The sequence below is a fragment of the Lepisosteus oculatus genome, chromosome 18, assembly GCF_040954835.1.
Source record: "Lepisosteus oculatus isolate fLepOcu1 chromosome 18, fLepOcu1.hap2, whole genome shotgun sequence".
NCBI lineage: Eukaryota > Metazoa > Chordata > Actinopteri > Semionotiformes > Lepisosteidae > Lepisosteus > Lepisosteus oculatus.
This window is the reverse complement of record NC_090713.1, coordinates 19,691,165-19,943,384: the sequence shown is the minus strand read 5'-3', so window position 1 is coordinate 19,943,384 and position 252,220 is coordinate 19,691,165. Positions and strand designations below refer to the sequence as shown.

Genomic DNA, 252,220 nt, shown 5'->3' with positions numbered 1-252,220 from the left:
CCAAAGGGCAGCGCACTATACTGGGGCATTAGTGAGCGCCCCCTGCTGGCCCCACTAACACCTCTTCCAGCAGCAGCCTCAGCTTTTCCCAGGAGTCTCCCCTCCAGGTCCTGGCCAGGCTCCCACCTGCTGAGTCTCCAGTGGGGCTGCCAGTGGGGAGCTGCAGGGCGATATGGCTGCTGGCCATTCCAAAATTAATATAGATGATAACTGTGTTCTTTTGTATTTTTTTTTCTTTTGTTTGTGATTTCTGTCTCTTGTACCTGTTTCTGATCCTCTGGTTGTAGTTGTATTTGTAAAATTCTTTATATGTTCAATAATTAAAAAAAAAGGTTTTAAAAAATGTTCTTTTGTGAAAGTAGCCCAACATTTATTTTTGGTTATGTCCTCTGGTAAAAACATTCTAGATTGATCTGCAAACGTATTTTGAAAAAAAAAGAGGCCAATATTGCTAGCATTTGGACAGACATAGATGTAATGTTAAATTTCAATTCCATTGCAAATAATACCAACAAAATCGATTGTGATTGACTTATTATACTGGCACGTTATTATATACACTTATATGCATAATGCAAGAAATTTTATATGGCCAGTAAAGTGATCTTTATCTTATCTTGTCAGCAGCCATATCACCCTGCAACTCACAACTGGCAGCCCCACTGGAGACTCAGCAGGTGGGAGCCTGGCCAGTACCTGGAGGGGAGACTCCTGGGAAAAACTAAGGTTGCTGCTGGAAGAGGTGTTAGTGGGGCCAGCAGGGGGCGCTCACCCTGCGGTCTGTGTGGGTCCTGATGCCCCAGTATAGTGACGGGGGACACTAGACTGTAAACAGGCGCCGTCCTTCGGGTGAGACGTCAAACCGAGGTCCTGACTCTCTGTGGTCATTAAAAACCCCAGGGTGTTTCTCGAGAAGAGTAGGGGTGTTACCCCGATGTCCTGGCCAAATTTCCCCCCTGGCCTTGACCCATCATGGCCTCCTAATAACCCCCTCTCTGAACTGGCTCCATCACTCTGCTCTCCTCCCCACTGAGAGCTGGGGTGTGGGGAGCGGACTGGCGCCTCACCCAGGTGGGGGTACACACTGGTGGTGGTGGAGGGGATCCCCATGACCTGTAAAGCGCTTTGAGTGGAGTGTCCAGAAAAGCGCTATAGAAGTGTAAGCAATTATTATTATTATTATTCTCAGCACACTTCTTAAAAAGTGAAGGTTAGTAAGTATGCTAGTTCGCTAACGTCACGAAGACGAAAAAGGCAGAAAAAACGACGAAACAGAAGAAGTGTAGTTGTATTAGTAAAATCTTTATACGTTTAATAAAAAAAATTTAAAAAGACGAAACGCAAGAAGCCGCTTTAGGCGGAACTCTGTGAGAGGCGCGCGCGCGCCGGCTGCTTCCGGCGCGGCCGCGTTCGGCCCCCCCCCGGCCACACGCGCGAGCTCGACGTGACCTCGGCGCGTCGTCTTCTGCGCAGGCGCGCGCTGCCGTCGTCCGAGACGGGAGGCGAACCAAGATGGCGGCCGTCGTGGAGAATGTAGTCAAACTGTGAGTGTTGTTGTTGTTGTTTTTTTTTCTCTCTCCCTCCCCTTCTCTCGCCTTCCAGCGCGTTCGCCGGAGCTGAGCGGGCGGGTGGCGAAGGGCTCGGGGTTCGGAGGAGAGAGGGGGCAGGGAGCTGGGAGAGAGGGGTTCAAGGGAGGGAGAAGCGACGTTGTGTGCAAGCCGGGCGGGCGAGAAGCCACGACGTCTCTCCGGTCGCGGCAGCCGAGGGCGCCGGGCGTGAGAGCGGACAACTGATTCATTGTTCGGCCGCCGCTCAAAACTTTTCTCCCGGCGGCAGCGCAACACTGGGGGGGGGGGGGGAGTTTTCACCTCTTATCAAGGGGGGTTTTCAGGGCAGCTACACAGAGCCCTGGGAGGTGGTTTCTGGTAGTTTTGGTCGCCGAATTGCCGGTCCGAGCCTGGATCCCCGTTGGTGCCGGGTCTCTGGTGCTGTATGAGCTCTCTCGTCCCGATCCAGCCGATCGATGGGACCGAGAGGCGCCGGTGCCTGCGGTTTTGTCCCAGCCGGTGTTGGCTGCGCCGTCCTCTTGTTGTATGTGTGTGTTTGTAACTCGATGCTCCGCGATCGTGATTCATCAACACGCTGTGTGTGTAAGAGAAGGGCTCCCACGGTTGGCTTTGCACCCCCCTCCCTCGCCCGGCGTGTAGCTTTGTTCCTCTGTACGATCTCCCAGCCGGTCGGCCAGATCCCTGCTCTCGATCCGCTCTTCAGAGAGCGGATCGCCCCGGCAGGGCCTGACGTTGGGCAGCGCAAGTAAATGTTGACAAAGTTCAAAGAGCCGGTTCAAAACTCGGCTACAACCAAGTCTCTCTCCCGCCGCACACTGCGGGTAGGTAAAACACGTGTTTTGAAGACGTTTTGTGGACACCCGGGCAGCGAAATTGCGGTCTGGGTGGTGGTGGGGGGAGTTTACAATTCGTGCAGATTCAAAATCGCAACATCTGTCATCTGGTCCTTTGTTATTTTTTTTTTAGAAAAACTCCATCCCTCCCGATTCACGTAGTAAAAAGCTCTCATCCTGGAAGAGAAGACGCCTGTAGCTCTTTCTACTGCAGGATAAGCTCCCGATCTCCAGCAGGCAGCTTTTCAATGTTGATCTTGAAGCGCATTGCAGCGCGATGTTGTTATTGAGTCGTGCTGCCTCGTATAATAACGCCTCTTTGTTTTAATATTGCTCTTCCGGGTGTCATCGGGTTTATTTCGCTTAAATGGGTTTGCAGATCGATGATACCTTCGCCCTGCGCTGTTGTGCCCCCCTGCCTGCCGGTGTAATTAACGATGGGATATCATTAACGGAGTTTCGTGAAGGTCGCCCGAGTTATCGCATGACGTCACTCGCACGATCTCGATCAGATCACTTTTTCAGCCCTATACAATGTCTTGCATTAGGAATGTGTCTTTTCTCAGACCCCAGCTTGCTCTCCAGGAGACACACAGACAGGGAGAGAGAAGCTGGGGGGTCAGAGCGCAGGGTCAGCCCCCCTGGAGCAGCTGGGGGTGAAGGGCCTTGCTCAGGGGCCCCAACGGAGTAGGATCCCTCTGCCGGCTGTGGGATTTGAACCTGCAACCTCCCAGCCACAGAGCCCCCACTCTGCCAATGGCACCACCTCTCTCTGTTTAGTCAAAGCTGTGGACTATCAACTCCTGTGTTTTGCTGTGTGCCAAATACACCGTGGGCAAATGAATATTTATCAGTCGAACTGATGTTGTCACTTAAACAGAAGCCTTCTGCCAGCACTTCGTATCTCGAATGCGTATGGATCTGAAGTCGTCCGCTGAATTTGGTTTTCATTTCAATCTGTTTTTATATAGCGCCTTTCCCAGCGATGGAAGATGCTTTGAGTTTCGAAACCGCAAGAGCGTTCGGCTCTGCTAACCCTCGGTTGTTTTCTTCTCCATGGGAGCCCCACGCCGCACGTTGAGGTGTTGCAACTGGAAACGTCACCTTTCTCGGAATTGGAATTGGGGAGGGGGTGGTTCCCTTCGGCTGTCCCGCTGCGGACTTCAGAGAAGAGCTGGTGGAGGGTGTGGGTGATACTCTTGTGAAACGCGGATTTCAAAATGGGACACCCTGAGCCCCGAGCAGGGCCGGGCGTCTGAAGGCCACAAGGGCTTTCGAGAAGGAAGACTTGTGTCATCTCCTTCCGTTAGTCATCGTGTGTGTGGGTGGGTGTGTGTGTGTGTGTACAGGACAGGAGTGCACGAGACCTGGTCAGGATTCTGGCTTAGAAATAGAAATGCGAATTTCTGTGTCATCTACAGTCTTTGGTTTAATACTGCACGCATTCAGTTGTCTTAAGCTGTGGCGATTTGCCTGAAACGGTTGTGTTTGAAAGCAGCTGTCTACCTAACAGATCTCGGACGCGCGCACGTCCTCTCCCGCGATTAAAATCTTATCCCCGTGTGACGGGAACACAAAAGTGGACCTTTGACCAAAAACAGGTTTATTTTCTTCCAGCATCGAGGAATGATAATATAGTTCGAAGGCCTTTAATACTTGACAGAAGCGTCCCGGGCTGCCAGAATTTGGCATGCCGGGAGAAATAATTTAAGTATTTTATGGCTGAAGTCACACCCCTGGTCTCTTTCAAGAAACAGCTGGGTGAGGTCTTGGCATCAACTAACTCTTAACTACGAACCGGACCAGAAGGGCCGACTGGATCTGCTCGATTCTGAAGCGTCCCAGTTCTCTCTCTCTCTCTCTCTCTCTCTCTCTCTCTCTCTCTCTCTCTCACTTTTCAAACGTTTGATGCTGACCGACGTCCTCGAAAATGGAAACCAATCTTACTGTCCCGCCATCTTCTCATTCAGGGCTGTGGGGGAGCAGGAGTCTATCCCAGCAAGCAGTAGACGCAAGGCAGGGTACGCCCTGGAAGGGACGCCAGTCCATCACAGGGCACACACACACACTTACACCAGTATCGGTTTTCCCAGTAGCCAGTTAACCTATGCGTACGTGTTTGATATCTGGGAGGTAACAGAAGCGCCCAGAGGAAACCCGTGAGGATGCGTCGAGAACATGCAAACTCCACCCAGACCGCACCCCAGGTCTAAAACTGACACGCTCGAAGAACGTATATATCACGCTCTCGGTTCCGGAAACTCTCCCGTCCTCTGCCGATCATGTCCGACTTTGTCGCACTGTCGCGTCGGACTGTGCTGTGAAACACATTTTTCCCCGGGCAACCACGAAGCTTGAAATGCCCCCCTCAATAGGCTTCAACTTGTCCACTTGTCCACTACGCAGAAGCAGGTTAACCCCCGTCCTCGGTACGCTACAGTGGCTCTCCGTGCAGTTCAGGCTGACGTTTGACTGTTGTTGTACTCAAGGCTCTGCCTTTTCGGTGTTGACGATACCGCAGCGTGCGTCCCCCTTACAGAATATCTTCCATCGGTTGCCGTCGCTCGATCTTAGTTCAGCCAGCACAATCCATCCAGCCCTGGGTGTGGGGTAAAATCGTCGGGATGAACCCGTCATCGATTCCACCGGTTGTGCGCTACGCGCCCCTCCCTTTTGATGAAAAGGAATGACAGCGGGACGTCCAGTTCAACAACCAGAGGGGACTGGTGGGCAGCGAAGCTTTTCGAGCAGGTCTTTATTTTTATGGGGGTGCGCCTGAGCCCCAAAATGTAGGAAGCTAGGACGCGATTGCAGGACTGGACACCTCTGCCGAAGCCGCCTGGTGTGGACTGCAGCTTCTCAGTCGAGGACAAAGGGGGTGGGACTTACTTAGACAAGGAATGACCCGAGTCAGTTGAGGGTTTGTCTCCACGCTAGGGCAGTGACGCATTGATGTTAGCAGCCATATCACCCTGCAGCTCCCCGCTGGCAGCCCCACTGGAGCTCAGCAGGTGGGAGCCTGGCCAGTACCTGGAGGGGGAGACTCCTGGGAAAGCTGAGGCTGCTGCTGGAAGAGGTGTTAGTGGGGCCAGCAGGGGGCGCACACCCTGCGGTCCGTGTGGGTCCTGATGCCCCAGTATAGTGACGGGGGACACTAGACTGCAAACAGGCGCCGTCCTTCGGCTGAGACGTCAACCCGAGGTCCTGACTCTCTGTGGTCATTAAAAACCCCAGGGTGTTTCTCGAGAAGAGTAGGGGTGTTACCCCAGTGTCCTGGGCAAATTTCCCCCCTGGCCTTTACCCATCATGGCCTCCTAATAACCCCCCTCTCTGAACTGGCTCCATCACTCTGCTCTCCTCCCCACTGAGAGCTGGGGTGTGTGGGGAGCGGACTGGCGCCTCATCCAGGTGGTGGGTACACACCGCTGGGGGTGGAGGGGGGCTCCCCATGACCCATGGAGAGCTCCGAGTGGAGGGTCCCCGAAAGGCGCTCTATGGAGGTGTAAGGAGTGTTGTTATTTCTGCGCAGGCTGGGGGAGCAGTATTACAAGGACGCCATGGAGCAGTGCCACAACTACAACGCCCGGCTGTGCGCGGAGCGGAGCGTGCGCATGCCCTTCCTGGACTCGCAGACCGGCGTGGCGCAGAGCAACTGCTACATCTGGATGGAGAAGCGGCACCGCGGCCCAGGTGAGGCCCGCCGGAGGGGCAGAGAGCGCCCCCTAGCTGCTCGGCTGTCTCCAAGCACCTGTCCTGTAGCCTGCTCCCCTCCTCTTCTTTCACACGGCCAATTTATTTCTTTTTCTCCCCTTCCATCCTCATTTCCTCTGTACGTCTCTTTCCCTGAACGTTTTCCTTTCCTTCCACTCCAGTCTTCCCCCCCCCCCCCTATGTATTTTATATGTATTATATATGTATTTGACCTCCCAGTCAAATGCTGAATTTGTGCACTGGCTTCATCAACCCACTCCACGCGTGAGGGGCCCTCGTTATCCGCCAATCTCCCCCTCTTTCAGCGCCGGTACAGAGAGCCGAAAATATATTTTTATTATGCGGATTTCGGGTCCCCGAAAATCTGCCTGGTCTCGCACCCCCTGATCACAATCGCTGTCGGCGCTCGGTTCGGGAAACCCGACTGATCTCACTCCCGCGGCGTGGAAGAGGGAGGGTTAGGTTCGATACGTACGTCCGTTTTGCAGGAAAATCGCACTTGTATTTATTGATTTTTTTTAACTTTTAACTTAAATTCCTTAGGTTTTGGTGAAACCGAGCAGTTGAACGTGGTGGCCTGTGCTTCATTTGTGCTTCCTAAAAAAATCTGTCCTGCCTGTCACCCCCCCCCCGAGAGGGTGGGTTCTGGATCCTTAAGACATCGCCAAAGTCCCTCTCCGATCCCCTTTCAAGCTGCACACGGTTTGCAGGAAGATCGAAAATAAAAGATCAGATCACTTTACCGGCCCTATACAATGTCTTGCATTAGGAATGATCTTTTCACAGACCCCAGCTTGCTCTCCAGGAGACACACAGACAGGGAGAGAGAAGCTGGGGGTCAGAGCGCAGGGTCGGGCATTTATACAGCACCCCTGGAGCAGCTGGGGGGTGAAGGGCCTCGCTCAGAGGAAAACGGAGTAGGATTCCTCTGCCGGCCGCGGGATTCGAACCGGCGACCTCCCAGCCGCAGGCGCAGATCCTATAGCCACAGAGCCAACCGCTCCGCCTGTCTCGGCTCCTGTCTGCTCCTCCGGAGGTGCAGCTCCTCAGAAAACGAATTCTGCCCTCCGAGTTAATCACGCGCCAGGCTCCAGCGAGGGACAGAGCTCAGGGCCAGGGACGAGAGGCCCAGACAGTAAGGGGGCCTTTTGTAGCAGCAGTTCAGTGCGAGTGAGCTTAAGAAAGCCGACATTGGCTCAGAGGGGCGGGTTTATTCTTGTCGCAACACTTATTGAGCAACTTACCTGTAAGCCTTTACTGAACTGGTTCCTTTCTTCACCCCTCTGGTTTTCTTAGTACCTCCATCCATGGTCTCCTCTGTGTATTGTCATTGTGTTTTATCTGGTGTGTTCTTCTTATTTATTGTTGTCGTCATCCTGTAGAGTGCTTTGAGAAGCCCCCTTTAAAGGCTTTATAAAATAGTTTATTATTATAATTGATCTAGTGCTCTGCCTTCCTTCTCTTACTCTCTTTTCCTTCGCCCCCCCCTCCCCTTGTAGAACCTGATCTGGCGTTCATCCTAAATTTAGGGCGAGGGACAGCTGCTGCCTGTGCCGTTTTGGAGTAGCCGACAAGCAGGGTCCAGAGCTGCCACTGTGGCGTATGTGGAGACAGCCCTCTGTAGTTTCCCCGCGCAGGTGCAGGGCTCACTTCCAGACGGCCCCGCGGGGTGAATGAAGGAGTGATCGGCGCCGGTTCCCGGCCTATAAAAAAAAAAAAGAGATTTAGGGGCGGGCCGAGTTGGCGTCCGTCTGCTCGGGCGTTCTCCGGGAGAGAGGAAAAAAAAAATCATTTTTCGTAAACGCCTCTGCCCTCCTCCTCTGCAGGGATGGGTCCCGGGCAGCTCTACAGCTACCCAGCTCGGCGCTGGAGGAAGAAGAGGAGGGCGCACCCACCTGAAGACCCCCGGCTCGCCTTCCCCCCGCTCAAATCAGGTATTCTCGCCACCACCCCCCCCCCGCCTGCAGCCATCGTCTGCCCCCCCTCAGACTCGAGGCTTCAGAAATTCAGGGCCGGTGGGGCCCCTAGTATCTTGGCTGTACTGTAGGGAGGTTGGGTTCTGTGGTCTAGCGTTGTGGCCCCATTCGCCCTGCCCGGTCCTTAATTATTGAATCGCTCGTCCAGAGTGATATAATTAACTCCCGGGCTGAGAAAGTTACTGCAGTGATAAAGCCAGCAGCCATATCGCCCTGCAACTCACAACTGGCAACCCCACTGAAGCTCAGCAGGTGGGAGCCCGGTCAGTAAAACTCATTAAAAACCCCAGGGTGTTTCTCGAGAAGAGTAGGGGTGTTACCCCGGTGTCCTGGCCAAATTTCCCCCCTGGCCTTTACCCATCATGGCCTCCTAATAACCCCCCTCTCTGAACTGGCTCCATCACTCTGCTCTCCTCCCCACTGAGAGCTGGGGTGTGGGGAGCGGACTGGCGCCTCACCCAGGTGGGGGTACACACTGCTGGGGGTGGAGGGGGGATCCCCAGGACCTGGAAAGAGCTCCGAGTGGAGGGTCCAGAAAGGCGCTATAGAAGTGCAAGGAATTAATATGATTAAAGGGGCAGGATCTATCACCTCAGTCACACACAAACCGGAAAAGTGTTTCTCATGAGTCACCCAGGTGCAGTATAGAAATAGAACAGAAGATAAGACCATAGACAGTAACACAATAACAGTAACGCGTAATAACATAACATGTAATCAAAACTGTGCAAAATCCGCAAACAGAGAAATACAACAGGACAAAAACAGTGCAAGGTCCTTCAGGGAACAGGGCAAAAATAGTATTGTGATTAATAAATATGACAACTAATACAGTTTTACTGAGCTATCTATCGAAGGGACGGTACAATTTCGGCTTACATGTGTGTGTAGTGGTGTAGGAGTACAGCCCTTGTGGGTACAGGAAGACGTTAGGAGAGACCAGAGCATGATGGGATGGAGTGGGGGCGTCTCCAGCTTGACGGCTCTGGGGAAGAAGCTATTTTGGAGTCTAGCTGCGTGCGACTGGAGTGACCGGAACCTTCTGCCAGATGGTAGGGGAACAAACAAGTTATGAGTGGGGACAGACATAGTTCGGGTGGCTTTTTTCAGACTCCTGGCGTTGTAGATTTCCTGGATGGGTGGTGAGGCACTGCCGACGATGTGTAGGCGTAGGCAGCAGTATAATCGTCCGGGCCTTCAAGTTTTCAATAACTGTGAGGGTTTAACTGCCTTAAGTCCTTGCGATGTGCTTGATGAGATGGCAAAAACACCGAAAGGCAGTAGTTTCTTGCACCGAGCCAAGCAAAGTGGGGTTTCAGACAGTCCTGCCTACCTCCGAGTCCAGACCAGATAGGAATCTGGTCCAGGAGCTTAGGAACTGAATACCCACCTGGGAGAGCGGTACAAAACCTAACATGTTAGGCGTTTATTCGGCGTTGAAAGGGAAAAGAAGAGAGAGCCTTCTTCAGATGGGGCGTATAACGTCTTCGGATGGCCCAGCATTGCAGCTCACACGTGGTTTAATGCGTGGAGACGCTCAGGAAAGTTCAAGCTGGTGGGACACTGATGCGCTACGTACCAATCTCGCGTGCTGTCATGGGAATGTACCTATCAGGGACGCCGCGAGAGAGAGTTCTCACCCTAGTAAGGTCTTTATTTCAATATTGCAAGATGGGGAGCCCCGCTGTCACTCTGCGGAGCGGGTCAGAGACCCCACTTGCTACAGGCTGCGCAGGCTTTTTATAATGTTTCTTTATCAGCCCTATACAGTTTCTTGCATTAGGAATTTGTCTTATCGCAGACCCCAGCTGGCTCTCCAGGAGACACACAGACAGGGAGAGAGAAGCTGGGGGTCAGAGCGCAGGGTCGGCCATTTATACGGCGCCCCTGGAGCAGCTGGGGTGAAGGGCCCGGCTCAGGGGCCCCAACGGAGTAGGATTCCTCTGCCGGCCGTGGGATTTGAACCGGCAACCTCCCAGCCACCGGCGCAGGTCCTTAGCCACAGAGCTACCGCTCCAAGATGTAATGCAGTGTAAAATACAGCACTGAGTCCCTTTCTGATACTTCTCCTTTTCCTTAAGACAAGAAAGATTCCAGCATAGAAACGAATGAAGAAGAGCCTTATTCTGCAGAGTTTAGCACTTGCACTCGGCTAATTTGGTCATCTAGACAGTACGTCCTGTCTTGACAAACTGTCTTCTAACAATCTGTACGTAGCACAGCAGTTACATCCTTGTTATATATTTCTCTAAAGCTCTTTACATTTTAAGGATTCGATTAGATCTCCATTTCAGTATGAAGAGCTGTCATCCGGGTGTGAGCGGAACAGGCCCGATCGTCTGGCTCTGAGGAGAAACTCAGATTTTGAGGTCACGGGGTCAAATTTCAAGTTTATTGTCATTACTCTCATATACATGGTATATGGTATAACGAAAAACTATTTAGGTAGCTCTCGGACATAAGTAGTACAAAGAGAAAAAACAACAACAACAATACAATTGCGTAGCAAAAGAAAGACAGAGACGACAGGCAGTGTGCAAAAAAACAACAACAGACGATGTGCAAAAAAACAACAACAGGCAATGTGCAAAAAACAACAACAGACGATGTACAAAAAAACAACAACAGGCAATGTGCAAAAAACAACAACAGGCGATGTGCAAAAAACAACAACAGGCAGTGTGCAAAAAAACAACAACAGACGATGTGCAAAAAACAACAACAGGCGATGTGCAAAAAAACAACAACAGGCGATGTGCAAAAAAACAACAACAGGCGATGTGCAAAAAAACAACAACAGGCGATGTGCAAAAAACAACAACAGGCGATGTGCAAAAAAACAACAACAGGCGATGTGCAAAACAACAAAAAGGTAACAGGTTATGTGCAAAAATCTGCATCAACAGAATAAAATAAAGGGATAGAAATGATGGGGACTGAGCTTTTGACATGGAGGTAGATTTTCAATGTGTGTTTGGGTTTTTGGTAAGGAAGAAGGCACTGTTGAGGGTGAGGTTGTTGTCATCACACCATGTTGTAAGGAGATTGACCTCCTCCCTGTAGGCCCTCTCCTCATTGTCTGTGATCAGACCTACAACTGTGGTGTCATGGGCAAACTTGACGATGGAGTTGGTGTTGTGTTTGGCATTACAGTCGTGGGTATAGAGGGAGTAGAGCACTGGACTAAGCACACACCCCTGGGGGACCCCAGTGTTCAGAGTTAGGAAGAATCCAAGCCTGAGAGGGCGGGATTGGGGAGCAGCAGGGGCCGGAGGGAGGGTGTGTGGGGGGGGGGGCAGATCCGCTACACAGAACCAGAGCCCGTGCGAGTGCGCCCCCCTCTTATCTGCCCTTCTGCCCCCGCAGAGCTGGAGGTGGCCCTGAAGAAGGACGCGCTGGCGCCCCCGGACGGCAGCAGCCTGGAGGCCCTGCTGAAGGCCGAGCCCCTGGACAAGCGGGGCGCCCCCGAGCCCCGGGGCCCCGAGGAGGACTCCGGCCTGGCCGACTTCGCCGGCGGGGGCGGGGGCGGCGGCGGTGGGGGCGGCGGCGGGGGTGTCACCAGCTCCGCCCGCGCCCGGAAGGTACAGCAGCACCCGAACGTGGCTCGAGGGAGCTTCATGGTAAAAGAGGAGACCCCCCCTGCCCCCCCCATCAGTTCTGTCCTCTCCTGTAGACCCCGGCCTTCCTCTCCTCGCCCCGCGGCGGGCTGTCTGGGGGGGCTCTCGGCCTGTTTGTTAGCGCAGGACAGATCGTCCCCCCCGCCATCGGAGAGCTCCGAAAGGCCCACTTGCACGAATAAAACATTGTGCGTCACTCGCACACACTGGAGACTCAGCAGGTGGGAGCCTGGCCAGCACCTGGAGGGGGAGACTCCTGGGAAAGCTGAGGCTGCTGCTGGAAGAGGTGTGAGTGGGGCCAGCAGGGGGCGCTCACCCTGCGGTCTGTGTGGGTCCTGATGCCCCAGTATAGTGACGGGGGACACTAGACTGTAAACAGGCACCGTCCTTCGGATGAGACGTCAAACCGAGGTCCTGACTCTCTGCGGTCATTAAAAATCCCAGGGTGTTTCTCGAGAAGAGTAGGGGTGTTACCCCGGTGTCCTGGCCAAATTTCCCCCCTGGCCTTTACCCATCATGGCCTCCTAATAACCCCCCTCTCTGAACTGGCTTCATCACTGGCATCCTGTCCAGGCTGTACCCTGCCTTGTGCCCGTTGGTTGCCCAGATAGGGTGCATGCACACACACACACACACACCAAGGCCAGAACCCACCAGCATGCCTTTGGACTGTAGGGGGAAACGAGAGCACCCAGAAACATGAAGAGAACATACAGACTCCACACAGACAGCACCCCCCGGGGTTTCGAACCCAGGACCCAGTGTTTGTATGAACTGCTTGAAGGGGAACCTCGGTCGGGGGTCGGTCGGGGGTCAGCCGGGCATCGGTGCTGCCCGCCGGCCAGGCAGGGACGAGCCACACGGAGGACGAACGCAGAGGGGGCGGGGGTTTCAGGCACCCCGGTAACAAAAAGGATTCTCGAATCCTACGCGTTTTGACCGATCTTTTAATCCGTGGGGTTAAGTCCCGTCGCGATCGTCCGTAGGCCCGGGGCTCCCCGGCGGTGTTATCGCTGGCTGTGGAGGCGCGTTCTGACTGTACCCCGAAACCCTCTCTCCGCCTCCGCAGCGGATCCTGGAGCCCGACGACTTCCTGGACGACCTGGACGACGAAGACTACGAGGAGGACACCCCCAAGCGGCGAGGGAAAGGCAAAGGGAAGGTGAGCCCCAACCCTACCCTGCCCGCCCGCCCGCCTGCCGGGGGTGGTCCGCTCTCCGATGGGGCCCGATGAAGAGCTTTGATTTTTTTTTTTGCGGGGGGGCTGTTGTGTAACCGGAGCCGTTGGTGTCCGCAGGGCCGGGGCGTGGGCAGCGCCCGCAAGAAACTGGACGCCGCCGCCGCCGCCATGGAGGACCGAGACAAGCCCTACGCCTGCGACAGTGAGTACAGCACCCCGCCACCCCCACCCCCCCTCCGTCCGAGAGCCGTGAGCTGTGTCCACCCCCCCCCCCCCCCAGGTTGAAAGACGGTTTCGGTGCTGGGAGACTGAAGCCCTCAAGGCACCCCGGTCTCCGTCTGCCTTTGTCCAGTCTGTGCGGCTTCTTTGGGGACCACAGGGGCCGGGGACAGGGGGGCGATAGTGTCCCTCTGTCCGCGGACCGCGGCGCCCCACCCTGCACGGCCGAACAGATCGCGCTCCCGCTGCTCCCGGGGGTGCCGGCGAGAGGGTCCGGCCTCGCACCCTCTGTGCCAACCCCCTCCCCTCCCCTCCCCTCCCGCGTTCCGGATGGCGAAGTCCGCCGGGCGCCGTTTCCGAAGCCGAAACCGAGGCCGAGCCCGTTCCGTTGCACTGAGGGTGGGGATTTAAGATCAGAGGCGCTCTCAAGACGGAACGCCCTCCGCTCACGTCAAGCCCCCCTCCCCCCCCGGTTTGCAGACCCAGAGCTTTCAGCCGCGGTCGTTGGATCAGAGCTTAGAAAGGGAGGGGGAAGAAACCCACCCTTTCTCTCTCCTGCCCCTCGGGTGCCGGAGGAGGAGGAGGAGGAGGAGTTCTGGGGTGCATCGCGGGGGGGTGTCAGCCAGCACAGACGCCCCCCCCAGCGCACCCCCTCGCGTCCATCCGCCTGTGCCTTGCTTGCACCACATTTCCTCCTCAAAGCTTTTGAACACCTGAATCTGTCTTTTTTGAGGGGGGGGGGTCCTCCTAAATCCTAAATCCTAGAGCCATCTGGCGGAAAGACCGAAAGACAAAAGTGGGGTTCTTTTGACAGAGTGGGTTGCGGGACTGGAAAAAAAGAAAATATCTTCTCTGGCTACAGGTGGCAGAAAGAAAAAATAATTGGGCTGTTCTACAGTGCTGTCAGATTGTTTGAAACGAGGCCGAGAGGCGTCTCCTTTTTCCCCTTTTTTGTTTTAAGAGGCGCTGGGCGCGATCCGTGCCGATAGGGGCTCACGGGCGGCACACCCTGGCAGGAAGTCCGTTGTCCGAAGTGGGGGTGCCGCGTCGACAAAGAACGCGGCGCCCGAGTCAAAAGCTTTTCTAAGGAAACGGGGGCGCGGCTTTCGGGGCGAAAGAAATCCGATGGCGTTGTCGGCGTGCAGGGCAAATCGATGGAAGGGCTTAGGTAGAGGAGACTTGGATACAGCGCCGCGGGCCCGGTGCTCTGTGGGAAAACGCTGCCAAACGCTTTCCCGGTAGGTCTGGTTATTCCTTGGAATCTCCTGGCTGGGAATCGCGTTGCGGTGTGGCACACCGGCCCCCACTCTAGAGAGCCGCTAGAAACGGCGGTCCAGCAGGTGGCGCTGTTGCCTCACCACCTGAGCGCGACGATGGGGGGGGGGCTTGGCGTCGAAGGTCTCCTGCTTGCAGTCGCCCGAATCTTGGTTTGTCAGGTGGCGCGGGTCATCCCTAGCGCCCTGACTGAATTCAGGTTCCTCTCAACCGGGCCTACCTCCGGGGAGGGTGTTCTCCGATGAACTTGGAGCCGACCTGACCTCGTCACAATTCTGTGCTCTCCCCGCCCAGCGCTGGTGACCCCCCTGTCCCTCCACAACCGATCGCCCACTCCGTGTGGACGATCAATCAGTCCGCTCCCCGCCCCCCAAGACTGTTCCAATCTGTTAAAAAAAAAACCATCTAAAGCTTACATTTGGGGCGAATCGCGAAATTGCAAGCGGGCACGAACTCGCGTTTTGAAAGGGGGAAGCCATATTGAGAACTGGACAGTGGCAACACGTTCACAGTAAGAATATGCAAATGCAGGGCATGCGTGCAGTGCCGTTAATCAGCAGGGACTCTAAAACACAAACGAAAAAGAGGGGCTGTTTCTAATCTACAGCTGTGTAAAAGATCAAGCTGACTTGCAGCTCAGATCAGTGTGTCCCAACTGTGTCTTCAGGGACGCATCGTTCTGGGTAGTTCGCCATCATGCCCTCTTCCTCTGGTTTCGCCTGCGGCTCTTTGTACCCGTAGGCACGCGATGAATCGGTCCAGTTTTTCCTCGATCGGCATCCCCTTAACGAATCCCCCCCAAAAAAGATAGGCGTGCACTAGATCGAACTTGGTTTGCCACATGATTGCAAAGGTATAACCAGAATAGAGGTTTATGGGGGATGGGGGTGCGAGGGGGGGGGTTGGGACCGGGTGGGGCATGTGTCTCTTTTCATTTCCCGTGTCTTGTGAGAAATACTCTGAGTCCTTCTGTCTCTGCTCTCTCTCCCTCTCTCTTTCTCTCTCTCTCTCTTTTTTTTTTCCCTCTCTTTCAGACACTCACAAACAAAAGCATATTTCAAAACCTTCTGAACGAGGTATATTTCTCTCTCATCCCTCCTTTCCCCTCCTCCCCCCCCTTGTCGGCTCCTTGCCTGTGCTTCTTCCACCTCGTCCGCGTTGAATGTGTGCGAGCTAATGGGCCAGGCAGCCTACACGAAGACGGCGAAATCTCGTGAAGTTCTCCTTAAACCGAGCCAGCCTGAGTCCCCATCACTTTTCTCTAGTTTTAATGATCCACGTGGTGCAATCTGGGCTTCTCCATATCGGGGGGGCTCACATCCTGACTTGAGTCCGATCACAGAGCAGAAATAATAAGAATTATAATTGCTTACACTTGTATCCACTTTTCTGGACCCTCCGCTCAAAGCGCTTGACAGGTCATGGGGAATCCCACTACTGCCACCAATGTGCAGTCCCCACCTGGATGAGGCGCCAGTCCGCTCCCCCCACACCCCAGCTCTCAGTGGGGAGGAGAGCAGAGTGATGGAGCCAGTTCAAATAGAAAAGAGGCAGTTTCCTCCCTGGTTTCGTAGTCAACACAAGAGGCAGAAAGGTTACTTGCGATGCATAAAAATGCATCTGGCTTAGCTCGGGTCATGTGAGTCGAACCCTTGCCAGTGAGCGATCAGTCCGGACAGCTCTGTAGTAAATCCCTGAGCCAGGTTCAGAGAGAGGTTTAGGGATGTTGAGACCTGGAAAGAGAGAAATACTGTAAGATGTAGGTCTGGCTACCTAATAACCAGATTCTGCTGCTATGTGGAATTCAAACTGCACTGAAATAATAATGAATAATTGCTTACACTTCTATAGCGCTTTTCTGGGCACTCCACTCAAAGCGCTTTACAGGTAATGGGGATCCCCTCCACCCCCAGCCAGCAGTGTGTACCCCCACCTGGATGATGCGCCAGTCCGCTCCCCACACCCCAGCTCTCAGTGGGGAGGAGAGCAGAGTGATGGAGCCAGTTCAGAGAGGGGGGTTATTAGGAGACCATGATGGGTAAAGGCCAGGGGGGGAATTTGGCCAGGACACCGGGGTAACACCCCTACTCTTCTCGAGAGACACCCTGGGATTTTTAATGACCACAGAGAGTCAGGACCTCGGTTTGACGTCTCATCCGAAGGACGGCGCCTGTTTACAGTCTAGTGTCCCCCGTCACTATAATGGGGCATCAGGACCCACACAGACCGCAGGGTGAGTGCCCCCTGCTGGCCCCACTAACACCTCTTCCAGCAGCAGCCTCAGCTTTTCCCAAGAGTCTCCCCTCCAGGTACTGACCAGGCTCACACCTGCTGAGTCTCTAGTGCAGGGCTTCCAGCGGGGAGCTGCAGGGTGACAGGGCTGCTGGCTCTCAAGCTGAAAGAAGCTGGCTGTGCTCATTCCTGGCTCCTCCTGCTCCTCCTGGCTGCTAAGATGCCTTTGCACTATGTCTTTGCTGGGGGCTGTCATTCTAGTCCGATCGACCCTATCTCGCGGCTTCACTCTAACGTGCTGCAAGCCTGCCGTTTCAGAACTCCTGCTTATGTCTTCCTTTTTCCATCCGGCTTTCTCTCTTGTCTTGCCCTTGTTTTTTGCTGCTTCTGTGCGTTTGTTTCGGGGCTCTCCACTTCCTCTCCACCTCCCCGTGTGTCTCATCTCTTCATGGCTCTTGGGGATCCACCAGCGAAACGAGTTGATGCTTTTGGATGGTTCGGGGAAGGGAAAGACGTTTGCGTACCCTTTGCACAGAATGGGGTGGTGGTGGTGGGGGGGAACTGAAATCTACACACGGTTCCGCTCCCTGCCTGATGGTGATAAACTCGCCTTCGCTGTCCCCCAATTTGAATTGTCTTGTCAAAGCTGAAATAGAGAAGTCGTTTCATTTTCTGAAATTATCTTTGATGGTTTGCACCTGGGGGCAGCGCCGTCTCTGCAGTCACTGAACCGGGGCCCTGGGTTCAGTGCCGGACCTGGGGTGCTGTCTGGGTGGAGTTTGCATGCCCCCCCCCTCCACAGTCCAGAAGCATGCTGGGAGGTGAATTGGCTTCTGGGAAAATCGGCCCTGGTCCGAGAGTGTTTTTGTGCCGGCGTGCGCCCAGTGGCGATCCATTGGTGTCCAAAACTTCAGAACGACACCAGCTTTTTGCACGTCGCAGTCACGACTCGCCAAGGGTGCGCAAACGTGTTTTCCCCCTGAACGTGTGTCTGGAAATGCTGGGGGCTTTTTCCGGCGGCCCCGGGGGAGCTGCTTTGTCAAAGTCCGGCTCTCGGCAGTGGCTTGCAAAGTCTTCCGACTCCCTCTGTGTTTTCCAGAGCCCTTGCACCTGCTTGGCTTAGCAGCCGACTGGATAAATGTCCGCCATTACAGGTCCTGGCCTTTTCCAATCACAGAGCTTGCAAAGCCCTAATCGGCCTTTGACTTGAGACTAGGAGGCGTCGGGTGGACAGGCTGTTTTTCTCAAAGGCAGCACAAGGTGACTCTGGATGAGTAGCAACAGCAGCAGCTATAATTGTGCCCAGTGTTCCTGTGCTAGAGCCGTTTTTCCTTTGGGAAATGGGTGGAATCACTCCAGTCCCACTCAGACGATAATAATAATCAACTTTATTTTATATAACGCCTTTAAAGGTGGCTTCTCACAGTGCTTTACAGGATGACAACAACAATAAATAAGAAGAACACACCAGATAAAACACAATGACAATACACAGAGGAGACCGTGGATGGTGGTACTCAGAAGAGCAGAGGGGTGAAGAATGGAACCAGTTCAGTTAAGGCTCTTCTGAAGAAGAGGGTCTGGAGTCTGGATTTGAAGGAGTTTAGAGAAGGCGACTCTCTGATCTCCCTGGGGAGAGAGTTCCAGAGCTTGGGGGCATAACAGGAGAAGGCCCTGTCACCCCTACAATGTAGACGGGCTTGGGGGGACAGTAAGGAAAGCGAAGGTTGCGAGGTGGGGAGTAGGGCGATAATAGCTCAGACAGGTACTGAGGTGCCAAGCCATGTAGAGCCTTATAGGTGAGCATGAGGATTTTACAGTCCACACGGAATTTGACCGGAAGCCAGTGCAGGGACTCCAGGACAGGAGTAATGTGAACACTTGCACTAGACGATCGGCCGAAGGAGATCCTGCTGGCAGTACGGGACAAAGATTGAGCTGCCGATATTTCAGATCTTGCAGAGTTTACCAGCCCACAGTAACCAATGAGGCTTGCAGAGCCTGGGGACGTTAATGGGCGGGCGGGGTTCCCAATATTTTGGCCGGCGAGTCCCACGCGTCCAGCAAAAGGAGGTCTGATGCATGTGAGCTTGGGGGAGGTGGGAAGAAACTCAAAAGACCTCGGCCTTCTGCTCTCAAGGACTGGAATTGGGCCCTGGAATTTGGGATTGGCCATTGTGGTGTTTTTTTTTTACCAGAAGACCGTTTTCACAAAGCAAGCAAGCTAAATCCCCAAATGCAAGCCTCCTTCCCTCTGCGTTTTAAGACGGAGAAACAAATGACAAAGCTCAGGCGTCTGTGAAGCAGTAGTCTCTTTATTTACACATGCGGATGGAAGTCCGGCTTGCAACCAACCAGACTTAAAAAAATGAGTAGCTGAAGATGGTCCTTTATACCTTAAAACCAAACGAGTTACACATTCTAAACAAATGATAAGACAGCAACACCTGCCAATTAATTATATCTAAGTTGCAGACTAGACAACAGTTCGTTTCATGTTCTGGGCAGCTGACCAAGTACACGCCCCTTATCTTACTGACCGAGGACAGGCGGCATCTTTAGATATATTTGAGCGCAGAGCTAACTTCAAGACACTGGACTGCACGGTTTGCAAAAGTACAAAAAACGAGAAATTATAGTATTATCGCCCTCCTTCCCAGGTGGCTCTCTGATCTCATCACCGCTAAGCTGCTGAGAAGCGGCCAATGGGTGATTGTTGGTGGTCAGGACGCCCGGCCGGGCCCAGAGCCGTCAAGCAGAGAGCAGCAGGCTCTCTCTTTCCCTGCAGACAGAAAGGGGCCCCTTCTCCAGCAGCTGTGCGGTGCTACAGATCCACGCACGTCACTCATCGATATAACTCGAATCGGTGTCAAGCACTGGAGCCTAGGGCTGGGCGGTATGGCCAAAAACATTATCGCGATAAAAATGTTCATATCGGTCGATACCGATAATGATCACGATAAATGTCAAATCATTATTTCTTTCAAGTTTAAAGGCGGATTTTTTTTCTCCCGAGTGAAAGCTGACGGTTAATTGGTAAATTAGACACCCCTTTATTTGAACAAACACTTGCCAAACAGCAGAGACATTAAACAAATCTGAGGTAGAGAGTCTTTTATCATGTCGAAATATGCATGAGTAAAATGGACAAAATAAATATCTTAATAGAAGAATGAAATACTGCAGTGTGATAACACACGCATAGAAGATGGCTCAGACAGCCTGCAAAGTTTAAAGTGCTCTGTTTTATGCCTGATCGTAAAAAAGCCAAAATATCTCCAAATGACCGAAGTGGAATGACCTTTTCTGCCGACGACGTCATCGTCCTTCGAGCTGGTCGTTGGCGGTGCTACATTTGCTTCAGTGTCGCTAATTTCTCTACTCTTAACTGCAATCCTGTCAGCCACCACCGTGTGGGTGAACACCACCACGTCAGCTGCCCGGTCTGCGACACGCACGCGCCCCCTCGCGCGGTATGCGCAAAGCATAAACATATATATCGAACATTTATCAAACCTTTGTTAAAATGAGATCGAGGAAAATTATAGCGCGGTACTTATCGTTCTCGAATTATCTCCCAGCACTCCTGGAGCCCCTTGTGTCCTGAACCTAGTTTGTTTCAAAGCTGACAGTGAGAATGACCTGATACCACACCACACAGACATGTCCCATTCATGAGGGATAACTGCAAAATCTAGTAACGAAAGCACTAACTCCAAGATATTTGAGACTTCTTTTTTTTATTCCTTGTGAGACCCCTGCATTTTCTGCCGCCCGGTGACCAATCGGCCATTGAATATAGATCAGCTTGCATGTCGGCTGAGCTCAGGTGGGGAACGCACCCTGTCCTGTCCCAGTGTCTTCTGGATCTGGGGCCGGTTGACAGCCCCGCGCCCCCCCCCATCCCGTGGGCTGAAGCCTCACTGTGATCCAGACTGATCTTCGCTCCACTCCCAGCTGTGGGCGCAGGTTGGGGAGAAGGGCATGTGGTTGAGGAGGGTGGTGCATATTGACTGCTAGGTATTCCAAGTAAACTTTCTGTCAGTTGTCAAGCACTATGAATGCTTGTGCCCTTGTATAGGTGCGTCAAAGCTTGTAGACCAGCTCTTTTTAAAAATCTGATGCTAGTTTACTGGGGTGTAGTGGACACCCACAATTATATTGGAGCGCTATGGTAAATATACTGTTTTGGTTTGGGCTTGGGGCCGGAAGACTACAGTTCCCAGCATGCACTGCTCTCTACAGACCACCTGACCCCACGCGACACAGCCATGTGTATCGCTGTCGGGCGACGGCGCAAGCATGGGGCTGTGTCCGCTAACGTTACCAGTACCCCGGACCTGAACCCCGGTGTCTTGTCAGCTGACTGAAAGCTCTTCCAGCCTAGCCAAGCTGTCGTTTCGCTGTACAAGGGCGGGGAACACAAGCCTTTTGAAGTTGGTTGCCAAAACGTAGTTGCTGATGGGGGAGGGGGTGGGGGCTTCCGGCTTGTTCGGGGAGCTGGACGCACCCGGTTGAAATCATGCGTTCAGCTGAGATCCCAGCTCAGCCGGAGCCCAGCTGGAGCGGAACCAGCCAGTGTGTGGGGACCCCCATGGATCGGAACTGGGGCACCCCGTTCTCCCAGAACCAGCCGGTGTGTGTGGGGATCCCCGTGGATCGGAACTGGGGCATCCCGTTCTCCCAGAACCAGCCGGTGTGTGTGGGGATCCCCGTGGATCGGAACTGGGGCACCCCGTTCTCCCAGAACCAGCCGGTGTGTGTGGGGATCCCCGTGGATCGGAACTGGGGCACCCCGTTCTCCCAGAACCAGCCGGTGTGTGTGGGGATCCCCGTGGATCGGAACTGGGGCACCCCGTTCTCCCAGAACCAGCCGGTGTGTGTGGGGATCCCCGTTGATTGGAACTGGGGCACCCCGTTCTCCCAGAACCAGCCGGTGTGTGTGGGGATCCCCGTGGATCGGAACTGGGGCACCCCGTTCTCCCAGAACCAGCCGGTGTGTGTGGGGATCCCCGTGGATCGGAACTGGGGCACCCCGTTCTCCCAGAACCAGCCGGTGTGTGTGGGGATCCCCGTGGATCGGAACTGGGGCACCCCGTTCTCCCAGAACCAGCCGGTGTGTGTGGGGATCCCCGTGGATCGGAACTGGGGCACCCCGTTCTCCCAGAACCAGCTGGCGTGTGTGGGGATCCCCGTGGATCGGGAACTGAGGCACCCCGTTCTCCCAGAACCAGCCGGTGTGTGTGGGGATCCCCGTGGATCGGAACTGGGGCACCCCGTTCTCCCAGAACCAGCTGGTGTGTGTGGGGATCCCCGTGGATCGGAACTGGGGCACCCCCGTCCTCCTGAACCTGCCCGTTTAGGACAAAGGGGTCTCACTTCGTCGGCGTGCAGCAGTACAAAACCGTTGACCGGGATGGGGGATCATGGGATGGGGATGTCTGAGGAGTGGTTTGTGGGTACAAGTACGGGCCTGAGAGGCCTCAGGCTAGGGGGGGCAGTTGAATTGGGGGTTGGGGGGTCGCATCTGCTGCCTATCTGATGTTTTAACTGTGTTTTTTTTTTCTTGCGTTCCTCCCCTCCCCCCCAACCCCTCCTCCGACTCCGCCAGTCTGCGGGAAACGTTACAAGAACCGCCCCGGGCTGAGCTACCACTACGCCCACTCGCACCTGGCCGACGAGGAAGGGGAGGACAAGGAGGACTCGGAGCCTCGCACTCCCATCCCAGCCCGGCCCGAGGAACAGAAATGTGAGTGCCGGTCCCGGGATTCACAGAAACCCCTGGCCAGGGGGACCCCTTTATCCCCGGTCGCCGTCACTGGGGGTCCCCACTGCCTGCAAATCCCATCTCAGTTTTTTAAACATGGCCGTGTCCCATATTTAACAAGGCGGTAGCATACTGGGGGGTAGCTGGGGCTCCAATCACTGTCTGGGGGGAGCTTGCATGTTCCTGTCTGGTTTGCCTGGGCTTTCCTCCCACAGTCCAAAGGCACGCTGGGAAGTGAATTGGCTTCTGGGAAAGTTGGCCCCCGTGGGAGTCTCTTTGCCCTGTGGTGGCCTGGCGTCCCGCCTGTGGCGTACCCCGCCCAGTTCACACTGCCCTGCCCCCCAGCAGCACTTAACACTTAACACTGCAGGTTTGAAGGCCAGGTGGAAACACAACTGACATTGAAGAGGGAGATAGTTAGTCTGACTTGTACAGTACAGCTATACTGTACTTGTATATGTAGGTCTGAATTGTATAGTTCAGCTGTATACAGGGTGTCTGTGTGGAGCAGTGGTTGGGTTTCTGGACTCACAGCGGGAAGGTTGTGGGTTCGGATCACCCTGCAGCTCACCACTGGCAGCCCCACTGGAGCTCAGCAGGTGGGAGCCTGGCCAGTACCTGGAGGGGGAGACTCCTGGGAAAGCTGAGGCTGCTGCTGGAAGAGGTGTTAGTGGGGGCCAGCAGGGGGCGCTCACCCTGTGGTCTGTGTGGGTCCTGATGCCCCAGTATAGTGACGGGGGACACTAGACTGTAAACAGGCGCCGTCCTTCGGATGAGACGTCAAACCGAGGTCCTGACTCTCTGTGGTCATTAAAAATCCCAGGGTGTTTCTCGAGAAGAGTAGGGGTGTTACCCCGGTGTCCTGGCCAAATTTCCCCCCTGGCCTTTACCCATCATGGCCTCCTAATAACCCCCCTCTCTGAACTGGCTCCATCACTCTGCTCTCCTCCCCACTGAGAGCTGGGGTGTGGGGAGCGGACTGGCGCCTCATCCAGGTGGGGGTACACACTGCTGGGGGTGGAGGGGGGGATCCCCATGACCTGTACAGAGCTCTGAGTGGAGGGTCCAGAAAGGCGCTATAGAAGTGTCAGGATTATTATTATTATAAACGGGTACCAGTGAAACTCACTTTGTCAGCCAAATGGACGTGGAGGTTTCAGCAAGTGACACGTTCCTAGCCATTCCTGTAGGGAGTGAATCCAGTGATTTGTTTCTTCACGGCTGTCTGTCCTCCCTCCCCCCCCCCCCCCCAGCGAAAAAGGGGCCCGACGGTCTGGCGTTGCCCAATAACTACTGCGACTTCTGCCTGGGAGACTCCAAGATCAACCACAAGACCGGGCAGTCGGAGGAGCTGGTGTCCTGCTCGGACTGCGGGCGGTCAGGTGCGTGTCCTTTGGGGGTCGAAGAGAGGGTGGGGGGGGGGGGGCGTCGCGTCTCTGCTGGCGGGGACTGGTCGTGGGGTGAAGGAATTTCGAGCGGGACTGGAAGAATTCAGAACCGGGGGGTCTCAGGGGACAGCCAACATGGGTTCAGAAAGGGGGAGGTTTTAACTAGCAGCCTGGGCCAAACCGTCATTTGCACGTACTAGAGCCCCTGCTCTAGTACGTGCCACTAGAGCAGGGGCTCTAGATCCTCAATTTCTCATGTCATGGCCAGCATGGTGGCTCCGAGTTCAGTTCCTGGGGTGTCCTCGGAGTGCCGGAAAGTACTGTAAGTCACCGTGTTGTCGAGAGTTCCCCCGAATTGTGACGTGAAGCAGCCCTTCCTGCTCACTAGTCCCTGTGCTGACTAATGTACTGAGATGTGAAGCGGCCCTTCCTGCTCACTAGTCCCTGTACTGACTAATGTACTGAGATGTGAATCAGCCCTTCCTGCTCACTAGTCCCTGTGATGACTAATGTACTGAGATGTGAAGCGGCCCTTCCTGCTCACTAGTCCCTGTACTGATTAATGTACTGAGATGTGAAGCGGCCCTTCCTGCTCACTAGTCCCTGTGCTGACTAATGTACTGAGATGTGAAGCAGCCCTTCCTGCTCACTAGTCCCTGTGATGACTAATGTACTGAGATGTGAAGCGGCCCTTCCTGCTCACTAGTCCCTGTACTGACTAATGTACTGAGATGTGAAGCGGCCCTTCCTGCTCACTAGTCCCTGTACTGACTAATGTACTGAGATGTGAAGCAGCCCTTCCTGCTCACTAGTCCCTGTTCTGACTAATGTACTGAGATGTGAAGAGGCCCTTCCTGCTCACTAGTCCCTGTACTGACTAATGTACTGAGATGTACGAGCGAATAAGTGCAGGTTGTGCAGCAGACATTTCACCACAGAAATGTTATCCGCAGGCAGAGTTAACCAGTGAGGAGTATTTGCCAGTGAAACCGTCTGGGAGAGGAGAGCAGTATTTCTACTGGATCAGAAGAGCTGGATCCACAAGCCTGCTTGTTTACAGGGTCACAGGGCCGCTCCACCTCACCGGAAGTCCTGCTGCCTCGTTCTGAAGCACAGACCTGCAGATTTCCTCTAGTTTGCCATTTTAAATCGGCGTTTTTACACGTTACGGTGCGCATTTTCCTTTCACTGTGGTTTGAAATGCGCTCCTCAGTGCCGATCCTTTCTGACTCCAAAGTATAAAAATAGCCTTGCAGTTCCCACTTTAAATGGCTTTAAATTTCCCCCTTTAAATTTTTGATTTGGCGATCAAGTTGCACGTACTCTACGATGTAACAGCTCAGTCGCCCTTCGGGATCAATAAAGTCTAATCCGTCTGCGTATAAGCGAGTTAACGGTTGGCTGTCGGGTGGGTGTTGGGGGTTCGACGGGGGGCGGCGCCGGCAAGCGGCCTGACTCCCGTTGTCTTCCCAGGTCACCCCTCCTGCCTGCAGTTCACCCCGGTCATGATGGCGGCGGTCAAGACCTACCGCTGGCAGTGCATCGAGTGCAAGTGCTGCAACATCTGCGGGACGTCGGAGAACGACGTAAGTATCCGGTCCCCACCCCTCCCAACGACCAGGGCGATCCCGTTAATCCAGGTGTCCTCTAAAAGTGGGGGGCTCCCACAAGGCACTGCGAGACGGCGTTCTGTGAACACCACGCACTTTCACCGGTCAGGAATCTAACGCCCAGGCTGGCCAGCGTGGAAGGCATCTACGCCGCAGCTCAGAGAAGGGTCGAACCCAGTTTAAGGCCGTTTTCAAAGGGGGTACGCCTGATATTAGCAGACACGTCACCCTGTACCTCATCGCTCGCTACCCTAGTGGAGCTCAGCGGGTGTGAGCCTGGCCAGTACCTGGAGGGGAGACTCCTGGGAAAGCTGAGGCTGCTGCTGGAAGAGGTGTTAGTGGGGCCAGCAGGGGGCGCTCACCCTGCGGTCTGTGTGGGTCCTGATGCCCCAGTATAGTGACGGGGGACACTAGACTGTAAACAGGCACCGTCCTTCGGATGAGACGTCAAACTGAGGTCCTGACTCTCTGTGGTCATTAAAAATCCCAGGGCGTTTCTCGAGAAGAGTAGGGGTGTTACCCCAGTGTCCTGGCCAAATTTCCCCCCTGGCCTTTACCCATCATGGCCTCCTAATAACCCCCCTCTCTGAACTGGCTCCATCACTCTGCTCTCCTCCCCACTGAGAGCTGGGGTGTGGGGAGCGGACTGGCGCCTCATCCAGGTGGGGGTACACACTGCTGAGGGGTGGAGGGGATCCCCATGACCTGGAAAGCGCTCTGAGTGGAGGGTCCAGAAAAGCACTATATAAGTGTGAAGATTATTATATTATTATACAGATCTGGTCACCTCTGTTACTGCCATTGGGTGTTCAGAGGCATTATAGCTTATTAGGGTTAACCCTACCCCTAAATCCACACGGCGCTGTTCCCCGCCTTTCAGTTTTTCCTGAAATATTACACACAACTGGTGTCTGTAAATCTCGAATGCAGGCCAGGGATGACCCCAGGGCAGGTCCTGCACCTGGGAGTTCGACTTTACCTCCTCGTTTGCAGAAGTAGCTGGTATCCCCGCAAGACGGGCAGAGTCTTTTACCTGCAGCGCCGCAGAGAAGGCTGATGCAAGGCTTTGTCCTGTGAACTGGGTCTCCCAGCTCCCCTCTCTCATCTCCCCGGAGGGATCTTAAGAGTTTGAATAGCCTTGGCAGAAACCGGAGAATTCGCAATTGGATCTGCGGCAAGAAACCAGCGGAGAAAATGGTATCCCAGGCGGTGTCTTTCAACGAGGGGCTCTACGATACTGCAGGGGGGGGTTTCCTTGAAGCAAAGGGATTTTTTTTAACCCGTCATCAGTAGCATATCAAATCGGCGCTCCTATACAGAGCATCTGCTCTGACACCTGCTCGTAACATTATCTAGTACTGAAAGAATCAAGAATGATCGTGCATTGCTTGATTTCCTGTTGGAATGGGGGTGTTCCTAATATGGGCCATATGCAATTTCTTGCCTTAGGAATGTGTCTTTTCCCAGACCCCAGCTTGCTCTCCAGGAGACACACAGACAGGGAGAGAGAAGCTGGGGGTCAGAGCACAGGGTCGGGGATTTATATGGCACCCCTGGAGCAGCTGGGGTGAAGGGCCTTGCTCAGGGGCCCAACAGAGTAGGATTCCTCTGCCGGCCCGCGGGATCCGAACCGGCAACCTCCCAGCCTCAGGCGCAAATCCTCAGCCACAGAGCCCCCGCTGCGCCCGAAGAGAAGGAGTTTGCTTGGCCCGTACGGATTTGAACCCGCAACCTTGGTGCTATTAGCACCACGTTCTAACCACCTGAGCTAACTGCAGCTGGTTTCCAGCAGCAGTGAATGTCTCTGCTCCCCTCCTGCAGCTCCTGAAGTGTCTCCTCTTTGCCTTAGGACCAGCTGCTGTTTTGCGACGACTGTGATCGAGGCTACCACATGTACTGTCTCAGCCCCCCCATGTCAGAGCCCCCCGAAGGTGAGTCCCATCTTATCTCCTCCCCCGGTTAGAAACGTTTCCGGTCGAGGGCGACGTCGGTACCCCTCCAGACCTGCGTCGATAAACCCCAGCGAACCGCCTGTCACAGTATCGCAAAAAAAAATCGCGTTGAAGCAGAGAAACCAGGTCAGACAGAATTGTGTGCAAAAAGAGGTTACTTTTGAGTCTTGAATACAGTTTTGCAGATCCTGATGGGTTTTTGGCTATACCCACTGGATGACTTGATGCTCAGCAGTGCAACAGGGATTTGAAAACCCAGCCGAGTGTTATGAGGATGAGCGTGTAGGACCAGGAACAGGAGAGACAGCGTTGGTGGGAGTCAGGAACAAGCAGTCCAGCCGTGTGGCTGAACCAAGCAAACAGGGCCAAGGCAGGGTACGCCCTGGACAGGACGCCAGTCCATCACAGGACACACACCAGCGTCCGTTTTCCCAGAAGCCCATTCCCCTCCCAGCATGTCTGTGGACTGTGAGAGAAAACCAGAGCAGCTGGTGGAAACCCACATGAACCTAGGGGGAACATGCAAACTCCACCCAGACAGCACCCCAAGAATTGAATTAAGTGCCCATACTGTGAGGTACCGCCCCAGTGCCCAATATAGCACATAATACAAACATGTATGGCAGTATCTCATTTGTTACCCTTTTCATTTACTCAAATTAAAATTAATGTCAGTGTATATATATATTTTAAGTTTAAAGTCTTAAATATGGACCCTTTTCCCTGTAGCCTGGCTGCTCACCTCGTTGTGTACGCTTGCTTTGAAGAAACGCTTGAACCAGGAAAACTAACAGAACCTTATTGTGATTCTCTCGGCAACTGGCCCCAGATCTTCTTCTGTGTCCACCTGAATAAAACCTTAAATGCCCGAAGCATTAAAGGTGGACATTGTCTTAACTATGGTGTTCACTTCATCGTGTCACAAAGATTAGTCACCTTGACCTCGGGAAAATTTAATTTGACTTGCAACTGGCCAGTAATCTGTAGGGGCAGGACAGGTTTGGGAGATTCTAAGGGAGGTTTGTGGGTTATTTCCAGTGTGAAAGATGGAGACTCTTGGCTCAACTACATTCCCCAGAATGCAGTGGGGGACAGTCACGCTCAGTCACCTGACCGAAGGGTGGAAGACCATTGGTCGGGTGACATTTAAATCCAGGAAGCTGCGATTGCTGAGCAGCTTCTGGGCCCTGCTATGTTATGCGTTTGCACCAGAGCCACCAGCCTTTGTGCCAGCTTAACCGCCCAGTTGCGTTTCTTAAGAGTTAAGAGTTCAGGAGAAGAAGCAGGCTTTTGTCTCCTTTGTTCCCAAAGTACGACTGATCCCCCACTCGTGTTTCCAGTTTTCACGTGCCGAGGTTTCTAGGGCTTGCTGCCAGAGAGAGGGATCCGTCACGCAGTGCGTCCTGGTTCTCTTTTCCTCCTGAGCGCCGTTGAATTGAAACAAGGCTCCTGAATTTCCCCCGTTTTCTGTTTTCAGGGAGCTGGAGTTGTCACCTGTGTCTGGACCTCTTGAAAGACAAAGCCTCCATATATCAGAATCAGAACGCGCCTCCGTCGTGATGGGGGGGGGGGGGGCCCTGTGACTTCCCTCGCCTACAGATCCACGCAGGGGGGAGGGATGGGAGGGGTGGGGGGCCGCGCCCAGGGGAACTGTGCGCCCCGCTGGGGAGAGGGGGTCAGATCCCGAAAACCAGACGCCCCCCGCCGCCATCTCCTCGCCACCTCAGTGGACTCACAGGGTGGCTGTTCACGCTATTGAAAACCTGTACCTGTGGCTTTCCGTCTTCAGCTGCGAGACCGCGATCTGCTTTAACCTGAAAGCTGTCATCTGTAGATACCAGCCAACCTGTGATCGTCCTGCAGGGGGTGGGAGTTTCTTGTCACAAATACCGCGGTGCCCCCTTCCTTCAGCGCAGTACCCTTCCAGTCCAGAGAGCAGGCGGTCGAATCGAAGAAAAGCACAGTCCCAAATCGCTTGACAGACCCGTACCTAATGTCCAGCCCAACACTGCTCAATGGCGTGTAGTAGGAACCCCGAAACGGCACCTGAGGGGGAGTTGGAAGGGTGCTTTCGGAGATGGGTGTGAACAGACGCCCGACTGAACCCTTTTCCCCCCCAAAAGCCGTTTTTTGCCTCCGCCTTCGCGATCGTGGGCTCAAGGCGCGCGCGGATGTTTACAGGGGGGGACAGGAAATGGTTGAACTCCTCTAAAGGTTCAGGGACTGCCCGGCCTAAAGTTGCGACCCATATGGCTGAAATCGAGGCAGCAGATAGCCGAAAAACGCTCGTTTTTCCCTCCCTCCCTTAAACGCCGCGTGACTGACTCGTGTCGATGACCCGTTTCCCTCCCCGTACTCGTTCCTTGCCGGACGTTCTTGTCCTTGTGTGCCTCTTGGATCTGATTCATCCCCGGCAAGCCGATTCCTGCAGGAAGGCGGGGCATGAGACGTCTCTCGGTCCCCTTGACAAGGAGACCCGACTCCACCGCGGTCAGCGTGGAGCCCCTCAACGCAGAGAGCCTCCGATTTAGCAGTGTGTGGCCTCTTCATGTGATGTCGTTCATGAACAAAACTAATGGAAAGCCTCTTTCAACGCCGTCTACTCGATCCAAAATTCGTTAATCGAGCGTTGCCGCACTCTGTAAGGACTTGCAAAAGACTACATGAGATAATGGTGTTTGTACATCTCCAGTCTACAGCTACTGTGGGAATTTTAGGCCTAGGTGAAGGAGTCCAGGGCTCTGGGAAGTGTCTTGGATGCAGACCTTGTTTTTCTCCTAAGGATGTTGCGCGACACTTGCCGTCTTTGGGCTCGTATTCCGGAAGAGCAGCTTGCTGTCCACTTTGCGGATTTTGAATTCCTGATGTGAAATGACATTTAAGGACAGTTTCTGGTGGGGGGGGGAACTCGGGTGGATTTGCGGAGGCGGAAAATGTCCCCGGCGTCTGGCACAGCACTCTCTCTGTCTCTGTCTCTCTGTCCCTATCTCTCTCTCTGTCTGTCTCTCTGTCCCCATCTCTCTGTCTCTCTGTCTCTCTGTCTCTCTGTCTCTGTGTCTCTGTCCCTATCTCTGTCCCTGTCTCTCTCTCTGTCCCTATCTCTCTCTGTCTCTGTCTCTGTCCCTATCTCTCTGTCTCTCTCTGTCTCTCTCTCGTCATTCCTGAGAGCCACCGCTGTTTGGATCGTCGTGCTCGACTGTTTTCAGAAGGCCTACTTTTCTTCCGTTGCCCCACTCCAGTTCTGCAGCTTTTAAACGGCTGTCAGCAGTTAGCACCTACCACACCGAGCACGTAGTCAGAAATATCGTCCCGGAGCAGAACGCGATGAGGACTGCTGCTCTGATCAGACTCGTACATGAGTGACAATTCGACGCGTTTGAGCTGTGAAGCCGGTTTAATTGCTCGTCCAGGCTTTGTCCCACAATCCATCGGGGGCTGACCGTGCCGTCCCCTTTCTCTCCCATGTTTTATTCTGTAGTGCTTTTTAGACCCTTTTCAGCGGTCAGTCAGATCCGTTCCTGCATTTCAAAAAAGACAACGGTGCCCACACCCGCTCGGTTCTCATGGAAGATGGACTTTTCTGTCTCAAGTGCAGCGCTTCTTTCTGAACCCTTCCCAGTGACGTCCCGGAGGGGGTATGTTCGGCTGGCTGTGGTTCGGAATCTCTCCGATCACTGCCCCCTCATTTCTCACGGGTGCTTCTGAGCAGAGGGCAAACACAAAATCCGAAACGGCAACACATTTTTCCACTGGGGGGGTTTTGAGCCCGTGGCACGGAGAAACGGAATTCTGTCGGAATTCCCAGCGTCTCGGCGCCTAACTTGAGGAACGTTCCCGGGGCTGTGGGTCGGTGGTGGTGGGGGGGGTGCAGAAATTGCTACCCCCACACGAATCGGGGAGCCTGCAGCAGATTCAGCCTGTTTCCTTTCCCCGTGTGCGAATCCCAGGTCTCCCGCAGCCTGGGGATGAGACCTGGGATGTTTCCCCCCTCGGATTCCCGGAAAGCCCCGATCGCCGCCAGTCGGGGTGGTGGTTGGGGTGGGGGGGTCACATTTCCAGCCCCCGACTTTGACCTCTGACCCAGGCGCCTTTTCATCCGAATCTTGAGGTTGCCAGACCACACGTGTCAAAACGAGGCCCCCAATCCTGTGACCCATATCGGGGTGGTTACAGACGGGGGGTGGGGGGACCGAGAGAGCTCTTCCGAGTTTATAGAGGCGGTAGATTCCCCACTGTCCGTCGATCGAGTCCACTCTGTCCCCCCATGCTGTCCAGACACACACAAGAGCATTCCCCTGTCCACATCACCCTGTGTAACCTCGCACCCCCACACGTCCGTGAACTGTACACACAATCGCATTATTTTCTCATTCTTTTTATGATGTATTTACTGTACGGGATGTTTTTATTTGGGGGAGGGTGGGAGGGGGTTGGGGGGGATGATTTAATCTTGTTTTATCAATAGCCAACTAACCATTACTACTAAAACATTACCTGCCTAGTTATGTTATTGTTGGTTTTTTTTTCTCATGGGTAGAATTAGTGGCCTTTTGAATGTTTTTTTGTTGTTGGAGGAGGATGGAGAGAGGGTCATTTTTTTCCATGTTTTTCCAATGTTCTTTACTAGGATGGTTGTAAGCATTTTGTTTTTCTAGTTTTATTCAGTCTCTAACGGGACGGTTCAGTTTTTATGGTACATCATTGTTCTTGTTTTTATAAAGGAAAATAAATCCTCTTTTTTTGTTGGTTTTTTTTTGGGCGACACCAAACTCCCCCTGCTGTTTTCCGTTGCTTAGATTGGGGCGGGGGGGGGTCCACATCTCGGTTCTGATCCGGACTCGACAGAGCCCGGGGAAGACTCAGAACCATGGCGCTTGGAGCTCAGTTTTAAAGCAGAACATCTCCAGAGGCTCTGTGTCGGATCTGGGAGGATCTTGGGCAGGCAGATCAGTCAGATCTGAGTTCTCAGGGCAGATGCTTATAATAATAATAATAATAATAATAATAATAATAATAATAATAATAATTGCTTACACTTATATAGCGCTTTTCTGGACACTCCACTCAAAGCGCTTTACAGGTAATGGGGATCCCCTCCACCACCACCAGTGTGCAGCCCCACCTGGATGATGCGACGGCAGCCATAGTGCGCCAGAACGCTCACCACACATCAGCTATCAGTGGGGAGGAGAGCAGAGTAATGAAGCCAATTCATAGAGGGGGGTTATTAGGAGGCCATGATTGGTAAGGGCCAGGGGGGAAATTTGGCCAGGACACCGGGGTACTGACCAGGCTCACACCTGCTGAGCTCCAGTGGGGCTGCCAGTTGTGAGTTGCAGGGTGATATGGCTTATGTTGAGAACTCATTTCCCGTAAGAATGCACAGATGTTGGGGGTTGAAGATATTTCCGTCTAAGTAAAACCAAATTACGTTGGGTCATACAGGAGGTTTATAGTTTTTCCATCTGTCCATCCTTTTTCTTACTGCTTCTTCCAGCTGAGGGGCACTAGGGAGTCGGAGTCTATCCCGACAAGCAGTGGGCACAAGGGCGGGGTACACCCTGGGTGAGACACCAGTCCATTACAGGACACTTGCACACACTCACGCCAAGGGCAGTTTTCCCAGAAGCCACCAGCTTGTCTTCGGACTGTGGGGCGAAACCCACGCAAATGCAGGAAGAACATGACAACTCCACCCAGACAGCACCCCCCAGCGCTGTGAGGCAGCAATGCCCACCAAAGATGCTTTCTGTTCTGATTTTTAATGCTGATCAATGCGATTACAACTGTGCAGGAGAGCCTTGTCGCTGGAGGGTAGCGAGTGGTTGGTGAACTACCTTCGGTTCCCAGCGAGCCCTTGAAACGCTGTTTCATTTAAAGTCTCGTGAGCGCCGTTGCAAACCTGGTGAAGCTCAAGGAGTAAGTGGAGGTCTTGAGACGAGCTGCCCGGTGGTCCTCTTGTCCCACAAGCAGTGTTACTGGTGCCGAATTCTGACTCGCCCCCCCTGTCTGTACCAGGTACGTTGCACATCCAGCTGGTCGCTGGATCGTTAAACCAGAACTCGCTGTGTCCGAAATCAAGAAAGGGGTGGAAATTCCTGAGGAGGTTTAAACCGCCTCGAGGCCTGCTTCCCTTTAACTCTTGAACCTTACCTGCTCGGTCCCGGGTCCTTCTGGTGAAACCCGAGTCCTACGGTTTGTGGGGGTACCTGCGTTCTGGGGGAGAGACCCTTCTTGCACGAGCCCCAGAAACTGGTGATTCTGAATTCCAACAGCAAGAAAAGCTGCGCCACTCGACGAGAGTTTTGCTTGAATTGCTCTGGTACAGGTCTGTGGGTCATTTTGACCAAACAATGTTTGTTTGTTTTTTAGTCCAAGGCAAGTGAAATCTTTCTGTGACTGCCCTACAATAATCCAGGTGTCTTTCACCTCCCTCTGCTTTCACACCTAACTAGAATAATAATAATTGCTTACACTTATATAGCGCTTTTCTGGACACTCCACTCAAAGCGCTTTACAGGTCATGGGGATCCCTCTCCACCCCCAGCAGTGTGTACCCCCACCTGGATGAGGCACCAGTCCGCTCCCCACACCCCAGCTCTCAGTGGGGAGGAGAGCAGAGTGATGGAGCCAGTTCAGAGAGGGGGGTTATTAAGAGGCCATGATGGGTAAAGGCCAGGGGGGAATTTGGCCAGGACACCGGGGTAACACCCCTACTCTTCTCGAGAAATACCCTGGGGTTTTTAATGACCACAGAGAGTCAGGACCTCGGTTTTACGTCTCATCAGAAGGACGGCGCCTCTTTACAGTCTGGTGTCCCCCGTCACTATACTGGGGCATTAGGACCCACACAGACCGCAGGGTGAGCGCCCCCTGCTGGCCCCACTAACACCTCTTCCAGCAGCAGCCTCAGCTTTCCCAGGAGTCTCCCCTCCAGGTACTGACCAGGCTCCCACCTGCTGAGTCTCCAGTGGGGCTGCCAGTGGTGAGCTGCAGGGTGATATGGCTGCTGACCTAGAACTAAAAGCTAGAACTAAAAACTAGAACCAGCTTTGAGGAGTCAGGACCCCAGCCCTGAAACGTCCTGCACCTGAGCACCTACGTGGACGTTGAACAGTTGTCACCTGTGAATATTCCCATGGGGGTGTACAGTAAATACGTGACCCACGTGTGCTGAAGACAAATATATTTAACCACCATTGAAGTATTGTACAATCAGAACATGTTCGGTGGAGAATGGGACATTATGTTAGACCAAGGTTCCCAAGTAAGACACTGGTCTGCTCATTTCAGGAAAGTAGGTATATGGTGATAAAGCAAGACTGTGTACCTAGATCTGTCCAAGTCTCAATGCCTATGTACAGCATTTGACTGTAATAGTGTGGATATATTTCAAACAGCCTGAAAAAAGCCGTCTTTCCACTGGGAAACAGGCCAGAAATGTCCGTTTGGTTTCTGGAGATGTTCAGAGTAAGATCGGGGAAGGTTTTTAAATCCATCACCGTTCCAATGTCCTTGTGTAAGGGAACACTCTATGAAAGAATTAGAAACTGAATAAAATGCTCTGTAAGACGTATTACTTTTTCGTAGCAAGTGTTTACGCGACACGGATCACTATGTGAGTTTTAAACTTTTCTCCCCAGCTCTTTAACCGTTCAGCAGAATACTCGCATAAGTTACTGTGATGGATCACTTTTTGCGAGTAACTTGCCATCACAGTCTAAAAAATAAATCGCACAGCCCCTGTGAGTTATGGGAATGCATGCTTTTCGTGCTCTCTCGCCAATCTGCCCTCGACAGAGCCGGCACAGGAACACGTCAAGGCTGAAATGTTAATGCCCAGAATTCCTTGTGACTGCGGGCCTATGAAATGTGTTGGGAGGATCTTCACTTCCTTCCTGCTGATGGGCAGACGTCAACCAAGACAGTAATGTCCTCTCGTCCTCCGTCTGTGGATTAAGAAAGCGAGAGAGAGGGGGAGAGAGAGAGAGAGGGATGTCTGTGCTTTCACAGCCTCCCTGATTGGTCGTACCAAAGCAGAAGAAGGAGGCTCGGAGCACAGGGCGCCCTTTATTGTGACCGAGAAAACTTTTTTTTTTCGAAAGGACAGAAGAAAACCCGCAACAAGTCCAGTCCTGTACAGTTCGCCAGTCGCTGGTCGCCGGTTTTGCATTCCGGATCGTCTATCCCCGCATGCAGATCCCGTCTTTATGCCTGGACTGCGCTCTTCCAGCCACAGATAACACCCCCCCTTGCTGGCCGCCCGCCCGCCAGCCCACCGGACTGGCCGATCCTCGGCCCGGGCCGATTCCGAGACGGGATTCCCGCGATCCGCCCTTTCCCCAGCTCTTCGTTCCCTTCTCCCCACGACAGCTGGGGGGGGGGGAGGGGAGATCGGTTGGTTTGGCACCCCCCAAAAGGCTGGAGACCTCGCTGGCCGCCTCAACACTCTCTCTCTCTCTCTCTCTCTCTCTCTCTCTCTCTCTCTCTCTCTCTCTCTCTCTCTCTCTCTCTCTCTCTCTCTCTCTCTCTCTCGCCGGCCCGACTGAACGTCCCCAGCTTCCCTGAACCCGCTCACCTCACTTTGGTCAAACGGGCACCCCTTTCCCAGAAACCCCCCCCCCTCGCCCCGTTCCCTCGGCTCGTCGGCCCAGAACCACCCGGCTTTTGGGGGGGGTGCGCAGCACGATTTGGGGGCATCCCTTCCCCCCGCGGACGAGAGCGCGTGACGGTCCCGGGACAGGAGGGGGGGGCGGCTGTTCAGACGGTGCTGCTGCTGGTTTTCGAGGGGCAGTAGGAGGGGCGGGCGCTGGGGTGGGGCTTGCCCCACTGCCTCTTGTCCCAGCGGCAGAACAGGAGCATCCGGAAGGTGACCCGGAAGGACTTGCTGCACAGGGCGTAGCACATGGGGTTGACAGTGCTGTTGACGTAGCAGAGCCAGTAGCCCAGCTGCCAGAGGGTGTCGGGCACGCACTTGTCGCAGAAGGGGGAGACCAGCACCATGATGTTGTAGGGCGTCCAGGTCAGGATGAAGGCCAGCAGGATGGCGCTCAGGGTCCTGGCCGCCTTCTTCTCCTTGATCAGGGACTGGCTCCGGCGCTTCTGCCTCTTGGGCGAGCCGGGGGACGAGCGGGCCAGGGAGGACAGGTTGAGGCTGTCCCTCGGGGAGGAGGAAGAGGAGTTGCCGGAGCCCGAGGCCCGCACCCGGGCCAGGCCGGGATCCGAGACGCCTCCCCCCCCGGCCTCCGCCGGGGCGCCGCCGCCGCCCGCCCGGATCAGGGGCACCCGGGCCACCATGGCGTAGACCCCCTTCGCCTCCCGCTGGGGTTCCCCCTCCGAGGAAGAGTCCTCCGAGCCTTCCTCCTCCCCGTTCCAGTTCCCGTTCCTGTTGGCCTCCCGGTAGGTCCTCTCGCCCTGCTGCGGCGGAGCCTTCCTCCTCCTCCTCCTCCTCCTCCTCCTCCTCCTCTCCTCCAGCGGCTGCTTGGGCCGCAGGAGACAGCAGCCCGGGGGCTCTCCTCTTCCCCGGCCCGGGCTCTGGGGCCCGGCGGGGCTCTCGCTGCTGCTACTGCTGCTGCTGGTGGTGGTGGTCCCGCTGCTGGCGCTGGCCCGCGGCTGGGGTCCAGGCGGCGGCGGCGGCGGCGCCGCCCCCCGGGCCTGCGAGCCCAGGAGGCCGGGCAGCTCCCTCGCCCGGTTCTCCGTCTCCCGGTACACCCGCCAGTAGAGGATGATCATGATGGTGACCGGGAGGTAGAAGGCGGCGATGGCCGTGCCGAAGGTGATGATGGGCTGGGAGAAGAACTGGATGGAGCACTCCTCCGGCGGCACCGTCCTGGTGCCCTCGGCGTACTGCCAGAAGAGGATGGCGGGGGCCCACAGGACGAAGGAGATGGCCCAGGCCAGGCCGATCATGATGGCCGCCCTGCGGGGGGTCCGCTTGGCCCGGTAGGTCAGGGGCCGCGTGACGGAGAAGAAGCGGTCGAAGCTGATGACCAGCAGGTTCATGACCGAGGCGTTGCTGGCCACGTAGTCCAGGGCCAGCCAGAGGTCGCAGGCCAGGTTGCCCAGCGTCCAGCGGCCCGTGATGATGTAGGTGGTGTACAGGTTCATGGAGACGGCCCCCAGCACCAGGTCGGCGCAGGCCAGGCTCAGCAGGAAGTAGTTGTTGACCGTGCGCAGGTGGCTGTTGACCCGGAAGGCGATCATGACCAGCAGGTTGCCGACGATGGTGACCAGGGACAGGGAGCCCGTGACGAAGGCGATCAGGACCACCTCCCACACGGCGTGGCCCCCCAGGGGGTCGGCCGAGCTGGAGTTGGAGGACGCGGCGGAGGAGGAGGAGTTTGTGAGGTTGGGGTGGGCGGGGACGGGGGTGTGGTAGGGGTGGGGCAGTGGCATGGTGGGCGGGGCAGGGGGCGGGGCAGGGGGCGGGGCGAGAACTCTGGGCCGGCCCTGCTACGGGAGAGAGGAAAGAGGAGGGGATGTAGCCTGGGGCCTCATCTTCCCAAGAGCCAGTGAGCTTCTACGCAGACGTCTGGGGGGTGGGGCTCGACGCCCCCTCTGATCACTGGGGCCGATCTGCACGGGAGAAAAGAAACAGTGGAATTAACGGCGGTCATCTGGCCGAGGACACCTCGCGGCCCAATTCTGAACCCTGTAATGCTTCTACAGCAGCTGTTTTGAGCAGTCTCTGCGTGACTGGGATCTCTAGCCTCCTTCAGTTTCTTTTTTACTGCCTCCAGCAGAATCCACAGGAGTTCGGAATTAAGGAGGCGAAACGGATCCCGTTCAGTCCTGGGTCCTGGTTCTGGAGAGGTCAGAACGGGTCTCTGTCCAGCTCAGATCTTAAGATCAGATCACGTTATCGGCCCTATACAATTTCTTGCATCGGGGATGTGTCTTTTCGCAGACCCCAGCTGGCTCTCCAGGAGACACACAGACAGGGAGAGAGAAGCTGGGGGTCAGAGCGCAGGGTCGGCCATTTATACGGCGCCCCTGGAGAAGCTGGGGGTGAAGGGCCTGGCTCAAGGGCCCAACGGAGTAGGATTCCTCTGCCGGCTGTGGGATTTGAACCAGCAACCTCCTAGCCACAGGTGCAGCCACTGCTACCCGGACCAACTCACTCTGAGCTGAATTATTGACTCCGGAGGTTCTCCACAGACCTGTTCCCAGAACGAGGTTCACTGCTGCCTCGTTTTGCTCAGCAAATAACCCGAACAGATGCTGTGCCTTTGTGCATTGCTTTCAGATCGGATGCTTGTCACCTCTTGTTCAGAATTCCACGAAAATCGGTTTGACGTCTCATCCGAAGGACGGCGCCTGTTTACAGTCTAGTGTCCCCCCGTCACTATACTGGGGCATCAGGACCCACACAGACCGCAGGGTGAGCGCCCCCTGCTGGCCCCACTAACACCTCTTCCAGCAGCAGCCTCAGCTTTCCCAGGAGTCTCCCCCTCCAGGTACTGGCCAGGCTCCCACCTGCTGAGTCTCCAGTGGGGCTGCCAGCGTCTGTAGGTTTCAGGGTGGCTGTCGAGTCCTGTTGCGTTTCCCGCAGTTCTCGGGTGTGTAATAGATATTTTTTTTCACTGCACAAGCTTAGTCTGGCCCACAGACGGACTACAGACTTATTGATAAATAACGCCGAGCCGGCGAGTCAAAAAAAAAAAAAACTCCCTCTTCCGAGTCCGCTTGGAATATTTGGTAGTGCTGCTACGCAGACTGGCCACAAGGTGGCACCATAAGCTGTTTAATAAATAGATACGACTGTGGTGCTGCATGAACTTGAGCTGGTTAATTTAATAATAATAATAATAATAATTGCTTACACTTATATAGCGCTTTTCTGGACACTCCACTCAAAGCGCTTTACAGGTAATGGGGACTCCCCTTCACCACCACCAATGTGGTATAGTGCCATAGTGCGCCAGAACGCTCCCCACACCCCAGCTCTCAGTGGGGAGGAGAGCAGAGTAATGTAGCCAGTTCATAGAGGGGGAGTATTAGGAGGCCATGATTGGTAAGGGCCAATTGGAAATTTGGCCAGGACACCGGGGTTACACCCCTACTCTTTTCGAGAAGCGCCCTGGGATTTTTAATGACCACAGAGAGTCAGGACCTCGGTTTTACGTCTCATCCGAAGGACGGCACCTGTTTACAGTATAGTGTCCCCATCACTATACTGGGGCATTAGGACCCACATGGACCACAGGGTGAGCACCCCCTGCTGGCCCCACTAACACCTCTTCCAGCAGCAACCTTAGTTTTTCCCAGGAGGTCTCCCATCCAGGTACTGACCAGGCTCACACCTGCTTAGCTTCAGTGGGTTGCCAGTTGTGAGTTGCAGGGTGATATGGCTGCTGGTGCACTGGAAACGCACTGGAAATTTACCGCACTGGAAACGAAGGAAAAATAATACGTATGTGACCGCACATTGGTCTCTCTTCCCCTGATGACCAAATTATAGATTTAGTTGGGGGAGAGTGTAACTTTAGAACTAGTTAAATCACTAGGGTAGACTGGTGGCTCTGTGGCTGAGGATCCGCTGCTGTGGCTGGGGAGGTTGCCGGTTCGAATCCCGCGTCAGATAGAGGAATCCTACTCCGTGGTGCCCCTGAGCGAGGCCCTTCACCCCAGCTGCTCCAGGGGTGCTGTATAAATGGCCGACCCTGCGCTCATACCCCCAGCTTCTCTCTCCCTGTCTGTGTGTCTCCTGGAGAGAAAGCTGGGGTCTGTGAAAAGACACATCCCTAATGCAGGAATTGTATAGGGCCGATAAAGTGATCTGATCTTAAAGGAGCTGAGAGCTGATCTTTAGTGAAAAAAAGATCACTAGTGAAAAAGCCCCACTGGAGCTCAGCAGGTGTGAGCCTGGCCAGTACCTGGAGGGGAGACTCCTGGGAAAAAACTAAGGTTGCTGCCACCCAAATTCGAGGCTCATTCTCTTATTTTTAGAGTCTGGAAAAGAACCCCCCAAGGTTTTTAAAGCGCATCAACACGTCTTTTAGCTTCCGGTAGTTTCCCGCCTGTGAAACTTTTTTTCACATCTCAATTCGTCTTTAAACTTGATCAGTTGACCCCCCCCGCCCTCATCGACCGTCCAGGCTGCAGTTTCGGGGCAGGTGCGTTTTTAAAAGCGAGCAACAGGGGGCGCTGTGTCACACGAGGCGCCGGCCAAGGAGGGGAGCGGTTGTAAACCAAGCAGACGTCGACATTGGCCAAACACAGCCGGCGGATTTATCACTCTCGGTGGAAAAGCGCGCAGCGTGATTTAACAACAGTCTGCCAGTTCGGGGTTTGTTTGTTTTTTGCGTAATAGAGGGAGGGAAAAAATGTCGCAAATAAAAACAAAAGAAAAGTATTAATTTCGTGCGAAGCGAGCGCCGGGCTATGAATCAATTTAAAGGGCCGGGGTGATTCATGGGCGCTGAAGAGTGACACAGTCCAGACTCGCACGCTGACGGCGCCGCCGGTGCGGACACGCTGCAGGCAGGAGCCGGGGGCTGGAGATTCCTTCAGCCCTTCTGGGAGCAGGGACTGTCCCCTCCCCTCCTGCACACAGAGCGGCGAATATCAGACACAACACCACTGCCTCACATAGTGTCTCATCTCTAACCCCTAGCCCACACTGTCTTCCACTCTCTCTCCCAGCGCCTCAGCTCTCACCACTAGCCCACACTGCCTCCCTCTCTCTCTCAGTGCCTCAGCTCTCACCACTAGCCCACACTGCCTCCCTCTCTCTCCCAGTGCCTCAGCTCTCACCACTAGCCCACACTGCCTCCCTCTCTCTCTCTCCCAGCGCCTCAGCTCTCACCACTAGCCCACACTGCCTCCCTCTCTCTCTCCCAGTGCCTCAGCTCTCACCACTAGCCCACACTGCCTCCCTCTCTCTCTCTCCCAGTGCCTCAGCTCTCACCACTAGTCCACACTGCCTCCCTCTCTCTCTCTCTCTCCCAGTGCCTCAGCTCTCACCACTAGCCCACACTGCCTCCCTCTCTCTCTCTCCCAGTGTCTCAGCTCTCACCACTAGCCCACACTGCCTCCCTCTCTCTCTCTCCCAGTGCCTCAGCTCTCACCACTAGCCCACACTGCCTCCCTCTCTCTCTCTCCCAGTGCCTCAGCTCTCACCACTAGCCCACACTGCCTCCCTCTCTCTCTCTCTCTCTCTCCCAGTGCCTCAGCTCTCACCACTAGCCCACACTGCCTCTCTCTCTCTCCCAGTACCTCAGCTCTCACCACGAGCCCACACTGCCTCCCTCTCTCTCTCTCCCAGTGCCTCAGCTCTCACCACTAGCCCACACTGCCTCCCTCTCTCTCTCTCCCAGTGCCTCAGCTCTCACCACTAGCCCACACTGCCTCCCTCTCTCTCTCTCCCAGTGCCTCAGCTCTCACCACTAGCCCACACTGCCTCCCTCTCTCTCTCTCTCCCAGTGCCTCAGCTCTCACCACTAGCCCACACTGCCTCTCTCTCTCTCCCAGTACCTCAGCTCTCACCACGAGCCCACACTGCCTCCCTCTCTCTCTCTTCCAGTGCCTCAGCTCTCACCACGAGCCCACACTGCCTCCCTCTCTCTCTCTCCCAGTGCCTCAGCTCTCACCACTAGCCCACACTGCCTCCCTCTCTCTCTCTCCCAGTGTCTCAGCTCTCACCACTAGCCCACACTGCCTCCCTCTCTCTCTCTCCCAGTGCCTCAGCTCTCACCACTAGCCCACACTGCCTCCCTCTCTCTCTCCCAGTGCCTCAGCTCTCACCACTAGCCCACACTGCCTCCCTCTCTCTCTCTCTCCCAGTGCCTCAGCTCTCACCACTAGCCCACACTGCCTCCCTCTCTCTCTCTCTCCCAGTGCCTCAGCTCTCACCCCTAGCCCACACTGCCTCCCTCTCTCTCTCTCTCCCAGTGCCTCAGCTCTAACCCCTAGCCCACACTGCCTCCCTCTCTCTCTCTCCCAGTGCCTCAGCTCTCACCCCTAGCCCACACTGCCTCCCTCTCTCTCTCCCAGTGCCTCAGCTCTCACCCCTAGCCCACACTGCCTCCCTCTCTCTCTCCCAGTGCCTCAGCTCTCACCACTAGCCCACACTGCCTCCCTCTCTCTCTCTCTCTCCCAGTGCCTCAGCTCTCACCCCTAGCCCACACTGCCTCCCTCTCTCTCTCTCCCAGTGCCTCAGCTCTCACCCCTAGCCCACACTGCCTCCCTCTCTCTCTCCCAGTGCCTCAGCTCTCACCACTAGCCCACACTGCCTCCCTCTCTCTCTCTCCCAGTGCCTCAGCTCTCACCCCTAGCCCACACTGCCTCCCTCTCTCTCTCTCCCAGTGTCTCAGCTCTCACCACTAGCCCACACTGCCTCCCTCTCTCTCTCTCCCAGTGCCTCAGCTCTCACCCCTAGCCCACACTGCCTCCCTCTCTCTCTCCCAGTGCCTCAGCTCTCACCACTAGCCCACACTGCCTCCCTCTCTCTCTCTCCCAGTGCCTCAGCTCTCACCACTAGCCCACACTGCCTCCCTCTCTCTCTCTCCCAGTGTCTCAGCTCTCACCACTAGTCCACACTGCCTCCCTCCCTCTCTCTCTCTCCCAGTGCCTCAGCTCTCACCACTACAGGAGATAGGATCAGGGCTGAAACTGTTTCAGTTTTCTGGCTTACATATCACATCCTATTAAAGCTGCTCTCACTGGCTCATAGATGATGTTATCCGCGTTGGGCAGCTTTTGTAATACTGGAGCCAGTGACTTGTGTACCCACTGTGCAAGTAGAAGCTATATGAATCCAGACTAACCTCACTACCTACATTTGCATAATAATTAGGAAATGATGTAAGTGCATCACAGTTCCAGTCTATTCCAAGAAGTATTCTGGATCTTTCTGTTCTTACACACCACACAAATTTGGAATTTCGTGTTGTTTTGAAGACTTGGCTGTACAGTACTGCAAGTCCTGCCCCTGCTCCGGGAAAGGAAGTGACACGCACGAGAGATGATCATGTGACACCCGTGAGCTCCACAGCGCCTGTCGGGCGAGTGCGTGCTGATTGGAGGATCGCCTTCTGACGTCGCGGCAAGCCGGGGGGGCTTCTGGGAATTTCTCAGTGTCCCCCACCCCGATTGATTCGCCTCAACCCGGCAGTGCTTGGGGAATACGTGCCAGTGACATGACCCAGGTTCGAACCCGAGACATCTGGGCTGTAACACTCAACGGTACCCTGCAGGAGCCCATAATAACGTCGTATCAGTAACGTCTTGAATGTGTTCTCTTATGAAAAGGTTCATTTTCTTACATCTGCTCCTGAGCCAAAAGGCTTTGAAAAGCCGTACAGATTGCAGGTATCTTGAAACACAGAAACGCCAATGCCGGGACGTTTCTACGATCTCTGTGTTGTGCTGTTAATACAGGCCTCCCCCGCCTCGCTCAGCGTTCCTTCAGAGAGGACAGGAGAAGCTATGGGCAAGTTGCGACAAGTCACTGAACAAACAGGATCGCTGCAGTTAATTCTGTAAAGGGTAAACACAGAGGGGTCGGGCCCTAGAAATATATCCATCCGTTTCCTCACTGCTTTATAATGTTATAATAATGTAATGTTTCTTTATTAGCCCTATACAATTTCTTGCATTAGGAATTCGTCTTTTCGCATACTCCAGCTTTTCTCCATGGAGACACAGACACACAGAGAGCGAGAGACGCTTGGGGTCAGAGCGCAGGGTCTGCCATTGTACAGTGCCCCTGGACTAATTGGGGGTTAATGGTCTTGCTCAGGGGCCCAACGGAGTAGGATTCCTCTGCCGGCCGCGGGATTTGAACCGGCAACCTTCCAGTCACAGGCGCAGATCCTTAGCCACAGAGCCACCGCTCCACCCATTATTATTATTATCCAGTAGAGGGTTGCAGAAGAACCCAGAGCCTATCCCAGCAAGCAACGGGCACAAGGCAGGGTACACCCTGGACAGGACGCCAGTCCATTGCAGGGCACACACAGACACACACGCACGCACGCACGCACACACACACTCAAGGGACACATTTTTCCAGAAGCCAGTTCACCTCCCGGCATGTCTTCGAACAGGGGGAGGACACCCATGTAAACCTGGGGGAGAACATGCAAACTCCACCCAGACAGCACCCCAGGTCTGGGTTTGAACCCAGGGCCCCAGTGCTGTAATAATAATAATAATAATAATAATAATTGCTTACACTTATATAGCACTTTTCTGGACACTCCACTCTAAGCGCTTTACAGGTCATGGGGGTCCCCTCCACCCCCAGCAGTGTGTACCCCCACCTGGATGAGGCGCCAGTCCGCTCTCCCCACACCCCAGCTCTCAGTGGGGAGGAGAGCAGAGTGATGGAGCCAGTTCAGAGAGGGGGGTTATTAGGAGGCCATGATGGGTAAAGGCCAGGGGGGGAATTTGGCCAGGACACTGGGGTAACACCCCTACTCTTCTCGAGAGACACCCTGGGATTTTTAATGACCACAGAGAGTCAGGACCTCGGTTTGACGTCTCATCCGAAGGACGGCGCCTGTTTACAGTCTAGTGTCCCCCGTCACTATACTGGGGCATCAGGACCCACACGGACCACAGGGTGAGCGCCCCCTGCTGGCCCCACTAACACCTCTTCCAGCAGCAGCCTCGGCTTTCCCAGGAGTCTCCCCCTCCAGGTACTGGCCAGGCTCCCCACCTGCTGAGCTTGAAGTTCCTGTGAGGCACCAACATTCACCACTGTGCCTCCGTGCTGCCAGGACATAACAATCTGGCATTTAAATGGCCACTGTCTTCAACAGTTTGTCACATACTCATAATTCCCAGCCATCCATAATGCTGAGGTCTGAGCTCGCAGGACAGACCCTTACTGGAAACTATAAGGACTCCTCGATTCCTTGAGTGTCCTTTGTGTGCAGAAGCACTGGAGCAGGTCAGGGAAACGACGGGATTTCTTGTTGCGTGTGGAAGTTTCAGCATTTTGCGACGGGCAAAATTTCCAACAGTTGTCAGTGTTACACTACAGACCTGACACCACTGCTGCAGCAGGGATCCAGAAGCAGGCGTTCATTAAAGACATGATTTGGATGTCTTACACCAGGGATGACAAAGCCTGGTCCTAATCGCCTGTTACTTAAGGATCGGAAAGGCAATTTCCTGATCAATTAAGCAGGGCCGTTTGTTCAATTAAGTGGAATCTGGCCCTTGTGTCTGAAGACAGTTCTATTTTTTTTTTCCTCTAAATGATCTCTAAACTACTTAATTAACAGTCCCTGATTTCAGAGCTCATTTTTTAAATTGGGTTCAGGTCGTTAGAGAGTGAGGGTTTAATGGTTATCTATAAAACCTACTGGAGTGGGGCTCTCCAGGACTGAAGACCCCCCCCGTCTTACACACAGAGACTAAAGGAACCGAAGTACTTTTAATTTTGAGCAGAAGGGATTTATGCTATACAAATATTTTGAATCCTACTGGCACAGGTGCTCCAGAATGAGGCCTACACACACCGAGAACTAGGATCCAGAGGTAGTTCTTCATGAAAAGGCATTTTAGCCTGAGAACAAGAGGCACGTCTTTATACTAAGAGGGGTGGGTGTCTGGAACAAGGTGTCCAGACATGTTTGTGAGACGGATTGCCTTTCAGAAACAGCCGAATAAGCTTCCCGGATTAACAAACTACAGCATTTGTCAAGTATGAGCGAAGATGGCCTGAACAACTCCTCGTTCGCGAAACAAAAGCAACGGGATTATTAAAACAGAACCTCTTTTGGCTCCTGCCTCAGCTGAGTTCTTGATCAAAGGCTTAATTGATTTCGGTTTTCCAGCTCAGATTTGTTCGTTTGCTCTCGGCTCTTGAAAGGTCTGTGGGGCTTGTGTTTGGTATCAACCCTATACCCCTAAAATGCAACCAATCAGACCGAAAGGAAATGATGCTCTTTGTGGGGGCGGGTCTAACATAGGACCCCCTCCTACTGTGGGTGTGTCTTCTACAGTGTTACACCCACTCTTGGTGTATCCAATGCTAGGACACTCCCATTATGGGTGTGTCTACTATATTGTTACACCCGCTGTGGGTGTGTCTAATACGGTGCTACACCCACTATGGGTGTGTCCGGTACATTGGCACTCCCATGGTGGGTGTGTCCGGTACATTGACACTCCCACTATGGGTGTGTCCGGTACATTGACACTCCCACTGTGGCTGTGTTTAATCCAGTGTCATTCAAGTAAGACCTGAGTTCATGAAAAGTCTAAACAGGTGGGCCCGATCAATGAAGTGCAGTCATCAATCTGAGTTACGGAGGTGCAGAGCCGGAATGGAAACCAGCAGACACCCTGATCCTGCGGGATCAAGGCTGGGGACCACTGGCTTCACAGGTTAGCGGAGCGCCCCCATCCTGGGACACTCCCTCCCAGATTCACTGGCAGTCATGCAGGGAGAGAGAGATAAATAGGGAGGGAGGGAGAGATAGGTAGATGGAGAGGGAGGGAGAGATAGATAGATGGAGAGAGAGGGAGAGACAGATGGAGAGGGAGGGAGAGAGAGATGGAAAGGGAGGGAGGGAGAGATAGAGAGGGAGATCGAGAGGGGGGAGGGAGAGATAGATAGATCGAGAGGGAGGGAGAGATAGAGAGGGAGGGAAAGATAGACAGATGGAGAGGGAGGGAGAGAGAGAGGGCGGGAGGGGGAGATCGAGAGGGATGGAGAGATTGATAGATCAAGAGGGAGAGATCGATGGAGAGGGAGGGAGAGATAGAGAGAGAGAGGGATATAGGGAGAGGGAGGGAGGGAGAGATAGATAGATGGAGAGGGAGGGAGAGATAGAGAGGGAGGGAGAGATAGATGGAGAGGGAGGGAGAGAGAGGGTGGGAGGGATAGAGAGAGAGAGGGGGGATAGAGAGAGAGAGGAGGGATAGAGAGAGAGAGGAGGGATAGAGAGAGGGGGGGGGAGAGAGAGGGAGGGAGGGACAGAGACAGGGAGAGAGAGAGAGGGAGGGAGGGATAGAGAGGGAGGGAGAGAGAGAGGGTGGGAGAGATAGATGGAGAGGGACGAAGAGATAGAGAGGGAGAGAGAGAGAGGGAGGGAGGGACAGAGACAGAGGGAGAGAGAGAGAGAGAGAGAGAGAGAGGGAGGCAGGAAGGAGCTCACACCCGGACCTGCACTACAAAGGCAGGGATCAACCGAGGTCAATATTCTGCTGGTTGGCATGGCGCGAGGGCCGGCTCTCTAGGTGCAGCGTGGGAATGGCCACAGCGCGGCCTGTACACAGGACCAGCCCTGCAAGACAAGCATTGCGTTGCACGGGACAGCGGCACGCTGGGCCTGAGGGTGTGTCTCTGAACAGGGTTACATATTTGAACAGGCTGACAACTGCTTGATTGATTTTTCTCCTGCGGTTTGAGCTTTAAATAGCAGGTGGCTTGTGTTTGACTATTTATAGCCTGCTCCAACACAGAGCCTACATCAGACAGGTCATTAAACCAGCGGAGGTTATGCAGCCCACCTAACGCGGGCGGCGGTTAATCGATCTCTGGCTCTCATCCAGCTCCTCTGGTTTGTACCTGGTTTGGCAGTATGGCCGGGCGGCGTGTGCCACCCCCCCACCACCCTTTGTGTACAGACGCGCCTTAAAGGCTCCCATCCAGCCGTGTCTTGAAAGAAGCCAGGGTACTCGGTTCAACACCGACATGGCCGGGAGGCTTGTTCCACGCCCCCACCACCCTTTGTGTAAAGAAGGGCCTCCTTAGTTTCTACAACCAAAGCAAGCCGATTCACTGCGGTGACCATGAATATAACTTAATAGAGCTACTCCAATTGCAGGATAAAATATCAGGACTCACAGCCCACCGAATTGAACTAGAAACAAGAGACATCTCTTTACTCTGCTGTTACCCTACTGTTATTTTGAAGCCATCCTCTAGATGAACTTTGTTGGATGCATTTCAGAAATGTAAACACTTTTAGTACTTTCCTATACAATCTCAATCCCAGAGTTAAAGAGATTCAGTTCCTTTAAATCTGCTGTTGTAAATCATTCCCTGGTGCCCTTCTCTGGATTGATACCAGAGCAGCTGAAACCTTCTTCTCCAAAACAGGCTGCACAGTAGGGCAGTGGTGAGCATTGCTGCCTCACCCAGCGCTGGGGGCCCTGGGTTCAATTGCACATCTGGGGTCCTGTCTGGGTGGAGTTTGCATGTTCTCGCCATGCTCACATGGGTTTCCTCATACAATCCAAAGGCATGCTGGTGGGTTAAGTTAGCTTCTGGCAAATTTGTAACTGCTATGAGTGTGTGTCCTGGGATGGACTGACGTCCCACCCAGGGTGTGCCCTGCCTCTGGCCCATGGCTTGCTGGGAGAGGCTCTGTACGGCATAGAGCGATTCGAAAATAGAATAATCAAAGACTATTTTCACTTTGTCAGTGTCTGCTCCTTGCTGTGGTCCAGAAGCAGCTCTCTGACGGGATAACAACATCGTGCAGCTCTCAGTTTAGATCTGGCCTGGGCTGCAGGGCAGTTACGAGACACAGCCTGAAAAGGCCCTGAGCCCCGCGGGGGGGGATCGGGGAGTCAGGCCTTGGACCGGCCACATCCAGCAGAGAGCGCCACACCGTCGCCCCGGCAACCGCGTCAACAGCTCCAAAGACACGAGTCTGCAGTGTGGGCTAGTGGTGAGAGCTGAGGCACTGGGAGAGAGAGAGAGAGAGGGAGGCAGTGTGGGCTAGTGGTGAGAGCTGAGGCACTGGGAGAGAGAGAGAGGGAGGCAGTGTGGGCTAGTGGTGAGAGCTGAGGCACTGGGAGAGAGAGAGGGAGGCAGTGTGGGCTAGTGGTGAGAGCTGAGACACTGGGAGAGAGAGAGGGAGAGGGAGGCAGTGTGGGCTAGTGGTGAGAGCTGAGACACTGGGAGAGAGAGAGAGAGAGGGAGGCAGTGTGGGCTAGTGGTGAGAGCTGAGGCACTGGGAGAGAGAGAGAGAGAGAGGGAGGCAGTGTGGGCTAGTGGTGAGAGCTGAGACACTGGGAGAGAGAGAGAGAGAGGCAGTGTGGGCTAGTGGTGAGAGCTGAGGCACTGGGAGAGAGAGAGGGAGGCAGTGTGGGCTAGTGGTGAGAGCTGAGGCACTGGGAGAGAGAGAGGGAGGCAGTGTGGGCCAGTGGTGAGAGCTGAGGCACTGGGAGAGAGAGAGGGAGGCAATGTGGGCTAGGGGTGAGAGCTGAGGCACTGGGAGAGAGAGAGAGGGAGGCAGTGTGGGCTAGTGGTGAGAGCTGAGGCACTGGGAGAGAGGGAGAGAGGCAGTGTGGGCTAGTGGTGAGAGCTGAGGCACTGGGAGAGAGAGAGAGAGGGAGGCAGTGTGGGCTAGTGGTGAGAGCTGAGGCACTGGGAGAGAGGGAGAGAGGCAGTGTGGGCTGGCGTATTTCGGCTGGCGTTTTCTCTGGGCAGGGAGCTTTGCTCTGTTAGAAATGCCTCGTTAATTGTCATCCCTGTATACAAAATAATGCAGTCTCTTTCCATTTTGCGTCTTTGTTGAAAGTAAGCAAACGCGTGCCAGTCATTATTCGAGGGAGTTTATTTACACCACCAGCTGGGGAGGGTGAGGGTGAGGGAGGGTGCTGGACTGGAGGGTTCGAACCCGTCCTGTCTCTCTTAGCCTGGAGACTCAGCAGGTGGGAGCCTGGCCAGTTCCCGGAGGGGAGACTCCTGGGAAAGCTGAGGCTGCTGCTGGAAGAGGTGTTAGTGGGGCCAGCAGGGGGCGCTCACCCTGCGGTCTGTGTGGGTCCTGATGCCCCAGTATAGTGACGGGGACACTAGACTGTAAACAGGCGCCGTCCTCCGGATGAGACGTCAAACCGAGGTCCTGACTCTCTGTGGTCATTAAAAACCCCAGGGTGTTTCTCGAGAAGAGTAGGGGTGTTACCCCGGTGTCCTGGCCAAATTTCCCCCCTGGCCTTTACCCATCATGGCCTCCTAATAACCCCCCTCTCTGAACTGGCTCCATCACTCTGCTCTCCTCCCCACTGAGAGCTGGGGTGTGGGGAGCGGACTGGCGCCTCATCCAGGTGGGGGTACACACTGCTGGGGGTGGAGGGGATCCCCATGACCTGTAAAGCGCTTTGAGTGGAGGGTCCAGAAAAGCGCTATAGAAGTGTAAGCAATTATTATTATATATTATAATAGCTATTATGCACGCAGATCAGGTAGGCCTAGCGGTGTAGGGGTTGTCAATATGGAAGTGATCCTATCGCCCCTCTCCCCTCTCGAACCTCTCCAAGGCAGAAGCACGTTCGAAAATGAAAGCAAGACTGAGCCCTCGCTAAGCGTAACGCAGTCCCGGGTTACACTCGGGAGGCGATGGGGGTAACCTGGCCTAGTCAGGGGCAGCAAAATCGATCTCGGGATGGGTGGCACTGCAACTGGGGCCCGGGGTTCGATCCCTGCCGTGCTGTTTGTGTGGAGTTTGCATGTTCTCCTCCCCCGTTCAGGTGGGTTTCCTCCCTGATTCTACAGAGAGCTGGCGAGGTTAGGGAAGATAGCCCCTATGGGACTGCGTACATGTCTGTCTGGTTTGTTTTTTTTTAATAAAGGCTTGTATAGGTTAAGTGCAAGCAGTATAGGATAGTACCTCATGTTCAAGCATTTGATCATGACTGGAATAATAATCCTAATACTACTAGGGAACAAGTAAAGGTTTCTTCCATGCTGAAGAGAGAAGGAAACAGAACATTTTTGCTGTTGCAGCTACCCACCTAATACTACTACTACCACTAATGCATCTATAGCGCCTTTCTGGACCCTCCACTCGGAGCTCTGTACAGGTCATGGGGATCCCCTCCACCCCCACCAGTGTGTACCCCCACCTGGATGAGGCGCCAGTCCGCTCCCCACACCCCAGCTCTCAGTGGGGAGGAGAGCAGAGTGATGGAGCCAGTTCATAGAGGGGGGTTATTAGGAGGCCATGATGGGTAAAGGCCAGGGGGGGAATTTGGCCAGGACACCGGGGTAACACCCCTACTCTTCTCAAGAAACACCCTGGGATTTTTAATGACCCTAGAGAGTCAGGATCTCGGTTTGACGTCTCATCTGAAGGACGGCGCCTGTTTACAGTCTAGTGTCCCCCCTCACTATACTGGGGCATCAGGACCCACACAGACCGCAGGGTGAGCGCCCCCTGCTGGCCCCACTAACACCTCTTCCAGCAGCAACCTTAGTTTTTCCCAGGAGTCTCCCCTCCAGGTACTGACCAGGCTCCCACCTGCTGAGTCTCCAGTGGGGAGCTGCAGGGCGATATGGCTGCTGGCTAGGAGTTTGACCTCCTAGATGGGGGGGGGGGGGGGCGTGTCTTGACCCAGGACACCAGGGTAACACCCCTACTCTTTTCATGAGACACCCTAGGATTTCTAATGTCCAATCCATCTGCCTAGAGTGTGCTTTCTTTTTTCCTTTGCAATATCGGGCAGCGTTATCTCACAGCCCAAGCTGCCAGATTATTAAAATGACAATGGGACTTGTTGATCTGCAGTAGGAAATATAAACGTCCTCGTATTTAAGTTCCTGCAGCGTGTTAAGTCAGGTGGTGGAAGCACTGAAGGCTCTTTCACAGAAACGGAGCCTTATCTCCTCCGCTCTCCCGCTGTGTGTGCACAGCAGGGGGGAAACGAGCTCAGGTCAGCCCAATGAGACTTTGATAGCTTTGACACCAATAGAAGAACAACAGAAAGGTTACAGAGGAAGACCATCAGCCCATGTGGTCCGTTTGGTACCTGTAGCTTTGATCCGAGGGGGGGGTCTCGTACAGCTATTTTGTGCAGGATTCCAGGGAAATCGACGTTCGGAAGTTGGCAGCTAACTGATCTGACGGTCTCGCCCCCGGCTGCTTCTCGAGAGAGACCAGGGGGCCCGGCTTCCACAACGTCCCACACTCCCACCACCCTTTGTGTAAAGCCGTTGCTCAGCACACGATTCACCGGGGAGGAAGGGAGCAGACCTTTCCCAACCTCGATCTAGTATGTATGAGTGGTCTCATTACCGGCCTCTTGCTATTGACCAATTAGAGCCCCTGAACTTCCATTAGACCTCCAGGCAATTCCAGACAGCTGCTGGAAGTGGAGTTGGTGGACCAGTAGGGGGCGGTCTTCGCTCTTTAACTAAATTTCTAAGACAGTGTTTTTTAGGAGGTGTCAAATTTAACATCAGACCGAATCTGAAGTGGCCCTTCCTGCTCACTAGTCCCTGTGCTGACTAATGTACTGAGATGTGAAGCGGCCCTTCCTGCTCACTAGTCCCTGTTATGACTAATGTACTGAGATGTGAAGCGGCCCTTCCTGCTCACTAGTCCCTGTGCTGACTAATGTACTGAGATGTGAAGCGGCCCTTCCTGCTCACTAGTCCCTGTGATGACTAATGTACTGAGATGTGAAGCGGCCCTTCCTGCTCACTAGTCCCTGTGATGACTGATGTACTGAGATGTGAAGCGGCCCTTCCTGCTCACTAGTCCCTGTACTGACTAATGTACTGAGATGTGAAGCGGCCCTTCCTGCTCACTAGTCCCTGTACTGACTAATGTACTGAGATGTGAAGCGGCCCTTCCTGCTCACTAGTCCCTGTACTGACTAATGTACTGAGATGTGAAGCGGCCCTTCCTGCTCACTAGTCCCTGTGATGACTAATGCACTGAGATGTGAAGCGGCCCTTCCTGCTCACTAGTCCCTGTACTGACTAATGTACTGAGATGTGAAGCGGCCCTTCCTGCTCACTAGTCCCTGTACTGACTAATGTACTGAGATGTGAAGCGGCCCTTCCTGCTCACTAGTCCCTGTACTGACTAATGTACTGAGATGTGAAGCAGCCCTTCCTGCTCACTAGTCCCTGTACTGACTAATGTACTGAGATGTGAAGCGGCCCTTCCTGCTCACTAGTCCCTGTGATGACTAATGTACTGAGATGTGAAGCGGCCCTTCCTTCAGTGACTAATGCACTGAGATGTACAAGCGAATAAGTACAGGTTGTGCAGCAGACATTTCACCGCAGAAATGTTCCAGCATGATCCGCAGGCAGAGTTCACCAGTGAGCAGTATTTGCCAGTGAAACCGTCTGGGAGAGGAGAGCAGTATTTCTACTGGATGAGAAGAGCTGGACTCACAAGCCTGCTTGTTTACAGGGTCACAGGGCCGCTCCACCTCACCAGAAGTCCTGCTGCCTCGTTCTGAATCCCAGAAACATGGCGCTGAGCAGACCTGGAAATCTCCTCTATTCTGTGATGTGAATCGGAGGTTTTACACGTCACTGTGTGCATTTTAATTTTATGGTGGTCTGAAATGCGCTGCTCACTGCCGATCCTTTCTAAACTAGAAATAGAAAAATTTCCCCTTTAACTTGTACGTCCGACACCTGATTGTTTCTCCTAGTCTGTAAGGCATGAGCAGCTGTAGGCAGATGACACTGATCCACCCTCTCCCAGCCCTGGTCCCTCTTACATCACCCTTCCAGCAGTCTTCCAAAGCCAAAATATGACCTTTCTGCTGCCAGCCCTTCCGAGAATGGAAATGATTTGCGGACACCGCTGACAGATTCGCAAGGGCGTCGTTGAAAACTGTAACGATTTATAGAAAATGTGCAGAAAAAAAACAAACCGAAAGAGGGCTAAAGCAAACAATTTCCCTGACTTAGGGCCTACTGATCATTTACAAAGCTTAGAGGAAGGCGAGTTACAGGGACATCTGAAACAGGAAAACTTAGTAGCCCCAGTTTTCATGCATCATCAGTCAAGGTGAGGCTGTCTGACCCATCTTGGTGCCTGTAGCTTTTGAGCCGAGGGTCCTGTGCAGCTATTATGTGAAAGGGGTTCCAGGAAAATCAACTGGGCGGCCTGTTCCAGACACCCCCCGCTCTTTGTGTAAAGATTAGGCGATTGTGCTCTTCGATGACCGTCCGGTGTTTGCAAGATCTTCAGAAGGAAGCGCGAGGGCCTTCACTTGTTTCTGGACCGGTAACCAGGTCTTTGTTAAAACGCTTTGAGATTCTCTCCTGCCGGCTCTTCCTATGCAAACGATATTTTAATCAGCTGAAGCTCGAGAAGGGGCCTTGTCACGAGCAGCTCCTCGGTGCCCACGCGTTTCAGAGCTGGGACACGCGCAGATCTCCCGTCGGGCCCCGTTCACCTCCGGAATAACGCACGCCCGCATGTGAGCTACTTAGATCACGGGTGTTTTCTCCCGCATTCGACCCCGAATCGGTGCCCACATGCCTGATCGAAAGATCTCCTCTCTTCTGCGTCTGCTCCCGCTGTTTAATTACCTGTCTTGTTTGAGACGGCAGTGGATTTTCTGTTCAAGATATCCTAGAGAGTTTTCCCGGTCGTTTTTCAGGGTCTCTGACGCACTCCCACCTCCTCTCCTCTGCCCTCTGCGGTTCTCTATTGATCCCCCCCACCCCACCCTGGTCTGTGGTGGCTCCTGTAAAACCTCTGGCAGGTTGCGTTTCGACCGTGTGACGAGTTCCAGACCCCGGGCGGGCCGGCCTTCGGCGAACCTGCAGGAATCGGGCTCGGAAAGGGCCCTGGCACGCTTTCAGAGAGCGATCGGAGGCAGGCGGGGGGGATTACTGAACCCCGGCAGGGCCTTAGTTAGACCACATCTGGAATTAAGCCTGCTTTCCAAGGCCCCAGAGAGGAAAACCAGAGACGGGCGACCAGACTCACCAGGGGCTCGTCTCCGCCGACATGCTGAGGGAGGACCGTCTCTTCGGGTTGGAGCGACCAGACTTGACCGACTTTTTCGCTCGGGTTTTTTTTCCCCAAGGGGGACGAGACAAAGCTCTGCTCCTCGCCCGTCGGGGGGGGGGGAGAGGTCCGGCGTGTCCAGGTTCTTGGGTCAGCCTGAAAAAAGCAAAGAAAAAAAAATGATCTTCTGGATCAGGCACATAAGGTGGTGGGGGGGGGCGATTTCTTAAGGTCTTTAACTGAGGATTACTGAGGGGGAAAAAATAAAATGCGCTTTGGTTAAAGTTCAGTCACCTATACACAGTGAAACCCCCCTTCGAACCTGGTTACCAGTCGTCACTCGGAATTTAGACAATTCAACCTGATGGAGAGCTGGAGCACAAAATCAAATCCAAATCAAAGTTGATTTATCCAATGCACAACGATACGGCGTGCAGCGGGAGCTGCTGGCGCTAAAATGTCTTTTCTGCGAGCTCAGAAAATCACAAAAGCCACAAAATTGAGGTTCCGAAAATAAGGTTACATAATAATCGACTTAATCAAAATTATAATAATAAACTATTTTATACAGCGCCTTAAAAGGTGGCTTCTCAAAGCGCTTTACAGGATGACGACAACAATAAATAAGAAGAATACACCAGATAAAACACAATGACAATACACAGAGGAGACCGTGGATGGTGGTACTAAGAAGAGCAGAGGGGTGAAGAATGGAACCAGTTCAGTAAAGGCTCTTCTGAAGAAGAGGGTCTGGAGTCTGGATTTGAAGGAGTTAAGAGAAGGTGACTCTCTGATCTCCCTGGGGAGAGAGTTCCAGAGCTTGGGGGCATAACAGGAGAAGGCCCTGTCACCCCTACAATGTAGACGGGGCTTGGGGGGGCAGTAAGGAGAGCAGAATTCGAAGAGCGAAGGTTGCGAGGTGGGGAGCAGGGCGATAATAGTTCAGACAGGTACTGAGGTGCCAAGCCATGCAGAGCCTTAGAGGTGAGCAAGAGAATCAATATTGAAAATCGAATCAAACTCAATACGAGTAGGGCTGTTATGTGTCCATGGTGTATGCGATATATATCCAAGTAGTGCAGTTATGCTGAATACAGTGAAAACTGTGTGTCCGTGTAGCCATTACAGGTGATTTGCTGAAGGAGCTGCAGGTGGGCTGTTTAGCAGTCTTACTGCCTGCTAAATTAACAGAAGACATCAGAGCTTGAGACAACTCCCCCGGCCTGAGTCAAACCAGCTCCATCACAGAAGCAGAATATAAAGAAGACGAGAATCAAAACTTTGTGGTCCGAGTAGTTTTCTGCACGGAAACCAACTCTGTGTCCCCCCAGGGGCCAATCGAGACTGGGCCCCTGGGATAAATGACTGGGGTTTTTTTTTGGTGTCACCCACATGACAAGATTTCGTCTTTTTCGGCGTTTCTATTTCCCCACGGAAAGAACCTTCGCAGTCAAGTATTCCCCTTCGGGTTGGGACGCGACGGTGCTCAGGCTGACCCGGCTTCGTTAATTACAGACACCCCCCCCCCCCCACTACTCTTGGCGTAAAGTCGTTCCTCTTACTAGGCGATTCCTGCCACCTCAATATGTTTGACAGGGCAGCACGGGAGAGCTCGGCGATTTCAAACGCCTTTTTGCCAGAAAGGTATCGCGTCAGCATGCGCCTTGACATTAAAATCCCAAACGCAAAATAGCGCAGGCATCAACAGTTTGACCTAATTACCCAAGGACGGCCTCTGGCATTAACAGGAGAGATAATCAGCAACCTATACTGAGTTTCAAGTTTCGACAGTGGGGGCAGTGTGGTGGCTCTGTGGCTCAGGATCTGCGTCTGTGGCTGGGGAGGTTGCCGGTTCAAATCCCGCAGCCGGCAGAGGAATCCTACTCTGTTGGGCCCCTGAGCAAGGCCCTTCACCCCAGCTCCTCCAGGGGCGCCATATAAATGTGCTCTGACCCCCAGCTTCTCTCTCCCTGTCTGTGTGTCTCATGGAGAGCAAGCTGGGGTCTGTGAAAAGACACATCCCTGATGCAAGAAATTGGATAAACTGATCCTATCCTACAATTGGGGTTAGCTTGAAAGAAGCAGGGCTCAGTTTTAAAAGCAGGGAGCACTGCGATTAAATTGCAGATCCCCATCTTGAACAAACTCAGATTCCCCTCTGCCCAGAGAGAGTTAATAATATCAAATGAGGTACAGTCAACAAATAGGGCGCTCTCTGCTTCTTGTAACGAACTACAAGACATCACATTAGAAACCAGCAGCTTTATAACAGGGCAGAAATTCTTTCCAAGAACCATCATTTCATGTGAAGCAAAAATAAATAAATACATTTTGAATCCAGCAGCTATAACAAAGCTGTTTTTAAAGGAGTGTCGTGCTCTCCTCTGTAAACAAAACACAATGTGCTGTTTCAGTTTAGTATTACATATCATGACAAATATTAGGGATAACTTTGGAAAAAACAAACTTTAAAGGGTTTCCCTGACGGATTAATAAAATCTAATACAGGCCAAACAGACCTTAAGGAATAATTGTTGATTATTATTTAATTGTTGATTTAATTATTTAATTGCACAACATCGTCTACAGAGTTTCTCTGTGCCTCTCTATTTTTGGGACACTTTGAGTGTCTGAAAAGGCCCCATCAGGTGTCCCAGTGACTTGCAGGGCAGGATCCCTGGGTTCAATTCCAGACCTGGGGTGCTGTCTGGGTGGAGTTTGCACGTTCTCCCCTGTGATCACGTGGGGTTTCCCTCCAAGTACTCTGGTCTCCTCCTACCGTCCAAAGACAGGTTGTGGAGTTAATTGGCTTCTGGGAAAACTAGAGGGAACCTGACTGTGTCTAGATCTGCTCCCTAGTGAGAGACCTGACTGGACACAGCAGAGAAGGGAGACTGACCCTGCTGGATGTCCACCCTGGTGCAAAATTGGACCGAACAACACAGATTGGACCCGAGAGGAGGGCAGTGCCTACATCAGATAGATAGATACTTTATTGATCCCCTGATCAACAGCAGCTTGACACAGACAACACAGCCACAGTGTCACGAATGATACAATAATACTAATACAACACAGACGATACAATCAGTACAGCGAGAAGGTACTCCCAGTCCAGAACACACAAGGAACAAACCAGAACAGAACAGTCCACAAAAAAGTCGGATTGCACAATCTGAATATAAATATAAATGGATTGCACAGGTCCCTGGCATCTATTGCACAAAAACAGTTGTAAACAGGAAAGAAAAAGAGCAGATGTATCAGTTTGCTGCTCAGTCCAGACACAGGTCCCTGTCAGTGTTGCCTCTGCCCAGACGCAAGTTGGATTCGATGTAAAGTCTTAAGGCAGAAGGCCAGAATGACCTGTCGCACTGTGGATGGATCAGCCTATTGCTGAATGTGCTCTTCATTTCCAATAGCATGTCATAGAGGGGATGTGAGAGGGTCAGCAGTCATATCACCCTGCAGCTCACCACTGGCAGCCCCACTGGAGACTCGGCAGGTGTGTTGCTCCCAGACAACTTTAGGAATCTGTGGCAGCTGCTGGAGAGATGTTTCTTCTTTTGAGCAAAGATGGAATTCTGGATTTCTCAGCTCGCTCAAAGGGCTCTGCTTTCACGCCCATCGAGAAGGACTTAAGGAGCTCGCCTGGCTGATGAAGATAGTCCAGGAACGGACACCAAATGGGGAAACGTAATTGCCCGGACCTCCAAACTTTCTAAAAGGAGTTGAGCCGTTAGCTCAGGGCTCTGCGTAGCTCCGTGCCTCTGTGGGTGAGTCATGTTTGCATTTTCCCCCACCCCACTGTAATCTCTGTAAACACTGCGTTCTAAGGATACAGATCCTCCTCTGCAGGCATGAGGACTTAACCCTGAGTGGATTACGGCAGTACCTAACCTCCTTTTGAAAAAAACAAACTGAGCTTATTGACAGAATTAATCCAGCCGGCTTCAGGATCAACAGTGAAACAAATGACCCTGGATCCGTGCAAGAGGAAATCTGGGACTGGGAACAGGATGTGCTTTCTCTCGTGGAGAGCGGCGAGTGTCTGGAACAGAGACGCGCTGCTGTCCAGACAAGCTGCTGGTGCTGAGCCCTGGATCGGTCGGTGGACAGGGACCGAGCAGGTTTCACGAGCCAGACGGCCTGTTTGTATTTGAAATGAGTTCTTTTTCCCTGTTCTCGTGATCAACCAATACCTAAAGACCCGGATATCGCCGATTCACTGATCCACTCAGGTCCCTGCGGGACCTCTGGATTTTGTCCTGTTTGATGACCCAATTAAACAATTAACTACTATCTTAGGAAGCCGCTGTGCCACACTGGTCAGCATTGCTGCCTCCGCAGCGCTGGGGGCCTGGGGTTCAACTCCCGCCCTGGGGTGCTGTCTGGGTGGAGTTTGCATGGTCTCCCCGGTGTTCGTGTGGGTTTCCTCCCACTGCTCACAGACATGATGGCGGATTCATTGGCTTCTGGGAAAACTGGCCCTGGTATGAGTCTGCGTGTGTCTGCGTCAGTGTGTGCCCTGTGATGGACTGGCGTCCCATCCAGAGCGTACAAAGCAGGTCAGACAATGGATATGCGATTCCATATTATATCCCCTATTAATCAAATTCTAAAAGCATGCTTGCGTTTACTCCGCTATCGAGCGTATTCGCAGAAAAGCTTAAAACTATCACTTTTCTCACAAAGTACTGAATACTGTATAATGGTCAGAAAGAGCAGGGAGCACGTAAAACGTTTCCGAAATCACATGTAAGACTTTGATGCTTAAAATGTTTAGGGAGAAATGGAAGACTGGTGTGTATTTTTTTTCTTTCAAATAGCAAGACCAGCCATATACAGTTTACATATGTTTATGTTCCTAAATTGATATCGTTTATGACCTTCAGATGCGTTATGCTCCTCTTCTTTTTATGCTCGGCTACTAAAATTTCCCTTTAGTGGTAAAATTCCATATAAATATTCAATACTAAAACGTGCACAGAACTGAGACGCTCCAGGTGACAGCAGAGCATTTCAATCTCAAGATTCCCGCTCCATTCACGGCTGGGAATGTCGTCCCGTTCCTGTGGGATTCCGGGGAACCTGCCTGAGCTGAACCCCGGAGAGTCAGCCCTAAACAGGATGTGCACCAAAAAACGGGAAAGAGGAGATCGTCCTAGTTCTAGTCCGCAAGTCAGTTGTCGATTCCAGGTCCTCATCCAGAGGACAGCCAGGAGACCGGCTTCAACGACGCGGCTGCTCCACACTCCCACAACTCTTTGGGTAAAGAGCTGCCCCCCCCCTGTTTTGAATGCGATTCCATATAGATTCCCCTCGCGCTCTCTCTGCTTCGTGTCTCACTGAGAACGGGACCTGCTGCAGAGTCCCGGCCCGTCCTGCTCAGTGACCCGTGGAGCTTCTCCAAGCCCCCCCGGCTACGAGCAGGACAAACAGTCCGTCTCTCAGGCGGCAGCGGAGCTCATCGGTTCCCCTCCTGCCGCGGGAGCAGGCCTGCCTGGGCTTGCAGGTTTTACAGCTGCCTCGGTCCAGAGGTCAGGCAGGCGTCGGGAACGGCCGTGCCCCCGGCCTCAGTAATCCACTGCTCTCCTCGGCAGTTTGAATTGGCGTGGGGTCGAAAGATTTCATTGTGTTCCACCACCGAAAACCAGTTTTTCCCCACAGACATCTGCTCTTCGTTGTGCATGCGCTGAGAATGAATCACTCCTTACAGGTCTACAGCGCCTTTCTGGACCCTCCCACTCAGAGCTCTGTACAGGTCATGGGGATCCCCTCCACCCCCAGCAGTGTGCCGCCCCCACCTGGATGAGGCGTCAGTCCGCTCCCCACACCCCAGCTCTCAGTGGGGAGGAGAGCAGAGTGATGGAGCCAGTTCAGAGAGGGGGGGTTATTAGGAGGCCATGATGGGTAAAGGCCAGGGGGGAAATTTGGCCAGGACACCGGGGTAACACCCCTACTCTTTTCGAGAAACGCCCTGGGGTTTTTAATGACCGCAGAGAGTCAGGACCTCGGTTTTTACGTCTCATCCGAAGACATAGCTTCCTTCTTTATGTCTCATCCGAAACCTTTATTACAGTCTAGTGTCCCCGTCACTATACTGGGGCATTAGGACCCACACAGAATGCAGGGTGAGCGCCCCCTACTGGCCCCACTAACACCCTGGGATTTTTAATGAGCACAGAGAGTCAGGACCTCGGTTTTACGTCTCATCCGAAGGACGGCGCCTGTTTACAGTCTAGTGTCCCCCGTCACTATACTGGGGCATCAGGACCCACACAGACCGCAGGGTGAGCGCCCCCTGCTGGCCCCACTAACACCTCTTCCAGCAGCAGCCTCAGCTTTCCCAGGAGTCTCCCCTCCAGGTACTGGCCAGGCTCCCACCTGCTGAGTCTCCAGTGGGGTGAGCTGCAGGGCGATATGGCATATCTAGAGTTCTTATCCACTAGGCTGCGAGTGCCAACTCCCAGTTAACTCCAGACACTTCAGTGGGGTTTAATCTCCCCTGCTGTGTTGATACAGCAGCTGACTGCCAAGATACCGCATTAGCGCCGACTGTCCCACACACGCGCAGATACACCTGCTCTGTTGTTTTATGCTACTGTTCCCTGCAACCTTTTAGCATATTCCCTGGCTGCCACTGGAAGTTGCCTGGGATTAATCCGTGTGCCAAGTGAACGGAATGGAAAGGCTGCGTTAGATCCCAGTGGCTTTTAATAAGAGCTTATCTCCCTTAATGTGTTTGTCCACTGCTGGCCTCTGACACTGCATTAGAACACGTCTGGCGCAGGCCCCAGCCCACTCGCTGGTCCACACGACTGGATTTGTAGGGCTGGTCTCCCCAGGTCGGGGGTGGCCACTTAAATAGGACCCCCCCCCCCTCCCTCCTGCTCAAAATCCCAAACCCTGCAATCCGTAGCACCGGGACCACCTGGTGAACAAGACCCCCCCAACAAGATCAGAATGATCACATCTCTTCCAGGACACCCCGAGGAGCCCGGGAGAAAGACGTGGATCTTCTCTGCTATGAGAATCGGGTTAAAGACAAAAAGGCTCTGCTGTAAAATGCGTCGTTGCTGGGAGAGAGAGAGCATAGATAGTTCCTCGGTTTCCTGAACCTTTAATCCGTTTTTTTTTTCCCAGTACCTACACAGGAAGACCTGCCTCTTTTGTCTGTAGAAGGTTCCCAAGCTCAGGTACAAATTAATGGGGAGAATCTAAAAGTCAATGGAGTGACTGCAAGAGTCTTAAGCTCAGGAAAGAAGAAATTGTCTCTCTTTGCAATGGGGACTCCAGTCCTCTGATCTCTTTTCAATACAAGGATGGGTGAAATTCTAGATACAATTATTTTACTAGGCAGCAGCCCTATCGCCCTGCAGCTCCCTACTGGCAGCCCCACTGGAGACTCAGCAGGTGGGAGCCTGGCCAGTACCTGGAGGGGGAGACTCCTGGGAAAACTGAGGCTGCTGCTGGAAGAGGTGTTAGTGGGGCCAGCAGGGGGCGCTCACCCTGCGGTCTGTGTGGGTCCTGATGCCCCAGTATAGTGACGGGGGACACTAGACTGTAAACAGGCGCCGTCCTTCGGATGAGATGTAAAATCGAGGTCCTGACTCTCTGTGGTCCTTAAAAATCCCAGGGTGTTTCTCGGGAAGAGTAGGGGTGTTACCCCAGTGTCCTGGCCAAATTTCCCCCCTGGCCTTTACCCATCATGGCCTCCTAATAACCCCCCTCTCTGAACTGGCTCCATCACTCTGCTCTCCTCCCCACTGAGAGCTGGGGTGTGGGGAGCGGACTGGCGCCTCATCCAGATGGGGGTACACACTGCTGGTGGTGGGGGGGGATCCCCAGGACCTGGAAAGAGCTCTGAGTGGGAGGGTACAGAAAGGCGCTATAGAAGTGTAAGCAATTATTAATATTATTAGAAGTGAACACGTGCTGCAGGGAGACCTCAGTTTCAGTGCTGAGGAAGGAGACACTCTTGTCTCACAATGGCTGAGTTCAGAGCCTTTTCCTTTCTGTCTGAGGCTCGAAGGGATTCATCCGCAGGCTCTGGAAGAACAGGACCCCTCCCTCCTCTCATTTTCCAGGACAAAGATGATAGTTATGGGGGGAGGAGGAACAGCTTGGCAGCTCAGTGCATTCTCTAGGTTCCCAAGAAACAACAAACCGCAGTCGGTTTCGGTTCTCGCCGGGGAGGAACGGGGGGGCTGGGGTGGCGGACCAGGGCTCCGAAGGATTGCAGGTTCAAATCCCGGGTGGGATACCGCTGTTGTATCCTGGAGCGATCTCTCGGATTGTCCCAGTCCGGGCAGATTTGACACTGTGCAGGGGGACATTTGATCTCTGGTCCACTTGCCTGATGAAATCCTGAAAACAACCCACTGCTCATCCTAAAGCTATTCGGTGTGCTCCTGTCCTGCCATCCAGATTTATGTTTATCCCTCCAGTCTGTGCTGGGGCTTTGCTAGCTATCTTCTCTCCCTCTTCTTCCAATTCAGGACACAAACAGGAGTACGCACTCCGGTTTCGCCAGAGGACTCACCTCCCAGCACGGGCCCCCCGGACCGCGGGAGGAAACCGGAGCACCAGGAGGGACACCCAGGTGGTCGTGTGGAGAACATGCAGACTCCACCCAGACAGCCCCCTCGGAATTGAACCCAGGGCAGCGGCGAGGCTCGCCTGTACCGAGTACATATTGCAAAGACGCGCTGAAAAGCCCGACGCGCGCCGAACCGCGCTGGATCACACTGGCCGTTTCTAATGCATACAAAACCGCCCGTCTCCCGGTGAACTGATGCTGGGGGAAAAAAAGCAACTCCTCCCCCACGTGCTGGCGATAGAAAAGCCGTGGGTGAGTATCGGACTCTCAGCCTGCACTTGAAAACCCTCTCCGCCAGGCTCATCTCAGCTGTGTAACTTGGAGAGCTTCCAGAACTGGCTGCCGCTGAGACACAGTTGCTCTGGGGTGGTTTTTTTTTTTTCTTACGGTCGGTGTTGTGCATCTTATTAATCTGGGGGGGCACTTTCTGAAAGACCCCCCCCCCCGGGGGGGCTCCTGGCTCCAGACCCCTGCCACTCTTTGTGCAAAGAACGCGCCTCCCCCCCCCCCCGGCTTTCACCCAGAATTCTGCTGGAGGTCTCTATTGCCTCCTAGGGCAATTAATGGTAAAGAGGGCCGAGCTCAAAGCGCATATGCGCTTTGATTGTCTAATATGTACACATTTTAACGATATTTAAGATGAACTGCAGTCTCTACAGTATGGTTGCATGAGATTCACACATTACAATTCGTGTTTACAATGAATTATGATTGAGGGGGGAAGGGTTAACAGTTTGGATCTCTTGAGGGATCCCAGTGCAGGTTAAGTATCTGTGCAGCACTGGTCCCATTACTGCCAGTTGCAGGTTTGTATCTTGATGGGGCACTGTTGTTGTGACACTGAGCAAGAGCCTTCAGTCAAATGGCCTGATGTTTACATCAGAGTCCCTTTGGCTGCTGGTGTTGGCTTTGGGCAATACCCATGCCCTCAGCCCGCAGTCCCCATGAGTGCTGACCTTATTACATTGATTATCGTGCTTTTAAAATGGCGGATTAGAGGGACGTCTGTACCCAAAGAGGGGTGGGAGTGGGGAGCAAGCGGCCCAGCCATTGCTGCTGAAGCCGAAACCCTGGTTTCTTTCGAGACGCGTCTGGATGAAACCGTCCAGTCAGGACAAAGGGCACTTCTTTACACAGAGGGTTGTGGGAGGGTGGAACAAGCTTGCTGCGGAAAAGCAGGCAGTGGCTTTGGCATAGGCTCACCGACAATACACTGTCCATACCCTTTGGTTCCTAGGCACGAGGTTAGGCCGTCTGATCAGGGAATCGATGAAGGGATCAGAAGGTTTCATGCATTAAAGGAGCACGACTCCTGATCATGATTTTTGTCCGAAAAGGGTGCTTTTCCAATGAGATCATGTAATATGTTAGATATGTCACATCGTGTCCTTGTGGTCCGGACTTCTATGGCTCAAGCCTGGGACACACAAGAACAGAAATCTCCAATCTCACCAATCAGAATGAACTCTCCAGTCAGGTGGGGGTAGTGAGTGCCAGAAGATTGGCTCTGGCTCTGGCGTGGGGGTGTGACTACTTGAGAGAGGCGGGCTCAGGGAGGGGGGAGTGTCCAGAAAGGGGGTGTGGCTTATGTGGGAGAGGGGGCGTGGCTTGAGGTCCTCAACACCATTCTTAAACTGTGGGTGCTGCAAGACGACATGGGCAGATATTAGTGAGGGATCGCTCATTCACTGCTATCGTACATTATCGCCTTTTCTTTTGAAGGATTCTGAGATCAGTTAGCTAACAGGGAAAGCTAGTCCGGGTTGTTTCTCCTGCTGGCATTTCCAGTGAGAGAAGCCACACTGAGTTTTTCTTCCTAATCCCTTACTGAGCATCTGACTACTTAGGCTGAAGCCCCCCGGCCTTATGTCTGGAACGGACTCATTCCCGAAATATATACAGATCCCTCTGCGCTAAGCCTTTCCGAGAAGCACACGAGGTCTAGAGCAGAATGGGCAGGCGACGAAACGACGTCGAAGCTTGGATTAGGACATCAGAGCAGCTCCGAACGAGAGCTCGCTCGCTCGCTCAGCCCCTCCAGCCCTCTTGGTAGTTAGGAGAGAAAGTGATCTGAGGTTGGGCAGCCAGCAATAGGTGTACAAGGCAGGGTCCACCACACACACACACACACACCAGGGCCAATGTTCCCAGAAGCCAATTCACCTCCCAGCATGTCTTTGGACCGTGGGAGGAAACCCATGCAACCCATGGGGGAGAACATGCAAACTCCACACAGACAGCACTCCGGGTCTGGGTTTGAACCCAGGGCCCTGAAGGATAACTACTGCGCCACCGAGCTGACTCTGATACTCCTACATTTTAATACATATTTTTATTGCCCACAACCCCTCCTGACATCTTGCACCCAATAACTCAGATACCCAGCAGGCTGGTCATTTGTAACCTTCCTGATATTCAATTACTGTGTAAACGTCCTTGAAGTAGCTTGTGAGTACTTATAGTTATGCGTTTTAAAATTGTGTCTTTTCCAGCATTTCCCCCCTTTATAACAGGAGAGTCAACCACAGTTGTCGTGCTTTACATACAAACTCTCACTTAATCGGACTATTCCAATCATTTCGTTCCTTGTAAAATGACTACCCAGGCTCCGAGATGATTAAGAGGTGACTCGGCCCCTCAGGCGAGGTAAATGTCGTGTCATCTACTGTAAAAGACATTTCAGAATAACACTTGATTCTCTCATTTCGAAAAACTGCTTGGTTAATTGATTAATTGGCTGCTCAGGCTGGAACAAAACCTAGAAGACACCAGGCCCTCAGGAGTGTGGGCCTCCCCAGTAAACTGCTGATTAACTAGGGTTAATTAGTAGTTAGTTATTTTAATTACTAAGTAGCTCTGTCTTCTTAGATTACAGGGACACGGCCATGACATTCTGAACCAAACCTCACCTTGTACTCAAGTATCGCTGGAGGTATTGGTACTCCATTACTTTTCCTTGTGCCTGTACTTGACTAGCAGTGGAAATATCGGTACTCCATTGCTTTTCCTGGTGCCCATCCGTGTGCCTGACCCCACGTCTACTGTGAAAATTCAGACAGCGGGATCTTCCCATGTGCTGTTGATACCGGTCAAAAACAGAATTTCCTTCGGAACGAACAGGGAAACTCCCACCAGAGGACACGTACAAGTGGGACACTACTACATGGAACGTGCATTAAAAATTGAGAACAGGTGGCACTTCTGTACACAAAGAGTGGCGGGAGAGTGTGGCACAGGGCACTCAGCCCCTGTTGTTGAAGCCAATACCCTGGGGCTTCTCTTAAGGAACAGGGCTGTACGAGACACTCGATACAAACCGATGAGCTACTGACGACCGGACATTTTGAGGGCTTTATTACGTGCTTCTGATCCTTCAATCTGTCCTCAGGATTAATTTCCTCAAACCCTGCCCCGACGCCTTTCTATGACCTCCTTGTGGAGACTTTTATGGGAATATTGCACTCCTGTCCCTTATAGTGCATGCACCGGGACTTTATCACCTGCTGAATAAACCTAATAAAACAATTCTCACATCGCTCAAATGGCGCTGGTGGTTTCCCATATGCCAGACGGAGCATCCGATCAGATAGTCATCGTCAAGCGTGATCTGAGTTCGGGGGCTCCCGGATGCTGGGAGATCCGCTCGGATTATTTTTATTTGACTCCCTTCCTGGAATTTGCTGTTCCTGGAAATCGGAGGGTTTTTGGGGGTGAGTTTACCTAGTGGGGGGGGGGCTTTCATGAGCTAAAAGCCGTCCCTTAGAGAAAAGCAGTGAACCCTGGTCCTGCAGGGACGACCCGGTGCCTGAGGTTCAGAACTGGGGACTCTTTCAGATGTGTACCCCCTAAAAGGTAAACCAGCTGAACCTCTGCACTGCTCCTGTTGGGTGTGTCTGACACAGTGATCTCACCTGACCCCTCAATAAACTGAGCATTGTAGTTATTGAAGAGTCACCAAAACACTCCTAAAAGTGAACGCACGCTAATAACGGGTCAGAAAAAATATATATCGTTTATATTCACAGACCATCTAGTGTATATATAGCTGGTGTAGTTCTGCCAGCACCCATATCGCCCTGCAGCTCACCGCTGGCAGCCCCAGTGGAGCTCAGCAGGTGGGAGCCTGGTCAGTACCTGGAGGGGAGACTCCTGGGAAAGCTGAGGCTGCTGCTGGAAGAGGTGTTAGTGGGGCCAGCAGGGGGCGCTCACCCTGCGGTCTGTGTGGGTCCTAATGCCCCAGTGTAAACAGGCGCCGTCCTTCGGATGAGACGTCAAACCGAGGTCCTGACTCTCTGTGGTCATTAAAAATCCCAGGGTGTTTCTCGAGAAGAGTAGGGGTGTTACCCCAGTGTCCTGGCCAAATTTCCCCCCTGGTCTTTACCCATCATGCCTCCTAATAACCCCCCTCTCTGAACTGGCTCCATCACTCTGCTCTCCTCCCCACTGAGAGCTGGGGTGTGGGGAGCGGACTGGCGCCTCATCCAGGTGGGGCTGCACCCTGCTGGGGGTGGAGGGGATCCCCATGACCTGTACAGAGCTCTGAGTGGAGGGTCCAGAAAGGCGCTATAGGGTGACTGGACCCTTTCCAACATGAATATCCCATTTGCGCAGTCAGGAGAGCTCCTATTGAGGCACAGGGGATGGTTCGCCTCTGCGTGCTTTCTTGCACAAAGTCTACCAGGGGACCCGTTCTGAACCAATCTGAGGATTTGGAGAGCTGGGCAGCACAGTGGTGAGCGCCCTGGGTTAAATTCCTGAGGGTCGGGTCTGTCTGTGTGGAGTTTGCATGTTCTCCCACGGGTCCCCCTGAATTGCCCTGGTTTCTTCCCAACGTCCAGAGACCTGCTCACCCTCAGTGACCAGGCACTGACATAGCAGATGCTGTAAAACGACGTCGTGGTCATTGAAGACTCACACTTATATTTACGATATTCGCAGACCATCTACTGTATACAAGTTTATATATATAAATGTTCTCAGCAGTGTTGGGTTAAAAGAAAACGGCTCTTTTCTTTTTCCTAGAAAAACAACTTTTTCCACCGCGAAAGAAACATCCGAGTCAATCGCTCGACTCTGCTTCGTGAGAAAACGTTACAAGTCGCTGAGGACCGACGGAAATACCGTCACGCCCCACCCCCACCCCCCCCCTCCCCCTCCCCACAGCAGACGACCCTCCACGAGTCCACGACGTGACGCCAACACGAGGGGGCACCTTTCCCACGCGTGAAAATGTCACTCGCAGTTCGTTCCGCTGCTGGTTGTGCCTCGTCGCGCAGGCTCGGTTTCGATCTAATATCAGCTGAGGCGGCTGGACGCTATCTTACCAATAGTTTCCCACAGTTTTTTTTAAAAACTTTATTTCTTTATGACGGCCATAAACGTCGCCGCGTTAATTAATGAAAAGGTGACCTCCTTCACACGCGGCGTCTATAAAATAAACCGACTCATCGTGTCGAACTGGGTGAGGGGGTCATTTCTCCTGGGGGGATGGTTAAAAACCGAGTTTCTGCCCGAACCTCTGACCCGCCCTGCCCGCCGGTGCACTGGATCAGCTGTACCGTAGCTGTAGTTCACAAAGCGCCACACACACACACTACAGTAAAGAGTTTGGCTGCAGGTTATAATAATATTATTATTAATCATAATAATAAGCTTCAAGTAGGGAGCTGCGTCAGCAGGCGTTGGCTGCAAAGGAACAAGTAATAGGTTTATTCCAGGCTGAAAAAGAGAAGACAGAAAACACAACGTTTCGGCTGTGGAACCTTCTTCGGAGCCATATTGTCAATGGCTCCACACCCGAAACGTTGTTTCTTTCCAGCTATGGAATACAGCTTTTCTTGTTCCTTTGCATAATAATACGAATAATTAACGATTGCTTACACTTCTATATAGCGCCTTTCTGGACCCTCCACTCAGAGCTCTTCCCGGGTCAACCTCCCCAGCCTCCCAGAATCCATTTCCGGCTCTTTAGAGGAGAATACTTAGTAACACCGCCAACAGCCCGGATGATTCTACTCAAACTGCTGTCACACACCTATACAGACGCCTATTAAGCGCGCGCCCTGTCTGAACAGTGAGCAGGCTCACCTCCACTCCCCGGCACTTATCGAGAGTGAGACATTCCAAGAATCATTGCTTACGCTTCTATATAGCGCCTTTCTGGACCCGCCCACTCAGAGCTCTTTCCAGGTCCCCTCCACCCCCAGCAGTGTGTACCCCCACCTGGATGAGGCGCCAGTCCGCTCCCCACACCCCAGCTCTCAGTGGGGAGGAGAGCAGAGTGATGGAGCCAGTTCAGAGAGGGGGGTGATTAGGAGGCCATGATGGGTAAAGGCCAGGGGAGGAATTGGGCCAGGACACCGGGGTTATACCCCAACTAGATCAGTACTGCAGGCACAGATCCAACTCTCTCAATACCAGACTGCAGATAGACCCCTCTTCACATACAGACGGGATTTAAGACTGAAGAGAAGCAGATCAATCTCCTAATCGTTCACGCTCCTGCCGCCGTCTCCCACCCCCAACATCGCGTCCTCGATCGCCATCGATCGCCTTCTAACGCGACTCCCGAAACTTTGGGATATAATCTGCTTTTTGCCACGCTTCCGGGGAACCTGTCGCGTCTGTCGTCTCTTGATCAGACGAGTTATCTTACCACAATGCCTTGTATCCTGACGCTGGTGTCCCGCCCGGGAGGACACAGATGTAAATTCGACTTTCCGAGCTCACAATCCGAATCGACCAATTCTGGTTTTGTTTTGTTTAACATGCGTGTATTCTGGTCGTCTGTGAGACGGGCGGCTCTGTGTGTGCGTGTGTGTGTGTGTGTCCCTCGCATTGGTCACTATGGGGAAGTCTAGTCGCCTGTAAACCGCTGCTGAATTCGCGGCTGTGTTTCTGGCCACATGCCCATCCCTCCCGGAGAGCTACACAACCCCTCCGTGTCACCACCAGCCCTGGAGCCCGCGAATACACACAGAAACGGGAATGAGTCGTTTTCTGCGGGTTCCTACGGCTGAGTGGCGTTTTAAGATGCAGCCGTTGGGCTTCTATGGCGTGTAAGCGCGGTCACGGACACGCGTGTGGACAGCACACATCATTCTCCGGTCACTGTCGGGGTTGTTTTTTTTTTGTCGTGAAAAACTACACCACAGCCCAGGCCAGGTCAAGTTCGGGAACTTGAAACGTGTACTCCTGGAAGGAAAAAAAAAATATTATAGTCGCCACTTCTCTCGGTTAGCGAGGAAGGGGTCCGGCTTGAAAAACGCTTTTCCCCGAGTTCTCCCACCCCTCCGCTTTGACGAGACTTTTAAACGACACGCCGGTTTGATGTCCTTCGTAAAAACGAAGCGTCGAGACGTGTAAAAAAAGCTCTTTCGTTTTCTCCCATTCACCGAGTGGGGGGGAACAGGTGGACGAAACCCCCCACTCCATTGCTGAGACGCGACGTTATCCGCCGCCCCAGTCCACGGACGTCCACCTCCGTGTCAATCGGTGAAGAAAACGGACGCGTGTCCTTGCGGGACGTGTCCGTGTGGCCCGTCGCTCCGAACCACCGGACCGAGCAGGAAATACAAGATTTTTAAAAACCACCACGCCGACCCGCAAACACTTACCTAAGGGACTGGCGACTGACGACCCTGGGATCTCCCTTCTTCACACACACACACACAAAAATAAACCCCACGGGTTTTAATCCCCCAAAGTTTGTGTGTGTGTGTCTTTCTGGAGGGGGGGGTGTCCGGAGTCGTGAAAAATGAAAGAAGAAAAAAGTTCTAACCGGGGACTTCAGGGCGACGTGTCTTTAGAATTAACTACCCCCTCTCCTCCTCCTCCTCCTCTTCCAGCCCGTCCCCGCCTGCTTTTTCGGAATCGGCAGCCGGAGCGAAAATGAAGCCCCTGGACTCGTTTCGCTCTTCTTTTATTATTTTTTTTCCCTCCCTCCGGCCACCCCGTTAAGGATAAGTCCGCCGTCGGCTGTCCACGCCGCGGGCTCCGCTGTCCCTGCGCCGCCTGGGAGGAGGGGTCTCTGCCCCGGTCTCGCCCGCCTGTCCTGCGGCTGGCTGTCCGTCCGCCCTCGGGGTCCGACCGCGAATGTGCTCTCCTGCGACCCTGCGGAGCAGCTAACGGCTCCTACCTGCCAACCAGCGCAAATATTATGTCGCTCGCAACACAAACACCAGCCTGGGCGACACCTCCCCAGCCCGCCGCCCGGAGCGACGCCCGGCCCTTAACCCCCGCCGCGCCGACGGCTGTCGAGGGGGGGGGCGGGCGGCCTTGCTCGGTCTCAGCCCGCAGTCTGCAGTTCAACGCCACGTTACACCTCGAGCAAAGCACTGTTTTAGCGGGGGTTTTGTGTGTGTGTGTGGGGGAGGGTTTGTAGCGCCGACAGTTTGTCATGAGCGGCGCTGCCCTCCTCGTCCGTCCTCGGTTAGGTCCGGGGTTCGAGAGAGGCGCCCCTGTATATGTGTGTGTGTGGAGGTCGCAGCAACGGCGTTTGTACTGTCCGGGGAGGATACATTAACCGCCCCCCCGCCAATATATGGGGGATAAAACTCGGGAGCTACGCGGTAGCAGGAGACTTCATCCCCGCTGTTTGTTGTTTGTTGTTTTTTTCCTCTGGCGACCATGTGTACCTGCCTGCGCGTCCGCCATATTGGAGACGTCACCCATGACAACGGTCAAGAAACGGCGAATAAATGAGATATTTGTGAAGATAACTAGTTCCGAGGGGAAGCCGAGGTCCACGTTTGGGTGGGTGAGGAGGAGGGGGGCACACACAGATACAGGTCACCCTAACGACTCGCTGTTCACAGGCCAGTTCGGGTCACACACCGAAACACGTTCCTCCGGTCTGTTATGCGAGTAACGGTGTGTCGCCTACCACTAAGATTTATTTAGGTGTGCTGTAAGATGGAAACGTTTGAGATCCACTGGTTTGCTCCCGTTTTACTCCCACAGCCCGAAGACGTGCTGGGAGGTGATTAGGCTTCTGGGGAAACCGGCCCTGGTGTCAGTGTGTGTGTGTGTGTTTGTTTTGGGATGGACTGGTGTCCTAGCCGGGGTGTACCCGGCCTTGCGCCCGTTGCTTGCTGGAATAGACTCCAGTTTCCCAATTCTGACCCTGGTGACCCCCCCAAACACGTGTTTGTATTGTACTGGTTTGTGTCCCAGCAGAGCCCCCACACGAGGTCTTCCTCGACACGGTTACACGAGAACAGCAGATCTAGTTAAGTGGGGACGACGACGACGAATTCGTCCTGAGCACTGCGCTGCTTTTAAAAAGAAAGATTCAAAAAGTTTGCGTCCGCCAATTGAAGTGACAATAACAACCAAATGACTTAGCACTACGTGTCTGACTTTTGCTTTCTAAAAGTTGTATGTTACTTAACTTCTTGCTGTGCTGTGTTGATGTTCTGTGGCGATCCCTTTAATGTCTTTGTATAGGAGCACACGTGCAAACAGGCATTTCACTGCACGGGTGCACCTGACCAAGAAACTGCCAAAAGACGCCGTCCATCTCCCCTAGCGTTAATTAAGGACGGCACCCAATGACGTCAACGCACGTCAATGAGTCTTGTGTGCGGTCATTTTAGCGACAATCCAAATTGCCACATTTTCCTCTTGAACGACGGCCAGGAGTTTCCCTTGTCGGGCACTGCATAGACAATACTAATTAAGAAACCCCTGATCAGCCACCCAACATGCAATTAGACCAGTTGCTGTTTGATAGGTTTCTCGCCATCTTGTTTGCGTTAATTAGAAGCGTGAACGCGCAGCGTCAGGTAGCCCCCAAAAAAAAAGACCGCGAACAATCTCTACTCGGAATACACACACACGCACGGCGGGCAGCCACACGTTTAACACAATAAAGTAAGACGACACATCAGGTGACACTTAAAAGCTACCCACTCACGATGCCTGTATCCTGTTCCTGTCCGACTCCCGTCCGCTCCTCCGAAGCAGTCCCAGGGGGAGCGGTATCGACAAGCGCTTGCAGGTCTCTTCGGGGTTTTTTAAACTCCGCGGAATATCTCCTCGGCGCAGTTTTTCAAGCGGTCGTGCGTGTTTCTTTTCAGGACCTGCGCTCTCGCCGGGCTCGCCCTTAAAAGCGTGTTGGAAGTTCAGCACGGTAAATTAAAAACGAGATTCGGCCGCCCCCCCCCTCCCCGTCAAATAAATCAAGTGTCTCCAGCGTCACGCGTAGCGCACCTGACTCGTTCGACACTCCGGGGTCACCAGTCTCACCTCGTATTTCAAAAGCCCGACACAAACACAAGCAGCCTCTGCTTTTTAACCAAGACGGCTCCCTACAAGCACAGGAAAATCGGTGCGGTGGGGAGAGGGGTCGCGGCTCTGCAGTCGGGAGGTTGCAGGTTCGAATCCTGAGCACGGTAGCTGTACCTCCCCCCCGAGCAGGGCAGCTCACTGTCTGCTTCAGGAAAGTGATCTGATGTTTACATTTTAAGCCCCCCCCTTTCGGACGCTAGTGTTGGTTTAATCCAGCAATGGCGCACTCAGTACCTGGAATGGATTTCCTTACTTAGATCACAACGGGAGAGGAAAGTGTTTCTGTTGGTCCAAGTCAGGGTCTATCCCAGCAAGCAACAGGAGCAAGGCGGGGTACACTCTGGACGGGACACCGGTCCATCACAGGACACAGACAGACACACACACACACACCTGTTCCACTTTTAGCTGAAGCCAGTTCGCCTCCCAGCACAAAACAGTTCGTACACAAAGAGGGGTGGGAGCGTGGAACAGGCTGCCCTGCCACAATGTTGAAGCTGATACCCTGGGCTCTTTCCCTGCTGGATGAGATCCTGGGAGGAGTTACCTAGTAACACACAAACAGACAAGATGGATCACATAGCCTTTCATGCCCCTACGTCTGTCTTCAGATTTCTGCTTCACTGCTTCTTAATTAAGTTCTTAATTAGTTATACGAGGATGGCTAGTTAATCAAACGAACGTTTATAGCACTGAGTTTATTTCTGATTACTTGCATAACATGGGGGGGTTGTATAACCTCCACAAATATGTGCACTGTCACATCTGATTAAACACTAACACGAGCCTTTAATTAGAATCCCCTCTATCAGGGGTTGCTCAATCTCATTTCCTGGACGGCCTTCGTATCCGGGGAAAACAAGGCGGAGTTGGGGCAGGTGATCCAGCCGGCTGCAAATTCGAGAGGAGGCGGGTCCTTACACACAGAGTGGCGGGTGCCTGGAATCAACTAACCGGCAGTATGCAAGCTGGATTCCCTCTGTGGGCTGGAAAACTCTCTTTTACTCACCCGCTCACAGCCTGACGAATGATCCTCATGTTGTCGGCTCACTAAACCCCCCCTCAGTGGTTGGAGTGCCCTGTGTCTCCTGGGTTTTGTTTCAAGTTGAGCACTCAGTGCAGCGATTCATCTTGTTAGTTAGTCTTCAGGCAGACACGTCCAGGGTTTCTCTGAAGGTGTTTCTCAGTTGCTCATTCAGATATAACACACCCCATGAGAAGTATTCAACCAGGTAAAGGGAGTTTGAGACCCCTGGCCTTGATCCTGCAGAGAAACATAACTTTAACCATTAACGGGCTGCCTGAAAAATACAGAGAGAGGTTTGGTGTTGCAGGTCATCCCATATCACCCCCCCTGCCCCTCGTAAACAGGCGCAGTCCTTCGGATGAGACGTAAAACCGATGTCCTGACTCTCTGTGGTCATTAAAAATCCTCAAGAAGAGTAGGGGTGTTACCCCGGTGTCCTGGCCAAATTTCCCCCCTGGCCTTTACCCATCATGGCCTCCTAATAACCCCCCTCTCTGAACTGGCTCCATCACTCTGCTCTCCTCCCCACTGAGAGCTGGTGTGTGGGGGGAGCGGACTGGCGCCTCATCCAGGTGGGGGTACACACTGCTGGGGGGTGGAGGGGATCCCCATGACCTGGACAGAGCTCTGAGTGGAGGGTCCAGAAAAGGCGCTATAGGGTGACTGGACCCTTTCCAACATGAATATCCCATTTGCGCAGTCAGGAGAGCTCCTACTGAGGCACAGGTGATGGTTCGCCTCTGCGTGCATTCTTGCACAAAGTCTACCAGGGGACCCATTTCCGATCTGAGGATTTGGAGAGCTGGGCAGCACAGTGGTGAGCAGTACTGACACCCAGCCCTGGCACCCTGGGTTAAATTCCTGAGGGTCGGGTCTGTCTGTGTGGAGTTTGCATGTTCTCCCACGGGTCCCCCTGAATTGCCCTGGTTTCTTCCCAACATCCAGAGACCCGCTCACCCTCAGTGACCAGGCGCTGACATAGCAGATGCTGTAAAACAGGCTGGGTTGATGACTGATTGATTTACTATATTTCACTTATATTGACTATATTCGCAGACCATCTACTGTATACAAGTTTATATATACATAGATATAGTCGAGGCTCCAGGAAGGCGCTATAGAAGCGTAAACAATCATTATTGTAATGTCTGTTCAGTGCGGGTCTCAAACAGTGCGTGCATACTGTCACCACCTGCTTACTGTGCAGCCCTGTCTAGGTGTCTGACAGCTCATTGTCTGCACTTGTTTGGATAGGATTATTTTACGATTATTAGGCGGAAATGAATTCTGGGAGGCTGGGGAGGTTGGACTTTCCCTCAAGGATAAGGACAGAGCCAGCTGCTTGGCATAGCTGTCTCGCAGACTTGGGGGTTGCTGTCTGTGTGGAGTTTGCATGTTCTCCCCCCCATGATGACACACTTTTCCTCCCACAGTCCAGAGACATGAGTGCTGGCTGGGATAGGCTGCTCTGTTTTCCTCCCTCAGTCCAAAAGGCATGCTGGGAAGTGAATTGGCTTCTGGGAAAAACCAGCCCTGGTGCGAACGCGTGTGGCGTCTGTGTTGAGGGATCAGCTGGGGCCTGTGTTAGCAAAGCAGCAGGCGCATGGCGGGGTACACCTTGGATGGGGCGCCAGTCACAGGGCACACACACACACACACTCTGACAGGGAACCCCACCAGCTTGTCTCTGCACTGTGGGAGGAAACCCACAGTGACTCCAGGGAGAACATGCAAACTCCCCACAGACAGCACCCCAGGAATTGAACCCAGGTGGCCCAGGTCTGCTAAAGTAGCAATGCTCACCCCACTCCACCCCACTGTCTGACGATAGGATCGCCACTCAGCTCCGATTCCCTCCCCGGGGCGAAATTCAGCATAACGTTGTGGGGAGCTGTGAGGGGTGGTTTTGGTGCAGGCGGCGCTGTCCAGTCCCGTCTGCGAGTCGAACTCTTCCGGACGGGCCTTTTCCTGTAGAAGTCAACGGGTCGTGTTAAATCGGTGCCATTATCCATTCTAGAAAAAAAACAAAACAAAACAACAACAAATCTATCGAGTTTTTCCCAGCATGCAGCAATCCTGAATTCGGGAGCTCCCGTCGTTTCGTGGCGCTGTTGAACTGAGCTCATCTGATCGCTAACTGCCTCGGAAACAGCCGTTCTGTGAAGTTTTAGCCCCCATCGAAAACCATATTAAAATTGCGTTTGTAATCAATTTAATTATTAGAATGGCACGTTATTATATAACGTAAAATGAAGTGGTCTGGGAAGAACGTTTCTTAAATGGACGTAAGGGGGTATTTGCAGACTAGTGCAGACATTATTTTATCCAATTTGTTGAATCTTTTTTTCATAACTTGAATTTATGGAGTAATATGTACCCCCCCTGACGCTCTTTTCTGTCTTGAATTGTTATATGTACTATTGTTCGTATTGTAATTTTTGTTAACCATACATAAACATGCTGCGTCGGGGAACTAGCCGAAACGTTGCGTTTCTGCTCTTTTAAGCCTGGAAGAAAACCTTCTGGCCTGTTCCTTTGCAGTTCACGCCTGCTGACACGGCTCCCTGCTTGGACGACTCGGAAATAACCCGAAATGACTTTACTGAAATCGGCCGCTTCAATTTCCTTTGTTGAACAGCAACGCCTCATAATACCGCCATGGACAAACACGCGGCGCTTCTCGGGAACACAGACAGAGATAGGGCGCTCGGGGAGGGGAGGGGGCGACATGGATCAACAGCTGTTGCTTTATAGCCCCCCTCCGGCTGGCACGAGGCCAGGTGCGCGGGGGTGCGCGCGCTGCAGCTGGAAGCGCCGTTCTGGCTTCGCGACGTCACGCGCCGGCCCGGGGGGACCAGCTCGTTGGTCGCCGTGACGTTATCGCGTCATTATAATAATAATAATAATAATATAATCAGAATTCGTCCAGCACAGAGTCGCTGGGGAGCCGGAGTCTATATGTCAGCTCTGTACACTAACAGGAGTGTCAGCTCTGCACACTAGCAGGAGTGTCAGCTCTGTACACTAGCAGGAGTGTCAGCTCTGCACACTAACAGGAGTGTCAGCTCTGTACACTAGCAGGAGTGTCAGCTCTGTACACTAACAGGAGTGTCAGCTCTGCACACTGACAGGAGTGTCAGCTCTGCACACTAGCAGGAGTGTCAGCTCTGCACACTAACAGGAGTGTCAGCTCTGTACACTAACAGGAGTGTCAGCTCTGTACACTAACAGGAGTGTCAGCTCTGTACACTAGCAGGAGTGTCAGCTCTGTACACTAACAGGAGTGTCAGCTCTGCACACTAACAGGAGTGTCAGCTCTGCACACTAGCAGGAGTGTCAGCTCTGTACACTAGCAGGAGTGTCAGCTCTGCACACTAACAGGAGTGTCAGCTCTGCACACTAACAGGAGTGTCAGCTCTGTACACTAACAGGAGTGTCAGCTCTGTACACTAGCAGGAGTGACACTCAGCTCTGTACACTAGCAGGAGTGTCAGCTCTGCACACTAACAGGAGTGTCAGCTCTGTACACTAACAGGAGTGTCAGCTCTGTACACTAACAGGAGTGTCAGCTCTACACACTAACAGGAGTGTCAGCTCTGTACACTAGCAGGAGTGTCAGCTCTGTACACTAGCAGGAGTGTCAGCTCTGCACACTAACAGGAGTGTCAGCTCTGTACACTAGCAGGAGTGTCAGCTCTGTACACTAACAGGAGTGTCAGCTCTGCACACTAACAGGAGTGTCAGCTCTGTACACTAACAGGAGTGTCAGCTCTGTACACTAGCAGGAGTGTCACTCAGCTCTGCACACTAACAGGAGTGTCAGCTCTGTACACTAACAGGAGTGTCAGGTCTGCACACTAACAGGAGTGTCAGTTCTGCACACTAACAGGAGTGTCAGCTCTGCACACTAACAGGAGTGTCAGCTCTGTACACTAACAGGAGTGTCAGCTCTGCACACTAGCAGGAGTGTCAGCTCTGTACACTAACAGGAGTGTCAGCTCTGTACACTAACAGGAGTGTCATCTCTGTACACTAACAGGAGTGTCAGCTCTGCACACTAACAGGAGTGTCACTCAGCTCTGCACACTAACAGGAGTGTCAGTTCTGCACACTAACAGGAGTGTCAGCTCTGTACACTAACAGGAGTGTCAGCTCTGCACACTAACAGGAGTGTCAGTTCTGCACACTAACAGGAGTGTCAGCTCTGTACACTAACAGGAGTGTCAGCTCTGTACACTAACAGGAGTGTCAGCTCTGCACACTAACAGGAGTGTCACTCAGCTCTGTACACTAACAGGAGTGTCAGCTCTGCACACTAACAGGAGTGTCAGCTCTGTACACTAGCAGGAGTGTCAGCTCTGCACACTAACAGGAGTGTCAGCTCTGTACACTAACAGGAGTGTCAGCTCTGTACACTAACAGGAGTGTCAGCTCTGTACACTAGCAGGAGTGTCAGCTCTGTACACTAACAGGAGTGTCAGCTCTGCACACTAACAGGAGTGTCAGCTCTGCACACTAGCAGGAGTGTCAGCTCTGTACACTAGCAGGAGTGTCAGCTCTGCACACTAACAGGAGTGTCAGCTCTGCACACTAACAGGAGTGTCAGCTCTGTACACTAACAGGAGTGTCAGCTCTGTACACTAGCAGGAGTGACACTCAGCTCTGTACACTAGCAGGAGTGTCAGCTCTGCACACTAACAGGAGTGTCAGCTCTGTACACTAACAGGAGTGTCAGCTCTGTACACTAACAGGAGTGTCAGCTCTACACACTAACAGGAGTGTCAGCTCTGTACACTAGCAGGAGTGTCAGCTCTGTACACTAGCAGGAGTGTCAGCTCTGCACACTAACAGGAGTGTCAGCTCTGTACACTAGCAGGAGTGTCAGCTCTGTACACTAACAGGAGTGTCAGCTCTGCACACTAACAGGAGTGTCAGCTCTGTACACTAACAGGAGTGTCAGCTCTGTACACTAGCAGGAGTGTCACTCAGCTCTGCACACTAACAGGAGTGTCAGCTCTGTACACTAACAGGAGTGTCAGGTCTGCACACTAACAGGAGTGTCAGTTCTGCACACTAACAGGAGTGTCAGCTCTGCACACTAACAGGAGTGTCAGCTCTGTACACTAACAGGAGTGTCAGCTCTGCACACTAGCAGGAGTGTCAGCTCTGTACACTAACAGGAGTGTCAGCTCTGTACACTAACAGGAGTGTCATCTCTGTACACTAACAGGAGTGTCAGCTCTGCACACTAACAGGAGTGTCACTCAGCTCTGCACACTAACAGGAGTGTCAGTTCTGCACACTAACAGGAGTGTCAGCTCTGTACACTAACAGGAGTGTCAGCTCTGCACACTAACAGGAGTGTCAGTTCTGCACACTAACAGGAGTGTCAGCTCTGTACACTAACAGGAGTGTCAGCTCTGTACACTAACAGGAGTGTCAGCTCTGCACACTAACAGGAGTGTCACTCAGCTCTGCACACTAACAGGAGTGTCAGTTCTGCACACTAACAGGAGTGTCAGCTCTGTACACTAGCAGGAGTGTCACTCAGCTCTGCACACTAACAGGAGTGTCACTCAGCTCTGCACACTAACAGGAGTGTCAGTTCTGCACACTAACAGGAGTGTCAGCTCTGTACACTAGCAGGAGTGTCACTCAGCTCTGCACACTAACAGGAGTGTCAGTTCTGCACACTAACAGGAGTGTCAGCTCTGCACACTAGCAGGAGTGTCAGCTCTGCACACTAACAGAAGTGTCAGCTCTGTACACTAGCAGGAGTGTCAGCTCTGTACAGTAACAGGAGTGTCAGCTCTGCACACTAACAGGAGTGTCACTCAGCTCTGCACACTAACAGGAGTGTCAGCTCTGCACACTAACAGGAGTGTCACTCAGCTCTGCACACTAACAGGAGTGTCAGCTCTGCACACTAACAGGAGTGTCACTCAGCTCTGCACACTAACAGGAGTGTCAGCTCTGTACACTAACAGGAGTGTCAGCTCTGCACACTAACAGGAGTGTCACTCAGCTCTGCACACTAACAGGAGTGTCAGCTCTGCACACTAACAGGAGTGTCAGCTCTGTACACTAACAGGAGTGTCAGCTCTGCACACTAACAGGAGTGTCACTCAGCTCTGCACACTAACAGGAGTGTCAGCTCTGTACACTAACAGGAGTGTCAGCTCTGCACACTAACAGGAGTGTCAGCTCTGTACACTAGCAGGAGTGTCAGCTCTGCACACTAACAGGAGTGTCAGCTCTGTACACTAACAGGAGTGTCAGCTCTGCACACTAGCAGGAGTGTCAGCTCTGTACACTAGCAGGAGTGTCAGCTCTGCACACTAACAGGAGTGTCAGCTCTGTACACTAGCAGGAGTGTCAGCTCTGTACACTAACAGGAGTGTCAGCTCTGCACACTAACAGGAGTGTCACTCAGCTCTGCACACTAACAGGAGTGTCAGTTCTGCACACTAACAGGAGTGTCAGCTCTGCACACTAGCAGGAGTGTCAGCTCTGCACACTAACAGAAGTGTCAGCTCTGTACACTAACAGGAGTGTCAGCTCTGTACACTAGCAGGAGTGTCAGTTCTGTACACTAACAGGAGTGTCAGCTCTGTACACTAACAGGAGTGTCAGCTCTGCACACTAACAGGAGTGTCACTCAGCTCTGCACACTAACAGGAGTGTCAGCTCTGCACACTAACAGGAGTGTCAGCTCTGTACACTAACAGGAGTGTCAGCTCTGTACACTAGCAGGAGTGTCAGCTCTGTACACTAACAGGAGTGTCAGCTCTGCACACTAACAGGAGTGTCACTCAGCTCTGCACACTAACAGGAGTGTCAGCTCTGTACACTAACAGGAGTGTCACTCAGCTCTGCACACTAACAGGAGTGTCACTCAGCTCTGCACACTAACAGGAGTGTCAGCTCTGTACACTAGCAGGAGTGTCAGCTCTGTACACTAGCAGGAGTGTCAGCTCTGCACACTAACAGGAGTGTCAGCTCTGCACACTAACAGGAGTGTCAGCTCTGTACACTAGCAGGAGTGTCAGCTCTGTACACTAACAGGAGTGTCAGCTCTGTACACTAGCAGGAGTGTCAGCTCTGTACACTAACAGGAGTGTCAGCTCTGCACACTAGCAGGAGTGTCAGCTCTGCACACTAACAGGAGTGTCAGCTCTGTACACTAGCAGGAGTGTCAGCTCTGTACACTAACAGGAGTGTCAGCTCTGTACACTAGCAGGAGTGTCAGCTCTGTACACTAACAGGAGTGTCAGCTCTGCACACTAACAGGAGTGTCAGCTCTGCACACTAACAGGAGTGTCAGCTCTGTACACTAACAGGAGTGTCAGCTCTGCACACTAACAGGAGTGTCAGCTCTGTACACTAACAGGAGTGTCAGGTCTGTACACTAGCAGGAGTGTCAGCTCTGTACACTAACAGGAGTGTCAGCTCTGTACACTAGCAGGAGTGTCAGCTCTGCACACTAACAGGAGTGTCAGCTCTGCACACTAGCAGGAGTGTCAGCTCTGTACACTAACAGGAGTGTCAGCTCTGCACACTAACAGGAGTGTCAGCTCTGTACACTAGCAGGAGTGTCAGTTCTGTACACTAACAGGAGTGTCAGCTCTGTACACTAACAGGAGTGTCAGCTCTGCACACTAGCAGGAGTGTCAGCTCTGTACACTAGCAGGAGTGTCAGCTCTGTACACTAGCAGAAGTGTCAGCTCTGTACACTAGCAGGAGTGTCAGCTCTGTACACTAACAGGAGTGTCAGCTCTGCACACTAACAGGAGTGTCAGCTCTGTACACTAGCAGGAGTGTCAGCTCTGTACACTAACAGGAGTGTCAGCTCTGTACACTAGCAGGAGTGTCAGCTCTGCACACTAACAGGAGTGTCAGCTCTGTACACTAGCAGGAGTGTCAGCTCTGTACACTAACAGGAGTGTCAGCTCTGCACACTAACAGGAGTGTCAGCCCTGTACACTAACAGGAGTGTCAGCTCTGCACACTAACAGGAGTGTCAGCTCTGTACACTAGCAGGAGTGTCAGCTCTGCACACTAACAGGAGTGTCAGCTCTGTACACTAGCAGGAGTGTCAGCTCTGCACACTAGCAGGAGTGTCAGCTCTGTACACTAACAGGAGTGTCAGCTCTGCACACTAACAGGAGTGTCAGCTCTGTACACTAACAGGAGTGTCAGCTCTGTACACTAGCAGGAGTGTCAGCTCTGCACACTAGCAGGAGTGTCAGCTCTGTACACTAGCAGGAGTGTCAGCTCTGTACACTAGCAGGAGTGTCAGCTCTGTACACTAACAGGAGTGTCAGCTCTGCACACTAGCAGGAGTGTCAGCTCTGTACACTAGCAGGAGTGTCAGCTCTGTACACTAACAGGAGTGTCAGCTCTGCACACTAACAGGAGTGTCAGCTCTGCACACTAACAGGAGTGTCAGCTCTGTACACTAACAGGAGTGTCAGCTCTGCACACTAGCAGGAGTGTCAGTTCTGTACACTAACAGGAGTGTCAGCTCTGCACACTAACAGGAGTGTCAGCTCTGTACACTAGCAGGAGTGTCAGTTCTGCACACTAGCAGGAGTGTCAGCTCTGTACACTAACAGGAGTGTCAGCTCTGCACACTAACAGGAGTGTCAGTTCTGTACACTAACAGGAGTGTCAGCTCTGTACACTAACAGGAGTGTCAGCTCTGCACACTAACAGGAGTGTCAGCTCTGCACACTAGCAGGAGTGTCAGCTCTGTACACTAACAGGAGTGTCAGCTCTGTACACTAACAGGAGTGTCACTCAGCTCTGCACACTAACAGGAGTGTCAGCTCTGCACACTAACAGGAGTGTCAGCTCTGTACATTAACAGGAGTGTCAGCTCTGCACACTAACAGGAGTGTCAGCTCTGTACACCAACAGGAGTGTCAGCTCTGTACACTAGCAGGAGTGTCACTCAGCTCTGCACACTAACAGGAGTGTCAGCTCTGTACACTAGCAGGAGTGACACTCAGCTCTGCACACTAACAGGAGTGTCAGCTCTGTACACTAACAGGAGTGTCAGTTCTGTACACTAGCAGGAGTGTCAGCTCTGTACACTAACAGGAGTGTCAGCTCTGTACACTAACAGGAGTGTCAGCTCTGCACACTAACAGGAGTGTAAGCTCTGTACACTAGCAGGAGTGTCAGCTCTGTACACTAGCAGAAGTGTCAGCTCTGTACACTAGCAGGAGTGTCAGCTCTGTACACTAACAGGAGTGTCAGCTCTGCACACTAACAGGAGTGTCAGCTCTGTACACTAGCAGGAGTGTCAGCTCTGTACACTAACAGGAGTGTCAGCTCTGTACACTAGCAGGAGTGTCAGCTCTGCACACTAACAGGAGTGTCAGCTCTGTACACTAGCAGGAGTGTCAGCTCTGTACACTAACAGGAGTGTCAGCTCTGCACACTAACAGGAGTGTCAGCTCTGTACACTAACAGGAGTGTCAGCTCTGCACACTAACAGGAGTGTCAGCTCTGTACACTAGCAGGAGTGTCAGCTCTGCACACTAACAGGAGTGTCAGCTCTGTACACTAGCAGGAGTGTCAGCTCTGTACACTAGCAGGAGTGTCAGCTCTGCACACTAGCAGGAGTGTCAGCTCTGTACACTAACAGGAGTGTCAGCTCTGCACACTAACAGGAGTGTCAGCTCTGTACACTAACAGGAGTGTCAGCTCTGTACACTAGCAGGAGTGTCAGCTCTGCACACTAGCAGGAGTGTCAGCTCTGTACACTAGCAGGAGTGTCAGCTCTGTACACTAGCAGGAGTGTCAGCTCTGTACACTAACAGGAGTGTCAGCTCTGCACACTAGCAGGAGTGTCAGCTCTGTACACTAGCAGGAGTGTCAGCTCTGTACACTAACAGGAGTGTCAGCTCTGCACACTAACAGGAGTGTCAGCTCTGCACACTAACAGGAGTGTCAGCTCTGTACACTAACAGGAGTGTCAGCTCTGCACACTAGCAGGAGTGTCAGTTCTGTACACTAACAGGAGTGTCAGCTCTGCACACTAACAGGAGTGTCAGCTCTGTACACTAGCAGGAGTGTCAGTTCTGCACACTAGCAGGAGTGTCAGCTCTGTACACTAACAGGAGTGTCAGCTCTGCACACTAACAGGAGTGTCAGTTCTGTACACTAACAGGAGTGTCAGCTCTGTACACTAACAGGAGTGTCAGCTCTGCACACTAACAGGAGTGTCAGCTCTGCACACTAGCAGGAGTGTCAGCTCTGTACACTAACAGGAGTGTCAGCTCTGTACACTAACAGGAGTGTCACTCAGCTCTGCACACTAACAGGAGTGTCAGCTCTGCACACTAACAGGAGTGTCAGCTCTGTACATTAACAGGAGTGTCAGCTCTGCACACTAACAGGAGTGTCAGCTCTGTACACCAACAGGAGTGTCAGCTCTGTACACTAGCAGGAGTGTCACTCAGCTCTGCACACTAACAGGAGTGTCAGCTCTGTACACTAGCAGGAGTGACACTCAGCTCTGCACACTAACAGGAGTGTCAGCTCTGTACACTAACAGGAGTGTCAGTTCTGTACACTAGCAGGAGTGTCAGCTCTGTACACTAACAGGAGTGTCAGCTCTGTACACTAACAGGAGTGTCAGCTCTGCACACTAACAGGAGTGTCAGCTCTGTACACTAGCAGGAGTGTCAGCTCTGTACACTAACAGGAGTGTCAGCTCTGTACACTAACAGGAGTGTCAGCTCTGCACACTAGCAGGAGTGTCAGCTCTGCACACTAACAGGAGTGTCAGCTCTGTACACTAGCAGGAATGTCAGTTCTGTACACTAACAGGAGTGTCAGCTCTGTACACTAACAGGAGTGTCAGCTCTGTACACTAACAGGAGTGTCAGCTCTGCACACTAACAGGAGTGTCAGCTCTGCACACTAGCAGGAGTGTCAGCTCTGTACACTAATAGGAGTGTCAGTTCTGCACACTGAGTTTTTGTTGTTTCCTCACTGTTGACAAAAGCCAGCTCACATGACAGATGGCCCTCCCTCTCGTACCCGGGCTACGGCAGAGTGCATCTGTTCCCTTGAAGAAACAGTGGGCATCAGCTAAACAACCGAGCACCAGCAAAATTCCCTTCGCCTGTTCCCCTCTTGCGCCTGGGGCACGGTGCTCCTATAAGATCGAAAAACATCACGCTGAACGCTTTGCTCAAACCCTGCGCTTCAGAAGCACAACTATTCTCAACAGGAGGACTAGATGCTGACAGGAAGAGCCTTTTGCAGGGGCACCTGGGAAAACAGGTCAGTGGGAAAAGCCCACTGGAAGCCTGGGATTCAGTCTTCTGATCAATTGCATTTGTAGGATTAAGAAAGCTCCTTCGTCCAGGTTCTGCCTGTTTGCTGATAGGATGTGCTTAGGCCGCAGAGGCTAAACGCTTAAATGGCAGTTTTAATCGCTGTGATCTTCCTGCAAATACACTCAGACACCGGTAATCCCACTGCGGGACATGGGCTGTTGTTCTCTGGTAATGACTGGTCCGTCACTCAACGGTACAGGATCTAGGACCGGGGAAGAGCAGCTGCGTCTGCTTTGAGAGCTCAGAGGCCGTAGTGTCGTTCACGCTAGGAGAACGAGATGTTGGGCATTCTCCCGTTCCAAATGAAACGGGCGCGAAGGAGTCCCAAAACGTGATTGTGGCCGTTGTCTCCAGCCATTTCCCGTGATATCAGCCAGAGGTGTCCGCTGCATCCGCTGTTAATTGATCTTGGTTTGGACAGGCGGCGGGAACTGAATCTCTTTAGTCTTGAACAGAGGAGACTACTACAAAATCAACCCCCCCCCATCCCCCCGGGACGTCCTCAGCACTGACACGCGAACCGGGGGGGGGGCCCACGTGGGAACTCCGCGGGAGAGCCTTTCGGACTGAAGGGCAGGTGGCCTTTACGCAAAGGGTGGGGGGAGCGTGGACCGACCTCTTTAAAAAGAAACCCGGTCGAGGAGCAAGTGTTCTTATAGTGAATTTCTACCCCTGAACTGCAGGTTAAGGTTCTAGACGGCGGCTTCCAAGATGTGCACTGGATAGCTTGCAGATTCAGGACAGGGATATGAAAACTCTTCAGGGGACCGGAGGCTCCTCGGTCTGCACCCCTATCCTGGCGATCTGACCGGGGAAGGGGGGCAGAGGCATGTTTCCTGCTCATCAAGCCACCCCCCCACGCTTCCACAGTCCGATCCTGCTGCCCTGACACCAACCTGCTGCCGCGGGGGGGCGTTGTCGTTAGTAGTCCCTGAGCGCCTGGACACAACCACCTCTCCCAGGCTTTCTCCTGCTTCCTTCCTCCCTCCCCGCCCTGCCCTTCTCTCCTCCTCCTCCTCCTCCTCCTATTGATCTGCCCCCCTCATCTCCGGTCTCTCCTGCACCCCTCTCTCCCCCTGTGACTCCTCTCCCTCCCCTGACCCCCTCCTTCTCTCCTTTTTCCTGATTCCCCTCCCCCCAGCTCTGCTAATCCGCCCCTCGTCCCATCCCTGTTGGTCCTCGCTGACCATCCTCTCCCTCTCCCTCCCCTCCCTCTTTCCCGCCTGCGGATCGTCACTGTCTGCCTCTATTTACTCCTCCAGAGCTCTCCGCGGAATTCATGGCACTGCCCAACGCGCTGAGTTAATCCCCAATCCCTCCTCGCCCCCCCCGACTCCAGCTAGATCCGAGACTCCCTGCCGTATTCGGAACGCCGAGCTGGTGAGCGTCTCCTGGGAGTCTGCCGGACCTGCCAGCGTCTGGATCTGAAATCCGAGGACAGGGCTTCCTGTTTTCCGTGCTATTGACCCAACTCGCCCCCCCAGAGGACACAAGGTTACTAACGACAGGGCTCCGTCTCTAACCCATAATGCCCCAGCGCGAATCAGCTTCAAGACTGTCCCATACCCCCACTACTCTTCGCGTAAAGATGCGTGTTCCCAGACGTCTAGAAAAAGAAACCGTTTGATCGGGGGAGCTCACCCGACTGTTTCTTGAAAGGAGACAGGGTATCAGCTTCGACCACAGGGCTGGGCGGCTTGTTCCACACTCCCACCACCTTTGGTGTAAAGAAGTACCTTCTGATTTGCCCTGGGGAGCTCACCCAACTGTTTCTTGAAAGGAGATAGGGTATCAGTTTCAACCACATGGATGGGCAGCGTGTTACACACCCCCACCACCCTTGGTGTAAAGTAGTACCTTCTGACATGCTCTGGGAATCTCACCCAACTGTTTCTTGAAAGGAGACAGGGTATCATCTTCAACCACAGGGCTGGGCGGCTTGTTCCACACTCCCACCACCCTTGGTGTAAAGAAGTGATTCGGCGATGAACCTCCCGAATTTGGACAGATAATCGATTGTTCGGGAGGCCCTGGGATCAATTCCTGGGGTGCTGTCTGTGGGGAGTTTGCATGTTCTCTTCATGTTTACATGGGTTTCCTCCCACAGCCCAGAGGCACGCTGGGAGGTGAAGTGGCTCCTGGGAAAACCGGCCCTGGTGTGAGTGTGTGTGTGATGGACTGGTGTCCCATCCAGGGCGTACCCTGCCTTTGATCCCATAGATAGACTCCAGTTCCCAGGCGACCCTGTACTGGAAGAAGCAGTAAGAAAATGGATGGAATTGATCGCTTGTTATATTTAATTTTCATCTTCTATGGGTGATAAGTATCTATCTCACTCGTTGTTTCATTTCTCTGTTTTGGACTGGGAGAATTATCTTCTGCTGTGTTTTAAAGCTGAAAAAAAAAGCTGTTTTCTTTTCTCGTTAACGGGACAGGGTGGTGTGACGTCTTTTCACCCGCCTGAAAAGGAGACTTTCCATTTCCCCATCTGGGTAAATAGGCAAGGTGGGTAACCGGGTAACACGAGATCCCCCCCAAAGAATCAGGAGCCCAACAGCTGTTTCAGTAGTTATTGCACAGACCGTGTTTATTGCACTCAACAACATACAGTAAAAAGGTTCAGGAAATTGGCCAAACATTGACCTAAGGAGTTCAGAGGTCGGGTAGCGAGTCTTTGAGGCTGACGACTGTGACGCAGGCTGCTTTGAGACAAGGGAACCTTTTTAATAATAATTGCTTACACTTATATGGCGCCTTTCTGGACCCTCCACTCAAAGCGCTTTCCAGGTCATGGGGATCCCCTCCACCCCCAGCAGTGTGTACCCCCACCTGGATGAGGCGCCAGTCCGCTCCCCACACCCCAGCTCTCAGTGGGGAGGAGAGCAGAGTGATGGAGCCAGTTCAGAGAGGGGGGGTTATTAGGAGGCCATGATGGGTAAAGGCCAGGGGGGAAATTTGGCCAGGACACCGGGGTAACACCCCTACTCTTCTCGAGAAACACCCTGGGATTTTTAATGACCACAGAGAGTCAGGACCTCGGTTTGACATCTCATCCGAAGGACGGCACCTGTTTACAGTCTAGTGTCCCCCGTCACTATACTGGGGTATCAGGACCCACACAGACTGCAGGGTGAGCGCCCCCTGCTGGTCCCACTGACACCTCTTCCAGCAGCAGCCTCAGCTTTCCCAGGAGTCTCCCCCTCCAGGTACTGACCAGGCTCCCACCTGCTGAGCTCTTGCATGCAAATCACCTGAAATCACCTGTTCCTTGCGATCTGTGCCCAGCTCCTGCCCGCTCTACCAACCGCCTACAACAACCTGCCAATATGCCCCATCTTTCGGGTCGCGTGGGGCGCCCCCTGAGCGTACCTGCTACCTCTTCATTTTCGCCCCCGCCCATCTGGGCTGGGAAGAGGGGAAGGCGATGAACGTGACGTAAGGTACCGAAAACCTGCAGTCAGAGCGCCGTTGGCGTCAGGGCTGGGACTGGGGGGCTGCTTCGGTACCTCTAGTTTCTAGAACAGCCCCTCGAGAGCGTGGGGTTATTGATCTGGAGCCCCCAGAGCCGATCGCAAGTCACTTTGGTACCTCTAGTTTCCAGAACAGTCTCTAGAGAGCGTGTGATTATTGATCTGGAGCCCCCAGAGCCGATCGCAAGTCACTTCGGTACCTCTAGTTTCCAGAACAGTCTCTAGAGAGCGTGTGATTATTGATCTGGAGCCCCTAGAGCTGATCGCAAGTCACTTCGGTATCTCTAGTTTCTAGAACAGTCGCTAGAGAGCGTGTGATTATTGATCTGGAGCCCCCAGAGCCGATCGCAAGTCACTTCGGTACCTCTAGTTTCCAGAACAGTCTCTAGAGAGCGTGTGATTATTGATCTGGAGCCCCTAGAGCTGATCGCAAGTCACTTCGGTATCTCTAGTTTCTAGAACAGTCGCTAGAGAGTGTGTGATTATTGATCTGGAGCCCCCAGAGCCGATCGCAAGTCACTTCGGTACCTCTAGTTTCTAGAACAGTCTCTAGAGAGCGTGTGATTATTGATCTGGAGCCCCCAGAGCCGATCGCAAGTCACTTCGGTACCTCTAGTTTCCAGAACAGTCTCTAGAGAGCGTGTGATTATTGATCTGGAGCCCCTAGAGCTGATCGCAAGTCACTTCGGTATCTCTAGTTTCTAGAACAGTCGCTAGAGAGCGTGTGATTATTGATCTGGAGCCCCCAGAGCCGATCGCAAGTCACTTCGGTACCTCTAGTTTCTAGAACAGTCTCTAGAGAGCGTGTGATTATTGATCTGGAGCCCCAGAGCCGATCGCAAGCACTGGTTCCAGCTCGTGTCTCGTGAGTCGCTAGCGTGTCCCTCCTTCTTGAGGCCCCTCAACGTTTCCTAGGCCCCTAGGCTCTGTGCCTGCAGTGCCTGATGGGAAATCGGGCACTGATCGGAGTCACTTCCAAACGTTTCAGGAATCGTCTTTAAAGGAGCTGATGAGCGCTAAATCACATAGCAGGCCCGTTCCTTCTGGATTCTCTCCAGAGATATAAGAATGCTTTATCTCCAGGAGAGGGGTGGGGGGGGAGTTCAATTTGTTTTGTCTGTTGTTTGGGGGTGGGGGTCTCGTTAAGAGTGAAGATCAGACCCAGGAGCAGGTTACAACAAGTTAACATCATTTATAAGAGCAGGCGACATCATCTTTTCTGGCTGGACACTGAACGAGAACGAACACACACCTGCAGTCTGCGTGCCTACCAGAATTTTTCCATCAGCAGCGACTTTAGAGTCGCTTCTGGAACAGCTGTCATTTCAGAGAACCGGTCGACGCTGGTAGCAGGGATGTGAAGCACAATGTGAATGAACAAAGCAGCCTGCATCACAGTGGGAGGGGCCTGGCCACAACCCCGCCCCACTATCTCCCCATTGGACGGGATGAAAACGTGCTCATTACATATGTGATGAGAGGGGTGGAGCTTAGCAGCGGTAGATTGGTATAGAGAGATATAATAAATGGTTAATCTCTTTTAAGCATCCTATTACAAAAAGGAAAACAAAAAAGAATCCTAATAAAAATCCTTCGGCAAACTATTTAGGAAACACACTCATCGGGTTGTCATAAAATATCAAAATACATCACAGAGAAATCTAGGTGCTCTTCCTTGTTTGTACTTATAAAACTATGTAAAAGATTTAGTAAACATTTAGCAAAGATAGGTGAGGTTCCACACACTCACTTTATAATACTCATAAATATACTGTACGATTTTTTTGTCTTTGTCTTAAAACATTGATCGTAACTATTAAATACTAGTGAAACCATAGCAAACCCATACACAAGTTATCAAAAGTGGCGACACTCATTAATTATAGAAACACGTATTAAATATTATAAACACGAGTTATAGAAATGCTTATTAAACATGTGCAAGTTTTTGTTCGGTTCGTGAGAGACGCGGTTCGTGAGTCTGAGACTTGAAACTGCCCTCAGTCCCCAAGAGCAGGGACACGTCGCCCAGAGACAGGGTGACCACTGACCGGCCAGTCAGAAGAGCTGCCCGGACAGGATGATTAATTACAGCACGACTCCTGTCAGTAAGCTCAACGCTGCCCCCAGTGCCTGATGTCTGTAATCCCCCTGTAGCTAGAGATGGCTTATGTTTTTTGACCTTCTGAATAGGCAGACTTCAGTTAAAAGTCAATTACAATTTGGAATTTGCCTATCCGATTGCTGTCTGAAATCACAACCTGTTTGGACACTGAGAAAGCACCTCTCACGCGCCTGCCTCATCAGAGACATTTGCCACCTTGTTCCACAGCGCCTGACAGGAGAGTGAGGTCTGATTGGAGGAGGTGGGGGAGGGGGTGTGTCTCAGTGACATCACTGCGCTCCACAGCGCCTGACAGGAGAGTGAGCTCTGATTGGAGGAGGGGGGGGTGTGTTTCAGTGACATCTCTACACTCCACAGGGCCCGACAGGAGAGTGAGCTCTGACTGGAGGAGGGGGAGAGTGTCTCAGTGACATTCGTCCAGAACGAATCTCTCTCTGCCATCCCCCCCACCCTCAATCCTGGAGTTTTGTGGAGGGGGTCTACTCGCCTCCATTCCGACCCACCTCTAAGTTATTCCTTGGCTCGTGATTCAACCAGAATCCTTATTTGACAGGAGCCTAGAAACCCCAAAGGATTTCTCAGCGCAAACTGCCGACATGCTGATCTTGAGAACGTCCAGAGGCCTTCAGCTGGAAGCTGTGCTCTGTGACAAGTGTCCCGCAACAACGTCCTGATTGACTTAGAAAGGGAAAGGGCTGGGGGCTCGGGGTTCGATTTTGGACCCGAGGAGCTGTCTGTGTGGAGTCTGCATGTTCTCTCGTGGTCTGGGTGTTTCCTCCGGGTTCCTCCCACTGTCCACAGACACGCTGGTAGGCTCATTCTGGGAAAGCTGGGCTTCTGGGAAAACTGGCCCTGGTGTGAGTGTATGCGCGCCCTGTGATGGACTGGCATCCCGTCCAGGGTGTACCCTGCCTTGTGCCCCAGTGCTTGATGGGATAGACCCCACCCTGAATTGGAAGAAGCAGTAAGACAATGGAAGGGTAGAAGGCTTATTGCTGATCTGGTGTGTGTTATTGAGTAGTGTATCCATCTACACCAGCTTGATTAATATCCACCCCTCGATATCAGCCGCCTCAAAGGAGGTGGCCTGACTGTGCTTGTTTCTTTCAAATGAGATCTGTCACAATTTTGTTACATGTCCACACAGTTTGCAAACACCCGCTGTTGTGAGACTGAAGTCACGACGACGATAATAATAATAATTGCTTACACTTCTATAGCGCCTTTCTGGACCCTCCCACTCAGAGCTCTGTCCAGGTCATGGGGATCCCCTCCACCCCCAGCAGTGTGTACCCCGACCTGGATGAGGCGCCAGTCCGCTCCCCACACCCCAGCTCTCAGTGGGGAGGAGAGCAGAGTGATGGAGCCAGTTCAGAGAGGGGGGTTATCAGGAGGCCATGATGGGTAAAGGCCAGGGGGGAAATTTGGCCAGGACACCGGGGTGACACCCCTACTCTTCTCGAGAAACACCCTGGGGTTTTTAATGACCACAGAGAGTCAGGACCTCGGTTTGACGTCTCATCCGAAGGACGGCGCCTGTTTACAGTCTAGTGTCCCCCGTCACTATACTGGGGCATCAGGACCCACACAGACCACAGGGTGAGCGCCCCCTGCTGGCCCCACTAAGACCTCTTCTGTTGATCACTGTGCCGGTTGGCTTATTGTTGAAGAGGAGGGGGACCCAGTGTTGGCTCAGGACAGTCATACCTAGATCCTAGATCTTCGCCTGAGCTCTGATTCACTGCCCGGGCTCCTGAGGAGCCCCTAACCAGTCAGTGAGCTAGTCACCCCGTCTGGAATAATATCCATCTCTGTATCTCTCTTTGCTCATCCCAGCACTGGCCTGTCGGAGCTCAGTTCTTATTGGCCTCATTCCCCTTCAAGTATCAGAAAGCCCCAATTCTGACTCCTCACCCCCCACCCCATCCAGACCCCAGGCCCCCTGGGAACGGAAAAGGGCGAACCGGCGTCTGGGCAGCTACACTGACGCGACAGAATCAAACGACTGCAGGTGGAGCTGCCGGGCCCCCCCCCCCCGCAGGCCGGGGCTCGACCCCGGCGACCTCTGCCTCCGGCCAGACCTCAGCCTGTTCGGGTTAGAGGTCACTGCGTGGGCGGGCGGGATAGCAAGAACAAACGAATGAATGGAAGGACAGCCGGATGGGGAGAGTCGGAGAGTTGGGTCGCGGTTTTGGCGAGCCGGGCGCCGCACAGCTGGGGGAGGGGGCGCGCGGTGGCGCCTCCTACAGGCAGGCGGGGAGGTTGGCGAGGACGTTGAGCTCGATGAGGATGGAGCAGAGGAGGAAGATGGCGTAGAGGGTGAGGACGCTCAGCCCCAGCTTCCGATCCAGCCTCCAGTGGTTCAGATGCACGCCCAGGACCTGGGAACAGACGAGAGACAGGCAGCAGGTGTTACACCCTGTCCTGCTGGAATCAGGCAAGTAGCCAGCAAAAGTCTTTTCCTTAATTAACTGGGATACATGGATTACACCCAACTCTGAACTGGTTTTCTGTTCTGCTGCCTGATTTATTCCCCCATTCAAACCCACTGTCGACCGAGAGTCTATCCCAGCAAGCAATGGGCGCGTGGCGGGGTACACCCTGGATGGGACGTCAGTCCATCACAGGACACCCACACACACTCACACCAGGGCCAGTTTTCCCAGAAGCCAATTAACCCACCAGCATGTCTCTGGACTGTGGGAGGAAGCCGGAGCTCTTGAAGAAACCCAGGGAGAACATGCAAACTCCACGCAGACAGCCCCCCACAGGTGCGGATTCGAACCCGAGGCCCCCCGGCCTGCCACCATTGATCCAGGAGGTGCCGAAATGTCAAGATACTTTCACGGCAGATAGGTTTGCTTCGACCACATTCCCTCTGTTCCCTAATGGGGTCGAAGGTGTCCCTGGCAGGGTTCTGGTGCTGTCCAGTGCGATAACCTGGACACTGGAACTGCCTCAGCTGGGAGAGGCAGGAACGGACTGTAGGATGGCCGACCCTGCCTAAAAACATCTGGGAACATCTGGATCAAAAGCCGTTGTTAAGTAACCCTCCCTCCCCATAGCAAAACCCTTCTCTGCTACTGGAACATCCCTGGGTTGGGCGACAATACGTAAGGTCATCATTCAGATGCTCCTTGGAGGTCTGGGCACTATATGACCAAGGGCCAGCACAGGGGTGTAGCAGTTAGCATTGCTGCCCCACATCTGTTGGGCATTCAGTTTGATTCTGGCCTGAGATGCTTCTGTATGGAGTTTGCATGTTCCCCACATGTTGGCTCGGATTTCTCCAGGGACTCTGGTTTCCTCCTGCTAGCCCAAAGACACGCAGGCGATTGGCATCTTGGTGTGTTTGTGGGCACCCTGTGATGGACTGGCGCCTGGGTGTCTGGGCTTCTAAACCCTGCATGAGGGATCAGTGATTTTCTCTCAGTGGATGGGAGGAGGAGCTTGTACTTAGGCTGAGCTCTCGATGGAAGCGCTAGACAGCACCAAACTAGCCCTGAGAGGTGGGTATTGATTCTGCTCTCCACCATCTAGTCCACCAACCTGTTCAGGATTAGAGTGAGGTTAAGGGTTAGGGTTAGCATTAAGATTAGGGTTAGAATTAGGGTTAGGGCTAGGCTTGTACTAAACGCTGTCCCCATCAGCATGAATCCTTGGAGGAACAACAGGTTGATTAGGAAGCTTGCTCCACAGCCCCACAACTCTTTGTGGAAAGTGATGCCTCCCGTTTTCTCTCCTAGATTCACCTCCTCTTAGTTTCATAACTTAATTTACTTTTCTCTCTGTTTAGGACAGGGATTATTAATGGTTTAATGATGGCAGATAACACCTTTATACTGGAAAACCCTCAACACCATCATGGAAGAGTCTTGCACAGCCTGGCGTAGCAGGAACACTACTCACAGTGAGAAAGACAGAGGCCAGCAGCAGGATCACTGAGTACAGCAGCCCTTTGCTGTTTATGAAGACCTGCAACAGAGAAAGAGCTAGAGAGTACACAGGGACAGAAAGAATCCTGTTGTTTACTGCAGCTCTAATCTTTACAGTTCCCTGAGAGATCCCATCTGCAAGCTGCGCCGTTAAGCACAAGCCGCGAGTTTTTTAGAAACACATGATTGCGTGTCGAGCCCAGGAAACGCACAAGCACATCAGCTGTAAAACTCTTTGATCACGCACAGCCCGTGCTGTCGGCGATTAGTCATGCCTGTCAAACAGCAATCGTTTGGTTTTGCCTGGGGAGAGATAGCCACTTACGGATGAGCCGTAGTCCACCACAAGAGTCTGCATGGCCCAAGGGAAGCCCAGTCCCAGCAGGATGTCGAATATATTGCTACCGATGGAGTTCGAAACAGCCATGTCCCCCATCCCTGTGCAGAGAGGAAATGTTTAAGGGAGAACCCTTCACTTTCAGCCTTACTAAACCAAGTGGCCAAAATATCAGGAGCATCACGACCAAAGCCATTATCTCATTCAGGATCACCTACAGCTGAGTACCATAGGTGTGTGTGACTGAAATAATCCTTCCACTAGTTTTCCCAGATTTCAGTAGGAAGCTCCAGATATTTTGGCCAGGAGGTGGTGTAAGTACATAATCACCACAAATTCTTACAGATGTTCAATAGAATAAGATCTATTAAATGATATTAGAAAATGAGTCATTAGAAAAGCCGAAAAGCTATGTCCCACAGTTTGATAGTCCATGATATAATTCTGTTCTTCAGATGCAGTATTTCAGATGTGGCCTAGATCTGTAAGACTAATGAGTAAATAAGCCCAAGTAAAAGATCATAGAAGAGCAACAACACTATCTCCAGAGCTCAGGGTCTAACAACCACTTGGAAGACACACAGTGATCATTTTGCACCAGCAGCCCCACCTGGGAGACGCACAGTGATCATTCTGCACCAGCAGCCCCACCTGGGAGACGCACAGTGCTCATTCTGCACCAGCAGCCCCCACCTGGGAGACACACAGCGACCATTCTGCACCAGCAGCCCCCACCTGGGAGACACACAGTGATCATTCTGCACCAGCAGCCCCCACCTGGGAGACACACAGTGTTCATTCTGCACCAGCAGCCCCCACCTGGGAGACACACAGCGACCATTCTGCACCAGCAGCCCCACCTGGGAGACACACAGTGACCATTCTGCACCAGCAGCCCCACCTGGGAGACACACAGTGTTCATTCTTGCAATTCCTGATCTCACTGCTCTCCCCTAATGCCAGAAAGCCTGTCAGCGGGAATGGGACAGGCAGGGAACTGCTTCCTTTATTTACCCTGCCTGGCGACGATGAGGCTGGCCATGCAGTCCGGCACGCTGGTCCCGGCTGCCAGGAAGGTGATGCCCATGATCACATCCGGGATGCCCAGCGTATAGCTGATGATGGTCACCTGGGGGGAGAGACGAGAGGCTGTAACGTTAATGTCAAGGGCGCCCCCTGCGCCCCACCACGTAGAGGGCAGAGCCCCGAAACGCACTGCCTGTAGAATGCGCGTCAGGTTACAGTGACACACAGTGGTAATGTTTGCGTACCAACCATTTGGAGCCACGTTCCTGTGCTGCAGGGATTTGGCAAACTTGCTGGTGCTACTACAGCTGCTATTACTACTGGTCTACTACACCTGCTGTTACTACTGATCTACTACAGCTGCTATTACTACTGATCTACTACACCTGCTATTTACTACTGTTCTACTACAGCTACTATTACTACTGATCTACTACACCTGCTATTACTACTGCTCTACTACAGCTGCTATTACTACTGCTCTGCTACAGCTGCTATTACTACTGCTCTACTACAGCTGCTATTACTACTGATCTACTACACCTGCTATTACTACTGCTCTACTACAGCTGCTATTACTACTGCTCTACTACACCTGCTGTTACTACTTCTCTGCTACAGCTGCTATTACTACTGCTCTGCTACAGCTGCTATTACTACTGCTCTGCTACAGCTGCTATTACTACTGATCTACTACAGCTGCTATTACTACTGCTCTACTACACCTGCTATTACTACTGATCTACTACACCTGCTATTACTACTGATCTACTACACCTGCTATTACTACTGCTCTACTACAGCTGCTATTACTACTGCTCTGCTACAGCTGCTATTACTACTGATCTACTACAGCTGCTATTACTACTGGTCTACTACAGCTGCTATTACTACTGCTCTACTACAGCTGCTCTTCCTACTGATCTACTACAGATGCTTTTACTACTGATCTACTACAGCTGTTGATCCTGCTACTGTTACAGATACTGCCACTATTACGTCTAGCACCACTGCTATTACTACTAAGAGTACTACTACTAACAAGGATATTAACAAGCTGTGCCCATTTCTGTAGCATTCTCCTGCAGCCTGCTGCAGGTTAAGTGACACAACAGCACCACCTGCTGCCTACTCGCTGTCACTGCCGCAGAGCGGGCATTACCCCTGGGTGACTTTACAATTACCCCCAGGATCAGAATATGACAGGGAACTCGACGTTGTCTACACAGAAATATTTGATCGAATCTCTTCTTCATTTGGCAGTAACAAGGTGTGTCAAGAGATGTACAGTTACCCCCTCGAGCTCACATTAGATGTCAGAGCATCATAACTACAGCGTGTCGCATGTGTTTTTTAATCACATTCAAGGATGTATCGTTAACAAATACGTATACTGGCGAAGTAACAATTGCTCTGATCAACACACTTGCAATTAACTTCGTTTCTTATACAGGGGGCCATATCTTATATTTGAAACACACACGATCCTGCTGGAGTGTTATACAAGCCAGCAGCCCTGTCACCCTGCAGCTCACAACTGGCAGCCCCACTGGAGACTCAGCAGGTGGGAGCCTGGTCAGTACCTGGAGGGGAGACTCCTGGGAAAGCTGAGACTGCTGCTGGAAGAGGTGTTAGTGGGGCCAGCAGGGGGCGCTCACCCTGCGGTCTGTGTGGGTCCTGATGCCCCAGTATAGTGACGGGGGACACTAGACTGTAAACAGGCGCCGTCCTTCGGATGAGACGTCAAACCGAGGTCCTGACTCTCTGTGGTCATTAAAAATCCCAGGGTGTTTCTCGAGAAGAGTAGGGGTGTTACCCCGGTGTCCTGGCCAAATTTCCCCCCTGGCCTTTACCCATCATGGCCTCCTAATAACCCCCCTCTCTGAACTGGCTCCATCACTCTGCTCTCCTCCCCACTGAGAGCTGGGGTGTGGGGAGCGGACTGGCGCCTCATCCAGGTGGGGGTACACACTGCTGGGGGTGGAGGGGATCCCCATTACCTGTAAAGCGCTTTGAGTGGAGGGTCCAGAAAAGCACTATATAAGTGTAACCAATTATTATTATTATTATTATTATATGAACTAGGTCATGATTCTGATGGGGTTTTTTTGGTACTCCTAGACAGCTGACCAGTTAAAGCTTTTCCACAGACTGTTACTGTAAACACACAATCCTAGTCTTTCTCAGTTAGTCTGATGGGATGTCACAACTTCGGCGTGTCAACTCTGTTTGACAGCTTCTCTTTCATCAGCAACGTCTTGTCTTGGCCAAAATTAAAATTAATAAAGTATCTGCCCAAAGTGCTGCTGCCTCACAGTGTGGGGGCCCTGGGTTCAGTTCCAGATCTGGGGTGCTGTCTGGGTGGAGTCTGCATGTTCTCCCCATGTTCACAGATGTTTCCTCCCACAGTCCCAAAGACATTCTGGTAGGTTAATTGGGTTCTGGGAGGATTGGTCCTGGTGGTAGTGTGAGTGTGTGTCTGTGTGTGACCTGGGATGGACCCTGTCTTGCGCCTGCTGCTTGCTGAGATAGTCTCCAACTGCCCCATAACCCTGAATTAGATGAAACTGTTAGAAAATACCCTGGCTTCCGTCAAGAAACAGCAGGATGGGATCCTGGGATCAGTTAATTACTAACTGCTTAACAGGCTGGATGGACCTCTTTGTAACCTATCTAATGTTCTTATTTAGTGATACAACCTGGGTGGACTGGAGCACCTTAGTTAGGTGGACAATTGCTGTGCCCCCTATACAGACGTGAACCCACAATCCACCTTTCCTACGATAAAAGGTTGCCCAGCTCTCACCATCCAGACCATGACGTAGGAGAAGATGGCTATCCAGAGGGTGGACATCAGGAAGGTCACCATGAACCACTTGTGCCAGCGTGGCAGGATGCAGTTGGGCACAGTGCAGTAGAGCAGCAGAGACAGGGGCCAGGATACCAGCCACTTCACCCGGGCACACAGTCCCCCTGCGGGTACAGAGCAGAGGAGAGAGAGTATCAGACACTGCCCGGGCACACAGTCCCCCTGCGGGTACAGAGCAGAGGAGAGAGAGTGTCAGACACTGCCCGGGCACACAGTCCCCCTGCGGGTACAGAGCACAGGAGAGAGAGTATCAGACACTGCCCGGGCACACAGTCCCCCTGTGGGTACAGAGCAGAGGAGAGAGTATCAGACACTGCCCGAGAACACGGTCCCCCTGTGGGTACAGAGCAGAGGACAGAGAGTATCGGACACTGCCCGGGCACACAGCCCCCCTGTAGGTACAGAGCAGAGGACAGAGAGTATCAGACACTGCCTGGGCACACAGCCCCCCTGCAGGTTCAGAGCACAGGAGAGAGAGTATCAGACACTGCCCGGGCACACAGCCCCCCTGCGGGTTCAGAGCACAGGACAGAGAGTATCAGACACTGCCCGGGCACACAGTCCCCCTGCGGGTACAGAGCAGAGGAGAGAAAGTATCAGACACTGCCCGGGCACACAGTCCCCCTGCGGGTACAGAGCACAGGAGAGAGAGTATCAGACACTGCCCAGGCACACAGTCCCCCTGCGGGTTCAGAGCACAGGAGAGAGAGTATCAGACACTGCCCGGGCACACAGCCCCCCTGTGGGTACAGAGCAGAGTAGAGAGAGTATGAGACACTGCCCGGGCACACAGTCCCCCTGCGGGTACAGAGCACAGGACAGAGTATCAGACACTGCCCGGGCACACAGCCTCCCTGTGGGTACAGAGCAGAGGAGAGAGAGTATCAGACACTGCCCGAGAACACAGCCCCCCTGCGGGTACAGAGCACAGGAGAGAGAGTATCAGACACTGCCTGGGCACAAAGCCCCCCTGCAGGTACAGAGCACAGGAGAGAGAGTATCAGACACTGCCCGAGAACACAGCCCCCCTGCGGGTACAGAGCAGAGGAGAGAGAGTATCAGACACTGCCCGGGCACACAGTCCCCTTGCGGGTACAGAGCAGAGGAGAGAGTATCAGACAGACCTTTCCTTGGCTATTCTAAGCCAGCCTGCATGCCCGCTTACCTGGCATCCGCAGGGGAGAGAAGACCCCTTCCTCCTCATCTTCCTCCTCCTCGGGCCGGCCGGGATCGCCCCCCGTCTCGCCCTCCGGGCGCCCCGCTTCGTCCCTCTCCCCGGGCTCCTCCAGGGGCTGCCTCTCGTGGTCCAGGGCACCCCCGTTCTCCAGAGCCCAGGAGCCCCCGCCGCCACCGCCGCCCCCGCCGCCCCCCGCCGCGGACACGCCCCTCGCCGGGGTGTCCTCGCCCCCCGCCCCGCTGCCGCTGCTGCCCCCGGGGCTCCTGGTGCGGATCAGCCGCTGCCTCTGCCGGGCGGGAGAGAGGGGGAGAACGTGGGTCCTGGTGCTCCGGAGGGGCTGGTGTTCTTGAGATCCGGGGATCTTGGGTTCTGGGGTTCGGGAGCACACTGGTACAGTAGAGCCCAGTGGTGTGCAGTCTGGTACAGTTGAGCACACTGGTGCCCAGTCTGGTACAGTAGAGCACAGTGCTGCCCAGTCTGGTACAGTAGAGCCCAGTGGAGCCCAGTCTGGTACAGTAGAGCACACTGGTGCCCAGTCTGGTACAGTAGAGCCCAGTGGAGCCCAGTCTGGTACAGTAGAGCCCAGTGGTGTCCAGTCTGGTACAGTGGAGCACACTGGTGCCCAGTCTGGTACAGTGGAGCACACTGGAGCCCAGTCTGGTACAGTAGAGCACAGTGCTGCCCAGTCTGGTACAGTAGAGCCCAGTGGAGCCCAGTCTGGTACAGTAGAGCACACTGGTGCCCAGTCTGGTACAGTAGAGCCCAGTGGAGCCCAGTCTGGTACAGTGGAGCCCAGTGGTGTTCAGTCTGGTACAGTAGAGCACCCTGGTGCCCAGTCTGGTACAGTGGAGCACACTAGTGCCCAGTCTGGTACAGTGGAGAACACTGGTGCCCAGTCTGGTACAGTAGAGCCCAGTGGAGCCCAGTCTGGTACAGTAGAGCCCAGTGGAGCCCAGTGGAGCCCAGTCTGGTACAGTGGAGCCCAGTGGTGTTCAGTCTGGTACAGTAGAGCCCAGTGGAGCCCAGTCTGGTACAGTAGAGCACACTGGTGCCCAGTCTGGTACAGTAGAGCCCAGTGGAGCCCAGTGGAGCCCAGTCTGGTACAGTAGAGCCCAGTGGTGTTCAGTCTGGTACAGTAGAGCCCAGTAGAGCCCAGTGGAGCCCAGTCTGGTACAGTGGAGCCCAGTGGTGTTCAGTCTGGTGCAGTAGAGCCCAGTGGAGCCCATTAGAGCCCAGTCTGGTACAGTAGAGCCCAGTGGAGCCCAGTGCAGCCCAGTCTGGTACAGTAGAGCCCAGTGGTGTTTAGTCTGGTACAGTAGAGCCCAGTAGAACCCAGTCTGGTACAGTAGAGCCCAGTGCAGCCCAGTCAGAAACAGTAGAGCCCAGTGCAGCCCAGTCAGATACAGTAGAGCCCACTGGTGCCCAGTCAGACACAGTAGAGCCCAGTGCAGCCCAGTCAGATACAGTGGAGCCCACTGGTGCCCAGTCAGACACAGTAGAGCCCACTGGTGCCCAGTCAGATACAGTAGAGCCCACTGGTGCCCAGTCAGACACAGTAGAGCCCACTGGTGCCCAGTCAGACACAGTAGAGCCCAGTGCAGCCCAGTCAGATACAGCAGAGCCCCGGAGAGGCCAGTCCCAGTGCCCGCAGGACTCACCTCGTTGATGAGCATGCGGCCGGCCATGCTGAGCCGCGTGCGGGGGGAGAAGTGCTGGGTGATCATGATGCGCAGGCTGGCCTCGGGGAAGGACAGCTGGTGGGGGTGCAGGCTGAAGAGCTCGTCCACCATCAGGACCGGGGACTCCTGGACCGAGCGCCGGCCTGCCGAGGACACAGGGGGGTCACGACAGAGCAGACTGGGCAGGATGGGTCTGGTCAAGAGACACCACCCCATCTAGGAGGACAAACTCCTAGCCAGCAGCCATATCGCCCTGCAGCTCCCCACTGGAGACTCAGCAGGTGGGAGCCTGACCAGTACCTGGAGGGGAGACTCCTGGGAAAGCTGAGGCTGCTGCTGGAAGAGGTGTTAGTGGGGGCCAGCAGGGGGCGCTCACCCTGCGGTCTGTGTGGGTCCTAATGCCCCAGTATAGTGACGGGGGACGCTAGACTGTAAACAGGCGCCGTCCTTCAGATGAGATGTAAAACCAAGGTCCTGTGCAGGAGACACACAACTCCGATGTCACTGAGAGCCCACTGGTGCCCAGTCAGATACAGTAGAGCACACTGGAGCCCAGTCTGGTACAGTAGAGCCCACTGGTGCCCAGTCAGATACAGTAGAGCACACTGGAGCCCAGTCCGGTACAGTAGAGCCCACTGGTGCCCAGTCAGATACAGTAGAGCACACTGGAGCCCAGTCTGGTACAGTAGAACCCACTGGTGCCCAATCAGATACAGTAGAGCACACTGGAGCCCAGTCTGGTACAGTAGAGCCCACTGGTGCCCAGTCAGATACAGTATAGCATACTGGAGCCCAGTCTGGTACAGTAGAGCCAAGTGCTGCCCAGTCTGGTACAGTAGAGCCCACTGGTGCCTAGTCTGGTACAGTAGAGCACACTGGAGCCCAGTCAGATACTGTATAGCACACTGGTGCCCAGTCAGATACAGTAGAGCCCACTGGAGCCCACTTACTGGCTGCAGTACATTATACCACATTGTGATCACAGACTGCTTCACCTCAGTCAGTACTAGCATCTCCATTCCATTGCCTTGGTCAGATACAGTAGAGCACACTGGAGCCCAGTCTGGTACAGTAGAACCCACTGGTGCCCAATCAGATACAGTAGAGCACACTGGAGCCCAGTCTGGTACAGTAGAGCCCACTGGTGCCCAGTCAGATACAGTATAGCATACTGGAGCCCAGTCTGGTACAGTAGAGCCAAGTGCTGCCCAGTCTGGTACAGTAGAGCCAAGTGCTGCCCAGTCTGGTACAGTAGAGCCCACTGGTGCCTAGTCTGGTACAGTAGAGCACACTGGAGCCCAGTCAGATACTGTATAGCACACTGGTGCCCAGTCAGATACAGTAGAGCCCACTGGAGCCCACTTACTGGCTGCAGTACATTATACCACATTGTGATCACAGACTGCTTCACCTCAGTCAGTACTAGCATCTCCATTCCATTGCCTCGGCTCACCTGCTGACTACACTTTCAAAAGTGAGCAACAGCCTCAGAAGTCAGGGATCAATTAAATAATGAACGCATCGTCAAGGTATCCACTCCTGATCCTGGAGGGGGTACAATCCAGATCTTACAGGTAACGTGAGTTACAGCCTGGAAGCAGATCAATTAAGACCTATTAGAGACCACTGGATGCCACTCAGAGTCCAGGGCAGAACGAAAACCCGGAGACCCGGAGGTCCAACTGGCCCTGGAGTGAGTGGCAGTGATGTCTTGGAAAGATCCAAGACCAGGACCGGAATTGCAGGGACCGGAATGGGAGTGCATCCTGATCGAAGGGGGGGGGGAGGAGAGACGGGACGAGGACACTCACCCTTCCTCAGCATGACCATGGAGGTTTCGGAGTGCGCCCCCTCCCCCGCGGGCCCCTGCCGGTGCCGGCCGTTCATCAGGTGACACCCCCTGCTGCGCTGGCGCTCCATGAAGTTTTGGATCCTGGAGTTAAACCTGGATCGAGACATCGGAGACTCTTGGATCGGTGGGATTGGATCTCCCGCCATCTTGGGGAAAGCTGAGGCTGCTGCTGGAAGAGGTGTTAGTGGGGGCCAGCAGGGGGCGCTCACCCTGCGGTCTGTGTGGGTCCTGATGCCCCAGTATAGTGAGGGGGGACACTAGACTGTAAACAGGCGCCGTCCTTCGGATGAGACGTCAAACCGAGGTCCTGACTCTCTGTGGTCATTAAAAATCCCAGGGTGTCTCTCGAGAAGAGTAGGGGTGTTACCCCGGTGTCCTGGCCAAATTTCCCCCCTGGCCTTTACCCATCATGGCCTCCTAATAGCCCCCCTCTCTGAACTGGCTCCATCACTCTGCTCTCCTCCCCACTGAGAGCTGGGGTGTGGGGAGCGGACTGGCGCCTCATCCAGGTGGGGGTACACACTGCCGGGGGGTGGTGGGGATCCCCAGGACCTGGAAAGAGCTCTGAGTTGGAGGGTCCAACTCAACTCATTCACTTCATTAACAGAACAGTCACGTATTTGACCCACAATGTAATTGAGGGCTCAGGCAGAACAAGTACCAGAAAACACTGAGTCTGAGATCTCAGATCAAAGAGTTCTAGGCAAACTGAAAGAAACAGTTCTTTCCCGAAGACTAGGGGTTCAAAATTTAAAATAGGGGCCATAATGCTAAACAATATAACACACTAGTAAGGTCTAGAATACTGTGTCTGAAGGGAGTGTCCCACACTGACAGGCTGAAGGAACTGAGTCTCTTTAGTCTGAAAGGAGTGTCCCACACTGACAGGCTGGGGGAACTGAGTCTCTTTAGGCTGAAGGGAGTGTCCCACACTGACAGGCTGAGGGAACTGAGTCTCTTTAGTCTGAAGGGAGTGTCCCACACTGACAGGCATAAGGAACTGAGTCTCTTTAGTTTGAAGGGACTGTCCCATACTGACAGGCTGGAGGAACTGAGTCTCTTTAGTCTGAAGGGACTGTCCCACACTGATGGCTGAGGGAACTGAGTCTCTTTAGTCTGAAGGGAGTGTCTCAGACTGACAGGCTGAGGGAACTGAGTCTCTTTAGTCTGAAGGGAGTGTCCCACACTGACAGGCTGGAGGAACTGAGTCTCTTTAGCCTGAAGGGGGTGTCCCACACTAACAGGCTGAAGGAACTGAGTCTCTTTAGTCTGAAGGCAGTGTCCCACACTGATAGGCTGGAGGCACTGAGTCTCTTTAGTTTTGAACAGAGAAGAACAGAAGGGCACCTGAAACAAGTCCCTGAAGGTGGGGTACAGTCACCAGCTACTCTGTGCAAAAACGCCTGAACCCGAGAAGCACTTCAGGGGAAGACTAGGAGAATTTAATTTCATGCAGGAACTCACTTCATGATGAGGATGTAGACGCCATACATGGATATCAGGATCAGGGACTCCCACCTGCAGGCCAGAGAGAGAAGGGCTGCTGAGATTAGGACAGCAGTGGCTCTCGTTTTCCCTTGTCCATTCGTCAGGAGATGGGCAGGTGTGTATCAGCCCACTGGTGGCTGGAGGGGTGAGGGTACTGTGAAATGCCCTTCCGCTGCCTGTGGTGTACTGGGTGGGTGAGGGGAGTGGATGAGGGGGTGAGTGGATGAACTGATAGCCGGATGGGTGGATGGAATTGATGAATGAATGGATGAATAGATTGATAGGTGGACAGATGGAGGGGTGAATAGACTGGAGGACAGATGGAGGGGTGAATAGACTGGAGGACAGATGGAGGGGTGAATAGACTGGTGGGTGGACAGATGGAGGGGTGAATAGACTGGTAGGTGGACAGATGGAGGGGTGAATAGACTGGAGGACAGATGGAAGGGTGAATAAACTGGTGGACAGATGGAGGGGTGAATAGACTGGAGGACAGATGGAGGGGTGAATAGACTGGTGGGTGGACAGATGGAGGGGTGAATAGACTGGTAGGTGGACAGATGGAGGGGTGAATAGACTGGAGGACAGATGGAGGGGTGAATAGACTGGTGGATGGACAGATGGAGGGGTGAAGAGGCAGGTAGGAGGACAGATGGAGGGGTGTATGGGTGGACAGATGGAGGGGTGAACAGGCAGGTAGGAGGACAGATGGAGGGGTGTATGGGTGGACAGATGGAGGGGTGAAGAGGCAGGTAGGAGGACAGATTGAAGGGTGTATGGGTGGACAGATGGAGGGGTGGACAGGCAGGTAGGAGGACAGATTGAAGGGTGTATGGGTGGACAGATGGAGGGGTGGACAGGCAGGTAGAAGGACAGATTGAAGGGTGTATGGGTGGACAGATGGAGGGGTGGACAGGCAGGTAGGAGGACAGATTGAAGGGTGTATGGGTGGACAGATGGAGGGGTGAACAGGCAGGTAGGAGGACAGATGGAGGGGTGTATGGGTGGACAGATGGAGGGGTGAACAGACAGGTAGGAGGACAGATTGAAGGGTGTATGGGTGGACAGATGGAGGGGTGGACAGGCAGGTAGGAGGACAGATTGAAGGGTGTATGGGTGGACAGATGGAGGGGTGAACAGGCAGGTAGGAGGACAGATTGAAGGGTGTATGGGTGGACAGATGGAGGGGTGGACAGGCAGGTAGGAGGACAGATGGAAGGGTGTATGGGTGGACAGATGGAGGGGTGGACAGGCAGGTAGGAGGACAGATTGAAGGGTGTATGGGTGGACAGATGGAGGGGTGGACAGGCAGGTAGGAGGACAGATTGAAGGCTGTATGGGTGGACAGATGGAGGGGTGGACAGGCAGGTAGGAGGACAGATGGAGGGGTGTATGGGTGGACAGATGGAGGGGTGAACAGGCAGGTAGGAGGACAGATGGAAGGGTGTATGGGTGGACAGATGGAGGGGTGAACAGGCAGGTAGGAGGACAGATGGAGGGGTGTATGGGTGGACAGATGGAGGGGTGAATAGACAGGTAGGAGGACAGATTGAAGGGTGTATGGGTGGACAGATGGAGGGGTGGACAGGCAGGTAGGAGGACAGATTGAAGGGTGTATGGGTGGACAGATGGAGGGGTGAACAGGCAGGTAGGAGGACAGATTGAAGGGTGTATGGGTGGACAGATGGAGGGGTGAACAGGCAGGTAGGAGGACAGATGGAGGGGTGTATGGGTGGACAGATGGAGGGGTGAAGAGGCAGGTAGGAGGACAGATTGAAGGGTGTATGGGTGGACAGATGGAGGGGTGGACAGGCAGGTAGGAGGACAGATTGAAGGGTGTATGGGTGGACAGATGGAGGGGTGAACAGGCAGGTAGGAGGACAGATTGAAGGGTGTATGGGTGGACAGATGGAGGGGTGGACAGGCAGGTAGGAGGACAGATGGAGGGGTGTATGGGTGGACAGATGGAGGGGTGGACAGGCAGGTAGGAGGACAGATGGAGGGGTGTATGGGTGGACAGATGGAGGGGTGAACAGGCAGGTAGGAGGACAGATTGAAGGGTGTATGGGTGGACAGATGGAGGGGTGAACAGGCAGGTAGGAGGACAGATGGAAGGGTGTATGGGTGGACAGATGGAGGGGTGGACAGGCAGGTAGGAGGACAGATTGAAGGGTGTATGGGTGGACAGATGGAGGGGTGGACAGGCAGGTAGGAGGACAGATTGAAGGGTGTATGGGTGGACAGATGGAGGGGTGGACAGGCAGGTAGGAGGACAGATGGAGGGGTGTATGGGTGGACAGATGGAGGGGTGGACAGGCAGGTAGGAGGACAGATGGAGGGGTGTATGGGTGGACAGATGGAGGGGTGAACAGGCAGGTAGGAGGACAGATTGAAGGGTGTATGGGTGGACAGATGGAGGGGTGGACAGGCAGGTAGGAGGACAGATGGAGGGGTGTATGGGTGGACAGATGGAGGGGTGGACAGGCAGGTAGGAGGACAGATGGAGGGGTGTATGGGTGGACAGATGGAGGGGTGGACAGGCAGGTAGGAGGACAGATGGAGGGGTGTATGGGTGGACGTGGATTATAGGTGGATTTTAATTATAGGTGGCCATTCTACAACAGGACCCTCCACAGAGACAGTGAAGTCCGCTTAGCGCGTGTCAAAAGCGAAGGGGCTGCTCGGAAGACACACAGAGCTCCACCTGCAGCACCTCATCGGTTCTCAAACGGGTTCTGTTTGCGCGGCAGAACTTACCAGGCCACCTTCTCGTCGTAGATGACCTGCGAGAGGAAAAACCCAAAGAGAGGAGGTTACCGCCGGATCCGTGTGAGACCGGCCCCCCCGCCAGCCTCCCAGAACCCCGACACCCGCGGGGTTTAGGACCCTGTGCAGACGGTCTGATCCCGAAGTGACTACAGGGAAAACACGGATGGGGTCTGATCCGGAAGTGACTACTGGGAAAAGACGAACAGGATCTGATCCGGAATTGACTGATCCGGATGGGGTCTGATCCGGAAGTGACTACTGTGAAAACACAGACGGGGTCTGATCCAGAATTGACTGATCCGGATGGGGTCTGATCCGGAAGTGACTACTGGGAAAACACAGACGGGGTCTGATCCAGAATTGACTGATCCGGATGGGGTCTGATCCGGAAGTGACTACAGGGAAAACACGGATGGGGTCTGATCCGGAATTGACTACAGGGAAAACACGGATGGGGTCTGATCTGGAAGTGACTACTGGGAAAACACAGACGGGGTCTGATCCAGAATTGACTGATCCGGACAGGTCTGATCCGGAAGTGACTACAGGGAAAACACGGATGGGGTCTGATCCGGAAGTGACTACTGGGAAAAGACTAACAGGATCTGATCCGGAATTGACTGATCCGGATGGGGTCTGATCCGGAAGTGACTACTGTGAAAACACAGACGGGGTCTGATCCAGAATTGACTGATCCGGATGGGGTCTGATCCGGAAGTGACTACTGGGAAAACGCGGATGGGGTCTGATCCGGAAGTGACTACTGGGAAAACACAGACGGGGTCTGATCCAGAATTGACTGATCCGGACAGGTCTGATCCGGAAGTGACTACAGGGAAAAGACGAACAGGATCTGATCCGGAATTGACTACTGGGAAAACGCGGATGGGGTCTGATCCGGAAGTGACTACTGGGAAAACACAAATGGGGTCTGATCCGGAATTGACTGATCCGGATGGGGTCTGATCCGGAAGTGACTACAGGGAAAACACGGATGGGGTCTGATCTGGAAGTGACTACTGGGAAAACACAGACGGGGTCTGATCCAGAATTGACTGATCCGGACAGGTCTGATCCGGAAGTGACTACAGGGAAAACACGGACGGGGTCTGATCCAGAATTGACTGATCCGGATGGGGTCTGATCCGGAAGTGACTACAGGGAAAACACGGATGGGGTCTGATCTGGAAGTGACTACTGGGAAAACACAGACGGGGTCTGATCCGGAAGTGACTACAGGGAAAACACGGACGGGGTCTGATCCGGAAGTGACTACAGGGAAAACACGGATGGGGTCTGATCCGGAAGTGACTACTGGTAAAACACAGACGGGGTCTGATCCGGAAGTGACTACTGGGAAAACACGGACGGGGTCTGATCCGGAAATGACTACAGGGAAAACACGGACAGGGATGGAAGGGATGGCGAGTGGCGACAGTGATCCGGGTGCAAGTTGGGGGGGGGGGGCACAGGCAGACAGGCCCAGAACAGTCCTGTCGGGTTCGCAAACCCCTCCTCCTCTTCAGGACGCCCCAGCCCTTCCTTGTTCTGTACTGATCTCCCACACCTGCCTCCGGTTCCTGTCCCCCCCCGTCCTATAACACCCCGACGTTCCTGCCGATCGGGGCTCGGCTCTGGAAGATGGACACTGGGAAGCCCGCCTAACCGCCTGCACTGGGGTAACAAGAGCCCACCTTCCAGGCTGAAAAGTGCTGTAGAATCTCATTTGAAGAACGGAATTTATATACTTTACAGTATATAATAAGGTATTATATATTATATTGAATATAATACCTTAGATAATCCCAGGTGTTAGTGCTCTTCCCGCAGACTCAAAGCTCTGTTACTTACCAAGATGAGGGCCAGCACAGAGAATGTGTAGTAGATGGAGTCTCGGAAGAGAGACCACCAGGTCAGTAGCACTGTCTGGGGACAGAGAGAGAGAGACCCGGTAGTAGACGACCCTCCCCTTTGCATCGATTTGCTAAACGATTAAGCTTAAATGAGACGTAAAGTCAGATTTTTCAGTGCCTTTTGCGTGCTCAAGTGGCTCGCACTGCTGTCTCACGAATCCTGGGTTCTGGGTTTCGATTCGGGGGGGGGGGGGGTTTGGAACCATCTGGGTGGAGTTTGCATGTTCCCTCTGGCTGTGTGTCCTAAGACGGACTGGTGTCCCGCTGAGGGTGCAGTCTTGCCTTGTGACCTGGGCTCCCGGGAGGAGATCCGGGTGATCCGGACCCCCTACCAGGAATTAGCGCCTTTCAGATAACGGACGCATTTCATGCTGAGTCGGGTATATAAAACAAGGTGAAGAAATCCAACCTTTGAAAAGGTTTTGAACACAAGTAGCACTGAAAAGTATCCAAGGGGTGAAATCCCTGGATTTCTCCGGTAGGAGCATTCCAAAGCCCAGCTTGTAGACGAATTTGGGGGCCCTGCGTTACGTCTTAGATCTTAAGATCAATTCGAAACGCCACTGGCAGCCATTGCCGAGACACCAGAACAGGAGTGACATGAACAGCAGTTTGGGTCTTAGTTGGGTTCTGAGTTCCTAAACTGTTCAGAGAGCATTTCTAGGATTAGTGAAATGGTTAGCGTGTTTTGCTTTTGGAGTTCCTATGTGGACCACTGCTTAAGGTCCACTGGGGTCACCAGCTGCCTTACACTGTGTGGGGGTGACTTCACGTCTGGGAGTGGACTTGAACCAGGAAGCTCATGCTGCACAGTTTTCCTGCAGCAGAGGTTAATGAAAAGTCCATACTTGAGCCCAGAGCTCATCCCATGGATCAGTATCAGAAGAGATGCTAGTCAAAGGCAGATGGGTCCCCCATCCCCCTGTAACCCTGGTACCCCCGATACACCTGGGTGGACTGGACCCTCACCCTCCTGGACCAGGGCTCACAGCCCTGAGCGCCGCACTCTTCCGCCCCCTACAGGCCGTAGGCCTAGACGTACCTGTCCGGCGAAGAGGCCACACACGCCGATGATGACCAGGATGTTGAAGACGGCCGAGCCCACAATCGTCCCCACGCCCACGTCGCCCTTGGTGATGAACACACCTGCGGACGGAGGAGGAGACAATGAATGAATGAATGAGTCTAGAGTGGCACTGTGACCCGGGGTTAAATTCCGGTCCTGGGGTGCTGTCTGTGTGGAGTTTGCATGTTCCCCCCATGTGAGCCTGGGTTTTTCCAGGTGCTCCAGTTTCCACCCATAGTCCAAAGACGTGCTGGTAGTATTTATTGTGCACAATCAATGCTGTGAAAGTTATTCATTACAATATACTGTATACTGTGCAACAGGGGGATCATGAATTTATTCATCTTCCTAAATGAATGCTCAACCCCTTTCACAGAATTTATCAGGCTGTTACAAAAATACCTTGGCACTGTTGTTAATCACAGACGAACCTTGGAGGAGAAAACACGTCATATGTAAGCAGATCCAATAGCCTTTGTTATTCTTGAGAAAACTGTGTTACGTCAAAGACTGTATTCTACAGGACGTGTATTCAATTTCTTGCATCAGGAATTCGTCTTTTCGCAGACCCCAGCTTGCACTCCATGAGACACACAGACAGGGAGAGAGAAGCTGGGGGTCAGAGCGTAGGGTCGGGCATTTATACAGCACCCCTGGAGCAGCTGGGGTGAAGGGCCTTGCTCAGGGGCCCAGCAGAGTAGGATCCCTCTGCCGGCTGCAGGATTTGAACCGGCAACCTCCCAGCAAACGGCGCAGAGCTCCACCAACTTTTTATTCTGATATGGTTAAACAACAACTACCTCTTTCAGACATCTACATCAAACAGGTGGTGTCGAATTATTATTCCACTATCATCACTGTCATGATCCTCTCTTGCACAGCGCATCTGAGCTCCTTATTTGCTAAACATGGCCCAGACAGAAAGGGGAATTGTGAAAATGTGATTTCAGCCTTCGTCCCAGAAACAGGCCGGCCTCCTTTTGCTAAAGACCCTGTCCCAGCGCTGGGGTCAGCTGAGAGGACGTGTCAAGGTACCCTCTGACGAGGGCTGCGTTAAGACTATCGCAGACCCCGCAGGGCTATAGATTTTTAGGGAGCCCCACCCCACCTGACACACATCACTCCCGCCCAACAAACACAACTACGCCCCTACGTGGCATTACATTTAAAGTTCAATTCTTGTCCATAACCTTGTACGGAACTTAAGACAAGTTAGAATCACTTGTTAATAGCACGATAGTGGGGGGGGGGGTTTGGGGGCTTCTACACGTGAAGTCTTCCTGCATACGGTGGTAGCCCAGCTGATAAAACTCGTCCGGACAATCGTTTTGCCTTAGCGATGGATACAAATGGCGGTAGAGGCTCATGTACAGTGAAGGGAAGAACCGAAACAGCACCAGCACTGTTGTGATCACCAGGACAGACGTTCAGGTTCTCCAGTGACTCTGAAGACTTGACATCTCATCGCCCTGAGCCTATCGCCACGTGCATTTTCATCGCTGTGTTCATCGGCTGACACCAAAAAACGTGACACGGTGGGTTTCCAATCAATCAATCAGTAAGTAATCGGCGCATTTGATCGCGAGAGATATTAACGGTACCGGTACTTAGCGATACATGGAAGAATTGCAGTCGTCTGTCGTCGTCTCCTAATTATACCCCAGTCGCCCCAGTGGGTCCCCCCACCCCCCACACCCAGGGTGCCCCCGCTCACCGATGAGCGAGGTGAAGAGCTCGGGCGCCGAGCTGCCCGCCGCCATGAAGGTGGCGCCTGCCACATCCTCGCTGAGCTGGAGGTTCTGCGAGGGGGCGTGGGAAAGATGGGGGAGGGAGAGGGATAGGGAATAGGAGAGGGAGAGGGCAGGGGAGGAGAGAGGCGGGGGGGGGAGAGAAGAAGATTAACGGGATCGTCGGTCCACGGGCCTTTTCGGTGAAGGCAACAGCACACCTGGCTAATGCGTGAGATCTGGCCACCTCGCGGTTCCAGGCAGCAACTGACAGACGGGCAGAAGCCGAGTTCGGGGAAGCACAGATCGAGCCACAGCCACTCCCCAGCTGAGGAGAGGGGCTGGCACGCTGTGAGGCACTGTCTCTAGCTCGCTTGGCGCACAGAAATCAGCCCATCAGCAGCGCTTCCTAAATCACAGACACGGGGTACCGGCCTGAGATATAACGAGTGTCCGCAGCCAGGGGGGGCCGGTCACCCCCCAGCCCGGCGGCCAGGCCAGCAGCAGTTACCTCTGAGATCTTCTCCAGCGAAGGAACGAAGTAGTCGTCGCACACGATGGCGAGGGCGTAGAACATGTACACCGCCTGGGAGACAGCGAGAGGAGGAGAAGGAAAAGCAAGCGATCAGACTGATTGATTGATTGGATGGTTAGTTGATTAATTGATTGGCTGGTTGACTGATCAATCAATCGGTCTGATCGATTGCTTGGTTGGTTGGCTGCTTGGTGGATGGATCAATCGATCAATCGATTGGTGGGTTATTGGTTGACTGATTGATTAATTGATGGATCGACCGATTGATTGACTGGTTGGTTGGGGTTGGGGGTGATGGATCAATCGATCGACCGATTGGTTGGTTGTTGATTGGTCGATTGATTAGTTGGTTGCTTGGTTGGTTGATGGATCGATCGATTGGTTGGTTATTGGTTGACTGATTGATTCATTGATTGATCAACCGATTGACTGGTTGGTTGGGTGGTTGATGGATCAATCGATCGACCGATTGGTTGGTTACTGATTGGTCGATTGATTAGTTGGTTGCTTGGTTGGTTGATGGATCGATCGATTGGTTGGTTATTGGTTGACTGATTGATTCATTGATTGATCAACCGATTGACTGGTTGGTTGGGTGGTTGATGGATCAATCGATCGACCGATTGGTTGGTAATTGATTGGTCGATTGATTAGTTGGTTGCTTGGTTGGTTGATGGATGGATGGATGGATCGATTGATTGGTGATTGAATGGTTGGATGGATGGTTGGTTGGGTGATCGACCGGTCGGGTGGTTGATTGATCGACCGATCGATCTGATTTCTTTTTTGCCGTGTCCTTTTAATTTTCATGGAGCATTTGAGATCGAGGGGGGGTTTCTGATTCTGCTGCCGATCCACGAAGCCCATCGACTGGGCCAGCCGCCCTGCCCAGCCCAGAAGGCCACGTACAGCATCTGCAGACCCAGACTGGTCTCTGTGGGGGGTCAGGCTCTTCATTGCAACCCAGAGAAACTTGGGCAATAGTGTTAGAGGACCAGTAGGGGGCGACAGATGCAAGACTGTAAGGGGTGCTGTCTTTTATTATTTATTCATTGTGTTGTTATGTATTATGATTGTAATGCACTGTCTACATTGTGTGGGTTCGTCTGCTGTACTGCAAGTCATGGCCAGCAGCCATATCACCCTGCAGCTCCCCACTGGCAGCCCCACTGGAGCTCAGCAGGTGGGAGCCTGGCCAGTACCTGGAGGGGAGACTCCTGGGAAAGCTGAGGCTGCTGCTGGAAGAGGTGTTAGTGGGGCCAGCAGGGGGCGCTCACCCTGCGGTCTGTGTGGGTCCTGATGCCCCAGTATAGTGACGGGGGACACTAGACTGTAAACAGGCGCCGTCCTTCGGATGAGACGTCAAACCGAGGTCCTGACTTTCTGGGGTCATTAAAAATCCCAGGGTGTCCTGGCCAAATTCCCCCCCTGGCCTTTACCCATCATGGCCTCCTAATAACCCCCCTCTCTGAACTGGCTCCATCACTCTGCTCTCCTCCCCACTGAGAGCTGGGGTGTGGGGAGCGGACTGGCGCCTCATCCAGGTGGGGGTACACACTGCTGGGGGTGGAGAGGGATCCCCATTACCTGATTAGCGCTTTGAGTGGAGTGTCCAGGAAAGGCGCTATATAAGTGTAAGCAATTATTATTATTACTGCCTATGTCCCGAGAGATCAACACCAACAAGAAATCCAGAGTACCTGGACATATGGTAATAAACTCCTCTATTCTCTCTACTCTCTGCTCTGTACTGTTACAAAACTGTTCTAACACAAAATTGCACAATCGCATCATGCAGGTCGTGTGTATGCGTGTGTGACCCACAACGGATTTGTGTCCCATCCACGGTGTAGCCTGCCCTGTGCCTGTTGCTTTCTGGGGTAGGCTTTTGGGCTCCCAGGAAATGAATGGAAAGATGGATAAAATACATCACAGACACACATATGAATCACGCAGTGGAAAACAGCAGATCTATCATCCTAGTTCTACACACATTCCTCTTGGGCACTCTGTAGGCAGAGTGGGGGTCTGGTTCCTTTTCAGTAAAGTGGGCAGTTTTCCAACAGGGAAGACAGCAGGTTGAGACGCTGTGTCATTTTCTGTTTATACCCCGGCTTCAGAATTAACTTTGTCCAGACGCAGAGGGTAAACTGTGCCAATAACACACAGGGGCGCGGACTCACGTATTTGCTCCTCACCAGACTTCAGTGTGGAAAAGATCTCTCAGCTTTGAACATCCGAGATCTTTATTTTGGGGGGAGTGAACTAGTATTTTTTTGGGGGAAAGCAAACTGTTGTTTGGGATAACTCATTGTCTATTAGTAAAGCATCTTTAGTTACTAATCAGAAAATATTGGGGTTTTTTTTTTTAGTCAGCAAACGGCCGAGGAATCTGATTTTTATTAAGAAGCAGGCTAGGACTTTTGAGGTGGGAGCTTTTGCAGATCGCTGGTTTTCAAATATTGACAAGTGAGTCAACATGAGCCCCCTAACCTTGGGTTAAAGGGCAACACGGACGTCACGTCTTGTTTCAGCCACGTTACAGTAATTGGATGATCTTACCCCACTGGCCGAGAATGATATTGACGTGTTTTATACATTTGTACCATTGTCTATTTTCTCTGCAGTGAACTTTTTCTTAAATTAGCCTTCCATCCAAATGTCCCGTACAGCCAATCCAAAATAAAATACTTATTTTATTACTTAGACCTTCTTTATTCCTAATTCCATATTATTAATACTTTATTTACTGCATCTCTTGCAGAAAACGCCCAGCTGTCCGCACTGGGGGAAACCAGTAGGACTCTGTGAGACCGCTTCAGAGAACATGTCAGTGTCACGCCTGACATCCCTCACTAGAGGGAGCTCCACTACTCCCATTATTAAGAATAATAATTATTATTATAATTGCTTACACTTATATAGCGCCTTTCTGGACACTCCACTCAAAGCGCTTTACAGGTCATGGGGATCCCCCTCCACCCCCAGCAGTGTGTACCCCCACCTGGATGAGGTGCCAGTCCGCTCCCCACACCCCAGCTCTCAGTGGGGAGGAGAGCAGAGTGATGGAGCCAGTTCAGAGAGGGGGGTTATTAGGAGGCCATGATGGGGAAAGGCCAGGGGGCAAATTTGGCCAGGACACCAGGGGAACACCCCTACTCTTTTCAAGAAACGCCACCTGCACCCCCCCCTTGCTCCCACCTCCTCCCAGTTCCCGGCTTTTGCTCTCCTGTGCTCCATCGGCTGCTGTCTTTCCCTCTCTTCCTCTCGCCCGAAGAAGGCTGCCCAGCCAGAAACGTTCTGTTCCTTCTCTTTCTCAGCAAATGGACTGAACCTCGATTTGTTCCTCTGCGGCCTACTTGAGCTGCAACCTCAAACACATCCAATAGCCAATCCGACAGAGGGTCGCAGGGCAGTCGTTGCCTATCCCAGCAAGCAACAGGCCCCAGGCAGGATATAAGATGGGATCAGATCACTTTATCGGCCAAATCAAATGTCTTGCGTGAGGAATGTGTCTTTTCTCAGACCCCAGCTTGCTCTCCATGAGACACACAGACAGGGAGAGAGAAGCTGGGGGTCAGAACGCAGGGTCGGGCATTTATACAGCACCCCTGGAGCAGCTGGGGTGAAGGGCCTTGCTCAGGAGTCAATCCAACGGAGTAGGATCCCTCTGGTGGCCGTTGGATTCGAACCAGCAACCTCCCAGCCACAGGGGCACAGCCTTAGCCACAGAGCCACCACTCCGCCTTTACTCTGGACAGATCGCCTGTCCATCACAAGGCAGAGACACACACACACACTAGGGGCAATTTTCCCAGAAGCCAATGAACCCACCAGTCTTTGGACTGAGGGAGGAAACCACTGGGAGAACATGCAAACTCCCCACGGACAGCAAAAAGGGGGTTTTGCTTTTCCAGTGTGCTCCCGAGGCCCAGGCCTGTTACAGCCTGTGACCTCCTGACTCCACGCAGTGACTCGGGGTCACTGTGTGGTTCTGGAATCGCCGGTGTATCGTCTAGGGGGGGTGGGGTGGGGTAAAAGGGTGGGGTGTCGAACCCCAGAGGGTGGGTACTCACACACAGCACGTGCAGCAGGACCGCGCCCCTCTTCCGTTCCCCCCGGGTGAAGATGTCTTCCGGGAACTCGTGGATCGCTGCCGACGGGAGGAAACACAACAAAAGCAGATGAGAGCTGGGAAAACTCACCTCCTTGAACAACGTCCTTCAGCCAACTGGAGCAACGCCTGGGCCCCCCTTCCTGCCCTGGCTGGGAGGCATACTTATAATAACGATTCCTGACACTTCTATAGCGCCTTGCTGGACCCTCCACTCGGAGCTCTGTACAGGTCCTGGGGATCCCCTCCACCCCCAGACAGTGTGTACCCCCACCTGGATGAGGCGCCAGTCCGCTCCCCCCACACCCCAGCTCTCAGTGGGGAGGAGAGCAGAGGGATGGAGCCAGTTCAGAGAGGGGGGTTATTAGGAGGCCATGATGGGTAAAGGCCAGGGGGGAAATTTGGCCAGGACACCGGGGTAACACCCCTACTCTTCTCGAGAACCACCCTGGGGTTTTTAATGACCACAGAGAGTCAGGACCTCGGTTTGACGTCTCATCCGAAGGACGGCGCCTGTTTACAGTCTAGTGTCCCCCGTCACTATACTGGGGCATCAGGACCCACACAGAGCACCCCCTGCTGGCCCCACTAACACCTCTTCCTGCAGCAGCCTCAGCTTTTCCCAGGAGTCTCCCCCTCCAGGTACTGGCCAGGCTCCCACCTGCTGAGTCTCCAGTGGGGGCTGTCAGTGGGGAGCAGCAGGGTGACAGGGCTGCTGATCCAATCCAAACCTCTCTCTACAGTACCAGTACACTCTTACTCCTCTTGTAGAGCTGTACTGTCTTCAGTCAGGGGAAAAAACAGGGTAATAAATCACAGTACAATCAGGGCAGACCATGATGACAGTGCTGAGCTGCAGGCTGATATGGCTGCTGGCTAGCTCCAAAGATCCATGCTATCCGAATTTTTCTTTGAGTGCTTGCCCCTGTAATCAGTCACCCCAGTGGTGTTATTGTCTGAAGAGCTGTTTCCAACAAGACCAGGGGCAGCTGTCGACTGGAGTACTGTACAACAGTCCGTCACAAGGGCGCAAGTCTGTGGTCTTCGAATTTAGTCACTAAGAGTCCAGCACAGTCCATGAAATTCAACCACCCATTTATTGAGCGACTCTTCCAATTCTCTGCTGCGGGGAAACTGGAGCCTATCCCAGCAAGCAACGGGAGAAAGGCAGGGCACACCCTGGATGGGACGCCAGTCCATCACAAGACACACACACACACACACACACACACACACACACACACACACACACACACACACACACCAGGGCCAGTTTTCCCAGAAGCCGCTTGTGTCTGAACTGGGGGAGGAAACCCAACTTGGGGGAGAACGTGCAAACTCCCCCCAGACAGCACCCCGGGGCCGGAATTGAACCCGGGGCCCCAGGGCTGCCAGGCAGCAAGGCGGTACAGCACGTTCCTTAGGACCTGAATAAGTAAACTGATTAATCATCGGTCCCGCAAGGGGCGTGACACTTCAGAAGCCGGAACAAGCCGGAAGGTTCTGGGGATTTGGAAACCGGGCCCTGATCTTGGCCAGGAAACGCAGCAGCAGGCCCGGCAGCCCAGCGCGAACACGTCCCCCCCGACTAATTCCCCGTGTTAACGAGCGTGGGCCGGCTGGAGAGGCAGAGGATCAGACGCGGTCGGCTCATTACCCGACCGCTGGGAACACAGAGCAGCGCAGAGACACCCACGGGAGACAAGTTGGCGCGTTCGGCGTTTTGATGCCTGCCGCCAGGAGGGGGAGGGGGCGAAATCAGAAGCTCGCCCCAGCTGGCTCCACTACTGACATGCTGTTCGCTCACTCCTGACATCCAGCGCTTATAAAGGTTACTGGAGTGTGCCTGCAGGAACCTGGGATCACCAATTCACCAATTAACTAACGCTACTGCACAAGGTGGGGGGGGTTTGCAGGTTCGACGCCACTTTACTGTTATGCTGTGCCACCCAGTACCTCTAGCTGTATAAATAATAATCATTGCTTACACTTCTATAGCGCTTTTCTGGACACTCCACTCAAAGCGCTTCACAGGTCACGGGGATCCCCCTCCACCCCCAGACAGTGTGGACCCCCACCTGGATGAGGCGCCAGTCCGCTCTCCCCACACCCCAGCTCTCAGTGGGGAGGAGAGCAGAGTGATGGAGCCAGTTCAGAGAGGGGGGGTTATTAGGAGGCCATGATGGGTAAAGGCCAGGGGGGAAATTTGGCCAGGACATCGGGGTAACACCCCTACTCTTCTCGAGAAACGCCCTGGGGTTTTTAATGACCACAGAGAGTCAGGACCTCGGTTTGACGTCTCATCCGAAGGACGGCGCCTGTTTACAGTCTAGTGTCCCCCGTCACTATACTGGGGCATCAGGACCCACACGGACCGCAGGGTGAGCGCCCCCTGCTGGCCCCCACTAACACCTCTCCCAGCAGCAGCCTCAGCTTTCCCAGGAGTCTCCCCTCCAGGTACTGGCCAGGCTCACACCTGCTGAGTCTCCAGTGGGGAGAGCTGCAGAGTGATATGGCTGTTGGCTGAAAACAGGAGCCGCTTCTTCAGACACAGAGCAGCCTGAGACTGAAGCCATCCTGCCGGGTCAGTTCGCCGTGACACCCCCAGTAAGGCGCTCGGCTACAGTTAACCTCCTTCCCGCCGCCAAACAGCAGGACCAGAAGGGGCCGCCTCTCGGTTTGTTTACTTCTCTTTTATCCCGGGGTTGCCCTTATTTTTTTATTTTTAAAGGACTGCCTTCTCCCACAGCTCTTTTTTTTTTTTTGTTAATTTCATGCCGGACCTGTCAGCTCACATCGAGGGCCCGGCCGTCGCAGCCCGGCGGAAGGTTTTGACAGGCCGGCCGGCCCCCCGGCACCGCAGTTGCCATGGAGACCGCCCCCCGTCCGGGAAGGCGGGGCGGGGAGGGGGGAAGGGGAGGGCGAGGGCTACGATTGGCTCCTGGCTTCCGACGCACGGCTGCGGGCAGCCAATGGCGGCTCAGCGACGGGGGGGAGGGGGAGGAGTCGGCGTGAAGACAGGGGAAGTGAACCCGAGGGACTTGAGGAGAGAGAATATGGAAATAGCAGCAGTTCCAAAGAGGAGGGAGGGAAAAAAAAGGCTGAAAATAGCTCTTTTTTTCCCTGACTTGACGTCCCCCGGGACGTAGCTCAAAGACTACAGAACAGCCTGGTTTACTCCTTCATCTCCGGCAGTGGCCTGTGGTGCCGCTCTGTAAACACAGCCCGGCGGACTGTGATGATTAGGCTTTCGGCTCCAGCACACCTGCCTGCTTTTAAACAGCAGTACCCTCTCATGCACCTCCCTCTGTCCCCCAGATCTGAGAATCCGTCTCTGTCTTCAGATCTTTTTTTTTTTAAACTATCGCTGCACTCAACTCGCTCCGGCTCACGGGCGCTTTATAACACAAGCTCAAGCGCCTGTTTCCAAGGCGTTCGCCCAAAACACGCCTCTAAGGCCATCCGAATAATAATCTGTAGCCTGTAGACCCCTGACGGCCTGCTGGTTTTCTTGCTGTGCTGTTGTGCAGGTGGGGCAGCCTGTCCCAGCCTCCCACGGCGGCTTTTACGCAAAGGGTGGTGGGAGCAGGGAACGAGCTGCCCAGGTCGGCTGTTGAAGCCGATATTTTGGCCTCTCTCAAGACACCGAGGAAATGAGATCCTGAGATCAGGACAGGAGGCACTTCTTTACACAGAGGGAGGTGGGGGTGTGGAACAAGCTGCCCAGGTCTGCTGTCGAAGCCGAGACCCTGGCTGTTCTCAAGACGCAGCTGGCTGAGATCTGCCAGTTAGGATAGCAGGCACTTCTTTACACAAAGGGTGGTGGGAGCAGGGAACAAGCTGCCCAGGTCTGCTGTTGAAGCCGAGACCCTGGCTGCTCTCAAGACGCAGCTGGCTGAGATCTGCCAGTCAGGACAGGAGGCACTACTTTACACAAAGGGTGGTGGGAGCAGGGAACAAGCTGCCCAGCCATGATGTAGAAGCCCCTGCCCTGGCTCCTGTTGAGACACAGCTGGATGAGATCCGCCAGTCAGGACGGGAGGCACTACTTTACGCAAAGGGCGGTAGGAGTGGGGAACAACATCAAGCAATGGTGACCAAAGGACCACCCCTCCCTCTGCAACAGAATTCAATGCCACCCCAATGTCCTTCCAGAAGAGGGAACCTCCTACTTAACAACAACGTCAATGTGGGGATCTCCGAACCCCCCAATTCCCACCCCGGCCTGGGTTCGATCCCTGGGGTTCTGCTGTCTGGGTGGAGTTTGCATGTTCTCCATACATTTGTGAGGGGCTCCTCCGGGTGCTCCGGTTTCCTCCCACAGTCCAGAGACATGCTGGTGGGTTAATGGGGTTCTGGGAAAACTGGCCCTGGTGTGAGTGTGTGTGTGTGTGTTCTGTGATGGACTGGCGTCCCATCCAGGGTGTACCCTGCCTTGTGCCCGTTGCTCGATGGGTTAGAGTTGGAAGAAGGGGTGGTAACAGAACGCTGGTAATTATGGGGTGCACACGAGAAGGCACAAGGTATCGCCAGGACTAACCAGGGCCGGATTGTGGGGGTGCGTAGACCCCCGGACACTTTCACTCTCAGAGACGTGCACAAAGAGGGGGGGACGCCGATTGAATGACGTCGATTGACGTGACGCCCTTGAAACTGTTCTTCATGCCGAACCCCGTGATTGATGGGGCGAGCCGAGCGCCCGTCACTGCGAGACCCCTAGTTTCTAGAACGGCCGCTAGAGAGCGTGTGATTATTGATCTGGAGCCCCTAGAGCCGATCGCAAGTCACTTCGGTACCTCTAGTTTCTAGAACAGTCTCTAGAGAGCATGTGATTATTGATCTGGAGCCCCCAGAGCCGATCGCAAGTCACTTCGGTACCTCTAGTTTCTAGAACAGTCTCTAGAGAGCGTGTGATTATTGATCTGGAGCCCCTAGAGCCAATCGCAAGTCACTTCGGTACCTCTAGTTTCTAGAACAGTCTCTAGAGAGCGTGTGATTATTGATCTGGAGCCCCTAGAGCCGATCGCAAGTCACTTCGGTACCTCTAGTTTCTAGAACAGTCTCTAGAGAGCGTGTGATTATTGATCTGGAGCCCCTAGAGCTGATCGCAAGTCACTTCGGTACCTCTAGTTTCTAGAACAGCCTCTAGAGAGCGTGTGATTATTGATCTGGAGCCCCTAGAGCCGATCGCAAGTCACTTCGGTACCTCTAATTTCTAGAACAGCCTCTAGAGAGCGTGTGATTATTGATCTGGAGCCCCTAGAGCCGATCGCAAGTCACTTCGGTACTTCTAATTTCTAGAACAGTCTCTAGAGAGCGTGTGATTATTGATCTGGAGCCCCTAGACCCGATCGCAAGCACGCTGTTCCAGCTCGTGTCTCGTGAGTCGCTAGTATGGCCCTCCTTCGTGGGGCCCCTCAACTATCCCTAGGCCCCCAGGCTCTGTGCCTGCAGAGGCTCATGGGAAATCGGCCACTGGGACGAACGGAGAGGGGAAAAACAACAACTTTTTTCTCAGCCTCTTGAAAATCAGATGGCTCCGGTGGGGGGTCTTTGTCGGGGCCCGGTAGACGTGCAGAGCCCTGCTTGAAGAGGGTGAGCTGAGAATGGCCGTTTGCGTTTGCCCCCCCCGAGCGCTGCTGGGATAGCCCTCCCACCGAGGACGTGTCCTGATTTAACTGGCAGGTGTCGGGGGAGCTTAACCGCAGACAAACAAACAACACCGCCACTGGGGCTTCTAAAAATAACCACAAAAGGCGTTTTTGGGTTTTTTTTTTTTGTGAGTCTCAGTTTGTTTTCTCCTTCCCTTGTGTGTGTGTGTGTGTGTGTGTGTTTTGAGCGCTCCCTGAGCTACGCAGGCCTGCTGTTCCATGTGCGCGTCGCAGGGCCTGGCCTGGACTCTGACACTGAGCATCCGGTCGCTTAGCAACGCCAGCCTCAAAGGGCCCAGGCATAGCGATGCCTGTGCCCTTTTAAGGAAGAGAGAGAGAGAGAGAGAGAGAGAGAGAGATGCTCAGGGGATCGGGGGCACTGAACACAGCTTGTAGATGCAAAGACGGGAGATTAAAAAAACACACACACACACACACTCATGCTGGGGCTGCTGTTCGACCTCGCTACTAAATCTCCCCGTAACCTGATTACATTTCAAACGAGATTGGAGATGTTCTACCCCCGGAATGTGGTCGAGATGGGGCATTTCTCTGGATTAGACGACAGCGGTCTCGCATCACACAGTTAACGCTACAGTTCGGACGGATTAGACATCAAACGGAACATCCCAGCACTGCTAAAATATCGGAGTTAGTTAGCCTCTTTGTAGGTTTATGTTTAGATCACTTTATGGGGCATATACAGTTTCTTGCGTTAGGGATGTGTCTTTTCGCAGACCCCAGCTTGCTCTCCAGGAGACACACAGACAGGGAGAGAGAAGCTGGGGGTCAGAGCGCAGGGTCGGGCATTTATACGGCGCCCCTGGAGCAGCTGGGGTGAAGGGCCTTGCTCAGGGGGCCCCACGGAGTAGGATTCCTCTGCCGGTCGCAGGATTTGAACCGGCAACCTCCCAACCACAGGCACAGAGCCTCAGCCACAGAGCCCCCGCTCATTACAATAATGTGTGACCATTATTGTGAAGCTGGGGTTAAAGTAATGACCACAAAGACCCCTAGTTTTTCTTTCAGCAGACTGGGGTCCCCCCGGAGGTCAGGGCTCAGATACTCTCAGGCTCCCTTGCCTCCACGCGTATCCTCCTGTGTGGAGTTTGCGCGTTCTGTCTGAGGACAGGTGGGTCTTCCTCCTGAGTGCTCTGCTCACAGTTGCAAGCTATCCAGGTTCATGCTTGAATTGCCTATATTCTGTGAGTCAGAGCGTGTGTGTGTGTGTGTGTGTGTGTGTGTCTCGTGCCCATCAGCCTGCTCAGCTTTCATCTCACAGCAAAACCTGGACTGGATGAAGCGATCAATGAATGTGAATGGAAGATTGATCAGCTCTTTAGGCAGAGAGAAGGATCGACCTGGGACGTCATAAAAGGAAACCACAGCATTCTACCCGAGAAAACGAACACTAAGAGGCGATTCACAAGCGAGCCAAAGTGTTCGAAAGTCGATGATTAATACGGTTTTAGGGAGTGTGTGGAGTGCTGTTTACTCAAGCCGTTCCTCATGTTTCCCCGACTCCAGGACAACCTTCTCGGCTGGTTTACAACGTGCGAAACCTGTGACTCATCTCTCCTGTTTGGTGTCCGGCTGCACACTTAGTCATCGGCCGCCTGGTTCATCCGCATGGAAAAACCCCAAAAATATGATGTGCAAGGCCGTCGCTTTGCTCCAGTCCTGTGAAAACAGGAGTGGGCGGTCTAGGGGATGGAGCCGAGATGCCGAGGGGTTGGATCTGTGCTCTGGAGGGTTTCGAGAAACGGGGCGATGGGATTCTGGAAGGGTTTGTGAGTGTCAGAGGGGTGTGTCTACGGGTCTGGCTCTGACAGGTGGGAGTGTCAGAGGGGTGTGTCTACAGGTCTGGCTCTGAGAGGTGGGAGTGTCAGAGGGGTGTGTCTACAGGTCTGGCTCTGACAGGTGTGAGTGTCAGAGGGGTGTGTCTATGGGTCTGGCTCTGACAGGTGGGCGTGTCAGAGGGGTGTGTCTACAGGTCTGGTTCTGACAGGTGTGAGTGTCAGAGGGGTGTCTAGAGGTCTGGCTCTGACAGGTGGGTGTGTCAGAGGGGTGTGTCTACAGGTCTGGTTCTGACAGGTGTGAGTGTCAGAGGGGTGTGTCTACAGGTCTGGTTCTGACAGGTGTGAGTGTCAGAGGGGTGTCTAGAGGTCTGGTTCTGACAGGTGGGTGTGTCAGAGGGGTGTGTCTACAGGTCTGGCTCTGACAGGTGGGCGTGTCAGAGGGGTGTGTCTACAGGTCTGGCTCTGACAGGTGGGTGTGTCAGAGGGGTGTGTCTACAGGTCTGGCTCTGACAGGTGTGAGTGCCAGAGGGGTGTGTCTACAGGTCTGGCTCTGATAGGTGGGCGTGTCAGAGGGGTGTGTCTACAGGTCTGGCTCTGACAGGTGGGCGTGTCAGAGGGGTGTGTCTACAGGTCTGGCTCTGACAGGTGGGCGTGTCAGAGGGGTGTGTCTACAGGTCTGGCTCTGACAGGTGGGCGTGTCAGAGGGGTGTGTCTGCAGTCCTCCATATGTCCTTGATTCTTGCAGCTAGTCCTGTATATGTCCCTTTAAGACCACTGGTGGGGTTTGGACGGCTGTCTGATCAGACACTGAACAGGGAAGCCTCCTGGCACGCCCTGCGGTTTGAGCAACGCTTGTCGGGCATCAACACTGGTGGATCAAGCCGGCGCCTCATCCCTCCTCCGTCAGCGGGAGGTGGAGGGGGGGAGGAGGGAGTTAATGGGGCGCTGGCAGCTGGAAAAGGGGGGTACCCCAGTGATCCCCCCTCCTCCTCCTCCTCTCTCCCAGCACATTCTTCTCCAAGACAGATCTTCCAGCGTTTCACAGATCTTCCTAAAATGGGCTGCCCCCGCTGCAATCAGAACTTCAAAACCACCACCCCCCTCCACCCCCCACGAGAGAGCGTTGCCTCATGCCAGGCCGAAGGTCTACTGTACTCAGAGTCTTCGCAGGGCTCCCAGAGCCGCGCACAGCCGCGAGACGCGCCTTTGATGTGTCTGCTCCGTGCCCTGCTGTCCGTCCCCAGGAGAGAGGCGACAGCCTGCAGGCTCCTGCTCCTGGTCTTTTAAATAAAACAAGCTCTACCCCCCGAGCAAGAAGAATCCTCACTCATTGTAACTGCTTCCACTGCTATAGCGCCTTTCTGGACCCTCCCTCTCTGAGCTCTGTCCAGGTCATGGGGATCCCCTCCACCCCCCAGCAGTGTGTACCCCCACCTGGGTGAGGCGCCAGTCCGATCCCCCCACACCCCAGCTCTCAGTGGGGAGGAGAGCAGAGTGATGGAGCCAGTTCAGAGAGGGGGGTTATTAGGAGGCCATGATGGGTAAAGGCCAGGGGGGAAATTTGGCCAGGACACCGGGGTAACACCCCTACTCTTCTCGAAAGACACCCTGGGGTTTTTAATGACCACAGAGAGTCAGGACCTCGGTTTGACGTCTCATTCGAAGGACGGCGCCTGTTTACAGTCTAGTGTCCCCCGTCACTATACTGGGGCATCAGGACCCACACAGACCGCAGGGTGAGCGCCCCCTGCTGGCCCCACTAACACCTCTTCCAGCAGCAACCTTAAGTTTTTCCCAGGAGTCTCCCCCTCCAGGTACTGGCCAGGCTCCCACCTGCTGAGTCTCCAGTGGGGCTGCCAGCGGAGAGCTGCAGGGTGGTCCCACAGGGAGTGGGACACTCCGATATCATTTTATCCCACCTGCGTGCTCAGCCGCCCTGTCAGCTAGGCGTTGGGGAGCCTTCATTTAGTCATCAGCTTCTGATTTAGTCGCCTAAAACGTCTGCTGCATATAGTCACACACTTGCAATGTTGTCTGGCCAGCCGAAATGGGACGAGAATCAACCGCGCTTCAAGTTGACTGAACCTGAATCAGTTTTAGTCACGCTTTGGCTGTGTGGTTTGATTCTGTCACGTACAGCGCACAGGGGTCTGAGTTTACTTTAGATTTAGTGTGGATCCCAGACTCTGGCCTGGGGTGATAACTCCTGACCTGGCTCGAAGGGGTTTTAAAGAAGCACCCGGTGTGGCACGTGACAACCGGTCAGGAATAGCCGATCGGGCTAGGGATAACATGAAAAGAGGACTCAGAGACCTCCATTACTGGTTGATAACACAGTGAGACCATGGCTGGACTATATACCCCCCTCTGTAGCACTGCTGGCGGTCGGGACACTGTGGGGAAATATACCTTGTGTGTGTCTCCTTTTAGTGTTCTACAGAGGCTATTAATGTTACAACTGAAGTCATCTCAACCCTTCACTGGACTGTGCTGTGACTCCCTGTGGCTGGGAGGTTGCTGGTTCAAATCCCGCGGCCGGCAGAGGAATCCTACTCATTGGCCCTTCACCCCCCAGCTGCTCCAGGGGCGCCGTATAAATGCCCGACCCTGCGCTCTGACCCCCCAGCTTCTCTCTCCCTGTCTGTGTGTCTCCTGGAGAGCCAGCTGGGGTCTGTGAAAAGACACATTCCTGATGCAAGACATTGTATAGGGCCGATATAGTGATCTGATCTTATAAATGAAGCGTAGTCCCTTTGTCCTGGGTGTGTGGTGTCCTGCTGTGTGAAAAAAGGCTCTTACCAGCTCGGGTGCAGTTGAGGGTCTGGTTGTCCTCTCTGTGAAAGGCCAGCCTACGCGTGTTCCAGCCTGGCCCAGGATCTTCCAGGTCAAAGCCGGGAGAATGGACCTCAGGGGCTGGGGGAACACAGGAGGAAAGCCCGGTGGTGAAATACAGTTCTCTCCATTCAAGGCCAGGTCTGCTACTACTTTACGGGCTTCAGGAATAGGAATTAAGCAACGCTTGGGGGGGGGGGGGGGGGTAGGGCATTTTCTTTTACTTTAAGCAAGACGGGTCAGCTGTCTTTGAGGGCAAAAAAAATATGTTCTTTTCAAGGTCAATTTCAGTCGAATCAGAAACTCGACTTTAAGTCCTAAGCTCAGACAGCCAGGTTTGGAGAGATGACCATAACCCATCCATTCATTTTTGGAAATGCTTTAACCAGTATAGGGTGTCAGGGGGGAGCCAGAGCCTATCCCAGCAAGCAACGGGCACAAGGTGAACCAAAACGTTTTTTTTTTTCTTTTTAACCTCTCTCTGATACAAGTAAAGGAAAACACACAAACTTCCACAACATGACAATGTTCCCTTTTTTGCGGGGGGAACTAAACAGTTCTATGCACATATACACCCTGGATGGGACACCAGTCCATCACAGGGGGAATTCTTCGTTGGCTGTTTATTTATGCTGGATTCAATTTTTTTTATCTGTAGGCTTCAGAGGCCTGCGCGACCCCGAAGTGCGTCCCCCTCACCCCACTTCCTGTGCAAGGTGCGCCGGAAAAATGTTTCCCCCTTGGGCGGTGGGAGTCTGGTGCGAACTTCCTCGTCGACCTTGTAGAAGCGGAGGTTAAGGAAGTTCTTGGCGGGATTATCAAATCATCCTCAGGCCAACAAAAAAATCAAAAGGAGCTGGTCAAAACTGAATGGCTTTCTCGCACTTGTAAGTTTCCTTATATCCTCAGGATTCCCATACAACTGTCTCAAAACCAGGCTGATCTTTGTCATCTTCAGTGTTACTTTAATGCTACTTATTTTAAAAATAAAATGCCATAAGGGGGCAACAAAATGGGATTTTATCTTTGAACGTTTTACATCACAAACATTACAGGTGGACGGAGATGGATATTTGGGCCAGCACGTCAGAAGGTCAATAGTCGCTCACTAGTTCCCTGCCTCCAGGATCTCGGGGACTCCCCGCTACAGGAACGTAGCCTGTTCCCGACACCCGCCACTCTTGGTGTAAAGACGCGCTCCCTGAGCATGGCTGCCCACACAGCCCCCTCCCGGCCTCTTTGCAGGCCCCTGGGTCTTTGTCGGCAACCTTTCAGGGTTTCGGGACAGACGTTGTGGCAAACCGCAGAAGATGCAGAGGGCGAACTTTGTTCGAGTGGGATCGGGTTCAAAAGGGTCCTTTTCGCTTTCTGCGGAGAATGAATGGTGTGAATAGAGGAACGAGGCTGGGGAGGGGGGGTCCGCCCTTGGGGATATTCCAGGCAGGGAATTCTGGGGGAAACACACACTGTGCTGGACAACTCGGAATGTGATCGGTGGTACAGCCTTCTTAAAGGGGAACCGCTGTCCCGATTACTCAGTTACTGGATCTCGGTAACAAAATAAATTCATTGCCGGTTATAGGAGAATTTTACACATTCCGAACTCTGCACAACATCGTGAACTTTGTGAAAGTGCTGTAACTGGCCATGTGGTTGAGAGTTTGCACAAACATAAAGCAGCCCTTCCTGCTCACTAGTCCCTGTACTGACTAATGTCCTGAGATGTGAAGCGGCCCTTCCTGCTCACTAGTCCCTGTGCTGACTAATGCACTGAGATGTGAAGCAGCCCTTCCTGCTCACTAGTCCCTGTACTGACTAATGTACTGAGATGTGAACCAGCCCCTCCTGCTCACTAGTCCCTGTGCTGACTAATGCACTGAGATGTGAAGCAGCCCTTCCTGCTCACTAGTCCCTGTACTGACTAATGTACTGAGATGTGAGGCAGCCCTTCCTGCTCACTAGTCCCTGTACTGACTAATGTACTGAGATGTGAAGCGGCCCTTCCTGCTCACTAGTCCCTGTACTGACTAATGTACTGAGATGTGAAGCGGCCCTTCCTGCTCACTAGTCCCTGTGCTGACTAATGTCCTGAGATGTGAAGCGGCCCTTCCTGCTCACTAGTCCCTGTGCTGACTAATGTACTGAGATGTGAAGCGGCCCTTCCTGCTCACTAGTCCCTGTACTGACTAATGTACTGAGATGTGAAGCGGCCCTTCCTGCTCACTAGTCCCTGTGCTGACTAATGTACTGAGATGTGAACCAGCCCTTCCTGCTCACTAGTCCCTGTACTGACTAATGTACTGAGATGTACGAGCGAATAAGTCCAGGTTGTGCAGCAGACATTTCACCACAGAAATGTTCCAGCGTGATCCGCAGGCAGTGTTAACCAGTGAGTAGTATTTGCCAGTGAAACCGTCTGGGAGAGGAGAGCAGTATTTCTACTGGATTAGAAGAGCTGGATCCACAAGCCTGCTTGTTTACAGGGTCACAGGGCCGCTCCACCTCACCGGAAGTCCTGCTGCCTCGTTCTGAATCCCAGAAAAATGGCGCTGAGCAGACCGGGAAATTTTAACTGATTTTGCGATGTGAATTGGAGGTTTTACAACAGTCATGTTAACATTCATTTCTGGTACTTTCTAACCCCTCCCAAATACAAAAAACTGCGCCTTAATTTCCCTTTAAATTCCATTGGTCGGCTGGGCAAATACTATCTCCATCCGTGTATATGTATACGGTATTTTTTCTATATATTTATATACATACGGCGTGCTGGTCACACACCGCTACACTATGAAATGGAAGGCTTTAGAAAATTTCTGTTTGTGTGGGGTGCTTGGGACAAACTGTTCCTGCCGCGGAAAGGCGAGACGTAAATTCGCCGCAGACAGACGCGGCGGGAAAGAGAGGCGAGAGGACGGAGGGACTGAAAATGATGGAAGGAGAGGAGGAGAGGAGAAGACGAGACGGGAAAGAGCTGAGGAGAGACGCGGGGGAGTGGGTTGGGTGAGGCGGGTGACCCGCTCCCGACACGCAGCCCCGAGTGAGCCCTCACAGCGCCGGAGACCAGCGCCCCCTGTTTCCCGTTTTGATTTTTTCCGCGTTTGAGGGAGGAATTGGGGGGGAGCTGGGGAGTTGGGGAGAGTTGGGGGTTAGCGCTTCACAGCCAGAAAACAGCAAACGAAAAAAAAACTCCTCGGAATAAAAGGAGAGGTGGAAAAAAAAGAAAAGAAAACAAGCACTTTCTCCCCGTCTCCCCCGGTTGCCGTGGCAACGGGGGCTGGAGCCATTGGAAGCGAATGTGAGGGAGGGAGGTGTGTGATTGGGGGGGGAGGTGATCGACACTGGTTTGGGGTGGGTGTTGGGGGTTGGGGGGCATCAGCGGAGAGTGGATGGCCCTCTTTTGCGTCCTGAGCTCATCAAGTCTAAGAATAACATCGGCCGGCTCAAAAGGCGCCGTCTTTTCTCGACGAGCAAAGTGCCCCCCCCCCCAAATAAACCTTCTGCTACGGGCCTGCTCTCTTTCTTAGCCTCTATCGCGCAGGGCCGGATTGTGGGGGTGCACAAAGAGGGGGGGGGCGCCGATTGAATGACTTCGATTGACGTGACGCGCTTGAAATCAGTCCTAATGGCCGAACCCCGTGATTGATGGGGCGAGCCGAGCGCCCGTCACTGCGAGACCCCTAGTTTCTAGAACAGCCCCTAGAGAGCGTGTGATTATTGATCTGGAGCACCTAGAGCCGAGCGCCCGTCACTTCGATACCCCTAGTTTCTAGAGCAGTCTCTAGAGAGCGTGTGATTATTGATCTGGAGCCCCTAGAGCCAATCGCAAGTCACTTCGGTACCTCTAGTTTCTAGAACAGTCTCCAGAGAGCGTGTGATTATTGATCTGGAGCCCCTAGAGCCGATCGCAAGTCACTTCGATACCCCTAGTTTCTAGAGCAGTCTCTAGAGAGCGTGTGATTATTGATCTGGAGCCCCTAGAGCCAATCGCAAGTCACTTCGGTACCTCTAGTTTCTAGAGCAGTCTCTAGAGAGCGTGTGATTATTGATCTGGAGCCCCTAGAGCCAATCGCAAGTCACTTCGGTACCTCTAGTTTCTAGAACAGTCTCCAGAGAGCGTGTGATTATTGATCTGGAGCCCCTAGAGCCGAGCGCCCGTCACTTCGATACCCCTAGTTTCTAGAGCAGTCTCTAGAGAGCGTGTGATTATTGATCTGGAGCCCCTAGAGCCAATCGCAAGTCACTTCGGTACCTCTAGTTTCTAGAACAGTCTCCAGAGAGCGTGTGATTATTGATCTGGAGCCCCTAGAGCCGATCGCAAGTCACTTCGATACCCCTAGTTTCTAGAACAGCCTCTAGAGAGCGTGTGATTATTGATCTGGAGCCCCTAGAGCCGATCACAAGTCACTTCGATACCTCTAGTTTCTAGAGCAGTCTCTAGAGAGCGTGTGATTATTGATCTGGAGCCCCTAGAGCCGATCACAAGTCACTTCGATACCTCTAGTTTCTAGAACAGTCTCTAGAGAGCGTGTGATTATTGATCTGGAGCCCCTAGAGCCGATCACAAGTCACTTCGATACCTCTAGTTTCTAGAACAGTCTCTAGAGAGCGTGTGATTATTGATCTGGAGCCCCTAGAGCCGATCGCAAGCACGCTGTTCCAGCTCGTGTCTCGTGAGTCGCTAGTGTGTCCCTCCTTCATGGGGCCCCTCAACATGCTGTAGGCCCCTGGACTCTGTGCCTTCTGGGAAATCCAGCACTGATTAAAGATTAAGATATGTGAAATAATCTTACTGGCAACAGCAAAAATGAAAAAAAAAAAGAAGCAGAAAGCAGGTTGCAAACAAATGCTATACAAAATACCCCTTATGGACAGCTTATTATTAAGAATTCCTTACACTTCTATAGCGCCTTGCTGGAGCCCTCCACTCCTACAGAGCTCTGTCCAGGTCATGGGGATCCCCTCCACCCCCAGCAGTGTGTACCCCCACCTGGATGAGGCGCCAGTCCGCTCCCCCCACACACCCCAGCTCTCAGTGGGGAGGAGAGCAGAGTGACGGAGCCAGTTCAGAGAGGGGGGTTATTAGGAGGCCATGATGGGTAAAGGCCAGGGGGGAAATTTGGCCAGGACACTGGGGTAACACCCCTACTCTTCTCGAGAGACACCCTGGGATTTTTAATGACCACAGAGAGTCAGGACCTCGGTTTGACATCTCATCCGAAGGACGGCACCTGTTTACAGTCTAGTGTCCCCCGTCACTATACTGGGGCATCAGGACCCACACAGACCGCAGGGTGAGCGCCCCCTGCTGGCCCCACTAACACCTCTTCCAGCAGCAGCCTCAGCTTTCCCAGGAGTCTCCCCCTCCAGGTACTGGCCAGGCTCCCACCTGCTGAGCTCCAGCGGGGAGCTGCAGGACTGCTGGCAAAGTGTCTGAGGTTACATTTGACCCACAGAACAGCATGCAAATAGCAGGAAGAAAATGATCCACATTCCTGGTTATGCGATTGGTCACAGAGAACAGGAGCCAATTGGATCGCAGAAGCAAATGAGTCTTGTTCGGTAGTCTCGGGCCCTTGGTACCTCTGAATTACTTCCCCAACTCTTGTACAGTACAGTATCTTGAAAACCGGCCCAGATGTCTTGGTGAAAAGAGGCTCTCTCCTCTCTCCTGTCTTGGGGGGGGGGCTCAGTAGACAACTTAACACGGTGCTCACTGACCTCGCTCGTCTAGTCAGGTCTTAGAAGGTCACCCAGGCCGGGGCTCGGTCAGGATTTGTCAGGAGGAGCAGGTCGCGAGGGCGGCCCAGTGGGGGGGGCAAGGGTGAGCATCCCAGTGTTGGGGGGGGCCCTGGGTTCGATTCTTGGGGTGCTGTCTGCGTGGAGTTTGCATGTTCTCCAACGTTTCCTCTATGTTGGTGGGTTCATTGATTTCTGGGAAATTTGGCCCCGGTGTGTGTGTGTCCTGTGATAGACTGGCGTCCTGCCCGGGGTGTACCCTGCCTTGTGCCCGTTGCCTGCTGGGATAGGCTCCGGCTCACCCCCCCCCCGCCCAGAATTCGATGAATTGGACAGAAAATGGATGGACACCTTACTTTTTCTACCTGATGACATTCTCCACTTCATTATTTCACGAAAACGTATCACTCAGTTGCATGCTTTTCTCTTTTTTGTTTTGTCTTCTTCCCCCACTCATAGATTTCCCGAGCGTAATAAAGATGATAACAGATTTGTGCCGGCTCCCAGCGTCTCAGAATGAATACATTCACCGCAACGTCTTCACAATCTCTCGTGAGGCAGCTCTGCGCACTGACAGGAGGTTGGGTATCCTTGATGAATCTGTAACGTTAATTATACTGGGAGCTGATTTAGATACAGGGCACTGGAGTCCTGTCTGCCACGGGAGATAGTCTCCAGAGGTTATCCGGGCTGCCAAATACCTTTTAAACATTTACACAGCAGCTCGACAAAAAATGATTGAGGCAGATGCCGCTGGATCTGAAGGGAGCCCGAAGCAGCGGAGGAGGTGACTGAAGCAGCGCTCCGCGTGACGTCTCCAGCACCTGGAACCTCTCTGCAAATGTGTGTCTGGGAATAACCTGCCGGATATTGCAGTTGCATTAAACAAAACCCCTGCTGCAGGGCTGCTTCACTGGAGCGAGCGAAGTGCCTGCCCTTCGCTGGGCCAGATCCCGCGCGAGCAGGATGGCTAATCGATCCACCTATCTCACTGGAGCGAGCGAAGTGCCTGCCCTTCGCTGGGCCAGATCCCGCGCGAGCAGGATGGCTAATCGATCCACCTATCTCACTGGAGCGAGCGAAGTGCCTGCCCTTCGCTGGGCCAGATCCCGCGCGAGCAGGATGGCTAATCGATCCACCTATCTCACTGGAGCGAGCGAAGTGCCTGCCCTTCGCTGGGCCAGATCCCGCGCGAGCAGGATGGCTAATCGATCCACCTATCTCACTGGAGCGAGCGAAGTGCCTGCCCTTCGCTGGGCCAGATCTGCTCAAGCAGGAGTGCTAATCAATTCACCTATCTCACTGGAGTGAGCAAACTGCCTACCCTTCACTGGGCCAGATCCAGCGCGAGCAGGATGGCTAATCGATCCACCTATCTCACTGGAGCGAGCGAAGTGCCTACCCTTCGCTGGGCCAGATCCCGCGCGAGCAGGATGGCTAATCGATCCACCTATCTCACTGGAGCGAGCGAAGTGCCTGCCCTTCGCTGGGCCAGATCCCGCGCCAGCAGGATGGCTAATCGATCCACCTATCTCACTGGAGCGAGCGAAGTGCCTGCCCTTCGCTGGGCCAGATCCCGCGCCAGCAGGATGGCTAATCGATCCACCTATCTCACTGGAGCGAGCGAAGTGCCTACCCTCCGCTGGGCCAGATCCGGCGCGAGCAGGATGGCTAATCGATCCACCTATCTCACTGGAGCGAGCGAAGTGCCTACCCTTTGCTGGGCCAGATCCAGCGCGAGCAGGAGTGCTAATCGATCCACCTATCTCACTGGAGCGAGCGAAGAGCCTACCCTTCACTGGGCCAGATCCAGCGCAAGCAGGAGTGCTAATCGATCCACCTATCTCACTGGAGCGAGCAAAGTGCCTACCCTTCACTGGGCCAGACCTGTTCAATCAGGAGTGCTAATCAATCCACCTATCTCACTGGAGCGAGCAAACTGCCTACCCTTCACTGGGCCAGATCCAGCGCGAGCAGGATGGCTAATCAATCCACCTATCTCACTGGAGCGAGCAAAGTACATACCCTTCACTAGGACAGATCCAGCACAAGCAGGATGACTAATCAATCCACCTATTTAACTGGAGTGAGCGAAGTGCCCACTCTTCACTGGGCCTGACACTTCACAAGCAGGATGACTAATCAATCCTCTTCTCTCGCTGGAGCGAGCGAAGTTCCCACCCTTCACTGGGCCAGACCTGCTCCAGCAGGATGGTTAATCGATCCACCAATCTCACTGGAACAAGCAAAGTGCCTACCCTTCACCAGGACAGATCCAGCCCAGGCAGAATGACTAATCAATCCACTTATCTCACTGGAGCAAGCAAAATGCCTGCCCTTCACTGGGCCAGACCTGCTCGAGCAGGAACACAGATTCACAGCACAGATTCACGTTTCTGGCTATACTTCAGACAGAAAGAACAGTCGTTTTCTCTTTACTGAGCCAAGTGAGGAGACACGGTTCGGAGGAGCAGTGAGTTGGTGGGTCCAGTCCCCAGCGTGACTGATATTGGGGTCATTCTCAGGTGCAAGCGTTTGTCAGGACATGAAGGGAATCAAGGTCTGGGAGGCGGAGCTCGCTGGAGTCGAGCCCCATCCTCCCCGTCTCACAAATCACATTTCTATCTGATGGAGCCAGGATAAAGGGGTGAGGAAGAATCAGGCTACTCGGTCTGAGAAAAACAACCTCACTACAGCATCTTATGGGTTTTGCTTTATACTTTTGCTTCTGAGGTGATAAATACTGAATACAGAGTGCGCCAGTCCGCTCCCCACACACCAGCTCTCAGTGGGAAGGAGAGCAGAGTGATGGAGCCAGTTCAGAGAGGGGGGTTATTAGGAGGCCATGATGGGTAAAGGCCAGGGGGGAAATTTGGCCAGGACACTGGGGTAACACCCCTACTCTTCTCGAGAAACAACCAGGGATTTTTAATGACCACAGAGAGTCAGGACCTCGGTTTGACGTCTCATCCGAAGGACGGCGCCTGTTTACAGTCTAGTGTCCCCCGTCACTATACTGGGGCATCAGGACCCACACGGACCGCAGGGTGAGCGCCCCCTGCTGGCCCCACTAACACCTCTTCCAGCGGCAGCCTCAGCTTTCCCAGGAGTCTCCCCTCCAGGTACTGGCCAGGCTCCCACCTGCTGAGTCTCCAGGGGGCTGCCAGCGGGGAGCTGCAGGGTGACAGGGTTTAGCCAGAGGAAACCCAGACAACGGAGACAGATCATCCAAGATCGTTTCTAAGAACGAAAACTGCAAAGAGCTGAGCAAAGGTGATTCATTCAGGCTTTGCTGGATGTGTCTGGAGTATCACAGGAGAGTTTCACACCTGTGCCTTACTCCCTGCACCAACACTGCCTGCAGCCAATTAGCCAGGGAAGGTGTCTACAGTGACTCCGACACCTCGAGGAAACCGTCAGGGAATCTAAACATGGTTGTGAGCGCTGAATTAGTCCTCCTTCAGTTGCTGTGCTCTTTACAATCTTGGGCCACTTCAACGAGATCTCTTCCCAGTCATGACCCCTGCAATTAAAGATGCATTTTGCCGAAACCAGCTCTAATATTGCATCCGAGAACTGTTCCAGAACATTTTGATCCCCAGCCAGCGCCTGTAAACCGTCGTGGGTGGTCTGAAGGGTCCCCTTAGCCAGGTCTGCTACTGCCTGCAGCTTCGCCCTGGAAGGGCCATCGACATCTTTGCCATTACACAGCGCGCGGAAGAAAAGGCCCGGTCTGCTGCTACTTTATTGTCTCCCGGAATCGTGCAGCCCGATTGCTTTCCTGTGGCTGACTTCTTCTACGTTTGTGGTAAGAACTTGTTTTCAAGAACGATTTCACTAAAATGGGGCCACTCCACTTTGCGTACATAGCCCAGACAGAGAGGCCTGGAAAGATGAGGTCAGTGCCCATTTTCTAAGAGTCATGAGGGTCGGTGCCGTGCAGAAGGCAACAGCAGACCCGGCTAATGCGTCACTTCAGTCTGCGGGACTAAAAATCCATCCCTCCTGCAGATCCACGTCGAGTGCTGTTGGGAAGGTGCCCCCCCTCCCCCCACCAGTCTCTGCCGACTTCCTGTGAGATTGACAACACAGCTCTAATTCCGGTTGGGGGGGGGGTGGACAGATCCGCAGTTGGAGAAATTCCTGAACACTCTTGGAAAAGCAGATATAAGGGACGCCAGCTTTCCCAGAAGCCGATTAACCCCCCCCCCCAGCCCGAGAAAGCCCACTCAAACCAAGGGAGAACATGCAAACTCCACACAGACAGAACCCCCAGGAATTGAACCCAGATCCTCAGTACTGCAAAGCTGCATCTGGGATGCAGATATCCGGGAACGTTGTGGAAAACACACCCGAAAAGTGTTCGCATCTCGACAAAAGGCGCTATCCTGTGGGAATTCCTCATTTTTTGCACCGGGTGCGACGTACAGCACTGTGGTAAACAGCCGCAGGACGCGGTCGTGTTCCGTACAGTTTTGTTCTGAAACCTGGCGGTAAACAAATGTTGTACTTGGTGAAAAATGGCGTTACACAAGGTCCTTTTTCCCCCCCCACCACCGCGACCACCGAGGCTAAAGTCGAACGACACGCAAGAGCTGCGATTTCGCGCCCGCGCCGGACAAAGCGCGTCTCTAAATTCAACGGCGAGGCGGGTGTCGCCGCCGACCGAGGTAAGTCGTGCCTCTGACGGCAGGGCAGCCATTAAGATCCAGGACGCCAGCTTTTTCAACGAGCACAGCTAAGAACTCGACCGCCGGAGCAAATCACCGCAACGCGCCCCTTCGGAAGAGACGTCAAACCGAGGTCCTGACTCTCTGGGGTCATTAAAAACCCCAGGGCGTTTCTCGAGAAGAGTAGGGGTGTTACCCCGGTGTCCTGGCCAAATTTCCCCCCTGGCCTTCACCCATCATGGCCTCCTAATAACCCCCCTCTCTGAACTGGCTCCATCACTCTGCTCTCCTCCCCACTGAGAGCTGGGGTGTGGGGAGCGGACTGGCGCCTCATCCAGGTGGGGCTGCACACTGCTGGGGGTGGAGGGGATCCCCATGACCTGTACAGAGCTCTGAGCGGAGGGTCCCGAAAGGCGCTATAGAAGTGTAAGCAATTATTTATCAGAAGAAGAAGCTGTCTACTTTGTATTGCATTCATCTGCAACTCGATTCCTGCGAACTTGTCATCTTTGCCGCGGCCAGTGTGATTACTAATTAAAGCTCATTTGAATCGACGCCGACGAGCACCCGTTCAAGACCGAACTGAGAACGTATTACGAGGATTGTTCTCCCGAGATCAGTTTGGGTACGGCTGTGGTCGCCGCGTCACGCGAATCCGTTCAGAGAAGAAGGGTAGAGAACCACCCGAGCTGTAGGAGTGCTTTCTTTACACAAAGGGTGGTGGGGGCGGGGAACAAGCCGCCCGGCCATTATTGTTGAAGCCGACACCCTGGCTCCTCTCAAGAAACGGCGGGGTGAGAGCTTCTAATCAAGACAGGAGGCCCGTCTTTACACAAAGAGAGGTGGGGGGTGGGGAACAAGCCGCCCAGCCCTGTGCTTGAAAACGATACCCTGGCTTCTTTCAGGAAACAGCCGAAGGAGATGCCGGGATCCGAGCAGGGGGCCCTTATTGACACAAAGAGTGGTGGGGGCGGGGAACAAGCGGCCCATGCCGATACCTCGGGCTTTTCTCTCGAGAAACGCCGGGGTGAATTGAATGAACTACCGGCCAGATGGGCCGTCATGACCTCTGAGCACGACACCGCTCATCTGTTCCGAAAACCACGTCCCTCCCTCCTAAAGTAACCCCCACCTCTCCCCGCTATGAGTCCGACACGGCGTACTGCATTCACCACGACCGGATCCGCGCCGAACCCAGCGGCGAGAAGCGAGTTCCCCTCCCGCTGAATTCATCAATTATTCATTCTCACTGCGCAGGCATCTTGAAAGGAGGACGAGACTGCGGCGGGGAGCTGAATTCATTAGCCAGCCCGCGTGTAAAAAAAAAACACCCCCCAACTAAAGGCAGACGTTAACCCACCCACCACCACCACCATATTGCAGACCAGCGACCCAGGCGGCAGCTCGCGTGGATCCGAGCTCGGTTTTCCACGTGAGCGCGGCAGGGGATTTCTATCGAATAACAGTTCCGATTTCGCCCAGAGCCCAGACAGTCCACGCCGCACGACACAATACAGAAGAAAACCATCTCATAATTAGAGCCATACAGACATTAACGCTATTATTATTATTATGATGATGATGATGATGATGATGTAAAATACCTCCATAGACTCCGACCCCCCCCTTGATCAATGATCAAAGCACGCCGGAATCATGGGTGTAGGTGTGATTCTATTATCGGTGGTATCACATTCTCGCCCGCTCCTCTGACCCTCTGTCGTGTCTGTCCAACACCTAGAGAGTTGCCCTACGAGCGATTCCGGCCGCCGCTGCCCGACACACACACGCACCGAGCCGGCGAGCGAGCGGGCTGAAGTCGGGATGGACCGGTCGGAGCTCGTTCTCCCTCCGCGGGGCCGATACTAAGCGATACTTGGGTCCGTGCAGCTCCGGTCTCGGTACACACAAATACACACACTCACACACACAGACACATTCACACACTCACACACACACATTTAAAATGTATCGTCAATTGCATTGTTAAGCGCCTTGGGGCCAACCTTGTTGTGAAAGGCGCTATATAAAAATAAACTGAATGGAATTCACATACACACAGACACACACACACATTCACACACAGACACACACTCACACACACAGATACACAGATATACAGACACACACTCACACACAGACACACACTCACACACACATAGATATAGACACACTCAGATACATAGATACACAGACACACACTCACACACAGATACATAGATACACAGACACACACACACAGATACATAGATATACAGACACACACTCACACACACAGACACACACTCACACACAGATACATAAATATACAGACACACACACAGTTACATACATACACAGACACACACTCACACACAGATATATAGATACACAGACACACACTCACACACAGATACATAGATATACAGACACACACACACACAGACACACCTTCACACACACATAGATATACAGACACTCAGATACATAGATTCACAGACACACACCCACACACTCACACACAGATACACAGATATACAGACACACACTCACACACAAAGATATACAGACACACTCAGATACATACACAGACACACACTCACACACAGATACATAAATATACAGACACACACACAGATACACACACACACAGATACATACATACACAGACACACACTCACACACACAGACACACACACACATAGATATACAGACACACTCAGATACATACATACACAGACACACACTCACACACAGATACATAAATATACACTCACACACAGATACATAGATATACAGACACACACTCACACACACAGACACACACACACATAGATATACAGACACACTCAGATACATAGATACACAGACACACACTCACACTCACAGACACACACTCACACACACAGACACACACATATACAGACACACTCAGATACATAGATACACAGACACACACTCACAGACACACACTCACACACACATAGATATACAGACACACTCAGATACACAGATACACAGATACACACTCACACACACAGACACACACACACATAGATATACAGACACACTCAGATACATACATACACAGACACACACTCACACACAGATACATAAATATACACTCACACACAGATACATAGATATACAGACACACACTCACACACACATAGATATACAGACACACTCAGATACATAGATACACAGACACACACTCACACTCACAGACACACACTCACACACACAGACACACACATATACAGACACACTCAGATACATAGATACACAGACACACACTCACAGACACACACTCACACACACATAGATATACAGACACACTCAGATACACAGATACACAGATACACAGTCACACACACAGACACACACACATAGATATACAGACACTCTCAGATACATAGATACACAGACACACATTCACACACAGATACACACACGCGCCCCCCCCGCCCGCCCGCCCCCTCGCGCGCGCCGGGCGCCGGGCGCTCACCTGTCCCCGGCGCGAGCCGCGCCAGCCAGCCCGTGGCGAGCAGCAGCCCCGCGCCGCCGCAGCAGCAGCACAGACCCCGCAGGAGCAGCAGCTGCCGCCGCCGCCGCCTGCCCAGCGTCTTCATCCCCGGCGTCGGCTTCGGCTTCATCCGCCGTCAGCGCATAGCCGGCACCTCCACCACTCCCCCGCCCCGGAGTCTGGCTTTTCTTCCGCCCCCTGGGTTCGGGTTGGGGTTCGGGTTCGGGTTCAGCGCCGCGGCCGCATGTCCTTGCGGCTCCGCTCTGGGTTTGTCCCCCCGCGTCTCTCGCAGTGTCCTCCGCCGGTTTACCCCCGCGACCGCATCTTTCCAGGCGCGCTGTGCGCTCTGGGGGAAGAGCGGAGACCGAGCGGGGGGGTCGGTAGGGGGGGGGGGGGAGGAGGGAGCTCGAGGCAGCTGCTGCCGAGTGCGGGCTCGAGAGGGAGGGGAGACTGGTCGCACACTCTCGCGCTGAAGTCTGTCCGGACTCGGTCGGGTTCCTCTCCTGTGTCCGCCCGCCCTCTCTACTGCTCTCTCTCAGTCTCTCTCCTCTCTCTCAATCTCTCCCCTCTCTCTCTATCTCTCCTCTCTCTCCCTCCCTCTCTCTCTACTCCTCTCTCTCTCTCTCAGTCTCTCTACTCCTCTCTCTCTCAATCTCTCCCCTCTCTCCCTCCCTCTCTACTGCTCTCTCTCTCAGTCTCTCCCCTCTCTCTCTACTCCTCTCTCTATCTCTCAATCTCTCCCCTCTCTCCCCTTTCTCTCTATCTCTCCTCTCTCTCCCTCCCTCTCTCTCTACTCCTCTCTCTCTCTCAATCTCTCCTCTCTCTCCCTCCCTCTCTCTCTCAATCTCTCTCCTCTCTCAATCTCTCCCCTCTCTCTCAATCTCTCCTCTCTCGCAGTCTCTCCCCCCTCTCTCTCGGCTCCTCTCTCTCTCTCAATCTCTCCTCTCTCTCCCTCCCTCTCTCTCTACTCCTCTCTCGCAGTCTCTCCCCTCTCTACTCCTCTCTCTCCCTCCCTCTCTCTCTACTCCTCTCTCTCTCAATCTCTCCCCTCTCTATCTCTCCTCTCTCCCCCCCCCCTCTCTCGACTCCTCTCTCTCTCTCAATCTCTCCTCTCTCTCCCTCCCTCTCTCCCTACTCCTCTCTCGCAGTCTCTCCCCTCTCTCCCTCTCTCTCTACTCCTCTCTCTCTCAATCTCTCCTCTCTCTCTACTCCTCAATCTCTCCCCTCTCTCCCTCCCTCTCTACTCCTCTCTCTCTCAATCTCTCCTCTCTCTCTACTCCTCAATCTCTCCCCTCTCTCCCTCCCTCTTTACTCCTCTCTCTCTCAATCTCTCCTCTCTCTCTACTCCTCAATCTCTCCCCTCTCTCTATCTCTCCCCTCTCTACCTCCCTCTCTCCCTACTCCTCTCTCTCCCTCTCTCTCTACTCCTCTCTCTCTCAATCTCTCCTCTCAATTCTCTCTCTACTCCTCTCTCAATTTTTCAATTCAATTCAATTCAAGGTGCTTTATTAGCATGACCGATGGGAACAATCAGTGTTGCCAAAGCAAATGAAAGTAATGATATTTACATGAAACAAAACAAAAATAGAAGTAAAATAAAATCTACAGACATATTACAGACATTTACAACAAAGACATATTATAAAATATTGACATATACTGTAGGCGGCTGGAGCATTATTGGGAGACAGACTCACTGTTCCTCAGGCTGTGACAGGAGATCACATACTGGGCTGCCAGTTCAACTGAGATCCCTCCTCCCTCTCCCAGTAGGATTGGGACCCGTTGTGATTCTGGCAGGTGTGGGAACTCTGGGATTAGATTTCTGAATTTCGGGAAGAATGTTTCTCTAATCCCAGAGTATCTGTCACAGTGCAGTAGGAAGTGCACCTCTGTCTCTATTTCTCCCCGCTGGCAGTGGGAGCACAGCCTGTCCTCTCTGGGCAGCCAGGTCTGCCTGTGTCCAGTGTGTGTGTCCAGACTGTGGTCACTGAGCCTGTCCTCTCTGGGCAGCCAGGTCTGCCTGTGTCGCCCAGTTTCTATGGCCAGGCTGTGGTCACTGAGCCTGTACTTCGTCAGGGTCTGTTTCTGTTTGTTGTTTCTATCTTTGTCAAATTTTCAGCTAGTCTCTCTCAATCTCTCCCTCTCTCCCTACTCCTCTTTCTCCCTCCCTCTCTCTCTACTCCTCTCTCTCAATCTCTCCTCTCTCTCTACTCTCTCTCTCTATCTCTCCCCTCTCTACCTCCTTCTCTCCCTACTCCTTTCTTTCAATCTCTCCTCTCTCCCTCCCTCTCTCCCTACTCCTCTTTCTCCCTCCCTCTCTCTCTACTCCTCTCTCTCTCTACCTCTCCCCTCTCTACCTCCTTCTCTCCCTACTCCTCTCTTTCAATCTCTCCCCTCTCTCCCTCCCTCTCTACTCCTCTCTCTCTCAATCTCTCCCTACTCCTCTCTCTCTCAATCTCTCCCCTCCTTCTCTACTCCTCTCTCTCTCAATCTCTCCCCTCTCTCCCTCCCTCTCTACTCCTCTCTCTCTCAATCTCTCCCCTCTCTCCCTCCCTCTCTATTCCTCTCTCTCCCAATCTCTCTCCTCTCTCTCAATCTCTCCCCTCTCTCTCCCTCCCTCTCTACTCCTCTCTCTCCCAATCTCTCTCCTCTCTCTCAATCTCTCCCCTCTCTCTCCCTCCCTCTCTACTCCTCTCTCTCGCAACCTCTCCCCTCTCTCCCTACTCCTCTCTCTCCCTCCCTCTCTCTACTCCTCTCTCTCAATCTCTCCCCTCCCTCCCTACTCCTCTCTCTCAATCTCTCCCTCTCTCCCCTCTCTCCCTACTCCTCTCTCTCTCAAGATCTCCCTCTCTCTCTCCTCCCTCTCTCTCAATCTCTCCCCTCTCTCCCTACTCCTCTCTCTCTCAAGATCTCCCTCTCTCCCTCCTCTCTCTCAATCTCTCCCCTCTCCTCTCTCTCCCTCCCTCCCTCTCCTTTTCTCCCCCTCTCTCTCCCTGCCTCTCAATCTCAATTCGATTTCAAATCTCTCCCTCATCCCTCTCTCTCTCTCACTCTCCCTCATCCCTCTACCTCTGACTCCTCTCTCCGTGCGTCTCCCTCCCGACCGCGCGTCTCCCCAGCTGTAAATGACCTTCCCGCCTCGTCCTCTCCCAATAATAACGGAAAATAAATCATCGTTTCAGCGGGACTGGATCCGGGATGGCAGGGACAGCAGGGGAGAGGAGTATGGAGATAACACAGCTCCTGTTCCTTTAGAGCATCTCAAGGGTGTGTCTCCCTGTTCGAAACCTCTGCAGGGGACTGGGTGTCAGACACCCGAAGCCACGCTGTTGGGTTTAGTGTTTAGATCGGTGTGACAGGGAAAAGTCAAGAGTGTTGAATAATCACACACAGCCCCCACCTGGGAGACGCACAGTGATCATTCTGCACCAGCAGCCCCCACCTGGGAGACACACAGTGATCATTCTGCACCAGCAGCCCCACCTGGGAGACGCACGGTGTTCATTCTGCACCAGCAGCCCCCACCTGGGAGACACACAGTGCTCATTCTGCACCAGCAGCCCCACCTGGGAGACGCACAGTGTCCATTCTGCACCAGCAGCCCCCACCTGGGAGACACACAGTGTTCATTCTGCACCAGCAGCCCCACATGGGAGACAGTGTTCATTCTGCACCAGCAGCCCCCACCTGGGAGACGCACAGTGACCATTCTGCACCAGCAGCCCCCACCTGGGAGACACACAGTGTTCATTCTGCACCAGCAGCCCCCACCTGGGAGACACACAGTGATCATTCTGCACCAGCAGCCCCCACCTGGGAGACACACAGTGTTCATTCTGCACCAGCAGCTCCACCTGGGAGACGCACAGTGACCATTCTGAAAGAGGTGTTAGTGGGGCCAACAGGGGGCGCTCACCTTGCGGTCTGTGTGGGTCCTGATGCCCCAGTATAGTGACGGGGGACACTAGACTGTAAACAGGCGCCGTCCTTCAGATGAGACGTAAAACCGAGGTCCTGACTCTCTGTGGTCATTAAAAATCCCAGGGCGTTTCTCGAGAAGAGTAGGGGGTGTAACCCCGCTGTCCTGGCCAGATTTGGGGAGCGGACTGGTGCCTCATCCAGGTGGGGGTACACACTGCTGGGGGTGGAGGGGATCCCCATGACCTGTACAGTGCTCTGAGTGGAGGGTCCAGAAAGGCGCTATAGAATGTAAGCAATTAATTATTATAGCCTATGGTAGTGAACTCAGAATGAATCTAATACAATATGCATCAAATATACAATAAAAGCTGGGTAGCAAGCGGCTTAGTGGCTTATATTGCTGCCTCACAGCGCTGTGAGGGGGCCCTGAGTTCAGTTCCGGATCTGGGTAGCTGTCTGTGTGGAGCTTGCACGTTCTCCTCATGTTCACATGGGATTCCCTCCCACAGTCCAGAGAGCTGCTGGTGGGTGAACTGGCGTCTGGGGCAAACTGGACACTGAACCAGTGGGTCACCGAGCGACCACCCGGGCGACACGGCGGCCCTCGAACCCTGGTCCCCCCCCCCCCCCACCGTGCCGTTGCCCCCCAGCGCCGACAACCCCAGCCGCCCCACAGAAGGAGCTCCAGACACATGGCGGCGCGGTCAAGGACAAAACGCGGCGGCGGCCATCTTGAATCTAAACGGACGTAAATCTTCGCGCCCAACGAGACGACACAACGGCGCCCCTGGGCCCTGGCGCTGAACGCGGCACCGGCCCTTATAAAGTCATCGGTTAAGGGGGCTTTTCGCCAACCCCCCCCCCCCCAAAAAAAAAAAAAACCACAACCCGGCTTGTTTGGGTATCGGCGTGAAAGATGAAGTGTGTCGGGAGTCCGCGCTGTTGTAAACACGGCGTCCACAGCGGCTCAAGCGCCGTCTGTCAGGATGATAAATGGGACAAGAGCTACTGGAAAGTCGGGGAGGAGGGGAGGTTTCGTGCTAAGTCTTCGACACACACACACACAGGGCCCGCAGTCGGACCGGGGCTGTCCGACGAGCCGAGAACAAGGCCAAATCTTTGTTTTAGTACCTCAAGAATAATTCCTACGCAATATAGTACTACTACAACAACGACGACTCATTATTAAGAGCGCATTCCGCACAAACAAGATATCATAAAGCCCATTTACATCAAAAGCGGCGTTAAAGAGACAGGAAGCGGCGATATTGGACTGAAATAAAATATTTAATGATATGTCTCTGTTGTAAATGTCTGTGGATTTTATTTTACTTTTATTTTATGTTTTGTTCCATGGTTAATTTGACTATTTTCGTCTGCTTTGGCAACGCTGATCGTACCCATCGGTCGTGCTAATAAAGCACCTTGAATTGAATTGAAGATTGAGGTTGATCGGCCGATCAGAGATTTTTTAGCTCCTGGCCTGCAAGGCAAGAGACCACCGATATCAGGAGGGATATCCCCCCATCTCAAACATCGGCCTCATGACCACAGTTTCGGGAAAATGGGATTTGTGGAAAAAATGCCCCTGAATCAGAGGAAATTATTGAAATGAAACTGTTCCCTCGTCTAAACCTAACGAGATGTGTTCTTATATACCGTTTTAGGTGTATATATATATGAACGTAAAGTTTTCTATTTTGGGCTTAGACGGAGGTATTTGTCAAAAATCAAATCTTTCCGTGTGCAAACCCCAGCACCCACCTGCATTTGCACAGCACCCAGAAAACTCTTACTTGAGGGGAGACTGATCATGCGGTAGAGTTGTGTCCTGGGTGCTGATTGCGAGATCTGTTCTGGGCGATAAAGTTCATTTTGACGGAAAGAACAATCTTTTTTTTTAATTTGTTTTTGTATTAAACGTATAAAGGATCTACAAATACAACCACAACCAGAGGATCAAGAACAGGTACAAGAGAAAAAGCATTTAACCGCCAGAGTAAATGATGCGATCAAATTGTACTTTTTTTTCCAGATATGTTTTCCTTGCTTTATGCGTTTCTATAGAATTTAAATAGTGTTTCAGCTCCGCCTCAAAAGTACTAAAAAGGGGAGTATTATTAGACCCTTTTGATTTCTGGATGTGAAATTCACCCAGAATGACTCGTAAATTGACTCTAAAGAAATGCTCTTTTTCCAAATGTTCCATTAAACAGTGCAATAAAATATTAAATCCTTTATCTAAAAACAAAAACACCTTTAACTGCCTGCAAACAAAACTCCGTCCAAAACAACTTCAGAAGCCTGCACCTCACAAATAACTGCGCCAAAGATTCGCTTTCAGCCCGCAAACATCCAAAGACAGGACGACCCGTCACCGGCGGGTGCAATTTGCGTCGAAATATGCCCGTGATATTCGTATTACCTGTACTACCTGTCCGCACTTCAACATTCCGTCAAGAAGACATTCGTTTTTTCTGGAAATGTGCGAAAAATCCCCCACCCCCAGACCGGCGATTAAAGAGGCTTCAATTGAGGGCATATCCGGGTGAAAAAAAAAACGGAATTTAAGGATAATATATATATTTTTAGGTTTTTATTTAAACATCATACATACACAAACAAAGGAGACAATATAAAAAACAGATGCAGAGATAGACACACTTCTATTCGCAATCACATTAAGCTTTCTACGTATTTTCCCTTGTATCGTCTCGCCTTTTGATTCAATTTCTAATAAGAATTGAACTAAAAAACCTTAAAAGCGTTAATAGAGGCAGCAGTATTAGACCGTTTACTGTGGTGGATGACGTATTTCGGCAAAAAAAAATTACAGATTAAAGATAAACACATATCCCTTAGATTCGCAAAACGCTACCGTTCCAACATTTCAAGGTGAATGTTTAATGAGGAGATGCGGGTATTATTTGATGTTTTGTTAGACCCGAGTTGGATAAAGTGGTATTTCAGAATACTAGTGAATAATGTCAAACAGCGTCAGTCCCTCAGGTCCTGAGGAAAGGACGCGTCCGGGCTGAATTATGACACCGCACTGAAACGAGACAGCAGTTCAGGGGGACCTCTGGCGCTTGTAGCGCGAAGCTTAGGCAGGCTGATTGGGGGGGGGGGGGGTATGACGTCACACACTTCTGACACGCTTGTTTCCTCATCCAATTTGCCCCGCCCCTCCGCCGCCGGGTGTACTACCGACAATGGCCGCTAGGTGTCGCTGCGTGACACAAAATGGGCAACTCTGCTGCGGAGGTCGAGAACAGAGCAGAGAGGAGTTTAGTGTCCAAGGGTACATGTACATTCTTATAGTCGCGCTGGTCTCTCGGGACAGTACAGCAGACAACAGCACACAATGCAGACAGCACATCACAAAACGGTACATAAACAATTACAACAACAACCAGAACAATAAACATTCATAATTATTCGAGAAATGTTGTACTGTTCCCGACAGTTTCCCTATACACCAAGTCCAAATGGTTTATAATAATAATAATAATTGCTTACACTTATATAGCGCTTTTCTGGACACTCCACTCAAAGAGCTTTACAGGTAATGGGGATCCCCTCCACCCCCAGCAGTGTGTACCCCCACCTGGATGAGGCGCCAGTCCACTCCCCACACCCCAGCTCTCAGTGGGGAGGAGAGCAGAGTGATGGAGCCAGTTCAGAGAGGGGGGTTATTAGGAGGCCATGATGGGTAAAGGCCAGGGGGGAAATTTGGCCAGGACACTGGGGTAACACCCCTACTCTTCTCGAGAAACACCCTGGGATTTTTAATGACCACAGAGAGTCAGGACCTCGGTTTGACGTCTCATCCGAAGGACGGCGCCTGTTTACAGTCTAGTGTCCCCGTCACTATACTGGGGCATCAGGACCCACACAGACCGCAGGGTGAGCGCCCCCTGCTGGCCCCCACTAACACCTCTTCCAGCACCAACCTTAGTTGTTCTTAGGTTTGGAATCAAAGGTTCAACATTTGTCTTTGTAGGGATTATTTTCCCTGGGGCTTATTAAAATTGGGCATTTTGTGCACAGTGGGAGAAGTTGGCACACGTAATCTTTAAACGTAGGGTGCAGGAACGGATTTAAATTGAAATCTTTAAGGTGAGATGCAAAAGATCAACTGAGTATATAAATATGTGTATATAAAAAGTGAAAAAGTCCATACCACAAAAAAACAACAACACCAGGGCCAGTTTTCCCAGAAGCCAATTCACCTCCCAGCATTCTTTGGACTAGGAGAGGAAACCCATACAAACACAGGGAGAACATGCAAACTCCACACAGACAGACCCTGAAGCGAACCCAGAGTTTATGACTCTGAATAAACTGTACTGCGTGCCTGGAGACATAATCTCTTGGTGTGAACATTTGTATTCAGATACGTGAGTGCAAGGTAAAGCTCATCTTCATCGTATTGTAAATAGACGGTATACTGTATTGCAAATCGCATGGCATGATTACTGTGTTTTGTATTTTACTGGATGAAGAGTTTGAATTTGAATGATATCATACAGGAAAATTAATATATTCAAAGGAGAGCAGGATTATGTAAGCATGCCAGATACCTCCATCCATGCATTATCACAAAGCTGCTTATCCTGTTGAGGGCTGCCAAAATTTGCCGTCTGTGCCAAAAGCACAGGGCGCACAGCACCGCAGGTCCCAAACCAAGTGTCAGTCCATAGCAGATTAAGGGACGAAAGGGACAATTTGGAATATCGACAGTGTGTCTTTGGGAGGCGGGTGGGGACAACAGCACCCAGCAAATACGCACCCGGAGAGAGAGAGAGAGAGAGAGAGAGAGAGAGAGAGAATGTCTGTAACATGTCTGTAGATTTTATTTTACTTCTATTTTTTGTTTTGTTCCATGTTCATTTTATTATTTTTATTTGCTTTGGCAACACTGATTGTACCCATCGGTCATGCTAATAAAGCACCTTGAATTGAATTGAATTGAATTGAGAGAGAGAACATGCGTGCTCCCCCCAGACTGGCACTCTGAGCTGAAAACATCTCACAGTAGCCAACTTCCTCACAAATCATCAGGCTAGCATGAAATTAAAACAATCACCGACGCTAAACTTGCCTGATACTAAAAAAAAAAAAACACCCGGTACACTCAGGTTTCTCTTTGGTGCGCTAAAAAACCCCAGAGCGCTTTACTTTGAATCGCGCGGATCTATTAGTCTGCTCCTGTTTACTATCGTTTTAAATTGACCGGTTTGTTACCTCCAGAAGGAGCATGTCTCTTGTTCCCACAGCTCCTGTTTAAATAACTTATCTCTACCTCAGAGGCGGGTAATTGTAGCTTAATTTAGACAGCAACAATGTAAACAATGCAGTCTGTAGCTACAGATTTTTATTCTCGGAAACATCTCCTTGTAGTCAATTGAGCTGCTGACCATTAAACTGTTAGCCTGTCCAGTCCTGATTGATCACTGTCCGAGGAGACCCATACAGGCCGCCTGACCGATCAGTTGTGAAGTGCCGCTCCCGTGGGGCCTGGCTTTGGGGGTTCCACCGTGTTTGTTGATTTTGTGGACCAGATTTCATTCATTCAAAAACAAATTGGTCGGTAAATCTTCCCCTGAACGGCGCTGGCAGTCCCTGAATGAGTATGGGCAGGCCCTGCCCACTGCGGCCACTAATCTCCTCCCCCAGCCCCCACCCCCCAGTATCCTGCCAAGCCTGACCTGGCTCCCTGACCCCTGGGCTGGGACCAGATGGCTAGGCGAGGGGGAGGCTTCGGCCTACAGCGAGGGGGAGAGAGGCCAGCCCCTGCCTCCAGATGCTCAGTGTCGTCCCCAGACGGGCTAACGGCCTGAGGAGCAGTTCGGACTGGGGTGGGGTGGGGGGGGGTTGGTCATTGTTCCCTGCGAGATAAACCGGGTAAATGCACTTGGGATTTGGCAGTTTGTACCAGCGTAGTGGGATATGAGGTATTGACCATCCATCCTTTTTCTAACAGCTTTATCCAAATTCAGGGTGCCTATCCTGACAAGCAGACAGCGCAAGGCAGGGTACGCCCTGGATGGGACGTCAGTCCATCACAGGACACACACACACGCGCGCGCGAGGCCAGTTTTCCCAGAAACCAATGACTCCACCAGTGTGTCTTTGGACTGTGGGAGGAAACCGGAGCAACCTGGAGGAAAACCCTTTGGAACAGGTGGAGAACATGCAAACTCCACACAGACAGTACCCCCCCCCCCCCCCCCCCCGAAAAATCGAGCCTGTTTTAAGGAAGGGGGACAGGGACATTCCTAACACCCCAACACCACCTCTGCTGGGCTCGAGCAGTGGGCACCAGCATGTCTGCGACTTGCCCCACAGTGTGTGTGTGTGTGTTTGGTGGGATGTTGGGAAGGGTGTGGCGACGAGGGATAAATCGAAGTGCCCGGATGGGAAAAATTTCCCTGCGAAACTGTTCACACTTCGGAGCATTTCTGCCATTACTGCCTCAGGCTTGGCCTTGAGTGACTTCAGGGACTGAGTCATTTGTGTTGCAAATGGTCCAGGAGACACCTGCTGCTCCCAAACACACCAGACTGGAAGATTCACTATCAGTCTGACTGGAAGCACCACTTCACAGTTCATCAGGACCTGTGTCTGACACACTGTATCTACAGCACTACACTGGCCAGTTCATTGGGACCTGTGTCTGACACACTGTATCTACGGCTCTACACTGGCCAGTTCATCAGGACCTGTGTCCGACACACTGTATCTACAGCACTACACTGGCCAGTCCACAGGGACCTGTGTCTGACACACTGTATCTACAGCTCTACACTGGCCAGTTCATCAGGACCTGTGTCCGACACACTGTATCTACAGCACTACACTGGCCAGTTCATCGGGACCTGTGTCTGACACACTGTATCTACAGCTCTACACTGGCCAGTTCATCGGGACCTGTGTCTGACACACTGTATCTACTGCACTACACTGGCCAGTTCATCAGGACCCGTGTCTGACACACTGTATCTACAGCACTACACTGGCCAGTTCATCAGCACCTGTGTCTGACACACTGTATCTACAGCACTACACTGGCCAGTTCATCAGGACCTGTGTCTGACACACTGTATCTACTGCACTACACTGGCCAGTTCATCGGGACCTGTGTCTGACACACTGTATCTACAGCACTACACTGGCCAGTTCATCGGGACCTGTGTCTGACACACTGTATCTACAGCACTACACTGGCCAGTTCATCAGGACCTGTGTCTGACACACTGTATCTACAGCACTACACTGGCCAGTTCATCGGGACCTGTGTCTGACACACTGTATCTACAGCTCTACACTGGCCAGTTCATCGGGACCTGTGTCTGACACACTGTATCTACAGCACTACACTGGCCAGTTCATCAGGACCTGTGTCTGACACACTGTATCTACAGCTCTACACTGGCCAGTTCATCGGGACCTGTGTCTGACACACTGTATCTACAGCACTACACTGGCCAGTTCATCAGGACCTGTGTCTGACACACTGTATCTACAGCACTACACTGGCCAGTTCATCAGGACCTGTGTCTGACACACTGTATCTACTGCACTACACTGGCCAGTTCATCAGGACCTGTGTCTGACACACTGTATCTACAGCACTACACTGGCCAGTTCATCAGGACCTGTGTCTGACACACTGTATCTACTGCACTACACTGGCCAGTTCATCAGGACCCGTGTCTGACACACTGTATCTACAGCGCTACACTGGCCAGTTCATCGGGACCTGTGTCTGACACACTGTATCTACAGCTCTACACTGGCCAGGTCATCGGGACCTGTGTCTGACACACTGTATCTACAGCACTACACTGGCCAGTTCATCGGGACCTGTGTCTGACACACTGTATCTACAGCTCTACACTGGCCAGTTCATCGGGACCTGTGTCTGACACACTGTATCTACAGCTCTACACTGGCCAGTTCATCGGGACCTGTGTCTGACACACTGTATCTACTGCACTACACTGGCCGGTTCATCAGGACCCGTGTCTGACACACTGTATCTACAGCTCTACACTGGCCAGTTCATCAGGACCTGTGTCTGACACACTGTATCTACAGCACTACACTGGCCAGTTCATCAGGACCTGTGTCTGACACACTGTATCTACTGCACTGCACTGGCCAGTTCATCAGGACCTGTGTCTGACACACTGTATCTACAGCACTACACTGGCCAGTTCATCAGGACCTGTGTCTGACACACTGTATCTACAGCTCTACACTGGCCAGTTCATCAGGACCTGTGTCTGACACACTGTATCTACTGCACTACACTGGCCAGTTCATCAGCACCTGTGTCTGACACACTGTATCTACAGCTCTACACTGGCCAGTTCATCAGGACCTGTGTCTGACACACTGTATCTACAGCTCTACACTGGCCAGTTCATCGGGACCTGTGTCTGACACACTGTATCTACAGCTCTACACTGGCCAGTTCATCAGGACCTGTGTCTGACACACTGTATCTACAGCTCTACACTGGCCAGTTCATCGGGACCTGTGTCTGACACACTGTATCTACACTGGCCAGTTCATCGGGACCTGTGTCCGACACACTGTATCTACGGCACTCCACTACAGTGGGGAAGAGAGCAGAGTGATGGAGCCAGTTCAGAGAGGGGGGTTATTAGGAGGCCATGATGGGTAAAGGCCAGGGGGGAAATTTGGCCAGGACACTGGGGTAACACCCCTACTCTTCTCGAGAAACACCCTGGGATTTTTAATGACCACAGAGAGTCAGGACCTCGGTTTGACATCTCATCCGAAGGACGGCGCCTGTTTACAGTCTAGTGTCCCCCATCACTATACTGGGGCATCAGGACCCACACAGACCGCAGGGTGAGCGCCCCCTGCTGGCCCCACTCACACCTCTCCCAGCAGTAGCCTCAGCTCTCCTAGGAGTCTCCCCCTCCAGGTACTGGCCAGGCTCCCACCTGCTGAGTCTCCAGCGCGGGGCTGCTGGTCTCTGCAGATTGAGACCTGCTGGGGATCTGGGCCCGGTGACCTGGTCCGGCCCGGTTCGGGCCCGCCAGCAGGCCCCAGGTGGACAGCCCCCTGGCCCGGGACAGGAGCGAACCAGCCGGCTGCACAGATCCTTCATCTAGCAGAGCGAATCATCTGCACATCGATTTCCAGGGGAAGAGCTTAGAGAGAGAGAGAGGGAGGGAGAGGGAGGGGAGGTAGAGGTGGGGGGAGGAGAGAGAGAGGACATCCTGGCTGCTGCTGTCTCTGCTTTTCTGAGATCAGTAGCAGCTCGGAGAGAGAGAAAGAGAGAGAGAGAAGGAGAGGGAGGAAGAGGGCTGTGTTGTGCAGGCAGGGGAGGTGGGGGCTTCATTTGTGATGTGAATGGAATAGAAACACCAAGGAGAGAGAGAAACCTGCTGGTCCTGACAGCAGCCGGGAGACAGGGACCGAGCTGGCTGCGCCCCCCACCACCCCACCCCACCCCCCCCCACACACACACACACACCGACCCAGAAGGATTGGGCCAGGGAAGAGAGGGCCTGGAAGAAGGGAGGAAGGAACGAGGAGCGGACACAGAGCCGAGGGGCGGCTCGGGGGACGGAGACAGAGGCGATGACATCGCGCCAGAGCACGAGAGAGAAGGTGAGCCCACCGGGGGGGTCCGGTCCGGCCCAGATCCGTGCCAACGCGCCCTTGTGTGAGGGCACAGATTTGCCGTTCGTGTGTGTGTGTTGCTGGCGGGGGGGGTGGTTGTGTTGATGGTGGTGGGGGCTGGTAGAGGATGTGGGGGTGGCGTTTAATTCCTCACCCTCCTGACGTTCCCACACTCGGGATAAAAACCCCCCCGGAATCGATCAATATTAGGATTGTTACTGACTGTTGTGGCTCCCGTTGGGCGCGATCAACAAAAGAGCTTAAAAGGATGTCACTGGCGCGCACACACACACACTAGGGGAAATGCTTTGACAAAAGAGGAAACGCTGCTGGGGGGGCGCACGGGCCGTTTCTCTTTTCTCTGGGAGCGTGGCGGCTGGTCGGAGCAGCACCGCAACGCCGCGCGCTGGCTCTGGAGGATGGAGGAGACGGGGAGGGAGGAGGGCTAGGAGAGACAGACACACACACACACTGCGCGCAGGCAGACACGGCGGCCGGCGAGAGGTAAGGCGCTCTGCTTCACATCTCCCCCCCCATCAAAAAAAGGCGGCGGCGGCGGCAGGCTTGGCGGGGGGGGGGCTCGACTCAGGCGACCCCTGCCTCACACATCTTCTTCCTCGTACCGGTGTGCCCCCATGCCCGCCTGTTATCCGGGGGTGCACAGGGCAGGTTTTCGGGGCGGGGAGGGGCGCTGTGGTACAGACGCCTCAGGGGGAGAGAGGTGGGGTGAAAGAGGCAGACCAGGTTTTGCGACAGCAGTGGCAGCACGGGGCTGGAGGGGAGGCCATTACAATGACACTGGAGGGGAGGGGGGGAGGTGTCTTTTCTATGGCAGAGGATCTAGGGTTCTGAGTCTCGCTTGGATCTGCGTCTGTGCGTGTGTGTGTGTCTGACGCTGTAGACCGGGGGTCTCGGGGTGGTGGTGGTGGTGGTGGTGGTGGTGGGGGGGAAGAGAGATTTGTTTCGGCGGGTCCCTCGTTATCTGCCTGCTGCCCAGGCAGCTGGTCGACCGCCAGCGAGGGGGGGCCTGGGCGGTCCGGCCTGCCCTCTCCCCCGTCTCTGCGGAGCTCTCCGCGGGACGTCCTTCCGTGCGCGCGAGAGGTGGGGGGGGGGGACCGGAGATCTCTGCCCCCCCCTCGCTCTCTGTCCCTCTCTCCTGTGCTGTACGCCAGCCTCGGCCCGAGAGAGCCTGCTGGCGTGTCGGTACAGATCGGCCCGTGTGTTAAGCGAGCGTCTGTGTGTGTGTGTATACCTTGATGCAACAGCTCTCTTGTGCTCCAGTCGTGCTCTGGTCTTTGCTGTACTGCTGCGTGTTCTCTGAAGCCTGAAGCGGGGCTTTTTAAAAAAAACACAGATACCCCCCGTGGTCAAATCCAGGTGGCCAGCCCGCCCGGTGCCCGATTTCCCACGAGGCACTGCAGGCACAGAGCCTAGGGGCCTAGGAAGCGTTGAGGGGGCCACCACGCAGGAGGGACACACCGGCGACTCACGAGACACGAGCTGGGACCAGCGTGCTGGCGATCGGCTTTGGGGGCTCCAGATCAATAATCCCACGCTGTCTCGCCGCTGTTCTAGAAGATCAGGTCAGATCAGATCAATTTATCAGCCAGATCCAATGTCTTGGTTTAGGAATTCATCTTTGCGCGGACCCCAGCTGGCTCTCCAGGAGACACACAGACAGGGAGAGAGAAGCTGGGGGGTCCGAGCGCGGGGTCGGCCGTTTATAGGGCGCCCCTGGAGCAGCTGGGGTGTCAAGGGCCTCGCTCAGGGGCCCCAACGGAGTAGGATCCCCTCTGCCGGCTGGTGGAAACCCCGAGAGCCGATGGTCGGCTCGCCCCATCAATCACGGGGATCAGAACAGTTTCAAGGGGCGTCACGTCAATCGACGTCAGGCCATCGGCTTTCACCCCCTCTCTGGGCACGTTTCAGAGGGAAAGTGCCCCGGGGGGGTCTGTGCACCCACTCTGTCTGATACAGACAGACAGGGCCCCCCTGATGACACACCGTCTGAAACGGCGGCTCTGGAACGCTGTGTCATTATGAGATCACCTCGTCTGAGAGTAGTCGCTGGTCTGCTGTCCTAGGGTGCCAACTGCAATTGATACCAGCCCAGGGGGGGCTGGCTAGGCTCAGGCCTCTGGAGGTGCTGCAGGACCCTCTCGGTGCAATCCTGTGAAATACAGGGAGGTACAACTAGGGAAACGATTCACCTGCTGGGCGGCCGGGTGGAGCAGTGGTCGGCTTTGCAGCGCTGGGGACTGCGGGTTCCATTCCGGACCTGGGGTGCTGTCTGGGTGGAGTTTGCACGTTCTCCCCTGTGTCCGTGTGGGTTTCCTCCCGCCGTCCAGGGTTAATGGGCTTCTGGGAAAACTGGCCCTGGTGCGAGTGTGTGTGTGTGCGTGTCCTGTGATGGACTGGCGTCCTGTCCAGGGTGTACCCTGCCTCGCGCCCGTTGCTTGCTGGGATAGACCCTGGCTCTCCCACGACCCTGATTCAGATGAGGTGGTTAGAAAATTGGATGGACGGAGCCCTGGGGTTTTAAATCGGATTTTCTGCACGTCCCCGACACAAACTGGCGTTCTGTGATTGAAAGCAGTCGAATATTAAGTCACCGGTCTGAAACCCAGCACTTCTTACTTTAAGAGTATCAGCTGTATTAGCTGCAGTAGTAGCTGTATTAGCAGCAGTAGTAGCTGTATTAGCTGCAGTAGTTGTTGTATTAGCTGCAGTAGTAGCTGTATTAACTGCAGTAGTTGTTGTATTAGCTGCAGTAGTAGCTGTATTAACTGCAGTAGTAGCTGTATTAGCTGCAGTAGTAGCTGTATTAATAATAATAATGTTTCTTTATTAGCCCTATACAATTTCTTGCATTAGGAATGCATCTTTTTGCATACCCCAGCTTTTCTCCAGGGAGACACAGACACAGAGACAGGGAGAGAAGCTTGCGGTCAGAGCGCAGGGTCTGCCATTGTACAGCACCCCTGGAGCAGTTGGGGTTAAGGGCCTTGCTCAGGGGCCCAATGGAGTAGGATTCCTCTGCCAGCTGTGGGATTTGAACCGGCAACCTTCCGGTCACAGGCGCAGATCCTTAGCCACAGAGCCACCATTAGCTGCAGTAGTTGTTGTATTAACAGCAGTAGTAGCTGTATTAACAGCAGTAGTAGCTGTATAAACTGCAGTAGTAGCTGTATTAACAGCAGTAGTAGCTTTATTAACTGCAGTAGTAGCTGTATTAGTTGCAGTAGTGCTGTATTAACAGCAGTAGTAGCTGTATTAACTGCAGTAGTAGCTGTATTAGCTGCAGTAGTTGTTGTATTAGCTGCAGTAGTAGTTGTATTAGCTGCAGTAGTAGCTGTATTATCTGCAGTAGTAGCTGTATTAACAGCAGTAGTAGCTGTATTAGCTGCAGTAGTAGCTGTATTAGCTGCAGTAGTAGCTGTATTAGCTGCAGTAGTAGCTGTATTAACTGCAATAGTAGCTGTATTAGCTGCAGTAGTTGTATTAGCTGCAGGAGTAGCTGTATTAACAGCAACAGCAGTAGTAGTTGTATAAACTGCAGTAGTAGCAGTATTAACAGCAGTAATAGCTGTATTAACAGCAGTAGTAGCTGTATGAGCAGCAGTAATAGCTGTTGTAGCATCAATCTTTGTAGAAATACCAGTAGCAGGAGTATTCACAGTAGCAATGTATCACATCAGAAGGAGGAACAAGCTCTCACAGAGCCCCATGTATGATGAACAGCCCATCTAAATAGGCTTGCTGTACACTTTCTTCAGCACTAGTAAATAACTACAACAGAGTATCATCAGTGAAGTATTCGCACACGTGTCTCCTGTGCCGACTCGTCCCTGCGTTTTCCAGAAGAGCACAGCAGCAGATCACTCCTTGTCATTGCTCGTCAAGGGGCTGGCTGCTCTCTGACCCCGTTCAGTCTCCTTGTTTCCATAGCGACGTGGCCACCTCCCCCTTCACATCCGCCCAGTGGGACGCCTGTCAGTTGCTCAGCAGGTTGGCGCCTCCTGTCAAGCAGCAGAGCAGTGCAGAATTCAGCGAGCGCATCAGAATATCGGTTCGCTTCATGGCCCTATTCCCTACAACTCTAACGCCTGTTCATGGCTCGTCAGGCATCGCATCGGGTAGCGAGTCAGGCAGCACATCAGGCAGTGAGATAGACAGCACACCAGGCAGTGAGATTGGCAGCACATCAGGTAGGAGAGATAGGCAGCACATCAGGCAGTGAGAGAGGCAGCACATCAGATAGTGTGTCAGGCAGCACATCAGGCAGTGAGAGAGGCAGCACATCAGGCAGTGAGATAGGCAGCACATCAGGTAGCAAGTCAGGAAGCACATCAGTAGCGAGTCAGGAAGCACATCAGTAGCGAGTCAGGAAGCACATCAGTAGCCAGTCAGGCAGCACATCAGGCAGTGAGATAGATAGCACATCAGGTAGAGAGATAGGCAGCACATCAAGCAGTGAGATAGACAGCACACCAGGCAGTGAGATTGGCAGCACATCAGGTAGAGAGATAAACAGCACATCAGGCAGTGAGAGAGGCACCAAATCAGATAGTGTGTCAGGCAGCACATCAGGCAGTGAGAGAGGCAGCACATCAGGCAGTGAGATAGGCAGCACATCAGGTAGGAGAGATAGGCAGCACATCAAGCAGTGAGAGAGGCAGCACATCAGATAGTGTGTCAGGCAGCACATCAGGCAGTGAGATAGGCAGCACATCAGGTAGCGAGTCAGGAAGCACATCAGTAGCGAGTCAGGAAGCACATCAGTAGCCAGTCAGGCAGCACATCAGGCAGTGAGATAGATAGCACATCAGGTAGAGAGATAGGCAGCACATCAGGCAGTGAGATAGACAGCACACCAGGCAGTGAGATTGGCAGCACATCAGGTAGAGAGATAAACAGCACATCAGGCAGTGAGAGAGGCAGCACATCAGATAGTGTGTCAGGCAGCACATCAGGCAGTGAGAGAGGCAGCACATCAGGTAGCGAGTCAGGAAGCACATCAGTAGCGAGTCAGGCAGCACATCAGAAGCGAGTCAGGCAGCACATCAGGCAGTGAGATAGGCAGCACATCAGGCAGTGAGAGAGGCAGCACATCAGGCAGTGAGATAGACAGCACATCAGGTAGTGAGATAGACAGCACATCAGGTAGAGAGATAGGCAGCACATCAGCAGTGATAGGCAGCACATCAGGCAGCGAGATAGGCAGCACATCAGGTAGAGAGATAGGATGCACATCAGGCAGCACATCAGGCAGCGAGACAGGCAGCACATCAGGCAGAGGGTCAGGCAGCACACCAGGCAGCGAGTCAGGCGGCGTGATCTGAACGCAGCGGGTTCCCTCTCGACAATAAAGAGCAGGTCGCCCCCCAAGTTCAGGTCTGATCCTACTGGGTAGGACTGGTCGAACCCGATCAGGAGGGGGTCTCTCGAACTGGTCCGCCAAAGAGCCCAGAGCCGAAGGGCTCCTGACCGCCCTGGTGAAACGGGCTGTTTCCCAACCCCGCGCCGCGGCCCACTCTCGGGTGGCGCAAGGATGCGTGTTGTACAACCGAGAGGCAGGGACAGTTCGCGGGGCCCCGGGAGTGCAGGGTGCAGGGCGGTCTAGGAAGCAGGCTCTGTGGTGAGCGGCTGGGACTGAACCGCGTGAGAGAACGAGCCGTTTCCTCAACAGCAAGACAATTACAATCCATCCTCTCTTGCTGTCAAAGTCCACTTTATAACCAATCCAACCCCTCCAGGTCGTTTGAACAACACACAAGCATACACACAGCCTGTATAAGCTCTTGTAGGAGGCGCAGCTGCAGATACACACAGGCATGAACACACAAACACGCACAGGAGCATCAGACACACACATTTACAGCACATAAACACATACAGGCATACGCAAACACAATCAAATGCCCACACAGAGCAACACACAAACAACACATGAAATGCACACACACACAACACCTAACAACATGCACACACAACACATAACAACACGCGCACACAAACACACACAACACATAACAATATGCCCCCACAAAAAGACACATAAACAACACACAGACATAAAAACAACACAACCTGCGCACACAAACAACACACAAACACACACAAAACACATAACAATATGCACACACGCGCACACACGCAAACAACACGCACACACACACAAACACACACACCAACAACGTATCACGACTTGCACACACAAACAACACAAAACGACATGCGCACACACACACAAAAACACCGCAACCTGCACACACAGACACACACCAACAATGCATCACAATGGGCGCACACAGGCACACACACAAACAAGAATAACACACAACACACACACACGTACACACCCCTCACAAGCACATGCTGCCACAGAGAGAGAGAGATTTCATTGTGAAACTGGGAACTTCTCTGTGGAGAGCAGCAGGCTTTTGAAACCTGCGAGAGAGTTCTGCTTCTGCCTGAGGTACTGAAAGCAGGAGTCCTAGTACTCCCCTGCTCTGTCCACCACCCAGGAAGGACGAGGGGAGGGAGGAGAGGGCTAATACACTGAAAAAAACCCAAACGATTTGGTTAATATCGCCAACCTGACAGCTCAACCATAGTTCCTGGTCCTTGAGGGCTCTTTAATCAAATACCTGCTGTAGTCCTGGGGAAGAGTTGCACTAGAACAGGAGAACAGTGCCAAAACGAGAGGCCCTCGAGTCCTTTTGCATTTGCTACTTAATTGATCTCCCCCATCTCTTCTTGAAAAAAGTCAGCGACGTGGCTGGGCCCCTTGCTCCACGCTCCCGCCCCCCTTTGTGTAAAGACACGTCTCCCGTTCCCGGGCTCGAAAGGCATACCCCCCCCCCCACATCGTTTTCTCTTGGACCCCCTCCAGCTTGTCTTTCGCTGTTCCGTCGGCACGGGGGCTCCCCAAAGCTCTTGGCTGTGCACAAAGAGTGGCAGGAGCGTGGCACGGGCGGCCCAGCCATGTGCTGGGAGCTGGGCTGCTCTCAGGTCACAGCAGCTCGGGTCTGTGTGCTGCTCTCCTGACTGCGCGGGGCTGATAATGGATCAATAATTCATTCCTTCGCCGCCGAATTCACTCAGTTCCAATCACGGGCACACGCTCGAACCCGAGACTCTTTGGCAGTTTTTCAGACCTGTGGCTGGGACTGCGGGTCCCACCTCACCCTAGACGACAGATGAGTACCTGCCAGCCAGCTGTGTGCTCTGTTTACCTCTGTTTTGGATCTCATCATCGCCTCTGACATATTGCTAAATTGCTAATTAAGAGGCTAATCCTTGATTGTGCTGAGGGAATTAGGGCTGATTAATTTCCAGCCCCAACCGGCAGTCCCTCTGAGACGCTAGACTCGTCATTCTGATTCACCTGATTCACAGAGGCCTGCCTGTACACCCCCCACCTGCCAACCGAGGCTGTGTGGATAGACGCATTAGCCGGGTCTGCTTTTGCCTTCCGGGATGCTTCAGAGGCACTTGAACCCATGTGTCTTCTCACTCCTCACTTTCCCCGTGTTCGGCTACTACTGTACGGTGCTCAGGAGACATGGGGCTTAGCGCAGACTGGGCCAGTACCAGCGCTGGTGCTCTCATGTCATCTAACTCTGCTGTTCGGGCAGTGTATACTGTATAGACCTACTGTCACCATTATTTAAAGTCGTCTTTGTTTTTGTGTGAATGGCTCAGTGCAAACACAGGGAAACCTGCTTCCTTCATCTAGCTGAATGACTGAATGACAATACCCAATAAGTGAAATTTCTCCTTCAATATCCCCTTAAGTCTTCCTTGAGTCAAAGGCTACTTCACAGTAGCTGATTTTAATAGGGTGGAGCCTTGGTTAGTACTGCTGCCCTGGGTTCAGTCCCTGGGGTGCTGTCTGTGTGGAGTTTGCATGTTCTCCTCATGTTGACATGGGTTTGCTCCCACAGTCCCAAGACACACTGGTAGTTGAACTGGCCCTGGTGTGAGTGTGCGTCTGTGTGTGCGTGTCCTGTGATGGACTGGCGTCCTGTCCAGGGTGTACCCTGCCTCGCGCCCGTTGCTTGCTGGGATAGACTCTGGCTCTCCCGCGACCCTGATTCAGATGAGGTGGTTAGAAAATTGGATGGACGGGGCCCTGGGGTTTTAAATCGGATTTTCTGCACGTCCCCGACGCAAACTGGCGTTCTGTGATTGAAAGCAGTCGAATATTAAGTCACCGGTCTGAAACCCAGCACTTCTTACTTTAAGAGTATCAGCTGTATTAGCTGCAGTAGTAGCTGTATTAGCTGCAGTAGTAGCTGTATTAACAGCAGTAGTAGCTGTATTAGCTGCAGTAGTAGCTGTATTAACTGCAGTAGTAGCTGTATTAACTGCAGTAGTAGTTGTATTAGCTGCAGTAGTAGCTGTATTATCTGCAGTAGTAGCTGTATTAACAGCAGTAGTAGCTGTATTAACTGCAGTAGTAGCTGTATTAACAGCAGTAGTAGCTGTATTAGCTGCAGTAGTAGCTGTATTAACAGCAGCAGTAGCTGTATTAACTGCAGTAGTAGCTGTATTAACTGCAGTAGTAGCTGTATTAACAGCGGTAGTATTTGTATTAACTGCAGTAGTAGCTGTATTAACAGCAGTAGTAGCTGTATTAACTGCAGTAGTTGTTGTATTAGCTGCAGTAGTAGCTGTATTAACTGCAGTAGTAGCTGTATTAACTGCAGTAGTAGCTGTATTAACAGCAGTAGTAGCTGTATTAACTGCAGTAGTTGTTGTATTAGCTGCAGTAGTAGCTGTATTAACTGCAGTAGTAGCTGTATTAACAGCAGTAGTAGCTGTATTAACTGCAGTAGTAGTTGTATTAACAGCAGTAGTAGCTGTATTTACAGCAGTAGTAGCTGTATTAGCTGCAGTAGTAGCTGTATTAACTGCAGTAGTAGCTGTATTTACAGCAGTAGTAGCTGTATTAGCTGCAGTAGTTGCTGTATTAACTGCAGTAGTTGTTATATTAACTGCAATATTAGCTGTATGAACTACAGCTGTGCCCATTGCTTGCTGAGATCGACTCCGGCACCCGTGCGTCCCTGTGCTGGATAAAGTGGTCGGAAAACGGATGGATGTTAAGGGGGAGAGCAGTCCTGTTCACTACATAAGGGAATTGTGTGTAACAGAGGCCAGTCTTAGCGCGTACCATAGCCCTGAAGAAAAATAAGGAATAAAAATAAAAGAGGTTTTGTGTCATTAGGCTGGGAATCTCTGAGTCATGGGCACTGTCAGCTGTGTCTGCTGGGAGCCCTGAGTGAGTCGTCCCTTCTGCCTGTGCGGCACATTAACAGTGACCCGTAACACAAATTTTTAGGGGGATGGTGCGTTTCTTACTGTGACCCCGAGCGCTGTAAAGATGTAGCAAACCAGGCCCTTGTCCTCGGTGCGCCCCGCTCTGGGTTGGCCGACCAACGCCAGCGACCCCTGGGGGAGGCAAGACCGTTGACCCCCCCCTTCCTCCCCCTCCACCGGCCCTCGGAAGGCAACAGCAGACCCGGCTCATGTGTCGATGCCGACAGCCTCGGCAGGGGGGCAGGGGGAGGCGGGTTAAATGGAGAGACTGAGAGGCCTCATGCTGTCCCAGCGGACATCTGGCTGGGCTGATGCTGTGACACGTCTCCTACACACCTACAAATGCTGGGCAGGATCGCAGAAGGTGTCGAGTTCACGAACAGATCTCCGAGCCAGTACAGGGGGCAAAATGGCCGCCGCCTTCCTGTGAGCCCCTGTCACAGGAAGGCGGAGGGGTATTTTTAAGGCCGCAGGGCCAGGGAGGAACTGGCTCGGTTTAGCGCCGTGCGCACCCTTGACGAACGCCGGCGATTGGAGGATGTGTTTCGCAACGAGAGAGGAGCAGAACAGGAGGGTTTCTGGGCAGGCTCAAGTCGGGCTCTTGTGAGATGTGAGCCGGGGAGACAGGAAGTGACACAGGCTGTGCTCTGTAAACGCTGTGGTGTACGCCGATCAAAACAGAGTCAGTTATAGGAGGGAGTCCGGCGGCCAACTGTTCCACACTCCCGCCCCCCTTGGTCTAAAGGGCGCATTACCGCACGGTTTCTACTTGTGTCCTCTGGTTTGTGTTGTGCTCTTTACTCCACTGTGTTCAAGGATCCTCTGTTCAAAGATGAAAAGATTCAGTTCCTCCAGCCTGTCAGTGTGGGATGCTCCCTTCAGACTAAAGAGACTCAGTTCCTCCAGCCTGTCAGTGTGGGATGCTCCCTTCAGACTAAAGAGACTCAGTGCCTCCAGCCTGTCAGTGTGAGACACTCCCTTTCGACTAAAGAGACACAGTTCCTTCAGCCTGTCAGTGTGGGACGCCCCTTAAGACTAAAGAGACTGAGTTCAGGGAGAGACACCCTGGTGTTAAAAGTGTTAGTCCTGACACACAGAGAGAGAGACTATCACAGACACAGACGCACAGGGGTTAACACAGACACTCTGATGCTTAAAGAGGAGTTAGTCCTGACACACTGACACACAGAGAGAGAGAGACTATCACAGACACACACACAGAGGGGTTAACACAGACACTCTGATGCTTAAAGAGGAGTTAGTCCTGACACACTGACACACAGAGAGAGAGACTATCACAGACACACACACAGAGGGGTTAACACAGACACTCTGATGCTTAAAGAGGAGTTAGTCCTGACACACTGACACAGAGAGAGAGAGAGACTATCACAGACACACACACAGAGGGGTTAACCTCTCTCTCTGTGTCAGTGTGCGTTATTAGCACAGACACACTGAGGCACAGAGAGGAACCGATCCACAAACAGCGCCGACTGAGGAAAACATCAGAGTTTGCGAGAAACCTCATTCTGAAGTACCGAGACAGTGACTGTGAGGAGAGGAGGAGAGGGTTAATCAGGCAGCGAGAGAACAAGAGAGAGAGAGAGGTGTTCTCAGGCCCTGCTGTGCAGATCACAGGACTGCAGAGAGGAAATGGTAACCTTAGTGTTGCAACCGCAGACAATGCTACCAAAATCTGCTCCACAGAGCAAGTCCTCTTTCGCTGCATGTGCACAGACCCACTCCCCCGCCAGGTTTCGACAGGCTCTCTCCCCGACACCACAGGGAGGGCTCTGAGGCACGGAGATGGCCTGCTACAGCTGTAAGTCTCCAGCCTTGTAGTGAGATGCAGCCCTACGCGCGCTGGGGCATTTGAAGTTCGATCGGTGTGTGCGTCCAGGGCACCGCAGTGCCGGTGGTGCTACGGTATTGTCAAGGGGGCACGAGGGGTTGATCTCTGTAGTTCTGCACCGAGGGGAATAGGATCCGAAAGGTTCCCAGGAAGTCAGCGTACAGGACGGGGCTCAGAACTGGCCGGACAAGAGGCAACCAAGCCGAAATGAAGCTCAGGGGCAGGACACCGGGGGTTACCTTGCTGTCCTGCAGCGCTGGGGGGGCGCCGGGTTCAATTCCAGACTTGGGGTGCTGTCTGGGTGGAGTTTGCATGTTCCCCCCCCCCCAGGTTTATATGGGTTTCCTCCTACAGTGCAAAGACATGCTGGGGGGGGTAATTGCGCCCTGCGATGGACTGGCGTCCCATCCAGGGTGTACCTTGCCTCGCGCCCGTTGCTTGCTGGGATAGGGGGAGTGGCTTGAAAAAGGATGGATTTTAGACACAGGATGCAGGGTGCCATGACCTCCACTTTGGGAGACGTATTGGTGGTATTTGCTGCAGACAGGAGGCGCTGGGCGGCTTAACAGCCCGGAGAAGGGATCACTTCCACGTTCCTTTTCGAGAAAAGGCTGTGCGAGAATCTTTGACCGGCATCGACCGCGCGCGGAGCCCAGTGAGCAAGAACGGCCAAACACATCCTCTTCAAAACAACCCCCATCTGAAGATTCAGTTCCTTATATACAAAAAGAAAAGGGAAGAGGATGGATCAGAACACTGTGGCTCCCATCCAGAGTTACAGGACCTCCGGATTTTGCGTTCCAGCTCCGTTCTCCATGGCCTCGGTTTTACTGGACTGATTCACCACGTTGCACCAGCCTACAAAAACCCTGAACCCAGAAACCTACAGTGGACCAGAGCTGGCGTGGGAGAGGGTGTGGCCAGCCTGGCTAAAGGCCCCGCCCCCCTCCCTTTCCCAAGCCCAATCACAGCACCTCATGAATAAGTAATGAGTGCCTTCCACTTTCCTCCCCCCCCCAGCCCCCTCCTCCTCATGAATAATTCAACAGCACCAGATGGCTCGCCGAGCTGTGCCACAGGCTGTACCATCGCGCGGGGGGGGGGGCCCCTTCTCAATAATTCATGCTTCCAACAATCAGACCGCTGTCCCGGATAAGGAGAGATTTCTCGACACACGGACGCGGCGCGGAACGCTCTCCCTGGATCTGCCGGTCCCAGGAGCGGACAGGCGGGCACAGTGAGAATTCCCAGATTTTTCCCTCCCCCCCCCGAGTCGACTCCGGGTGTGAGCATGTCCCCGGTCAGTGCCCGATTTCCCAGCAGGCCCTGCAGGCACAGAGCCTTGGGGCCTAAGAATTGTTGAGGGCCACACTAGCGACTCACGAGACACGAGCTGGAACAGCGTGCTTGCGATCGGCTCTAGGGGCTCCAGATCAATAATCCTGCGCTCTCTAGAGACTGTTCTAGAAACTAGAAGTACCGAAGTGACTTGGGATCGAGTCTAGGGGCTCCAGATCGATAATCACACGCTCTCTAGAGGCTGTTCTAGAAACTAGAGGTACCGAAGTGACTTGCGATCAGCTCTAGGGGCTCCAGATCTATAATCCTGCGCTCTCTAGAGACTGTTCTAGAAACTAGTGGGACACACACACACACAAACACAACATAAACTGGAATGCTACAGAACCCTAAACAGACAATACACACTAGCTGAATATTTGACCAAGATAAGAAACAACAAACAGAAACAGACCCTGATGAAGTACAGGCTCAGTGACCACAGCCTGGCCATAGAAACATGGGCGACACAGGCAGACCTGGCTGCCCAGAGAGGACAGGCTCAGTGACCACAGTCTGGACACACACACTGGACACAGGCAGACCTGGCTGCCCAGAGAGGACAGGCTGTGCTCCCACTGCCAGCGGGGAGAAATAGAGACAGAGGTGCACTTCCTACTGCACTGTGACAGATACTCTGGGATTAGAGAAACATTCTCCCCGAAATTCAGAAATCTAATCCCAGAGTTCCCACACCTGCCAGAATCACAACAGGTCCCAATCCTACTGGGAGAGGGAGGAGGGAACTCAGTTGATCTGGCAGCCCAGTATGTGATCTCCTGTCACAGCCTGAGGAACAGTGAGCCTGTCTCCCAATAATGCTCCAGCCGCCCACAGAATATGTCAATATTTTATAATATGTCTTTGTTGTAAATGTCTGTAGATTTTATTTTACTTCTATTTTTGTTTTGTTTCATGTAAATATCATTACTTTCATTTGCTTTGGCAACACTGATTGTACCCATCGGTCATGCTAATAAAGCACCTTGAATTGAATTGAATTGAGAGAGAGAGAGATCACTCCCAGGACAGAGTATTGACTCGGGAGAGCAACCTGCTGTCATCTTTCATCGCCGGGAAGTTATCGCTTCGTTTATGGCGCTGTAAAAATGAGTGCCCGCGACCGCGACAGCAGGCCGAGACCATAGATCTCAGGGCTTGTTCCCCACCCCCACCTCCCTCTGTGTAAAGAAGGACCTCCTGTCCTGACTGGAGGGTCTCACCCAGCTGGGTCTTGAGAGCAGCCAGGGTAGGGGCTTCAACCACAGGGCTGGGCAGCTTGTTCCCCACCCCTACCACCCTTTGCGCACCGGTTTGAAATGCCCTGAGTTCTGGGTCTAAATTGAGTCGAATTTTTTTTTCCCCCGAGCGAGGGCGTGTGCGTGTGCGTGTGCACGGAGGAAGTTTTCTGTTTGTTTTTCTTCCTCTTCGGTTGAGCTGTGCTTCCTTTTGAATTTTCCCTTCGCTCTTTCCGGCTGCCTTGTTCGTCGGGGCGGTCAAACGCCGTTCTGCGCAAACGAGTTCCTGCCCGGTGCTGTATCACTCAGCCTCTCGTTCCCTCCTGTCCGCGGTACCGCGGCCCACACCCGATCGCGGGTCCGAGAGGACGACACGGGGCCGCGCACGCCTGCCGCGGCGCGCCCGCAGCCGTGAGCGCGCACGGCCGGCGAGCGGCGACCAGAAAGCAGGGAGATGTCAAACCTGCTCACGCCCGGATGAGAGAAAATACAAAAAAAAAAAAAAAAACACACACGTCGACCTGTAAGCAGCGAGGTTATTTTAGATTGGCGACACCCTTTTTTTAAAAAAAAAACCCACAGATGTGGTCGATCAAATGTTGAAATGCAGCTGAAAATGTAACCCAGCGGAAATGTAAAAATATGCCCTGCAATCGCTCGTGGTGTTTCTACTTGAGTGACTGAAGGGATAAAACTCGCAGAGCGTGTATCTGGAAACTGCCGATTCCTCATCTGAGGAGGGCCGGGCGTGTGGTTGTGGAGACTAGTCAGCGGCGCGGACTCTGACTGTTTTGCGTGTGTGTGAGATCAGTGGCTGTTGGAAAAAGATGTTGTTTGTCCTAAGTCCATTCAGCTGGATTTACAGAAAAATGATGATACGGTAGGGAGGAATTTCGTCACATCCCCGTCTGTAAACGCTGTGTTTGATACGGGGGTCACGGGGTGGGGAGTCGGAGCCTATCCCAGCCAGCAATGGGTACATGGCAGGGTACGCACTGGGCAGGACACCAGTCTGTCGCAGGGCACACAAACACTTTGGAGGGCCAATTTTCCCAGAAGCCAGCGAACCTCCCGGTGTCTCTTTAGACACATGCAGACCTGGAGAGAACATGCAGACTCCACACAGACAGCACCCCAGTGCGGGGAGCTGCCCAGTGCAGCACCACTTTGAATCAATGGGCTCTGTTCCGGATTTTAACCCTGTCTTGTCTTGGATGGGTCCCCTCGATTTTGGACTCCCCCCCCGAGCACTGGATCACCTGCTTCTTCCAATTCACTGGGGGGAGCTGGAGCCTATCCGCCAAAAAGCAAGGGGTGCAAGGCAGGGTACCACCCCGGACAGGACGCTAGGACACACAATCTCGCCCCCACCAGGGCAAAATTTCCCCAGAAGCCAAATAAACCTACCAGCACGTCTTTGCGCCATGGGAATACACTGGCGCCCCCAGAGGAGACCCACGCGGACACAGGGGGGACATGCAAACTCCACACAGACAGCACCCCAGGGGCCACATCATGTCACCCTCCCCCTGCATTAATCCATAAGTAAGCCATATTTGCAGAGGACGCAGTGAACTGGGATGGTCTCGGCTCTCCAGGTCTGCCTAGGAAGTTCAGGGCCGGGAGTGTGCGTTCGGATTAAGCTGCTCAGAATGAAAAGAGGAGGGCTCTGACTTTAGCTCGGCTACTGACTTAGTGCAACACCCTTGAACTCCACACTTACGGGGAAAATTGCAGTGCAATCGGACTTCTGAGTGATACTGCAGCGGTGTCGTCCAGTATATACAGCAGGGAGGGTCCTGCTTACCCAGGAGGCTCTGCAGGGCCCGGCACCCCAGCACCTGTCTGAGTTACTGTCGCCCCACTCCCCCGCCTCGCAAACCTTCGCTCTTCGAATCCTGCTCTCCTGTCTGTCCGCCCCCCCCCAAGCCCGTCCACACTCTGGGGGTGAGAGGGTCTTCTCCTGCTGCGCCCCAGAGCTCTGGAACTCTCTGCCCCCAAGGATATCAGAGAGCCACCTTCTCTAAACTCACATCCAGACTCCAAACCCTCTTCTGTAGAAGAGCCTGTACTGAGCCGGTTCTGGTCTTCACCCCTCTGCTCCTGCTGTATTCAGAACCCCCATCTACTGTCTCCAATTGTGTGTTCTCATCCTGCTTAGCTTGTGTCGTTTTTTTTTTTATTGACGTTGCTGTCATTCTGTAAAGCGCCTTTAAAGGCGCTAGATAAAAGAACGTTTTGTCTTTCATTATTCCGAAACGAGGGAAAAACACAGACCCGCGCGCTTCACGAACGGGATGATGAGCAGAACGTGCTAATTGAGTAACGAGATTGTGAGACGGACGTGGCTGAGGCCCTGGTGGTACTGACACGGCCCCCCCAAACCTTCCGCCCAAGAACGGCGAGTAAGCAGAGGAAGGAAGGAAGAAAAGTCTGGCCTTGACACAGAGAGGAATAACCGGCATTCATCGCCTGGTAGTGCTGGGCGGGGGCACATGACGTTTTGCTTCCTCCTGGGGCAGAGGTCAGGATGGGTGTGATGACATCACTTCCTGCCGCACAGGAAGCAGCCGTAGAACAGTGCAGGTTGGGGAATTGTGGAGTGGAGGACCGGCTGTTAGAAATGGCACAAAAAAGCAGAAAGGAAGTCAGGTCTCAGGGGACCCCAACCCCTCCCACACACGTACACACGCAAACACCCACCGGTCTATTGTTACACAGAGGCCTGCTGGAGTCCCAGACAGACATGGCCGCCCTGCAGAGGCACAACACCGGCTCAGCTGCAGGGCAGGGCAGGCGGTGGTCTTAGAGGGTGGCTGTGGCTGAGGATCTGCGCCTGTGGCTGGGAGGTTGCAGGTTCGAATCCCGCGGCCGGCAGAGGAATCCTATTCTTTTGGGGTGAGGCCCTTAACACCCCAGCTGCTCCAGGGGTGCCGTACAAATGTGCTCTGACCCCCCCAGCTTCTCTCTCCCTGTCTGTGTGTCTCCTGGAGAGCAAGCTGGGGTCTGCGAAAAGACACGTCCCTCACGCAAGAAACTGTACAGGGCCGATAAAGTGATCTCTAATCTAGAGCCTAAACCCTGTGCTGGGTGTCCACCTGGGGTTTCGGAACCGCTCGGTAGTTGTCGGGCCAACCCAGAGCGTCTGTGTGTGTGTGTGTCCGCGTGTGTGCGTGCGCGCAGCAGATACGCGTGTGACCGCAAGGGGTGAGGGAGCCGAGATAAGGGCTGGGGGACGCTGGCTGACGCCCTGGGATCGGCACGTTTTCTGCGAGGCCCGGAGCCAGGAGAGGAGGGAAAGTGAGGGGGGGGGTCTTAACTCAGGACATCCCCCCCACCCCCAAAAAAGGGGGCTCAGAGCTCTCCGCCAGTCTCTTCGGGGCCAGAGCTCTGGAGATTCCCCGCGGGATCGAGATCGCTGTTCCCAACGGGTCTTTTTTCGTTTGGGACGTGTCCTCTGGAGGACCTCTGAAGGATCGTCTGGCTCACTGGCTCACGGTAAGCCCTAGCTGGTGCACTCCACCCTCTCTGCTTGCAACTGCGCGATCGCTCGGCCCACCGTTCACTGCCCTTGACTGTACTGGCTGTCGCTGGGGGGGTCTCCTCGCGCCGTACTGCGTTGTGACCCAGCGCGTGGTCTCCGGGCCAGACCCACTCCTGGGACGGTCCAATCGTCGAGACCGGCACCAGGGAAACTCCCGCGCTGTGGAGGAATCGGTGTAGCGCCCTGCCTGTTCGGACGAGGCGGGCTGATCTGAAGGGGGGGGGGGCTCGGGGAGGACCATGAGAACGCGGGGGGGGCGTCCGCAGACCAGAGGAGTCAGTCCTGACAGTCTGGCTCATCCAGCTGTTTTTTTTTTCCAAAAAAGACTCTCCGCTTGTTCCACTCTCCCACCACCCTTTGGGTAGAGACGTTCCATGCTGCCCCACCCCCTCGCCAACTTGATTTGAAGATCTCGGGCAGAGAGAGGAGGCTGTGTCTTCCACAGCGTCGGTGAGGCCTGAGGCAGAGAGAGGAGGCTGTGTCTCCCACAGTGTCAGTCTGGTCTGAGGCAGAGAGAGGAGGCTCCGTCTCCCACAGTGTCAGTTAGGTCTGAGGCAGAGAGAGGAGGCTGTGTCTCCCATAGCGTCAGTCTGGTCTGAGGCAGAGAGAGGAGGCTCCATCTCCCACAGTGTCAGTCTGGTCTGAGGCAGAGAGAGGAGGCTCCGTCTCCCACAGTGTCAGTCGGGCCTGAGGCAGAGAAAGGAGGCTGTGTCTCCCATAGCATCAGTCTGGTCTGAGGCAGAGAGAGGAGGCTCCGTCTCCCACAGTGTCGGTGAGGCCTGAGGCAGAGAGAGGAGGCTCCGTCTCCCACAGTGTCAGTTAGGTCTGAGGCAGAGAGAGGAGGCTGTGTCTCCCATAGCGTCAGTCTGGTCTGAGGCAGAGAGAGGAGGCTCCATCTCCCACAGTGTCAGTCTGGTCTGAGGCAGAGAGAGGAGGCTCCGTCTCCCACAGTGTCAGTCGGGCCTGAGGCAGAGAAAGGAGGCTGTGTCTCCCATAGCATCAGTCTGGTCTGAGGCAGAGAGAGGAGGCTCCGTCTCCCACAGTGTCGGTGAGGCCTGAGGCAGAGAGAGGAGGCTCCGTCTCCCACAGTGTCAGTCGGGTCTGAGGCAGAGAGAGGAGGCTGTGTCTCCCACAGTGTCAGTGAGGCCTGAGGCAGAGAGAGGAGGCTGTGTCTCCCATAGCGTCAGTCTGGTCTGAGGCAGAGAGAGGAGGCTCCGTCTCCCACAGTGTCAGTGAGGCCTGAGGCAGAGAGAGGAGGCTGTGTCTCCCACAGTGTCAGTCTGGTCTGAGGCAGAGAGAGGAGGCTCCGTCTCCCACAGTGTCAGTGAGGTCTGAGGCAGAGAGAGGAGGCTGTGTCTCCCACAGTGTCAGTGAGGCCTGAGGCAGAGAGAGGAGGCTGTGTCTCCCACAGCGTCAGTGAGGCCTGACGCAGAGAGAGGAGGCTGTGTCTCCCACAGTGTCAGTGAGGCCTGAGGCAGAGAGAGGAGGCTGTGTCTCCCACAGCGTCAGTGAGGCCTGACGCAGAGAGAGGAGGCTGTGTCTCCCATAGCGTCAGTCTGGTCTGAGGCAGAGAGAGGAGGCTCCATCTCCCACAGTGTCAGTCTGGTCTGAGGCAGAGAGAGGAGGCTGTGTCTCCCACAGTGTCAGTGAGGCCTGAGGCAGAGAGAGGAGGCTGTGTCTCCCACAGTGTCAGTGAGGCCTGAGGCAGAGAGAGGAGGCTCCATCTCCCACAGTGTCAGTCGTGTCTGAGGCAGAGAGAGGAGGCTGTGTCTCCCACAGTGTCAGTGAGGCCTGAGGCAGAGAGAGGAGGCTGTGTCTCCCACAGCGTCAGTGAGGCCTGAGGCAGAGAGTGGAGGCTGTGTCTCCCATAGCGTCAGTCTGGTCTGAGGCAGAGAGAGGAGGCTCCGTCTCCCACAGCGTCAGTGAGGCCTGAGGCAGAGAGTGGAGGCTGTGTCTCCCACAGTGTCAGTCTGGTCTGAGGCAGAGAGAGGAGGCCTGACTCAGCAGATCCCAGATTAATCTCAGATGAAGAGCAGGGCTACCCTGCAGTAAGCACCCACAGTACCCGGCAGAAGAGCCTTCAAGCGCCCTGGACTGTCACTGTGCCAGCTGGCAGCACCCGATTCCCCTGCCTGCGCCCTGTCAGATCCGTCGGGGTGTCCCATGACGTTCTGCGACCGAGCTGGGCTGCCAGCTCCTGCTGTGTTAAAGTCACTAAGCTTCACACTGGGAAGAGGCTCTGGATATACCAGTGAGGGGAGGGGGGGGGGATGGGCTGTAATTAACGTTTACAATCTGCTCTGATCCTGGCGCGCGGCTTAATCTTTTGGATGCCTTCCCTGGCTAATCTGTGTCTAATCCTGAGCATATAGCATTTTTAAATATCTCTGAACAAGCCTAACACTGTCCCACTGGGGTCAGCGCCAGAGCCATACTGCAGGCAGAAAGGAGGACGTCGGTGGCTGTAAGGGAATCATGGGTATGAATATTAACGACCTCTTTTGTCCAATCACATCCCTGCAGGAGGCTGGACTGTCTTTGATGTCACAGGTGGCAGGCAGCGCTCAAACTTAGGGTGCAGCAGTGTGACTCTGAACACTGAAACAAATTGTGTATTTGATCAGGAATGCCCTTTCAGGTGCGGTAGATTGCACAGATATCAAAACGATCCGTTTTCTGTCTGCTTCAATGGGTGAGCCTGGTCAGTACCTGGAGGGGAGACTTCTGGGAAAAACTAAGGTTGGTGCTGGAAGAGGTGTTAGTGGGGGCCAGCAGGGGGCGCTCACCCTGCGGTCTGTGTGGGTCCTGATGCCCCAGTATAGTGACGAGGGACACTAGACTGTAAACAGGCGCCGTCCTTCGGGTGAGACGTCAAACCGAGGTCCTGACTCTCTGGGGTCATTAAAAATCCCAGGGTGTTTCTCGAGAAGAGTAGGGGTGTTACCCCGGTGTCCTGGCCAAATTTCCCCCCTGGCCTTTACCCATCATGGCCTCCTAATAACCCCCCTCTCTGAACTGGCTCCATCACTCTGCTCTCCTCCCCACTGAGAGCTGGGGTGTGGGGAGCGGACTGGCGCCTCATCCAGGTGGGGGTACACACTGCTGGGGGTGGAGGGGATCCCCAATTACCTGTAAAGCGCTTTGAGTGGAGTGTCCAGAAAAGCGCTATATAAGTTTAAGCAATTATTATAATGATTATGAACAGATAGGGTCTCTCATCCCTGCAGTGTGAATAGCTAAGACACCTGTTCCTGCTAACTTTATAACCCCTATCCAAAACCATTTTATTTCGCTGAATGAATAGTACTAAAGAAATCCGAGACCTCAGCCAGGAGATATTTAAAGAGGAACTGCAACACTCTTTTCATATTTCGGGGTTAGAAAGAATCAGCACTGACGAGTATATCTCAAATCACAACAGAAGTAAACTGTTCACAGTACCATGGAAAACCTCCAATTGACATTGCAAAACAAAGGACATTTGCAGGTCTGCTCAGTGCCGTGTTTCTGCGATTCAGAACAAGGCAGCAGGACTTCCGGTGAGGTGGAGCGGCCCTGTGACCCTGTAAACAAGCAGGCTTGTGGATCCAGCTCTTCTGATCCAGTAGAAATACTGCTCTCCTCTCCCAGACGGTTTCACTGGCAAATACTGCTCACTGGTTAACTCTGCCTGCAGATCACGCTGGAACATTTCTGCAGTGAAATGTCTGCTGCACAACCTGGACTTATTCGCTCGTACACCTCAGTGCATTAGTCAGTACAGGGACTAGTGAGCAGGAAGGGCCGCTTCACATCTCAGTGCATTAGTCAGTACAGGGACTAGTGAGCAGGAAGGGCCTCTTCACATCTCAGTACGTTAGTCATGACAGGGACTAGTGAGCAGGAAGGGCCTCTTCACATCTCAGTGCATTAGTCATCACAGGGACTAGTGAGCAGGAAGGGCCGCTTCACATCTCAGTACATTAGTCAGTACAGGGACTAGTGAGCAGGAAGGGCCGCTTCACATCTCAGTACATTAGTCAGTACAGGGACTAGTGAGCAGGAAGGGCCGCTTCACATCTCAGTACATTAGTCAGCACAGGGACTAGTGAGCAGGAGGGGCTGGTTCACATCTCAGTACACTAGTCAGCACGGGGACTTGTGAGCAGGAAGGGCCGCTTCGCGTCGATTTTGTGCTTCATTTGATATTTCCCCATATCGTCGATGAATGTCTCTTGTTCCCGAGATCTGATAACCGGTCTGACAAACTGGGATGGCGGTGCGCCTTGAAAATGGGTGACCAGAGACACTTTTTGGGGAGGGCTAAGAGAATGGGCGTTTCTCGAAAAGAGTAGGGGTGTACCCCGGCGTCCTGGCCAAATTTCCCATCGGCCTTTACCCATCATGGCCTCCTAATAATCCCCCTCTATAAATTGGCTTCATTACTCTGCTCTCCTCCCCACTGAGAGCTGATGTGTGGTGAGCGTTCTGGCGCACTATGGCTGCCGTCGCATCATCCAGGTGGGGGCTGCACAGTGGTGGTGGTGGAGGGGATCCCCATGACCTGTAAAGCGCTTTGAGTGGAGTGTCCAGAAAAAGCGCTATATAAGTATAAGCAATTATTAATTATTATTATTAATGGAGCACTTTTCCTAATTCGCCACGTTCCGTCTGCTCTTCCAGGTCTGCGGGAGGCTCTGCGCCGAGAGACTTTCAGAGGACCGGTTGAACACAGACTGTAGTGGTGAGTATTTGCTGCCCTGCAATGCTGGGGGCCTGCGGGGCCAATTCTGGATCTGGGGTGCTGTCTGGGTGGAGTTTGCATGTTCCCCCTGGGTTCACGGTGGGTTTCCTCCGGGTGCTCCCACAATGCAATCGGTCAGTTGGCGTCTGGGAAAACTAGCCCTGGTGGGAGCGTGTCTTTGTGTGCCCTGTGATGGACTGACATCCCATCCAGGATGTATCTGGGCTCTCAGCACAGCTGTAGTGGAATGAGAGCACTATCATCACGCTCTGCTCCCTGGGCACTGTGCCGGCTGCACATGTGTCAGGAATTCACTTTCACAAATGCCGGAGACGCAGATTAGAAGAGGAACAACAGGATTACGGTCCATCTGGGTTTCCCGTCTGTGAGGAAGCTGTCCCGGATTTTTCCAGACATCGAATAATTTTATCAGATGTCTTTATGAGATGCGACATCCTGGACCACAGGCATGGGGAGCTGTCAGTGAGGGATGCTCGCCTCCTCTAATCACAGGGTACGGGGGCGGCGCTGCCTTGTGACGTGTCAAAGGACGATTGGCTCAAAGGGAAGGTGGGCGGGGCCGAGGTGGTTGGCCCCGCCCCCTCACTTCCTCCTTTTCTCCCCCGTGTGCGGTTGCGGGGTTTATAGCCCCCCCAGCTGACATGTGAAGCACAACCCCAAGTCCTTGTTCCAAATCGGATGGGTGCAAAAAATCCTTTTATTTGGAATTTTCCTGGGATCACTCCAAACATCTCAAAGAGCTTGAGTGGAACCATTCAAGGTCAGATTGGAACTCCAAAGACACAATCCCTTGCCAGCAGCCCTGTCACTCTGCAACTCACAACTGGCAGCCCCACTGGAGACTCAGCAAGTGGGAGCCTGGCCAGTACCTGGAGGGGAGACTCCTGGGAAAGCTGAGGCTGCTGCTGGGAGAGGTGTGAGTGGGGGCCAGCAGGGGGCGCTCACCCTGCGGTCTGTGTGGGTCCTGATGCCCCAGTATAGTGACGGGGGACACTAGACTGTAAACAGGCGCCGTCCTTCGGGTGAGACATCAAACCGAGGTCCTGACTCTCTGGGGTCATTAAAAATCCCAGGGTGTTTCTCGAGAAGAGTAGGGGTGTTACCCCAGTGTCCTGGCCAAATTTCCCCCCTGGCCTTCACTCATCATGGCCTCCTAATAACCCCCCTCTCTGAACTGGCTCCATCACTCTGCTCTCCTCCCCACTGAGAGCTGGGGTGTGGGGAGCGGACTGGCGCCTCATCCAGGTGGGGGGTGGAGGGGATCCCCATTACCTGTAAAGCGCTTTGAGTGGAGGGTCCAGAAAAGCGCGATAGAAGTGAAAGCAGTTATTATTATTATTACACATACAAAACCCCAGTCGCCTACAGCTGTGCGGGTCTGGACACTGAGCCAGGAGCTTGAGGTGCGAGTTAACCAGTCGTGATGAATACTGCATGAGGAGGAGGATGGAAAAAACCTCTCTCGTTGGAACTGCTGAAACATTTAGTACCCATTTGCTGTGATTAAAAGCCCTGGAGAGGCTGAGCCTTCGGGACTCCTATCCAGACATCTCATCCACTTTAAATTCATGAGGGTGAAGTCGTCACCCAGTGCAGCCGGGTCATGAGAACCGCAGACGCCTTGGTGTTGTGAGAGAGGTACTGGCCAGGGCAGGGATAGCAGGTTTGATGAGAAAGGAACATGAAGTAGTAATAATAATAATAATAATAATAATAATAATAATAATAATAAAATAATAATAATAATAATAATAATAATAATAATAATTGCTTACACTTTTATAGCGCTTTTCTGGACCCTCCACTCAAAGCGCTTTACAGGTCATGGGGATCCCCTCCACCCCCCAGCAGTGTGTACCCCCACCTGGATGAGGCGCCAGTCCGCTCCCCACACCCCAGCTCTCAGTGGGGAGGAGAGCAGAGTGATGGAGCCAGTTCAGAGAGGGGGGTTATTAGGAGGCCATGATGGGTAAAGGCCAGGGGGGAAATTTGGCCAGGACACTGGGGTAACACCCCTACTCTTTTCGAGAAACACCCTGGGATTTTTAATGAGCACAGAGAGTCAGGACCTCGGTTTGACGTCTCATCCGAAGGACGGCGCCTGTTTACAGTCTAGTGTCCCCCGTCACTATACTGGGGCATCAGGACCCACACAGACCGCAGGGTGAGCGCCCCCTGCTGGCCCCCACTAACACCTCTTCCAGCAGCAGCCTCAGCTTTCCCAGGAGTCTCCCCTCCAGGTACTGGCCAGGCTCCCACCTGCTGAGTCTCCAGTGGGGCTGAAGGCAGCGAGGAGTAGCTGTGGGCAATTTGTATTAGTACTCAAGAAAAGCAGACACTGGTTGCCGAACTCGGCTCGTTTTGCATCTTTTTTCGCTCTTACCCAAGAGCGCCTGTCGGTGGACGGAGAGCGAACTGCATCACCGCCGCCTTCTCAGCTTCCTTGCTGGCTTGCTCGGGGGGCCAGTCCGGAAAAGCGCCGGAAAGACGGGTCCGTTCTGCGATTCCCGGCGCGCCTGTAGCCGGGCGAGCGGGTCGTGACGTCATCAGAGCGCGCCCGTCGCCGAGGGGGGGAGGGGGAACCGACGCGGCCTGACAATGGCGGGCCGCGCTTGGAAAGCTGGCGGCGCGGAGGACGAGACGCGGGTGAAGCAAGGGATTTTGCGCGGCAGTTCACGGGCGGGTCCCGATACCGGACGCGTCGCCGCTGCGATTTTTTTTTTTTGTCGCGGATTTGACCCCTCGCCACCCCGTGCCCGCGTCTTCCATTCCACTCCGGTGTCGTCCCACAATGCACCCGCACAGCCTGGCGGTTAAAAGGGAGGGAAAAAAAAAGGCGGGAGGGAGACGGATGGGGGGAGGCTTCACTTGTTAATTAATTAATTGCTTACACTTATATAGCGCTTTTCTGGACACTCCACTCAAAGCGCTTTACAGGTAATGGGGATCCCCTCCACCACTACCAGTGTGCAGCCCCACCTGGATGATGCAACGGCAGCCATAGTGCGCCAGAACGCTCCCCACACCCCAGCTCTCAGTGGGGAGGAGAGCAGAGTGATGGAGCCAGTTCAGAGAGGGGGGTTATTAGGAGGCCATGATGGGTAAAGGCCAGGGGGGAAATTTGGCCAGGACACCGGGGTAACACCCCTACTCTTCTCGAGAAACACCCTGGGATTTTTAATGACCACAGAGAGTCAGGACCTCGGTTTGACGTCTCATCCGAAGGACGGCGCCTGTTTACAGTATAGTGTCCCCCGTCACTATACTGGGGCATCAGGACCCACACAGACCGCAGGGTGAGCGCCCCCTGCTGGCCCCACTAACACCTCTTCCAGCAGCAGCCTCAGCTTTCCCAGGAGTCTCCCCCTCCAGGTACTGACCAGGCTCACACCTGCTGAGTCTTCAGTGGGGCTGCCAGTTGTGAGCTGCAGGGTGATATGGCTGCTGGCTGGCTTGTGAAGGGGAAAACGAAAGAAACCTTGCAAAAAAATTGCAAAACCAGCTTTGAGGAAGGGAGAACAGTATTTCGCAAAGGTCTTTTGCTAGGAAACCTCAAACCCACAAGCCCCCCCCCACCCCCCACGTCTGCGTCAACACAAGTGTCCTGCTCTCGCGCGGCGCGTCTCTCGCTGGCAACACCTGCCTGCTGCTGCGCGGCGCGGCGCAGCGCACTGCGGGCAGGAAACAGCTGCTCTCGCGCGCCCGGAGCCCAGAGCCCAGAGCCGGCTCGCCCTGGGGCCGTGACAGAGGGCGACCTTTTTCGCAGAGGCAAAAGTTTCCGATCTGCGGTGACGCTGACGTCAAACCCTCCCCCCCGCCACCACCACCACCACCTCAGTGCCCTTCAGACAGGAGTAGAAACGAGAGCTGAAGAAAGAGAAACACAAGAAGGTAGATGGGCCAGAGGGGACGTGACGGAGAGAGAGAGAGCGATTTTTGTTTCGTTTCCCCGTGTCTTAAATACATTCCGCTCGTCCCCCTGTCCGGGCCCCTGTAACTCGGCTCGGGGCCCGATCTCTCCGCGGGTAAGGTTATCTCCTCCCTTCCCTCGCTCTTTCGCAGGCTCCTGTCGTTATCGCCGGGCATCTCAGCCCTGAGGCGTCGTGTCGTTGTGTCGGCGTGCCGGGCAGCGTGGGTAAGCACCGTCTCCGAGCCGCGCCGGTGGGGGGGGGGCGAAGAAACCCGGCTTCTTGGGGCAGCAGAGGAATGGAGAAGCATCGCATTCCCACACCCACGCCTTTCCGTTTTTCGCTCGGCGGTCCACTTGGGTGCGTTTATGCCGACGGTGGGGGACAGCTGATGCCGGGCCCCGAGGTCGAGCGACCCGGGACGCATTTTTCCCAGCTTCAGCGACCCCCCTCTGCGGTGGGGTGGGGGAGCTCCCGTTAAGACGCTAACGGCGGTGTTGTCGTCCTCGGCGACGTCTGGAACCCCTGGGGTTCGGGCAAGAGAGAGAGAGAGCTCAATCAATCTTTATTGACGGGAAAAAAAAACAGAGTATGAATCTTGATTCCTAGAACCCCACCTTAAGAATGAGGAAGATAGAATCGATGATTGGAATATCGATCTTTCATTATTCACTAACGTGCACGGGACGTCTCCGAAACGCCAACGCTTTTCAAAAGTTCAGAGGTCGTTATGAGCTTTCTAAAACATCAACGACATCCTGCTCTTCACCAAATCTTCAAACATCCTCACCAAGTCGGGTTCGGGCAAGCGAGGGGGAGGGGAAACGTGGTTTCCTCGTCGGTTTGGGGGAGGGGGGGTGAAACAGAGACGAAAAGGGGTGGGGCGCACCCCCTCACTTCCGAAAAAGATGGGGGGTCTGCAGCAGCCCCAGCTGGTGACGCAACCCAGCCATTGACGCTTCCTTTTTCCCATCATGCCCTGCGCCGGGCTCTTCCTCTAACCCCGGAATGTGCCTCAGGTGTCCCCCGTACCCCGTGAGTCTCGTTCGGCTCGTACAGTGTACCTGACGACACTTCCACTTGATCTCTGTAGGACCCGCGAGCTCGGGGGCGCCGATGTTCTAGGGGCTGCTGGGGAGGCTGTCTGCCGTTCTAGTAACGGAGGTTTCGAGGCGCCCTGAAAAGCCATGCGAAGGCGGGTTTTAAAAATAGAGAGAAAAGCGATCAGGCGCAGCACCAGACGGGGTTAGAGAGTGGGCGGGCTCTGAGCTTCGGTGCGTCATTTTGGAACCTCGGCAGACAGGCATCTGCGGTAGGAAAATCCAGCTGCTGGCTGACATGATCTCGGTGCGAGGGTCTGTTTTATTGACCACGTTAGCTTCCCTAGCCTCTGCCGCTCTTGTTGTGAAGGTTTTAAAATAAATGTACTATTCCCACTTGCAAAACATGCCGCGTCCTATATATCCTTTTTGATAAAGGTCCAACTCCGGTTCTGGGGACATGAGACACAAACGAGAGGAGGCCCCTCGACCCGTCTCGCCCGTCCGGTAGTTTGTTGGACGAGGTCGCGGGTCGCTGGACCACTGTCGACAGGTATTCCTGCTTGTTGGACGAGGTGTGCGGTCTCGGGTCACTGGACCACTGTGGACGGCTGTTTTTGTTCGCTAGACAAGGTCTGAAGAAGCGGGTCACTGTGGACAGCTGTTTCTGCTGGCTGGGTATGGTGTGAGGGAGCAGGTCACTGTGGGCACTGTGGACAGCTGTTTCTGCTTGTAGGATAAGGTTTGAAGTAGCAGGGCACTGTGGGCACTGTGGACAGCTGTTTCTGCTTGTTGGACGAGGCTTGAGGTAATGGGTCACTGTGGACAGCCATTCCTAGGCTTAAGATAGACTGTTGTGGATAGTTGTACCAGTAGCAGGGCACTGTGGGCACTGTGGACAGCTGTCTCTGCTTGTTGGACAAGGCTTGAGGTAGCAGGTCACTGTGGGCACTGTGGACAGCTGTCCCTGCTGGCTGGACAAGGCTTGAGGTGGCAGGTCACTGGACTGTTGTGGATAGTTGTACCTGTAGCATTTCACTGTGGGCACTGTGGACATCTGTCCCCGCTGGCTGGACAAGGCTTGAGGTAGCAGATCACTGGACTGTTGTGGACAGCTGTACCTGTAGCAGTTCACTGTGGGCACTGTGGATAGCTGTCTCTGCTGGCTGGACCAGGCTTGAGGTAGCAGGTTACTGTGGGCACTGTGGACAGCTGTCTCTGCTTGTTGGACAAGGCTCGAGGTAGCAGGTCACTATGGACACTGTGGACAGCTGTTTCTGCTTGCTGAACGAGGTGTGAGGTAGCAGGTCACTATGGACACTGTGGACAGCTGTTTCTGCTGGCTGGACGAGGTTTGAGGTAGCAGATCACTGTGGGCACTGTGGACAGCTGTTTCTGCTGGCTGGACGAGGTTTGAGGTAGCAGATCACTGTGGGCACTGTGGACAGCTGTTTCTGCTGGCTGGACGAGGTTTGAGGTAGCAGATCACTGTGGGCACTGTGGACAGCTGACTCTGCTCTCTGCTTGTTGGACAAGGCTTGAGGTAGCTGGTCACTGGGGGCACTGTGGACAGCCGTTCTTGCTGGCTGGACAAGGCTTGAGGTAGCAGGTCACTGTGGGCACTGTGGACAGCTGACTCTGCTCTCTGCTTGTTGGACAAGGCTTGAGGTAGCAGGTCACTGAACTATTGTGGATAGCTGTACCAGTAGCAAACCCGAGGAAAGCCATATTTAGAGAGGCTGCATTCTAGTGGGGGGGGGCAGTACCGGACAGAGACAGGGCTCCTGTGGGGCTGGCAGGGCTGTGTTTTCCAAGCGTTTCAACACAGGAAAAGTCCCCCAACCCACCATTGTCATTGTCTGCAAGGGTGGAGACGGCTATTTCTGGAGCAGGGAAACAGCTGGGCTGGGCACATCTGGCACAGGGACATACAGAGAGGATGGCGTTGGCTGTATAGGGACACAGGGCACGTGGGAATACAGTAAGAGATTTGAGAGCTTTTAATTCCTTATTACATCAAGTCCTGAAACACTAGCCCAGAGGCAGCAGAAACTTTCCAGAGAGCATCCATTAGGATTCATGTACCACAGACTCATTGCCTGGAGCGCTGGGCCTGGGACCCACAGAGGTCTCTTCCCTGCCTTGGGAGTTTTCCTTTTCCTGTCCTCCGTGCCCACACAGTCAGTTGTCAGTATATCCGTTTCAGACGCAACCCTGTTCAGGTCAGGTTTCTACAGCTGGGTGTCGAGGAGTGATCACTGCATGTGCATTAGAGCCCGTACAAAGATGTGCGCATAGGGCCCGGTGTTTTTTTTTTCTTTTCTCCGATGACATCTGTCATCCCAGTTACATTCGGGTATTCTGAAATGTCACACGCAGCAGACGTCTGTCTCCCTGCAAAGAGCAAACTGAGATTGAATCCCCAGAGCAGATGCTACACAGATCAAATTCAAATACAGTTGTTTTCCCAGTCAGGTCTCCAAGAGAACCTTATGTTTGGTGTAAAAACTTCCAGTACCAGTGGTGAGGATCCCTGAATTGGGCCCAGCTGAACGATTCCAGAATTTGGCCCAGCTCAACGATACCAGAATTAATAATAATAATAATAATAATTGCTTACACTAATATAGCGCTTTTCTGGACACTCCACTCAAAGCGCTTTACAAGTAATGGGGACTCCCCTCCACCCCCAGCAGTGTGTACCCCCACCTGGATGATGCGACGGCAGCCATAGTGCACATAGTGCACACATCAGCTCTCAGTGGGGAGGAGAGCAGAGTGATGGAGCCAATTCATAGATGGGGATTATTAGGAGGCCATGATTGGTAAGGGCCAATGGGAAATTTGGGCAGGACACTGGGGTAACACCCCTACTCTTCTCGAGAAACGCCCTGGGATTTTTAATGACCACAGAGAGTCAGGACCTCGGTTTTATGTCTCATCCGAAGGACGGCGCCTGTTTACAGTCCAGTGTCCCCCGTCACTATACTGGGGCATTAGGACCCACATGGACCACAGGGTGAGCGCCCCCTGCTGGCCCCACTAGCACCTCTTCCAGCAGCAACCTTAGTTTTTCCCAGGAGGACTCCTGGGAATTACATCCTGGACAACACTTCAACACCAGAACCTAGCAGATTTTTCCTCATGGGCAGCTGTGAAAAATGGTTGTGATTCACAAACTTGTGACCTAAGCTTATCACTTTGTCTAAACCGGATGGGGAGTACACTAGATTTAGGGTCTAGGATTTTGTAGGTACCTTCTGGGACGATGAGGGATGAGGGACTTGATCCAGGGACAGTGCAGGGATTCTCTGACTCCTGTCTAACATTCCTTTCTCCACAGGTGTCCCCCCAAAAAGCAAAGCCCCGAATTCTGCAGGAAAAAACAAACCGGAGGTCCGCTCGGCACTTCGTGGATGAAGGCAGCCCAGTGGAGAACCTAGATCCGTAGGGGCCTGCAAATCTTTGGGATCAGGCTCCGGAGAAGAGGAGAGTCCCTCTCCGAAGAGTCCGAAGAGCTCCCGGCTGGTCGGAAGTCGTTCTTGGTCAAGAGGTGGCCAGAAGTCGTGTCCAGATCCGATCCGTCCAGATCCGTCCGCAGATCCGGCGTGGGAATACCCAGGCGCTCGTTTTTCCCCCGAACTGAAAAACGAGGGCTCCCCCAGGTTTTTCTGGGCCAGGATCGTCTCGGGAGGGCTGCCGCAGTTCTACAGTCCTACCGCGGTTCAGACCACCCGCCACCGCCCCCGAGGTTTGGTTTTCCAAGACGAGCTCGTTTCGGAAGGTCAACCCCCCCTACTGTGCACTCGTTAGCGGGGGACAACCTGCCCAGGAGACGTAGGTCCTCCCCGATACCCGTCGATGCGCCAGACCTTTCCCCTTCTGTCAGAACACCCCCGATTCCCGCCACAGTCTTTCTCGCGCTCTCGGGGTGGCCCAGGGTGATGGCTCCCTAGGAGGCTCGCCGACGGCCCCCCATGCTTGGACGGGAGGGATCCCCCAGGCCCTGCGTCCCGCTTGCGATCTTGCCCGGGTCGTATCCCGTTCCGCGCAGCTGAGGCCCGGATCTCCCGCGGGCACCGAGGACCCAGGGAGGGAATCGTGGCCGGCAGGAGGGAGGAGGAGGAGGCGGCGGGGGGCGGCGGCTGAGACGCCATGCAGTCCGACGACCTCTTCATCCGCAAGTTCCGTCGGCAGAGCCCCCGGCCCCCGCTGGCGGCCGTCAGCTTCGAGCCCAAGCGGGACCCGGGGGTCCGGGCGCGGGTGGTGGTGGCCGAGTGGCCCCCCCGCAAGGAGGACGGGGCCCCCGAGGGCCCGGCGGCGGGCCTGAGCGGCCTGCGCTCCTCCGGCCGCGGCCACGTCCACGTCATGCAGCGGAGCAACAGCGACGTCACCCTGGGCGACCTGGAGGCTTCTGGGAAGGCCGGCGGCCTGGGGCCCCACGCCGGCGGCGGGGAGAATCCCCCGGGGGGCCCGGCGGCCCAGGGCGACCCCGGGGCGGTGCTGCACAGGGAGTACGGCAGCCTCTCGTCCCTGGAGAAGCAGAGCCGCCCGCGGGCGACCAGCGCCGAGGAGCAGGGCGTCCTCAGCCCCTCCGCCCTGCGTTTCAGGGACCCCCTGGTCCTGCTGGGGCTGCAGGCGCCTCCCCCCGCCGCCGCCGCCGCCCCCTCCGAGACTGACGGCTTCTTCCGCGCCCTCTCCGCCCCCGGCGGCGAACCCCCCAAACCGCCACCCAGGGCCGCCAAGCCCGAGCCGCCGAACAAGAGGGCCAAATCCCAGCCCTCGTCCCCCGTGCCCCCCCAGGCGCCGCTCCCCGGCGACGGCGGCAGCGGCGGCGGCCAGCCCGGCGGGGGGTGGGTGCGCAACTTCGCCCACTACGACGTGCAGAGCATCCTCTTCGACCTGACCGAGGCGGCCTCGAACCGCGACAGCATCGGCCGCAAGAAGAACATCACCTCCGGCGCCTCGGCCGCCTCCCAGCAGCGCGGCCCCGCCCCGCCCGCGCCCCCCTCCCCGCTGCCGGGCGCAGCCGGCGAGGACCCCGAGTCCCTGCGCGAGACCCTGGTGCTGGACGAGGGCGACGGCAACGACAACGACCTGCTCCTCAGCTGCCCACACTTCCGCAACGAGATTGGGGGCGAGGAGCGGGCCGGGCTGGGGCGGGCCAGGGGGCCCGGGCGGTGCCCCGACGACGCCGTCTCGGTGCTGGAGGAGCCCCGGGAAAGCCACGTGCGGCAGCAGGGCAAGAGCATGTACTTCGTCGAGCACGCCGACCTCGGGGCGCACTACTACCGCAAGTACTTCTACATGAAAGGTGAGCCCGGCGCCTCGTCTCTGGGAGGGTTCCTGAGAGCTCTTCCCCTGAAGAGCTCCCTTAGTCTTCCCCTGAAGAGCTCCCTCAGTCTTCCCCTGAAGTGTTCCCTGAGTCTTCCCCTGAAGAGTTCCCTCAGTCTTCCCCTGAAGAGCTCCCTGGGTCTTCCCCTGAAGAGCTCCCTGGGTCTTCCCCTGAAGAGCTCCCTCAGTCTTCCCCTGAAGTGTTCCCTCAGTCTTCCCCTGAAGTGTTCCCTGAGTCTTCCCCTGAAGAGTTCCCTCAGTCTTCCCCTGAAGAGCTCCCTGAGTCTTCCCCTGAAGAGTTCCCTCAGTCTTCCCCTGAAGAGCTCCCTGGGTCTTCCCCTGAAGAGTTCCCTCAATCTTCCCCTGAAGAGCTCCCTGAGTCTTCCCCTGAAGAGTTCCCTCAGTCTTCCCCTGAAGAGCTCCCTGGGTCTTCCCCTGAAGAGCTCCCTCAGTCTTCCCCTGAAGAGCTCCCTCAGTCTTCCCCTGAAGGGCTCCCTGAGTCTTCCCCTGAAGAGCTCCCTCAGTCTTCCCCTGAAGAGCTCCCTCGGTCTTCCCCTGAAGAGCTCCCTCGGTCTTCCCCCGAAGAGTTCCCTGAGTCTTCCCCTGAAGAGCTCCCTCAGTCTTCCCCTGAAGAGCTCCCTCAGTCTTCCCCTGAAGAGCTCCCTCAATCTTCCCCTGAAGAGTTCCCTGAGTCTTCCCCTGAAGAGTTCCCTGAGTCTTCCCCTGAAGAGCTCCCTGAGTCTTCCCCTGAAGAGCTCCCTCAGTCTTCCCCTGAAGAGCTCCCTCGGTCTTCCCCTGAAGAGCTCCCTCGGTCTTCCCCCGAAGAGTTCCCTGAGTCTTCCCCTGAAGAGCTCCCTCAGTCTTCCCCTGAAGAGCTCCCTCAGTCTTCCCCTGAAGAGCTCCCTCAATCTTCCCCTGAAGAGTTCCCTGAGTCTTCCCCTGAAGAGTTCCCTGAGTCTTCCCCTGAAGAGTTCCCTCAGTCTTCCCCTGAAGAGTTCCCTCAGTCTTCCCCTGAAGAGCTCCCTCAGTCTTCCCCTTAAGAGTTCCCTCAGTCTTCCCCTGAAGAGCTCCCTCAGTCTTCCCCTGAAGTGTTCCCTCAGTCTTCCCCTGAAGAGCTCCCTCAGTCTTCCCCTGAAGTGTTCCCTCAGTCTTCCCCTGAAGAGCTCCCTCAGTCTTCCCCTGAAGAGTTCCCTGGGTCTTCCCCTGAAGAGCTCCCTCAGTCTTCCCCTGAAGAGCTCCCTGGGTCTTCCCCTGAAGAGCTCCCTCAGTCTTCCCCTGAAGAGCTCCCTCAGTCTTCCCCTGAAGGGCTCCCTGAGTCTTCCCCTGAAGAGCTCCCTCGGTCTTCCCCTGAAGAGCTCCCTCGGTCTTCCCCTGAAGAGCTCCCTCAGTCTTCCCCTGAAGAGTTCCCTGGGTCTTCCCCTGAAGAGCTCCCTGAGTCTTCCCCTGAAGTGTTCCCTCAGTCTTCCACTGAAGAGTTCCCTGAGTCTTCCCCTGAAGAGCTCCCTCAGTCTTCCCCGAAGAGTTCCCTGAGTCTTCCCCTGAAGAGCTCCCTCAGTCTTCCCCTGAAGAGCTCCCTCAGTCTTCCCCTGAAGAGCTCCCTCAGTCTTCCCCTGAAGAGCTCCCTCAATCTTCCCCTGAAGAGCTCCCTGAGTCTTCCCCTGAAGAGCTCCCTGAGTCTTCCCCTGAAGAGCTCCCTCAGTCTTCCCCTTAAGAGCTCCCTGAGTCTTCCCCTGAAGAGCTCCCTCAGTCTTCCCCTGAAGAGTTCCCTCAGTCTTCCCCTGAAGAGCTCCCTCAGTCTTCCCCTGAAGTGTTCCCTCAGTCTTCCCCTGAAGAGCTCCCTCAGTCTTCCCCTGAAGAGTTCCCTGAGTCTTCCCCTGAAGAGCTCCCTCAGTCTTCCCCTGAAGAGCTCCCTGAGTCTTCCCCTGAAGATTTTCCTGAGTCTTCCCCTGAAGAGTTCCCTCAGTCTTCCCCTGAAGTGCTCCCTCAGTCTTCCCCTGAAGAGCTCCCTGAGTCTTCCCCTGAAGAGCTCCCTCAGTCTTCCCCTGAAGAGCTCCCTCAGTCTTCCCCTGAAGAGTTCCCTGAGTTCTCCCCTGAAGAGCTCCCTCAGTCTTCCCCTGAAGAGTTCCTTCAGTCTTCCCCTGAAGAGCTCCCTGAGTCTTCCCCTGAAGAGCTCCCTCAGTCTTCCCCTGAAGAGCTCCCTCAGTCTTCCCCTGAAGAGTTCCCTGAGTCTTCCCCTGAAGAGCTCCCTCAGTCTTCCCCTGAAGAGCTCCCTTAGTCTTCCCCTGAAGAGCTCCCTCAGTCTTCCCCTGAAGAGTTCCCTCAGTCTTCCCCTGAAGTGTTCCCTCAGTCTTCCCCTGAAGAGCTCCCTGAGTCTTCCCCTGAAGAGTTCCCTTAGTCTTCCCCTGAAGAGTTCCCTGGGTCTTCCCCTGAAGTGTTCCCTCAGTCTTCCCCTGAAGTGTTCCCTCACTCTTCCACTGAAGAGCTCCCTCAGTCTTCCCCTGAAGAGTTCCCTCAGTCTTCCCCTGAAGAGCTCCCTCAGTCTTCCCCTGAAGAGTTCCCTCAGTCTTCCCCTGAAGAGTTCCCTGGGTCTTCCCCTGAAGAGCTCCCTGAGTCTTCCCCTGAAGAGCTCCCTCAGTCTTCCCCTGAAGAGTTCCCTCAGTCTTCCCCTGAAGAGCTCCCTGAGTCTTCCCCTGAAGAGCTCCCTCAGTCTTCCCCTGAAGAGCTCCCTCAGTCTTCACACACACTCACACCAGGGCCAGCTTTCTCAGAAGCCAGTTAACCCACCAGCGTGTCTTTGGGTTGTGGGAGGAAACTGGAGCACCTGGAGGAAATGGGGAGAACATGCAAACTCCACCCAGACAGGCCCCCCCCCAGGAATTGAACCCAGGGCCCCAGCGCTGCGAGGCAGCAATGCCACCCTGCTACCCTGATGTAGACCCCCCCCCAGGAGGAAAGGATAGCAGTGTGATTGCAGGCAGGCCGGGTGACCCTACTGTGGGGTTCTTCCCAGATCACCAGAACTTCTTCGGGACGGACGAGCGCCTGGGGCCGGTGGCCATCAGCTTCCGGAGGGAGGAGAAAGAGGGTTCCAGTGGAGCGCAGTACAACTACAGGATCATCTTCCGCACCACAGAGGTAAACATCCCCCACTCCCCATCCCTATTCTACGTGGTGGGGGCTCTGGGATTAGAGCATTGGATTCTTAACAGGCGGGACAAGCTCATCAGGAGAGGCAGCTCTGTCACAGGGTCTGGCCTGGACCCCCTGGAGGTAGAGAGGAGAATGGTGTCCAAACTAGAGGTCCATCAATGGACAACGTCTCCCAGCCCCTCTGTGACCTGCTTGTGGAAATGAAGAGCAGGTTCAGCAATAGGCTGATCCATCCCCAGGGCGACAGGGGGCGCTACAGGGGGTCATTCTGGCCCTCTGCCACAAGACTGTACAACGCCTCCACCTTGCGTCTGGGCAGAGGCAACACTGCCAGGGACCTGTGTCTGGACTGAGCAGCAAACTGATACATCTGCTCTTTTTCTTTCCTGTTCACAACTGTTTTTTGTGCAGTAGATGCCAGGGACCAGAGCAATCCATTTATATTTATAATCAGATTGTGCAATCCGACTTTTTTGTGGACTGTTCTGTTCTGGTTTGTTCCTTGTGTGTTCCGGACTGGGAGTACCTTCTCGCTGTACTGATTGTATCGGCTGTGTTGTGTTAGTATTATTGTATCATTCGTGACACTGTGGCTGTGTTGTCTGTGTCAAGCTGCTGTTGCACTGCAATTTAATAATAATAATAATAATAATAATTGCTTACACTTATATAGCGCTTTTCTGGACACTCCACTCAAAGCGCTTTACAGGTAATGGGGGTCCCCTCCACCCCCAGCAGTGTGTACCCCCACCTGGATGAGGCGCCAGTCCGCTCCCCACACCCCAGCTCTCAGTGGGGAGGAGAGCAGAGTGATGGAGCCAGTTCAGAGAGGGGGGTTATTAGGAGGCCATGATGGGTAAAGGCCAGGGGGGAAATTTGGCCAGGACACTGGGGTAACACCCCTACTCTTCTTGAGAAACGCCCTGGGGTTTTTAATGACCACAGAGAGTCAGGACCTCGGTTTGACGTCTCATCCGAAGGACGGCGCCTGTTTACAGTCTAGTGTCCCCCGTCACTATACTGGGGCATCAGGACCCACACAGACCGCAGGGTGAGCGCCCCCTGCTGGCCCCACTAACACCTCTTCCAGCAGCAGCCTCAGCTTTCCCAGGAGTCTCCCCTCCAGGTACTGACCAGGCTCCCACCTGCTGAGCTCCAGTGGGGCTGCCAGTTGTGAGTTGTAGGGTGATATGGCTGCTGGTTTCCCTCAGGCGATCAAGAAAGTATCTACCTTACCCTCTCTCTCTCACGCGTGCTGTCTCTGTCTCTGCCTTCTGCCTCTCAGCTCAAGACTCTGCGGGGCTCCATCCTGGAGGAGTCAGTGCTGTCAGCGGCCCGCCACACGACCCCGCGGGGCCTGTCCCCCAAGAAGCTGCTGGAGTTCATCATCCCCGAGCTCAACCTGCACTCCATCCGGCTGGCCTCCACCTCGCCCAAGGTCCGGGAGACCCTGCTGAAGCTGGACGAGCAGGGGGTACGTGCGGGTCCCGCCGTCTCATAGTCTCGCCATCTCGCAGACTCTCGGTCTCGCAGTCTCACCGTCTCGCAGACTCACAGTCTCACAGACTCGCAGACTCGCAGTCTCACAGTCTCGCAGACTCACAGTCTCACCGTTTCGCAGACTCGCAGACTCACAGTCTCACAGTCTCACCGTCTCGCAGACTCACAGTCTCACAGACTCACAGACTCACAGTATCCCAGTCTCCCAGTCTCGCAGTCTCGCAGTCTCGCAGTCTCCCAGTCTCCCAGTCTCCCAGTCTCGCAGTCTCACCATTTCACAGACTCAGTCTCCCAGTCTCCCAGTCTCGCAGTCTCACCGTCTCGCAGACTCCCAGTCTCACAGACTCACAGACTCACAGTCTCACAGACTCACAGTCTCGCAGTCTCGCAGACTCGCAGACTCGCAGTCTCGCAGACTCGCAGACTCGCAGACTCGCAGTCTCGCAGTCTCACAGTCTCACAGACTCACAGTCTCACAGTCTCGCAGACTCACAGTCTCGCAGTCTCGCAGACTCGCAGTCTCGCAGTCTCGCAGTCTCGCAGACTCGCAGACTCGCAGTCTCGCAGACTCGCAGTCTCGCAGTCTCGCAGACTCGCAGTCTCGCAGTCTCGCAGTCTCGCAGACTCGCAGACTCGCAGTCTCGCAGTCTCGCAGTCTCGCAGTCTCGCAGACTCGCAGACTCGCAGTCTCGCAGTCTCGCAGTCTCGCAGACTCGCAGACTCGCAGTCTCGCAGACTCGCAGTCTCGCAGACTCGCAGTCTCGCAGTCTCGCAGACTCGCAGACTCGCAGACTCGCAGACTCGCAGTCTCGCAGACTCGCAGTCTCGCAGTCTCGCAGACTCACAGACTTGCAGTCTCGCAGTCTCGCAGACTCAATCTCACAATCTCACAATCTCACAGACTCGCGGTCTCACGGTCTCGCGGCCTCGCAGTCACAGGCTTCAGACTGCGCTCAGGTGACGTGATGTCTGGGCTCCAGGCTGCGCTCAGGTGACGTGACGTCTGGGCTGCAGACTGTGCTCAGGTGACGTGACGTCTGGGCTGCAGACTGCGCTCAGGTGACGTGACGTCTGGGCTGCAGACTGCGCTCAGGTGACGTGATGTCTGGGCTGCAGACTGCCCTCAGGTGACGTGATGTCTGGGCTGCAGACTGCGCTCAGGTGACCTGATATCTGGGCTGCAGACTGCGCTCAGGTGACGTGATGTCTGGGCTGCAGACTGTGCTCAGGTGCCGTGATGTCTGAGCTGCAGGCTGTGCTCAGGTGACGTGATGAGTGAGCTGCAGACTGCGCTCAGGTGACGTGATGTCTGGGCTGCAGACTGCGCTCAGGTGACGTGATGTCTGGGCTGCAGACTGTGCTCAGGTGCCGTGATGTCTGGGCTGCAGGCTGTGCTCAGGTGCCGTGATGTCTGGGCTGCAGACTGTGCTCAGGTGCCGTGATGTCTGAGCTGCAGGCTGTGCTCAGGTGACGTGATGAGTGAGCTGCAGACTGCGCTCAGGTGACGTGATGTCTGGGCTGCAGGCTGCGCTCAGGTGACGTGATGTCTGGGCTGCAGGCTGTGCTCAGGTGCCGTGATGTCTCCATGGGTCTCTCATGTCTCCCTCTCCTCCTGTCCCCTGCGCAGCTCAACTTCCAGAGGAAGGTGGGGGTGTTGTACTGCCGCTCACACCAGAGCACGGAGGAGGACATGTACAACAACGAGAGCGCCGGGCCCGCCTTCGAAGAGTTCCTGGACCTGCTGGGGGACCGGGTCCGGCTCAAGGGCTTCGAGAAATACCGGGCCCAGCTGGACACCAAGAGTCAGTACTGCACTGGCTGCTCTGTACTTTACTGAACACACTGTCCTGTACTATACTGAACACACTTCTCTGTACTTTACTGACCACACTATACTGTACTATACTGAACACACTGCTCTGTACTTTACTGATGACACTGTACTGGACTATACTGAACACACTCCTCTGTACTTTACTGACCACACTGTACTGGACTATACTGAACACACTGCTCTGTACTTTACTGATGACACTGTACTGGACTATACTGAACACACTGCTCTGTACTTTACTGATGACACTGTACTGGACTATACTGAACACCCTGCTCTGTACTTTACTGATGACACTGTACTGGACTATACTGAACACACTGCTCTGTACTTTACTGACCACACTGTACTGTACTATACTGAACACACTGCTCTGTACTTTACTGACCACACTGTACTGTACTATACTGAACACACGGCTCTGTACTTTACTGACCACACTGTACTGTACTATACTGAACACACGGCTCTGTACTTTACTGACCACACTGTACTGGACTATACTGAACACACTGCTCTGTACTTTACTGATGACACTGTACTGGACTATACTGAACACACTGCTCTGTACTTTACTGATGACACTGTACTGGACTATACTGAACACACTGCTCTGTACTTTACTGACGACACTGTACTGGACTATACTGAACACACTGCTCTGTACTTTACTGACCACACTGTACTGTACTATACTGAACACACTGCTCTGTACTTTACTGACCACACTGTACTGTACTATACTGAACACACTGCTCTGTACTTTACTGACCACACTGTACTGGACTATACTGAACACACTGCTCTGTACTTTACTGACCACACTGTACTGGACTATACTGAACACACTGCTCTGTACTTTACTGATGACACTGTACTGGACTATACTGAACACACTGCTCTGTACTTTACTGATGACACTGTACTGGACTATACTGAACACACTGCTCTGTACTTTACTGATGACACTGTACTGGACTATACTGAACACACTGCTCTGTACTTTACTGACCACACTGTACTGTACTATACTGAACACACTGCTCTGTACTTTACTGACCACACTGTACTGTACTATACTGAACACACTGCTCTGTACTTTACTGATGACACTGTACTGTACTATACTGAACACACTGCTCTGTACTTTACTGACCACACTGTACTGGACTATACTGAACACACTGCTCTGTACTTTACTGATGACACTGTACTGGACTATACTGAACACCCTGCTCTGTACTTTACTGACGACACTGTACTGGACTATACTGAACACACTGCTCTGTACTTTACTGACGACACTGTACTGGACTATACTGAACACACTGCTCTGTACTTTACTGACGACACTGTACTGGACTATACTGAACACACTGCTCTGTACTTTACTGATGACACTGTACTGGACTATACTGAACACACTGCTCTGTACTTTACTGATGACACTGTACTGGACTATACTGAACACACTGCTCTGTACTTTACTGATGACACTGTACTGGACTATACTGAACACACTGCTCTGTACTTTACTGACCACACTATACTGTACTATACTGAACACACTGCTCTGTACTTTACTGACCACACTGTCCTGGACTATACTGAAAACACTGCTCTGTACTTTACTGACCACACTGTCCTGGACTGTACTGAACACACTGCTCTGTACTTTACTGACCGCACTGTACTGTACTATACTGAACACACTGCTCTGTACTTTACTGACCACACTGTCCTGGACTATACTGAAAACTCTGCTCTGTACTTTACTGACCACACTGTCCTGGACTGTACTGAACACACTGCTCTGTACTTTACTGACCACACTATACTGTGCTATACTGAAGACACTGCTCTGTACTTTACTGACCACACTATACTGTGCTATACTGAACACACTGCTCTGTACTTTACTGACCACACTGTACTGGACTATACTGAACACACTGCTCTGTACTTTACTGATGACACTGTACTGTACTATACTGAACACACTGCTCTGTACTTTACTGACCACACTGTACTGGACTATACTGAACACACTGCTCTGTACTTTACTGATGACACTGTACTGGACTATACTGAACACCCTGCTCTGTACTTTACTGATGACACTGTACTGGACTATACTGAACACACTGCTCTGTACTTTACTGACGACACTGTACTGGACTATACTGAACACACTGCTCTGTACTTTACTGACGACACTGTACTGGACTATACTGAACACACTGCTCTGTACTTTACTGATGACACTGTACTGGACTATACTGAACACACTGCTCTGTACTTTACTGATGACACTGTACTGGACTATACTGAACACACTGCTCTGTACTTTACTGATGACACTGTACTGGACTATACTGAACACACTGCTCTGTACTTTACTGACCACACTATACTGTACTATACTGAACACACTGCTCTGTACTTTACTGACCACACTGTCCTGGACTATACTGAAAACACTGCTCTGTACTTTACTGACCACACTGTCCTGGACTGTACTGAACACACTGCTCTGTACTTTACTGACCGCACTGTACTGTACTATACTGAACACACTGCTCTGTACTTTACTGACCACACTGTCCTGGACTATACTGAAAACTCTGCTCTGTACTTTACTGACCACACTGTCCTGGACTGTACTGAACACACTGCTCTGTACTTTACTGACCACACTATACTGTGCTATACTGAAGACACTGCTCTGTACTTTACTGACCACACTATACTGTGCTATACTGAACACACTGCTCTGTACTTTACTGACCACACTGTACTGTACTATACTGAACACGTTGCTCTGTGCTGTACCGAGCACACTGTAAATCTCAATGTTGTTTGCTTCAGAAAGTTCAAAGAGAAGTCAAGGAACTAAGAAATAAGGAAATGAGAACAATGACTCAGAAGGAAGGAACAGGCTTACTGGTCTTGAAGGCTTTCAAGAACTTGTGAAGGTCTCAGTTGACACTGTGTGTCTGAGATGATCAGGGAAGCTGTTCCACAAGCGAGGAGCAGACTTGGAGAAACAGGGCCACCCAGGGTACATAGTTTGGTTCTGGGGTCCTGCAGCAGATTCAATTAACATCTGATCTGATCTCAAAGACCAGGGTAGTTTGAAAAGGAAAAAAGTCAGTGTACAGCCCTCGACACAGAATGCACTGTATTAGACTGTACCCAGAGCACTGCACACACTGTACTACACTGTATTAGACTGTACCCAGAGCACTGCACACACTGTACTACACTGTATTAGACTGTACCTAGAGCACTGCACTCTACTGCACACACTGTACTACACTGTACCCAGACCACTGCACTGTACTGCACACACTGTACTACACTGCACTACACTGTACTACAATGTACTCTACTGTACTCTATTGCACATAATGTACTACACTGCACTCTACTGCACACACTGTACTACACTGTACACAGAGCACTGCACTGTACTGCAAACACTGTACTACACTGTACACAGAGTACTGCACTGTACTGCAAACACTGTACTGCACTGTACACAGAGCACTGCACTGTACTGCACACACTGTACACAGCACTGCACTGTACTGCACACACTGTACTGCACTGTACACAGAGCACTGCACACACTGTACACAGAGCACTGCACTGTACTGCAAACACTGTACACAGAGCACTGCACTTTACTGCACACACTGTACTGCACTGTACACAGAGCACTGCACTCTACTGCACACACTGTACTACACTGTACACAGAGCACTGCACACACTGTACACAGAGCACTGCACTGTACTGCAAACACTGTACACAGAACACTGCACTCTACTGCACACACTGTACTACACTGTACACAGAGCACTGCACTCTACTGCACACACTGTACTGCACTGTACACAGAGCACTGCACTCTACTGCACACACTGTACTACACTGTACACAGAGCCCTACACTGCACTCTACTGTACTCTATTGCACTTACTGTACTACACTCTACTGCACACCTGTGGATGCTACACTGCACTGTGCCTCTCTGTGCCCACCTTTGCCTTGACCCTAACCAGCAGCTGTGCTCTCCCGTGTCTCCCCACAGCGGATTCCACTGGCACCCACTCTCTTTACACGCGCTACCAGGACTATGAGATCATGTTCCACGTGTCCACCATGCTCCCGTATACCGCCAACAACACGCAACAGGTACGCCTGCGCAGGACGGGGTGGGGTGAGCCTACCGCTCCACAGCGCCCCCTTTTGGCAGACTAGGGGCTCCCAGTAGCCCGCAGCATGTCCGATTCCATAGCGCTGTGTGCTTGATAGCCCCAAGTTGACCCTTGACCCTTGGGATAAGAAAAAAGAGAAGATTATCCTCTACATGACTCTCAAGGAGACAGCCTCTCTCTCCCTTTCTCTGTCCCAGCTGCTGAGGAAGAGGCACATCGGCAACGACATCGTCACCATCATCTTCCAGGAGCCCGGCGCCCACCCCTTCACCCCGAAAACCATCCGGTCACACTTTCAGCACGTCTTCATCATTGTACGGGCACACTACCCCTGTACAGATCACACCTACTACAGGTAACTGACACCACCCCTGTACAGATCACACCTGCCACAGGTAACACACACCACCCCTGTACAGATCACACCTGCTACAGGTAACACACACCACCCCTGTACAGATCACACCTGCTACAGGTAACACACACCACTCCTGTACAGATCACACCTGCTACAGGTAACTCACACCACCCCTGTACAGATCACACCTGCTACAGGTAACACACACCACTCCTGTACAGATCACACCTGCTACAGGTAACTCACACCACCCCTGTACAGATCACACCTGCCACAGGTAACACACACCACCCCTGTACAGATCACACCTGCTACAGGTAACACACACACCACCCCTGTACAGATCACACCTGCTACAGGTAACACACACCACCCCTGTACAGATCACACCTGCTACAGGTAACACACACCACCCCTGTACAGATCACACCTACTACAGGTAACACACACACCACCCCTGTACAGATCACACCTGCTACAGGTAACTCACACCACCCCTGTACAGATCACACCTGCTACAGGTAACTCACACCACCCCTGTACAGATCACACCTGCTACAGGTAACTCACACCACCCCTGTACAGATCACACCTGCTACAGGTAACTCACACCACCCCTGTACAGATCACACCTGCTACAGGTAACTCACACCCCTGTACAGATCACACCTGCTACAAGTAACTCACACCACCCCTGTACAGATCACACCTGCTACAGGTAACACACACCACCCCTGTACAGATCACACCTACTACAGGTAACACACACCACCCCTGTACAGATCACACCTGCTACAGGTAACACACACACCCCTGTACAGATCACACCTGCTACAGGTAACACACACCACCCCTGTACAGATCACACCTGCTACAGGTAACACACACACACCCCTGTACAGATCACACCTGCTACAGGTAACACACACCACCCCTGTACAGATCACACCTGCTACAGGTAACTCACACCACCCCTATACAGATCACACCTGCTACAGGTAACACACACCACCCCTGTACAGATCACACCTACTACAGGTAACACACACCACCCCTGTACAGATCACACCTGCTACAGGTAACACACACCACCCCTGTCCCATCCCAGGACTGACCAGGCCTGACCAGGCCTGTCCTTGCTGATCCACACCCACACTGGTCACTGGTGTCCCATCCCAGGACTGACGAGTACTGACCAGGCCTGTCCTTGCTGATCCACACACACACTGGTCCCTGGTGTCCCATCCCAGGACTGACCAGGACTGACCAGGCCTGTCCTTGCTGATCCACACACACACTGGTCACTGCTGTCCCATCCCAGGACTGACCAGGACTGACCAGGCCTGTCCTTGCTGATCCACACACACACTGGTCACTGGTGTCCCATCCCAGGACTGACGAAGACTGACCAGGCCTGTCCTTGCTGATCCACACACACACTGGTCACTGGTGTCCCATCCCAGGACTGACCAGGACTGACCAGGCCTGTCCTTGCTGATCCACACACACACTGGTCACTGGTGTCCCATCCCAGGACCGACCAGGACTGACCAGGACTGACCACGCCTGTCCTTGCTGATCCACAGACTGGTCACTGCTGTCCCATCCCAGGACTGACCAGGCCTGTCCTTGCTGAGACACAGCCCGGGCTACGGGGGTGACACCGCTACTGTTCCGTGTCGTTCAATCTCCTCCCTCTCTCTCTCCCTCTCTCCCTCCCTCTCTCTCCCTCTCTGTCGCTCTGCCCCCCCCCCCCCAGGGTGGCGGTCACGCGCTCCAAGGACATCCCCCTGTTCGGCCCGCTCTTCCCCCAGGGGGCGCGCTTCCCCAAGTCGCCGGCCTTCCGCGACTTCCTGCTGGCCAAGGCCGTCAACGCGGAGAACGGGGCGGACAAGTCGGAGAAGTTCCGCTCCATGGCCACCCGCACGCGCCAGGAGTACCTGAAGGACCTGGCGGAGAACTACGTCACCACCACCCCCATCGACTCCTCCACCAAGTTCCCCCTGCTCTCCCTGGGCGGCAAGCGCAAGGAGAAGCTCAAGGGCTCCAAGGGCGCCGAGATGCACAGCGCGGGGGCCCTGGTGTGGGCGGCGGGGGCCCGGCCGGGGGGCGGGGAGGGCGACTGGGTGCCCTGCCTGCTGGGCATCTCGGCCGAGTCCGTGGTGCTGATCGAGAGGGGCTCCCGGCAGGTGGTCTTCAACTGCTCCTGCCGCGACGTGATTGGCTGGAGCGGCGGGCGGGGCGGAGCCGGGGGCGGGCCCGGGGGCGGGGCCAGCCTGGATATCTTCTACGAGAGGGGGGAGGCGGTGTCCGTCAGCATGCCGGAGAGCCAGGGGGAGGAGATGAAGGAAGTGATCCAGAGGCTAGAGGTGAGCTCTCGAGCGCGTTCCTTTTTCTTCCCGCATGAAAGTGCCAGTTAGCTTGTGCTTGCCCAGGTCCTGATCCATTTTGAACTCTGACCTTTTTGACCTCTGACCTACATGACCTCTGACTCTTGTGACCTCCGATCATCTTGACCTCAGACCCTCGTGACCTCTGACTCTTGTGACCTCCAATCATCTGGACCTCCGTCCCTCGTGACCTCTGACCCTCATGCTCACCGCCCCTCTTGACCTCTAACCCTCATGACCTCTGACTCTTGTGACCTCCAATCATCTGGACCTCCGTCCCTCGTGACCTCTGACCCTCATGCCCACCGCCCCTCTTGACCTCTGACCCTCATGCTCACCGCCCCTCTTGACCTCAGACCCTCGTGACCTCTGACTCTTGTGACCTCCAATCATCTGGACCTCCGTCCCTCGTGACCTCTGACCCTCATGCTCACCGCCCCTCTTGACCTCTTACCCTCATGACCTCTGACTTATGTGACCTCCAATCATCTGGACCTCCGTCCCTCGTGACCTCTGACCCGCATGCCCACCGCCCCTCCTGACCTCTGACCCTTGTGACCTCCAATCATCTGGACCTCTGTCCCTCGTGACCTCTGACCCGCATGCCCACCGCCCCCCGTGACCTCTGACCCCCGTGACCTCTGACCCTCTCGCTGGCTGCAGCTGGTGACCCGGGGCTGCGAGGCGCAGGAGCTGACCCCCCTGCGGGACAGCGTGGGGCAGCTGGACTTCAGGCTGAGCGAGGACGGCTTCGTGACGGAGCTGCGGCCCTTCAGCTACGCGGAGAGCAGCGGGCTGCAGGTGGGGGCCCGCGTGGCCCGCCTCTGCGACCGGCTCCTGGTCTCCCTCCCGCCCCAGGAGAGGCTCCAGCTGCTGCGCGCCGCCACCAAGATCCGGCTCACCGTCATCCCGCCGGACGAGAACGGAAAACCGCGCAGGTCAGAGCTGGGGGGAGGAGAGACGGGAGGGAGTGGGGGAAGAGATGGGTCAGAGGGAAAGGGAGGGACAAGGGAGAGACGGATGTCTGGGACAAGGACTGAGGGGTGGTGGAGAGGGACAGGGGGTGATGGACAGAGACACAGAGGACCGGTGGAGAGGGACAGGGGGTGATGGAGAGGGACAGGGGGTGATGGACAGAGACTGGAGGGTGATGGACAGAGACACAGAGGACGGGTGGAGAGGGACAGGGGGTGATGGACAGAGACACAGAGGACGGGTGGAGAGGGACAGGGGGTGATGGACAGAGACACAGAGGACCGGTGGAGAGGGACAGGGGTGATGGGCAGAGACATAGGGGACCGGTGGAGAAGGACAGGGGGTGATGGACAGACACGCAGAGGACCGGTGGAGAGGGACAGGGGTGATTGACAGAGACACAGAGGACCAGTGGAGAGGGACAGGGGGTGATGGACAGAGACTGGAGGGTGATGGACAGAGACACAGAGGACCGGTGGAGAGGGACAGGGGGTGATGGAGAGGGACAGGGGGTGATGGACAGAGACTGGAGGGTGATGGACAGAGACACAGAGGACGGGTGGAGAGGGACAGGGGGTGATGGACAGAGACACAGAGGACCGGTGGAGAAGGACAGGGGGTGATGGACAGAGACACAGAGGACCGGTAGAGAGGGACAGGGGGTGATGGACAGAGACACAGAGGACCGGTGGAGAGGGACAGGGGTGATGGGCAGAGACATAGGGGACCGGTGGAGAAGGACAGGGGGTGATGGACAGAGACGCAGAGGACCGGTGGAGAGGGACAGGGGTGATTGACAGAGACACAGAGGACCAGTGGAGAGGGACAGGGGGTGATGGACAGAGACTGGAGGGTGATGGACAGAGACACAGAGGACCGGTGGAGAGGGACAGGGGGTGATGGAGAGGGACAGGGGGTGATGGACAGAGACTGGAGGGTGATGGACAGAGACACAGAGGACGGGTGGAGAGGGACAGGGGGTGATGGACAGAGACACAGAGGACCGGTGGAGAAGGACAGGGGGTGATGGACAGAGACACAGAGGACCGGTAGAGAGGGACAGGAGTGATGGACAGAGACTGGAGGGTGATGGACAGAGACACAGAGGACTGATGGAGAAGGACAGGGGGATGGACAGAGACACAGAGGGCCGGTAAAGAGGGACAGGGGTGATGGACAGAGACACAGAGGACTGATGGAGAGGGACAGAGGGTGATGGACAGAGACACAGGGGACCGGTGGAGAGGAACAGGAGTGATGGAGAGGGACAGGGGGTGATGGACAGAGACACAGAGGACCGGTGGAGAGGGACAGGGGTGATGGAGAGGGACAGGGGTGATGGACAGAGAAACAGAGGACGGGTGGAGAGGGACAGCGGTGATGGAGAGGGACAGGGGTGATGGACAGAGACACAGAGGACTGATGGAGAGGGACAGAGGGTGATGGACAGAGACACAGGGGACCGGTGGAGAGGAACAGGAGTGATGGAGAGGGACAGGGGGTGATGGACAGAGACACAGAGGACCGGTGGAGAGGGACAGGGGTGATGGAGAGGGACAGGGGTGATGGACAGAGAAACAGAGGACGGGTGGAGAGGGACAGCGGTGATGGAGAGGGACAGGGGTGATGGACAGAGACACAGAGGACCGGTTGAGAGGGACAGGGGTGATGGTGAGGGACAGGGGGTGATTGACAGAGACTGGAGGGTGATGGACAGAGACACAGAGGACCGGTGGAGAGGGACAGGGGTGATGGAGACGGACAGGGTTGATGGACAGAGACACAGAGGACGGGTGGAGAGGGACAGGGGTGATGGAGAGGGACAGGGGTGATGGACAGAGAAACAGAGGACGGGTGGAGAGGGACAGCGGTGATGGAGAGGGACAGGGGGTGATTGACAGAGACTGGATGGTGATGGACAGAGACACAGAGGACCGGTGGAGAGGGACAGGGGTGATGGAGAGGGACAGGGTTGATGGACAGAGACACAGAGGACGGGTGGAGAGGGACAGGGGTGATGAAGAGGGACAGGGGGTGATGGACAGAGACACAGGGGACCGGTGGAGAGGGACAGGGGGTGATGGAGAGGGACAGGGGGTGATGGAGAGGGACAGGGGGTGATGGAGAGGGACAGGGGTGATGGACAGGGACTGGAGGGTGATAGAGACACAGACGACTGATGGAGAAGGACAGGGGGATGGACAGAGACACAGAGGGCCGGTAAAGAGGGACAGGGGTGATGGACAGGCGGGTTCTGACTGGTTTGTCTGGGGGGGGACAGGAGTTACTCAGAGCTCTACCTGAGGGCCATCCAGGACACGGACCGCAAGGCGGAGGGCGTCCTGGGAGAGGCCTGGGTGCTGGGGGACGCCGAGAGAGAGGAGGGCGATGGGGACGACGGGGTGGAGCCGGACGGCCCCGGAGAGGGACGAAGAGGAGGAGGAGGAGGAGGGCAGGACCTGGCGCCGCCCAGCCTGTCCCTCCACCGGGCCACGTCCCTGCAGGACAGCCCCCGCCCCGGGCCCGCCGAGCTGCCCGGGATGACCCGCAGCCTCTCCCTGGAGAAACACCCCCCCGGACAGCTGGACAGCTGCGACAGGTAGAACCGGACCGAACCAGCTCCCAGCGCCAGGTCCAGACATTACGCACCACCTGTCCTGCAGGAATCCACACAGATCCCCAGAAACCTGTGAATCCAGTACCCCCCCAGTCACCCTAAGCCCCCAGGGCGGTGTGGTGGCTCTGTGGCACAGGATCAAACAGCCGCCATATCACCCTGCAGCTCCCCGCTGGCAGCCCCACTGGAGACTCAGCAGGTGTGAGCCTGGTCAGTACCTGGAGGGGAGACTCCTGGGAAAGCTGAGGCTGCTGCTGGAAGAGGTGTTAGTGGGGCCAGCAGGGGGCGCTGACCCTGCGGTCTGTGTGGGTCCTGATGCCCCAGTATAGTGACGGGGGACACTGGACTGTAAACAGGCGCCGTCCTTCGGATGAGACGTCAAACCGAGGTCCTGACTCTCTGTGGTCATTAAGAATCCCAGGGTGTTTCTCGAGAAGAGTAGGGGTGTTACCCCAGTGTCCTGGCCAAATTCCCCCCCTGGCCTTTACCCATCATGGCCTCCTAATAACCCCCCCTCTCTGAACTGGCTCCATCACTCTGCTCTCCTCCCCACTGAGAGCTGGGGTGTGGGGAGCGGACTGGCGCCTCACCCAGGTGGGGGTACACACTGCTGGGGGTGGAGGGGATCCCCATGACCTGTAAAGCGCTTTGAGTGGAGGGTCCAGAAAAAGCGCTATAGAAGTGTAAGCAATTATTATTATTATTATTATTATCTGTGGCTGGGAGGTTGCCAGTTCGAATCCCACGGCCGGCAGAGGAATCGAGCTCCAGGGGCGCCGTATAAACGGCCGACCCTGCGCTCTGACCCCCAGCTTCTCTCTCCCTGTCTGTGTGTCTCCTGGAGAGCAAGCTGGGGTCTGTGAAAAGACACATTCCTAATGCAAGACATTGTATAGGGCCAATAAAGTGAGCTTATCTTATCTTATAATTTCACAGAACCCCAAATGAATTGAATAATATGGGATTTTAGAGCATTTAAAGAATAAGCAATACAATTATCACATTTAGCTCAATAATGTTTTTTCTCAGTGAAAAAGTGGCACTAACAGGCACTCTGTACAGCTCCTCAGTCTGGTGTGTCACCCAGAGGCTGGAGATTCGGGAACTCACATTTAGCAACAAGATGTGGCGGAGTAACAGGCCCACATGATTCCTTTCTGCCGCCCAGTTTCTCAGAACAGCTACACTTCCAGGAGGCCAGGTTGCAGCAGCATGGCTGGGGAGCTTGTTCCACACTCCCCCCACCGTTTGTGTAAAGACGGGTCTCCGGTGCTGACGAGAGAATCCCCTTCTAACTGCTTCTTGAAAGCAGCCAGTTTGTTGCCTTCAGCCATGTGGCTGGGGATCTTGTTTCACGCTCCTACCACTCTTTGGGTAAAGATGAAGTGCCTCCTGTTCTTAGTTTTGTATGCACTTTCTCATAGTTTCCACTTGTGCCCTCTAGTGCCTATTTCACTGTTCATTCTGAATAAAAGTGTTGGAATGACTTGTCAGTGTCTTTGAGGATTTTAAATATATGTAACAATCCCCTTGTAGTCTTTTACAGACTGAAAAGGTCCACTTCCTGTATGGGACACTCCCTTCAGACTAAAGAGACTCAGTTCCCTCAGCCTGTCAGTGTGGGACACTCCCTTCAGACTAAAGAGACTCAGTTCCCTCAGCCTGTCAGTGTGGGACACTCCCTTCAGACTAAAGAGTCTCAGTTCCTCCAGCCCATCAGTGTGAGACACTCCCTTCAAACTAAAGAGACTCAGTTCCCCCAGCCCGTCAGTGTGGGACACTCCCTTCATACTAAAGAGACTCAGTTCCCCCAGCCTGTCAGTGTGGGACACTCCCTTCAGACTAAAGAGACTCAGTTCCCCGAGCCTGTCAGCGTGGGGACACTCCCTTCAGACTAAAGAGACTCAGTTCCTCCAGCCTGTCAGTGTGGGACACTCCCTTCAGACTGAAGAGTCTCAGTTCCTCCAGCCTGTCAGCGTGGGGACACTCCCTTTAGACTAAAGAGACTCAGTTCCTCCAGCCTGTCAGTGTGGGACAGTCCCTTCATACTAAAGAGACTCAGTTCCTCCAGCCTGTCAGCGTGGGGACACTCCCTTTAGACTAAAGAGACTCAGTTCCTCCAGCCTGTCAGTGTGGGACAGTCCCTTCATACTAAAGAGACTCAGTTCCTCCAGCCTGTCAGCGTGGGGACACTCCCTTTAGACTAAAGAGACTCAGTTCCTCCAGCCTGTCAGTGTGGGACAGTCCCTTCATACTAAAGAGACTCAGTTCCTCCAGCCTGTCAGCGTGGGGACACTCCCTTCAGACTAAAGAGACTCAGTTCCTCCAGCCTGTCAGTGTGGGACACTCCCTTCAGACTAAAGAGACTCAGTTCCCCCAGCCTGTCAGCGTGGGGACACTCCCTTCAGACTAAAGAGACTCGGTTCCCCCAGCCTGTCAGTGTGGGACACTCCCTTCATACTAAAGAGACTCAGTTCCCCCAGCCTGTCAGCGTGGGGACACTCCCTTCAGACTAAAGAGACTCGGTTCCCCCAGCCTGTCAGTGTGGGACACTCCCTTCATACTAAAGAGACTCAGTTCCCCCAGCATGTCAGTGTGGGACACTCCCTTCAGACTAAAGAGACTCAGTTCCCCCAGCCTGTCAGCGTGGGGACACTCCCTTCAGACTAAAGAGTCTCAGTTCCTCCAGCCTGTCAGTGTGGGACACTCCCGTCAGACTAAAGAGACTCAGTTCCTCCAGCCTGTCAGTGTGGGACACTCCCGTCAGACTGAAGAGACTCAGTTCCTCCAGCCTGTCAGTGTGGGACACTCCCTTCAGACTGAAGAGACTCAGTTCCTCCAGCCTGTCAGTGTGGGACACTCCCTTCAGACTAAAGAGACTCAGTTCCTCCAGCCTGTCAGTGTGGGACACTCCCTTCAGACTGAAGAGTCTCAGTTCCTCCAGCCTGTCAGCGTGGGGACACTCCCTTCAGACTAAAGAGACTCAGTTCCTCCAGCCTGTCAGTGTGGGACACTCCCTTCAGACTAAAGAGACTCAGTTCCTCCAGCCTGTCAGTGTGGGACACTCCCTTCAGACTGAAGAGACTCAGTTCCTCCAGTCTGTCAGTGTGGGACACTCCCTTCAGACTAAAGAGACTCAGTTCCTCCAGCCTGTCAGTGTGGGACACTCCCTTCAGACTGAAGAGTCTCAGTTCCTCCAGCCTGTCAGCGTGGGGACACTCCCTTCAGACTAAAGAGACTCAGTTCCTCCAGCCTGTCAGTGTGGGACACTCCCTTCAGACTAAAGAGACTCAGTTCCTCCAGCCTGTCAGCGTGGGGACACTCCCTTCAGACTAAAGAGACTCGGTTCCCCCAGCCTGTCAGTGTGGGACACTCCCTTCATACTAAAGAGACTCAGTTCCCCCAGCATGTCAGTGTGGGACACTCCCTTCAGACTAAAGAGACTCAGTTCCCCCAGCCTGTCAGCGTGGGGACACTCCCTTCAGACTAAAGAGTCTCAGTTCCTCCAGCCTGTCAGTGTGGGACACTCCCTTCAGACTAAAGAGACTCAGTTCCCCCAGCCTGTCAGTGTGGGACACTCCCTTCAGACTAAAGAGACTCAGTTCCTCCAGCCTGTCAGTGTAGGGGAGCACATGGGTGTAGAATTATTCTGTTGTTTCTGTCGATCCAAACTGGTTCCGATTAAAATGCAGGCACATTCAAGGCAACTGGATTTCTTCGTTTGGGGCTTCGCTCGTTAACCTCGTTATGTGGTGGATAATGAGACGCCCCCCCCCCCCCCCCGTGTTCTCTCTCGCAGGCATTTCTATGACAACGTGGGCGTGCAAGCCGAGCCAGAGCAGGCCGCGGTCTACGAGAACATCCCCGGGCTGCTGGACACCACCCCTGACCTCATCCTGGCGGTCACACCCAAGACAGGGCTGGACGAGGACCATGAGAAACAGGTGAGGTGGGCCCCCGTGGGTGAGTGGCCCCTCTGATGCCGAGAGGCAGAGCGATCAGCCTCCACAGTATTTCAAGATCATAGGAGGCACAATGATTGGCACTGTTGCTTGGGGCTCTGGGTTCAATTGTGGACCTCCGGTGCTGTCTGTGTGGAGTTTGCATGTTCTCCCCCAAGTTTCTGTGGGTTGCCTCCAGGTGCTCCACTTTCCTCCCACAGTCCAAAGACATGACCACTCCATTGACTGACTGAAGCCCACACTGAGTGACCACTCTCCACTGCCCGACTGAAGCCCACACTGAGTGACCACTCCACTGCCTGACTGAAGCCCACACTGAGTGACCAGTCCGCTGCAGGGCAGCTGGGCAGTGAGGTAGCCGCTGTGAGCTGTGCGTCTGACTCTGCCCTCTCTCTTCTCCAGTTCCTGGGGGTGGAGCACAGTGAAGACGCCCCGTCTGCCAGCAACGCCCCTCAGTCCCTCAGCCTGCTGGACTCCCTGGACAGCGTAGAACGCAGCCTCCGGACGCTGGACCTTAGGAACCCCATCACTGAGAGTACGTCTGCCTCTCTACTCACACACTGACACACACTGACACACACTCCCTGGACAGCGCAGACCACAGCCTCTGGACCCTGCACCTAAAGAACCCCATCACTGAGAGTACGTCTGCCTCTCTACTCACACACTGACACATACTCCATACACACCCTCACACATTCTCAAACATACTCACACACACTCCATAGATACACTCATGCATAGACACACATAAGCACAAACACACGTGTACACTCATGCACATACACACACTCATTTGTGCATATACACGCACAGTTAACACACAAACTCATTTGTGTATATACACACACAGTTAACACACACACTCTCACACACTCATTTGTGCATATACACACACAGTTAACAAACACACACTCATTTGTGCATATACACGCACAGTTAACACACACACTCTCACACACTCATTTGTGCATATACACGCACAGTTCACACACAAACTCATTTGTGCATATACACACACAGTTAACACACAAACTCATTTGTGCATATACACACACAGTTAACACACACACTCTCACACACTCATTTGTGCATATACACACACAGTTAACAAACACACACTCATTTGTGCATATACACGCACAGTTAACACACACACTCTCACACACTCATTTGTGCATATACACGCACAGTTCACACACAAACTCATTTGTGCATATACACACACAGTTCACACACAAACTCATTTGTGCATATACACGCACAGTTAACACACACACTCTCACACACTCATTTGTGCATATACACACACAGTTCAGACACACACTCATTTGTGCATATACACGCACAGTTAACACACACACTCTCACACACTCATTTGTGCATATACACGCACAGTTAACACACAAACTCATTTGTGCATACACACGCACAGTTAACACACACACTCATTTGTGCAAATACACGCACAGTTCACACACACACTCTCACACACTCATTTGTGCATATACACGCACAGCTAACACACACACTCATTTGTGCATATACACGCACAGTTCACACACATGCAAACACAGACACTTTTGCGCAGGCACACAGAAACGCATACAGCACACAACACAAACACACAGAAGCGCGCACACGGGCACATACACACACGCACTCGCACACCTACGTGCACACGCATTGAAAGGCAACACGGACACGAGGCCAACCTGATCCCCCCCTTCTTGTCCCACCCCTGCTCACCCACCCCCGCTGTGCATATACACGCACAGTTAACACACACACACTCATTTGTGCATATACACGCACAGTTAACACACACACTCTCACACACTCATTTGTGCATATACACGCACAGTTAACACACAAACTCATTTGTGCATATACACACACAGTTAACACACACACTCTCACACACTCATTTGTGCATATACACACACAGTTAACACACACACTCATTTGTGCATATACACGCACAGTTAACACACACACTCTCACACACTCATTTGTGCATATACACGCACAGTTAACACACAAACTCATTTGTGCATACACACGCACAGTTAACACACACACTCATTTGTGCAAATACACGCACAGTTCACACACACACTCTCACACACTCATTTGTGCATATACACGCACAGCTAACACACACACTCATTTGTGCATATACACGCACAGTTCACACACATGCAAACACAGACGCTTTTGCGCAGGCACACAGAAACGCATACAGCACACAACACAAACACACAGAAGCGCGCACACGGGCACATACACACACGCACTCGCACACCTACGTGCACACGCATTGAAAGGCAACACGGACACGAGGCCAACCTGATCCCCCCCTTCTTGTCCCACCCCTGCTCACCCACCCCCGCTGTGCATATACACGCACAGTTAACACACACACACTCATTTGTGCATATACACGCACAGTTAACACACACACTCTCACACACTCATTTGTGCATATACACGCACAGTTAACACACAAACTCATTTGTGCATATACACACACAGTTAACACACACACTCTCACACACTCATTTGTGCATATACACACACAGTTAACACACACACTCATTTGTGCATATACACGCACAGTTAACACACACACTCTCACACACTCATTTGTGCATATACACGCACAGTTAACACACAAACTCATTTGTGCATACACACGCACAGTTAACACACACACTCATTTGTGCAAATACACGCACAGTTCACACACACACTCTCACACACTCATTTGTGCATATACACGCACAGCTAACACACACACTCATTTGTGCATATACACGCACAGTTCACACACATGCAAACACAGACGCTTTTGCGCAGGCACACAGAAACGCATACAGCACACAACACAAACACACAGAAGCGCGCACACGGGCACATACACACACGCACTCGCACACCTACGTGCACACGCATTGAAAGGCAACACGGACGCGAGGCCAACCTGATCCCCCCCTCCTTGTCCCACCCCTGCTCACCCACCCCCGCTGTGCTCTACACCCCCTCACACCCCACCCAAGGCAGGGGCAGGGGCAGGGGCAGGAGGGGGGCAAAAACAGTCTTTATTCTGTCACGCACAGCACGTGCGTTTCTCCCAGAATCCTCAGCGCCCCCCCTCGCCGGGATCCTAACGGGAGAGGAGTTGTGTGTCTGTATGTCCAGGAATCCGTGCTGCGGTCAATGTTGTGTGTGTGTGTGTGTGTGTGTCCCCCACCCCCTGACAGTTTTCGGAGAGAGGCGGGAGAGAACAGATGGGAGTTCAGACGCGTCCCCGCTAACAGCGCCCAGCCTGCCTGCCATCTGCCACCCCACCCCCCCCCCTCTTTCCCCCGCGGCCCCAGGGGAGAGCCCTGATTCTCTCCGCTGCCGACAGGGGCGATTAGCAGGCCGACGCGCCCTCCCCTCCCCTCCCCTCCATCCACCTCCCTCCCGGTTTCTGGCAAGCCTGAAAACACTGCCCCCTACTGGCCAGCCCCAGGCCTGCAGGAGACCCATTTACAGCTCTGCAGATCTGTAAACAGATCTGATCACACGCATTTAATTAAATCAAATCTGGAGCTGGCTGAGGCTCAAGGCAGCAATGGATTGGGCAGGATTATCTGGGGGGAGGGAGGGGGTTTCCCCCTGATCCATTTTGGAAAGGGTGGACCAGCCGTGAGCCTGTGTCTAATTATAATTTTGATCATGAGTGGCTTCTGGGGGAAACTCCGAGTGCTGAAAACGTCACACCTCCTGGAAAAGGACATCATAAGACCCGAAATTGGCCGAAATTTGACCAAACTTGTCTTAAATCCTGTAACTGCGGGGAAAAGGGAGCAGGGTGTCGTAGGTCAGTACTGGAACAAGGGTGTTGGGGCGGGGGGGGGTGTCTTTAAACTGGACGAGCCCTCAGGACAGGGCTTGTGTTATGTATTGGGTGTGTGGCCTCCTGTCCCCCTTGGGTGAGAACCGGGAGGCGTGAGCGCTTTGGCTGGCTGGGAGCTGCCCCCCTCCCCCCTCGTCGCCTGTCTGCTTTCCTGCCCCTCCAAGTGCTCTCTATATCACCCGGCCTTCCTCTCTCCTCCTCCTCCTCCCCACAGTTCAGTCCGAGACCACCGAGGAGGAGTGGCAGTACATCTCTGACGTGGAGTCCACCTGCCGCAGCATCCTGGAGACGCTGTCCCGAGAGGGTGGGCAGGGCAGGGGGGTGGGCAGGCAATGATGGGGGGCGGGGCAGAGGAGAGGGGGGGCGGGGCAGGGCATGACAGAGGGTGGGACAGGGGACTGACAGAGGGGGCGGGGCAGGGTGGAGGGGGCGGGGCAGAGGAGAGGGTGGGCGGGGAAGGGGGCGGGTCAGGGAATGGCAGAGGGTGGGACAGGGGACTGACAGAGGGGGCGGGGCAGAGGGAAGGGGATGGATGGAGGGGGCGGGGCAGAGGAGAGTGGGGGCGGGGCAATGGAGGGGCAGGGAGTGACAGAGGGGGCGGGGTGGAGGAGGCGGGGCAGAGGAGGTGGAGGGCAGGGCAGGGGGGTGGTGCAGGGTGGAGGGGGTGGGGAAGAGGAGGGTGGGGTGGAGGGATGGTGCAGGGTGGAGGGGCGGGGCAGCGGATGGGGAGGCGGGGCAGGGTGGAGGGGGAGGGGCAGAGGAGGGTGGGGTGGAGGGATTGTGCAGGGTGGAGGGGGCAGGGCAGAGGATGGGGAGGCGGGGCAGGGTGGAGGGGGCGGGGCAGAGGAGGGTGGGGTGCCCAGCTGCACTCCTGTACACAGTGTCTGCTGCACTTACAGTACAGGGAGGTTCTCCTTTCAATCTCATTGAATTTCACGTCTCATCCGAAGGACGGCGCCTGTTTACAGTCTAGTGTCCCCCGTCACTATACTGGGGCATCAGGACCCACACAGACCGCAGGGTGAGCGCCCCCTGCTGGCCCCACTAACACCTCTTCCAGCAGCAGCCTCAGCTTTCCCAGGAGTCTCCCCCTCCAGGTACTGGCCAGGCTCCCACCTGCTGAGTCTCTAGTGGGGCTGCCAGCGGGGAGCTGCAGGGCGATACGGCTGCCGGCCAAGCAGAAGTTGCGAGAAAGGGCAACGTCAGCCCCGAGATCCCCCTTTGCACAAAGAGTGGCGGGAGTCTGGAGCAAGCCTCCCCGCTGTACCGGTTTCAGTGTGGCCTTGAGCTGTTGGAGCACTTGGCGGAGGGCGAGGGCCAGGCGGGGAGGGGTTGGATCTACCCTCCTCCTCCCGGTCCGTGACCTGCCCTGTGCCCCCGTTTTTCAGGTCACAGGGCGGGAGACGGAGCACAGGCCACGCCGGACTGCCCAGCCGGGCCTGGGCCGGGACCGGAACCGACGGACTCCAAGACCAAGGAGGGCACAGAGAGGTGAGCGGGACTGGGACCCATCCCCCTGCGCGTTTAGATAGATAGATAAGACTTTATTAATCCCGGAGGGGAAACTGGATGTGTTACAGCAGCCCAAGACGAGCAAAAACAGACATCGGAATAGTTCTAAAACACAAGACAACGAAATAAATAAATACATAGGCGTGCGCAAAATGTGATGCTCATAGTCGCTGTAAAAACAATAAAATATGTGCAAAATGAGCATAGGTTTATACAGCCTGATTGTCCAAAAAGTACAATGGAGCAAACAGGCTGTCCATAGACGAGCAGATGAGGGGCTAACGGTCCTAGCCTAGTCCTAGGGCAGCGTTATACACCCTGGCCTGCGGAAACGTTCCCTTGAACACCAAAGCTGGAGCAGTCTGTTGCTAAAAGTGCTCCGCTCGGCGTTGTTCATGACGGCTGTGAGCTTGGTCAGCGTTCCCCTCTCAGCCACCACCTCCAGGGAGGGTCAAGGCTAAGCCCCAGCACAGAGCCAGCCTTCTTGATCGGTTTATTGAGCCTATCTGCATCTCTTGTCATGATGCCGCTGCCCCGGGCACACAACAGCGTAGAATGCGGCATCATCCGTCTGGCCCGTCGTTAATTGATCCAAACTAACGACGCCAGGGTTATCGGTCTCGACAACCTGGCTGGGCAGGGTGTTCCACACTCCCGCCACCCTTTGTCCCGTTGTCCTGATCGGAGTATTTTCTCTAGTCCACTACTTCTTCTACTGCTCTGGCTCCTCTGATCTCTCTCTGTTCTCTGCAGCTCTGGCTCCTCTGATCTTGTCTGTCTCTCTCTGTCCCCTGCAGCTCTGGCTCCACTGATCTTGTCTGTCTCTCTCTGTTCTCTGGAGCTCTGGCTCCTCTGATCTTGTCTGTCTCTCTGTTCTCTGCAGCTCTGGCTCCTCTGATCTTGTCTGTCTTCCTCTGGCTCCACTGATCTTGTCTGTCTCTCTCTGTTCTCTGCAGCTCTGGCTCCACTACTCTTGTCTGTCTTCTGTTCCCTGCAGCTCTGGGTCCTCTGATCTTGTCTGTCTTCTGTCCCCTGCAGCTCTGGGTCCTCTGATCTTGTCTGTCTCTCTCTGCAGCTCTGGGTCCTCTGATCTTGTCTGTCTCTCTCTGTTCTCTGCAGCTCTGGCTCCTCTGATCTTGTCTGTCTTCTGTCCCCTGCAGCTCTGGCTCCACTGATCATGTCTGTCTCTCTCTGTTCTCTGCAGCTCTGGCTCCTCTGATCTTGTCTGTCTTCTGTCCCCTGCAGCTCTGGCTCCACTGATCTTGTCTGTCTTCTGTCCCCTGCAGCTCTGGCTCCTCTGATCGTGTCTGTCCCTCTCTGTCCCCTGCAGCTCTGGCTCCACTGATCTTGTCTGTCTCTCTCTGTTCTCTGCAGCTCTGGCTCCTCCGATCTTGTCTGTCTCTCTGTCCCCTGCAGCTCTGGCTCCACTGATCTTGTCTGTCTTCTGTCCCCTGCAGCTCTGGCTCCTCTGATCGTGTCTGTCTCTCTCTGTCCCCTGCAGCTCTGGCTTCACTGATCTTGTCTGTCTCTCTCTGTTCTCTGCAGCTCTGGCTCCTCTGATCTTGTCTGTCTCTCTGTCCCCTGCAGCTCTGGCTCCACTGATCTTGTCTGTCTCTGCAGCTCTGGCTCCACTGATCTTGTCTGTCTTCTGCCCCCTGCAGCTCTGGCTCCTCTGATCGTGTCTGTGTCTCTCTCTGTCCCCCCGCAGTGACTCTCCAGCCCCCCTGGTGGAGAAAGTATCTCAGCTGGAGGCCATGCTGAAGCGCCTGCAGGACGATCTCCAAAAGGTACTGCCCCTCCAGGTGCCCAACCACAGCCCCAACCACGACCCCCCCCCGAGCATCCTGCACAAACAGTGAACCCCCTCATCGTTCCTTTACCGCCACACCGCTCCACGGGGTACCCCCCCAACCGCCGCAGACCCCACCACTAAGCCAGAGACCCAGGGGGGAGGTTGGTGCAGGGGAAAGTGGGGGCGCAGGAACCCCCAATTCCACAACGGACAGGAGGAACAAATGTTAGCCAGGCAAGCCATGCGCGCTCTCTGAACGCTAAGCGTCCGCTGAACCCCCCGGGAGAGGGAACGGTTTTAGGGAAAATGGCAGGCGCAGTGGAACGAGGATGGCGCACTCTGGGTCCCCCAGAAAACACAGGCGGCACCGCCAACTTCGGCTGCGATCGGAGAGGGCCTCCCTCCCAGCCCCCCACGGGACAGGAACCCCCTCTTTCCCATCATCCTACCTGGTAGTGTCGAGGAATTGTCGGGGCCTGCTGACGCCAACTTAAAAGCCAGACCTTGACGTTGCTCTAGTTGACCGATTCAGACCCACCCACCCCACCCCACCCAGGACAGCACCCCTTCAATAAGGTGACGAGAGATTCCAAAAAAAGCTGTGGGTACAGCGCTCTCCGGAACCCCAGTTTTGACCCAGGTCTAGGGCCCCCACCCCCGAAAAACCTCGAAATTATAAAGATGCCCACCAAAAACCGACCAGGATCCTGTTCATGCACACAACCAAGTATGGCGGCCAACAGCAAAGACAGTGTCCCAGCTCCTCCAGGCTGAGGCTTAACGGAGGCGATAGAGGAAGAGGAGGAGGGGGTGCAGCCTCTAGTTTCGGGAGTGGGAGGTTTAGGGGGGGTCCCACTAATCCTCTTCTCCGACCTCTCCCTTTCTCCCCCGTATCCGATCGGATCTTCCCCACCCGCGGTCCGACCGACCATGCGGCGTAACCCCCCACCCATCTCGGCCCCCGGCCCCCCCCAGACAGCAGGCACTGCTCGAGCAGGACGGCCTAGAGCTTCTAGTATTCACCCCAGAACCACAGCCACCCCAATTTGTGGCGCGATCACAATTCAGTGGTCCGGTTTGGTTTCCCGTTTCCGAACTCATTGACGACGCACAGCCGATTCTGAGCTCTCGCGGGCCGTATTTCATTGCATCGCGGCGTCAGAGATCAGAGATATGCTGTTACCTGCTGAGGGGAATTAAGAGGGGAACTTTCAGCCACAGGCAGAGGTTTCTATAAGGACAACAAAAGAAATGCTCATTTTTAGAATTCATACTGCAGGTCATAGTGACCCCAGGCACTGTGTTTGCATATAAAATGATTTTAAAATATATACGTCTCCAAGATCTTTTTTGGCTTTCGAAATTTGGTCACCCTGAAACCTTATTCAGTTATACGTGGAAACTCTCCTCATGAAAACCCAGCTCCGTTCATTACTGAGCTAGGAGCAGGCAGCACCTGCTCTAGGACCATCGAGTCCTGTTCTGGGTTTGTTTGCTGGGGGGGAAAAAAATGGCTTCTCTCGCCCTTCTTCACAGGAAGTTGTCTGAAGGAGTGGGGAAGCATATTAGCGCCGCACCAGCCTCATCGTGGAAGCGCGCTGCTGTCCAGCCAGGTGTGACGCTGAAATGCGTCCCCCCGGAAACACTGACTGCTCAGACTTGAAACAGCTCTTCAACCCTGACCTTTGCAATGCGGTCAATGTACTTATCACCCCAAAAGTTACAACACAAACGCATTTCATTCGGGGGGCTGCTTTAAAAACCTGTCCTGTCTCAAAGTTTCCCAATTCCCAGCGGGCTGAATTACTGAATTCCCCGGGCGAATTATCGCTAACGAGACGTGGATCGAGTCCTTCTAGCTCAGAGCCCGGGAGAGATGGCGGAGAAGAGGGTCTTTGAGGACTGGAGGTGGGCAAATGGAGGACGGGGGAGAGGCTGGCTTGCTGACTGACACCGACTCCTTAAAGATCTGAAACACACACACACACACGTCAACCTATTCCAAGAGAAAAAAGATCATGAAATCCAGTTTCCGTGCAGCTTGGCCAAGCCAGGATTACTCCGAAAGGTCTTGTTCTCCTTCCTGGGGAGACAGCGGTTCTGGCAGCGGCGAGGAAGAGGTCACTTCCTGTTAGAGAGGAAGTGAAAATGTCAAGCGGGGAATCCCCTCATCTGATTGGCTCAGAGAGCTTTGAAAAAAGCAGGCCTTGAAATCCGATACAGACTCATGGCACGGAATCAGAAAAAAACAGAGCCGGCCACAAAAAGCATGCATTTTGTTTTGCCTTCGGGGTAAAGCTTTTTTAAAGCTTGTTTTGCTCCACAGCAAAACTTTTGGACAGCTTGACCTCATGAGGTGCAGCAAAAACCACCTTCACACAGCTCCTGGTCATTTCTATAGCACACACACACACAAATTACTCTTGAAAAAAATGCCTCTCGAGCCAACTGCCTTCTAAATCTCAGTACAGATCTTTAATGAGCCCTCTGACCAGTCATTTTCTTTGTTCAGTTTTCTTTGTGCCTGCCTTGTGCAATCAAACACGTTTTCTTAACCTCATGCATTTTGTTAACCCTCTTCCTCCATTACTAACACGGTATTATCATCAATCTCGAAAGCCACAGGGCGAGGATGTAGCTGGGCTCCCTCTCGATATGTGGAAGTGCGATTAAAGCCGAGTTCAGGGGGTACGCCTTTACACTAAGAGGTGGCGGGAGTGTGGAACACGCCACCCAGCTCCAATGTTGAAAACCCTGTGCCCTGGCGTCCTTCAAGAAACAGCTGGTTCTGTAACGCACCAGTAGGACGGCAGGCGTTTCTTTACACCAAGGGTGGTGGGAGTGTAGAACAAGCGAATACCCTGGCCAATTTCAAGGAACAGCTGGATCATCAGATCAGTTAGCCACTAACTACCAAAGAGACTAAATGGGCAGAACGCCCTCCTCTGGTTTGGAATCTCCCTCATGGGCGTATGTCTCTTTTCTTGGATGCTAACAGCAGGAAATCTCAGAAGGAGCCCCCTGCACCAGCCCAATCAGGAAAGGGTGCCCTGATATTTTCTGAACGAATTAATCTCATAGCAGAAATCCATTGTTTCGTTTTGTTTTTTTCCCTCTTGCTTGGGACAGCAAACCCCCCCCGCGTCCCTCTCCCCTGAAGTCCAGGCCAGCCTTTCAAAGGTAGCTGGCTAGGCCGAGATGGCGCTAACGTGGTTAATTCTGGCCCTTCCTGCTTAACACGCTGCCACAAAATGAATGTCCGGGGACCTTAAACAGTGCCAAACCTTCCGGTATGGACAGGCAGCCTAAATCGATCCAAGTGTAGATTGCGATGGAGAAATATTGGACCTGGTTCTGCCCAGACAAGTTACATATACAGCGTCGGCACAGTGGACAAACTCGTCTGAAGTGAAAGGGAATAACACACACACACACCCGCTTCTTGAATCGGTGGCTTCAACCCAGTGAGAGACGCTCCAGTTTCCATTTTCCGAGTCTCCTGACATGTCAGCACAGACTCCACTAGATGGCGCCGATCGCGCCAGGAGGGATCCCACCGCTGACACCAAAACCCCCATCGGCCGGGCATGCTAGGCTCAGCCCGTGATCGCGGTCGGGGCCGGTCCTGTTCTGCAGCCACCTAGGAGTGAGGGCAAACATGGAGGTCGCCGTCTCGCGCGGTAGGCTGAATCCAGAGAGCGTGCATGAGGAGCTGAGCTAACAATTGGCGATCCAGCCATTTGTGGGGGTCATGGGTTGGGGGGGGGGGGGGGTCTCCATTCACCTTCTGGCGTTGAACTCCCACGCACACGCCAACCACACACATGTAGATTGATGATAATACACAGCCGATCTCATTTCATCCTCTCTTGTGTTGACGTGTTGACCACAAGCGAGCCGCACCTCACTCAGAGACACGTCCGTACGGTGCCTGCCAGTCTGGCCAGTTTATGAGGACCAAGACCCCCTCCCCTGATTAGCTGAGGCTTAAAGTGAAGATGCAGATACAGTAGATACAGTATATCAAACCCGGGTCCTAATTTAGTGGCCAGGAAGTGTAGGTAAAGTACAGCATGTTAAACATAGTTCCTATTAATGTGGCCATACTGTGTACCTGTAGTACAGTATATTAGGCCCAGATCCTAATATAGTGGCTATACAGTGCAGTTCTAGTACAGAACATCAGACACAGGTCCTAATAATGTGGCCAGGCCGAGTGCGTACTCTCCTTAAAGGGGAACTGCGGTCCCAATTTCTCAGACCGGCTCTTAAGTCTAGATAACGAGATCAATTAATTGACGTCAGAGAAGAAAAATTTACGAATCCCACGAACGATGACGTGAAGCGGCCCTTCCTGCTCACTAGTCCCTGTGATGACTGATGTACTGAGATGTGAAGCGGCCCTTCCTGCTCACTAGTCCCTGTACTGACTAATGTACTGAGATGTGAAGCAGCCCTTCCTGCTCACTAGTCCCTGTGCTGACTAATGTACTGAGATGTGAAGCGGCCCTTCCTGCTCACTAGTCCCTGTACTGACTAATGTACTGAGATGTGAAGCGGCCCTTCCTGCTCACTAGTCCCTGTACTGACTAATGTACTGAGATGTGAAGCGGCCCTTCCTGCTCACTAGTCCCTGTTCTGACTAATGTACTGATATGTGAAGAGGCCCTTCCTGCTCACTAGTCCCTGTGATGACTAATGTCCTGAGATGTGAAGCGGCCCTTCCTGCTCACTAGTCCCTGTGATGACTAATGTCCTGAGATGTGAAGCGGCCCTTCCTGCTCACTAGTCCCTGTACTGACTAATGTACTGAGATGTGAAGAGGCCCTTCCTGCTCACTAGTCCCTGTACTGACTAATGTACTGAGATGTGAAGCGGCCCTTCCTGCTCACTAGTCCCTGTGCTGACTAATGTCCTGAGATGTGAAGCGGCCCTTCCTGCTCACTAGTCCCTGTACTGACTAATGTACTGAGATGTGAAGAGGCCCTTCCTGCTCACTAGTCCCTGTACTGACTAATGTCCTGAGATGTGAAGCGGCCCTTCCTGCTCACTAGTCCCTGTACTGACTAATGTACTGAGATGTACGAGCGAATAAGTACAGGTTGTGCAGCAGACATTTCACCACAGAAATGTTCCAGCGTGATCCGCAGGCAGAGTTAACCAGTGAGCAGTATTTGCCAGTGACACCGTCTGGGAGAGGAGAGCAGTATTTCTACTGGATTAGAAGAGCTGGATCCACAAGCCTGCTTGTTTACAGGGTCACAGGGCCGCTCCACCTCACCGGAAGTCCTGCTGCCTCGTTCTGAATCCCAGGACGTGGCGCTGAGCAGACCTGCAAATTTAGCTGATTTTGTGGTGTAAATCGGGGGTCCCTAAACGTTACTGTGTCCATTCTACTTTCGCTGTGGTCTGAAATGCGCTCCTCACCCCGAAATTTTAGAAGATAGCCCCGCCGTTCCCCTTTAACAGTCTCAAACCTCGGACAGATCTTGTTTAGAAGGTGTCGTGCTTTCTTTCCCCACCCTTTTATTAATCCGCCTTCTTTGTTCAACATTAATCCGAGTACAGATTTTCCTCTCCAAACAGAACGTTTACCATGGTAGAAGGCCCACAGCTGCAAACTGGCCCTTCAGCCGAAGTGGGAGTAATAATAATAATAATAATAATAATTGCTTACACTTACAGTGGTGTGAAAAAGTGTTTGCCCCCTTCCTGATTTCTTTTTTTTTTTGCATGTTTGTCACATTGAAATGTTTCAGATCATCAAACAAATTGAAATATTAGACAAAGATAACACAAGTAAACACAAAATGCAGTTTTTAAATGAAGGTTTTTATTATTAAGGGGGAAAAAAAATCCCAACATACATGGCCCTGTATGAAAAAGTGAAAAGAAAACTTTTTCACACCACTGTATGTAGCGCTTTTCTGGAGGGGATCCCCATTACCTGTCAAGCACTTTGAGTGGAGTGTCCAGAAAAGCGCTATATAAGTGTAAGCAATTATTATGAATTATTATTAAGGCCCAGCGGCCATTCTTGATGACGTTGTCCCACCTTTCAGATATTTCTGCTGTGGCACGTACGACAGCGGGCGTCTGTTCGAAAAGTCTCTGAAGGCAGGGCAGGAGGCTGGGCCAGAGCCAGATATCTGGTCACTATGGTCCACACTCGACCGCCGGGGCAGAAGAACTTCAGCCCAAACGAGGGTTTCAGAGACAGCTGGTGTCTCGGGGGGAAATGGCATCCCGCACAGAATGCGCTCAGAGCTCGGTTGACATGTCACGCGCCGAAGCGTGATGCCAGGGCGTTAAGGAGACGTCAACCCACCCAGTTCCGGTTACCCCTCATGACGACTTCGTCTCAAATTGCCCCTGCTTGATCACATACCCGCCCTGCTTGTAGATGCCCAGAATGCCATTTGGTGGAGGGGGGGGTCCTAATATTTTGGCCGACTACCATGGTAAACCTTCTCACCCCTCACGCCCTCTTCTGGCGATGCTGTGCTGTGAGTGAACGCATGACCTTCGGCGGTGGGTGTGTTTTTGGTTGGGTGTGCCACCCTGCCCCGTCCCCCACCTGCGCCCTCGCTAACTCCAGTCTATGGGGGGGAGGGCGGCGGGGCTGCTCTCCGTTGCGTGATGCACCCCTCCTCTTCCTCCCCTCCCTGTGCAGGAGAAGGAAGACAAGGTCCTGCTGCAGGCCGAGGTCCAGAACCTGCGGCAGAACAACCAGCGCCTCCAGGAGGAGTCCCAGAGCACCGTTGCCCGCCTCATCAAGGTGACCGAGCTGCTCTGCAACGTCAACAAGCCCTGCTAAATCCCCCCCCCCTCACTCCCTGCCCCAGCCTTGGAGCAGCTCGGACCACACCCCGCCAGCACCCGGTTACCCCCTCATCGGGGGGGCCGGATCGCCCTGTTGCCCGTCAGGACAGTCGCAATGACCTGGTGTTCGCACACGGGGGAGGCGGGGGGGGGGGGGGGGGTTGGGGAGTGGTTTTCTGGGGAAGGGGTTAGGCTGACCCCGGAGCGAAATAACGGGACCCGAAAAACCAGCCAGGACGGCAGCGACCCCCCCGCGTATCCGTCGACCGATGATCGATGACGATGATCAATCGAGCGATCGATTGGTTGGCCTGTTTCGAGGGACGGATGGGGCAAATCGGTCTCCCGGACAAGGCTGAGACCCCCTGTGTTGTCAGATCTGATTTATATCTATCTAGTTGCCAAACACACAGTTCACCGGGCCGGGGGGGAGTGTACCCACGTCACCACAGGCCACAGTCATTTTGGAAACTGCAAAAAATCGAAAATAACAGAGTAAAGTCTGTATAAATCAGTCGTTCTGACCAGCAGCTGGTTTCCAATCCACCAATAAGCCAACAGGTAAATTACCAGCAAGCCGGTAGCATGTACCCCAAAACCATTGTTCGCACCCCGACAGCATTGTAGGGTTCACCTCTGCCCCAGCCGTCTAGATCGCCTGGTGCCCCGATTTCTCTAGATGGGGGACTACCTGCACCCCAACAGCATTGTAGGGTTCACCTCTGCCCCAGTTGTCTAGATCGCCTGGCGCCCCGATTTCTCTAGATGGGGACTGTCTGCACCCCAACAGCATTGTAGGGTTCACCTCTGCCCCAGCCATCTAGATCGTCTGGTGCCCCGATTTCTCTAGATGGGGGACTATCTGCACCCCAACATCATTGTAGGGGGTCACCTCTGCACCAGCTGTCTAACGTCAGGTCACCTGGTGCCCTGGCTGGGGTGGATGGGACTATTCGTACCCCGATATCACTGTAGGGGCTCTCCCTCTCTCTCTCCATGATGGACACCCCCCACTCGGAATCCGACTGAACCCCACTTCCCGGCGCCAGCGAACGTATGCAATTCCCCGGGACCCCCCCGGAGGTGTGACCCCCCGAATCGGCAAAGGACGTCCCCCACCACCCCCCCCCCAACTTGGTGCTCTGACACGACAGATCTCTTTCTCATACTGTGAAGTGGAACTGAGCCCCAAAGGGGGCTCCACACTGTGAACCCCACAGTGCACGGCACCCCCAAACCCCCCCCTCCCCACACACACACGGATCTCCAGAACAGCCCGGTTTCTGGAGGCTGATGTCCTTATGCAGCACTGCGAGGAGCAAATCAGGTCTCCCGTCATGGGTGCTACAGGCCAGTACGGTCCAGTACGGGTACTGGTCATCTGCTGGGGGCTCCAGAAAAGGCCCAAGGCTCGGAAAAACGCTCCAGGACGTCGGGAGGGATTCTCGGGAAGAGGGGTCACCGGGCCTCACCTGTGCGGTCTGGAAAACGCCCCCCCCCTGAGGGTCCTCCGGAGATGGGCGCGACTGCCCTCTCAGCGCCTGGTTCAGGATCCCGATCCTTTTCCACCCCTCCCTTACCTCCCAGTCCAGCTGTCCAGAGAGCGCGCGACGCAGTTTCGGGTTTTTTTTTTTTTCCGGCTGATTCCTGTGAACTGCTGGGAGAATCGGGAGGCTGGGCTCGGGACCAGTCCGAGCAGGGTCCAGGGGAGCGAGTGGGAGGCGCCCAGGAGCCCAGAAAAGAGGGGACAGGAAACGCCTCTTAAAATAAATCTCCCGGGGAGGGGAAGGGGGCATCTCGGCTCTGCGTCCAACAGCCACACCCAGGAAGCCCGATCCGGGGCTGTACGTGGAGTTGCGTTGTTCTGTATATACCGTTCCTTCCGATTGTAATTTTGAGTTTGATTTTTGATTCACTGTGACTACCAGGTACCAGCAGAGTAAGATATATCAGAATTAAATTAAATAGAAATGTATATCTTTATGTGTATATAGATATATGTCTATACGCATTTCCATACTATGGGAGGGTGGTGGGGGGCGGGGGGGGTAACTGGACAATGACCCGATATGTGCCATGGCTGTTTGAGTTCGGGGTGTTTAGTGGAGCTTTCTCAACAGGTGCCTGGGAAACGCTGAGACGAAAAAGGGCGCCCTGTAGTTAGAACAACGTTCCACTCCCCACCGTCCCAGTTCCACGACATCTCAGGCAAGACCGGTTTTAGATCTTGGGGGGGCGATTGGCGTCAACGCTGGGCCGCGCGAGTCCTGAGGCCCTCCGGGTTCAATTCCGGACCTGGGGTGCTGTCTGGGTGGAGTTTGCACGTTCTGCCCTGTGTTTCCTGTGGGTTTCCCATCCGGGTGCTCTGGTTACCTCCCACGGTCCAAAAAGACGGGCTGGTGGGCTTCTGGGAAAATTGGCCCTGCTGTGAGTGTGTGTGTGTGTGCGCCCTGGGATGGACTGGTGTCCTGTCCAGGGCGTACCCTGCCTTGTGCCAGTTGCCTGCAGGGATAGACTCCAGAACCCTGTACTGGATAAAGTGGTTTCGAAAATTGATGGGTGGATGTAATTGCTTAATTACTTATTATAATTGTAATTGCAGCATGATCGAATAGGACACAACAATACTGTGAGAAAATGAGGTTTCCTTCGATTGAATGAACAGAGCTGCCCTCATTCACACAGACCCACCCCAGCGACAGGGCTCGGGAGATCACCCGAGCCGCTCTGTAGACTGGGAAGTCTTTTTAAGACCTGGCAAAACACCAGAGCGAGCCGAAAACCCAGTACGCGAAGGCCCAGCGTTGAAACCGCTCAACCGCCTCCAAATGACTGCTGGAGCGCTGGCGCCTCCCGGTGGCAGGACCTGTGAACTACAGGCACCTGTTGAGAAACGGTGTGTTTACAACGCATTCAACTAGCAAATGTTTAACAGAGATAGTAATAACAAAACATGTGATGCAATTTTATGGTTACCCTGTATAAATATATATCTATATATATATATGTGTATTTATATACAATATTAACTTATCATGCAAATGTAGATTTCCTTGTTTAATGTTTTAATATGATCTAGGGGATGTAAATACGTGTTACATTTGGGTGGGAGGGGGTGAGTTGGGAGATTTTAAAGTTGTTTTTGTTTTGTAAAAAAGAAAAATTCTGGACTATTCCCAATGATGATGTTCTTGCCATATTTTATGTAATTATTACTGTACTTCTGATGATGATGATGATGATGATGATGTGTAAGCAGGAGTCAGGGAAGAGGAAGGCTGCTCCAAAGCTCTCACTGGCCTCCAGGTGTCTCCTGTGTCTTCCACATGGTTCCGAAAGAGCAGGCCGGCCTTCAGAGAAAGCCCCCCCGACGTCCTGACTCCCTGAGGTAGATTTCTCAGGGCGGACGAGACGTGACCTGCAGGGCAGCTCTGAAAGACCCCCGCCCCCCCTCCCCAGCCAAGCACGGTTTCTGATGAGGGTGGGCGCCGAAAAAAACTCGACCCATGAAAAAGTCGACTGCAAAAAAATGGATTCACCAAGGCCGGAACACGCCTGGCCATTTCCTCCCGCCTCCTTCAGATCACTGAGGCCCGACTCGATTCTAAGACATAGCTTGATGGGGAATACCTGCACTGAGTTTCCAGTCACCAATCTGGGGGTTTTATTTCACCGACCGAACAAGACAGTTAAGGCTCCAGCAGGTGTCAGAGCTGGGGTCACACAGTTCAGATCCATCTTGTTAATTGGGAAATAATAATCATTGCTTACACTTCTATAGCGCTTTTCTGGACACTCCACTCAAAGCGCTTTACAGGTCATGGGGGATCCCCTCCACCCCCAGCAGTGTGTACCCCCCACCTGGATGAGGCGCCAGTCCGCTCCCCCCACACCCCAGCTCTCAGTGGAGAGGAGAGCAGAGGGATGGAGCCAGTTCAGAGATGAAGGCTGGATGGGGGTCACCGAGGGTTCGGCTGGGATACAGACCGGCCAGGTGTGTGTTTGGGTCACCAGAACTGGGAACCCTCCCCACTTTATACAATCCTTGGATCGGTAGCCTGACCTCCAGTGTCACAGAGGGGTTTCTAGTCTGGTCACCCTGTGTTATCACTATGGGGGTTTATGGGTGACCTTTACCAATTGTATTGGACTCATAGAAAATCCATCCACTTCTTGCCCCGGTAGCTCTTCCTATTTACCCCCATGGCACCCCTGAGGTGTGATGAACCCCAGCTATTTGGCACAGGCAGGGCGGGGGCTCTCTGGCTAAAGATCTCTGCGGCTGGGAGGTTGCCGGTTCGAATCCCGCGGCCGACAGAGGAATCCTCCTCCGTTGGGGCCCCCTGAGCCAGGCCCTTCACCCCCCAGCTGCTCCAGGGGCGCCGTATAAACGGCCGACCCTGCGCTCTGACCCCCAGCTTCTCTATCCCTGTCTGTGTGTCTCCTGGAGAGCAAGCTGGGGTCTGTGAAAAGACACGTTCCTCATGCAAGAAATTGGATATGGCCGATAAAGTGATCTCTCTTGTTTCTGACATGCCTCACACACCAGGACTCGGTTTAAATGCACTCCAGCCAGGTCAGGAGTACTGACCCCCGCCCCAGGCCAGAGTCCGATTTCTCCAAAACCCTTAAGACCCCGAGGACGTTCCTCCAGCCCTGTGGCGGCTGCCGATATGCCCGAGCTTGAGGAATTAACCTCTGACGAGTCTGGGCTGGGGGGCGGCAGGTCATCGCTGGTCAGTGTCTTCGGCTTTCGGAGCGAAGGTCTCTGTCCCGCCCCGGGAAACGGCGCCGGCCCGCCCGGGGACAGAACTTCGAGGGCGCCTGTGGGCTGCCCGCGCGCGTGTCTGCCAGAGTCGAGCCCCAGCCAGGGAGAGAGCTGAACCGTGAACCAGGGGAAGTGTGTGTGTGTGTGTCTTTGGGGGCGTATACACAGAGAGTTCGGTGCTTTACATCTGTCTGCGTGTGTGTGTGTGTGTGAGAGAGAGAGACAGTGTCCCCCAGTCTCAATGACCAGCCGCACAGATTATCCCTTAGTCTTCCTCTTTAAGTGTGCTTTCAGGGGAGAAACTAAGGAGTTTTGAGGTGCTGTCCAGACGAGCTGAGCTCATTGAGGGCTGTAGCTGAGCTACAGGGCTAGCTCTCCTCCACTTGTCTTACTCAAGACATTCGCCAATGTGTCTGCTGAGCCCTCTCCTCTATAGTCCTAAAGCTATAATTTCACTCTACATGTACTAAAATGTTGACCATAGTAGATGCGTGTGACCCCAGGAGCACCTGAGGACTTTGATGGCTTTGAAATCATGTACCATGTGTAGTCTACATGTGAAATCAAGCACCATGTGTCTCCTACATGTGAAATCATGTACCATGTGTAGTCTACATGTGAAATCAAGCATCATGTGTCGCCTACATGTGAAATCAAGCACCATGTGTCGCCTTCAAGTGAAATCCTGTACCATGTGTAGTCTACATGTGAAATCAAGCACCATGTGTCGCCTACATGTGAAAATAAAGCACCATGTGAAGTCTACATGTGAAATCAAGCACCATGTGTCACCTACATGTGAAATCATGTACCATGTGTAGTCTACATGTGAAATCAAGCACCATGTGTCTCCTACATGTGAAACCCTACACCATGTGTCTCCTACATGTGAAATCCTGCACCATGTGAAGAATGCATGTGAAATCAGGCTCCGTGCATAATCGACATGTGAAATCAAGCATCATGTGTCGTCTACATGTGAAATCCTGTACCATGTGAAGAGAGCGTGTGAGATTATGTCCGTGTGGAGGGTTAAATTGTGTGTGACTGTGTGGTTGTGTGCAAAGTTCAGGGGTGACCCTTGCAGTTCCGAGGGCACCTCCAAACTTTCTTCCCTCTGGAAACTGTCCGGGACTTGGGGAGACAAGTGTGAGCCCCCACATCGTTCATAAGTGTGTGTGTGTGTGCACCATTGGGCTTGAGTGGGATCCTGGTCAGCCGGCAGAGGCGAACAGTTGTGAACAAGTGTGAACATACGTGCTCACTATGAGGGGCTCAAATAAGAGTTGCCTGTATTTTGGATTTAAAAAAAAAAACTGTTTCCGTTGGTGTTGTTATTCCTTGTTATTGACAGCGATAGATCGATCAAGTGTTGTACAAGTACGTTAACTGGACAGATCCTGGCAATAAACTTGATGTACTCAGACACCTGTCTCCTCCTTCACTGTGCTGTAATATTATATTATAACTCAGGATGGTATAATAACAATAATTCCTTACACTTTTATAGCGCTTTTCTGGACACTCCACTCAAAGCGCTTTACAGGTCATGGGGATCCCCTCCGCCCCCCAGCAGTGTGTACCCCCACCTGGATGAGGCGCCAGTCCGCTCCCCCCACACCCCAGCTCTCAGTGGGGAGGAGAGCAGAGTGATGGAGCCAGTTCAGAGAGGGGGGTTATTAGGAGGCCATGATGGGTAAAGGCCAGGGGGGGAATTTGGCCAGGACACCGGGGTAACACCCCTACTCTTCTCGAGAAACACCCTGGGGTTTTTAATGACCACAGAGAGTCAGGACCTCGGTTTTTCGTCTCATCCGAAGATGGCGCCTGTTTACAGTCTAGTGTCCCCCGTCACTATACTGGGGCATTAGGACCCACATGAGCCGCAGGGTGAGCGCCCCCTGCTGGCCCCACTAACACCTCTTCCAGCAGCAGCCTCAGCTTTCCCAGGAGTCTCCCCTCCAGGTACTGGCCAGGCTCCCACCTGCTGAGTCTCCAGTGGGGCTGCCAGTGGGGAGCTGCAGGGTGATATGGCTGCTGGCTAAATGATACCTCTATCCATTTTCTAACCACTTCTTCAAATCTCAGGGTCTCCTGAGGGTGTCAGAGCCTATCCCAGCAAGGTACAGGGCAGGGTACACCCTGGATGGGATGCCAGTCCATCACAGGACACACAGACACACACACACTCACACCAGGGTCAGTTTTCCCAGAAGCCAGTTCACCTCCCAGTATGTCTTTGGACTGTGGGAAGAAACCAGAGCACTTGGAGGGAACCCACACGAATATGGGGAGAACACGCAGACTCCACACAGACAGCACCATTTATGACCATTGACAGCCAGCAGCCCTGTCACCCTGCAGCTCCCCGCTGGCAGCCCCACTGGAGACTCAGCAGGGGGGAGCCTGGCCAGTACCTGGAGGGGAGACTCCTGGGAAAGCTGAGGCTGCTGCTGGAAGAGGTGTTAGTGGGGGCCAGCAGGGGGCGCTCACCCTGCGGTCTGTGTGGGTCCTGATGCCCCAGTATAGTGACGGGGGACACTAGACTGTAAACAGGCGCCGTCCTTCGGATGAGACGTCAAACTGTGGTCCTGACTCTCTGTGGTCACTATAAAATTCGATTTTTAAATTTAATGAAAAAGTCCTCATTCGTTTCGCCACGGGACAAGACCGGCTGGGGTTTTTCGCGTCACGCCCGGGGAACTCACACCGTCTCGCTGGTATATATATAAAAAAAGATTCAGACGCCGGCCGACTCGCCGAGCGACTCGAGCGCTGGGTTGAACGATCCTGCCGAGAGCTGCTTAGTTCCCCCGCCCACGTTTGACAGGAAAACGGGTGACGCGAGTGGAGACCGCAGCGCGCGAGACAAATCCACGGAGCCTAACGGGAAGACAGCCCAGCGGGTCTGCGGGTGACTTTGTCGACTGGGGGTGTCTATTTCTACCCTCCCCGACACGATCTACCGAGCAGGTACACGCAATACCTACTAACTCTCTAACCGTGCAGGGGCCTGTGCGTGCGTGGGGGTGTTGATCGGCTCCACGGCCGCCAGGGGGCGCGCTGAGAGCACCGCCCCACGGGACAGCGCGCAGGTTAATAATCATAATAATAATAAAAAACTTTATTTTATATAGCACCTTTAAAGGTGGCTTCTCAAAGCGCTTTACAGGATGACAACAACAATAAATAAGAAGAATACAACAATAAGTAAGAAGATTTCACAAGATAGGACACAATTACAATTACAGCAATACAACAGTAACAATAGAGGAGACCGTGGATGGTGGTACTAGGAAGAGCAGAGGGGTGAAGAATGGAACCAATTCAGTAAAGGCTCTTCTGAAGAAGAGGGTTTGGAGTCTGGATTTGAAGGAGTTTAGAGAAGGTGACTCTCTGATATCCTTGGGCAGAGAGCTCCAGAGCTTGGGGGCATAACAGGAGAAGGCCCTGTCACCCCTACAATGTAGACGGGCTTGGGGGGACAGTAAGGAGAGCAGAATTCGAAGAGCGGAGGTTGCGAGGTGGGGAGCAGGGCGATAATAGTTCAGACAGGTACTGAGGTGCCAAGCCATGCAGTGCCTTATAGGTGAGCATGAGGATTTTACAGTCCACGTGGAATTTGACCGGAAGCCAGTGCAAGGACTCCAGGACAGGAGTGATGTGAACACTTGCACTAGACCTGTCAGGATTCTGGCTGCTGAATTTTGGACATACTGCAGCTTGTTCAGAGTAGATTGAGATACCCCAGGGAGTAGAGCATTGCAGTAGTCAATTCGAGAGAACACAAATATGTTGATCAGCTTTTCAGCCACAGTCAATAATAGCATTGGGCTTCTGAACCGAAGGTGACGGATGAGACGTTGGCGGATGCGATTGACGTCGATGCGGGGCGCAACGCCACTGTTTATTTAGACCTTTACGGGGGGGACAACAGAATTTAGGTGGCAGCCAGCGATCTAACGTCTAACCACCCCTTTTCTAAGGCGCTTCATCCAATTCGGCAGCGCACGCAACGGGCCAACCCACGGAGAACATGCAGACTCCACACAGACAGCACCCCGGGGCCGGAATCGAACCCCGGGTTCCAGCGCTACGAAGCGGCGATGTTCGACCGCTGCGTTATTCTGAGAACAGCGGAATAACGCCGTGTCCGACTCTAGTCCTGAACAGAGGAGAGACAGCGAGGGGTCCTGACAAGTCTTTTCAAACCCTCAAGGGCACGAACGGGGCGGGCGGCTTCACACTGATCCGTGAAACGCGCACCCGAGAGCGCGAGTGGAACCGGCTGTCTCTGGAAGCGCGCTTAAACCCGAGAACAACAAGGCGCCTCGTTATCGCTTTTTTTTCTCCCTCCTGACGCGTCGGAGCTTGGCTGTGCTTCTCCGGCGTCAGTCGACGCGTTTTTGTCTCGGTAGAATAAAAAAAAAACGACCCTCCGGAAAATATTTCTTGACGCTTGCTCGATAAAGCCGAAATGAGGTGCGAAAGGCTTCTACGGATGACCTAAAGTGAACTGTTCATCTATCTTCTTTTTTTTAACCTTTGCTATAAAGGTGGGCTCCGAGCCTGTGGCTGGGAGGTTGCCGGTTCAAATCCTGCGCCCGGCAGAGGGACCCTACTCCGTTGGGAACCCTCGGCAGTTCCCAGTTGACAGTTACAGTGAAACCAGTACCCCCCGGGCGGGAGGGCCCTCCTTCAGAGCCGTGGGCTGTGAATGAAAACCCGCAGGCACCGTCCAATCCCGCCGGACGATTCACGTTCAAGCGGGAGCCGAATCCGAATCCCGGGCGAACCGGCTTCGACTCCTCGGGTGCTGTCTGGGGGGAGTTTGCGCGTTCGCCAGGTTTGTATCCCACAGTGCGAGGACGTGCTGGGGGTGTAATTGGCTTCTGGCAAAGTGTGTGTGTGTGTGTGTGTATCCTGTGATGGACTGGCGTCCTGTCCAGAGCGTATCTTCCCTCGCGCCTGTTGCTTGCTGGGATAGACTTCAGCTGCCCCACAACCCTGAATTTGGATGTAGTGGTTAATTGGATATACGAATAAACCCATATAGCTGATTGTACTTATAAATCCAGTAAAAAAACACACATTTCGGCAGACGCTTTCTGTGAAGATATGCACACGTGTGCTTTTCTAGCGCCAATGGTCTAGTATATAGTCATGGATATTGTTGGTGATTCATAGATTTCATAATAACGCCTAAAATTCTTCATTGCATGGAATTGATTCTGGAGTAAACGCCCTGGTCTGCGGTACATTCTATAGCTGTGGGTTTACACGCACAGAGACCAAAGCAGACTGAGTGAGTTCTGGGAGATTCGTGTTTTAAATAAACTTGTTTTGGTTTTCAAGGTAACGATCGTCCTTACACCTCTATAGCGCCTTTCTGGACCCTCCACTCAGAGCTCTGTCCAGGTCATGGGGATCCCCCTCCACCCCCAGCAGTGTGTACCCCCACCTGGATGAGGCGCCAGTCCGCTCCCCACACCCCAGCTCTCAGTGGGGAGGAGAGCAGAGTGATGGAGCCAGTTCAGAGAGGGGGGTTATTAGGAGGCCATGATGGGTAAAGGCCAGGGGGGAAATTTGGCCAGGACACCGGGGTAACACCCCTACTCTTCTCGAGAAACAGGAGGTGTGTGTGTGTGTGTGTGTGTGTGTGTGTGTGTGTGTGTGTGTGTGTGTTGAAACCGGTGATAACTCTGTTCGAAACGGGGGGCACCTTTTATCCCCCCCGACACACACACACACACACACACGTCCTGTGTCCGTCTCTCCCTCCTGTCGGGAGGAATTCGCCCCGGCATTCCTCGCCATGCCGGCCGGGGGAGGCAGCGGGCCGTCCTTTGCCGTCAGCCCTGCCTAATTGATCGCAATTTGCGGCTTTACAATGAGAGACAGCCCCCACCGCGCCATACAGACACACGCACCGGCCCCCGGGCGTTTATTTAATTTTGTTCAGGACAGTAAAGACGAAGCAGGAATGCGGAGGGGATAGGGGGAGGGGGGGTAGTTGCTTTGCTTTCTTTTTTCTTAAACGCATTCATGCCCACCCCTCCTCCTGTTCTCTTTCTTAACTCGGAAGCAGGAGGCCTGTGGCCGGCCGGCCGGCGAGGGCAGCTGTATGTAAATGGCGCCGCAAGCCCGCGGCTGAGAGGTGACACATGGCCCGCGAGGGGCCCCGTCGGCCAATCAGCGGCCCCGCTGCGCCCTGCCTGGCGGGGACTTCCCCCCTCCGCGCGCTCCCTTGCCAACCCCAAACCCCGTAGCAACAAGACCCGAGGGGGTTGTTGATGTTGTTGTTGTCGTTGGAGCTCTTTTTTCTTTCCAAATAAAAAGAAAAGGCTAGTTTTTCCAAAGTACAGATGTTTTCGCCTTTCTTTGTTTCCACCTTCGCTGGTGCCTCGGTGCCAGGAGGGGACTGAGGCGAATTCCTTGGGTGTGTTTTGTTTCCCTCCCCCTGCCCAAATCCACCGGAGTCGCCCCCCGCAAGACGGGGCTTGAGCCGTGGCAGACTTTTTTCGGGCCGTTTCCCGACGCCCGCTGTCGAGATACCGACAAGACACGATCCCTGGGCATTTATTTCACTCCGTGTTGCCACAGAACTAACGTCCCCGTTTAGGGAAAAAGAGTTCGTATGTCTGTCCCATCTTACGCCCCCAAATTGGTTTCCAAAATATGCCGGGAAGGGGCATGGACTGTAGACGTGTACAGGCTGGTCCGCTGTAGTGCGTGTGAGAGCGATATTATAGTGTGTTTTCAAACACAACATAGTCCTTATCGAGAGAGAAACGGTCTAAAAAAAAAGTATTTTAGAGAAAAGGACGGGCGAAGATTTTACTTAAAGGGTCCGGTGTCCGGTTTTGTGCTGTGTAGATGATTATATCACATATCACCTCCAAAAGGTATACAGAACATAAGTCTGCTGTTGTATAAAACCACAATTTATGTGTCTTTCGGATGTTATATATATATGGTGGACACCAAAGGTTGAAAGCGAAGGTTTATCGTTAGAGCGACTTGGGCGGAGGTGCTTGTTGATATTGTAAACTCTGAGACATGTCGAGGCATAATATCGGCCCGCATCTGCAGTGAGGCAGGATTTAACCGTTACCCACCCGTGGGACACAAATAAAAGGACGACGCGCCAGCTTCTGTGTCGACGGCGTGTCGGAATCAATCGCTCTCAATTGCTGCCGCAGGTCTGAGGGACGCTAACGCCTTTTTGGTAAAGAACTGCCTTACTGGCGCCACGTAGTCATTATTCCGTTTAAAACAAATGACAATATTGACCTTTTTTTTTTTTCACCCACAGCCCGCTGTGAATTTCAAAAACACAGAGTGTGCTGGGTTTGTCCTGTGTCTGTTGGTTCAGTCTGTGCGGGGGCTGAAGCCGTAGGTGCCCCCTGTCTGCCTGGACATGTCCTGGCGCGGGAGAGAGAGACATTCCGACACGCCAAGAGCTCAGCCGCCCCGACTTCGCGAAAGACACACTTCCCGAAGTTTTGGGAGGGTGGAGGCCCCCAAAAGTTGAACAAATTCCCCGAAAGGAAAGGGTTAAGCCCTCCCCCGTCACCGTGCGCGGTAACGCGGTGAGAGAGACGTTGGATGTCACGTCGGTATGAACAGGGAAGTTCTTTAAGACCGGGGCCCTACAGCTACCGGCCACCATGAAACAGACATTTTCTTACAAAATCTGTGCATTCAGACAACGGTGGATTACCGTAGCGCATTTTAAACGGAAAGAAACGGGGCCGACAGAGACAACCAGTCGGAAGGTCGGAACATCTGATCAGCGGCACTGCCTCACTGCATGGTCTGTTCGAATCAGGAAGACGTACACATTAACAGCGGACAGTCGGCGAGTTTGCTGTTTGTGTGACAGAAGAATATTCCATCTTCTTTCTAACCACGCCAGTGCAGCGTGGCGGAAGAGCCGACGTCTATCCCGGCCAAGCAACGGGCGCAAGGCAGGGTACACCCTGGACGGGACGCCAGTCCATCGCAGGACACACACACTCACGCCTGGGACGTGCAATTAGCAAACAGCATATATGAAGACGTCTCGTTAGGGTTAGACCAGGGAACACTTAAGATAACAATAATTGCTTGTGCAGGTGCATTTTTCCAAGTCATTTTCAATCACTTCCAAAACAGGACCGATCCATTTTTTTTCCTTTTAAGATCACTTTATCAGCCATATACAATTTCTTGCATGAGGGATGTGTCTTTTCACAGACCCCAGCTTGCTCTCCAGGAGACACACAGACAGGGAGAGAAGCTGGGGGTCAGTGCGCAGGGTCAGCCATTGTATAGCGCCCCTGGAGCAGCTGGGGTGAAGGGCCTTGCTTAGGGGCCCAACGGAGTAGGATTCCTCTGCCGGTTGTGGGATACGAACTGGCAACCTCCCAGCCACAGGCACAGAGCCACCCACCTTTACATGATAATCAATATCATAGAGTCTTGAGACTCAGTCCTTCTGTCCACAGGTCTCTGAGGTGATAGTTCTCCCCAAGTAAAGGAACCCCTTGAGTAAAGCGCTCCCCAGGACCAGAACTGAGAACTCTTGTCTTAAGGTGCCCCCCTCCCCGCCCGCCGCCATAGTCTCGTCATTTCGAGAGAAATCCGCCTGGCAGCGCCGGCGCTTGACGACGTCACGGCGGTGACGTCACTCCGCCGGCGGAACCCGCGAGCGCCTGTCGGTGTATCAGCACAGCCGTCCGAAGGGTGGCTCCAGCGAAGCAATTAGCGCTTTTTTTTTTCCTAACAGTTGTGGCTCCGAACCAATTCCAGCAGCGCTGTTGTAACCACGGTCGGGCATCTGCAGAGCGAGACCGCGAGCTATGAATCTTTAATGCCCTTAAATTACAGCCTGCTCCTTCTCGTGTCGTGTAAACACGTCAACAGGCAGCGCACGGGGCCGCTTTCTCTCTCTCTCTGTCGTCTGAGCAGCTGCAGCGACAGTTTCCAAACTATTTGGAAACGACGGAGGCTTTGACGCGCCATTCTCTAGGAAACAAACATTCGTCTTCGCCCGAGGGACCGAGTGCGACAGATTGAAGTCGTTTTGTGTCAAATGTGGCGCGGCAATTTCTGGTGACGACATAATTAGCGCTTCGAACCACGCGCTGCGGGGGAAAAAAACCAATTCTCACGCGCTCGTGTTAATGGGGCGCCTAGTGTCGCTCTGAACAAGGGGTGGCCGCGAGGACGGAGATAGGGTGGGGTGGTGACGATACAGAAATGGGACAAAATTTTGAGATGTGTACGAGAGTACAGTCCTTCAGCCTGTCAGTGTGGGACACTCCCTTCAGACTAAAAAGACTCAGTTCCCCCAGCCTGTCAGTGTGGGACACTCCCTTCAGACTAAAGAGACTCAGTTCCCCCAGCCTGTCAGTGTGGGACACTCCCTTCAGACTAAAGAGACTCAGTTCCCCCAGCCTGTCAATGTGGGACACTCCCTTCAGACTAAAGAGACTCAGTTCCCCCAGCCTGTCAGTGTGGGACACTCCCTTCAGACTAAAGAAACTCAGTTCCCTCAGCCTGTCAGTGTGGGACACTCCCTTCAGACTAAAGAGACTCAGTTCCCCCAGCCTGTCAGTGTGGGACACTCCCTTCAGACTAAAGAGACTCAGTTCCCCCAGCCTGTCAGTGGGGGACACTCCCTTCAGACTAAAGAGACTCAGTTCCTCTAAACCAGGGAATGGAACGGTTTGCTCTCCTGAGTCCCAGTGCTGCTAGCCAGCGCCCAAGGTGTGTGGAGATTGTGAAGGAGAACCCCTATGGCGGTCGAGGTGGTGACGCCCTACAGCCCCTGGATGCTGGTGTCCTTCCCGAACCTCGACCGGAGCAGGACCGGAGCTCGAACCGCACACAGACTCACACACACAGAGAGGGACAGGCACACACACACACACACACACACACACACACACACACACACACACACACACACAGAGAGAGGGACAGGCAGACTCACACACACACACACACACACACAGAGAGAGGGACAGGCACACACACACACAGAGAGAGGGACAGGCACACACACACACAGAGGGACAAGCAGACACACACACAGAGAGGGACAGGCACACACACACACAGAGGGATAGGCAGACACACACACACAGAGAGGGACAGGCAGACTCACAAACACACAGAGGGACAGGCAGACACACACACACAGAGGGAGAGGCAGACACACAAACACACAGAGAGGGACAGGCAGACACAAAAACACACAGAGGGACAGGCAGACTCACACACTCACAGAGGGAGAGGCAGACACACAAACACACAGAGGGACAGGCAGACAGACACACAGAGAGGGACAGGCAGACACACACACACAGAGGGAGAGGCAGACACACAAACACACAGAGAGGGACAGGCAGACTCACACACACACAGAGAGGGACAGGCAGACACAAAAACACACAGAGGGACAGGCAGACACAAAAACACACAGAGGGACAGGCAGACTCACACACACACAGAGAGGGACAGGCAGACACAAAAACACACAGAGGGGACAGGTAGACACACACACACAGAGGGACAGGCAGACAGACACACACACAGAGGGAGAGGCAGACACACAAACACACAGAGGGACAGGCAGACTCACACACAGAGAGGGACAGGCAGACACACACACACAGAGGGACAGGCAGACAGACACACACAGAGAGGGACAGGCAGACACACACACAGAGGGAGAGGTAGACACAAACACACAGAGGGACAGGCAGACAGACACACAGAGAGGGAGAGGCAGACACACAAACACACAGAGAGGGACAGGCAGACACACACACACACACACACACACAGAGGGACAGGCAGACACAAAAACACACAGAGGGACAGGCAGACACACACACAGAGGGACAGGCAGACACACACACACAGAGAGGGACAGGCAGACACACAGACAGAGGGACAGGCAGACACACACACACAGAGAGGGACAGGCAGACACACAAACACACAGAGAGGGACAGGCAGACACACACACACACACACACACACCACACAGCCCGTTCGCGCTGAGCAAACGCGCGCGCGGCGGTAACGGCTGGCCGTCTCCAGGGAATGTTAATTGTTATTGGAATTTTTCTCTCTCCTGGGACGGCGGAGGGGGTGGGGGTCTTCCTTTTCTTCCATTGTTGAAATTGGAAGTTGGCAAGTGTGCCTCGGAGTCCCAGCCACGCGCCCAGCCTGACCCCCCGCGACCCGCATTAGCATAGAGCTGGAAAATGTCACCCACCCCCGAATCCCAGAATTAACCTCTCGCATCCCGTCGGGAGCACCACGCGAACGTCCCTCTCCCCCTCCCCACGCAGAAAATGAAACCGCTTCCTCTTGTTTTAGGGAGCAGCCCGTGTCCCTTTGCGCCAAAAAAAAAATAAAAATAAATCCACGCGTTCCTTTTTCTCGCTCGATGAAGGGGACTGTCATCGCGCAAAAAAAAAGAAGCGTTTCCGGTCCGCGCTCCCGTCGAGGTGCAAAAAGATCTTCGTGACGACGGCGATGGTGAAGACGATCATGATGACAGCCGCGTGCGTTGTTCTGGATTGGGGGCACAGGGGATACCCCTTTACGCAAAGGGTGGTGGGAGGGGGGAACAAGCTCCCCAGCCATGTGATTAAACTGATACCCTGGCTGCTCTCAAGACCCAGCTCGATGAGATCCTCCAGTCAGGACAGGGCATACCCCTTTACACAAAGGGTGGTAGGGGTGGGGAACAAGCTGCCCAGCCATGTGATTGAAGCTGATACCCTGGCTGCTCTCAAGACCCAGCTGGATGAGATCCTCCGGTCAGGGCAGGGCATACCCCTTTACACAAAGGGTGGTAGGGGTGGGGAACAAGCTGCCCAGCCATGTGATTGAAGCCGATACCCTGGCTGCTCTCAAGACCCAGCTGGATGAGATCCTCCAGTCAGGGCAGGGAATACCCCTTTACACAAAGGGTGGTGGGAGAGGGGAACAAGCTGCCCAGCCAACGGCTGGAAACAGCCTTCCACTCGCTACCGAACGGGCTCGCTGCGCCGAACGGTCTTATGATCTTGGTAACTGCGCTGTAGTTAAATTTGGCGTTTGATTACTGTGGGCGCTAATCCGGTTACCACCAAAAAAAAAACAAAAAACAACGTCTTTAGAAACTGCCGGAACTTTTTTTTTTTCTCAACGGATGGAACTCTTATTTTACGTCAGGAGACAGAATTTTTTTTTACACTTTTACAGGAAAGTCGCAACTATGCCCGAATCTAGAAAATACATTTTTACTGCTTCACGAAGTCTATGGACGGAGGATATTTAGCCGTTACAGTGAAACTGTTTAGAAACGTAGTGTCGCTCTCTGGAATCTTTCAAGGCTAATCAAGGCGATGGCGTAGATCTCACGACGCGCAGGAAACCTTAATTATTTTTGTCAATTCGATTCAAGGTGCTTTATTAGCATGACCGATGGGTACAATCGGTGTTGCCAAAGCAAATAAAAATAATGAAATTCACATGAAACAAAAGTAAAAGTAAAATACAATCTACAGACATATTACAGACATTTACAACAAAGACATATAAAATATTGTAGACAGATGGAGCATTACTGGGAGACAGACTCACTGTTCCTCAGGCTGGGACAGGAGATCACACACTGTATTATTATTATTGAGAGACAGGCTCACTGTTCCTCAGGCTGGGACAGGAGATCACACACTGTATTATTATTATTGAGAGACAGGCTCACTGTCTGTTCCTCAGGCTGGGACAGGAGATCACACACTGTATTATTATTATTGAGAGACAGGCTCACTGTCTGTTCCTCAGGCTGGGACAGGAGATCACACACTGTATTATTATTGACAGACAGGCTCACTGTTCCTCAAGCTGGGACAGGAGATCACACACTGTATTATTATTATTATTGAGAGACAGGCTCACTGTCTGTTCCTCAGGCTGGGACAGGAGATCACACACTGTATTATTATTGAGAGACAGGCTCACTGTTCCTCAGGCTGTGACAGGAGATCACACACTGTATTATTATTGAGAGACATGCTCACTGTCTGTTCCTCAGGCTGGGACAGGAGATCACACACTGTATTATTATTATTGAGAGACAGGCTCACTGTCTGTTCCTCAGGCTGGGACAGGAGATCACACACTGTATTATTATTGAGAGACATGCTCACTGTCTGTTCCTCAGGCTGGGACAGGAGATCACACACTGTATTATTATTATTATTGAGAGACAGGCTCACTGTCTGTTCCTCAGGCTGGGACAGGAGATCACACACTGTATTATTATTGAGAGACAGGCTCACTGTTCCTCAGGCTGTGACAGGAGATCACACACTGTATTATTATTGAGAGACATGCTCACTGTCTGTTCCTCAGGCTGGGACAGGAGATCACACACTGTATTATTATTATTGAGAGACAGGCTCACTGTCTGTTCCTCAGGCTGGGACAGGAGATCACACACTGTATTATTATTGAGAGACATGCTCACTGTCTGTTCCTCAGGCTGGGACAGGAGATCACACACTGTATTATTATTATTGAGAGACAGGCTCACTGTCTGTTCCTCAGGCTGGGACAGGAGATCACACACTGTATTATTATTATTGAGAGACAGGCTCACTGTCTGTTCCTCAGGCTGGGACAGGAGATCACACACTGTATTATTATTATTGAGAGACAGGCTCACTGTCTGTTCCTCAGGCTGGGACAGGAGATCACACACTGTATTATTATTGACAGACAGGCTCACTGTTCCTCAAGCTGGGACAGGAGATCACACACTGTATTATTATTGAGAGACATGCTCACTGTCTGTTCCTCAGGCTGGAGTGTGTGTCCTCAGACACAGAAGTGACTCTATTTCTCCCCGCTGGCAGTGGGAGCACAGCCTGTCCTCTCTAATTTTAATTAAGCTCACTAACTGTCATGCAGTTTTTCAGAGAGGACAGGCTGTGCTTCCACTGCCAGCGGGGAGAAATAGAGACAGAGGTGCACTTCCTACTGCACTGTGACAGATATCCTGGGATGAGAGAAACATTCTTCCCTAAATTCAGAAATCTAGTCCCAGAGTTCCCACACCTGCCAGAATCACAACAGGTCCCAATCCTACTGGGAGAGGGAGGAGGGAACTCAGTGGAACTGGAAGCCCAGTATGTGATCTCCTGTCACAGCCTGAGGAACAGTGAGCCTGTCTCTCAATAATAATAATACAGTGTGTGATCTCCTGTCCCAGCCTGAGGAACAGTGAGCCTGTCTCTCAATAATACTAATACAGTGTGTGATCTCCTGTCCCAGCCTGAGGAACAGTGAGCCTGTCTCCCAATAATAGTAATACAGTGTGTGATCTCCTGTCCCAGCCTGAGGAACAGTGAGCCTGTCTCTCAATAATAATACAGTGTGTGATCTCCTGTCCCAGCCTGAGGAACAGACAGTGAGCCCGTCTCTCAATAATAATAATACAGTGTGTGATCTCCTGTCCCAGCCTGAGGAACAGTGACCCTGTCTCCCAGTAATGCTCCATCTGTCTTCAGTACATGTAAATATTTTATGAAATGTCTTTGTTGTAAACGTCTGTAGAGTTTATTTAACTGGTTGTTTTGTTACATATTCATTTTATTTGCGGTGACCGCACCGAGTGTTACTCCCCGGTCGTGCCGATAAAGCGCCTGGCATGGAAAACTGGATTTTCCGACGCCGGGTCGGTCGAAACCGGCAGTCGGGTTCAAACCGTCCGCCAGCCCGCGGGGCGCAGTCGGGGTTACCTGAGGTCCGAGGTCCGGGCCACCCCTCCCCACCAGCCGCTTTCTGGTCGCCCTGCGAGGGCAGATTAGAGAAGGGGGTGGGGTGTGTGTGTGTGTGGGGGGGGCGGGGGGGTCTGTCCCGTCTCGCGGACAATGGAGGCCCGCCAGACGTGCGCGAGGGAGGGTGAGGCTTCCAGACTGCTGTGGGGTGGGCGAACTCCTCCACTTTTAGCCTTTTTAATTTCCCTTCCGCGTCTCTCCAGGATCCGTTCAAGACCCCCGCCGACCCCACCAACGCGCGCGGGGCGGCGCGCACTCCCCCCCCCGGGGGTCGGCTCGCTCACTTTTTCATTAAAACTGCCCCCCCCACCGTCTTCTGTCTCTGCTCGGCCACCCTGTTGCGGACACGGAGGACAGGGGGGACACAAAGGCGCGGCACGTGTGTGCGCTGAATGGAGGTTCCCACTCGAGAGAGAGAGAGAGACACACGCAGGAGAGTTTCGGCGTGTGGCTTGTTCCGATCTGCATAATGACGAGGGGGAGGTGTGTGTGTGGAGGGAGGGGGAGACCACGCGTCGGGGGAACCCGACATCTGCCGCTCGCTCGCTCGCTCGCTCCCCGGAGACTCCCGGGGGCGGGTCGGGTTGCCGGGGCGACGCGCTTGGCGCTCGGACCGCGGCCATCTGCGCGGCCCCGCCGGCGGACAATGGGCGCCCGCGGCCCTTAAATAGCGGCCGGGGCGTGGAGGAGCCGGCAGTGCCGCCGCGGAGCGTGGAGGCGGCTGAGCTCGGCGTTTATCCCCTTCCCTACCCCGCCCTCTCTTCCGAGTTTTAGCCGAGCTACACCTGGGGCGCCGCGTACAGAACCCCCACAGTCCACCTGCAGTCTCTGGGTCTGGAGGACACCGGTTTATTTATTAATTTATATTTATTTTTTTTTGACGCGACGCAACGATGCCGAGGGGTTTTTTAGTGAAGCGCACCGCGAAGGCGGGTCCCGTCTCCTACCGGGTGCGCCAGGGGCCCGGGCGGGACGGGCCGCCGGCTTCGGGGCTCTGCTGCGTCCCGGCCCCCGCCCCGGCGATGCCTCGCTGCCTGGAGAGCTCCGACAGCGCCGCCGCCGCCGCCGTCCTGCCCCTGCTCGGCGCCAGCCGCTTCCAGAGCGTCGAGAACCGGCTCCGGCGAGGAGGGATGCCGGAGGCGCTGTGCGCCCCGTCTCTGAGCCCGGACCGGCCCGTCAGCGCGGCACCCCAACAGCGGCACCCGGCCGCCGCAGACCCTCTGGACCGCAAGCGCAACTCCAGCTCCCCGGTCCAAGCCGAGTCCTTCCCGGAGCCGCCCCCCTCCCCTTACACCACCCTGGGGGGGACCCCAGTCGCTTTCCCTTCGTCGCTGGCCGACATGACCAGCAAGCTGGGCAGCGCAGCCCTCTCCGGCGACCTCAAGCGACCCGCCGGCCCGCAGCCCCCGCCGCCGCCGCCGCCCCCCAAGAGGCCCCGCACCGGCGGCCGGGACGCCGTCACCACCTCGCCCGTGCTCGGGCTGCGCATCACCGAGGGGCCCGGGGACGGCGCCCCGCCGCGGGGGCGCGCCCGCAGCCCGCTGGGCGAGTTCGTCTGCCAGCTGTGCCGGGAGCGCTACGCCGACCCGCTCTCCCTGGCCCAGCACGGCTGCTCCCGCATCGTGCGGGTGGAGTACCGCTGCGCCGACTGCGACAAGGCCTTCAGCTGCCCGGCCAACCTGGCCTCCCACCGGCGCTGGCACAAGCCCAGGGGCGCCCCGGCGGAGGGCGGCGCTCTCCCCGCTGCGGGCCAGCCGGAGGAGAGACACCCCAGCCCGCCGCCGCCGCCGCCGCGCTCCCAGAGCCGGCCGGACCTGTCGCCCCCGCCTCCGCCCCCGGAGGCCGGCCCGGAAGAGGAGCTCCTGTTCGACTGCCCGCAGTGCGGGAAGAAATTCAGGAGGCAGGCCTACCTGCGCAAACACCTGGCGCTACACGCCAGGCAGGCGGCGGGCTTCCCGGACAAGCGAGCGGGGCCCAGCCCGGGGACCGGCAACGGCGAGTCCCCGGCCCCCGCCGCGGGAGAGCTCCACCCGTGTCGATTCTGCGCCGAGACTTTCTTCTCCTGCCCCGGCTTGACGCGACACCTCCACGCGTGCCACCCCACGCACCACACGGCGCGGGCCGCTGTCTGAGGCGACCCCCCCCCGGAGGAACGTCACTTATTTATTTATCGCCCAAACTGGCTTCCGTCGGGGTCAGGAACCTCTCCAGAAAATCGCCTTAAAACTAACCAAGAAAGTGCGCAGATGAGGAGGAAAAAAAGAACTGTTTAGCCTCACGTAGCCTGACTGTCTCTGTGCGTGTGTTCCCCAGTGCGAGGAACGTGTCTTTTAAATTATATTTATTTATATGTTGTTGTTTGTTTGTTTGTTTGTTGGGGGGGGTTTTATATGGAACTGGCGGGACTGCCTATATTTCTGTATTTATGATGACAAAAAAATTGTACCTGTCTTTTTATTTTTGCAACGAGAGCTCTTAAACGCGACGCGTTTCTGTCAGGACAGAAGAAGGAGACCAAATTCGTTCGTGTTTTGTACTTCTGTGTCTCGGATCTGCTTGGATATTTAAACCAATAATAATAAAAAAAAAAAAAAACAGAATCAGACCTGTATTATGTACCTATGGGGTTTTTTCTCGTGTTGTTTCATGCTTGATATGGGGGTCCCTCTGTCTCGCTGGGCATAGGAACATGAGAGGGGTCACGACAGAGGGGAGCCCATCTGCCTCGGCTGGTAGTTAGTAGGTAACCGATCCCAGGACCTCATCGATCTGTGTCCGGCAAGAACCCCGGCAGAGCGGCTTGTTCCACGCCCCCACCCCCCTTGGTGTAAAGTGGGCTCTCCTGCTCTCTGCTCCGCGTCCGGCTAGTTTAAGCTCCTCTACCATACAAGTCCTCACGCCTTTTTTTTTTTTACTTTGGGGAATATAAACATCACCCGCAGCCCCTGTGGGATACGTATTTTTAAGTGACTCCTGTCCCTGCGGGCGTTAAGGGATTTAAGATGGTCAGCATGGCTGCCTCGCAGAGCTGTGGGGCCCCGGGTTCAACTCCTGGGGTGCTGTCTGTGTGGAGTCTGCACGTTCTCCTCGCGTTCAAGTGGGGTTGCTCCGGTTTCCTCCCACTTTCCAAAGACGTGCTAGGAGGTGAATAAACGTCTGGGGGAAAACTGGCCCTGGTGTGAGTGTGTGAGTGTGTGCGCTGTGATAGACAGGTCTCCTGCCCAGGATGTATCCCGCTGTTTGCCGGAATAGATCCCATCCGCCCCCGTCACCCTGTACTGGATAAAGCGCTTCCAAAACTGAACGGATACAGCTTTTGTACCCCAGCTAAAGTCTTCCGAGGGGACGTCCCCTCTTTCTCCTCCTTCCGCTGCGACGAGGCATCAGTGACGAAACCTCCCACCCCCCCTCTTCGTGTAAAGCTCCTGTTCTCTGTTTCACTTCCGGGTGGTTTAAGCTCGCGTTTTGCCGTCGGTTCTGAAAGCAGTCCTCTGGTCTACAGTAAATCCTCACCGTGTCTGGGCGAACACTGTTTCTCCGCCGGACGCGGACAGAGATCTGGGTTGTCCTAAAGCTGTTATCCTAAAACTTTTTTTTTTCTCTCCTCTGCGTTCGTCCCAGTGCCGGATTTCCCATCAGGCACAGAGCCTAGGGGCCTAGGAAACGTTGAGGGGCCCCACGAAGGAGGGAAACACGAGTGACTCGCGAGAGGCGAGATGGAACAGTGTGCTTGCGATCGGGGCTCCAGATCAATAATCACACGCTCTCTAGAGACTGTTCTAGAAACTAGAGGTACCGAAGTGACTGGCGCTCGGCTCTGGGGGCTCCAGATCAATAATCACACGCTCTCTGGAGACTGTTCTGGAAACTAGCGGTACCGAAGTGACTGGCGCTCGGCTCTGGGGGCTCCAGATCAATAATCACACGCTCTCTAGAGACTGTTCTAGAAACTAGGGGTATCGAAGTGACTTGCGATCGGCTCTAGGGGCTCCAGATCAATAATCACACGCTCTCTAGAGACTGTTCTAGAAACTAGGGGTATCGCAGTGACGGGCGCTCGGCTCTAGGGGCTCCAGATCAATAATCACACGCTCTCTAGAGACTGTTCTAGAAACTAGAGGTACCGAAGTGACTTGCGATCGGCTCTGGGGGCTCCAGATCAATAATCACACGCTCTCTAGAGACTGTTCTAGAAACTAGGGGTATCGCAGTGACTGGCGATCGGCTCTAGGGGCTCCAGATCAATAATCACACGCTCTCTAGAGACTGTTCTGGAAACTAGAGGTACCGAAGTGACTTGTGATCGGCTCTAGGGGCTCCAGATCAATAATCACACGCTCTCTAGAGACTGTTCTAGAAACTAGAGGTACCGAAGTGACTTGCGATCGGCTCAAGGGACTCCAGATCAATAATCACACGCTCTCTAGAGACTGTTCTAGAAACTAGAGGTACCGAAGTGACTTGCGATCGGCTCTAGGGACTCCAGATCAATAATCACACGCTCTCTAGAGACTGTTCTAGAAACTAGAGGTACCGAAGTGACTTGCGATCGGCTCTAGGGGCTCCAGATCAATAATCACACGCTCTCTAGAGACTGTTCTAGAAACTAGGGGTATCGCAGTGACGGGCGCTCGGCTCTAGGGGCTCCAGATCAATAATCACACGCTCTCTAGAGACTGTTCTAGAAACTAGGGGTATCGCAGTGACGGGCGCTCGGCTCTAGGGGCTCCAGATCAATAATCACACGCTCTCTAGAGACTGTTCTAGAAACTAGGGGTATCGCAGTGACGGGCGCTCGGCTCGCCCCATCAATCACGGGGTTCGGCCATGAAGACTAATTTCAAGTGCGTCACGTCAATCGACGCCATTCAATCGGCGCTTCCCGCTCTTTTTGCGCGTTTCGGAGTGAAAGTGCCCCCCGAAAGTGCCCACAATCTCCGGCCCGGCACCTTTTAATCGTGTTAAAAAAAAAGCGACACAGAACAACACGCAGGAGGCGAGAAAATGCCCCGGAAGGGGGCAAAGACACGGCTCGTTGGCGCTGTGTATCTGCGTGACGGTTCTCGCTCGCCCGCCGGCATTGTATCTCTGGGGGGCTGGTGGCGTGACGTGGCGTGGCGTGGACAGGTGTCTGGGTGTTGACGGTGGCGAGAGACGCGGCAGGTGAGAGGAGGCCGAGTTCGGTTTCCACGCCACGCAACTGGACCGGAGAGCCCGCCACACGTTGTACCCGCAGAGAGTGTTGTTGTATCTTGTTGTATATTACAACAACACCGCGGCCTCAGGCCGGAGAAGAACTCCACTGTACTGTGGTGAATACCTTCACAAGGCAGGAACAGGAAGGCCCTGTTCAAAATAAATTAATTCAACTTTATTTGTCATTAAACTGACACGGGGGCACAGTACAGCGAACAGTGTTTCTCACGAGTCTCCCAGGTTGCGGTCTATAAATACAACAGCAGACAAGACAATAACACAATGACAGTAACGGTGTGGACAAACAGCTAGGTGCCAGTGCAAAAGTGTCAGAAAGTGTGCAAATACGCAAACAGAGAAAAGTCTACAATCAGGACAAAAACAGCGCAGAATACGGCGAACGGGGCCAAAATACTGTTGCGATTAACAACTAGTACAGTTTTCGTACTGAAAATACACTTTAAAAAGTATCAACACGCATCAGTGTATAATTCCAAGCTTTAATATGACACACAAAACTGCGACGTGGGGTTAAAAGCGCGAAATTGAAATCAGGAGGCGCCCCCCCCCCAGTGTGTTAAAATTGCACAGCGCACTTGTAAAGGTCTCGTTTAAAATACCGTGCTCAGGTTTGGTCGCCTAGGGGTGTCCGGCGCTGACAGACCGGAGAGACTGAAACGTTTTCCAGTCCGGAAAAGAGGAGAACCCACAGGGACGCGCGTTGAAAGCTGAGAACGGGGAGCGCTCCCTTGCCCGAAGGGTGGCGGGGGTGTGGAACAGGCATGCCCAGAAACGTCGTCGAAGCCGAGGCCCCAGGTTGCTTCTCAGAAACCGCCGGATGAGATCAGCTGACCAGGACAGAAGGGGCTTCTTTACACCAAGGGTGGCGGGGGCGTGGAACAGGCCGATACCCCGGCTTCCCTCAGGACACAGCTTGCAGGAGACCCTCGGGGTAGGTGACCGGGTTCATTCCCAGGCTCGGGAATATTTTCTCGTGGATTTCGGCAGCCGGTTAGGGCGCTTGGGTTTCAAAGGCGGCTGTTTCGGTCAGGAAACTCGCTCGTCTGAGGGGGAGCACACGCGTGGGGTAGGCGGTGGTGATTGTTCCGGCAGGGGGCCGTGGGTTCCTCTAGGTGTGTGTGTGTGTGTTTCAGGGCTCTCAGGACTATCTGACCGAGTGTGTGTGTGTGTTTCAGGGCTCTCAGGACTATCTGACCGAGTGTGTGTGTGTGAGTCTGTGTCTGTGTGTTTCAGGCTCTCAGGACTATCTGACCGAGTGTGTGTGTGTGTGTTTCAGGGCTCTCAGGACTATCTGACCGAGTGTGTGTGTGTGTGTGAGTCTGTGTCTGTCTGTGTGTTTCAGGGTCTCAGAACTATCTGACTGTGTGTGTGTGTTTCAGGGCTCTCAGGACTATCTGACCTAGTGTGTGTGTGTCTATGTGTGTGTGTGTCAGGGCTCTCAGAACTATCTGTCTGACCGCGCGCGCCTGTGTGTGTGTGTGTGTGTTTCAGGGCTCTCAGGACTATCTGACCGAGTGTGTGTGTGTGTGTTTGGGCTTGCCCCTGCTGGGACGGTCATTATTTCTCTCTCTCTTTCTCCTTGTTTGTTTGTTTTTTCAAAGAGGGCGCGTTTTGTTTTGGCGTGTCAGGTGAACTAGTACGAACACGCACACACGCGCGCTGGACCGAAATCCCACCCCACGTCACTCACACACACACACACTCTCACACACACACACACGGGGATTTATCTTCTCCGTCTGCTTTCAGGTTGCTGCTGCTCGCGGGCTGTTTGTTTCCTAATCTCCGCGGGTGCAGGGGGGCCAGTGTGTGCCAGACAGCTGCTTCTTAGGTCACCCCCCCCCCTCCTCCTCACGTCACGCACACACACACACGCGCTCTGCCCTCGCTCTGTGGGGTTTCAGAATTGTCCGCGTTGTGAATGGGCGGGGGGGGTGTTAGGGGGGTGTTAGACGGGCGGGCGGGGAGGGCAGACTGTGGTGGGGGGGTGTTAGGGGGGCGGGCAGGGAGGACAGACGGGGGGGTCGCGGCCTGCCCTCGCCTGCTCAGGAATGTTTTTGATACCCCCCCCCCCCCCCAGCTTAGGGCAGGAATTCGGCCCCTCTGCACCTGCTGCAACGCGGCTCCGAATTCTTCAAGTCGGCCTTTGTTTATTTCTCTCCTCTCTCTCTCTCTCCCTCCTCTTTTGTCTCCTGGCTCGTGTCTGCCCCACGCGGGGCACGCCCCCCCCCCTCCCCCCCAACAGTCCCGGGGGTCTCCCAGAGACTGAGCACACGCCTTTTGGGAAAAAATAAAAAAAAACTCCAAACACCTAAAGCTGGTCATTGGAGACATTTCTACTCTTCCAGTTCATCTTTGTATTGGCTGTTGTTACTACTACTGCCCCTCCTCCTGCTGCTGCTATTGTAGCTGCTACAAGCACTGCTCCTCCTCCTACTGCTGCTGCTGCAATTGGAGCTGCTACCACTCCTGCTGTTGCTAATACTACAGCCCCTTCGAACACTGCTTCTGCTACTGCTGCTGCTACTGACACTGCTCCTACTGCTACTGACAGTGTTCCTACTGCTACTGACAGTGTTCCCACTGTTACTGCTGCTACTGACGCTGCTCCTACTGCTACTGACAGTGTTCCCACTGTTACTGCTGCTACTGACGCTGCTCCTACTGCTACTGACAGTGTTCCCACTGTTACTGCTGCTACTGACGCTGCTCCTACTGCTACTGACAGTGTTCCCACTGTTACTGCTGCTACTGACGCTGCTCCTACTGCTACTGACAGTGTTCCCACTGTTACTGCTGCTACTGACGCTGCTCCTACTGCTACTGACAGTGTTCCCACTGTTACTGCTGCTACTGACGCTGCTCCTACTGCTACTGACAGTGTTACTACTGTTACTGCTGCTACTGACGCTGCTCCTACTGCTACTGACAGTGTTACTACTGTTACTGCTGCTACTGACGCTGCTCCTACTGCTACTGACAGTGTTACTACTGTTACTGCTGCTACTGACGCTGCTCCTACTGCTACTGACTGTGTTACTACTGTTACTGCTGCTACTGACGCTGCTCCTACTGCTACTGACAGTGTTCCCACTGTTACTGCTGCTACTGACGCTGCTCCTACTGCTACTGACTGTGTTACTACTGTTACTGCTGCTACTGACGCTGCTCCTACTGCTACTGACAGTGTTACTACTGTTACTGCTGCTACTGACGCTGCTCCTACTGCTACTGACAGTGTTCCCACTGTTACTGCTGCTACTGACGCTGCTCCTACTGCTACTGACAGTGTTCCTACTGTTACTGCTGCTACTGACGCTGCTCCTACTGCTACTGACAGTGTTCCCACTGTTACTGCTGCTACTGACGCTGCTCCTACTGCTACTGACAGTGTTCCCACTGTTACTGCTGCTACTGACGCTGCTCCTACTGCTACTGACAGTGTTCCTACTGTTACTGCTGCTACTGACGCTGCTCCTACTGCTACTGACAGTGTTACTACTGTTACTGCTGCTACTGACGCTGCTCCTACTGCTACTGACAGTGTTCCCGCTGTTACTGCTGCTACTGACGCTGCTCCTACTGCTACTGACAGTGTTCCCGCTGTTACTGCTGCTACTGACGCTGCTCCTACTGCTACTGACAGTGTTACTACTGTTACTGCTGCTACTGACGCTGCTCCTACTGCTACTGACAGTGTTCCCACTGTTACTGCTGCTACTGACGCTGCTCCTACTGCTACTGACAGTGTTACTACTGTTACTGCTGCTACTGACGCTGCTCCTACTGCTACTGACAGTGTTCCCACTGTTACTGCTGCTACTGACGCTGCTCCTACTGCTACTGACAGTGTTACTACTGTTACTGCTGCTACTGACGCTGCTCCTACTGCTA

General features: G+C 53.8%; 5 protein-coding genes across 17 annotated transcripts; 3 read left to right on the top strand and 2 right to left on the bottom strand.

Annotated features, from left to right (window-relative positions):
- The first annotated feature begins 1,451 nt into the window (after positions 1-1,451).
- On the top strand, positions 1,452-31,745 carry dpf2 (double PHD fingers 2). Of its 3 annotated transcripts, none has more exons than XM_069180593.1 (12): positions 1,452-1,544; positions 5,931-6,091; positions 7,939-8,046; positions 11,455-11,669; positions 12,775-12,867; positions 13,003-13,087; positions 15,414-15,455; positions 22,223-22,360; positions 23,632-23,760; positions 25,240-25,352; positions 27,226-27,307; positions 28,806-31,745. In XM_069180593.1, exons 1-12 carry the CDS (start codon positions 1,513-1,515, stop codon positions 28,886-28,888), a joined length of 1,281 nt encoding a protein of 426 aa, XP_069036694.1. In that variant the 5' UTR covers positions 1,452-1,512; the 3' UTR covers positions 28,889-31,745. The 3 variants fall into 3 exon arrangements, with proteins under 3 accessions (XP_069036694.1, XP_069036695.1, XP_069036696.1); XM_069180595.1 differs by lacking the exon at positions 1,452-1,544 and adding an exon at positions 1,870-2,389; XM_069180594.1 differs by lacking the exon at positions 15,414-15,455.
- Positions 31,746-35,826: 4,081 nt separating this feature from the next.
- Positions 35,827-73,701, bottom strand: LOC102697130 (muscarinic acetylcholine receptor M1). 2 transcript variants are annotated; one of them, XM_015338883.2, is made up of 3 exons: positions 73,521-73,701; positions 54,982-55,158; positions 35,827-37,903 (listed from the first exon to the last, which is right to left on the bottom strand). In XM_015338883.2, exon 3 carries the CDS (start codon positions 37,721-37,723, stop codon positions 36,089-36,091), a length of 1,635 nt encoding a protein of 544 aa, XP_015194369.2. In that variant the 5' UTR covers positions 37,724-37,903; positions 54,982-55,158; positions 73,521-73,701; the 3' UTR covers positions 35,827-36,088. The 2 variants fall into 2 exon arrangements, with proteins under 2 accessions (XP_015194369.2, XP_015194368.2); XM_015338882.2 differs by lacking the exon at positions 73,521-73,701 and adding an exon at positions 71,221-71,864.
- A 17,038-nt stretch (positions 73,702-90,739) lies between these two features.
- Positions 90,740-143,090, bottom strand: LOC102697333 (sodium/potassium/calcium exchanger 3). Its single transcript, XM_069180591.1, has 17 exons — positions 142,536-143,090; positions 128,607-128,720; positions 118,320-118,396; positions 114,220-114,294; positions 113,696-113,780; positions 111,958-112,061; positions 110,854-110,928; positions 108,991-109,016; positions 106,210-106,263; positions 104,705-104,838; positions 102,873-103,036; positions 101,203-101,500; positions 99,975-100,141; positions 97,157-97,271; positions 96,131-96,243; positions 95,780-95,845; positions 90,740-94,251 (listed from the first exon to the last, which is right to left on the bottom strand). The coding sequence occupies exons 1-17, from the start codon at positions 142,681-142,683 to the stop codon at positions 94,114-94,116; spliced, it is 1,953 nt and encodes a 650-aa protein (XP_069036692.1). The 5' UTR covers positions 142,684-143,090; the 3' UTR covers positions 90,740-94,113.
- A 12,651-nt stretch (positions 143,091-155,741) lies between these two features.
- Positions 155,742-229,704, top strand: sipa1 (signal-induced proliferation-associated 1). Of its 10 annotated transcripts, XM_069180584.1 has the most exons (18): positions 155,742-156,131; positions 178,108-178,168; positions 186,481-188,451; positions 191,482-191,606; positions 192,907-193,095; positions 194,749-194,923; positions 199,052-199,155; positions 199,376-199,533; positions 201,296-201,905; positions 202,590-202,864; positions 205,183-205,500; positions 209,318-209,462; positions 209,883-210,015; positions 213,599-213,688; positions 214,773-214,875; positions 216,605-216,683; positions 218,468-218,596; positions 223,362-223,449. In XM_069180584.1, the coding sequence occupies exons 3-17, from the start codon at positions 187,293-187,295 to the stop codon at positions 218,585-218,587; spliced, it is 3,783 nt and encodes a 1,260-aa protein (XP_069036685.1). In that variant the 5' UTR covers positions 155,742-156,131; positions 178,108-178,168; positions 186,481-187,292; the 3' UTR covers positions 218,588-218,596; positions 223,362-223,449. The 10 variants fall into 10 exon arrangements, with proteins under 10 accessions (XP_069036685.1, XP_069036679.1, XP_069036684.1 ...); XM_069180578.1 differs by lacking the exon at positions 218,468-218,596 and having other exon boundaries at positions 223,362-229,704; XM_069180583.1 differs by having other exon boundaries at positions 218,468-223,451.
- Positions 229,705-243,636: 13,932 nt separating this feature from the next.
- On the top strand, positions 243,637-245,714 carry LOC138224025 (insulinoma-associated protein 1-like). The gene has a single exon (XM_069180265.1). The coding sequence runs from the start codon at positions 244,003-244,005 to the stop codon at positions 245,239-245,241; it is 1,239 nt and encodes a 412-aa protein (XP_069036366.1). The 5' UTR covers positions 243,637-244,002; the 3' UTR covers positions 245,242-245,714.
- The last annotated feature ends 6,506 nt before the right edge of the window (positions 245,715-252,220 follow it).

What these genes read in the sequence shown, in the direction of transcription:
- dpf2 (XM_069180593.1), top strand. Translation starts at nt 1,513, where the DNA reads ATGGCGGCCGTCGTGGAGAATGTAGTCAAACT. An exon ending in CAAGCCCTACGCCTGCGACA is followed by an intron (nt 13,088 to 15,413) that starts GTGAGTACAGCA and finishes CCTCTCTTTCAG; the next exon opens with ACACTCACAAACAAAAGCAT. An exon ending in CCGGCCCGAGGAACAGAAAT is followed by an intron (nt 22,361 to 23,631) that starts GTGAGTGCCGGT and finishes CCCCCCCCCCAG; the next exon opens with CGAAAAAGGGGCCCGACGGT.
- LOC102697130 (XM_015338883.2), bottom strand. Translation starts at nt 37,723, where the DNA reads ATGCCACTGCCCCACCCCTACCACACCCCCGTCCCCGCCCACCCCAAC.
- LOC102697333 (XM_069180591.1), bottom strand. Translation starts at nt 142,683, where the DNA reads ATGAAGCCGAAGCCGACGCCGGGGATGAAGACGCTGGGCAGGCGGCGG. An exon ending in CTCTCCCCTGCGGATGCCAG is followed by an intron (nt 100,142 to 101,202) that starts GTAAGCGGGCAT and finishes CTGTACCCGCAG; the next exon opens with GGGGACTGTGTGCCCGGGTG. An exon ending in TGGCCTCTGTCTTTCTCACT is followed by an intron (nt 94,252 to 95,779) that starts GTGAGTAGTGTT and finishes GTCTGTTCCCAG; the next exon opens with GTCCTGGGCGTGCATCTGAA.
- sipa1 (XM_069180578.1), top strand. Translation starts at nt 187,293, where the DNA reads ATGCAGTCCGACGACCTCTTCATCCGCAAGTTCCGTCGGCAGAGCCCC. An exon ending in GGAGACGCTGTCCCGAGAGG is followed by an intron (nt 213,689 to 214,772) that starts GTGGGCAGGGCA and finishes CCCGTTTTTCAG; the next exon opens with GTCACAGGGCGGGAGACGGA. An exon ending in ACCAAGGAGGGCACAGAGAG is followed by an intron (nt 214,876 to 216,604) that starts GTGAGCGGGACT and finishes GTCCCCCCGCAG; the next exon opens with TGACTCTCCAGCCCCCCTGG.
- LOC138224025 (XM_069180265.1), top strand. Translation starts at nt 244,003, where the DNA reads ATGCCGAGGGGTTTTTTAGTGAAGCGCACCGCGAAGGCGGGTCCCGTC.